The 288358-nt window shown below is 26.9% G+C and overlaps 1 protein-coding gene across 1 annotated transcript; it reads right to left on the bottom strand.

The window, feature by feature from the left end:
- Positions 1 to 21631: 21631 nt before the first annotated feature.
- On the bottom strand, positions 21632 to 171705 carry LOC107456705 (glycine receptor subunit alphaZ1-like). The gene is made up of 9 exons (XM_016074642.5): positions 171451 to 171705; positions 90292 to 90377; positions 74895 to 74962; positions 65155 to 65378; positions 61471 to 61553; positions 46240 to 46374; positions 44552 to 44925; positions 42206 to 42241; positions 21632 to 23336 (listed from the first exon to the last, which is right to left on the bottom strand). The coding sequence occupies exons 1-9, from the start codon at positions 171525 to 171527 to the stop codon at positions 23154 to 23156; spliced, it is 1266 nt and encodes a 421-aa protein (XP_015930128.2). The 5' UTR covers positions 171528 to 171705; the 3' UTR covers positions 21632 to 23153.
- Between the last annotated feature and the right edge of the window lie 116653 nt (positions 171706 to 288358).

Here is a 288358-nt window from a genome sequence, read left to right on the forward strand (position 1 = left end):
AGGCTTAGCAAGGGATTTGTGGCTTAAACTTGAATGATTTAAGTCTCGATCTACTTGCGTATTTTCAATCAACATTTCTATTATAAACAAATTTCCGACATAAAGCTTTCGAAGCCTAGAAAAATTCGCATTTGTAACTTTTAATAGTAATTTAAAAATTATAATATTTATGAATTTTTCATTCTATATTATGACAACAAGGGAACACAAGATACGTGAAAAATACTCAGTTGTGCTTTGGAAGAAATTTTGTCAAAAAGTTCAATGTTGTGTTGTAAGTTTATCAAATTTTCTTCTGTTGAGCAACTGAGAAGAGTTTGGTGAAATTCTTTAATTTTCCCCATCAATACTCGATTCCCACTCCCCATAGTTTGCTTAACAACGGATTTCCCTAGACTGAACTCACGACCGCTTTCGCTAACTGGATCGAGCTTCATTTGACTACGTCAAGCCGTAAAATTGCCTATTGTTTCTCAACACTAAAAATGGTTGCAACAATTTTATATCTTAAACAGTAAAACGTTGTACGTTACTCTGGGATCTAGATGTTGTGCTGCAACATGAACCAAGGACAGTTCCTGATGCAGTAAAGCGAAAAGAATGTTCTTTTTGACTATTTGGTGTAAAGTAGTCGCCACCATTTTTGTTATTCAGCAACGCTAGAACTCATAATTACTGTAAGATACAATAAACATTCAATAAATTTATTTTTAAGATGCAATATAAAGTAAGAAATGCTGGTTTAGGATTCATATTTATAATACTCTATAAAATAAGATTAGTTAATCAAGCGAACACACATTAGTATTTTTGAAATATATCTTATAATATTTATTAATACTTATTATTAATTAATTACTTACATAATTGCATAGTAATATTCTTGAAAATATTTAACGCATGGTGGGAATGCGTGTGATGGGATATAGATATTTTCCATTATAAGTTATTCAACCACATCCTTTAAATTGGATAAGAAATGTCTATTTGATCTTAACTTGATAAAATGAAGTCTTCCTTCAAGCAATTCTTTTGGGTTGATCAGCATCGAATTCGGAGAAGTAATATACCACAGTTCTTACAGTGCAGAGAATGCACGCCAAACGCACTGTTATACGCAGCTGCGTCAATCACATAAAATAATTCAAATATTTAATTAGTTTGATTATTTCTTTAAATAGACATTCAGAATTTATTTGTCTTACAGTTTTTTATCACAGAAAGATCAGAAATGAAAAATAATAAGGTGCCCAATTGTATTTCTCTGAAAAATTATTATCTCGAATTTCAAAAAAACACTGGGATATACAAGAGTAAAGCTAAATAAAGATAACAAAAGAAAAAACACTATAAAAAAATTTTTTTTTAAAAAGTACCAGCACGTAGACTGTTAGTATTTTTTATCTTATAATTTATTTTTGCCGGAACATCTTACGGAACAAAGAATCTGATATACCGTAATTTTTAAAGTGATAATTGCTGTATAATATTTTACGTTGAAAATGAGTTTTACTATAAAATGGATTTTACAGATGATGCACTCAAAGTGCCAGTACTTTATACCGCAATTTCATCCGGTATTTGATCCGGTAGTTTTTTCCAGTGCATTTGAAAAGGTGCGTGGAATGTATTATAATGAGGACATTGGGGTTTGCATTCTATTTTCTTGAATATATGTAAATTCCAACTACATTTAAAAAAAATTTATGTCTTGAAAAATAACAATTATAGTCCTTTTCTAGTCTTGCAATGACTTTTCAAAAATAATTAAAATACTCTCGACGTTAGGTAAAGAAGTTTTTTCGACTACTCATGAAGATTTTTACGTACTAATTAAAATTATTTGTAATGCTTGCTGGACCGAGTAAAAGTTTTATCAAGCACTTGTTATATAGTATCTGTTCAGCTAATTATTATATTACAAAACTTTTATTTGTTGTTATATTTAAAACCCATTTTTCAACAAATTAACATCACTTCAAATCTCTTTTTAATTTAAAACTTTCTAGTTAAGAAACAAAATACAACACAATGCTGATACCTAAAACTTTTAGAACAGTTTAAGAGAGTTAGCCTTCGCTTATTTCGAGATTTACCGAGATAAAAAAAGCACTTACAAACGAGGCAGAAAAACTTCAAGCAAAAGTTCTTAAAAATCTAATCTTCAAGTGCAAAACCATTAAAATTTACAACTTAGGAAGCATTTTATAATTCTTAGTGAAGCCATAAAAATGTTTCTTTGCAAAAATGAGTGGAGTATGCATAAAGAAAATATTTTCCATGTTGAATGACGTATTCTCTAACAGCTATAAAATAGAAGAAAAGAATGTTATTACATAGAAAAACAGCATTAAATCGTGCTTCATTAACCGTTTAAATGATTCTTTATACATTATCTATTAGTATAAAGCCACCTAAATATATAATAATGGAACTTTCTCTTTATAAAGGGTTATAATGAGATCATTAAATTGACAGTAGACTTGGTTATAATTTTACACCTCATCTAACGAGATATTTAACCTTTGATTTAGGTTTAAAAATTGAGGATTATAGTTGTTAATACATAGTAAACCTAACTTAAAAGTTTTAAAGCAGTAATCAATCTAGATTCTTAATGATTCAAAAACAAAGCTGAGAAGTCGATTAGAACTTAACAACTTCTCATTACGTTAAAGCCTTGCATTTAAATTTACGATAGAAATTTAGAGTAAAAGCTATTTAGAGCTTTTGAAGGCCATTTAACCATTTTTTGAATGTGTTTCAATGTTATTTTCAGTTATAAATTATTTGTGTTCACTTTCTCTAGCATTATTTTCTGTCAGTCGAGTGAAAACTAATTCACTCGCTTAAATTCAAGTGAAGTAAGTTTCAATATTAGGTTAGCCCTAGTTAGCCTTAGGTTACCCCAGGTTAGCCCTATAGAGGCAAAATAGAATGAAATGGAAATTAAAAAAAAAGTGAATTGGCCATGTTCTGTGTAAACTTGAGAAATTTAAAGTAAGGCAAACTTTTGATTGGGACCCTGAGGGCAATAGAAAAAGAGGAAGACTTAAAATACTCAACGAAGGACAATTATAAATGAATTGAAGACAATAGGCAAGGCATGGACAGAGGCAAACTATATGACCACAAATAGTGTGAGATGGTGTGAGATCATGCATTAAATGTTTCTTCATATGTATTTTCCATAGCTTCAAAAAATTTCAAGATTTGACATGACTCAACAGTACTAATACATATCAGTATTTTTGAGTTTCTCTTCTTCCGAGTCACTACATTGTAGTCACTATATACGAGGTGTTGTGTCAAGACCACCCTTAATATGCATTTTTATTGTCCTTATTAAAAATAAACACAAGAAAGCAAGATATTGGGGGTCGCATATTAATATTTTAGTGTGGAAAAAACAAAAAAGCTGTTGAAATTTGACATATCACAGCACGAGAAGGCAGACGTATTAAATAATAAACCAGGTTTAGTTTGGGGGAAAGTAGTTGTTTCCAATAATTATCTTTCAGCTACTTTCTGTTTCCTCCAGGAATCAAACCTTTCTTGTTATTGATTGTATTCGCCTTTCTGTATTGTGAATTGTCAGATTTTTGTAGCGTTTTTGTTTCGTAATCGGTACAATATTAATTTGAGACCACCAATGTTACTTTTTAATTTTCATTTTTTTTAAGGATTTTCAAAATGTATATTAGGGACAGTCTTTACGGAACAATCTGTATATTGCTTACTATATTTTCTTTTGTCATTAAAATTATTTCTCATTACTTCTGATATTATTTTGATTCTTTCAAATTATTTCCTTCGCTATATCCGAGAAAAAGTAAAGCAGTTGCTGATTAAAAGAGTATACCGTAATACATTTTCAACATTGTACCGAAAAAAACGCCACTTTCCTAGCTAAATCCAAAATATCGTTAAATTTGGAATCGTTATATGGGGTACTATAATAGATAAAAAAATTAAATTGGATTAAAAAGAAGACACTACAATATTAAATGTTTCAAAACAAGTTGAATAAATTTGAACTATATAATTGTCTATAGATCATAAAGTTAGGAAAAATTAAAAATGAGGATGACAGTTTCATAATAAATTTTACACTCTGCTTACTATCGATTTATTGAGAATTCGAAGCATGTCGCATCGAGTAATGGTGAATTATGTGGTCTAAGCTTACATTTCATTTTTATTTCGCGTAGGATGAAGGATAATTATCCAGTTTAGAAAAGGTGTTTAGAAAATTATTGATTTTATATGTGATTGAAAATAGCGCGAGCATTATTTTAAATAGATGTGCTTGTGGTATTATTACAATAAATACATTTGAGTTATTGCACAAATGTGCTAGCGATTGAGAGCACTATTACAGAGCCATAAACTTGCATTAATATTGTTAACTTAAGGCTGTAACCACTTTCTTCAGCCTGATTAAAGTGAAAAATGCTAGTAGTTTTAAGTACACTGTAAAAATTTCCAGTTAAAATTATGGGGAAAAGTAGTGGCATTCAAGTTGACGGTACCTTTTACCATAATATCCACTTTTACCAGAACATGTTATGGTAAAAAAAATCAATCTGATACACAGTAATTTTTGCAGTTATTACTGCCGTAAAATTACATGGTAAAAAGAAATAATGGTAAAATTACCGTACTGTATGGTAATGGTATTTCTGGTGTAAAAGCATAATTATGTTTATTAAAAATGAAATATATGGTATTTAAACCATTTATTTGGTAATTTTTTATTTATATGGAAACGGTTAACCAGAAATTGTGGTTTTCAACATTTATTATTCTTGTTATCATAAATTTAGTAAAAATAGAAAACTAAAAATTTAAATTTAATGGAATAAAGTTTTTTTTTGGCATGCTCTTAAATTTGATAAAATACCAAATTTACCCAGTCCCGCAGTGGACTGATCGTTGAGACACGTTTCCCAGCAGATCACCGAAGTCAAGCATCACTGGCTGCTGTCAGTGTGCGGGTGGGTTACCACTTGGATGAGCCTGCGTAGGGACCGAGGGTGTGCGGTATTGGTCCTCGTTAAACTGTTCTACCGTAAAGTGCTCGACTTCGCGTGCAGGTCGTCGGGCTACCGAAGCGGGGGAGCCATCCCCTCTGCAGAGGATCAAAATTGTGATGGCATGTCTTCGGATCATCCTCAGGGATGTTTCCCAGACCGTCGCCAATAGCCCATTGTGCAGCTCTAGTGCAACGTAAATGAACAACAACAACAATCAAATTTACCTCAACTACACAGTACCAGTTTTTATCACAGTTTATCAAACTATATTTTTAATTTTACCAAAATCATTTACAAGGCCCTTTAGTAAAGATTACTGAACTTTTTGGTGTTCCAATAAAGCCAAATACAGGGTAAAATTTACCATATTCTGTTAGATTTTACCATACTCTTTATCTCAATGCACTGACACTAATTAAATGAATATTATTGTAAAAAGTACTGCATAATATTTTTTGGGTAAAAATGGATTTTAAGGTAAATTTAACTTTATAGTAAAATGAATTTTAGGGATGATGCCTCCAAAGTGCCTGTACCTTTTACCGTAACTAATCAGGAACTTACCGATATTTTAAGCTGGAAATTTTTACAGCGGGTTTGAATTTTTTGACAGAGTAAGAAGTGCTGCCTGTCCAGACGGCCTGCGGCCTCAAGCCTCAAGCGAGTTCTGAAGACGGGCTCTCAATTAAGCTTCATCTGCTTATGCCATCCGGAAGTTTGAAGAATTGGTGTAATTTTCCGTTAATTTTGTTTTCTCTCAAAATAAATAAAATTATCCAATTTAATTATCCTTTCGCTACCATTAGACCGGTTTCTTTCTTGCGCGATTTTCTTTATTTGTTGCAATCAGTAGTAGGCACTATCAGTTGACTATTGTGTACACTTTATGAAGTTAGAAAATTTTCATCTTTATTGCAAGCTATTTCATGTTTAAAAAACGCCTGTAGAAGAAGATACTAATTTTGAACTTCAAATATTTCACTGTAAAGTAATAATAAACACCAGTGAGATGTTTTAAGAGCATCAGTTGTTACTCATAAATTTTAAGATTGTGCTGAATCAGCCATATTTAGCCCTACTTACAATGGGTGTATACTTTGAAGTCAAATTCACGGATATGTCATTTACCGACTGCAGGGTCTTCATTGATCCCGTTTGATTTGCTATAAATATGCTGGTGACCCAAATTTTTTGAGTTATACCAAAACATACAATACAAAAAAATACCTTTGTATTGGATTTATTAAAAACATATAATGGATATCTAAGCTTGTAAGTAGGTATTAATCTAAATTTATTCCCTCCAGATGGACACTGTCCAGTGCGCACAAAAAATGGACCACCCTGAATAACTTTTGATCTAATGATCAGATCTTCACGTTCAGATCTTCATCAGATCTTCTCAATCTTAATGGCTCGAGGGAATGAAATCAAATTTGCTAATTAATAAGTTCTAACGATATTAAGTTACGAAATCAGACACAAAAGCATACTTTCTCTGAATAAAAATACCTCTTTTTCGACGATTTCGCATTTGTGACCCCCAAAGTATAGGGGGTAGCCGCAATCTGGGAAATATGATCTAAATAGTTTAGTCAGGAGAGCGATCCAATGTTTTGACCCCTTAATATTAATTTTACTTTTTTGCATATTTCACTATATCTCGAAAGCTTTTTAAGCGAATCGAAAAATCTTTGCATAAAATTCGTATTTCCAAAGGTAATTCCATGTTAAAAAATTTCCGATTCTATTAAAATTTTTCTTTAAAATTATTACTAAACTTATTACTTAGTGATAAGCAGGTATTTCTGCTCAATTATTGAAAAACATGTCTAAAATTAAGACTGAGCTTAAGAATGTGCTCTACCAGCTTACATTCGTCTTTTTTATCTTTAAAATACCTTTCTTATATAAACTGGAGTATATAAAACATGTTTCGAGCAACAAGGTGCCTTTTAGCTAGAAATTTTGTAATCTTTCGAGGTTAAATTTAACCGAAGAAAATAAAACAAGAGAATAGAGAATTTGACTGTTAGTTTACTTCAGGGAGCTGCTTTGTATATTTATTTAATCACATAGTCTAACAGTATTGTTAATAAAGTTTTACCTAGATATGCTATATGGTCTTACGGTTTTATTCTTTTTAGATTTAATTATAACTTTTAACATATTAATTAGAGTCAAGAACTATAACGCATACAGCTTTAATATTTTTGCTATGTTCTCATTTTTGCATAAATAAAAACTTTTTTTCTAAAATTTTTTTTGAATGAACTGATTTTCATAATAATGATTGGATCATTCATTGTCAGTAAATTAATTTCCAAAAACGCGTTTAACATGTTTTCCATTAAGCTTAAAGATACAAGTTGAGTTTAATGGACCTGCCAAGATTTATTGTCTTTTTCAATCACATACTGAACTTTTAAAAATAATCTAATAAATAATTTTACTTGAATTTTTTTCCAATTTTCTGAAAAAAATATTTTTGTATCTTAAAGTTAATGGTCGAAAAAGGTTTTCTAATCGATTTTGAAAGCTTTTCTGAATAAACAATAATAATATCTTTTTCTTTAAGCATCCGTTTAGGCATTGATTTTATTTTCAATTGAATAATGCGAACTGATTATCGTTAATGCTATTTCCATTACTGACAGTTCGACCAATGCAAGTTCACTATTATCTGTATTATTCATTTTATACTCACCTTTATTTTCATAATCAATTTTTTACATCATCATATATGCTTGATTTTGAAGTTTTTTTTACATCTTGCAGCATTTAAAATGTTTGTAATAATATTTGTAACAATTTAGAAGGGATGAACGGAAGGATATTGATTTTTACGTTTACTATCTTTTTTGAGCAAACTGTGAAAAAGAAGCAACTAAAAATATCATAAAATAAGAATGATGTCCAAATGTGTATGTCTAGAAAATGACAAGTTTCATTATAAAATTTGAAAATATTATATTATGGCATAATGAATTATTAGGAAATCTTTCATTATTATAAAAAATCATTGTATTGTGAGTACAAATATGAAATTTAATATATATTTTGGGCTTTCAATATAATGATTTGTTAAATATGCAGCATTTATTTCTTTTACTTTATATACAGTTTTAAAGTTTAAGCGTTGCTAATTTGCTACTACTTTATTTAATATATTGAGAGTGATTAAAATTTAATTGCAGTTAAAATATTTAAAATTTTTATGTTAAACTAATACCTTTTAACTAATACTTTTTAACTAATACTTTCTAATACTTTTTTTAACTATACTTTCCAAACTAATACTTTATTGTTTTCTGCTTTACTTAAAAAACAAAGGCATTTGGAAGAAAAATTATCAAGCATATATTATTTTGTAATTATAATTTAAAGTGTAAAAACAGTGCAGTTTGTTCGTATAAAATATTTTAGGATAGCAGTAAATATTTTCAGAATTATTAACTTAACAGAATTATTAATTAAACTTTATTTTTAAATAACCTTGAGAATAGAGAGCTTTTTTATTGCGAAATTGCTGACACTTAAATTTACAGTTATATTAAGAATTAAAGTGGTTAACTGAATTTGATTGATGCCAAATAGATTAGGTAGTTTTTTTCCCTTCAATGACAGTTTGGAAACTAATTTTAAAGGAATGATACAGGTTAGGGACTGTTGTAAGTACCTTTTTAAAGTTGTTATACGATTAGATTGAAAGAAATATTGGCAGTTTTTCGGAAATCAGTGCCATATGCTATATCAAGAAGTCAGTGCCATGAACTGTTTTTAAGGATGAGAGAGAAATTAAGTGTAAAAGAGAATATATTATATTATTATTATAATCGGAAAGCTTTTTTTTTCTAATGATGAATTGAACGTTATTAAAAATTTATATAAAAAAATGTTACATGAAATTAAAAGAGTGAAATTATGCATAAAATAAAATTTATTGATTGGAAAAAGTTGACCACAACTATTCTAACGTATACATGTCACTCGCATTTTTGATTTCTTGATGGACGGAGGTGTTCAGTGAGTCGAGCTTGACCCTGCAGCCACACCCTCTGATCCATTTTCAAAATTTATAATTTTATTTATTTATCTATGCACAGTGCTTCAAAAAAATGGACCACCCTGAGTAGTTTTTGATGCAATGATCGGATCTTCACGTTTTACCACCTTATCTGAATGGTGAGTGAGGGTGACCTCAAATATGCTAATAAATTAGCGCTGACGATATTTAAAGTTACGAAATCAGCTGCAAAAACCTTTTATCCAAGGTTAAACATACCTTTTTCCAATGAATTTCGCTTTCTGACCCCCAAAATATAGAGGATAGCCTCAATCTTGGAAACATGGTCCCTATAGTTTGGTCAGGAAAACGATCCAAAGTTTTAACCCCTTAATGTCAACTTCACTTTTTGCATATTTCGCCATATCTTGATCACTTTTTAAGTAAATTGAAAAAAATTTTCACACTATTATAAAATTCGCTTATCCAAAGATAATTCCACACAAACATAAATGCTAGTAAATACTTATTATTTTTTATTATTTTATTTCATAACAGTACGAAAATGCTTTGATTGTAAATTGTAATTGTTTTTAACATAATTTTAAAGTATATATTTGTAAATGGCAAAATACAAAGTTTGAACTATTCAACTGATTTTGCTCAAATTTTGTATTTTGCCATGTAAATTTACATATTTCAAAATGATAAAACAAATTGCATATCTTATCATTCAAAATGCATTGAATAAAATAATATTGAACAAATGTGTTAATATTGAACAATTGTATTGAACAAATGTATAAATATTGAACAAATGTATTAAATAAATAATAAAAAAAAATAAATACTAATAAAATTTATTTTTTGCATAAATGGTCTTTGGATAAGCGAATTTTATAATTGTACGTAAAAAGTTTTCAATTCGCTTAATAAGTTTTTGAAATATGGTGGAATGCGTAAAAAGTAAAGTTAACAATTAGGGGTCCAAACTTTGGATCGCAATCCTCACCAAACTGAGGGGACCATATTTTTCAGATTGCGGCTAGGCCTATATTTTGGAGATCAGAAAGCCGGATTCATAGAAAACAAGAAATGTTGTTTATTCAAAGAAAGTACGTTTTTGTGTCTGATTTCGTAACTTAAAATATTGTCAGGGTGGTCCATTTTTTTCCTGCCGCTCTGCATACTAAAAAATAAAAATGCCTTTTATTTTGATGGAGCATATTTTCATAAATAAAAGATTTTGATTATTTATCATATTTAATAAGTAATTGCTTATCTTCATCACTCTAGGCAATATAATATTTGGACAAATGAGTAAAAATAATTTCCTAAAATGATTCAGATTTCTTCAAACATTGTTTCCCACGAACTATTAATTCTTCTTCAACTAGTGATAAGTATCATATTTAGGATAAATAATATACTAATATTGCATAATATACTAATATTATAATATACCAAATTCCCTCAACAAGCCAAATTTTCATCATAATGCCAAACTAATAACTTTTTGTTAAATAATTTTAGAGTGCTTAGAGATTGTAAAATCTTAAGGGAAGCATAGTTATGGCAAACCTTTATGGTATTATATATACAGTCAAACCCCGCTATAGTGAACACGGCTTATAATGAACTCCTGGATATAGTGAACGAAATGTTCGGTCCCGTGCCTTACTATACCCGTATAATGTTATTTTTTGTGGATATAGTGAACCAAAAAAGTGATGAAGTTGGATATAATGAACTTTTTTCTGTCTTCGACTGATTTTTTTCTTCATTTTTTTGTAATAATTTTGAAATTTCTATTTCAAAATAAATACATATACCGATTTTTAAAACCATCTATAGTGGAGAAGGTTGCGATAAGAATTTTTTTCTTGTTTTCTTCTTTTATCTTACTTTCCCATCCCTAAACAAATCAAGTAGATGCTTCCAACCCAGGCAGATGATGCACCTGTAAGGTGTCAGTGGGATCAATATACATTTTCTGTCAGAGGGAATGAGTAATTATTCATTATTGGTCAAAAGAAGGGCCTTCATTTCAACTCCTTTTTGCTCTTAGTGCAGTTAAAAAAAGCCTGCAAACAAGTGTCTCAAATTTAACGATGGCGAGCAGTAAACGAAAAATGTTCTCCATTGATGATAAAGTGGGCATAATCAGAAAAATTGAAAATGGATGTAATCAAGCTGATATTTGCAGGGAATATAAACTATCCAAATCTACAGTTCATAACATATGGAAAAATAGGCAATTAACAATTTCTGCTGAGGAAAAAAATTTAAATGGCAGAAAAAAGTTAAGAGAAGCAGATCACAAGGGTGTTGAAGAAGCATTACTGAAGTGGTTCAGCATTCAACGAAGCCGCAATCTTCCAGTATCTGGACAAATGTCGATGAATTTGCTAAGCGATTTTATGAGATTACTTTTATGTGTTCGAATGGCAGGTTAGACAAGTTTAAAAAGTGGACTAACAGAAATTCAGGAAAAATTATCTGACAGTCGGGAAGTGTTTCCATATCTGATGTTGAGGATTGCTCATCAGCTAAAGATTACTAATTTTTTTTTTTTTTTTTTTTGTACGCAAAACTAAGAGAAATAGAAAATAACATATTTTTTGCTACTACATAATATTTTTTAGTCATTTATTTGAATAACGTGTAATAAAAGGGAGAAATTTGGGAACCATTAGTTAAACTGCCCGCATAACGGATATAGTGAACTTCCGGTTATAGTGACCAAAATTTCGGTCCCTTGAAGGTTCACTATAGCGGGGTTTGACTGTATATATATATATATAATGTATTAGATATGGCAATAAAGAGTATCTATTAATAGAGTTTGATTTATCTCTCAGTAGTGCCTTCATGGAGAGAGCTTTGAGAAAAGAAATACAGGGTTAAATACAAATTCAAAAAAAATTTAACGGAATTAAGAAGCTAGGAAATATTTAACGCTTATAATTGAATAGCCAGTATGAAGTTCTGGAGAAAAAAATAGACAATATATAGAGCAATAAAATTAATTTTGACTTGTTCCTTAAATGCATTATTAATTAATAATTATTTTCTTTTTTGACATTATAAATTCAATAATTAATCATCCTAAGTTAATTTATCCCTCGGAAGCACAGCTGTTTTAAGGTATTTTGAACTAATAAATCTTTTATCTACCGCTTTAAGCATATTCTCTTATATGTCCTTGCTCTCACCCCATTTTTTAAAAATTAATGAAAAGCATCACTAAAAAGAAAATGGTTTAAAATAATTTTTTAATACTCCTGCAATATTATGTAGAGTGAAAGAAAGTTCTGTAAAATTACTACAGAAAAATATAAATTTTTTACAGCGTTCTGTAATACGTATGTTTAACTTGTTATGTAAAAGTTTGCTTACCCTATTCAATCCTATAACTTAGAACTCGTAATGACAAGTAATCAATAATATTGTGTTAAGACTTTTTTGATTACCTATTATCCCGGTAACAGCATTTACGGAGTGAATCTGCAGTACTGTTTTCATTCCAAATTTCTTTTAGATCTGATCGCAATCAGACAAAAATTATTATTGTAAAAATTTAGCTTAATCTAACATAAATGTAGAAAATTTGTAAATACATTTTTACATAGATTTTTACATAGAGTCCTTATGTAGTTTAAATTTATGTTGAATTTTGTACAATGATGCTGAAAATAGGGAATAAATCCATATGCGGTTAAGCCTGCTATCAAGTAAGAGGAAAAAAAACATTTCTTAATTTTTGTTCATTGCAAACATTTCTTTGAATTTATACAGCTCACAGCATCAATTCAATTTCTCAATTTTTATCAGGAGCGAGTTTAAATGCATTTGGAAATGGTGTCTCAGCAATTTTTTTCTGTTTATTTGGTCGCTTTTTAAAAATAAAAGGACAGCTTAGATGAAAATTAATCTGTAGACTCTGTAATACTGTAATCAGTAGATACTGTAACACCTGCTGCTATGCTGGAGGGTTTCTTCTACCAGGCCTGTAATCAAGAAAGCTTGCATTCTAAATTCTACATGCATTTCATTACACTTCAAAACTTTCTAGTCCAAAATAAATACTTAGTTTCAATTTTAGAGCTTCATGCAGGTGCTGTTGTAGCATTAATATTTAAATAGCTTAATCAAAGTCGTCGTCTCGAATAATGGATCTAATGTCAATTTAAAGGCCTTGCTCGTCTCGAAAACAATGATCATTCTTTTATTTAATGAAGGAATCAATTATCAAAAACATTGTTTCCAACCTATTAAATATTCGTGAGCAACTTACTTAAAGTTCTATAACATGTAAAATCCTTTACTTTGAACTGGTTTTAATTAAAAATGAGTCTTTTTCATTCATTTTTTGGCCTTATTTAACCAGTAAAGACGTTTTATGCGATGAAAAGTTTTTGTACATTATGCAGTTTGGTAGTATTGTGATTCCTTTACAATCTAGATTTACTGGTCGTGATTGGTTCCTTAGAAGATAAAATGTATAATGAGTTTAATCAAATGAAGTTTAATTAATGATCTAAATGTCACTAGTGATTATATTAAATCATCACTACTATCTTAGCGAGACAGGAGCAACATAGAACATTATTAGATTTAAAATATGTTACAGATTAAGCTTACTTATATAAGCGTGTGTGCTAATTGTCTTTTAGAGAAATTCGACTAATTGTAAGGTGATCATATTTAAATTTTAAATTTTTTTTCATCGTGGTTCTTATTGAATTCTCTGCAAAAAAATATTGTAGTGAGGTGAAAAAATTGTGATGAAAAAAAAATTTGGTGAAGTTTTGCAAAAAAATAAATAAATAAATTCTATTGTTCGGAATAAATAAATAAATCTAAATTGGTCGTTGATACTTAAGCTTTATATTGTCGTAATGATATGATTTTAGATTGATATAAAGACGCTTACAATTAATGAAATATAATTTTTTGTTTTGTTTTTAGAGAATAAATGCAGATGGTGAACTAATTTAGCTATAAGTCTTTATTTTTATTAAAAACACTGACTGTTCCTAAATTGTGAATAAATTGGAAAAAAAATTAAATTAACAACTGTGTTAAGAATAAGGTTAAGGTTCAGAAATTCTTTATAATTTTTTTTTTGAAAATCAGTGCATTTTGTATATTTATGTTTGTTTTGCAGTGTTGTATTTCAACGGTACCAGGTACCAGGTTAAAGGTAAAAGGAGAAGTTTTGCTTTCTTTTTCAAAAGTTCAAGTATCTTTTTTTTTATTTCAAACGGGAAAAACAATATTTAACTACAAAATTATGTTTGAATATTTACAACTAAACAGTTTCCGCTTTCAGGGATGTTGTGCCTCTTACGGTAAATTCAATGTTTATTATAAACATTAGTGACAGAAAAAAATAAGTGAAAGAAAAAAATAGTGAAGTATGATTGAAGGATTACTCAGTAATTGCCAGAATTCAAACGCGGAGAAAAACATGTAAACGTATAATCCCTGTAGCATGTCATCCTTCAGTGTCAGTGGCTTTAAAATCAAATAAAACATGTAAGAAAACTGATAGTGACGCCATGCAGGGTAAAAAAGAAGCTACCATGGATCTCCAATAACGTTAAACTCGACTACTTTCCCATTATAATTTACAGTAACATTGGGATACTGTACTTTATTGTAAAATTGTAGGAACAAAATTTTCCAGTAATTTTTATCTCAAAAATTTTTTGGAATCTTTTACAAGAAATTTTTATTCAAACTAAGTTCAACTTATAACTTTTTATGATACGAAGTAACGAATTCATTGTTATAATTATTTCCTTTCACAGAAAATCTGCCACTTCAAGATAAGGAATTCTTCCTATTCTTTAAATGAGAAGCTATATTTAACTTGAATTTCTTCTTTAGTTACGTACTATATTCTTACTTTGGAAGAAAAGAAATTTATTTTACTTTAGAAAGACCTGAAAGGTTACTAATAAGTTTCAATATATCTAGTTGAATACTATAAATTTTTATAATGTTCTTTTTTCTAATAACCATAACTTAGATTCAAGTATTTTTGTAAGCTTTTTAAGTAAATTTGTTTTTTTAACACCATATTTTGATGGAATTTGCATTATCTATATTTATTTTTCCAAGAAAATACTTTTTCTTATTTAATGATTTCTGGAAAAAGTTTAGCTGAGTTTGGTTAAGACTTACAATAAAAGTATAAAAACATACATTGCTCATACACATAAAGCGTATCATTACTACTACAAATGTATCAAATATATTAATTTTATTATATAGTGGGGGCTTTGTTTTTTTATATTGAACTAAATACTGGCAAACAATATATAAGTATATTGGATATTGGCATTTTTATGTTCGTATATTGGATATTGAAAATGAGAAGTTACATTAGTTTGGTTACTGAAAACTTAAAATACAGAGTTTTAAAATTAACTTTTTAAATAAAAATATTTTTGAGTTTAAAGAGTGGAATGATCTAAATATCACGTGTAGGTCATTTAATCATTGATTCATTTTAATAAATCATATGATTTATTATAATGGGTACTGAAAATTGGAGTTTAGAGAATTCATATTAAATATAGTTTAATTATTGATTATCTATAAAACAAATTTGAAAATAATAATTTTTTTTACCTATTTTTACTTTTAAGGAGAAGGATGATATAAATTTAATGGTTTATTTTATCAGTAAGAGCTAATTTCATTTACTAAAACGAAAACTTATTTCATTTGCTATAATTTAATCTTTCTCGTGATCAGATTGAACAATCCGATAAATTATTGCCATTAAAGATTATTTAATTAGGTCAAATGTAGTATTATATAACTCTCAATCCTGATACGCCAGATGCAAATGATATTAAATCAATTTTAGAATTTTGGATTTATCAACTTCATCATACGTTGATATGAGGTTAAGATTTGAATTTGTTATAAATGCAATCCCTTTCGCTTAAAGGCTTCAGTTGTTGATGAGCCGGTTGTGAGATAATGTAGAAATTTGATATGTGTGATACAATAGCTGATTTAATACATTTATGTTTATTATATCATAATGATTTCTTATTCATTTGTTTAATAAAATTTTAATCTTATGATACTAGACATAACTGAATAGGCTTTATTTCGATCGAATTGCTATTTGTATTATGATTTTTAATATTTAATGTAGTAGATATAAATACTGTACCAAATAATTGAAATAATATATATTTCTAAAATGAGAGTATAGTAATTTCTTATAAAATATTTGTCTAGATATAGTATTATAAAGTTTAAATGTTTTTATTCGCCTGAAATAACTAAGTTGAAAATTAATTCGTTGCAAAGGTTTTAAAAAATAACAATGGAATATTTTGATTTTTAGGGCATTACTTTCAATTCTGATTTTTAAGTTGTCAAAAATGAAATCTCTAAAATAAAAATTAAATATCTTAATTTTGTGTTAAAACACTTTTTGCATTCATAGCTAAATTTAGATATAAAAGTTGTTCAGTAAACCAACAAACACTTATTTAATACTATATATAATGCCTAATTTGGCATTTATTTTGTTTGCATGTATACTGTTTCACATGCTACTAAATTAAAAGTATTTTGATTCTTAAATTATGGTTCTGTCAATAATTATGTTACTCAATTTGAAAGAGATCTATAAAATCTTCTTAATTGAAAATTAAAAGTTATATGGTTTATCTTAAATTAAAAAATAAAATTGTTTAAAAATTTATATAAATGAAAAATATTCTGCACTGTTTTTGCATAAACATGTGTTAGGGTGAAATTAACTTTAGAAAATTTAAAAAGGGGCGTTTTAACAGAAAAAATATTTTTTAGTAATATTTATTTTAACCAAATATTTTCTTTACCAAACAATTTGATTCAATATTTAGCTATGCAAAGTGTATAGCTTCCATAGAATGCATAGGTTTATTTTTCAATTACGAATATAGATTTTTAATAATTAATTGATAATCTCAGACCTCTCTAAAAGTCAGAATTTAACTAGGAATTTATAAAAGGAATAAAATTAATTCAGCTAACAAAGAAACTTCATGATCATTTGCTGTAAATGTGTAACTAAACTGAATAAAAATCTAGTAAGTATTGTGTTTGCGTTTGTTAAAGATATTTGTTTGAGTAACAACACTAAAAATATGGTATCCATACGCACATCTATTTCCCCATTTGTTTTAGACCTGTAAAACTGAAGCGAAATAATTTCTTTGTCAAAGTCATCATCAGAATAAATTACGTAGCTACAGCTGCTCTTGTACAGTTTTAAATTAACTTAATAATAAATTCAAGCTTTCACGAAAATTGGAGATTAATATTTGACTGATCAAAAATTATAAGCGTACACAGAAGCTACATTAGTTATGTAATTTCTCTCTAAATTGAACTTATTCTTGTGCTTAGGAATCTGGAAGTCATTTTTGTAATAAAAAACATAAATGGAAACTTGTGAGAACTTATCTCAATTATACTCACATCACTACAAAAAATACATGCTATATCATTATTTCTTATTTATATGAGTTGTATAACGTGATAATTTAACGATTAAAATGATTGAGTCCACGATAATTACCATTAATAACCACGATTGCACTTTTAGAATTGTTTTTTTTGATTACACATATAAAGTTTTGATAAAACTCAGGTGTTTATATAAGTCAGGGTTCAGCATTTAAATAATCAAAAATTATAAACAGAAAGAGTTTAGACTTGTAAAAAAATTCTGTTAAAATTACTGTACTGAATGGCAATGGCATTTCTTGTAAAAATAACAACAACACCAATTCTTTAAATTAAAACCAAAATATAAGGTATTTAAACCATTCCTTTGGTAATTTTTAAATTCATAAAATGACGGATTTCCAGAAATTCGAGTTTTCAAAAATACAGTTGCTCTTATAACTTTTAATAAAAAGTATAAAACTAAAAAGTAAATTTAACAGAAAAAGTTGTTTTTATGCCATGCTCTTGGGTATCACAATAAAATTACAAAATTTTTACACATTTGCCAAATTTTTTCGCAAATTATGAAACCATTTTTAATAACCGGTAAATTTTTCCGTATTATAATAGTTATGGCCATACTTTTTTCTCAGCTCAGAAAATGCAAAGTTATACATACTATTTTAATTTTATAAATAAACAAAATAAAAATTGAAGTGACTATTATGTTTCGAGTGCAAAAGACTTTGTTGATGCCATTTAAAATCTGTAAAGACTTACTTCATTCATTGACATGTCAATGCAAAAAGTACCACAACAGTTATTTCGTTTATATAGGAGAAAAGACGTAACTTCCTCGTACCAAAGATTTGATCTATTGTTAACAGTATGCGTATAAAAGTGAAATGTTATTTTTCTCTCCTGAAGAATTTCATAACTACTTGATTTGAAATCAAATGATATCACTCAGTTTTAATGTGATTCAAGTTTTTTTATGACTCGAGTATAAATGTTAAAAGCTATAATAATCATTCAAAAACATGTACACAGTGTATGCTTTATTTCTAATTTGGCACATAAAAATTTACAAGTCATTGTTGTTTTCCAATTTTTCAGAGTTTCTTGAAATGTGAAACACTTATGCAGAATGAATTACAGATAAAGTGCTGCCATTAACGTATACAATAAATCTACATTCTAAACATATAATAAAACAATAATCTTAAAATAATTTGAGAATAAATCAGTGAAATAGTTTCGTTAATAAAATTGATTAAACATTGCTAAAGACTTAAAAAAGCTATTTTTCAAAACGAAAAAAGGAAAAAAAAAAACAAACAAATAAACGAACTAGTTTTTAAATTTTATAATATTTAGGCAAAGACAAATTTTACTGAACTCAGTTCAAATCACCAACTAATTTTTCACAGCAGTTTCCTTTTTCAAACCATCGTCGTTTAAAAATTCCGATGTTTACTTAACACTTAAATATACAACAATGTATTTACAAGTATCACTGGCTCAGATATCTGTTACAATCAGCAAAACAGCATATCATTTTAATATATGTTTGTTTTGGAAAATAAAATTTAAACATTTTTAGAGAAAAGTAATTTTTTTTTAAAAAAATTACGCAACATATATTTACAAGTCTCACTAGCTTAGATGTGTGTTACTATAAAGCAAAATACAACATCTTTTCACATGTTAAAATTGATTAAAATATCAAATAAGTTAAACATGTTTTTTCAAAAATAAAATAAATAAATAAGCATATAATAAATTATTTACACTTATCACTAGCTCATATGTATAAAGAATACAAAACACATTATCTATATTACGTATTTTTTTCAAAATTAATCATGAGAAACAAAAGAAATGGAATGTGTGTTTTAAAATTTTAAAATCAAATAAGCAGAATAAATCACTATAGCTAATATGTAAAGATGAAAATACTTTTATTGACTGGACAATTATTGGTGCACTATAACATTACTTTCAAATTTATATTTACAGTTCTCTCTACAATGTGATAACTACAGTAATAATATTGAATACAGTAAAAAAAGGAATAATAGTTAAAACAATACCGATGCAATATTCTGTTTTTAAATAAAACTTAAGTTAATAGAATATTAGAAGAAATAAAATATTTATATAGAACAATTACAAATAAATACATAGTTGTACACATTACATAATTCTACCTGACGAAGCTCAGATTTTGATGTTACGCGCTTCGTCAAAATAATTTTACTAAAGTAATTCTAATTAGGATTAAATAATTCTATTTGACAAAGGATTCTATTCGAAAATGTAAGTTTTGTAATGGCTGTTTGTTTGTAATGGCTGTAAGTTTTGTAATAAAGAAAATAGTGAAAAATTTACTTATAAAGTAAAAAATGAGACAGAAAAGGTAATAGATATTCCAATTTAAAAACGTATTTGTACTTGAAAAATTTTGCAATATATAGAACGAGAAAATTTCTTCCATACTACCCAAGAGTATGAAGTCAAAAATATAAACACAATATTTTTAGATTTAGATTAAATTTTGTAATTCAAAGATGATCTACTGTGTTCCAGTCTCAAGTCACAGTGGACTATTTTTTCTAGTTTCGAACTATAACTCTTTATAAAAAATTTTAAGAATGCCCTACTTTTGCCCATTCAAGTACATTCATATATATATATTGTAGACAGTGTATATATGAAATAAACACTGTCATATGAGTATATTTATATTAGGGTGGAGAAAAATTACAAATATATTTAAGAAATGTGAAATTTCGATTTTTTCTTCCTGCAATTCTATGTCTGTAACTAGTAAACTTGAGTTTTCGCACTTTTTTCGACACTACGAAGTCTACAAAATAGGCATTTTTACTTTCATTTTTATTTAGTTTTCATTTAGACATTTGATATTTTACATTAGGGAATGATTTTCATCTATGTCGAATAAAAGGTCAGTTCAAGAACTTTAAATTCACCGTGAAAAAAATAATAATGTTTATTTTAGCTCGCATAATGAAGCCAAATATGACGATCTTAGTGATCTTTTTGATTTTCCATGCAGTTATAAATTCGGTTATGGACATTGAAGAATGAATTTTATTTCTGCCAAATTAAGGTTTAACATACTGTTCAAATTTAATTTTTAATTAATGAAAGTTAGTCTTTATGTATAACGAAAGTAGATATTTTGGGTACTGAATAAAAGTTTTGATCAATAGTATTTCTTTTTAGCATGCCTTTCTTTCACCATGAATGTAACTATTTTCTAATGCTCAAAATTGAGTTTATATGAAACATTTGATTGCGCTTAAGAACGGCCATTTTTGAACAATTTTCTGGAGGTTAATAGCTTAACAAAACTTTTTACTGCAGTTTGTTTAAAGTTTTGAACAGACATTTCATTCGCCACCAGTTAAAAACCACTCCCTAATGTAAAAATTAAATTCTTAGAAAAATTGAATAATTATAATAAAACGCGAATTTCCTCAAAACTTAATAAGATGCTAAATTGAACCATGTTCATATTTAATTTGCACCATAAAACAATGCTAACCATGGCTAGAATGATTTAATTTGCACGGTCTTTGGTTTAGTGTAGCATTCTTTGAAGGTTGCAGAAAATTTTTGCAATATTCAGTTCAATTTCTGAAAATGTACAAAAATGGCCGTTTGTTTATTCTTTGTGAAGAAGTAGTGTATTATGAAAAATCCGTGTAATATCTGTCACCAAAATCTTTCAAAACGCTTTAAAATACTTTCGAAATTTCATGAGGACAACAAATTGAATTATTGATTCACTCAAATGCACATATATATATATATTATATTGTTATAATGATCAGCAAAGTTCTAATTAAATAGTGCATAGCTACTTTAATATTGAGGTAAGAGTTTAGACTTTGTGATAATGTATTTAATGCATAATATAAGAAAAATGAAGTGATCAAGAAAATACTATTTAAAATGTTACGTTTTTAAACCATATTGCACATTTTTTCTCTATATGTAAGACTTGATATGTCCTTTTTTACATATTTTTTATTTTAATTGTTATCCTCAATATACCCTAGGGCTATTTAGATCTCTCTTTTGAAATAATAGATTTTCTTTTTGTTATTAGATATAACATTTGTTTTCTTTTTCCCTTCAAAATCAGATAAAAATTAGATTACATTTATTACTTATAGATAAGAATAAGCTACTTCTTTAGTTATAAACTATTTTAAATTTCCTTTAACTTGAGTCCAGATTTTTATTTAAATTTATAAATTACAGCAAATTAAGTTAGTTTATCCGAGAGAAATAATACTTTAGTACGAGGACATTATATAAAGAAAATATGGAAGAAACAAAATATATTCTACGTTCATATTTTTATAAGAAAAATGTAAACAAAATATTTGATCTTGTTTAAAATTGAATTACTATTTTGATTTACTTTGTACTATTTTAAATATATTTGTATAATATATAGATTAGTTAAATACAAAATATGTCTGTATTAGATTCAAAATTTGTTCTCTTCTCATTTATGTTAACTTTTACTTACTGTAATGTCTATATTTATATTAGGTAAGTATTTGGTAGAATATATTAAATGCATTAGCCCATACTATACGTTTTCAGTACTTATCTTTTCCCTAACAGTATCGAACTTACAATTCGAGAAAACATGAGCTGTGCATGATAAATTTGATCATATATTTCTATAATTAATTTATTTAAATAGTTGGAAAAAGAACAACATTTTGATTAATATTTACAATGTTGACTTACTGATTGCGCCTTCATTTGAAAGACTCATTGAACTCAATAATATATAATTATTAACTATTATCTTTATTAGGTTTAGAAATACGTATAATGAAAACTATAGAAAGTCAATTTCAAATTTATCTTACCATCTGCAGAATTTATATTTTTAATGAAAAAATGCCTAAAACTAATTATATTTTTATCTATGCTGTTTTTCGTAGCTTCTTTTTTTCCTCAATTGTAAAGAAAGTGTAATGCATTTTTTTTGTAAATCAACCAAATTTCCATAATTAATTAACATCTGTAAATTTAGAAGATTCAAAAAATAATAAAGTAACCATTTACAAATAAACAATTCATCAACTTAATCTATATATTTTAAAGATTGATGAAACAGATTAGCGAAACCGAAAAAAACAAATATCGCATATTTGCAATTAAAATTACAATTATAGCTGTAAATTTTTATATGAAATATGTATATAATGTTAAATTTGATGTAATATTTGGCACTTTAAATATAAATATCAATATATTCTAAGGAAAAATAAAAGTACAAATTCTGTTAAACTAAGTGTACAAGTTTAAAAGTAAATTATTTCTGTATACAATATTTCATTGATATAATTCGTATCTCTCATAGAAATCTCCTTTATATATTCATTTATCGAAATATTATTCATTAATAGAATGTATTTTAATGGCATAAGGTAATTGTGAAAATAAAGTCTATTAAAGCTTCTGAATGATTTTGTAATGACATGGAATACCAAATTAAATTTAAAACTGAGATGAATTAACATTGAGACAGATTCGGTGCCATTTTACACCAACTTTAGTGAGAATTAAAGTAACTTAAACCCATCTTTTTAAACAATTAAGTAATACGGCCAATAACAAATATTGAACACCAAAAACAAAATAGGAAAGCCCACTCTGCAGACTTGATCAATGCGCTTGGCTGATATTTTGTGCGTCCCAGCGTATGCTTTGACTCTAACATTCTTTCCGACATTCGGCTCATCATCTTCAGATTCCTGCAGTTTTATTGCCTAAAAAATAAACATTTAAATGATCAGAGTGTAAAATTACCAACTATTTTTCTAATAGAAACTGTAAGCAAGATTTAAATTTATAAGTTTTGCTTTTTAGAAGTTTTTAGTGGTTAAGGTACTGAGGTTTCATGGTGAAGGACCGGGGTTCTTTCTTGGAGGTGTCTTGAAGTCCGCTTAGCTTCGGATTGATGGATGTTAGCAAATCAGGGAAATAAGGAATGTCTGCCTGCAATACTGATTCGATTGGCACCATTATGCTGTTGGTATCAAAACTGTAGAGCATTTTATCTCTGTGATCCTCCAACACCTACAGCTGGCCATTGCGAAGGTACTTTACTTATTTTAGGATGTGTTACTTTAAAGGAATATAAGTTATAAGAGGAAAATATTGAAATGATATCAAGATAACTAACTTTAATGACTAAATATCTTAAGGCCAATGGTTTTGAAGTCATATTTTTACATTAAAATTAAGAAAGATAATATTATTTAATTTTATTAACAAATAATACTTAATTTTTTACTTGAAACATAAAAGTCAATATTAAGGGCTTAGTTTTAATAAAGGTCCTTAAATAAATGTTACTTAGCCTTTGCTTTTAAATAGTATTCTTTGATTATTTAAATTTAAGACTAATCAAATAATATTTTTATTTTTGCACTTTTTTTATTTTATTTACATTTGTTTTTAGTAGATAGAGTTGATTTCCATTTTGCTATAAGAGCGGTTATTTTTGATTTCAATACTCCATATGCATGTTGAAAATGTTTTTCATATTTTAAAAGGAGATCCTTGCTTTATCTGATTACAATCGTTTTTTGATCACTAAAAGCAAATTTTTATTGCCATTTTATCACAATCAAAACTTCGGCTACTTTCTGAGTTAATCAAATTAACTTAAGTTTCTTTTTCCTTTTTCAAATAAAGTTTTTTAAAATAATGATTTTCAAAAACACAAATTATTTCTCTTTGTCATACATAAGACAGAAGACGTAAACGTGCACCACTCTCCTAATAAACTTTTTTCCTTTCCTAAAATTTCCCCAAGTTTTCCATTTGAAGTGAGGAGATGTTTTCTATATTTTTTCTTTCTTAGTCCATTTGGAAAACGTGTTTTTTCTAAATTTCGTATTTTAATTTTTTATTAAAAAAATAACACTTATGTGATTAGTACTTGAAGCAACAAATCAAATGATACAAATTCAGAACTATATTTTCTATAGTTGGAAATATTAAATTCAAATTTATAGCTAATTTTTCCATTAGCTTTACTAAAAGCACTACTATAATGCGTTAAAATTGTTTATGATCGAGAAAAACTTTTATTTTTTTATAGTTAAAATTATGTTTTACAATAAAGATTTTTATAAATATAAATCTTATTATGTATATTGTCAGTAAAGATTCATTATTCCATTTAAAATAACATACACAGTTTGCAAGTTCATTAACTAAGCTACACAAGATTAACTAAGAAAATATAAACTATACGACTATAGCATAACAAAGGTAATTTTTAATATCAGGGAAGATATGTTTTTACGCAGAAATAAATTAGAAAATATTAATTTGTAAAAGATTAAAAATTTTAAAATGTATATATTAATTTTAATGAATATCTTTATTTGTAATGTTAACATAAGGATTCTAAGATATTTCCGAAACTCAATCTGAAGTGAAACAAAATCCGAAATACTGACATAATTTATTCGTAGATTATTACTCACACTCTTTGATTATTATTCTTTTACAATAATTTATAAGCCTTGACTTACACTGCGAATATAATTTACCATATTTTTGAACAAAGTCAAGTTGGAAGAAAGGATCAGTAAATTAATGATTTAGTATTGTTTAGCTCGCTTTTCTTCTTTCGGAGAATCTGAAATCTGAGCAATGTACATTTGTAGATGAGAGAGCAGCCATTTTTGTCTTATAAATTTTGCAACTGCATAAATCATCGAAAATTTCGCTCATTATTGTTTCACAACAAAGCTATTATACATAAAAGCAACCTTTAATAAACGAAAAGTAATTAGTTTATTTATATATTTATAGTAGAGAAAATCAGTCCGCGGAAGAAAGAAAAAAAAGAATTTTGAATAAACTTAAAATCTAACGAAATTATTTAAAAAAATTGAAATCAATTTAAAATTCAGCTAATATTAATTAAATCTCACCTAAACTAAATTATCTCAATTTGAAATTATACACTATTTTTACGACAATTTCTGCTGTTAAATTTTGATTCTCTTTTTCGATACAATAGCAATGAGTTAAAATTTTGAAAAAAGCTTTAACAAAAATAATTGAAGCTAATGCATTAATCATGTAATTTAATCTGGCAATATTCATTAAACTATATTTGTATTTTAGAATGTATTTTTTTCAGCATTTATGTTACTAATTTCGTATATCTCTTTTTTACAAATGCAAAGCGAAATAAATGTCGTCTCTTTTTAAGAAGCAAGACATAATATTTTGTTTGACTGAATAGAGTATTGTCAGCGATATTTTTTCACTAACTATTTGTTAGAAATCATAAATATTCATTCTTGGAGAAAAATCTCTCTTTCTATACTAGCCTATTCAGCTACAATGTGTTGTGCAAAGCGAGCTACAATTTTTACCATTGTTAAATATAAAGAATGACGATGAAAAATTTGTCTACAAAGGACAAAATTGAAACATTACTTCTATAGTAGACATTTAAACACTGTAAAATAATGGATGCATCTCTATAGAAAATACTCTTTTATATTTTCTTTAAAGAAGAATGAAAATGTTTTTTATTTTTACATTTTACATCAACACATCATTTCTGGGATATTAAGAATTCCCTCAAAAACAAAAATTAAAATAAATTCTTTCTTATAAATGATAACAAAATAAAACACAAGTGTGGAACCGAAAAACAAATATTAACACTTCTTAAATTATATCAGATGAAAAAGAAGCAGAAATTTCTGTTTATTTAGAATGTGCTTCAAAAACGTTTTTATTTATCTTTTTAAAACTATATGTACTCTTTATTACTATTAAAGTTCCCGTTTACGTTTTATAAAGGTCTTTTATATATGGCAAGTACACTGCAAAAAAGTCCGGATCAAATTACGGAATAAAGTACCGACACTTTGAGTGCACCATCCATAAAATTCTCTTTACCGTCAAATAAATTTTTACCTTAAAATATTACTGCATAGTTTTTTCACCTATATTTAGTTATTTAGAGTGATTCAGAAATTTCACGGTAATTATTACTGTGAAAATTACAGTATATAAGATATTTGTTCTTTATATGTTCCGGTAAGAATAAATTTTATAGTAAAAAGAGTTCCGGCACCGGTTATCCGGAATTAACAAAGAACAATAACAAAGTTTTCATTATTCATAAAAATTTCTTTCAAAATTTTTATTACTTCTTTCAGAAAATTTGACATCTATTTCTTTTTAATTAGTGCATACTTTCTTTCCTATCGAATTATGAAATAGTTCACTCTTAATTAATATATTTAAAAGAAAATTTTTAATTCATCTAAAAGTTTTATTTACCGATTAAATTAAATAATTTACTTATTAGAAAAAATTTTTTTGTTCCCTTAATAAATCATGGAATTCATAATTTCTTGTATATAATTAAGTTTCTTGTGCAATGTGGATATTTTATGTTTAATTAAACGAGAACATAAGTCAAATAATTTCATGAAAAAATATAGAATATTGTTTTTATTCACGAATCATTTTGATGGCATCTTTTCAAAAATGACTTACAGCAATATAAATAATATCCTCGGTCATTAATCCGAAGAAATATCTTTAATGACTGACATCTTTAACTTTTTCCAACCTTTCGATATTTCAATATCATGACATTTTTACAGATTTTAAGTAATGTTTTTTCTTGTATTAATTTGCATTTAAATTGAAATATGCTTCCAGTGTTCTTTTCTACTTAAATCACTAAAGGAGCTTAAATCACTAAAGCTTTAAGAAAAAAGAGCAATATATTGTTTCATTTTAAGCATTATACGACCCTAATCAACGGCTGAAATTAGTTTATAATAAGTACTTAATGGCAAAAAATAAATAGTATTCGCATACAATTATTTTAAAGGAAAATTATGATGTAAATGTGTTTAAAAACAAATTACTTATGTTCTTCAAAGCGTATATGAGGACTTTTACGTTATGCGAAATATTTTTGCATTCAAACTTTATGATAGAATTTACGGTATTAGGAGGAATAAACTTTTATTGCAATAAGAGACAAATTCTTTTAAGAAATGGCGTGGTAAGACAGATATGAATCAAAAATCTAATTTTGATACTTTTATTCTTGGAGAGGAAAATATTATTTTAATTTCCTTTTTTTTTACTTTCTTATTATTTTATTGCTATTATTTGCACAGTCAAGAACATTATGACATATTTTTTAAACATAATTACAAAAAATTAGGGTAGTTTTTATTTCTTTCATCAACACTTTTTCTGTATTTCATTTTAGTTTCTCTTTTTTTCTTCAAATAATCAGTTTTAAATTGTAATAATTCTTAAAGTAGCTTCCATTATGTTTTAATTTTAAAACATTGTATGTGCACATTTACAATGAGAAAAAAAGTATTGTCATAACTACCAGAACATGGTAAAAACGACATTGTTTCTGATTCTATGGGAATATCAAGACGCTGACTAATTTTGAAAATAATTTAATTTGGTAACATTTTTGGCTTTAGAAAAATAAACAACGAAATATGGTTTTAAAACATGCAATAAGTTTTGGTAAATGTAATAAAATTTGATCTTTATTATCATGATACCTTAGAACATGCAATAAAAAACCATTTATTCGGTTAGATTTGCTTTTCAGAATTGTTTTTTTTACTAAATGCATAGTAAACTAATATTTTGAAAGAACTAATATTTTGAAAACCCAGATATCGCTGTAAACCATTACCATATGAATGGAAAAATTTCCAAACGAATGGTTTAAATACCGCATATTTTAATTTTGTTAACCAAAATTATGTTTTTTTTTCCTTTTTTACTTACCATATGTCCATACAGAACGGAAATGTTATTAAAATCTGTTCTCCGTGTGGTATTTAAACATGATAGATATTTCGGTTTTTGCTAAGAAAATTCAAGTTTTTAAATGTAAGTCCCACAATATCGTTTTATTTTTCCATTCAAATTTATTGGAATTAATTCAATCCAATTGGTTCCAATCACTTGAGTTCTTTCAGCCGTTTAACACGCAATTGTTTTAAGCTTAAAATTAATTAGTTTTAAAAGTATTTATAACTGAAGTGGCTAAATGTTTTAAATAAATTTTTATTTTTACGTTTTTCGCATATTTCACAGAAACTGAAAATCTTTTATTTTTATTTTTTTAATAATTCCAAATAAAGATTATCAATGATTATCATTTTTAGGCGAAGTAAAAACTAATATTTACCTTTTTACATATTTATGTGAGTTTCACTGTTGTGTAACTCAGATCATATAAGAGTTATTAAATTCACGTATAGAGTTACACCTAGTCTAGCTTCGGTCTGTTTGAAACTTATAATGATGAAAATTCTTCAGCAGATGGTGTTCACCATAAAATTCAATTCAATTTTTTGAAACTTCAAGATAAGATAAGATAGCAAATATATCAAGAAAAAAACTGGTATATTTTTATCTATAAAAATAGAATATATATTTTTTTTTTCAAATAAAAATGCAAACAAAACTAGAAATTACAGTGAGAGGCATTAAATTGATTTTTACGTTATTTTATCTCTTGAAAATTCTTGAAGTATTCTATTCGATTGGATTTTAAAAATTATCTGAATTCGAAATTTTTTTTTTAGTTTCTTTTACAGTAGATAATATTTTTTTATGATTTTATTCTCCGTAAGAAAAAGAATATAAATAAAATATAATATTTTTTCCATTAATTGAATTGAGGAGTTAGAAAATATGCCCTCTACATTATATTTTCTGAAGAGATTGTCTGTTTTATACCACAAAGATTCATTTTTTTTTAAATTTGATTTATGCAATCCAAAAATAGCTTCTCAACCTATAAGACACAAGATCTACCATTAAAGGAACAGTTAAATTTTCTTTTCTTTTCTTGCTTAGGTGTGTAATTTAAATTTTAATATTTCATAGCGAAATATAAACTATTATAACCTCAGAGTAATTTTTAGGACAGAAAAAATATTTTCAAAGTCTTCAAATATACGATAAAAACGAGCAAAGTTGATAAAAAGTTTCTTTCTATTTCCGTTTTTGGATATAAATCGCAAAAAAATTCACTTTAGGTTAATCTTTGTAAATTATTTTTAATGTTTAACTAAAGCTGAGTAAAAAAAAATATAAAAAATAGCTCATAATAGCTTCCATATTTAATGTTCTCTTAAAGGAAGTTTTGTTTTGACGTATAGTTCAATTTTCGTGCTCACCCTTTCCTCCTTGACATTGAGCTTCAATATTATGGAATTTCTAGAAAAGAATAGGATTCTTACTAAGACCAGGTACCACTTAACTACTTATTAAGGTACTAATTACTAGTATGGTGCTAAGGTACTAAGAACCAGGTACTAATTACTACTTATTTAAGACCAGTAGGTATCATGGAAGTTAAGGCTCCGCTATATCGTAATCAATGGCATGACAGGGTTAAAGTGGTAAAAATTTCACACCGACCGCCTTTACTTCCCGGATAATCCAATACTAATCAATCTGAAGTTGGGTGGGCTTCAAGCTGCCACTAGGAATCGAATTTCAGTGCTTCTCAATGAAAGTTTGCCTAAACCAGTAAGCCATCGCGGTTCGAAATAAGATTATTTTTTGTTTATCGTTATCTATCCCCAAATACTGGAAAAGAAAATGGGTAATCTTGTAATAGTTGTTTTGGAAATGTTATTCATTTTTTCCAATTATTTTGACTAATGAATTGCTGTCGTCACATTTTCCCCCAGAACTTAGAAATACATTAAATCTGTTTAGAGCAAAATACATTGAAAATACCGTACGATCCGTACTTAAGTGGAACTCTTTAATGATGATGAACTGTTTGTTAATAATTAAATTGTAAATTTTCTTCCTGAATCTTAACTTATAAAATTTGAACGTTATACTAAAGAAACGTGTTGTTTTGAGTTATTATATATTTCGAAATATTAGAAATAGCAATTTTATTCGAAATTTATCCCTCAAATGAATAAAATTATTTCAATTCTACGAAGTTTTAGTAAAGTTTTCGCTCGCTTTTTTTTATTTAAAGTATTGTTTGCGCAAAATCCAATTAATCAATATATATATATATATATATATATATATATATATATATATATATATATATATATATATATATATATATATATATATATATATATATATATATATATATATATATCTATCTATCTATCTATCTATCTATCTATCTATCTATCTATCTATCTATATATACAGAATAAGCTCTGATTTTTTCAAGGTAGGAACTAACTATGATAAACTATTCCTAAAGCCACTGGACGGAATAGTTTGGATGTATGACCTTTTATACTGGATTAGTTAAATATTTTTTAGTTACTTTTTAATATTTGTAGCCTCTTAAAATTAATTTAATTTTAATTGTCCAGTTTAATAAACAGTTTATTTATTTATTTATTTATTTATTTATTTAATTATTTTTTATTTTTGTATAAGTGGAATGGGCTCTGGTTCATAAAGAACCACCCCAAATGAATGCAGGTGATACGTGTATACTTTAAAATTATGTAAGGTTGTATGAATGAAGAATAAAACCTATAAACGGTTTTCTATTCCTGTATGCAGGCTCTGATTTTTAAATAAGTCACCCTATGAAAGATGGATATGTGTATTCTGTAAAATTATGAATGATGGATGAGTCTATAAACGGCTTTCTATCCTGACAGACTGACTTTTAAATTAATTTCCCTATTAATGATTTTTTTAATTTTTTAAATTTTTTATTTTTATTTTTATATTTTTTTATTTATTTATTTTTTTTATTTTTTTATTTTTTTAAGACTGCTAATTTATTCAATCCGTTAAACATTTTTATTATTATTTCAATTTTATTACCTTTTTACTAATTGTTTCTCATAGATGGCAGCACTAATATTTTACCTAAACATTTTTTCTTCTTCTTCGATCAAATGTTTTTTTTAATTTTATTATATTCGATTCAAGCTATAAGCAATATTTTACATCTTCGCGATTTTTGTTAACTGTTTTATTATTGTACTTTTAAACCTAAACCGCGTTTTAATTCACGCCGGTAAGTTTGATTTCCTATTACATTTTTCTTTTATTTCATGATTTTTTTCAAAATAAGGTTTTTTGCGATATCGACACATATAAAGAATAATTTTTATCTTAGGATAATTATTCTTTATTCAGAAATATCGCATTATTTATGGCAATTAGATGTGTCTTGACAACGACTATTTGCTTATACCATACCTGTTTCTCTACCATTTAGTTTTTTATTTTTATTTTATTCATGTTTTTCATGTTAATTTGTGTCTATCTATATATATATATATATATATATATATATATATATATATATATATATATATATATATATATATATATATATATATATATATATATATATATGTATTGTTGAATAAAAAAAATAAATGATTTTTTGGAAGATTACTTTCAGGTATATTAAATAAATAAAATTCACTAAAAGGTGAGCATTATAAATTTATGATACGTAATTAAAAATGACAGTGGATGATTATTTTTGGAATATCAAAGAAAACAGTTGTCAGAAGCAAGTTTACCTCGAAAAGTTACATCAAATAGTAAAAAAAACTATTGGTGATATTAATCTTATCAAATTGTAAAACTTTCTTGAAGAAAACTTTGAAGAAGTAGCACTTTTAAGAAATCCCTTTTACTTTGATAGTGAGCTATAAATTTTAACAATAAAAAATATCTCACAACTTTATTTATAGTGTTTTATGTTTGAAAAATCTTATTTACTTTCAGTTTCAAAGTTTTAGTCTTCACAGATTTCATTTTAATGCTTTACTGCTTTAAGTATTCCTTTTAGTTTTCATTTTATTTTTATGTTGTTTCCATAAAAAATAACTTGACGAATACGAAAGTTCGACTATTAATCAAAGAAAAGTTAAAAAAAGTATACAAATATTTGTCCATATTAAGCTACTTTAAATTTTCTAATTTAATGTTTTAAGATTGTTTATAAGATTTCGTTGTCATCATTTCTAACGCCAGTTTAAATTTATACAAGTTCATGATTTTTATTCATTGCATTTAAAAAAGGATTACAATAGAATTAACAATGGAAAAGATTACAAAAGATAACAATGAATTAAATAGGTAACTTATTTATTTATTTCGAAAATTAATTGAATGGGGCAATTGAAATATTCATTTTCATGAACGATTAGAAACTTTTTCAAAAGTGAAACGGCTTTGTTAATTTAAATGGAAGCTTAAAAACGTTTTCAATGGTTAATACTTTGAACTTTCTTTTATGAAGAAAATTACATACTAATGAAATAAATTAGAGGAGACTTTCTTATAGATAATGTTAATCGTAAGGAGAATGACGATAAGAATACTGATAAGAAATTTTTGAAAAATTTTTTTAAATAATAATTTATTCAACTGATGTTTAACAATATATTCAACCAAAACATTCAACTAAGTACGAAAAAGAGATATTATTCAGGTTATTAACTGTGAGAAATTGTTTATTTACTTTTTTCACCTTAAACCGTCAGGCAACTGAAATGAGTCAACTAGAGTAATTTTATTTCGTGCAACTGGGTACGTACTACAGCCGAGATTAATTAATTAAGCAACAATCCGCGCTTCAGTTAGCAAAATACAACTCAACCACAGTCTATTTTAAATGTCCACTACTCAAAAAGTGTAACAGCTCAATCATTTAAACGATTGCCTTTCATTTCAATATCAAACCTTAATAGCAAAGAAGAGTAAAAGTATCTGTTGAGTACAGTGCCGCAAATGCAATATTTTTGGGGAAAGTGTATCGTATTCGAGTGATGAGATTAGAATACGATTTGGTCATACCATAGTTCAGAAAGCAACCATATTGGAGAATCAAATATAGTAGGATCATTTAGATTGCTAAATGAAGAATATAAAGGGTCATGTAATCCATGGAGTTAATGAATATAATATTCAAAAATATTGTATAGATATGTATCTAAGATTGAATTATTTTAGTATTAAATTCTGTGATTATATAAGACAATTTTATTCACATCATTCATACAAAAGCATATATGGAATTGTAATTTGTGATTGTCTTCCTGATGTGGAATAGCCCTAAAATTATCAAGCCCTAAAATTTACAAGCTAAAATTATCAGTTACTTCTCATTAAATGCAATTATACAATTAATATAGATGTGTATCTAAGATTGAATTATTTTAGTATTAAATGCTATGATTAGATAAGACAATTTTATTCACATTATTCATGCAAAAGCATATATGGAATTGTAATTTGGGATTGTCTTCCTGATGTGGAATAGCCCTAAAATTATCAAGCCCAAACATTTACAAGCTAAAATTATCAGTTACTTCTCATTAAATGCAATTATACAATTAAACGAACTCCGGATCCGAACCGTTGGTAGTCAAATCTACCAACAAAATATTCCAAGTATATTCAGCAGTGTTTTTGGTGGTAGTAGAATACATAGTTTCATACAAAAGATTATACAATAGACTAGTTAGAAATTCTAAAATTATATATATATATATATATATATATATACAATATATATATATCGCCATGGAATTACTCTACTGATGTTTTTCACTACACGCAACTAAACGCTAGAGTTTGCAAAGTATGAAATTAATATATTTTTTATTCTTTTGTAAAAAGTCTTATTATTTAATAAAAGTTAATTTAAGAAGTTATGATTTATTTTGGTTAGCTTATGATTTGATAATGTACATTGAATGTTATGTATTATACTTAGAATTTGCTGCAGAATATTATTAAAAAACTGATATATGATCTATAAATATTTCAGCTCAGAAAAATTTATTTTTACACCAATGATTGTCACATTTTTTTCTTTGTCAATACTAAATGAATCTCATTTGAAGGAAATAGAAAGTGCATTTATTTTCAATTTTATTTACTACAAAGCAACTTCAGTCACGACTCTTTCGTATAGCAAACATCACTTTTTGGTTTTCAGTTTTTCCATTGCTTAATGGACCATTCTTTCTATGCTTGGTGTTGAAATTCTTTTAACAAAATGAAAACTCTAGAAATTGCGTTGAGCTTTCTTCCTACTGTATATTTCTTTTAATAGAAAATAAGCTTTCAAAATTCTACGTTTGATATGTTCTTTTTCCAGCATAGTTTTTGATATGTGTCACAGAAATATGAAAAATAAAAAAAATTAACTCAGTTTATTTTTTATTTTCTAACCTCCGTGCGGTAAAATCTAAAACGATAGGACGTAAGAAAAGCATCCTGTTTGTTTTTTGAAAGCTTAAGAAATAAGTTATTTTATTATATTACAAAATGTTAAAAGAGAAAAAACAAACAAAAATAGGTTTATTTTTTTCAATGAATTTATTTCTATTGACGTTTGTTCTCAATTTGCTAGACATTTCTAAAAAATCGAAAGTTTCAGAAGTAAAGTATTTTGTCTTTTAAACAGACATTTCAAGCAGACATTTTCAAAAGATTTTTTTATGCTTTATCATGTATTTATTTGCCTTGTTGAAATATTTCAAAAGTTTAAAATAAAGGAATTGGAATAATTGGCAAAGCGTATTTCTTTCAATAGTTTCATGTTTAAAAAAGATTGCTTCGCTCAATATTTAACAGGCTTTAAGATTTAAATAAAACTCACATTTAATAACTTGATCAAACACAGCACTTGTTTTTAAATCAAGTTCGCAGTTTACGTAAGTAATCGTGAAATACCTTATTGAAGGAACTAGGAGATTTACACAAACATTAATGAAGTAAATGATGGGGTGAAAAGTTTGTACCGTTAATTTTCAAAAGCTGCTTCAACCCAAAATTTCTTTAAGATGGGTACTTGGCGAAGTTTTAATTTAGACTCTTTAATCTCTTTTCTCCTCGATTTTGAGGAAGTCAAACACGTTATAAACTAGGCAAAATGTTAAAATAAATGAATAAAAAAAGACTCACATGCTCAAAGGAGTATGCTTGGAGATGCTCAAAGGAGTATGCATGCGTAAAAAGTAAATTTATTTAGTTGCTTTTCAGTAGCGGCAAGATTATTAAGAATTTACTTTGCCCAAAGGATATTTTGACTTTAAATAAACTAATTTGATAGAATAATAACTGGATCCTATAATTTCTTATTTATCAATAATTTTGAAAAATATCCTTGGAATTTTGTTTTTTTATTGTGAAATAAATCCTTTCAAACAATTCTTAACTTCTTCTTGTACTTGGGTATGAGTATATGTGAGTAGTTCTTCTATCGTATTCAAACGATAAAAATTAATGTTCATAAAATTGAAGTTGCATTTTTCAAAAAATAAAGATTAAAGAAATTGCTCAAGTTACTTATGATGAATGAATCAAGTTATTTATGAGTGATATGAAATACACATATGCAAATAATTTAAAACATTTTCATCCGTAATATTTAGTGGAATTTGATTTTCTTTTGTTGATGACCATTGTTTTAACACATACATAATTTTACTAAAATGAACATAATAAAATTTTATTAACAATATCTGAAATTGTTGAAACATTTATATGTATCTTCTTTAAATGAACTATTCAAAAATATTTTGCTTGAAAATTTTTTAAAAGCATTTTAAATATAAAGAAAAAAGTGCTAATTTGATAATATTTTTAATAATGATTTTAAAAATTACCATTGATAGAAAAGTATGTAGTAATATCTTTAATAGGAAATGATATTGTTATTAAAGTTAAAGGCCTAAGGATAATAACTTTAATAGGAAAATGTTAAAAACTCAGTGATGGTCCACTTTCAGGCATAAGGTTTGCTCCTTGTATGATTATTGTATTAGTTTTTGTAAAATCTTGATTTCAAAAACTCCAAGTTAAATTAAAATGCATATATATATTATTAAAATTAAAGAATACAACAAACGCGTTTTCCATCTATCTTTTCATAAAAAAAGGAACAACATGGAAAGTTGGTGAGTTGAACCTTCTCAAAAAGGTTACGTAATTTTATTATGCGCTTTCAGAAATGCTTCTTTGTTGTGAAGCGAAATCAGTCAGGATAGAAAAATATTTACATCTTCCCCGATCCTTACACAAATAATAAGTATTAGTCAAAAGAATTCATTAAATAGAATTTGTTAGCGACTTTACCCGGAAAAAAATTCCTGTAAATATTTACAAAGAATTTTAAAAGAAAATAGGAAACTTTTATTAAAAATTCTCTTATTAAATTCCATTTCAACGAGAGAAAAAAACACGTGACTTCAATCGCTTACATTTTCGAGTGGATTGTTATGTTCTTACATAATTTAACAAAGGAAACCAAATGCGTTGTGAATTCCCAGTTTATATGATTTTTTTTCTCTTTTCATATGCAGTAATGAATGGAATTTCAGAATAACCTAATTCACTCGAAAGTGAAAGATCTTTCCAACACAGAATTGCACACATTTTTTAATTTTAGCAAAAAATTTCCAATTGAAATATATTACTTAAAAAACTTTTTTATTTAAAGGCGATGAGCAACCTATATTTTTATAAAAAAGAAAAGAAAAAAAACAAATACAGTGACAAAAAATATCTTACCCATGGAGAATTTAATTCTTGTTTCTGTTTCAATTTTTATTTCGTTTCCGCGTTATCATATGAAAATTGAAGTAACGCTATTTAATGTATGATTTACAAGGACTTTTTTTATTTCAATTTTTCTTATTTCGGTCTCAGAACGAATTATGTTTTCCCAAGCTGCGTCCTAGAAAGCAGGGCTTAATGTGTAACATTTTAGTTGAGTATATTACTCATAACATTGTAAAACGCAAATTTGACTGCTGTGCATCGGTGAGAATAATTTAAGGCAGCAACGCCGGTCCAGTTAATGTTTCAGTACTGTTGTCATTTGTTTGCCGTTGCCATTCGGTACCACTGCCTTTGTTTTAAGAAACACATAATTTTGCTAAATTGAATATAATAAAATTTTATTAGCAAATGTATGAAATTGTTAAAATAAATTTATGTCTTTATTAAAATGAACAGTTGTTAAAATGAAGCTTTATTTCATGGCTAAAAATTGAAACTTCTTAAATTAAGTACTTTTTTTAAATTAAAATGAATATAATAAAAATTGTGTTTTTTTTCTAGTATCTTTAGACAAGAAATAACGCAAATAAATTTAAAATATGCTTTTTCCATTAAATACAACACTAAACATAAGGTTCTGCTTTGGAAAATCGTGAAAGGAAATTTAATATCACAGTTGGGAACGTATCCAATATTGATTGACATACAGAAATACAACATACATTAAGAAAACGTGTGTTTCTTTTTCATCACTATTTCTCAGAAGAAAGAGAAGCTGAGATTTATTCTACCCTTTTTCTGGTTTTAGTCATCCATCTTAGTTATTTTTTATGTAGGTAAAGAGTGTATCGAAAAAATCAAATTAAACCTTGACGTAAAAGAGAATTCCCAATTAATTTTTTTTGCTTTATTAGTAGAAATCATGTATACAAAAACATACTAGAAGCAATTTATTCACTTACGTATTTGCAGTGTTTTTTAACCAGAAGGAAGTATGTACTTATTTATTATTAGATTACCATTAATTTTATTCGATTAAAGACGAAGGCAAGTAATTCTCAGCAAAAGATTAATAGAGTAATTTGCTATTATTTATGTATACTGATATCATAATGGCTGAGAAGAAAATATATATCTACATACTTAATTAAAATACATATTATTTTTATTTTTATGTATTGATAAACTATCAATATATGTTTAAGATAATAACTTACTTGCATCGAGTAGATTAAATAATATAGTCCTATAAACTACTCAAATATATTTTATTTGAAAAATACATAAAAGCGTTTTAAACATAAAAAATAATAATTTGATAATATTTCTAACATTAATTTTAAAAATTACTTTCGAAAAAAAGTACCTAGCAATATTTTTAGAATGAAGTAAACAAGGACATTAAAGTTGCATGCCTATAAATAATAACTTTAAGAGAAAAACGTTAGAAACTCAATGATAGTCAGTTTTCCATCATAAATTTTGCTCCTTTTAATATTATTGTATAAATTTTTGTAAAACTTTGAATTCCAAAACTCTAGTTTTTATTAAAAATGGATCTATATTTATATAATTTAAAAATACAACAAGCGCGTTTCACTTTAAAAAAAGGAAAAAAAAAGGAACAGCATTGAAAAGGGGGGTTTGAAACTTCTCTAAAACATTACGTAAATTCATAATGGTCTTAAAAATGTTTCTCTGGTGCAACCCCATGAGCGAAATTAGTCAGGACCGAAAAATATTTGCATCACCCCCCTTTACACAAATAATAAGTATTAAAATAATTCACTAAATAGAACTTGTTACGGTCATTATCCAGAAAAAAATTCTAGTAAATATCTGCAAAGAAATTTAAAAGGATATAGGGAACTTTTATTTAAAATTCTCTTATTAAATTCCATTTCAACGAGAGAGAAAAAAATTTGAACTCAATCATTCACAGTTTCTAGTAGATTGTTATATTCGTACATAAATCAGCAAAAGAAACAAAATATATTGCGAATTCTCTACTTTTTATGTTTTTTCTCTATTTTCATGCGCAGTGATGAATGGAATTAAAAGAAAACCTTATTCACTCGGAAATCTTTCCAATACAGAGTTATATAAATTTTTTGTGCTTTTAGCAAATAATTTCCAATTGAAATCTAGTGCTTAAAAAACTATTTTATTTAAGGGAGGTGCACAGTCTAAACTTTTATCAGAAAAAAAAAACAAATATACACAGAGACCAAAAAATATCACCCATGGAGAGTTAAATTCTCGTTTTCAATTTTCATTTTGTTTTGCATTATCAGCATATGAACTTAGAAATAACGTTATTCAATATATGATTTGCAGGGATTTTTTTAATTTTTAAGAATTCCGTTTCAGATGGAATTATGTTTTTTTAAACTGCGTCCTAGAAAGCAGGGTTTAATGTGTAACATTTTAGTTGAATAAATGACTCACAAAATCGGAAAAGGCATCTTTAAAAATGAATACGGCAAATCTGATTGCTGTGCATCAGTAAAAATACTTTAAGGCCGTTGTCACCGGTATACGACATTTTGGTCCCACTGTTTTAGTCCAGTTGCTGTTTCAATACCGTTGCCATTTCAGCCCTGTCCCGAATCAGTTCCATAACTGATTTATTCTTACCATTAAATTAATACCATTTTCACATTTTTATCACGGTGGTTTTTCAATGGCCTTAAAAAAACTTTTTTAGTTTACTAAATTAATTATTTATTATTTTTAATATGATAAAACAAGAGATTATAAATGATTATTAACTATTTATAAACTAAAGTTTGGGAAGGAGAAAATTGAGTTTTATTTTTAACTCCTTTATTCCCATTCTCTCAATGACTTAACTGCGGAAGGGGTATGGGACTCCCTCCCTCACTATAATATGAAGTCCAAATGCAAATTTCCATTATTCAAATAATTTTATTATTAATTATGGAATAATGAGTAATGATTTTTAAGCTCGGAAAGAAAATAAATAAAAAAATAAGGATTTCTTCAATAAATACCTTCACCAAGTGCAATTTTGTAACTCTTTTCAAATAATTCCCATGTTTGAAGAACGAAAGTTTTTGAAAAGAGGCTAAATGCTAGGGGCCAAATATTAATGAAATAAAAATTATAAAAATAAGCATCATTTCAAGTACATTTGATTTTTCATCTGAATGAGAAAAACCGAAATAGCGAGAAAAGGAATGATGTTAAAGTCAATGAAACAGCCACGAGACCGTAATGACAGGACCAAAACATCCTGCTTCGCGCGTCAGATCAGAGCTCGTGTCCCAACGAAAATGGTAAAATACTTAACAATCGAGATATGGTGAATAGTGAGCAAGATTTCCTTTTTAGCGGAACAGAATTCCATTATATTTTTGTATAATTTCCCCCCTTTACTGCTTGATATATTAGTTAATTTAAAAAAATGAAAAGCTGTAATACAGGCTATGATACAGCATTTAAAACTATTTTAAACGTTTTCACGACATTTATGATGGGTGACCGATGCTTAAATATTCGATTTGTATAATGGTAATCATAAATTTCGTATTATAATATATTGATATAAATTATTTATTTTTCAAAACTACAATAGACAGTTAAGGAAAATAAAATTTTATTAAAATTGAATTCAGTCTAAACCATAAATATTCATTATAATTTCTAATTTAATTAAAATAATTTGGTTAAACGCCATTTTTACCAATCCTTGCATTCACGAATAAATTTTGACGAACTTTTTATATGAATGCTTTTTTGGCAGCTTTCGGCTTCAGCCTTTAAAATATAAAGAAATCTATATGAAAAGATGTTTCCGTAACAGGTGGTATCGGTTTTCTTTCAGTGTGCTTCTGCTTCATAGCACCGCATTTATTAGATGTTGATGGTATAAGCGACTACTTAGTTCATCGATTTGATTTTTATGTCTAATTATATGAATGGGCAATTTCTGTCTTTCAAACCTCATGATAATTAGTTTTGGATGTAGAAGTAAAAGAGGCAGAAGCTTTAACAATTTATTCGTAAAAATTGTTGAGAGAGAGCTCACCTATTATTGTTATAAATATTGTATCTTTCAAATTAAATTATTACTAAGATTTTTCTATAGACAATTGTAAGGTTCTAATTGAAATCTGTTATACATAAGCAATATTGTTATACATATTATGTAACAAATTGTGGAACACTATCAAAATAAATGACATTAAACAATAATGACAATTTTGCACTTTTCAATGGAGAAAAAAATCCCGGTAAAATTATTGCTGATGAAATTTCATGGTGATGAAATTTCTGGTAATAAAAAAACAACAACATAATTCTGGCCTATGGAGCCAAAATATTCGGTATTTGAAACATTTATTGGGGGAAGAGTTTATCAATGAAATTCTGGTTTACAAAATTATGATTCTTATTGCCACATATTTAGTAAGAAAAATAAAACAGCAAAGTAAATTTAGCCGAATATATGGGTTTTATGCCATGTTTTGAGATATCATGTTTAAATTATCTAATTTTACCACATTTATCAAATTTCGTCACACGTTATGAAACCATATTTTATTGTTAATTTCACTGAGATTATAACGAAAGCGCTTCGGTAAAAATATTGGGAGGGCTTGATGTTCCCATAAATCCAGAATTACGGAAAATATTACCATATTCTGGTAGTTTCGCCATACTTTTTCTTCTCAATGCGTTATTTAAAAATAGTTTGAATGTATCAAAATCTTATTTCCAGATTTTGATATTATGCTTATGAGTTATTGCTAATTATTTGCTGTTAATTTATTTTTTAATATTAATTGTTTTTAAATACAATATGATTAGTATCATAGTCCCAATTTATTTCATTTAAAGATTCTAAAATTTACTATTAAATACATTTAGTTAAAATTCATGTATTAAAGCTAATATTCAATGTTTATTATTTCGAAATGCTTGTTATGTAAATAGATCTTAATACGGGAAAATAAGCATACAGTTTTGGGTGTAATTTATTAAACAGTATTAATGTTGAAAAAACGAGATTAATGTAAATCATACAAACCTTCTTAGTTCCATTGCATTCTTCCTTATCTTCATACTACAATAAAAAGTAACATGATTCATTCATGTATATAAAACTGTTTTTTTTAGTAAAAATTATATCGTTAAATTGTAATTTAAGAGAGGATAAAATTGTTAGAAATTCTAATGGCTAATTTTCTCAATACTTCCTTACACTTAGATAGATTCAGAAAAAAACGAATAAATAGAAAAAAAAGAAAAAAAGAGAAAATGAAAAAAAACTTTTTATATTGTTTTTAGGTTCCACAAACCTTTGCCCTAACGTGCATGACTAAACAGCTTACTTTTTGTTAAATGCATTTATCTAAGTTTTGTTTTGTCGGTTTTTCTTTATTACGTGAACAGAGCGCAAAACCGAAAATTTAACATCTTAATAACTTTTATAATAACTTATTGTATAATGATCAGGTAAATTCTTTTTCAGTCGGATCTGTTAAGCGTATTTAGAAACAAATGTAAAGATTTAAAAGACTCACTTTGAAATCGCCAATCATTTTGTGCAGATATATTTTAAGGCTTAAAATTGAAATATTAAGACTTCATCTGAATAAACATCTTTCGAAGGATTTAGTCCTAACACTTCATAGTTTTCAACCATTTCCTTTTAAGGTTGTTATTTATAGGTATGCAACTTTAAGGTCAGTTTCATTTTATATATAAAAATTTTACTTGGCAGATCTGGATTCCACCAATTGTTGTTCGCAAAATGAATGTTTAAAAAAATACTATTCAAACTATTATTTTATAAATTAACTATTATTTTTTTGTTTACTTTTAAAATGTTTTTGTGTATATTTCAAACAAGATGCATTTGAATATTTTATAGAACTACATAATTTAATTTATTCTAATATGGCGTATGTGTCAATTAAAAAATAAAATCTGATCAACTCCTTGAATATTTAAGATTGAATCTTAGTAAATAAAATGTTGACTTTTAGATAAAAGGTTATTCAGGTATTTTGTTGTTTTTTATTTTGCATATTATAAAGTCCTTTAAAGTTTTTTATTTTAAAGTTATTTCATTAAAATGCGATTGAAAGTAAATTAAAAAAAAACCCTAAGTGCTTGTAAGTAACTTGAATTTTAATGCAATTAATACATAATTTTACTAGTTATAAATCCTTAACTCTCTGTGTATTAAATTAAAAAATCAAAATCAATTAACATAACCTTGTATATAATTATATAATTTCCCCTAATCATAATAAAAAGCTACCAATTTTATATATTTACAATTATTTTTAACGGATTTGTTCTGAAGGAGACTAATACTTTTTCAATCAAATAAAATTTTTACATAAATTATTCAACATTAAATTTATAAACTCTTTATTAAATTATTTCGGATTACAGAAACTCTCCATTTATTGTATTTAGGTTTAATTTTGTTTTAAGTTCAGCTCTTTGAGTTATTTTTATGATGCATGCAACAGTGGCAGTTTTCACTTTTCAATTAATGTATTCATGTATTAGATAATTTATGTTATTAGCAGTAATACGAGATCTGTTTTTCAAATAAGGGCTGTAAAAACCAAAGGAATAAATAAATGAAAACCAAAGGAAAGAAAATTTTCATGAAACAAATTTATTTTTTGATTCGACATACGTTTCTCTTTTCTTCAAAATAGTTGCCAAGTTTACTTTAATACTTATCATACCTTACAACTAGTATACTAGTATACTAGTATAACTACTTAGAATTCGCTCTTCATAGTAACTTACCAAAAGTTCCGATAACCAAGAGGTCACGACCTATTTCGCGTCATCGTTGTATTGATTGCCGCCAAAATGATGTTTGAAACATCGGGAAAGATGAAAATCACTTAGCGCAAGATCTGGGTGGTACTGAGGGTTAGTCTGAAACTCTCCAGACAGAAGAGTCCAATAAAGCTCGGAACTGAGCTGTCGAGAGAGTCATTCTCATGGAGAAGCAAAATTTTCAGTCAGCATGCCAGTAGGAAGCTTCGTAAACTGCACAAATCTGCCATTTAATGTATGCAGCAGACCAGCTTTTTGCGAATAGAAACGCATCACTAACCGTACCTCATACGCGGAGGGCGATTTGTTAAACTTGAGCATTTTAAAGACACAGAACTGATAGGTTACCCACGCAGCGAACTGATAGGTTACCCACACAGCGAACTGATAGGTTACCCACATACATAGGTTACACACACCACTAAGCACAGTTGTGCCCAAGATATGCCAGAACACGAAGCAAGCACTCGTTGCGACGCACGAGTCAGCTATTAGGGCACACAACAAAACGGCCCTTACTTTAAAAACAGAACTTGTAAAATTAAAAAAAAAACATATATTTTACCATTCTTAATGATATATTTTCATCAGCCACTTTTACGTTTGGAGGAGGAGAACCTCTTTTTCGCCACAAGTAATTTACGAATGTAAATTCCAGTAAAGCAGTGAAAACAAAGGTTGTGCAAGCTCCCATCCAGACGTCAATAGCCTTTACATAAGAAACGGGTGGCAAGTTGCTTTGGATTCCTGAACTCTTAGATGAAATGGTCAGCAAAGTAGTAACGCCAAGGGTAATACGGGCTGGAATAGCTTCAACGTCCAGCCAGAATGATACCCAAGAAATGACTACTATCAATATCGTTGGCAAGTATGACTGGACAAGATGGTAGCCAATTGAACGCTGCAAGTTGAACTCTGCTTTTAAGCAACTGTATTCACCTAAAATAACAATTTGTAGCATTATTTGATGGCATTCAAAGATTGAAACCATTATTAAGTTTTTTCAATTGTTATAAATTCAATTAAACTAATTTTAAGTTAATTTAAAGAAAGTAAGAGGGGACAAGTGCAATAGACAATTTTTGTATGGCTCTTTTTTTTCTTCTAAAAAATGATTAAATAAACAAAATATCAGTTACAGTTTAGAAAAAAAGGCTTAACAGAGTTGAGAATAGCATCCCACTTTTTTTTTAAATTTATAGGTTGAGAAAAAATATTTGGATTGTTTGTAACCAAAAATAATTAAGAATTATGAAATTTGTTTTTAAACCCCTCATAGTTGAATTTTTCATTAAAAGTTATAACGTTATACCAATTTCTTTTACTAGTTTCATGATTTATATTTTAGAAAATAAATGAAAGTGCGTAAATTTATATGAATTACTTGAACTTGATCTAAAATTTCTTTATTTTTATTAATTTATTAGTAAAATATTCCTTTATGTGTTTGCGTGACTCCCTTTTTGCTTGTGTTAAACGTTTCATAAAAAATAGGACCTGTTTATATGCATTTTACCATATAGAAATGTTGTAGTAAATAAAATAAATTTATTCTTTTATTTATAGAATATTTGCAATAAATTGAAATTGTATAAATACATTAAAACAATTAAAAAATTTCTGATTTTTTTTTTATCTGAACCAAGCAAGAAATGAATCATCAAATAAAATAAAGTAAAGTAAAGAACTCAAATCAAAAATAATAAAATATAACCACCAGGACACCCTCTCCGTGGTATGGATATTCCTGAGGAGTTGAAACATCCACAATCTACCCTTGCATGCAGGTTTATATTGCCGTTTCTTCACCTGTGTGTTGGATCTTTCCTTTGTGATAGTTTTTAAACTTCTTTCCCCATCTTCAACGATTGTGTTAAATGTTTATAGTTTATGATGAATTGTTGAACATTTGTTTAACAAAAACAAAATAAAATGCATTGAAATTAATTGCGCATATGAAATAAAATGAATTAAAACTAATAAAGTTTAATGTATGGAAAAATAATTAAATAAAATTAAGATTAGACATTATAGCAAATATAGCGTTAATTTTTTATATTGATTTCGTAGGATACTTTGAATAAAATGCTATTAAATTGCAACATGCTTCAAAAATAAATATTTTAAGAAGTTAATTAATTTTTTTAAAATTTGAGCAATTACTTATTCATTACAATTATCTTGACATTTTTTTTAAAATTTACTCTTAACATATTAAAATACATATAAACATATTGTTTGTAATCTACTCACCAATATGAAACTTCTCACTGCACAAGGAAGTGGTAACATTTTTAATTTCAAACTGGGGTAGTTTCAGCTTCTCAAAAAGGTTCACCGGATTTTTTTCAGACCATTTCAAATGAAGTTCACTCGTCGTTTTAGAGACTGTGTATTAAACATAGTTTAAAAATTATTATTTATACCGATATTGAAATCATGATGGTTGCGTAAACGTACCATATTAAAAAATCGTAGAATATAGAAAAAAAGTTTTTTGTCATTAAATTTTTATAATTCAGAAAACTCAATTCAACGCTTAACCATAAAGTTATCTTGAATTATAATATTCTGCAAAGTTGTTGCAATCTTAATATGGTGTCAATTTGAATTAAATCAACGTGAAGAATTTTAAACTCGTTTAAAAAAAACTGAAAAGCTGTTCAATTTAGTGGGCCAATTAATTAAAACTAAAGCAAAATATGGCGTAATATAGTTTAAAAAGGATTACTTTTCGTAAAAAAAGTAATTCAATTCTGCCCCACATGAAGGTTACAGCATACTTGCACGATATTGTGATTACGCACTCATCAAAGAAGTTCATAAAATATGCCGTAGCAGTAGGCGTAGTTTGAGAGAATAATATTATAATTTTATAACTTAGTTCATGCATGAAAATAAAAATGATTTTAATTCATAAGTCGAGTTATTATTTTTTTAGAAAAAAAAATCAGATTCTTAAGATTTTGTTTCAGCTAGATTAGATGCATTTATAGGAACTTGCAAAATATCTGATTTTTTTTTCTTAAGCTATGCACGAATTTTACAATGAATATACAGGCAAGACCTGAGTAGTTCTTATTCAAGTGAAATGATAGATATCCGAAACGGCCGAAAATCTTCAGTTATGTTTTAAAGTGTCAAAAATCGATTTGAAAATGGAATCACTGAAACAAAAGTGTAGTTGTTCAGTGGATTCGATTCCCGAACACCGAAGATTTTCTGGAAATGAGAGAGCTGACAAATTAGTCAGGAACATCTATATAAAATATAATAAACCGGTCCTTTTTACAAAACCGGTTATAAAAAGAAAAGTTGCTATTAATCTTCATTTATAATTACTAGAAAGAACTATTAAGATTAAGTGGGCAGATCTCAGACTTTCCTGACTGGATATACCATGAACCAGCGGCGCAGTTTCGAATTTTCATAGGACATGTCGGTTTGGACACACATCTGCACCACTATGGTCCACTAAGTCGTACTGTTGGCCAATTCTTTATGGCCTCTACCTTATCCAATGAAGTGCTCGTTGTGAAACGTATATTCCAGAATGGTGTAGGAAAGCAAGAGGATAAAATGAGGAAATGAGTATTTATTTTATTGTTTTGTTACTTTCCGCGTTCTTTTTGCTATTGTTAAGATACGACATTCGATGCAAAAAGTGGGCAGTTTTTAGCCACCGGTAATTTAGTGATTTCTATTGGTTTCATTTTATGATTATAAACTAACAAATAATTGAAGTGAAGGAACTGTTACTACATTATTATATGGTATAGGATTAAAGAATAGTTTTGAAATTTTATCAAGGAGCTGTTAGCTATTTATAGCTTAAAATTAATGAAAAAACTTTTTCGCAATACATGCAAGTTGCATGCATTGATTATTGACATGTAAATCAACTTTCATCTATGAGTTATTTGGAATTTATCATTGAAAAATCATTGATTTATGATCTGATTACTGAAGAGTCAATAATTAATAGAAATTTATTTTTTTCAGTTACTTAAGCCAAAAACTGAGTGAGAAATTAAAAGAATATGCTGATAATTTTTATTATAGTTTAAATTTTTTCATGAGTCGCACAATTTCTTTCATAAGTATTTATTATGTGTTTCATAATAAATACTAGAAGGTCAATAATTTTTTTTTTGAAAAAACTATGAAGGACTTTAAATGTATATGCATGCATGCCAAAAAATAAAAAAATATAATAAAATGAAACCTTTATTTCATATTTTTTTAGAATTTATTTAGAGTTTACTTCTGATGAATAAATTCTTCCTATTTATCCTACCTTCAAAATCAAAGTTTATACATAATTTATGTTAACAAAGCTGAAAATTGCTAAACTGCTATTGAGTAGAATTGAATAAATACATTTCAAACTGAATTATTAATGCTAATTCAATCAATGAATAACATTACAATCATAGTTTATTCATGAAATACGATTCAATGGTATTGCAACAGCAAAGCTCACGATACTATGCGATATGAGGAAATGTTATAATGCAAATATAACCTTTGCACGTTTTGATTTGGCATTAAATTAATTTTTAACCATAAAATGTCAAGTTTTGGCGTATTATCTATTACAGAACATGACATATTTGCTAATAAAGCAAGAGGAATGTTATCTTTATATTATTAGTTGTTCTTAAAGGTATATGTATAATTTTTAAATTGGATTTATTCTATATATATATATTAAATGTCGAATGCTTTGTTCATTAAAATCTTAATGTACCCAAATAAATGATGAAGTATTGGAATGAAAGAAAAACATTAAAATTAATAAATATTTTAAATAAAGGTATTTAATAAAGAAAGATAATACGTTTACTTCAATTATAATTTGCCTTAAACAAGAGTTTGAAGTGTTCTTTTTAAACAAATGTATTTCAGTTTTCTAAATCTGAATGGAACAGTATATCTAGCATTTCAAACGTTAAATCAGTTTTTCAATATAGTGTCATAGGCTCAGCTGAAATGTCAAAACATAAAAAAGAACCACTTTGACCAATTCCAATCAAGTGAGAGAAATTTGGTTTTCACTCCTAATTTATTGTTTGTTATTAAAAGGATAATCATTAATGAAATAATGTATGAAAATTGGATACAAACATTGAATGGAAATAATAAATATAAACTAAAATGATGCCATAATAATGGAATTCTAATATTTTAGTGAAAAAATATAAATATTCTAGAACAATTAGCAGTATAATTTAAAAACCAAAAAAGGACCAAAACATAGAATTCATATTGAGCAAGGGAAATATTTTTAAATGTGGGAGTATTTTTGTCGTAACTGTAAAGAATTACGTCTTAGTAGCTGGCATTGAAGTAGTAGAACACAAAATAAGTGTGAGAGTCTTTTCGAAAAAAATATACTAATAATTTATGAATATTTCAGTTTTAACCTCAAAAAAATAAAAAAAAACTTTAAAAAAATTTTTTTCTCAAAAAAAAATCCAACCCTGCCTGATTTAAAAAAAATAGCATTTAACTTCTCATTTAATATATTTTATTATTTTATTAAAAGTGAAAATATTATTAAAAATTAATAATTGAAATAAAATAATAATATTGCATAGAAGTTGTAATGAAATGAAACAATACCATAATAATAAAATTCTTATATTAAATTAAATTTTATGAATAACGAACAATATGAAATTTATAGTACATGTTCATAATTCGAACAATAATCAGTTACAAAACTTCCGGCTGAGAAATAATGTTTTAAGTTTAAATAAATTAATATATATTTTTTTCTCGGTTAAAAAAATATCAAGTTTTATTAATTTAACATAAATGATTTATCAGCAATAAAAATATATGATTATGAAAAAAATTGACTTATTTTTGAAAATCTATTTAGTGAGCAATATTATGCATTCAATTCGGTATTTCTAAAATTTGAAACACTCTTTCTATGGTTGAAAAGCAAAAATAACCTACACTGTTTGATATTTCTCGGAAAAAATGGGCAAATAACAGTTTATTGAATGGTTATTATACCATATTTAATCAAAACCATAAATAAAATGGTAGTCAAACTGTTAAATTTGAGAAAAACTGTTTATTAACTGCTTTTACCTAATACGGTATAACAACCAAAATTTTGACGCACTAACTAGACGACCTAATGAAGTTACTTAGTTGTTTGCAAAAGAGTACATATCATAGCCGAGCGGCTTATCTGTCAATCTCATGACTGGCAGAACTTGAGTTCGAGTCCTAGTGTTGACATCACAATATTTCTTCCATTCCCTTCAACACATAAAGAATTTCCAGTGTCCGGCACTATCCAATGCCTATTGCCTTACGAAAAGCCGAGCTCCCATGTCTAGTTACATAATTTTTTCTTAACGTTTCTGAAAAATACTAGTTTCAAATGGTTAAAAAACCGTATAGTTTTGTATTCATGGTTTTATAACCATACTTTTTGTAAATGATTTCAAAACCATAAAGGAAGAAAATTTTCTTTACCGTAAACTTAACGGTTAATCGGATGGACAGACAGCTGCCAGTTATTTTATCATAATTTTAGAATGAAAATTTTAACATTGTATGATTTTATTGAAAAACGCTTTTTGCATTTTATTGTCAGCATTTCAATAATAATAAAAAAATTCAATACCTTAAACATCCTTTTCTTAATTCACTTATATTTTACAGCTTTTTTATACAGCTTATTTATAAAGAAAACCAACTACCTAAGCTATTTGCACAAATGTTGGTGAGACTTTATGACTACGTAGTTTCTACTTTTTTTTAACAGCTCTTCCTTTTTGCTTAGCATAGATATTGGAAATTTAGACATTATTGCAGAACAACTTTTGATGTGTTCACTTGTATTAATACTTTTTTCATCAAAGCAGCAAATATCTTTATTAAAACTACCTTGAAGAGGAATATTATTAAGAATGATACTTGGTGTCAGAAATACTTTACTGAAGAAACTGTACTGTGTATGGTTTGATTATTTAAAATGTTCATAAACAGCTTGTGGTATCTGAAAAACTGCGAAGAATATTAAAATATAATGCAATGCAAATTAATTTCTCAATCCTTTTATGGATACTAATATGGAAAACGTTTGTTCAGTTTTTGGTTTTTGTTTGTTTCCTTTCCGAATGTGTCTGAATCAATTTTAAACGTTTTTTCAAATATCTAAATGATTCCATGCTTTACTAATTGTAGAATTTAAGGCAAAATGCAAAGTACCTTATTTCTCATATGTAATATTTTTATATCACACCTTTCCTTCATTTCTGGTAAGTACTTAGCAAGTACTTTTAATTATAAGTACTTAACAAGTTTCTGAAATGTCTGTTAAATTCGATTTTTGTTTCTAGACGAGTTGATTTAAATCCACAAAAGCGTCATGATTTTTTGTAACTACCAATTTCATGTAGTAATCTTACACATATTTACAATAAAATTGGACCAACTTATTTGAAGTGTGAGGATTCATTTTAATGAGGGCAGTTTTCAAAATTTTTACAAAAGTTTTTCATTTAATTTAAATTTCAAGAAACTTGTAAGTAATAAATAATTGGTACAGCATAAAGTAGTCATCAATTGCTATCAATAGACTTAAGCAGTATTTTTTCCCCTTTTTTTTTTTTTTTTTTTGCTTTATATATTTTTTTCCTTAACACATATTTACAATAAAATTGGACCAACTCTTTTGAAATGTGAGAATTCATTTTAATGACGGTAGTTTTCTAAATTTTTGTAACAATTTTTCATTTAATTTAAATTTCAGGAAACTTGTAAGTAATAAAAAATTGGCACAGCATAAAGTAGTCATCAATTGTTATCAATAGATTTAAGTATGAATTTTCCCCTTTTTTCTGTTTTATATATATTTTTTTCAAAGTTTGGACACAAATTCAGTAAATTTTACTTCTTATTTGTACATTTTTGTTCAGACAAATACGAAACGAATTTAATGTATAAAATGAAATGTAATTCTTTTTCTTTAAGGATAGTATAAAAATTTAAAGAAGTTTCAATCCTCTTTTAAGTATTATTTTGCGTGCTCTTTCTGTCTGAAATACGAAAAAGTATCACGCAATAATTCAAGACTCATCTAAAAGTAAATAATCTAATGAAAGCTAAAGTAATCCGTAGCCATAATGCGTGCATATATTATTCATAAATTATAATTTATGCTAGTTTTAATTAAGTAAGAATAATTTGAATAGACGTTGAGGAGGGAAAACCAATAATTGGGATGATAGAAATTTTGAATAATATTCTAATCAGAATTTCCCTCTGAATTAGAACCTTGATTACTTTTATGATTGATATAAATGTCAGAAAAATAATAGAAATAATTAATAGAGCATAAATTTTATAAGAGTATATATCTGCTAATTAACTTTGTACCTCTTTGTATTTTTTTAAAATAAATATCTTAGAAAAGTGGAAATAAATAAACTTTTTGTTTGATTATTAAAAGTTCATATTTTAAGCCAAAAATATTTTTACCAAACACATCTACTGGCTGTATACTTTTTAACTAATTTGAGAACTCAATTGTCAATGAATTTCTAGCTTTGATTCGTAAGATAAGCTAAGTTCAGCTATTATCAATTAAGTATTTTATCTGGTGAAAAATAACTAATACTAGAAAAATACTAGAGGGTGGGTCAAATTAAGCGTGCAGTTGGTAAGGTTAATGGTACAAGGTAATAGGTAATTTTCCAAAAAACCACGAAGTGTTTTGAAATTATGTTATGGTTAGCTGTTTGTGAAGAAGTTTTGTTCTGCCAGGTTTTTAAATAATATGTTTTTTAATTTGAAAATTCATTTCTGGTCATTAAAATTGCCACACCATCAAGGTAAGTGAAAGAATGATTTTATTGGACTCACATATCATAGTGGAAAAAAACAAAACAAAAGTAATTAAATTTATACCACGTTAGAATGTACAAATCCTGGGAATTCAGCATCTGAAGTTGCCACTTCTGGTATAAATGGCATTATTCATTGTACATCATGATATGTATGTCGCATTGTTCACTGTTTAACAGACATTGTAGGACATTTTTAAGGACCTCAGTAATACAATTTCATGGCAATGTTCCAGTTCATTGGCAGGATTGATTGGTGAATCGTGATGCAACAATAACTTGGAAACCACTGATCTTGCGTTTTCAATTATTCAACGCTTGTTAAAATGTGCTGGACGTGACTACAGTTGCAAATGATATGGATCAACAGAAATCGAAACAGAATAGACAACATGCTGTCGATATTTTCTTGCTGATAAGTTAGGCCTGGAAGAAATATCCGAACGTGCCTTATCACGTCTGCAATGTAATGGTAGGTGTTCTAATTATCTGTAATGTAAACAAGTAGTGATTGACAATTGTATTCAATGACGCACCTTAACATCATTCCAAGTGATGGGTGAACATGACAATGTCCAACGTACGTTTGTGACATACGTTCTCCATTATGTTGCTCAATATGATTGGTGCTAGTAATATTATATATACATAATCTGGATTCGTCTGAGGTACCATCAGTCTTTTTTCTAGAATTGTCGTTAATCACATCCCTGAAAACACTTCTGTCTGTGACTCACGCCCGTATTCACCATTAACCCTAACCCTCAGTCAGAGCTCAAAACAGGTTTTATGAGAGCAACTCTAGGCCAGAGTCCACAATTTCATTTCACCGTGTACGTAACTGCGAATTACTCTAATCCAGAGTTAACTTTAACCTGAAGATATTCCCGGTTAGAGTAACCGCGCATGCGCAGTAAACGAGTGTTTGTTCATTTACTTCGTTGGTATTTATTTATATTTCTGCTCTTTTTAGTTTGATAATTTTAATTGTTTTAAATTTCGATTCTTTTTTTTGTATTTTTAACCTGCAGATTTCCCCGGTTTGAACAAACGCGGATATGAAGAAGGAGATTTTTTATTTATTTATGTTTTCAAAAATAGCACTTTTGATGTTCCGTTGCTTATGTTCAATGAGGTCAATTTTTTCACTTGATGCAACTATAATTAATTTATATCTTTGCCCTGCCTTCAAAAAAATATAGCATACCCATAATATTAATAAAATGAAAATATATTAATAAAATGAAAATTAAATAACTCTTTATTTTGATGTTCGGTTGCTTTTTTTTTGTTTAATAAGATCCTTTTTTTTACTCGATGTAACTATAATTAATTTATATCAAATAAATGCTTATTAATAAAATGAAAATTAAATTTTCTTGAATTAATATCTTCTACAGAAGATACTATATATATTTCTCAAATTATTATTAGCAGTCGTTACAGCACTTAAATAATTTTTCACTCGAAAAAAAAGTCGTGGATAATAAAGATTTCGGCTACAATAATTCAAATGAATAGTGTAAGTAAGAAGATTGTAAATAATTTAACTAACTTTTACTTACCTTTTTAAAAGAAAGAAAACAATCGATACTTGAAAGAAATATAAAATTTAAAAAAGAATATAATTCATTAAATGTTTTTAGATTTCGATAATATCTATCGAGAGGATAGATCTTGCCCAAAAATTAAAATAGTTTAGAGTTGAACTTCCAAAATAATGTGCAATATTTAGATATGAAGATAACGAAGAGAATTTAAATTTTTTTTAATCCATAAAATAAAGCTATTAATTAAATTTAAAAACAGATACATTATTTTAAATATATATTAGAAATTATGCTGAAACAAATATTACTTAATCTATGCAAATTTTGATCCGAGGTAACATTTTAACTACACAATAATTTGCATCAAATAATTTTGCAAATCAGGAAATTTAGAATTTTATAAGCATAAAATAATCTGCTGAATATTTCGAAAAAATAGGATCATTTGGAAGAGATTTATTGCTTAAAACTATATGAAATTGAAATGCCCGTCTTTAGTTATAATTTTTATATAGCCTGACTACTTTATGACATATGGGGCATTTATACAACTGATATATTTCCATGTATAATTATCTAAATAATTAAATTTTTAAAGGCATAATTCTTTTTAAAATTTTAAAGTTTCGGAATATATGTTCCGATTATGACATTTTCCTTTAAAAAAATAGTTATCTTATTCACTATATCACAGACGTCGATTCTATCTTATCATCAGCAGATGGCAGCACAATAGTAGTCATTTATAACTTCTGAATAATATGAATGTGTTGATTTATGCTTATCTGTACTAAGAAGTTTATTATATACAATTTCATTTAAAATTTAAAAAAAAAAAATTCTTCTCAATGGTTTAAGTTATCGATTATATGTTATGAAGGGGAAGAAAAAAAAAGATTAAAAATACGCGAATAAGTATGATAATGATGTTAGCATAATCCCCTTGATCATAGTGTAAAATAAAAGTACTAAATAATTGTATGAAGTAAAAGTATTTTTAATTGAATTTCAGTTACATTTCTATGGTTGCTTGCGGCTTTATGATATCCATAATAATAAAATATCTAAATTCATAATAATAAAGCTCGGATCCTTTTGCTCATCAATACAAGTCAGTTAGGAAAACGAAATTAAACATATTTTTTATTTGACCAGTGAAAGAGAGATTCAAATTTAATTACTCGATGCAATCTTTTTTTCTTCTTCTTTTAATAGAAATTTAAGAAAAACAAAAAAAAAAGCAGCGAAAATTGAAAACAAACGCTGTTAATACAGATATAAATCTACGGCCGGGATGCAATCTACCTCCTGTAACTGCAGGTCAAGTAACCCGCAGTTAAGAAAACGACGGTCGAAAAATAATGGTGGTATCGCTTTTGAACTGTCGGTCAAAGTTTCCAAACCGGGGGTTTTGGAACTGGGAGTTCGCGTTAGGTCAGAGTCAATGGTGAATACGGGGGATGTGACAAGGGTAACTGAAGCCATGGTTGCCACGTTGAAAATTCATTTTTCTGCATCGTCAAATCGTTCAAGCAAAATTTTGTTTTCTTACAAATGATTCTACTTCTCAAATCATTGTTAGTAATATGATTGTGCTATCTCTTGTAGTTACGTGGATACAATTTCTGCCATTTCGGCTGTTAGTAGCAGAGAGTGTTTAAATTTCGTTCTATGAGCGTTTTGAACCCATTGATTTAAAATTCTGTTCACAGTTAATGCTCTCGGATGAAGCGAGCAGCTATAGTGCTGTATGGTGAATTGCAAACCGAGTAGATAATAATCATTCTTCATTCAAAGTCAGATACGCGCTTAAAGTTTTTTTTATTCATTTATCATTTTTAAATTATTTTTTACACGATACTACATTACCACTTCTTTTCTTGTCGAAAATAGCGTTCAAATGCAAATTGAGTATGACGAAGTTGTTGCCAAATCTATGCTTTTATGCAAATTTTAGGTATCTTTGCTGCCACCTGCTTTGCATGACTGTGCTGAAAATCTAATCATTTGCTTAGCACACGAAGTTTTATTCGTTCAGAAAATTACAACCGTGTGACATACCGCCTTTTTAATGTCGGAATGTTAATTGCTAGTAGCGTATACTGCATTCTGTGAACAGCTCTCCGCCGATGCTACATTTCTAAGGCAGTTCTCTTTCAACTCGCTAAAATGTTACTGCAATTGTTTTTGAGCTAGTTTGTTCATGTTTTCAAAATATGTTTTGTTTTATTTTGTTTTTATTGCTAAAAAGTTTCTCCTCTAAGATTTATTGTGAAAAGTAAGTAGTTGAAAATATTTTCAGCTGATAAAATGATGGAATCTATTTGCCTTCGATGCTTAGAGATGTCTTTGGAAAAGATTTAGAGACGCAGGATTATTTTATTTAAAATCTTCAAAGCGTTGAGTCTCTAGACAAATTTTTACTGAAATATCACTGCTGTACACTACTTTTCTATTGAATAACGTAGCAACATCCAAGTTTTTGATACAGGAAAGCCAGCAGCTGAAAGTTCAGAAAAATTCCGGACTAATGCTCGGATTTTTTTGACTTTTCAATGCTTCGCACCCATCGAATGAATACACGCTTTTTAATCATATCAATAACATTACTTTTCAGACAGGCAATCTATATTCACTCCCTTAAGCTTCATCGAATGCATTTGAATCACTGAAACATATGTAACATAAAAGTTGCATGTTACAAACATGCAACTTCATATACACATAAAAGTTGTATGTTGCGAAAGAGGCTAAGTATTGGAGCAATATTTATCTTACATGAGTACCTAATTAGGCCTCGAAACATCATTGACTCCCTCAATTCACTGGAATTATATAAGAGTGTGAAAGCAGTTTCGTCAAATATTGTGTTCATCAAAAATGACAAAATATCGCGCCAGCATTCCTTAATCATGATAAAATATTTCTGAATAATAAATTATTAAAATGTCATTCATATTTTATTATCAATATTGAGTTTAAATCAATCTAAAAGAGTTTTCTCAAAGAAGTCAAATCGTGCTATACCAATATGGGAATTTTTTAAATCTAGTCAAATTTAGAAGTTTTTCTTTTAATTTTTATCTAATAAACAACTTATTAAAACACTTTCGAATATTAAGAAAATTTAAACAGTCAATTAATGATCCACAAAGCTACAGCAATAATTAAATTAAAAACAATTCTTAATCTGTTTGAAAATTTGAAAGCAATCAACGTGAAAGTTTATTTAATTTTTCATTCATAATTACTTGAAACTTTCTTAAATCAATACTTTTGGCCATTTTATAGTTCTGTCTTATAAAAGAGTTTAAGAGAGATAAAATGCAGAAAGGATAATTGGGTTAATGACTCTCATTAAACAAAATAGATGCATTTTTTAGTCAAAATGATAAGAACTTTTCAAATTCATTATTGAAAATTGTTATGAATGCGCAGATGGAATTGTCTTGCAATTAATCTTTTTTGAATCATATTTGTGTGTAAGAATTCACATTTAGTTTTAATCTTCTGTTATCTATTTAGTTTGAGTAAAAAAATATAGGAATTTAGTTATAGCATTAAGTGATATAAAAATTATTGATTGTTTCTCACGCTTTATTTTTATAAATTACACTTTACTGCACACTTTTAGTTTTAAATTGCTTGCTTCAAAAAAGTATAAATTATCTTTTTTGAATAAAAATATTTTATAGCTTTTATATAATCTTTTTAATTATTTTTTCAACTCATGAAAATAAGAATTACCCCTAGATAGTTATGTTTTAATCATTCAGTCAAATAAAATGCGTCGTAAAAACCAGTGATTGTTTAAAAATTGGAAATGTTCACTTATTTGAGGTTGCAATTTTCCCTGACTTCTTTAAACTGTTGTTTCTAATAAAGCAAACCATATAATTTGGAGATTTTGGAAAGATAATTTTACTTTCGAAAGTTAAATCTGATTAGTATAAAAATTGCTGTATTTTTTTTGCTACTATTGGAAAAAAATCACCAACAAAAAATATTTTTACCATTTTTCATGACTTTGCGCAAAAGTCATAAAAATTGCAAAATGTTTTTGATTATGTGTTTGAGTTAGCGCAGGCTCGATAACTAATATGACCAAAAGCTAGAAGCAATCCGATAATTAATAATCAATCTAGTAAGAATATAATTCCAAAATAAATAATCGTTAAAATGTTTGTAAAGCTTGATTTAAATAGTTTTAGTGTAATATATATTTTTAAAAAATGCATGCTGAAATATAGCAGTTTATTTAAAAAGGTTTTCAGTCAAAATATAATGTAATACATACTTTTTTAATTTCAACACCTCAAAAAGCTGAAAACAAAATTAGTTAATAATTTCTGATGAGTAGTATCATTCTGCGAAAGCAACTAGGCATGTCAAAAACTAAATTTAAATTTTGAATTAAACTTATACGGTGAAAATAATTTAGCTTGTCTAAAGAGCCTAAACTTATTAAAAAGGTAATATATTTTGAATAAAATCTTTTTTCACAAACTTTTCACAATAAATTGATTCCCAAAAGTTTGGAAGTTCAGTTAGTAGATGGAAAAAATTGCTTAGCGTTTAATCCAGTCAATTGTTTACTCGATTTAAATATTAAAAGTGGCTTGACATTTGCTTTCATGTAATTTGATGGAATTTTGTTCATTTTATCGATAATTCAAAATTTATTTAAATAGTTATTAATTTGGTGAAAAGCTAGATATAATTAAGAATTAAAATTAGGTTTTTATTTTTTCCAACTTTAGTTAACAGTGCAACGCAAAAGTCTATGGACAATATGTTTTTTACATCTTTCTTCAACTTCTCGATGTTTATAAACATAACTTAAATCTTAAGAAATATTAGTATAAAAACCGTTTATTGGAAACACAATGCTTGATTTGAAGGGCAAACTAATTCAATTTTAAATTTTAAGAGAAATTTATGGAAGGAGACTTTTACGCGTTACTGTTACCAACATATAAGTATAAATAAAACAAATGATATTTTTTTAGCAATTTGAACGTAATAATGAATCATTTGAAGAAAAATGCACCTTTTACTGATTGCTATTATAAAAGTAATAAATTTGAATTTGAACTTGGAAGTATATTAATGACAGTCTCATACTTTTACAGGCGATGAACATTACGTCTGTATTACATAATTGTCCATTTCAACTGAGAATTAGTTACAATTGTGTTAAAACTTTATTTCAAGATGGCGCCATACTTTTGCTGCAAGGGGGAACTATCATGGAAGTGCTATTACATATTGTTTCAGTCACACGTGGTGGCAAAATTTAGATTTATTTGAACACAGTATACGTAAAATAATTTTCTAAAAAAATTCTAAGGAAAGTGTAGGGCAGTAAAGGGCAATTTATTTTTGAAAAAGTATTTTTAATATTTACTTTCAGACTGAGTCAGTCATTTACAGTGTTTATTCACCTGTTTATATCAATATGCATTCAAATGAGACAATATATTAGATTATTGCTCGGCTAAATGCATAAATAAAGTTTAACGATTTTTTAATTTTAACTCATCTCCCATGCAAAAAAAAAAAAAAAAACTGTCCCAGAAATAAACTACTTAACCGTCATATGATTTGCTCGCATATCAGTTTCAGGAAATATTTTTTGTCACATTATGTAAAGTTGTAAGCGCAAAATGAAATTATAACCATTGGGAAAATAAATTGAATAAAAAAATATAACAGATAAAATTTTATAAAGATATTAATGGAACTTTTGGCATCCTTCCAATCCAGAAACACATGTATACTAAATCATTAAAGAGATATAACAGCTTTATATTCTTTTTTACTATAAATATCAAAATTAGAAAAAATTTTTAAATTTAAATGTCTCCACATCTTTTTAACGGTATTACTGCAATTTCTTGTAGCCGAAAAATAATGTTTACCAATATATTAATAGCTTTTATACTTTAAAATTTTTTATTTTATGCTATAGTTATATGCAATTTATCTTGTACAATTTTATTTATTTGATTTTTTTGCAAATACCCTCCTGTAGCTGTTGTATTTTACTTTTGCAAAATTACATTCTTTTAATTTAATATTCAATAGCAATATATTATAGAATATTCAATATGATAAAAGTAATTATTTTATCATATTGCATTATACTTTAAAATTTGATACCCTGGTGTTCAAGAGACCCTGTTAGTTATTAGACGACCATATGAAATATTACTTTTTAAAAACTCAAAATGGTTGACAGTAATGTTTAAAACGCTAGTGTTTTTTTTTTTTTAAAAAAATGGAACAGATGGTGAAGGAAAATTACACTTAGTTTTTAGAACCTAGAGTAGAATCAAGCAATTTCTTTGGCATGTATAGAATATTTGACATGTTATATGAAAAATGACATTTCATTTTACCATTATAAATTTGTTTAAAAACTGTTAAAATTGATAACGTATTACTATTAATAATTAATGATCCCAGAAAATAGAATTTCAAAAATATTGTTAAGTATGTTTATTGAATATTATATTATTTGCATTGATATTTACCCAACTTTGATAGAATTATTCGCTTTTTTATTTATGTCTGTGCTGCTTTTTTCAAATAAATAATGGACACGGTTTGATAAAATTCTATCAAAAGAAAATCTATCGCAAACAATGATTACATGAGCAATGAAATGGGTGATACACGAAAAGAAAATAAGAAAATGTAGAGGCAAAAAATTATATTATAATTAATGTTGTTATAATGATATTTTAAGCTTACATTTCAATTTTAATTTAATGTAGATAGATCAGGAATAAAAATTCAAGTTTATATTGATGATTATTTGAAATTTGTTGTAAGAAAATAGATAAAAATATTTGTTCGCTAGTTAAAAAATTCTTTATTTCCAAGTTTTGTTTATAATATAGAAATCCGATTTGGTTGAGTTCTACTTATCTCTTGTTAATAAAAGTCTTTTCATATTTCCACTAAGTGTCGGTAGAAAATTATTTAAAATTTTTTAGGAATTCAATTTTTGGGATATTTTTTAAAGTAGTAAAAAGAAATGTACAAAACAAACTTACATGAAGCTAATTCGATAGCACACACTTGAGAATCCAAAGGAAATCGGTACAGGTCCATCATACAAGAAAATGTTAATTTTAGCCTAAAAAATGCAAAACTTTAAACCTAAGAAGATGATAAGTAACAAAATCAAAACATGTTTGAAATTTGTAATTAAAAACAAAAGATTTCTTTTCTTTTCAAAATGATTTTTATTTTCAAGAACTCTTAAATATAGTATTCTTAAAAAGATCATTATGTGTATGGTTGCATTGAAATTTGAAACGATCTTTATATTTTTATTATGACATATTTTTTAAAAAAAAACTTTAAGCAGCATTTCGTATGTATCACATTAGAATCAAGTTTTATGAAAAAAAGAAAACACTATAAAAATGTATCGTGACCAGCATTTATAATTACATACAATTTAAAGTAATCAAGGCAACTCCTATCCTTTGTACCCACGTGAATCATACAAATAAGTATTATTTTAGAGAGAGAGAGAAATCAATTTATAAGTATATGATAATGGTTGAAACAACTTTGTACAAAATTTGAATACATAAAGAAGATTTTATTAATGCTTGTATCCAAAAAATATTCGTAAAAAGTAATTTTTTTAATTGTCTTTGACATTGAATTGCCCTTAAGTTATTATTTTAGACCATCAACTTTTAATATTTGTTTTTAATGGAACATTGTGCATTAATAAATCTTAATAAATAATGAACACGAAAACTTTAGATTTCTAGTAACAAAAATTAAAAAAAATATTTTTAAGGTCCACTGACTCCTTTTGTTTTAGGGATGTAAGCACCACTTACTTTTGAAAAGATAATTTTATTAATTAAGGAGAGCCAAAACTAAATACTGCGAAAATTAGCAGTATTATTATTTAATTGATGCCCCGAAAGTCTTTTCACTTGTAGTTGTATTATTTAATTTTTTTTTCTAGGAACTAAGCAGTTGAGTTGAATAGTAAACTCAGTCAATAGTACACTGTTAGAAATTTCTCGGAAAAAAATGGTTAAGTAACAATCTATTTTACTCTTACTTTAATATATTAAAACAAAACATTCAAATAACTATAACTAAGATGGTATTCAAATTGATAAAATTGTGAGAAAAACAGCTTATTAAATGCTTTCACCAAGTATAGTTAAACAACCAGAACTTTATCACAGTAACTAGGCCTACCTAATTAAGTCATTTAATACCTTGCAGCTGCGTGCATATTAAACCGGAGAGAGCGAATCTGCAGTCTTATGACCGGTAGAACAGGCCTTCGAGCCCCAAAGTTAATGTTTCCTCCAACATATGAAGAGTTTCCAGTGTCTTACACTCCCTAATTTGTGACCCTGGACTATTAGAATACGATACTCTCATTCACGCATAGATGAATGCATGATAAAGCTGCATAACACAAAAAGTGTCAAGTATTTCTCATCTCTGATAATGGGTAAAACAACCAGATAAACTCATTTGATAAAACAGAACTCGATTGCAACCTAACATCAGTGTCCATTAATTATCGAAAAGACTAGCTCCAATGTCCATTAAACTTTCTTTTTACATTCAGGAAACAAATGATGGTTGCAAATTGTTAAAAAAAACTATATAGTTTTGCATTTATGCGTTTTTAACCATGCTTAATAGGCTTTGAAACTGTGAAAGTAAAAATTTTTATTTACTGTAAACTTTGCGCTTAATTGGATGGGCCGACTGCTGCCATTTATCTTACCGTAATTTTAGAATGAAAAGTGTAATAGTGTAATTAAATTCTCGTTTGTTTACACATTTTGCATAGCAAAATCCTTTAAAATTTAAGTATTAATAAGACAAGTAGTTCTCGCTGTAATAATATAAAGCTTTAATTTTTTTCAATACGTAATGAATATTATAAAATGAAAGGGTTTTAAAGAAATTTATCATTCTTAAAAGCTTTCAGTTTAATTTTTTTTAAACTTTATATCACGAAACATTTAACTTTTTATTTTGCAATAAATCATACTATATTTTTGAAATCATACTTCACTGTAACTGTAATGATCATATTACAGGAAGCGTGGAAAATGACATCGCAGTAGTTAGCCATTTCTGCTCTCATTCATAAAAAAAGATATTGCGCGGAACCATCCATAAAAAAAGGAAAACAAATTACTCGTGTCTTTTTCGCTAACAGTAAATTTAAGAGTAAATATACTTGCGGACATCATTTAAGTTTTATGAGGTTTCTTGTAAAACTTAACTTTAGAAAACAATGTTCTTTCAATGCATCCAAAGTCTTGTAAGATAAAATCTATTTCGGTGTGATAAAATGAGATACAGTGGCTTCAGTCGTTGAAGGAGCAAATTCAACAGAAAAAAGACAAAGTTTTCTGTTATTAATCTTACTCTTTTGAAAGCCTCTTGACATATTTTTCTCAAATAAACTATTTGCTAGCAGATTTCACTTTAAAAAGTAACTTTTTTTATAATTATATTCCATTCGCTTTCATATATATTAACTTGTTTTGTAAAGGAATTTTTTTTAGGTTACATTAAAATGGTTTTTTAGTAAGTAATATCTTTTTCAAAAGTTTTAGTTACCATTGTTACCATTATTCCGCACAAAATAATATTTTATTTGTTGTTTCTTTTGATTGACTGAATAAGATTGACTTGTTTATCATTATTCCTACAAAGCAAAACTGTTACAATGCAAATATAAGATTGAAAAAATTCACGCCTTTACAAAAAATATATAATTTTGTAGTTTTTATTTCAAACCATGTTTTTGAACTTTTTCTTTTCTTCTGTATGTTAAGGTCCTCCAAATGAATTATAAGAAATATGAAACATTTTCAAAGTTGTTTGAATGATAGAATAAAAAAGATGCATGCATGTTTGAATGAAAATGTCTGTACTCGTAGTGTTTCAGTTGATGTGGAAATACAGTAAAAATATTTCGGAATACTAAGAATAAGAAATTTTGTGTTTTACTAAGAATTAAAATCTATTAGGTATCAAATACTTAGTTGTAACTTGTATTGTTTGAATAGAATAATTTATATGCAAAGATTTTAACGAAAAATATGGTAAACTACACTGTTCGAAATTTCTAAAAAATTGGTCAAATATCAACTTATTCATTTGTTATTTTACCATATTCAAACAAAACAGTCAAATAACCATAAATAAGATGGTATTCAGACTGTTAAGTATGAGAAAAGCAGTTTATTTATGGCTCTTACCTAATACATTTAAACCACTAGAATTTTATTGCACGAACTAGTCCGACCTCATGAAGCCACTTAGTTCGTTGCAGATATGAGTACATATTTTAGCCAAGAGGACTGATCTGTTAATCCCATGACCGACAGAACGGGGGTTTAAGTCTCAGAGTTGACATCACAAAATTTCCTCCATTCCCTTCAACTCATAAAGAGTTTTCAGTAACCTGCACTCTCTAAAAGTTCTTTCTTACAATTTTGTTGTAAATGGTAAAAAAAAATCGTATAGCTTTGCATTCATGATTTTTTAACCATACTAGTTACAAATGGTTTCAAAACCATTAAAATAAACGATGCTCTTTACCGTAAGCTTTACAGTTAATTAAATGGACCAGTTTAATAAAATGTTGCCGGTTATTTTACCATAAATTAAGAATGAAAATTCTGACAGTGTCGGAAGTTAATCTAAATAATAAGATATAGAAATACCTGAGCATGTACAGCAAATATCCACTAGGGTCTATTCGAACTAAGACATTAGGTACTGTCACGTATTGAAATTCAGCATGTTTAGCATTGGCAAAAAATACTTCTGGTTTCCATATACGTTGAACAAGTTTAGGATCATTCAAATCCAAAGGTCTGGACATTTCAGGTTTCTTTAGTCTCTCATCATACCATTTTTGCCTTAAGTACAAATCAACTTCATAATCCTATAGAAAATAAATATTGAGACCATAATGGCGAGAATCAGACCTGTATAAATATTTTTTCATAAAGAGACTATGCTAGTAGGGAAAAAAATGAGCACCTCACTCGACCATCTAAGGCTTGATGATCTCTCTTATTATAGTGTTATGGGATAAGCTCTTCACCCACTTCGGATCGATGACCTCTCTCCAATAGGATGAGTACTACACCCAACTTCCACAGTATGGATGAGAGTTCAACCCTGCTAACAATCTCTTAGTAGAGATGACGTAACATGGTTTGGTCTAAGCAAATGCTTCTTAAAAGGTTAGGGTATTTATTTCTTCACATATATGGTTATTTTTTGAAAAATTTGACACTATTTTGCAATCTGAAAGAAGTTTTAAATGAATTTCTAATTAGAGAAAGTTACAAAAAGTTCTCAAAGTGTCCTCCTTCATTTTTAAATGCATGCTCTTCACGTATACTTGTTTGCACTAAAAATTGCTTCTAATAAATTTTCAGTTAACTATTTTTGACATATACGGCTATTTTTGAAAGAATTGACGATCGTTTCTTAATTTTAATCAAGTTTCAAATGTTTTCCTCATTGTAAAAAATTATAAAATATTCGGAATATATCCTTCATTATGTTAACTATAATAATGCACTTAACGTAGCAGGGTTTTTACTAAGCACATATATATCTTTAAAATTTTGGGTAATTTTTTCCCATCTATTGGTATTTTTGATAAAAAATTGACACTTACTTTGTGTTCTGAAACAAGTTTTAAAATATACCCTCATTGGTTATAATCCTCATTATCCACTATATATGTGTGCATTTTACGTGGCACTTACGTAGCACTTACATGTCAACTTTGGTCTAAAAATGCTTCTTAAAAATTTTGGATATTTATTTCTTCACATTTATGGGTATTTTCTAAACATTAGATGCTTACTTGACCATGCCATTATTTGTACTGTGCCACGTTGAGTGCATATATATGGTTAATGTAATAATGGACATTTTGTGATTTTTTTTAAATATTTTTTCACAATGAGTAATTCATTTGAAACTTGTTCCATATTTCAAAGTGAGCGCCACTGCTTTTTTCAAGAAAATACCAGTATGTTTCAAGGAAATAAGTATTCAACATTTTTAGGAGGGATTGTTTACTCACTGTATGAGCATATTTATATGTAACATAATGGAGTTCATCTTGAGAATTTTTTATAATTATTTGAAACAAGGGATTAATTTGAAACTTGCTTCAGATCAAAAAGTTAGCATCAAATTTTAAGAAGTATTTGCTTAGTTCAAATCATGCTACATATAGAGCCATGCTACGTCATTCCTACTAAGAGCTTATAAGTGCTTAATATAATAATAAGAGCTTAAATATTTAAATTCAGCTTTAGGACATAATTATTGAATACACATAAAATTGATGCAATTTAAAACTCCCTGATTCCAAAACGACTATTAGAACATATATCTTCAAAAAAAAAATTTTTTTTCTTTTAAAATTTGAGTTTATAATCTCTGATGGAGGGCTGATAAGTGTATCAAAAATTGTTTTAACATTCAGATGTGGAATCAGTACTTCTAAAATAGATTTCTTTTAAAAATTCCACCCAATAAATTGTACAAAAATCTTCAGTCTAAGAAATATTTCAGTAAATAATTTCCTACGTAATTAAAGAATGAGCAAAATTTATATTGAAATGCAATTATGAACATTATAGTTGAGCTTGTATTTTTATAGGCTGTAGAATAGTATTTTGTTAAAAGAAGGCTTAAAATGTTTCTAAAATACTTGCAAATTTTTTTAGTGAAATAAAAGGTGCATAAATAAGTTTAAGACAAACCATAAATCAAAGTTTATGCTTTAATAAAGTTGACATTTTTACCAAAAGTAGTCTTTTATGTGAGAAACTTCAACATTTTAATATTAATAAAAAAAATTTCTTACTTTTAAACTTAGAATAATAAATTGAAATGGGTCATTTAGAAAAACATCCTTGATTCCCCGTTTCGTTAAGAAATTTTATAATGATCATTTTGTGTCGTATGATTTATTCCATGCACGCTATAAAATGATACATACTTACACTTTAAGTATGTAAAACTTAATATGTGATGATAAATAAACAATTATAGATTTTTTTAACAAAATAACGTAGTTTGAGAAGTATATTTATATTTTTAATTGGGTTAGGAAGGTAATTTGCATCACCTGCTTCTTTAAAAAATTTCATTTTCTTCGCAACAGCCTCCATCAGGGAGACATTAGACTTGAAAGAAGATATCATACTTTCTTTATTAAACATGAAATTTTTCAACTTAGATTTTAAAATAAATTTTTAATAGGAAAAAGCATTTTATATTTTATTAAATTCTGGTTTGTGAAAGTTTCAAAAAATAATAAAAAAAAGTTTTGCTACTGAAACAGGGTGTATCTTTATACTATTATTATATACCTTAGCAATCTAGGCATTTTTTAAATAAGTGCTCGTTTTTTTCGTATTAATAATTATTTGATCACAAAATAAAATGATAATTTGGTACCTTCAGGATAATAAAAAAATTTCGAGATGGTAGTTAAATAGGTACGTCTGAATAATTATATGCCTTTGAATTTGTTGAAAAATTATAATTCTCTACTTCGAGTCTAAAATAAATTTTTATTTATGGTCAAAGAAATTTATTTATGTTTCATTAGTTAACTATATTCATGATTGAATAAAACAATCTAATTTTAAATACACATTTTTGTTTTAAATTTATTTGATGTTTGTATTTTCTAAATTGCACTGTACTAGGAATAAAATAAATGGGATCTGTACGCGTTCATTAGTGTTGTATCATTTTGGAGAATTCAGATGGTAATTTGATGAATATATATATATATATATATATATATATATATATATATATATATATATATATATATATATATATATATATATATATATATATATATATATATATATATATATATATATATATATATATATATATATATATATATATATACAATAATAATTTGGGAAATAGTTCAATTCTTATGGGGTAGATAAAATGAATAAAAAAAAGAGATACAAACACAGAATTTGTTTTTGGACTCTTCTTGTTTTTGTTTTTATTGCGTTTGTGTGATTTAAATGTCTATTTTGGATATATTATATGTAAATAAGTTGTTTTGACGCTTTGTATTCTTACTGTTTCTATTTTTGGTCATATACACAACAAGTAGAAACATGTTTTAAATACCTTTTTTCGAGTAGGCAGCAGTTCTTAATAATACAAATAGTTGAGCAATAATTATGTATTCAAACAGAGTTATATTATTACGAATCATGTTTGCTTAGTGAGCCTTAATAAATTGCTGTAATTATAAAATTTTTTAGGCGTTACATTATAGGATTATATTATTAAAATTAAGTAATTCATTACTATTTATTTGCTAAACATATGTTAGGGGAAAGTTGAAAAGTCTTACTTTTTTGGCACTCGTTTCATTGCATTTGTTTACATAAATATTTTGTTATTTTCAAATTTCTTTGTTTACGTAAATCTTTATTTTTACTTCTATTTAAATATCATTATTAGTAAAACTGTTTAAGCTTTACTCACATGCCCACACATGCGAAAAATGAGTTAATTAGTTTTAATATCCTGCAGATTTTGAAATAATAAAATCTTCTTTAATATTGAACTGTATACATATTATTTTTATAAATATTGAAGCGAATGTTATTATTGTTATTTAAAGAAATTTAATTTGGAGTTGTGGAATTTGTGTAATGATTTAATTTTGCTTTTCAGTAGGGTTTTTTTTCCAATTCTCTTTCCGGAAAAAATAATTTACTGTGTTTATGCATAAAATATTGCAAAAAATGTTTCAAAATTCCCTGAAAACCATGAATTGAAGTTTAGCATTTCAAAGATGTTCAATTTGTAGTTTAAGTTTTGACGTACGAAGGAATACTTTTACAAATAAACTATCCTTAAAGTGAAAGATTTAGCATTTTAAATTAAATAAAACCAATTTTAATTTTTGTCAATATTTCTAATGCAATGCAAATTTATTGCTAATTTGATGCATATTTCTGTAGATGATCTTTGCAGCTTAGTTTTCCTTCTTTCTCGAATTTTCTATTATGATGTGTAAAGCGTCGAAAATTATTTCTTTTAATCTTGTCGAACTTCCTTTATTAAATTCATTTGGCTTAAAGCTATGACATGACACAATCTGATATATTGATTGTAATGTAAGACGCATATTTTTCTTACGTAAAAAAGAAAAATTTATGTTTCCACCAAAAAATACAGAAAACTGCCCGAAGGAAGAAAAATTTGACTCGATGACAGGATTGCAACTTTTATTTCTTATAAACAAATGTCACTAACAGTATTCGTTCCCTAAAGGTTTCAAAAGCCTCAGACACTGTTTAGAAAAGTGTTATTTCTTTTATCAGTTGAGAGTTACAGAAGCATCGGTTTGGCTTTTTATAGCTCTATAACGTTAAACTGATAATCAATAAGTCCGTTGTGATAGAATGTTTTAATAAATCTATAAGTTATGGCCTCTGGATAGTAAAATAAAGAATTTATTTATTGTTCGATTGAAGGAGAAACATTGTAATTTCTACTGATTCTTCTTAGGTTAATTTCTTTGCAAAGTTTGATATTGTGTAGTGCTTAAAATGAGTAAATGAAAAGCTAAAATGAAATTATAAAAGCCCTTTTATGTAACTTTTAAGTTAATGATCATATTTTTACACTTTCGATGTGCTATAAGAGGTGATTTTCCTGGTTGAGGAACCCGCTTGAGCTATACCAAAGATTTAATTTAGTGCTGACAATGACTTAATTTAACAAATAAGACAAAATATACTTAAACATTGTTATATTTACGCCGCAATTTAAATTTATTTACATCAATTATTAAAATTATCTTTTTTACTAAACACATTTCTTGATGAATTTAGATATTAGACGCTCGAAGCAGTAGGTTGACTCTGAAATCTGGAATCGATGGTTGGTCACAAAGGTCTAAACAGAAGACTAGTTGAAAATTTAGACCTCCTAATGTAAATATTTGCAAAACACATTTTCCTACCTTTATCTTTGCTTAATTTTTCGCTTTTTTTTCAAATTTAATCCTAATGGGGAAATTTTCAAACATTAGTTCTTTACTTGAGCACTTTAAACAATTATAACAACTAACATTAAAATTTTTTATAACGTTTTGATACCTGTACTAAAAAATGAATTAAAAGTTTACTCCATATTTCATACAGAAGTAGGAGTATTTCATATTTCATACAAAGTTTATACAAAATAAAAAAGCGGTGCTAAACATTAAGATATTACAGATCAAATTACGGTATAAAGTACTGAAACTCAGGGTTCCGATACCTTTTATTGTGAAATCCATATTTACAGGAACATGCTAAGACAAAAATATTCCGATATACGGATGAGATTTTACGGTAAAATGGATTTTACGGTACAATTGGTTTTATTGGTTACAATTGGATGATGAACCCGAAATGCTGGTAATTTATACTGTAATTTAATCCGGAATTCTCTATAGTGCGCGAAGCGAATTATAACCTAAAAGAGGATTTTGGGAATTACATTAAATGAGTTATTGATTATAGTACATTATTACAGTTAATGATCGCAAAATAATTATGTATGAAAATATATATCTAAGTATCTAAAACGACGTTTCTACTGATTTACAGTGACAATAGTTAGAAACATAACAGCAAAAAATGTTTTTTTATTGCAGGATCCTAATTAAAATAAACCACTTATTTTTCAACCAATTCAAAACACTTCGTAAAATTGGTATTTAAAATGCAAATGTTTTTGACGGTGTTTTGAAATAAAAAAATAACAGACATACAAGTTTTTTTTTAATTTTTAAAGTTTAGTAACAGTTTCGTTTATTTTTCTTTAATAATAAATTTTCTGATTTAATTTCTATTGGTCTATTTAAAGTATAAAAGTAGAAACACCTTTCACTTTTAAGCTTAAAATGAAGTCAAAAGATTTTAAGTGTCTTAAAAGAGATAGACTTTTTGAAATCACTATGAACTCAAACCCGATTCTATAAAATCGGATTTAAAGGACTTTAGAAGAAAGTCTTTTCCCATTTACTGTCTGATCCTCGGAATTAGAGGTTTTATCTTTTGTTTTTCTTGCTACTGTTTCTTCCAAACACTTGAATCGTGGTTCTGACTGTTTAGGAAGTCACTTTGTGAATGTGTATAATACATTTGACTGGAATTCTCTTGAACTTCGGTTCACGTCGACGTAAGAAACAACTTTAGTGAAATAAAAGTTTTTATTTTCTTAACGTATTTTGAAAAAGATTCTTTTAATACGGTAGTTAAAACGTACAAATTTTAATCAGCAGTTGGAGAAAAACTTTTTGTTGGTTCAGAGTCTGTTTTGAAGTTAATTAGTTTATAGAATCCTTCGTTACAAAGTTTTATTTACCGTTATGTTTCCAAACATTATTTTCTAATTAAGGGCATTCAAGGTAGCTCAAAAGCAATCTGAAATTCCTTTGAAAATAAAATTGCATTGAAAAGGAGTTGGTTAGTTGAAAGTTTTTAAATGTTTTTGCTTTGTCAGTATTCTGGATTAAATAAATTGCAATCGAAATAAAGCTCATATATTTTCCCGGTCAAAATTTCCACAGTATGGCAAAAGTTACCTTTGAGAACACCGAAAAGTTTTTAGAATTTTTACTGAAGCGCATTAATAATAATGATTTTCATAAAATAAGCAATAAAAATAAGAGACAAAACTCGGTAATTTCATTTTAATATCTTAGAAAATGGCATAAAAACCATTTATTTGGTTAAATTGACTTTTTAATTTTTATTGAATGCGTGGTAATAAGAAATATAATTTTAAAAATCAGAATTTGAGGTAAACTGTTATGGTATGTACGAATAAATTACCAAATTAATAGTTAAAATACCGTATATTTTGGTTCTTATTACCAAAATTATATTTTTTACCATAAATGTCATAGCCATGCAATATAGTAACTTTACCAGATTTTCTGTCTCCCTTTATCTACTTAACGACAATATGTAAGAATGTGAAAATGAATGGTAAAACGAAATGAAAATCTAAACGTTCTTAAATTTTTCTCGCAGATTTAAAAGAAATTTTCATAACATTAACAAAAAATATTTTTTTTGAAAAGGAATGTGATTTTATTGTTGCTTCTAAGTTTCTTTGCAAAATATTTTTTGCTCATAAAATCGATAAAACTACGATGGTTGTAATTAAGGGAGTTGAAATAACGCGAATATTCTTTGAACATGTAATCAATGACCCATTTCTTACACTCTTTGCAATAATTAGCCTATTCCATTAAGGAACTTTCGTTTCTGATAAAACAACTTTAATTTTTGCCCGATTAGTCTGTATTATGCATTATTTTGCTGATTTGTTTTTCTAATGATTACTGTTATTGATATTATTTAAGATATATATCAAGATACTACATATTTAATATTAGATACCTCAACACAAATGATTTCATGTATTTTTAGTCAGTTTTAAAAGCTGAATAAAAGAGCTGTAATCCATACTTCTCTTGATATTGCAATTTATAAAAATTTGATGAAAAAGGAAAGAAAAATCTATAAAAATTCGATGGAAAATCTATCTATAAAATTTTTTTCCCGATGTAAAAAACTAATAAAAGCTAATAAAATTCTGGGCATGACCACCTGTGTCCAGTAATAGTTAAAAAGTTTCCTTATCAAAAATTTGATTTTTCAATTTTCGGTAAATAACCTTATTTTTTTTGTTCTGTTTGAAATTTTTGAGAACCAAGATGAATACTATCGATATTCAAGGATAAAATATTTTAATGCATATAAATATTATCATAAAAATTCTATTAGGAACTACAATTGTTTTTTTTTCTAAATCATTCATATAAGACAATACTTCTTTTAACTATCATATAAGTAGCTTTTTTAAAATGTAGTTGCCTTCAAGAAGAAAATACATTACACATATTAAATTAGCTTCAAGATAAATAAAGTTTAGAATTTATGAAACAAGTCATAGGAAATTATATACATGTCTTTTTTGAAATCATAAAGTCGATTTTCAGAAGACTGTAAAAAACTTTTTTCAACAATTTAGTTATAAATGAAGAAAAGCAAGTAATTTTATATTCATATATCTGTCCAAGCAAATAGTTGAAAAAATGTGTTTCTCAATACTTTTCCCGATAATTTTCGAAGCGTGATGAGAAACGAGAGAGAGATTATTGAACGAGTAGATTTCTGTAAAGTTAAATCGTTATACATGTTCGTGTATGTCTACTTAAAGCCCGAAAGTTTTGTTTCTCGTCATTTTATCGAAAAAAATCATAAATTTTTTATGCTTTTCAGTTGCGAAATTAATTAATTTCTCTGAGGTTGATTATCACTGCTTTTTTGAATTTTTAATGGAAATTCTATACATTACACGCCATAAATTACCTGTTGAAAAAACCATAACATATAATAATGTAAATAAATAACGCTCTACCATTAAAACATCATGAAAAACAATTAAAATAAGTAACCATTACATAGTAAAAATTTCCAGATCAAATCAAGGTAAAAAGTACAAAAAATAAATTTATCATAAAAACTTTAATACCTATTCAAATGAATATTAAGTTGTATTAATAATTAAAAAAAATATTAAACCATTAAACACAACTATCTTAACTAAAGCTAAATATTGCAGCTTTGGTAGCCGAAATATTGTTTGATTATCAGTTTGGTGAAAAAAGTTTTCCTGCTTTAAATATACCTTTAAAAACAAACATGCAAATTAAATTAAATTAACAATTTAATTAATAATGCAAAATGAGATGGAAGAAGAATCTAACTTTATTCAAGCATGCAAATGGGATTGTTTTTGTTTGAGAGATGTTGCTAAAATAAGGTTTGCATTAAATATTTATAAATTAAAATATTTATTAATTATAATACTTTTAAATTTTTATTTGAAATGAACGAAAAATGGAAGTTTTTCCAAGAATGCGTTCTTTTAGTTGATTTTTTTTCTCAAATGTTTTTATTACGAAATTTGCTTAAATTCTATAAACAATTCTATAATTTCTTCATTTTTTGTATGCAAAAAATTATAAAATATTTAGAACGCTAATATTTTTGTTTAGAAAATATAATAAAATATGCTTGCAAACATGATTCAGATTTTTTGTTAAACGATACTATTTGAAAATCGAACAAAAAATAGCGAAAATCAAGATGAGTACTAGGATTGATTTTGTTTGCATAAAATAGTAGAAGGATAAAGTTAAAGAAAGAAAATTTGATTTAAAGATATGATGTATTTTAAATAGTTTTTTTTAAAAAAATATAATGTATTTCAAGCCTTTCAAAAATTTGGGACACATCTTTCGCAGAAAAACTCAACTTTTTGGATTTTTAAAACACTTGAGTAAAATTAAAGATCTTAAATAGTTTACCATTGTTGAAGGGTTTATTGATCCGAAACTTCGAATATACATTTCACATGATACTTCAGTCGGCTTCCCTAATGAAGAAAAAATATATATTATATTATGATGCACAGTTAATTATGTTAAACAAAAACACTTTTGATTGATTTTGAACTTAACAATTGCTAACAATTTCGAGACAAAATATATTTTGTTTTCTACCCAAGCAGAAAACATAAGACACACAATTTTTTCTGAACTATATTCTATTTTGATCCAAACATTTGAGAACATAAGTGAAACCATTCTACAATAAGCACATTTTATTTATGCACTTATTTTTCTTAAGAAAAACAGAAATTGAAACTGAATGATACGCTACAGTACGCCGTCATGCGCCGTGATGAGTAGTACGCTACACATTATATATCTACTATTAATTCCAATTTTTTATAAATTTTTTCAAATTGTAAAGTGTATTTGCGTTGGAAAATGCATTAGCATATACTGTGAAGAAGGAATTAATTACCATCATTCAGGTCCTTATGTTATTCTTTCACGAATACCTTCCGTATTTTTTTATATCCAAGAAGTTGTTAATGGTGATTTGCTGTTTAAAGATCAAACTGTAACATTATTAACTGGTAACTGTATATTTCTGTATAATTAAAAAATAAGTCTTAGATAATTTACCAAAACAACAGACCCATATGAATGGTACATTTCATTCAGATGTTTCTGATCAAGCTAATATTCTTGAGCTAAACACTCACCTTTTAACACTGTAAAAACTTCCAGATCAAATTACGGTATAAAGTACCGGCACTTTGGATGTCCATTTTTACCTTAGAATATTAAACCGCAATTTTCACAGAAGTATTTGTTTAGTTTGAGTGATTCAGTGCTTTTATGATAATTACTGCTGTATAGACAACGATATATCAGACTTTTGTTCTGTAACAGATTCTGGTAAAATGATTTTAGAGGAAAAAGTACCGACATCCTGAGTACCGGTACTTTTTACAGTATTTTTTTTAAAGTGGATCCAGATTTTACATCCCATTACCCAGTTCTATCAAATTGCATCATATAAGCACAGCTCTTGATTTAACATATAATCATAATATAGGTAACTTGAATCATAAAATGAACCCTGTTTCCGTTCAGAGTTACGTGACCAGGTTTAAGAACCATTACAATAAAGTTAAACTTATTGCCAAATATTTGAACAATATTATGGTTAAGCTCCAACAATGAAACAAGGACACAGTGAAATTAGGAAGTTACCTAAAATGTCACGTTTTACCCCAGATGAATTTTTACTTTTCTAACAAATATTGGAGTTTTGAGTTAAGATGACTTATTTTGCCAAACAATTGTTTTTCCAATTTTGTGTTTCATTGATTTAAATTACTTTAATTTAATTAATGATAGATTTTGATGAAAATAGTTGAAAATATACATCATTTTTCCCCTACTGAGTGAGAAATGCTTAAATGTTTATTTTAGAGCTATGTAAAAATTCTGACTGCCATAAAGAAATAATAAATTTGAACTGAATTTAGCTATGAAATCAATTAAAATAGGTAGCTGTTGTTCTATATAACACATTTGTTCCAATGGAAACTTTGGACCAGAGTTTTGTTTATTGACTTAATGTTGTGTTAAGACATTAGTTCGTATGATTTTTAATGTTTTCACGATAAAAAAGTTTTTCCTTCAAAAAATTAGTTTTTTTCTTAAATCAAACAAACAATTATTAATCTTTAATTAATAACTTGTGTTTTCTTATCAACATTGCTTTTTGGGTGCAATCTGGGACACGTTTTGTTATCCTCTATTGTTCTTGTAACATTTCCAAATATATTAAAAATATAACAACTTATTTTTTGCCAATTTTCTTACTTTCAACTCGTTTAAAAGATTAGATATTGTTGCAATCTAAAACTTTAGTAAGTTAAAAAAAATTAGAATTATAGGGTTCGCAGATGTTAGGATCATGTTTGCTCAAAATTATGTTCAGTGAGAGTGATGATATTTAATGATCTCTGTAACCTATTAAATTTAAATTATTTTCCTCTTTAAATAATTATAACTAATCGAAAAAACCTTTTCCACCCTTCAGAAATATATAAAATTTTCAGTCATTTTCATTATTTGTGAAATGAATCTATTCAGCTCTTAGAGTTTTAAAGAAATATATTTTGTATGTAATTTGTCAAATAAATCTTCATGACAATATATAAATTAATCATCTTAAAACAGCAAGTCTCGTAAAAAATACATATTGGAAGATAACATTTTTACCAAAGACTACTTTCTTTCAAACGACTGTCAAACAATAAATGAAATTCGAAGGAGGAACAGTCAATTTTATGAACAATGGAGTGAATGTTCGTTCGAAAGAAATATAGTAACCATTTACTATTTCTGTCATCTGCTCCTGTTTCTATTCGATGCAATCGAAAGAAATTTGCAATTTACATTCACAGACTTATAGAAGGGAAACATCTTGAAGTTTTCAAAATAAAACGATGGTTATGTTGATTAATGAGTTAGTTTTCAACTGTCAAAGCTCTTACTTGATTTTAAAATATTATTTTTTTTTTATTTCGTTTTAAATTTATTCTTTTCTTAAAAGTCCTTTTTTTCAATTGATTAATGTTTGAGTAAAAACTAACTCCAAAACTAACTTCCTAATGTGGTTCTCAAAGAATCAAATTTAATTTTTGACTAGTGACAAATTCACAAATTTTGCTTATTTGAGGTATTATATTTTAAGTAAATAAAGTGAATGTGTTCTTTCAAATTTAACTCGTATAACTATAACATATTCTTGTTGATAATAACTAATCAAACATATTTTCAAGAATGCTTTTAGACAATAAATAAATAAATATTTATATTTGGTTATGTTTATATAAAAAAAAGTTAACACTAACATCATGCTACATTTTTGAAAAATATCAAATATTAAAATTAATATTTAACTTGTTGACATATGACCAAACATTTTGCGAATTTTTTCATGAACATTTCATTCTTTCTAATGTTGCTATTTCCCACATCCAATATTAAAAATAAAGTTTTGCTCATTCTAGTCATAAATGTTTGATTATTCTAGTGATAAAAACTGTCCCCTTTACAATGTTTAATTCTTTCCCACTCCAATGTTGGAATTTTGTACATTAACAGTTTTGTTTATATTTCGCCCACTTAAATGTAGCAATTATTTTTAAATATCTTTCATATGCCAATTTTCCATATCTTTATCCATGCAAGACAGATAATGAAAACTTTGCATCTATTAAATCTAATTTGATTTAAAATTTATTTCATAACATACACCCTAAGTAATGATTATATTGTGCATATGTATTGTGCAAGAATAGATTAAATTTTTGTTCAAGCGTTTCCGTGTAATAATATTTACGTTGTTCTTCAAAAGTGATGCATTCATATAAAGTTTTAAAATATGCAAGCTCTAAATCTCTTACGCTGCAATACACTTTGCAATATATTTCATATTGTATACACATATTTTCGTTTATTTACCATGAGTTAATTATTTGTTAAATAAACAATAATAAATTAAAACATTAGAAAAATATTCAAGACTCACATGAACTGCTATTATTTACTTTCCTTTCACAGATTTCTTTTATTTGGTTAATGAAAAATAATATTTTTCATGTTTCCTAAACAAAATATGATTGATTGGTGATTATTTTTTGTTACTTTTGAGAATAATTTATTTTTAAATATTGAAGACAAATTTTAAATTTGAATTTCTTTGTATTTTAAAAATATTTTAATTTTATAAAGTTTGCTGTTTTTCTCCAACAAAATAAAAATAGTAAACCCGCTTGTGCTCAAACATTATTCCTCTGAAATGACTTAACTTAAAAATCAAATTTCCAATCCGATAGTTAAACTATTGGATTTAATTATGATAAAGTAATAATGGTTTAATATAATTTTCGAATTACTTTAATTCACTATTTAATTTAGCATTCCAGTTAGAACTATTAAATTGAAAACTGGAGTTTCCAATTCAAACTCAAACTAGCTGAAAGCTGCACTGATTAAATTTAATATCCAATTAAATGAGGTTTAAAGTATTTTAAATCGAAGGTCAAACAAATTAGCCAGAGCTTTGAGTTAAAACTAATACCTGCGAATTGCAGCGGAGTGCATTTGTTTTACGTTATTCTAAAGACAAATTAAATGGATATAAACTTCAACTAAATTTATTTTCGATTTTATATCAACTTAATTAAATAAATAATTTCGAAAAAGATTTTAAAATAATTGAAAAAATAAATTAAAAGTTAGATATATAGATTCAATACCCTCCAGGATTCATAAGCCTTGAAGATTGAGAACTAGTTTTTGGTGAAATGAATGTAAATGAATTTTTATATGAATATAAATAAACCGAGAAATCCTTGCTCTAGTTCTGCTATTTTTTGCTCTGAAAGAGAATAAAAGAAAAGAAAACTAAGGAAATAAAAACAAAAATTATGCGATTTAATAGAAAATCTAGGTGTAAGAAACAAAATTTTTTTCCTTAAATATTCCTAATTTGTATAATTGAAAATAATAGATAATTCTTTTATTAATATATAGTAATTTAAAATAATTAGTTTTCGAAAGAAAGAAAAAGATCACTGTCATGTACTATATAGAAAGAATAATTATGCGTATTTTTAATTTTTCAATCTTAAGATATATTTTCGAATGAAATACTCTCAGGTAATTCAGTTTAACACTAAACCATACTATCGGTATATTGAATAAAAATGCAATCTAAATTCGCTGTGACCTTACTAAAGTGTTTATCTGAGCCCTGTTTTTGCTCAAATTTAACCATACTATTGCACATTGAAGATCATAAAGTACGATAATACGGTTCAAATTAACACTATATTTAGGTTGAAATAAATTTGAACGATATTTGGCTTCCGCATTATGGAACGCATTATGGACTAATTAACATTTTCTATTATTTCTGAACCATTCATTTCTCACATATGCATTTGCATTCACATATGCATTTTGAATGAGAGTACACTGCAAAAGAACTATTATAAAAACTATGAGAATATGGTAAAATTTACCGTGTTTCGCGCTTCACGGGAGTAAGAAGAAGATAAGTAATTTTGCCAAAATGCTTTGGTAATGATTTTGGCTAAATCAACTATAAAACATGGTTTTATATTAGGAGATTAAATAAGTTACCTTAGACAAAATGTTACCTTAGTGTAAAGCATAAAAACCGGTTAAATTTTGTTGAACTTACTTTTAAGTCTTATATTTTTTACTAAATATGAGGTAATAAAAGCTATAATTTTGAAAACCACACCATTACCACACTAAAAAAAAATCAAATGACTGGTTTAAATACTGTATATTATGATTTTGTTAACATGAATTATGCTTTTTTTTACCAGAAGTGCCAATACCATACAGTACAATAATTTCACCAAAATTAATTTTTTTTTCTGAGTGAAGCAAAAATGATATATATATATATATATATATATATATATAAGTTCATAACGAAGAATAAAACAAAGAAAAATAATAGACATATGAAAAAAGGGGGGGGGAAATTATAAGTAAAAAGATAACAAACAACAGTTTATTTAAAAAAAAAATAATGAAATGTTAATTAAAAAACCGGAAAAAAAAGATATAATCTTTTCTTCAGCCCACACGATTATATCCGCAAAACAGAGTGCTTTCTGATATTGTATCAATAAAGCCAAAGCTAAATATATTAATACAATAGTGTGAGGAGCACTAAAAAAAAAGTATATATATATATATATATATATATATATATATATATATATATATATATATATATATATATATATATATATATATATATATATAATGCAATAGCTGTGAAAAAATCAATATGAAGGAAATAAGTATAATATGAATGCTTAGACGCATATTATACAAATATGTTCACGCATTTGACATATTTTTACTTCTGAAATCGATGATTTTATGAATCTCAATTTTCTCCTTGTCACAGAGTAGCGTTACAAATCAAAAACAGACGAATTAAGGAATTAATATATGAGACTAATATATGAAACTGTTTAAGGTATGAAGAAATTTATTCTCCTTTAAAATTCTTGTTCACGTTTTTTTTGACGCACACGTTTTGTCTATTAACTTCAAGAAATTCAAAATATTACTTATATTTTGCAATCTTTCTCTATCTCGAATAGTAATGCCGAACCCTCTCACAATTTAAAACCTTATCATATATACTTAAAAATACCGATAAAAAGTACCGGTACTCAGAATGACGATACTTTTAACCGTAAAATCCATTTTCAACATTTAAGACCACCAAAAAATCTGTAAAACAGAAATTTTTAAAAATAATTACCATAAAATCACTAAATCACTTTAATTACATAAATATTACAGTGAAAATTAGGATGCAGTATTTTATGGTAGAAATGGAGTTAATAGAAAAATGATTTTTACGAATGGTACAGTTAAAATGCCGATACTTTATACAGTAATTTGATCCTGAAGTTCTTACATTGTAGAGATAAACATATTTTTCATGAAGAATTAAAGGAGATAAGAGGGGCAATCTATCTCCTTCCCAATAGGTGTAACAAAAAACAAGACAGGACAGGAAATCTTTTAAATTCTATTTTTTTCAACTACAATCTTTAAGTTCTATAATCTTTTAAGCTCTATTTTTTTCAGCAAGAAACTTTTCTTAGAAATTTACGTTATTAAAATGACCAAAAATATGCTAAGAATCTCTTAGGGTTGTGTCTGTTTTTCTTATATGTGCTTACTAAAAAGCATTCAATAAAAAATTATTAGGTCCGATCATTAGATCAAAAGTTATTATGAGAGATAGATTCACAGTTTTTACCAGGGCATGAGACTTTATTTTGTTTTTGAATTTAATAAATCACAAGTGGCAACTTAATTTCCCATTTTCAAAATTTTGCATAATATATTCAAGATCTGAAGTGAGCATTTCACTGTATAATTTATAAAAATTGAATATTATAATAAATAATGAAACTGCATGAAAGCCGCTTCAAATTGGTTTTGTTTCATGTATTTACGCTTGTATAATTTTTGACGTTTTTGCTATTTCCCCATCGCTCCTAAACGCATGAAAAATTCTGAATTTCAATATAGCAATGTATTGTAAAATAAAACATGAGAAAGGGACTTGAAATGAAAATCAGTGTAATTTTATATGTCATGTAATGTTTGGAATTATTAACAAACAAAATCACAAAACAGCGTTTTACTAAAGTAAAAAAATAAAAGTATTTTTAAAAAAACCTGAACTGATTTAATTTTTCATGACTTTTTATTCCGCAAGTCTTTCTGTTACATTAAGTAATGCAAAATTCATGAGATGCAAACAGTGAGACGGGGAAGTATTTTAGAAATCAGACGGTCTGTATATTTTGAATTCTATATTTCCGCAATTGAGTGTTGAAATGGTATTTGGAAAATATCTGTTTGATACCTAACGCTATTTTTCAAAAATATATTTTGTTATTATCTAAATGGATGCGGTAAGCGGCTTGCAATAAGAATACAATCTTTCAAATTTGTTTACGAGATATTTGGAAAAAAAATGAAAAGAAACTAAAAAAAACCTAAAGAGTTTTTTCATTAAAATTGAAATGCTATTTCAAGCAGTTTTAGTGCTTTGTTTTCTTAGTGAAATAAACTTTATTTTAAATATGAAATTTTTAAATGACAGAGTTTTCCTTATGGGACTCATTTGAGTATAAACATACTAAAACATTACTTGCCTAAAAATATGATTTAAATTAATTATAAGTCAATTTTATTTTATGTATAAATTAATCGATCTTACCCAAATTGTACTTAATTGACTTTTCTTTTTCTTATAAATTTACAGTGAATGTCTATTACGAACACTTTATAGATTTACTTTCCATCTCAAACGGAAAACTTTGTAAGTTCTAATAAAACCAATATAAAATATTATTAATATAGTTTGTGTGAGTCCTAATTTTTCAATTTAGGAAAGTGTTTTTAAGGTCGAAACATTTTCTGAAGGTCGAAACAATGATCTATTATGAATAATTAAACAATTATAAACGATGATCATTTTATTTATTTAGTTATTTTGAACAATTAAGAAATTTGTATAGTTCAATTTTGCAGTTTAATAAGTTTCTTAGATTAAAAATATGAATGTTATGAAGAAGAAAGAAGAGAATAGTAGCAATTATATATTAGAAATAAAAGAAAATTGGAACACTGGATGCATTGAAAGTCATTAAAATGCTAACATGTTAAGTTACATAATATTTTCCCCCATTATAACAGCCTCCCATCGCAACAGAAAAATGCGCTTGATTTTTTAATTATTTACTTTTAAAGAAATTTTCTTTGTCCATAAGTATTTGTTACTTTCAAAAAATTTTAAATCAACTTTTTCGATATTTCAAGAAAAAAATAGATTAAAAATGACAAAATTTCAACAAATATCGTAAGTCCTCAAATTGACAGTTATTTTAGAACAAATGTTGACAGTTTAAAAACATGTGTAAATTTTTCATTTCTATTGATTATATTTTAGATAAATAAATTAGCATTTCTATATCTTTCAATTAATCCAAAAAAAGTAATTAAATAAAAACGCTTCTTTCATTCTATCGCTGCGGAAAAATTTTAATTTCATCTATCACAGTCATTATTTTATTCATTAATTGAAACGAAAAATTCGAAGCATCTAAATAATAATAATATTATTATGGAAGTAATATAAATGAAATTTCTCGTATAAATCACAGTTGTAAAGCTCATTTTACTCTGGATTATAATAGGCTTTGGGCCTAGGTAGCGAGGTTAAAACTATAGTTTTGAAACTGTTTTTTTTACAGTTATCATTTTGAATACCTTCATTATTATAGTTATGTGACTGTCTTGAATGAATATGGCAGAATAAAAGTTAAATAAATTAGCATTTAACACTTTTTTTAAAATTCTAGAAAGAAATTGGTCGAATAATTTCTGGGAAATCAAATTTCAAAAAAGTCGTATATTTAAAATTCAATTTCTCATTTATGTTTCAACAAATTTCGTTCGAATTTTGTATTTTGGTAAGGAAATTTAGGTTCTTTGCAATGATATAAAAATGTTTGTTTTTTATATTCCAAAAAGTTTCGGCTTCTATTATATTAAATAATAAAAAATAATAGCTAATAATTAAATAGAGTTTTTCATTTACTCATCTGAGGATAAGGATTTTTTAAAATTGTATGATGAAATTCTTCAAACGCTTAAAAAGTTGTCGTAATAAGGCGAAGGACAAAAAAAAAAAAAAAGATTATTAAGGTGTGCAAACCTTGGTTCGCTCTCGAGGCCAAACTGTCGGGACCATATTTTCCAAATTGCGGCTAATCTCCATATTTTGAAGATCAGAAAATCAAATCCATATAACAAATTATATCTTTAAGCACAGAAAGTACTTTTTTTTGTCTGATTTCGTAACTTAAGCTAAGATCTTACTAGTGCAAAAACATGATTTTGAGCAAGATATGAATTTGAGTACTTTTAGCTTTCTAAAAAAATTTACTTTTGTTTTCACTCTAACTTTTTACAAAGTTATAGCAGTTTTTGTGCAAGATGATAACTGTGGATGGACAGTGATTTTAAGTCTTTTAATGAGTTTATTTCAAATCAGGTTTCTTCATATTTCACACCACCTTAAACAAGATATCTCATTCTGCTTTTAAAATAATTGTCTACAACTTTTTATCATTGTTTATGATTATAGTACACATGTTTTAATTCACACACTAAGAGAACAATGTAGAATTTCTTCTTTTATGCAGGTCTTAAAAAAATTCGCTTTTTCAACTACAATGATCCCTAACCCAGTAGTATCTGCACTTGTTTTAAAGATAAAAGTTCAAAGCATAGTTGATAGCCTCATAAATAAAATCTTCAAAGGATTTTTATTTTCAGGCGATGGCATTTTTTTATTTTTTACAGTGTTTAGCATCTATTCAAAAAAGTGCCTTATTTTTTCCTAAAAATGACCTTATAAAAAGAAAGTAATAAAAATGATAACTTTTTCGCTAGTTTTATAAGTTCTTGCACAAAATAAAACAAATAAACTAGTTTCCTAAAATTTTATATTATTATTTAAAAAATTTGTTGTTGAAACTAGTCAGTTATCTTGAAATACCGTCTGCATATTTAAAGTCTCCCTTTTAAGCCATTAAGAGTCCTAGTAACCATCATGCATTAAGAGTACTAGAAATTTCTTCTATCATAGTCATATCACGTTAATTTAATTGAGTCCTAGTATGTGAAGATCCGTTCATTAGATTAATTATCATCCGATCATTAGGTAATTCAGGTTCTTACGTTATATTTGTTTATTTTTTATACACAGCACATGATGCTAGCACTCTTTTTCTTGCTGTTAAAAGCATTTTAAGACACGTAATGCATCCACCTTTATAATCAAACATTTAAATTTGAGAATATCGAAAAACCTGTTTTCTTATCAATAAAAAACACTGAATGATAGTTTTGAACAATACTTTCATTTAACAATGAATGTGATTTTTATATAAGGGCAATTCTCTAGAAAAGAAATCATTCGTTTTATTCTATCGCTTAAGATTGAGTGTTAAATTAGAGAATCGTCTTTTATCTTACAAGACACCAAGACTCGATTAATGGAAATCAATGGCAATTTCTTTTGCAATATCACTAAGCCAGCTGATATCTTGCTATTTAAAGATTATGTTTATATGAGTATAACAATTTTCTATCCCTTTAATATACAAAAAAGGTATGGTGGGAAATATCAAATCTTTCACTTTCGTAGTTTTTCATTAAAAAAAAAATAAACTTATCTGTAAATTTCAGACGCAATTGAGAATCAAAACATGATGTGTATATATATATATATATATATATATATATATATATATATATATATATATATATATATATATATATATATATATATATATATATATATATATATATATATATATATATATATATATATATATATATATATATATATATATATATATATATATATATATATATATATATATATATATATATATATAGATATAGATGTATATATATATATATATATAGATATATATATATATAGATATAGATATAGATGTATATATATATATATATATATATATATATATATATAGAGTGAGAGAGAGAGATTATAGTAAAGTTGGATAAAACGTACTAAGATTTTGATTAAGTTTTAATGGGATTATAATATTAAGACTTCTTTTTATAAATATAGCTCATAACAAGATTCAGAACTCCTTCTTTTGAAATATAAGTTATGGGTACTTGGATACCACCTGGTGTAATTTTGAAACAACTTGTACTGAATTAAAATATCTCTATAATGAGAACTAGATTTTTAATAAGAAAAGATTTTCAACTTATAAAAAGACGTATATCAAATTATATTTTTAAATAATGCAAAGCCTCAAAAATATTTCTTTAATAAATTTTTTTGGAGAAGTCTAGCATGTATGGCATCAAGAATATAATAAAAATGATACGTATTCTAATTATTGACGGTTTTCATTGTTCATTATACCCAAATTATTGCCCTATTCATAAAATATGAAATATTTATGATTAATTTTTAGACTCAAACTTAATAATATTTTTTATCAAGTAGGGAAAATTATCAAAGGTGATATGAAATTAGACAGGCACATTTAAACATTTTCTCAAAATATAACAGAAATTATAAATTAAAATATATATATAAAAAAAAAACAAAAGCACTATGAGGCATTAAAAATGACAATATGTACAGTGCACAAAAAAAGAGAAAAAACAAGGACTTTACCTAGATAGCTCTTGATCTAATGATCGGATTTTTACGTACTAGGACTCAATCTCAATTTTCGAAGAGTGTCTCCTTAGAAATGCTAATATGATAGTTTTGTCATAAAAATGATCCTTAATGTTCATTCCATTTTTTTCGTATTTCGCCATATCTAGAACTTTTTATGAAAACTGAAACATTTTGCCTCAAAATTATAAAATTTGTTCATCCGAAGATGACTCCATGCAGAAATAATTTTTAGTCATCACTTATAAATTTTCATTATTTTAGTTTTTAAAAGTCGAAAACACTTTTTTCGAAATTTAGACAACTCTCCTAACCAAACTATTGGGACCCTATTTTCCAGATTTTTGCTACACCCTATATTTTAGGGTAAGAAATCCAGATACGTCCAAAAAAAGTTGTGCATTACACATTTATTCAGAGTACTAAAAAAATCACATTTTAATTTATGAACCAAGTAAAGGAAGAATAAAAATGTTTCTGAAAATTTCAAATACGGAGAAGATGAGGAGCACTTTAATCTTCTCATAACCACAATACAATTTAACGTAACCTTTGATCTTAGCAAATGATTAATAGAACTAATTAATGTTTAAGATTTGGCATTCAATTCCTTCTTCTTTTTGCTGTCTTCTTAACGCAGTAAACCTTTTCATTGATTTTCTTATGGAAGAAATATTGAGTTTGGCATTCAATTCCTTTTTCTTTTTGCTGTCTTTTTAACACAGTAAACCTTTTCACTGATTTTCTTATGGAAGAAATATTGAGTTTGGCATTCAATTCCTTTTTCTTTTTGCTGTCTTCTTAACACAGTAAACCTTTTCATTGATTTTCCTATAGAAGAAATATTGAGTTTGGCATTCAATTCCTTCTTCTATTTGCTGTCTTCTTAACACAGTAAACCTTTTCACTGATTTTCTTATGGAAGAAATATTGTGGAGATGGGAATCTTGCTTATAAAAATTCCAAGTGTCAAGGTTTGCTCCTTGGATTTTCATATCTTGAGCCTATTACCAGATTTTTCTTTTTACTAAAAGCCGATGGTATCAAAAGATGAGTGGACATAGTTTCAAAAAGACAGAAAAAAAATAAACATGAAAAAATGACTTTTAAAGTATGAAGTGAAATATTCCTTGTTGTTTTGTTTAGTTTCAATATTTAATTTTACTCACCCTAACACATACAAAGATTAGTTTAAAGTGTTTTGAGTGCCAACTTTGACGCAATTTAATGAATTACAAACGCAAAGCTGGCACCTTCTGATTTATTACTGGGTTGCGGATGGTAAGACTTAAAATTGGCTTTAAAATTGTGATTTTTAGGAAGGAATTTTGAATAGGTTTTATTTCAATAAAGTCTTAAACTAAGCATATATTTTTCTGAATTTCACAGTATTATTCTTTTCAGTTACATCGTTTCAAATCTGTCTTATTCAAATTTTTCAAACATTGAGATTGATGTTGAAATTAGTTTACACGCATCTCTTTAGTTTCGAAATTTGATTAAATTTATAGAAATACAAAGATTATCAAATTTCTTCTATGTATCTTCATTATCTTTCTTAACTGATCACCTAGAAAATAACACCTAGATAGAAGTTGAAACTGCCGTATTACCTTTTGTAAACTTCTCTCCAGGGTATAGCATAATTTATAACTTGAACAAGAAAATAAGCTAAAGCTAAATAATGGCAAGCGAGTAAAATAAAAGTGTCAACATTTTCTCATACTTGGCTACATCGTGGGTAAATAAATCTGTACAAGTATATTTTGTCTTACATTTTTAGGTAATCTAATATAAAAAATAATTTAGATTATTTACAAAAGGGGCAATAAGATGTATAAACCAAGTTATTAAAAAACTATGATAAAATTTAAAAAAATACAAAATAATGTTAGGAAAGATTATTCTAAATACTATTTGAAAAATAGATATTTTATAATCGGAAAAATGTATACAGTGTAATGTACATCCCATTAATTACTTCATAAATGCAAATTGATATTAACAATAAAACCAACTTTTTCCCTTTCTAGAACTTCATACTTAAATTAAATGCTTAAAAACTCATAAAACTTACTCTTTATAAGTTCAGAGCAGAGAGATTAAGAAGAAAATCAAACATGTTTATTAAAATGTGCTAACAAAATCTAACAAATTAAAATAAAATATACATTTGTAATTTAAACAAAACACTAATAATTTTCTGAAATAAATTTTTTAAACCTTATTTTAAGCAAATGAAATCAATAAGAAGCGATATTAAAAATTAAGAGAAGCCACTTTAATGAACAGCTTTTTAAGGGAAACTTACCTGCACTATCGCTTGAGGAAGAAAAGTATATCAACAACCTTCCACAGTTTGACCGGAGACAAATAAGTTCTATAAGGCTGTTCGGGAGGTAACATCGTTTTTTAAAATGTAAATGGAAAGTGATTTTCTTATAGTGAATATTTTAGTGAATCATATACTGTCTAATATCTTTCATCCTCGCTCCGGGTGTAGCGTGATTCTAAACTCATAAAACTTATGTTCCTTGATGGCAAAATAATGATCCAAGTGATTTTTGACCTCCTAATTTGAAAAAAAAGTTTTACAGTCTGAAATGTTTTGTGAAGACTGGAACATTGTTGTAGATAACCAATTGCTTGTCCCCTGTAAAGGTGCGCTTCAAAAATGGATAATTTTCCTGACGTTTGAGAAGTAAATCGCAGACATCAAAGCAACGGGAAAAATTTATTTCCTTAAGAGCACGAGAAACCCATATGTCGCGTTTTTAGATTTAACACATTTGCTTTTCAACTGACCATTTACGGTTGAAGTCGATAAAACTCTCAGTTATCTCAGGAGTTGCTAGTCACCGGCTTGCATCAATTAATGCTTTTATTGGGTCTTCATCAGCATAAACTGGTGTGGTGAATCTTTGTGCAAATTTTGCCAAATCAAAAAGTTGCAAACCAATTTTGATACTGGTATACTGCCAAAATTCTACATACACATCGTACATTTTTCTTCTTACATGAACAGTATTTTACCCTTTTCGATAGTAAGAAAGTCAAATATTCCATTTTTTCACTTTCCGTATTTAAAAGGGCATCAACCAAAAACTACTGAGTAGAATCAAATGAATTTTTTTCACAAGCAAACGTTGCTATTTAAGTTGTCAAAATTTATAATAACTATGTGGCTTAAGTGTGAAGTGGACTAAAATATAATAAGTCCTCTCTTGGAGAAAAAATAAAATTGCTTTTCCAACTTCTTAATAATTATAATTTGGTGTGAGATAGTTTCGCGTCATCACGAAGCCACCATGGAAATTCGAACCTGGGCTAACGAATGCCTTACTCCATTTTCCACCACAGTTTTATTTAATAGCAACGAAACATGCTATTGTTTAATGAACTCACCTTCAGTAACAATGGTTTTTAATGGTAATTACAATGGTAACTCAATGTTAATTATAAAAGAAGCAAAATATAGCAAGCAGTATAATCTAATAAAAATAATTCCCTTACCTTCGTGACTTGTAGGTAAAGCTCTTCTATCATAATTTTTGAGAAGAGAATCCAGTAAGTTCAAATCATCAATAGTACTGTTCGGTCTAAAATAAAAAATTTTTGATATTCAAATGTACTTACTTCGGTTTATTTTTATAATACAACATGAAATAAATGTTTTCAATGCATATTTATAGCTAAAAATTATCGTTACTGTTTGTAATGAAAATGCTAAATACTTACCATCTAAAATAATCAGTTGAGCAATTGAAAGCAGACGCAAGTATGAATCACTATTTTGATATTTAAATCGCACTGATTAAAAGAAAACAAGCAGTTTTAATCTGAAAATAATATAGTATAGAACGGAGAATGATTTGTAATAATTATTTATTATTATAATTTGGTAAAGGGAAGTAGAAGAAAAATGGGATTAGTTTCAGATGGATGCTTAGCTGAATTTTTTTTGCTTTTTCTAAATGATTAACTTTTGCATATGCATCTAAAACGGCATATTTATAAGTTATATATTTATTCAAAATGAATAATCTTTTCTTAGATTCTATATTTAATCAGAAGAAAAAATCCTTTAAATAATGTATGAAGCACTTAGGAACAATTAAAAATGGGCAAACTCATGAATAATCGAAATTAAATATTGAAACAGCACTTGAAAAACACTTCTTCATTGAACTTCCAACGAAAAAATGAATTTAAAAAGTCATGTTTTTTAATAGTGATTATCACATTAAATTTCAAAATGGATATTAGAGTCAATGGCAAAGAATTTATGTGGAGGCAAAGATATTCATGAATTTAGATCGGTGGCAAAGATATTTATGATATTTGTCTAATTTTAAAACTCCACAAATTTTATACTAAAATTTAAGTTTTATCTTATAACAGTAAGTTTTGCGTTTAAAATATAATTTTAATTGTTTAATTTTTTGGAAGTTGACTAATAAATTTTTTGGTTTTTTTTGGAAAATAGCGAGTAAACATTTTATCAGCTTAATGTAATACTTTAGAATAGAAAAATAATTAAACTTTAGCATGAAGGGCGTTATGTTTAAATTATTGGTACTTATACGAATAATGCATTTTGAATAAATTCTGAATCAGAATGTTTTAAAATAAAACTATATGATTAGAAAATAATATGCTAGTTATGATTTAATTTTTTATCATATAGATGTTATCAATTATATTATTATCATTTATAATGTAAAAAAAACATTATAACTAATTAAGCGATAATTACTGAAAACTTTCAAACATTTTAAAATGAGAAAAGTTGTGTCTTAAACACAGAATGAAGCGTAATTCATTTAATTTTGGATGTAATGAGGTTAATAAAAAGGTCTGGAAAAAGCTGAGTTATTCTCGTTTTCGAAATTATTTAGTGTTCTTCCTGTGGCTTAATGCCAAAAATATTAATAAAAAATGAGGTGTTTCTTTTCAAAAAATAAATGATTCATTATTCGTAATTATTTATTGGAGACTTTGACTCGTAGAGGAGATTTAATTTGTTTTTGATTATTTTATTTATGATCGCTAAATTCAAATTAAATCACATCGTTTCTGAAGTCTGGTTTTTTCAGAACTAATCACAAAACTAATTCAAATTATTTGAAATGATGACAAATAAAATGCATACTGCTGCTAAGATTATGAAATTAATTTGAACGTTAGGAATAAAATAAAAATGTTTTGTTCTTATATCTTGAGTTCCACAAACTAAATTATAAAGTTAGCTAAATTATGAAGGAATGGCGAGTCAGAATCTTATTAAAATAATAATTTCGTTTTCATTTTGTACTAATGACAAGCGTAAGTGTAGGCCATTTTATGGTACCCCGAAACTATTTGCAGATACAACTGTAATCAAGGCAACAGAAAATGTTTAATTACAATTCTACATTAATTAACTTGCAAATGCAATTCGATTAAGGGAAAGTATAACATATTTTAATTAAACTTAGATATTTTTTATTTTTTAGTATTGCAGAAATTACGAACATTAATTAGTCAAAAGCTTATTTACAGCACATGTTGGAATTTCCGTTTACTAGTAAATGTTTGTTCACGTACTTGCACTAAATAGATGCATGCATAATAGTTGGAAGTTCTTTCTTAAGCGCATTGATTTGTTTTCTTTATTTTTTTTCAAGTTAGTGTTTTTTGTCAATGCCTGAATAAGTCATATCTGAACATAACAATCCTTTAATCTTCTGATTTCCCATTATTTAAAAATATTGAGAAAAATAGTTAATTAGCAATTTATTTTATTGTCATTTTACCATATTCAAATAAAACAGTCAAATAACCGTTAAAATGGCATCCAAACAGTTAACTGTCAGAAGAAGAAAAAAAAACAGTTTATTAACTGCTTTCACCTAACGCGGTTAAGCAACCAAAATTTTATTGCACCAACTAGATTCACCTAATGAAAGTCACTTGGTTCCTTGCAGCTGGGTACATGTTATAGCCGAGGGGGCTAATCTGTCAATCTCATGTCCGACAAAACGGGGGTTCGAGTCCCATCTTTGACACCACAATATTTCCCCTGTTCCCTTCAATACATGAAAAGTTCCTAGTCCCCCAATTTGTGACTCTACACGATTAGACTACGATACTCACTCACGCATAGAATCACTATCTGTTTAACGCACAAAAGCATAGCATTTCTCATCACTTACGATAAACAACCAGATAAACTAATCAAACCACATTCCGCAGTTCATTTGATAAAACTCAACTCACCACAACCTAACTCCCATGTCCATTACCTGACGAAAAACCTAGCCCCAATGCCCAGTTAAATTTCTTTTTTGCAGTTTTGAAACTATGTTAGTTGCCAATGGTCAAAAGACCGTAGAGTTTTGTATTCAGGGTTTTTTAACCATACTAGTTGCAAACGGTTTGTTTCAAAACCATAAAGGTAGAATATATTCTTTACCGTAAACTTTAAGGCTAATTGTACGGATAGACGGCTACTGGTTATTTTACCGCAATTTTAGAATGAAAAATCTAACAGTACAACCTTACTTAAAACGTTATATTTGCGGTTTCTTTTGATTGATTCAATAAGGTTGAGCGGATAATTATTATTTTTACAAAAAAGGTACGTCTCAATGCCAGTATTTTTTTAAGACTGAATGAAGGCATTCATAGAACGAAAATAAAATATATATGATTTTTTAGCTTTATTGCAAATCTTGTTTTTGAACCTTTTTCCCATTGTATGTTAAAGTTCTCAAACGCAATATATTTTTTAATGATAAAGCGTAGTGTTTTTCCATTATATCACGAATGCAAACTTGATGCAAGCTTAATGCCAATATCAGTGCACGTAAACAAGCAAGTTATCATGTTTTACTTGCTAATTATTTATAAGCCTTGTTGAGGTCTTATGATAAAAGTTGTCACTAAATTTTTTTTTTGATAAAAGTTGTTACTACAAAATTCCGATTCAGCAGGGAAAAAATTATTCAGAAAACGCATGTTTTTTTATAACTAAACTTTAAACTAAAAGATATATAAAATAACTAATTTACTTATCAATGTGTAATTCAAGATTTCAAAGAACAGATATGTTTTAAGTTTGTTTTATTTAATTCATTATTTTATTTTATTTTATTCAATTTCTGAAAAAACAACAGTTTAGTCTTAAGTATTTTTAAGGTCTGGAAGTCTTTCTTAAGCGATTTTTTTCGTACGTTAAATAATCCCTGCGAGAAATATTAACATATTTTTCTTTGATAAATAGAGAGCTTGTAGGTTTCTTATAATATAAATAATAAAAACGATTTATGCAACATAAAAGTCAAATATTTAAGTTAAACTGAAAATTACGGAGTCTAAAGATAAGGTAAAAACATCTTTTGATTAATTAACTGCAGAAGAAGTGTTAATTAAAATTAATTCATGTTTGCTAAATCAGTGAATACTTTTTTAAAAAAAATGTAAGTTTGATTAACGTTTAAGATTGCTCTATTTATTTTCTAAGTGATATTAGCAAATAAAAGAAGGTACATTATTTTTACTCGCAGTTTTTTTAGCTCACAACTTTATAGTTTTATTCATTTGAATAATTTATGAGATATCTGACAATCACCTTTTAACATTTGCCTGGTCCATGAATACTGATATTGTGTATAAAATTTCTAGAATAATTTAAATAAAAAACATATTCATGCATTATCAACCGTGTTTCAGTATTTTATCCCTTTGATGAGGATTTTTTATTAATCATTTTCTTTTCATACTTTTTTTCATTATTTTTTTTTTTAATTTAGGTCAAAATGAGTGATAAATATTCTATTTAGAATCTTAACAGTTTATGGGTATTAAATTAAAAATGAAGCACCGGTATCTTTTTTCTTCGCTAAAAGTAAAATCTTCCAAACACGATTTACTTCCGAACAGTAATTTTTCAAATTTGCTGTTATCTACAGTTACTTATATCGAAGAGAAAAAGTTTAAACTTCTCCAACTAACCTCAAAACTTAACTTCAAAACATTTTTCGTAAAATACAATAATACAATTCGATAATCTAACAATTTTTTAGTAACTATTAGACTTTTTTTCATAATTGTAATGTACCAAAATGTATTTTTACTTCCAATTAGAGTGTCAAGAAATATTTGAAAGAGACACTGGTGTCCCATCCTTGTCAAAGAGTTACATGAGAAAACGTGTTTAGTTACCAATGACGCATGCTCTTTTCTATTCTTGGGGAATAATAATATCAATTGCTATCGCGGAACAGTTTATAGTAAGATAATAAAACCAATAAATCAAACCCCTTATTAGCAGTTTCGATCATACATCAATGTTTTTACATATTTATTAGTTTCAAATGCCCATTAACGACTTGAATTCGTTTTTAATAATACGCAGTTAAAAAATTGCAAAATCTAATTTTGACTCCACAAAAATATTACAAATATCAGACAACATCATTTTAATAGCACGTTTCCGATCAATCGAGAATCATTTATTTTATTTTCAAAAGTACGAAACTGAATCGCACTAACGCCGATTCAGTTTCAGAAGATTCCGAAATATTCAAAAATGTTTTTGAAAACTACATTCACCGTAGCTGCCGCATATATTCAGTGACGTTTCCGGTTTTTTTGACAGTGCAGTTTCAATTACATTCTCTTTGAAAATAAATGGCTGCAATAGGAGAATTCTGCAATTTTATATACAGATCGATAAAACAAATAAAAAGATGAAAATAATACTTACGAAAAAATAAATAAAAATTCAATTCTTAAAAAAAAGAACAATTAGTCCAAAATAAGTTATTTTTCGACAACAACAAGCCGTGAAGCATTTATAATGCTATCAACAAAGCAAAATATAGATCATAGAAATTTTTTGCGAGAGTTGAGAAAAAAACCTAAAAAATGCATGTTAAAATTATAAGGCTTAAAAAATTTCAGAAAATTATTAAAAATTAGTAGGATTAAAAGAATAGGAGTAATAGTAGGTACATCGAAGGAGTAAAGATCCCCCCTGAACATCAACTGAATACTACAGGAAAAAATCCAGGCTCTCAAAAGTAGACACACAAATAAAATTACTCAAAGCAAAAGACATGACTAAAATACCTTTTGCAGCTCTAGATGTAGATTCAAATGGTGACATTTTTAACCTTGTGAAAGAAGAAAGCCTGGTAAACGGATGTGATACAGAAAATACTGGAAGAGCATAAGTGTGACAGAAAAACTTTACTTAATTTTATTTTATTGAATTTTTCTAAATGCAATTTAGGACAAATAGTAGAGGATTTTTCAAGGGACTTACTTGTATGATTTAAATTGAAGGAGTGAAAATTTGCCCTTTGAAATCTATCCCTCAATTGCGATGACCAACAGCATATAAAAAACTTGCTTGACATTTATTTATTTATTGCTGAAAAAGTCTCTGCAAACCAATATGCTAAATATGTAAAAATACAAATTATACTTGTTTTTAAAATATAAAGATTTTGTAGATGCTCAACTAGCTCTAATTTATTTAACACAATTAATATAAAATTACTTCAAAATTATAAATTTTTGCTAGTCTTGTTTTATAAAACTTCAAAGCATTACTCATATTATTCTATACCGCAGCTTTTAAAATTTTAAAGCTTATTGCACATTACTATTTACTCTTGTTGTCGTAGGCCATTAAAGCTTTGAGGGTGCAATTGTTCTTGTTTTCCAGTGGCGCCATTTCTGGAAAAGAATTTGCCCTACCCTTATATCATACCTATTTAGAGGGCGGACCCATTCATACATCCATTAATTCATCCACTGATCGTAATTTGCCCTGTACCAGAAAACGATCAATCTCTAATTAAGAACCCAACGAGGTATCATTTGTTATGGGAAAATGGATGACTTTGTGACTAGACAGATTTAATGTGCCCCAGTCTCCATTAACTACACGAGGAGTCTGCAGCCGGATGGATTCGAACCCCCGTTCTAATGAGTCCAGCGCCCTGCCGACAAGGCTATCCCAGCAGATTAATGATTACTAATTCAAAAATAAAGTTCCTATTTAATTTCTGTCTAAAGAGTAAAAATACTAATTGAAAGTAAAATATTAATTACGTTTTTAAATTTAATAAATTTTTCTACGATAGCTCAATAGAAAAGGCACTGGAGTTTGATCCTAAAAGTCAGATTGAAGCCACTAGGGTTTAGATCACTGGGTACCAACTTGCCTGGAAAATAAATGTGCTTTTTGCACTATCTTGATCACATTTCCAACATCATACTGTTGGTCACAAAATCGTTGAGCTTTCATAAGCCCCTCATCCCACAGCGATTTGTTGTAGAATCGCTTATCCTTTTAATTTGTGCTTATTTGTTTTATTGAATTTTATGTTGTCGTTAAATTTATTTTTTTAAAACGTCGCTTCAAAAAATTTTTATATATTTACAAAATCCTTTTATAATGACTTGCTTTAACCTTCGTACTATTATGTTAGAAATTTCTACATTATAAATCAGATATAGAGAAACATTAAAAAATATCTTTAAACAAAGACCAATACTTTATAAAAAGAAAAAAAACTAGGTCAATAGAACATTTCTTTTCTCGTCACAAGTTAATACAACTACAAGAATACAAAACTCGAATGTAGTCGAACAAGTAAGGGAATTTTCTCTCCCTCTTTTCGAATTCTTATTATCGGAAAAAGTTCAAAATACAAAGGCTTAAAGATGATCGAAAACTGGGAATTCTTCTAAAAATACCAAACGATAATGATAATATTCGAAGCAAAAGACTAAATATAAAAAATCAATATTTTGAGTAATATATTGAGATTTATTAGTAAGCAAATAAATTTATTAATACAAAATCAATAGTTATAAACGCTACTTCTTTAACAAAGAAGAAGTAAACTAAAGTGTAATTTATCAATCACGCCAAATAAATCATTTATCAGAATTTAAATAACAACATAAATAATATTTAGTCTAAACTTTTCTTAAATGATGTTTGACTGTCAATTTCGTTTCGGTTATTGAAGGTTATATATATATAAACAACCTTTATATATATATATATATATATATATATATATATATATATATATATATATATATATATATATATATATATATATTCATATATATATATTCATATATATATATATATATATATATATATATATATATATATATATATATATATATATATATATATATATATATATATATATATATATATATAAAATTCTAGCTTCGTATAATATACATAATGGAATTTTATGAAGTATCAGAGACTTATGCAAATGGATCCAAGGCTTCTAAAGAGCAGAAAATTTACAAAATATTAGCTTGTAAAAAAGAAAAGATTAGGATGGGTATGAAAGTCATACATCTTTTGATAGAAATTCAGCAGGAGTGTTTTTAGTATGCGATGGAGCAGCATCTTAAAAATAGCAATATTCGTCAATATTTATAGTTTTGAGACTCATGAAAAGCTGTTTCAGTAAAATATCTTTTTGATAGACGATAGTACAACTTGGAAGTTCTACTAAAACTATTCTACGAATTCTACTTCTTCTGGAAAACTGGCATAGGTTTTCTGTTTTAAAAAAAGCTCTCCAAACCATTATTAAAAATAGTTTCGAAGTCTGGGCATTGATTTTGTTTCATACGATAGGTCTTAATCGATGATGACTACAATAGATTATTTTATTTTTTATAATAATGGCTTTTAAAATTAATTCAAAGACAAAAGTGGATTTTTAGAAAAAAATATTACTTCTTTTATTTACGAAATTTTGAAATTGTAAAGCATATAGCTTATTGCATTTCTTGAACTATATTGTTTTAAATGACACTTTTCAACTTCTTTTGAATAAAATCATTCCACTAGTTTCTTGAGTTATAAACATTTCAAAATAAAGCTTATTCTTAAAATTTTTTACTAATGAAATTTTTAAACAAATTCATTGTTTGCGTGTGTACTTTACGTTCTATCAGTAAATAACTTAAAGGAAAGTAAACTGTAAAAATGGAAAGATAAAAAAATGGACATTACTGAGTGCGTTGAGTATTTCTTTCTTGTTTTGCATTATATTTCCCACAAAGATTTAACCTAATACAAGACGATTGAACTATTTAGTTTTTAATGTTATATCTAAATAAAAAAATAAAATTCTTTTTTGCTGACTGATTTAAGTTTTCTTCAGTTCATTGTTGTTTCCAGTGAAGTATTCTTGGCATGACAAAAACATAAAAGAAATGCTTGTTTTGTAAAAAGTGATTGAAAAGAAATCCACTCTAAATTAAACTCTGATAATAGTGTCAATAAAGTTTTAAGATATAAAAACTGTTTTAAAGACATTTAAAAATGCAAGTTAGCTTTTAAAAACAATTGATTTTTTTATCATCAATTTAAATGAAGTTCTATTCTGCGTTTTCTTTTATTGCTTAATGATCCAAGACAAATATTTAACAAAAGAGAACTTTTAAAATATCTTCCGCTCTTAGCTCCATGGTTGGTCGAAAAGGAAATTACTTGCGAAATTGAACCAAAAGAAAAAACTTTATAACAAACAATGTTTTTTTATGTGTTTGAAATAAATTTAATTAGATAATTATTTTAATCGCTTGCATTTAAACTCTATATCAAAAAAGGTATACTTTAAGTTTCTGTTTTGTTCTACTGCAATATGTTTTCTTTAATCTGAGAAGCCATTAATAAAATCAGGAACTGAATTGCTATTTCTTAGAGCATATATAATCATAATGGTCTTACAGCATGTTTAACAATATAAATTTAAGAAGTACTAAGCTAAATTATTGCTTTATTGTCTGAAACCAATTTATTGTGCATGAAACGCCGATTCAAATTTATCAATAGAACTTTTTAAAGGTATAAACTCACAAGTGAATTTATTACTCATTATATTTATTTTATTCACTATATTTATTTTACTTATGTTCATTGCATTCATTTTATTCAATACTGATGTTTTAAAAATTTTTGGAAATATTTGCATTTATACCTGATTTGAGCAGGTTACGTTGAAGCTTATTGCTGAAAGTCTTTTAAGTTTTGAAATTATAATAACCTAGTGAAATTGGATTTTTTGTTTAAAATCATACCCAGAAAGCTAGAACTGATATTTTCTTAATTAGGGCATATCAAATAAGAATGGTATGAGTTTCTGATGGTTTCTGAAGTGAGTGAAATGAACTTATGAAAGCCAAAAAAACTGGGAAATTTTAAACATTATTTTTATTTTTGCCTTATTACATTTAAACGATTACTCAAACAAAAAATGTTGAGTGCACCAAAACTAAAAAACAGTAACTTTCGCATTCAATGTTGTATTTAGGCATTAAATTTTATTGAAGAGTTTAGTCAGAATTACTTGTCGCGAAATAAGCTGAATTCTCTGCTTTTGATGAAAAAAGAGTTGCCCTCATTTTTAACCGTTTATGATTCAAAACTGCAACTCTAATTTTCAAAAAAAATGCATATGGTATGAAAGTTATTGAGAATCAAACTATTCAAAAAGAAATGCTTTTTTTTATTGTTAATTTTGCCAGGGAAGGCATGGCATTAAAAGGTGCAGCGCAGGGCCACCGTTAGTTTATAGGCTGTTTTTGCAATGGAAAAAAATTAAATTGTTAGTGAAACTGTGAAAAAACTTGAACTTTTATTTTACATTGTTTAATATTACATAACTGTCAAACTAATGTTCCCGAGACGCTTTCTAGTGACACGATAAAACTTTCGAAAATCTTTTCAAAACATAATTGCCAAATAATTTTTGTATTGGAATAAAACCAAGTCTGAGTGCTTCAAAACGAAATTATTTTCTATCAGAGTAAAACCATATCCATTTTAAGATTCATATATATATTCGATACGAAATTTAATGCTTTTTAACTTTGATGAGTTCAAAATTCTGTGTCAGATGCATTGCTTAGATGTTGTAAGGGAAAAAAAGAAAAATAATGCTAAAATTTTGGCTATTTTTTGACTCTAAAAAGCGTTGGTTGGTTAGTAGTTACTTTATTTACATTGCACTAGAGTTGCACAATGGATTATTAATGGTCTGGAAGCATCTCTGAGGACGATCCAAATATATGAAGCCACACTTTTGATCTTCTGCAGAGAGAATGGCTCCCCCGTTTCGTTAGCCCGACGACCTGAGTTTGAAGTCAAGCACTTTTCAATAGAGCAGTTTAATGATGATCGATAATGCACACCCGCGGTCACTACACAGGCTGGTCAAAGTGGTCAATCACCCGCTTACTGACAGTAGCCAGTGTGAGGTTTGACATCGGTGTTCCACTGAGAACCGTAGTCTTTACGATCAGTCCACTGCGGACACTCCAAACTTAAGCTCATATCAGAAACCATCGCAAAATCATGTTAGTATTTGAAGAGTTCTTAGTGAATCATTTTCAACTTTTTGTGAGTTAGTTCGAGACGGCGCTTTTTCAATCTAATTTGTCTGAACTTTGAGAATACACACATAGTTTAAAATTATTTAAGTTTCTCCAATCTTCAGAATGTGTGCTGCCATCTATTTACTAAACATCAATCTATTTCATTAAAGAATAAAAACTGATCAGACAAATATGAGAAAGTCACTAGTAAATTTTGTGTCACTTGAAGAATTTTGCTCGTAATTTACTGTCGAGTGTATACATTTATAGACTATCTTCCTTTACGCTGCTACCCAGAAATTTCAACTACTGTCTGCGGGACACGACTCTATTGTACTATCCCTGCACTAGACTAGAGACTTATTAATATTTCAATGTTAAGTAAAAATATTCATTTTCCAATTAATTTAATGTTATTTAATTATAGAATATTTAATGTGGTCTTATTCATTTATATATTTTTCCATATTTGCTACAAAGAAGAAAATATTTAAAATAATACCTCATATTTTACAACGAGGTTTTATTTTTAAAATAACTTCACTCAAATGCATTTGAGAGCTTTTGAGAATTATGTTTCAGAAGATAAAAAAAAATTGTTTCTGAAACATAAAACTGAATTTAAAAAGAACACAGAACGCATAAAAATTGTTAGGGTTAGTTCAATTAAAAACTCATACGTTTCAATCATTTTCGAACTTATATTTCAACTTTCAAAGTAAGAACCCCTATGTTTTGTATTTAAATTACTTAATACAGATATTTAGCTGAAGTTTGAAATGATTTATAAAACAAATATCCTTAAATTACGTTTTTAGGACTAAAAATATTCTGAAACTTTCAAGGATAAAAATGCAATTTGATTTACTTCTACGGTATTTTTTTTAACGAAAATAAGCATAATATGTTTTACCACTGCGGTCATTTTGCAAAAGATAAGTTCAAAAACACATTTTCTAACTAATACGCTATTTTGATATTCTTTCACTAAATCAGTTTACTTAGAAATACATTTTAATTCAAGTCGGTCGCTATTACCAAGTTACGTTTTTATCGCAAAAGGTTTTCGAAACTCTTTAATTTTACGAGTTTTATTCCATTAAAGAAAACAATACCATAAATTTAATTGTTATTTGAAAGAGTTTTAAGTACACTTTAAGTTACCCTTCCTTTACAATCAACTTTGCGTTGCTCCTTTTTACTTGAGATTTATTAGCTTTTTTTATACTGATCTCTGGTTTTAAAACGAATTTTCCCATGGGGAAAGAAATTAACGAATCTTAAATAAAAAAAGCGATAAACTGTAGAGTAAAAAATGTTGATATAGATTTTAGAAATTATTAAGTTTGAGGATTAAGAGTTTTTACCCATTCTATAAATATGAAAGGGATTTATTTAGTGTACTAGTGTGAAAATTAATTAATATTTGACTTCTTTAAAAAATATCTATACACAATTTTGTAATATAAATTCAACTTTCATTGAAAGCATATGAACTCAAAAAAATAATAGATTCCTTTTCATTGCTTGAATATTTGAAAGTTGCTAACTAAATTCATGCACTTTTACTAAAATATTTTAGAATACGGAATGGAAGTTCACATATTAAGCAAGAATTTTGATGAATTTGTTAATTTCTATTAAAATTCTTTCAATAATTAAATTTTTTAACATTGTTTCACTTAAAATGTCATTAATGCATTAATAAGGCTTGCTTAGGCTTGTAAAATTACGCTTTGCTGATATTTAAAAAAAATATTGGCTGCAAATATATATATTTGATGAAACAAATATGCAACACAGTAGTGAAGGAATATTGATTGAGAATCGCTTTGTGTTAAGTTTTCAGCAAACAATGTATTGTGTTTAGTTACAGAACATTTGCCTACTGCAAACACTTTCCATCGATATCACCAATTGCATCTGTATATTTAACTCTGAGCAACCATGGTTAGAATTTTAAATTTCGAATAAAATCTTACATACAATCTAAAGACACATCAAGAATAAAAATTGTTTTATTGAATTAGTTGTTAAGCAATTTATTTTATTGCATATCTATGGAAAATATAAGTAATATATATTAATGCGTTGGTGTAAGATATAAGTACCGAGTGTCAATGCTAATTCAGTTTACCGATGGAAATTTGTATTTTGAATATATAATTTAATCATATTACATGCAAGCAGAGTTTCGAGTTTAAAAATTCAAAAATAAAAAGAAGTTGGTTAATCATGAAATAGCAAGTTTTGACTTAAAATATATTATATTTCTCTACAAAAACATCTAAAAGTAATGTTTTCTATATCCACATATTTTCAGTAGTATAATGCTTCAGTATTTACAGGTAATTATAATAAACCTTTTACATTATTACCTGATGCAAAATCATCTCTTGTTAAAAATTAAAACTTTTTAACAAACGATGCTAAGAAAAATTACCGCAAAATAATTAAAAATACGACGGCGGTAATGAAATTCCATGTTCTATACTACACTTCTCAAATATGTATTGCGAATTACCAGACATACATGCTCATCCGTAGCAATTTGAACTTAACGAGCATTCTTATTAAAATAACATGTCCTTTAAAACCTCTTCAGTACAAGCAGTACACAGAGAAAACTATTCTGGTAAAATTACCATACTGTGTTTTAATAACATTTCTGGTAAAAAAACACATAATTCTGGTTAATTAAAACAAAATATACGGTGTTTGAACCTTTCATATGGAAATGGTTTACAGAAAATTCAGATTTTCAAAATTATCGTTCCTATAACCACAGATTTAGAAAAAAATACATAACTGAAAAGTATATTTGACAGAATAGAGTCAGACACATGGTAACTTTTACTACATTCTGGTGGTTTTGATCATACTTTCCCCCCCGTGCATGGTTTAATATTCCCTAAAGGGAAAAATTTAATCTTACTAAAAGAGTTTACTTCCCTAAAAAATGGTTAAATGAACTCAAAAAATATAAAATAAAAGAATACCAGAGATGCTTAGTTAAATGTACTCAAAAAATTAACCCATCGGATATATGGCTGACTTTTTACAAGCACATTAGGGCTTTCTTTTTAGTTATAAAATCTTAGAATTTTAAGAATAAAAATGTTTTAATTGGGTCACACTTTCACATCCACAGTACTTTATTCATTTCAATCGGTGTATGCTATAGTTTAAATGAAATACTTCCTAGTAGAACATTTTTTAAAAGTCAATTTCGTAATATTATTATTTGAAAGCTAAAATAAATTAAGTTCCTTTCATGTATGAAATAAAGATGACAAGAAACATTGACATTTCAAACTTCAAAATTAAATATTATCTGAACACACTATCATATAACTTGAACACTATCATATAACATCACTATCATATATGAAGTTTTGAAAGAAAATGCATTTGATGTTTTGAAACTCTTGAATATGTTGCTTTAAAATTATACGTCAAAAACCTTTAAGGTAAAGGAAATATTTAATAACTATTTTATGAGTCTCGCTTCTTTATTACTTTTTTATCTTGCAAATTTATTTCACGAAATGAATTTTGATCTATAAAATTTGTTGACTTTTTAAACTTCATATATTTTTACGAAGAAATATATAGTTAAGAAGGCTTTTCATGAATAGCAAGTTTACTGTCTTCTTTTAAAAGAGAATATTTCAAAGAAATTTTAAATAACTTTGAATAAAAGTAAGCGAGTTATCATATTTTCTTTTCCTAGATTAAAGATTATAATATTTATGTTTAACAGAAGATGAAGCTATGTACGCAAAAGACTTTACATAAATTCATTTAGAAGGAACAATGTATTACTCTTTTTAAATCAACTCAATTCATAACTTAAATTAAAGATAAGCCTCTCAAGGCTGTCTTATGTGCAACTTTAATTTATTTATGCAATTTAGAAATTCTGCATGGATTTTGTTATGCTGGTTATCGTAATAGGGAAAAGATACTCATAATAAGTAAGCATCCTATTAAGAAGCCTATATTTATATTCCTAATTTTGTTGTTAGGAATATTGTAACTTTTCTGGATATCATATTTATTCAAAGAAATTTTTATTTAAATTTAATTATGCGATTTATAAATATTTCATAGAGTTTGATATGCTTATTATCTTAATGAAGAAAAATATATTTAAAATAAGTACCCTATCAAATAGGCTAACTTTATATTTCTAATTTTCTTTTCTGTTTCTAGGACTAAATTATAAAACGTGAAATAATAAGATCTTTAAAACAAATTTATTAAATGTTTCATCATATCACTAAAGAATACCATGGTACATAAATATGTTTCCGCAGTAACCCTTTATACAACTAGGGAAATTTTGAACCCCACTAATAATATTTCCATGTAGCATTAAAACAGAACAAAATATCACATAATTATCATATATACAAATCGTTCAAAATATATATCCCTGTAACATGATTTATCATTTATCATTAATAATTGTTAGAACATGATTACTTTAAGATGAATGGAAAAAATATACTTCAAAGTATAAAATAGCCATTGCAAAAAGTGGCACAAATTTTCACTTATATTTTGTCATTATTCATTAATTTGGTATATAAATGAAGAATTGTCCAAATCATTCAATTGCGATAAATATAGCTATTTTTTAAGCTATGTGAACGAAATTCTTGGCAGTATTGTAATAGTGAGTGTATCCATGAGTAAATAGTGATCGTATCGGTAAGATATTGCATGTATTACCCTGAATTTATATTTTTTAATCGTAAAATGAGTCGATAAAATCTAATATTTGTAGAATGACTATATAACATTATTTTAACAAAAAAACCCATGATTGAATATTAAAAAAAAGCTAATTTTATTTTTCCAGTTATTTTAAGCATATAAAAATTCACGAGATGTTAACTAATTACAAAACATAAAATTTATAGTTAAAAACTTTGAGAGTAGCTTAAAAAGATCAAGTATGTTTGTTAAATACATTTGATACGCTCGAAGATAATTGAAAGATAATAACGGATGAGAGCAAACGACTTAATAATAAGTTCTTCGAAAGAATTCGAAGTCGCATTAATTTTTATAAATTACAATTGACTTACTCCTAGTAAAAAAGAACATTGCTATATTTATTGTTTTAACATAGTATGTTCTTGCGAAAATGACACTTTGATATTAAAATTTGCGGGCCAGGGTTTGCTTGTTTTACAAGCGACAATGAGTAGCTAATGTTTCTTTATTTGTTATATCGGTTCAAACTTTGTTTAATTAAGTTTTAGCATATTTAATTTATTTTAACATAACTTTAGTAATTCATGGATTATTTAATTAATTTTGAAAATTGTTATTTTAGAGTTTGCTCGTGAGAATATAAAACAGAATTAATGGCGTAAAATCACGCATAGAAAATTAAATAATTCTTTTAGCAGTTTTGTTTCAAAAAATCTCTAAAAGGAAGTTGTATTCCTACGCTAAATTCAGGAAAGTTTGAAATTTTTAAGTCAAAAGTTTAGTCTAAAAGGTTAATTTAATCCGAATTATTTCACTGAGAAAAAAGTATTGTAAAACTTATTAGAATAAGGCAAAATGTACCATGTTTTGGACTCTATAAAGCACCAAAAAGTTCAGTAATTTTCACCGAAGTATTTTGATATTGATTCACGTAAAACTGACAATAAGATATGGTTTCTATAATAAGTGATACAGTTTTGTAAATGAGGTAAAATTTTGTAATTTTATTGTGATAATTAGAGCATGGCATGAAAACTATTTAGTCGGTTAAATTTACTTCTGATTTTTCTATTTTTTACTTACGGCAATTCGAACTATAAATGCGCAAACAAGATTTTCTTGTGAACCGTTGCCACATAAACGTAAAATTTACTAAAGGAATGGTTTTCAATAAAAATATTTTAAATCATTCTTGAAATATTTCCCGTTCATGTAAGTTCATTTGAATTCGTTGCTCGCCTTATAGATTTCGTTTTATGTTTTATTCTGCGTTTTCTTTGCATTTTATTTTATGTTTTTCCTTTACATTTTATTTTTTTTTGTTTTTGCGTGTTATTTTTACTTAATGTGTTCTACTTTATTTGTTATAAATTTTTTTTAATTTTGTAGTGCTCCTCAAACTGTTATATTGATGTATTTTTGATTTGGCTATATTGATACAATATTAGAAAGCCCTCGTTTTTGCGGATATAATCGTGTGAGCAGATGAAAAGATTATATCTTTTATATTCTAGATTTTTATTATTTTTTTCTTTTTTCCGATTTTTTTCTTTTTTTTCGAATTTTGATTATTTTTATTATTATAATTTTTCTTTTTCCCTTTGCTCATTGCTCTGTAATTGTTTCGTGTTTTCTCTTCATTTTGAACTTGCTGTGGAGTTTCTCTACCCACGTTACAGTTTTTTAAATGAAGCAAAGAAATGTTCATATTTAAATTCCCACACCATAATTAGGCAAGATCAAGTATCTCATAAATGCAACAAAAAATTCGTTCCCAGTTTAATTTTCAAAAATGTACCAAGAGAAGCTCTTTACTATAAAATTCACTCTCATTTGTTAAAACTACTGCAGTTTGAAATTCACATGCTTTTATATAATTATTTCACCATGAAGATGTCCCAGTTGAAATTCAATTTTTATGTCAATGGATAAAATCTGAAATATTTACTCCATATAAGCTGGCAGATTTTTTCTATATGGACACGAAAAAAAGGTAGTGACTGTTTGAGAAATTTTTTTAACCTGATTAGATTGCATTGAATTAAATTTTTGAATAACTTACAGACATTTACCAAACCAACCAAAAAATGTAAAGATACTTTTGGACTAATTATTAATCAATAATTTTATGTTTCAAGCCATTTGAACAGAGCTTAATTTGCAAGTATAAATTATGTATTGTAAGTATAAATTAAGTATAAATTATTTACTGTAAATTATGTGCAAACATGTCTGTTGTGCATTTATTTTAATATGTTAAAATATTTTTTTTATAATTTTATTTTTTAATAATAAAGTAATGGTAATCATAGTAATAAAGTGTAATCTTCAATTTTCATAGTTTTTTAAGTAAGTCTTCTAGAACTCAAACCATAATTTATCTAACTGTCGCAGAAAAAGTTATTAAAGTTTAGATGAATATCTTTAGATTTTATTTCTGTCAGCAACTGCGAGCATATTTCAGACTAAACCTACCAAATACAAGAGTAAAAGTATAATTTATTACTTGGACAGATTTCTTTCAAGACCAGACGAGAAGACTTTTCAGAAAAAAATTTAGGAATGAAGCGGATATGATCTCTATAAAATGATAAATGAAACGAATGCATCCCTCAAACATTAAATTAATCGGTTCTTTTAACATTCAAGCATCTCTGGCACTCAATATTGAGTAAGGCTAAATTGAACTTCTAAAACTTCAGTTATTTTTGGTATTTTCATGAAAAATAAGAATTGAAAAGTATTTTGTATCATTTTTTAAATGAAAATATCTGAGTATAATCAGTTAGGTATAAAATAATATTTTTTTAATATTTTAATTAAATCAAGCAAACTATATAATTTTTTGTCAGAACTATGTCTTTGGTAAAGCACAGCAAAAACTGAATAATTTTATTACAAAGTTCATGATAAAAGATAAAAAAATCGATACAGTACAGTCTCGCTTGTACGTGAGCTGAGCTCAATATTAAAAACAAAAATGGAACGCCCTGAATAGTATTTAACCTAATGATTAGATTTTCATAAATTTATGCTAATTATGCTAATTATTTCGTGTGAGCCACGGTAAAACAGTTAATAGAGCGCTCTCCGCCCAATGAAGTGTTTCAGGTTCGAATCCCAGCTTTCGCTGAACGATAGGATTTCTGTTTCCGGCTCACACCAGTCAAAAAGCTGACATAAAATATCCTCAGTGATAGACGGATAATGGGTTAAAATCCCCTTGCATCAGGCTAACCATGGTAGGTTTTCGTGGTTTTCTTCTTCCTGCAAGTTAACGACTGACGCGCACGTACCATCAACAAGTTCCTTCAACAACTCCACGAGGGTTAGTTAGTACCAATGATCGATTTAGGAATTCCTTTGTCTTCTGAATTGGGTTTAAAATTACAACGCAACTTAGTTGAACATTGAAAATCGTAAACTAAGAAATTGGGACAGCTGTTCAATAAAACAATTTAGTATAGATTATTTTCTGAACTATGCAGTTTTAGACAAAACGTACATTACGTGATAAAAACCCAAGCCAGTACAATACATAAATGATAATTATTTTGCTGTTTAATGTAATGATGATTGAAACTTTTTAAATTGTAAAGTACACAAATTCTCTTAGCTTAAATTCGGGCAAAAATTTTTGTTCTTTTTAAACGATAAAAAGTTTTACATCAAGTGCGTACGTTTTGCATAATTATGCATATTTTGTTAAAATTTGATTCATTTTCAACAAGAGAAATATAAAGTTTAACATATACACATGGATCTACATAGGTTAAAAATTTCTTTGAGCTTGGATCAATTTTTAAGAAGCAGAGTGTTATGGAATAGAAAGAAACGTAACAGAAAATTACATATTAAAGTTTGCTGCAATTTTGGAGCAAGACTACAATCTATAAGCTTCTTTTCGGAAAAATGCTCAAACTTGTTTTTAAAAATTCTGGATCAAATTGCAGTGCAAAGTGTCAGCACTTTCAGTAAGTCGTCCGTAGAATCTATTTCACCGAAAAATCTACTTTTAACGTAAAATTCATATTACCGTAATTCTTACAGTAATATTAATTTAATTATAGTGATAGTGATTTTGTTCCTTAACATATTCCGGTAAAAATGAATTTTACAGTATGAAGGATTAGTATCCTGAGTTCTGATACTTTTTACCGTAATTTGATCTAGAATTTTTTTCAGTGTGCATTTTCCTGAAGAAAATTTAAAATCATATGTGATCTCAAAAATAAAAAAATAGAATATAAAAATGTAAATCTATAACTATCATTATTTAATAATAGTTTTTACATGAATTTTATACATTTTTCTTGCAGTTTGAAATATTTTGAAAAGTAAAGGAAAGATAAATTTGTCACTATCTCCTTTTATACAAATCTAGCTGTTATTCTGCTTTCAGTAATACGAACCAAAGGAAACGAAAACTGAGGAATGTTTCTGAAAGAATTAGTTTTCCTATCATGGACAGATAGATTTAATGCAACAGATAAAGGTAATGGTTTTTATATTGAAACCAGTACCAATGATCATTTCCAGGTTGTTTCTGAAGGCTAGGTTTCTAAAGAGATATTGATTTTTCTTCAAACTCTCTAGAAATATTTTCTTTGAAGCTAGAAATAATCAATTACTGATTGATAAATATTCCTTAATTTGTTTCGATTTCAAGAAATTTATTAAATTTTTGAAAATTTGTATTGACAATTGAAATAAATAAGGAAAGTTAAAATTTTGAAACCGCTTAAAAACACCCGGTAAAATTTTATTTTATTTTTCTCGTATACCTTTTATCATTTGAAACAAAAAATTATTATTTAAACAGTGCTAATAATTAGTCTAAAGTACAAATTTCAAAACTATTGCAAAAGTAATGAAAGTAAAATGTATCAATACTTTAAATTTTCAAAATACTTTTTGCTAAAAATGAAGAAATAGAACAAGCTGATTTTCATTTAAAATTTAGTGTTTCAATGATCAAATATGTACTATTGTGAAATATTTTAGAAAATCCAATGGATTGAGGTTTCAATCTCTATTATGAATTCGACGCTTTTCAGAAAATGCGACTAATAATTAAATTAGAGATTAAACTCAAAACACTGAGAATATTTAAAGGCAGCAAAAGACTCACCTTTAAAAATTATTTTTATTTTTAAAAAATGCCTCAAGATTATATTTTGAAAAAATTTCAAAATTCTGCAGTTATATTTAAGATGGAAAATACAATATAAAAAGAGCTATAAAAATAAACGAAGAATATACATTATTAAAAAACTTATGAATCTTGTGGTTAAAAAATTATAAATTATATTTAAGAAATTCAATTATAAATTTTGTTTATAATTGAATCGTTTATAAATTTCGTTCATTCGTAGAAAATTAATTACTCAAAATTGAATTTTCGAAAAGAAAAAGGAATATTAAACGCTAGTTGTAAACGTAGAATAATATGCGAAAAAAATAGAAACTGAAAGAAAAAGCGCCTTAATTATTTATCAGTTACGCTCTTTAAATATTTCAAATTTTAAAATAATTTAGCGTTATACAGTTAGATTAGCTTCTTGAGTCTGAATAATTGCTTTTTAATATTGTTAAATTATAAATAAATGGTTACGTTAATTTATTTTCTTTGTTGGTTAAAGTATGTAAAAGAGGCAATTAAATATATCCGATCGCAAATTATTATAATCAAATTTCTTTTCAAAAATATAATCGACGCCTGATTTTTTTCTTCAAAGTCTCCGAGTTAATAATTTTTTTTCAATTTTCTTTCAGCACTTTAAGTAACTACGCAAAAAATAAGTTATATAAATAGTCAAAAAACGCTATTCACAAGAGGCTTTTTAAGTAAGTTTAGAGAGTTAAAAAACACTAATTGATTTTTAATTCTAATTAATTTACATTGTCTTCAATATCTTGATTAAAATTAATTCTATTCAAGCTGTCTCATTAAGCAAATGGAAAATTCCTACAAATTACAAACGTGTTAAATACATTGCTGTTACAAGGACACATTTTTTTACTCGTTTTTTATTCGAAACGAATTCTTCACAATACCAAACTTTGGCAAATGTCTTTCGGAAGAAATCTACATCACTGGCATTTCTTTTATCGTGTTCATTCTTTTTACTTTTTTTATGGAAGAATGTTCTTTTAGAACTCTTGGAATCTGACTTTCTGTGCTTTCTTCTATTTCCCCCATCTTCTTTGAAGTAGCCCAAACCAGGTTTATTCCACTATCAGGAAAATAGCTTCTTACATTTAGTTTACTTCTTTGAGTTTTTTAGTTCCCTAAAACTTTTGATTACATCTAAAATACAATTGACTGCAGCTTTGAGAAAATACATAAAAATATAAGTAGCCTTAAGTAAAAATATGAGAAAAAATGAAATATAAATTTTATATCTTTTAAGTTGGCTAATATGATTTTTTTTAAATAAATGTTTTTTTTTCTCATAACGAAGCAAGTTGTAACAGGTTTTGTTATTAAGATCCACAAATAAAAAATAAATCATTATAATTTGGAGTTTTGTGATAATAGTGGTAAAAAATTAATGTCGCTTTATAATATAAAACTCTGCTTTGGAAAAATATGTTTTATTGTAACCGAAGCCTTAAATGGAACTACACTGTAAAAATTCCGAAGTAGATTATGGTAAAATGTACTGGCACCCTGAATTCAGCATCCATGAAATCCATCTAAAGTTAAAATTTTATACTGTAATTTTTAACATTATTATTTATTTAATTACAGTTATTATTATATTCAGTTATACGGTAATTATTTAATTAATTTAATTCAGTTACGTCACAGTAAATATTTCTGTAAAATTTGAGTAAGTAAAATTTTTTGTTCAGTTAAATTTTACTGTAAAATATTCCGGCTCTCTAAGTGCCGGTACTTTACAGCTTAATTTATCCGACTTTTTACAGTATAATATATATTAATATAATATACATTAATATACATTACAGTGATATATACTATACAAAAATATAATATACATTTTTATGATGTTTAGTTCGGCTATTTCTAGTTTCTTTCAAAACTTGATTTCTTTTTGAAATTAACTGCATTTCAAATGCTATTTTTGTGTTGGACGACATGAAATGCTTTTTACACTAAACATGATAATTTCAAGTTTCATAAACTTTAAATACTACTAATATTTTTACTTTAGAGAATGAAGATGCACTTTTTACATAAAATAGTCCCTTATACTCTATAAGCAAGTTAAAAGCTATTGAAATTCCTCTTAAATACATGATTTCAGAATGTAAGTGTATTTCCATCCACAATTTTTGTTGCTGTAAATGTTTCCTCAACGAACTTTTAGAAGTGCTTCTGCAAAAAAATAATGCGTCAGCTTCTAAGTTGATGCATTTAGTTTGCTTACTTTTACAATATCACAATAATGGAATTTTTGCATAAATTAAATGCATACTCAAAAAAATAGAGATATCATTGTACTATCCGAAATATTATTAACTGTATGTTTTTTTCAAATATTAAAAAAAAAGAGCTACTTAAATTGTTTCTTACTTTCATATTTTTAAGTACGAGCAATAAAAATAAATAAGTAAAAAAATACCTCATAATTAGTTAATTATACCTTTCATAAATAAAAAAACTTAAAATTGTTCAATGAGTTTAAAATGGATGAAATAAATCAATCAAAAAAAATCAATGAGCTCAGAATGGTTGCTGTTAAAAATTAATGTGATTATTTTATTTGACCACTCTTAGCTGTTGATGAATATGTCTGACTAAATGATTTTCGACAATAGTGGCGAACCGAAATGGGGGTTTTAACACAAGATTGTCTCAGAAAATAAGAGACCGCCTTAATTGAGTATTGGGATATTTTTTCTACAAACCTTTTTGATTAAAACTACTAATTGTTAGCCTTGCAGATATTTTCACACTCTGCCTAACATGTTGTAACCATGATAAAAGCAAAATATCGGGAACAAAATGACTTAAAAGAACCTAAATGGACTTATAATTATTTGGTTCTATAATCCATATCTTCTTCAGTGTCTAAACGCGAAAAGAAAGCTCGTTTAAGATTTTTGCTCCTACCCTGCTGATCTCTTATAGCAAAATTCTTATCGCGTTACTTTTCTTCCGTCATTTTGTGTTTAGACAATGGGGAAGGTTTTTATTTATAGAACCGAAACTATATTATGTTCATTTCTGTAGCTTTATTTGTGCTTTATTCGTGTTAATTTGCTTTATTCACTCATAGCATAAGGTATGTTCTACGTCATTTGGATGTTTTAAGTATATTCATATAATTTTAGAAGAAACAAAATCAATGTCTAAGAATAATAATATATAACTTCGCAACAACTATAAATAAGTGAGACACTGAAAGATATTTTCGTTTAGCTATTTCATTATATGATAAAATTGAACAAGGACTAAAATGCACTCCAATATTGTACATCATAGCATGAAATTGAAGTTGCATCAAATTTGCACGATATTATGGTTCAACGTGCTGCAAAATTTTTGACTGTGTTGTCTAGTCCAAATCAATGCATGTACTGATTCCCTCAGTTAATTTTAATATCGATGGCGTAGTTAATAAAAAAATAACATTAATTATGCATACATTATATTATTCTCAATACATTTCTTATACTTATTGTGAATTACATTTTCAAGCTTTTTTAACTTTAGCTATTTAAGATTATTTTTTAGATTTAAAAATATGTATTAGAATAACACAGAAGAGTATAAATTTGTAACATGAAGCACTCTAAGAGTTTCAAATAAAAATTACTTTTTATTAAGATCATCAATTGGCTTTTTTATGTTCATTCAATGAAATAAAGAAAAATATCTTAATCATTAACAAGTCTGTGGTTTCTTTTTAAAAAATTCAATCTTGTCAAAACTTGAACAAAAGCTTCAGTTTAAGATATTTAATGAGAAGGATTTTCAGATATGTCTTACTTTCATCTTAATTAACTTTTCACAGTGAAGTTAAAATGTTACTAGTTTAATCAGAACGTTAGGCTCGTAAAAAAAAGTTAAAATTGATAAAAAAAAAGTCGAAAGGAAATCAATACCAGCTTTACATTTAAAAAAATAATCAAGAAGCAGTTTTTATAGTATTGAATAACATTAATTAAAACAATGTGAATTTAATAGAATTAAAATGATAAAATAAAGTCCTTTTTTAATTTTGGAACTAAATACCTTTGGTATGCAATTTGTTTCTTTCAAGAAAACTAAATAATTTTTTTTTTTACAAACAGAGCTTCAACATCCGTAAGCAACTATACTTTTATACAAACTTAAAATTTTAGTGCTTTAGAGCTAAGACATGTAATTTAATTCAACGTAATATAAAAATAATAAATATTTCTTTCATTAGCTTTATATGTTGAAAAATTGTAATTATTGAAATATTACTTTCATTTAGCTAATTCTCTAGCTACTAGCAACTGCGGTCATTACGAAACATTGCCACTAAGAAATAAATAACTCTGAAATATAAAGCTAAGTATAATTAAGATGAAATAAAAACGCTTTTAAAGGATTTTTTTTAAGATTTAAATACAAAGTAAAGTATGAAGCATTTATTGATCATTATTTACTTTTCGTAATTTTATTTCTCTAGAGAATGACTTATAAAAACTCAGGAAATAAATGTTAAGAAAATATTGAAATTTCCTTTTTTTACTTTCTTAAGAATATTAGGTAAACAGTTTCGTATTTTAGTTTCGTTTTAATACTTATAACAAATTATGACTGAAATTTCAAGAATTTTCAAATAGAAAAACATAACAAATTTATTTAAATAATTCACTTTAGAGAAACGTTTAAAAGATAATTATAAACAGAAACTATTACAATAAAAAAATCAATTTGAAAAGCATTTATGAAGTGGTCTTTTATAATTAAGTAATTTTTTTTAACATTTAATAATATCTGCAAAAAAATGTTTACAAATTTTTTTCCAAACAATAAGTACAATCGATTATATGGGCCAGGTTTTAAAAAGGGAATTGCTCAGATATTTTTATACTACTTTTTTAAATTTCTTAATATATGTATAAGTGGCTTTTAATAATAGCTTTTTATCTTACAGCACAATTTTATTCGTTTTCTCTAATATGACTTATTTATCGATTGGATGTTCTGAAATTGCGATAGTAGGTTGTGTATCTAAATGAAATTTTCTATATAAAGTTTTTATTAAAGCTTCTTTGACTAATCAATATTTTTAAAGTAAATCAACAAAATTTCTCTAATTAAAGCAATAGAACATACTTTAATAATTATAAGAATAGAAAATATTAGTCGTTATTAGTCGTAACGGGGCTAAAGTTTATAGAAACTTTATAAATACGTAGTTAAAAAGGAATAAAATAAATACATAAATGCGCCGACCAGTTGGCCGAGTGGTTAGCGTGTCTGACTGTGGAGCCATTGGCCGCGGGTTCGAATCCTGCTCAGGGCGTGGATGCTTCTTTCTCTTTCTATGCTCTATGTCCTTAGTGTGAATGCGACCCGCCCAGTAAACGGGTCTGTGGTTGTGTGACGTGGGCGACGCTGTTTCGCCACAGGTGCCCACTGGGTAACGAGAAGAGAGTAGCAGTTCTGGCATTTCTGTGGCCAATGGGACAAACCCCAAGTGCCCGCCATTAAAAACGAAGAAAGTAAATAAATACATAAATGAAGCTAGCTTGATGGTAGAAAAAATCAAGTAATTCTGCCCTAGTTGGAGTTTACAAAATAAATAAAATAAAATTTGCGAAAACAATAAGGAATAATAAACGCATTAAATTGAGTTTTCCTTACTTAAAATAAAAGACATAAATTAATTTCTTCTTAATTCTTGAACTTGATTGATACACGGTAAAAAATTTATGATTTTTTTTCTTACTACATGTGATTAACTGAAAAAAAAATTTTTTTTCTCTCGTCCACGAGCAATTGTCTTTTGAGTCAAGTATTAACTTTAGTGTCTTGATTATTTATTACCGAGATCTCTAAAAGAAAATTCTCATCTTAACCAGTTTCTGTTCTAGGGTGTATCGTGAAACTGTAAGTACCGTGTTGCAACTTGCCATAACTGAAAAAGCACATTCTCTTAATAACGTGATAGAAGAACTAATAAAACAGGTTAACAAGATTTTAAAACATTATTTAAAACTGTGCGAGTAACGAATTAGGGAGCAAACCACATCCCCTGTCCAGTGACGCACTTAACGGTGTAATGGGTACCTGGGCAGAGCGATTGTAACAGTTAAGTTGATTGAAATGAGTGATGAAATGAGCGAGTGATGATAATGACTAATAAAATGAGTGATAGATATGGAGAGGAACGGATTCGTTTCAATTTAAAATGAAAACTATGTCTAACACAATGGAAACTAACGGATAAAGTTAAACCACAAGTTTGCAAATTAAATCACAAGATAACGCAAGTAGGGTATATAACCCTGTGATGCTGAATTTTTGTTAAACATATTTTTCATACTTTTTTATTATTTTGTATTAATTTAGGACAAAATAAGCGAAAAATATAATATTTAGTATTTTAATAATTCATGGATATGAAATATGTCATGAAACACAGGTGTCGGTTTCTGCGTTAGAGGTAAAATCTTTCAAACACGACTCACTTCTAAGCAATATCGTTTTTCTTCATATTTGCACTTATATACTGTTATTTAGATCCAATAGAAACAGTTATTCATCGTTGAAATTCCTTGAATTTATCAAATCAATTATTGAGAAATTCTTAAATAAGAAGGAACAGAAAAATAAAACTGCTTTTTTTGGGATTTTATATTTTAGTACAAATTTTTGTGCCCTCTTAAAGCATTGGTTTATGAAAATTTTGAACCATAGTATGAGGCTAATTTGCTGTTAAATCAGATCTTTAATTTAACTATTTTTCCCTGAAGTTTACTCATAGCTACTTGCAATCAAATTTAAGAATTACAATCGTTTGGTTCAACTAAGCACCATATTAATGCTGAATGCAATCCAGAACACTATAGTCCTACCCGAATTATTTGACCGACTGTAAGCTTCTATGTAAAATCTTAATTATCAGGTGATACTATACTATTCTTTGGCCAAGCTATACAACTTTGTTGCTTTTACGCGACTAAAACCGGTTAGCACTTGTTTACGTTCGTGCATCAATTGGTTAAATTAGGCGATATATAATATAAATTCGACGATTGGATAAATTAGACGATATATTATATAAATGTAGAATATTGTTTTGAACGAGTTTGTATGCAATACTTCTATATTGGGGGCCGGGATAGCCTGGTCGGTAGGGCGCTGGGCCCATACCCAAGAGGTCGTGGGTTCGATCCTCGCCGGCCGAAGTAAATGGTGACTGATGCACGTTAAATCTGTCGAGTCTCAAAGTCCTCCATGTTCCCACAACAAATCAATACCTCTGGGGGTACTGATCCAGGAGTTTCCTTGTCTTCTGGATTGGTTCAAAATTACAAGGCTACGGAGTTGAACGTTAGTAGTCGTAAACCCATGAACTTGGGTCGGCTGTTCAACGACGGTTATAAAATAAAATACTTCTATATTCAAACATACATGCAATGGATTTTTATTTAGGAGGTTTTTTATATACTTGTAATTGTTTTTAACGTATTGCATTACAAAGTTAACCAAATGATACACGAGCATAAGCAAGTGTAAACTGATTTCAGTCACGTAAAAGTAATAATGCTGTATAGTATCACCTGATGAAGAAAATATTACATGGAATCTTATAGTGCGTCTACAGGGACTGTGCTATGATTCAAAAGACTATAAATTTATAACAGTTTCGAATAACTTAAAACTGAAAAATATACTTTTATAGAATGATTCAATTCACCGGTTATAAAATTGTTGTTTTGAAACTGTTAGTTACGAGCAGCAAAAATAAAAATGCTCACTGGATTTAGATGCATCGCATTCATGAAATATTTCTAAGTAACCTTTCTTTTAAGTAGCTCAAAATTTATCCTCCAGAACGTCTTAAAATAAAACTTCGAAATAAATCGTTTGTGAAACTGAAAAGAATCTAAAAATATTTTTTGCATAGCACTCTTTAATCAAAACATAACTAGATTTTGAGAAATATGCGTGGAACTTGTTATCTTCTTGTCATTTTATTTTGAAAGAGAAATGCAATAATGGTACTGAAATCATTTGTCTTCGTCACTATCTCTGAACACTGCATTCCTTACTTCAAAAATTTCGGTGTTTTAGAATGTGTAGCTGATGATTTTATGCTTTTTTGACTGCTAGAGTAGAACAGTTAAGTAGAGGATTTCAATAAAATTAGGCTAGGCAGTTTTTATTTTAATAACAGATGAATGATTTATAGAATCGAATATATGAAACTCATAATTTTTAGTGATATATGATATTACTTCTGCATATTTAAAAAATAATTCGCTTAATTATATATTATTTGATAAATATGAATACATTTTTCATCAAAATTTTATTTTTCTACAATAGTGCTTCAAATGGTTAAAATGATTACTCATACCAGAATATAGCTAGGGTGTATCATAGAATCGAATGATATCCTTAAAAATAGATGACCCAGATTCGAATCCCGATGTTAGTCGATGAATTCGTACTCTATCCTCTCCATTTGTGCTATTCACAGTGCTGAGAATCGTAAAGTACCTTAAGTGGTAGACATATTATGAGTTCGAATTCCCTGCCACTGTTCTAACTGTTGAAGATTTCTGTAGTTTCCTTCTCTGTGTTACATAAATAAAAGTTATTTCCATAAAAAAAGTCCCCCATGAAAGGGAGTTTGTTCTTGTGCTTGATGCGTAAGCTCACTTGGATTTGAGTTCAAAATTTGTAAGCAATGGAGTTAAACAATTAACATTAAATCCATTATAGATAGACTGTTGAACATCGTCAAAAGTGTATCCATTCATTCAATATCTTAAACATAATTGGCTAGTATCAGTTAAGAAATATCGGTATAAATAATTTTTATCTGAAAAAATAATTTTAATTTAATATTAATTGCATAGCAGAGACATACTAATAAGCATATTTAAAAAGAATTACTATTGAAGTACTTTTTAAATTCAGTTAATTGCAAAATCAGGGCAAAAGAATATTATATAATAAAATGCAACCATTTAACAGTAAAGTAATTCAGAGTCACCCAGTAAGAAGCTAACGAGTTTATGTCTCCTAAGTTTCAAGGCCAACATCATAATTTTGCCAATGTGGTCAGAATTTAACATATGCTGATTTTATTTCTCAGATTAACTGGTATCAATCGATTTGAAGCTAGGTGAGCTTAAAATCACCATAACGCCCTGAACCTCCAGCATGATTTCTCTGCTCAGTGCCTTAACTGTCATCGTGGCCAACTATAAAATGAAAATATTTCACCAGATCCAATATATTAAAAGAAGTTATGCAGAAAGGAAAGTTTAAATATGTATATAAAAATCAATCTTACTCAAACATGAAATAAAATATTTTGTTCTAGTAAACAAGTAAAGTATTCCCGGAGGACCACGTTGTAAGACAAGAGGTCATGGAAGTTGAAGCAACACAATTTCATGACCTACGGAATGATTGTGGAAATGTAGTCAAAGTAGCATTTTTCATAGGTCGCTTTTACTTCTCAGGCAAATTAACACTCAAGCCACTGCTGAAGATCGAAACTCAGTCCTTCACTTTGTTCACTTTACTAGTTCAGTGCCTTAACCAAAGCAAGTCAAAATTATATTTATAAATCTAAATAGTTTAATGCATATTACGATGCATATTATTTAAAACATCCCGTTTTGCAACTTTAACGTCATATCATGTCAATCCAGGTTAAAAAAAAACATATAGAATACGAGGTAACAATAATGTAGCCTAACGTTTTAAAACTTGACAATAATTTTAGAACAAAGTACTCAAAAATACTATAAGACAAATAATGTCATGAACAGAAAATTTTATTCCTTTTTTTTTCAACAAAAATTCATTTTTTTCCATTTGTCTTTGGTTTTCGAATGCGAGGCATTTTCAATATTCACTTTCTCTTTTGACAGCAAAATACTCGTTTAAAAAGAACTAGATTTTATGACTTTTCTCTTCTGGTTTAGTGTTAGCAGCAATCTCTACAAAAATTTCCTTTATTTTAAACAATAAATCTTAGCTGCAACACCATAGAAGTAGGTTACCCAAAGCAATTTAGATATTTTTTTTTCTTTATTGTTCAACGGTCGATTTTAAGCCTGCTTCATTTTGCAGTCGTATGCTTAGCTTAAGAGTTTTGAGACATGGCTCAGGAATTTACTTTCTTTTCAAACAATAAAAAAGTAAGTAATGTTGAATAATGCTTTCTTTCCTCTCCATTTAGTACTTGCTGAACAATATTCTCTACATATTTTTTCCTTTGTATGCATGGTACCTCAAGATATGTTTGACTTAAATATTATTTTACTTCTTTTCTTTTGCAACGCACAACTATGATATTACCTCCAGAGACCATTTTAAGAGTTATATTTTCTTTGTAAAAAGGCATTTTAGATCTGATTTGATGCGCATAAAATACTCAAGAAAAATTTATTCGCTTATGTGTTGCGTGTTTTACAAAAACCCCATAAAAAAGTACAAACTAAATCAAAAGCAACTGGTTGTTTTGCAAATACTTCAAGATGCTTGATGAAGCAATTTTATTTGATTTGTTGATTTATGTATATAAAAATATATTTTTTAATCAAGAAATGAAGCTAAATATGCATAATCAGGTCCATTATTGTCAGATTTTGTAAACGTGGAGAGAGGTTTGTATTAGTTAAGATTAAACTTTCAAAACTCTATAAGTTAGCACAATTGCACGAAAGTGTCCTAAGATTTATATAAAAATATCATTCCCAATAGAAAGTTTTGATAGTTGGTGGTAAATTAGCCAAATTAAGTAGCTAATGAGCTTACAAACAATAACAAGCTTATAATGTTTCTGGTTTCAAACTGTCTTCTGATTCTCTTTATTTCTAAGCATAGATACGCTGATTCTTATCACTTTAGTATATACTGAATTAAAGATAAAGATGTAAAAAGCTAATTTGGCAAAAAATAAATACCATTTAATTTCAAGTGACAGTGGGGTTGTGTTTAAACAATTTGAGCAGACGGAGATTTTTAGAAATATTGTGTTTTAAGTTCAACAAAATATACTAAATTAATATTTTATGTTTGAAAATTAGAAAGATTACATCAAAGAGAAATTTTAGCTTTAAGGAAAGTAAGAAAATTTTCTTTTCATGTTTAAGTTTGTAAAATATATTTCTGAGTATGAATTTACTAAATATTATTCTTTTTGACCTTACGTCTAGAAATGATTTTCGTTTTCCACAAAAACTGCTAATAAATCGTTCACAAGAGAGTTTTAAAAATGTAAGATCAAAACTATAAAAAAGTGACTTTTTTAATTTTTACTTGAGTAAAAATATTTGTTTAAATTATTTTTTTAAATTTAGTCTGCATTCAATATTGTTTTGTTATTAGCATTTAAATTAAAATTTCTAATTTAAAATTTCATATTACTTTTCGTATTAATTGTTTAAAAATATGTATCAAGATTAAAAACAGCAAATTCAATTATTTGAAGAAAAAAAATATAAGTGGAATATTTAAAACATACTTATCCAAATATCATGAAGTTATGTTTTTCATCTTTTGAGATAAATCATTTCATGGTTTAAAGATTGCGAAAAAATTCAGTTATGGAGGAAAAAAATTTTTTTAAAGCTTCATTTGAATCTCAATGGGAGGAAAAGAAACGAAATAAAGTCTTATCTCGAATTCAAAATAAGTTATCAACATATTTTCTTACCACTTTAAAAATAATTAACAGAAATATTTTTCATTAAGAATAAACTATAGGAATGATTTTTTTAAAAATTTTTGTGTCTCATAACAACCAAAATTTCCCAGACACTTTATTTTGAACATAGTAAATTGTGAAATAAATGGTAACTATTTTTCTGCACAGAAATGGTTATATGTTTTGAAAAAAGCAATAGTTATACTGAATGCAAAAAATAAAGAAAGATAAATTGCATTTCAGTTTAAATCTACAAGGCATCTATGCCTTCATATATTCAAAATTATAAATATAGAACTATTCAAATGTTTTAATTTTATATAAAATTGACATAAACTATTATTTTCTGATGCATATCAAAAATATTTCACTAGTGTAATCATATTAACAGCTGCTTTTTGAAGAAGATTGCTTAATAATTTCTTAAAATATTAACCATCTATGTAATCAATCATTCTCTATTGCCCGAAAGCTGCTAGAAAACATCGAAATCGCTACAATGTATCATAGATGACAGGTATTAAAAATTTACATTAAAATACTATAAAAAACGCATATTTAATTAATGCAATATTGGTAAACCATTTAAAACTGCAACTTACTGACCCAGATATTTGATGTAAAATTTTATTTCAAATTAAGTATATTATGTGGTTTAAATTTAACTCAAAAATGTCATTTTAAATGAATTATGAAGAATAAAATCATCGAATTTTATCCTCATCATAAATTTTTATTTTTAATTAATCTTTTCATAATTTTTATGGCTTGTATGAAAAATATACTCTTTTATATTTTAGATTTAAATTAATGGTTTAAGACATTTTAGCAATTACTATACACTTTTCTTCATTTATTTAGAGGGATATTTAATGTTATTAGATTAAATTGAAATAACTTACTAAAAACAATAATATACATTATAGTATACTCCACATTTTTTCACAGAAGATAAATATTATCTAAAAAAAAATGTTTCAAATTGGAAACATTGAAATAAAAAACTCAGATACCTACAAAATTAACTAAGAAGGTATTTTCTGGAACTATCCATTGTATTTTTGCTTCAGTTTCGTTTGCTTTATTTTTTGTTCATTTTGTTCACTAAACAAATATAAAAATATGGCGAATCATTTCAATCACCAAACTTTATAAACATTCCAGTATATTTCAAATATAATGCTCAAACCAAAACTTCAAAACATAGAAACATTGAGATTCACTTTAAAAATAAAGAGAATAATTTCAAAATGACAATTTTTTTGTGCATTTTTAAAATTATAAAATTACTAATTAGTATACTATTTTTCCTTAAAAAATTCCCTTAATTGAAATCGATTTTTACTTTCTGCATAAAATCTTCTTTGAAATGTAATGTTTCTGGAAAAGCGCTGCCAACAGAAGGTGAATAAAAATAATCTACATGAAAGGTGTAACATACATTTGGGCTCACTGGGAATTTCCAGGGATGCGGAAAAATGTCATGAATAATATTATGCTTTCAATTGGCATTTTTGAAGGGTTAAAATAAAAATTGAATTTAGAAAATCGCACTAAGTAGATTGCTTAAATTAAGCTTAAATATTTTGCATGAAAATAATAGTTTTTAAACGAGTTTTCTATTAATATTGACTTCAATTTGAGCAAAATAGTTTGGAAACTCACATTATCATTTTCAGAGCGTTCTTTGCTTTTAAATTTCAGTCATCTGTAGAAAGGAAGGAAGTAGAAGGGAAAAAAACGTATTTTCCTCTTAAATTCATGCTGAGAATCTCAATTCAGAAGGAATTGGATAGAATACAGGAAAAAATGTGTAGATTATATAAGATTCTCTGATACTGAAAGAGATATATTGGATCTCTTTTTAAAAGTATTTCAGAGATTGTTTGGTCTAAAAAAAACATTTCAGATTTTTCAAATTCTGTAAATTCTTCTTCAGCTTTTGCCTTTAAAATAAAGTACTACACAATTGAATTTTTTTATTTCTTGAATGATGATTTTTTCTTTAAAAGTCCACTGCATTTTTATTTCTACAATTTACATAAAATAATTGAATTAAGCTTATTGTATAATGTTTAAAGGAAAATTTATGATTGGAAAAACTGTGGTTAATATATTTTAATACTTCTAAAGAATTAAAACTTTATTAGTATCACACTTGATATTAATAACATAACTTGATATCAATTACACTTGAAATTAAATTTGCATTTTATTAAATATTATATTATCATCATTCTGTGATTGACCTAATCTTAAGTAATAATAATAATATATCAAACAAGCCTTACGGTTCAAATTTTGAGCCTTTTTCTCATCGCTTAAAAAAAGGCATAATTTCTTTTATCACTTAGGAAAAATTCTAAAAAATTATGGTTTTTTCTTTACAAATCCACAAACAGAATCATTTTACAAATTCATTATCTTCAAATGAAATAGTCCTAAACCCTTCTCCACTTAATTAGAACTTATGTAAATTTAGGTTACAAAGTCATAAAAGAAGTGAATAAAATATTATTCCTTCCTTCTTAACTAAAAAATAATTTCCGTAAAATTACGTGACCAATTCATAGAAAAACTAAGTAAATAATACAGTATTCGTTACTTCTCTGCTCAAATATAATATACGTTAATGAATTTTAAGTCATAAAAAGAAGAAGTGAGCATATAGTGTTCGTTCTCGAGTATATAATTTCCGCAAATTTACATTACAGAGTTTTAAAAAAAATAAAGAAATTAATAAATTGCTTGCAGCTCTGCAGTAATCCCCGCTATTCACTATTATGTTTCAGATACAGTAAAAATTTTTAAAATAGTGGTTATGAAGATTTCTTTTCCAGTTGTTTTGTATGATTAAGCAGCAGGTTTCAGAAGTATTACATTTTCATCCAAGGTAAGATGTAAATAGAGTACATGGAAATTTAAAATTAATTTTGTTTTTTTTTTATGTTAGAAATGTAATTTTTTTTCAGGTTAGCTATGATCAATTTTAAAAGCAATTTTTTTTAATTTCTAACTCGTAATGTGTACTGAAAACTATCTTTTTTATAATCACAGTTTTGAATCTTACATTGTATCGTAGTCTTTTGAGTTCCGAGTTCAGGATATCTTTTCTTTCAACCTAAGTTTTTTTGCTTTCTCATGTCACCATTTATTTTTTTTAACAGGTAAAATTTAGCCTAAGGCAAATATTGAAGATTTCTGAAATTCCAGTACTATTTCTTGCAAATATAAATCACAAATTCTTTTATAAATTTCAACGAAGTATTTTGAAAGTTAATTATTAAATGCTTTAAAGTTAGGAAAAAAATCCTATTAACATTGTTATTTAAGATTAATTTATCTGGTCTTATCAATGCAATATTGTATGTCTGCTGAAAGCACTGAAAAAAAAACTTTTGGATTTATGAACATTTTAGAGATTTGATATACAGAACACATGGAAAAAACTATGCTCAAATATTAATTTATCCAGAAAATATCATTTCTAATATTAAAAAGTAGTAGATTATATTTGTACATGATTGAATTTTCTACATGAAATGATTTTTCTACATTAGAAAAATCATTTCTAATGTAGAAAAAATCCTTTCTAATGTCAAGAAAAGTATTACTTACAAACATTTTTATGGATACATAAAGTTCTTTAATTGGCTTCATTTTTGCATTTTTTCTCAGTTGCTCTAGATTTAAATTGCTTTCGGTGCTAGATTTTTGAAATGTTGCCAAAACTTAGATACAGCTTAGTGGAATTACATACCTTATTCATTGAATAAAACTTTATTTCGTAAGAGGATAACGATTATTTTAAAAAGAGCAACTTTTAAATTAAACTAGTAGAAAAAAAGTTATCTCTTAAAGCTATTGGGAGCAAATGTTTATGAAATATTTGGGTCTTACGCTCAGGAAAAGTTGTCTCTGTTTCAATCTCTTTTTTTTGTTTGTTAATTATGCAAATTTATTACCTACAGCAGAGTGCAATTAGCTATATTTTAATACTAATTCACCAGTTTATTTTTTATATAATTCTTCACTGTTATAAAAATTACAATTCAATCATACCAACTTATAAGTAAATAATTTAATTTCCCCCAAAATATTAAAAAATGTTAAATGATGAAAAAGTTAATTTAAAAAGATGTGCAAGCAATGAGTTGTTTAAAGAGAACAACTAATATGCACGGACTAATTATGGTAACTTAGTCTAAGGGAAGACATACAGTCTAAGAGAAGACACAAGAAATCCTATCAAAATAATTTCAGTCTTCTATTTTATATGCTTTGTGTTTCCTGATAAGCATATTAATGATTATCACAGTATTAAACCCTCCGAACACTTGTTCAGTATAACAATAACTAAAAGTATGTTTGATCTCATTGTTCGAAATTCAATGCTGATTACGTTTTTATTTATCTGAAGACATTTTGCCTGTTTTTTTGCAAACTATTTAGTAAATCAGGATTTAAATTTGTTGTTATTTTATACAAGGTATAAAAAATGAACTTTATTTCATGAAACCTAGATATAAAACATTATTTGTATTTTTTATTTTAAGAAAGCAATATAATAATTCCATTGATTTTTGTTGTTGATAAAAATGACCCGTTTCTGTTAATCAATTATAATTCAAGCTTTCAATATAGGGAAAAGTTTAACAGTACTTTAAGGGATGATTGTTAATGACGAATATTGAAGTCATAAAAAGTCCATTAAGATTGAATCATGGAATGATAAGATCTGATTATAAGATCAAAGGTCATTCGGGGTGGTCCGTTTTTTTTATTTTGCACACTGTGCATCCCCAATTGAAGTCAGAAGCTTTATACAGGTGCTTGATACCCAAATAATAATGGAAAAAATTATTACAAACCAAGAAAATGTTAAGTTCAGCTTCAGTTATGAAATAATTTTGGCTTAGTATGAATTAGGCTAAGAAATTTTTAATTTTATCAGTTCATATTTTATTCTAATATTTCTTTTCACCATTAGTTTGAGTAGAAGTAATTTTGTTAGGGAAAAAGGAAAAAAAGAGATAAAAAATGATAAAAGTAAATTTAATTGCATTGGACTTTTCGCTCACAGGAAGGACCTGCACGTATAAATTTAAGGTCAGCTCTATTAATTTTGCTGAAAATTAATAGAATTATGGCCTCTGCTCAATATTTGAAAAATTAATTGCCAACTATATTTCACATAATATGCGGTGCTTATATAAATGATGATTCCACCTACGAATTTCAAATTTTCAATTCTTAATTCAAAATTTGAATGAATTTTACAGCTAGGAAAATTATACAATAATCATATTTATTTAGGAGGCAATTTGTGAAGAAATAAATACTTCATTTCCATGTCCTTGCAATTTTTCATGTTGGATTATATATTGGAACATTGTTGTTTCGTAATATAATTAGGAATGAATAATTAAGCAATAACTTCCATATCTAATAGTCTTTTCAACGAGACAGTATTTTTTACAAATATACAGAGTATAAATAGTCACAGAAACAAAGCAAATGTATGCATATAAAATATGAAACATTGGTTGAAAAAAATGCTTACTTTCTAAATATACATATCCCAGAACTAACTAAATGTTTCTAACCATTACACTATTTGAAAGATAATAACAAAATTTTATTATGGGTATATATCATTTATTATTATTTTAGCGTCTCTTATTATCAAACCTTAAAACGATTATGTTCTGAATTTAATTTAAATATTCTCAAGAAGCAGCGAAAAATGTTTAATATACAAGCTAACGTGTAAAACTTACTTTTAAAATATAGAAAAATTACGTGATGTATTTAAGGAAAGCTATCTGTTATTTTCTACATGTGGACTATGAAGAATGTATACTTCAGATTAGTATATTTTTATTTGCGCAAGTCACACGAAGAAAAATATTCTGATAAAATTACAGTACTGTACAATAATAACATTTCGAATAAAGAAAAAAAACATACTTTTGGTTAATAAAACTTAATACGGTATTTAAACCATTCATTTATTCAATTAGTTATTTTTTTTTGTTTAGATAGTAGCTGTTTACCGGTTACTCAGCTTTTCAAAATTATAGCTCGTATTAGCTCTTTAGTAAAAAATACAAAAGAAAATTTAACCGAAAAAATAGTTTCTTGGTATCATAATGAAAGTAGGCATTATAATCATCATCATCTAAGGCAAGATAGGTATCAAAATCATCGAAGGTATCATAATGAAATTACCAAATTCTGCCATATAAATCAAATTTTGTCACATATTATAAAACCAAATTTTATTGTCAATTTCACCAAAATCATTTCCAAAGAGCTTCGGTAAGAACTACCGAGTTGTTTGGTATTTTGGCCAGAGAAACGGAAAATTTTACTATATTCCGGCAGTCTTGACTATATTTCCTTCTCAGGGCTTAATTCATATAAACCACATTCTCCAGATATTTAATTTATGAAATAATAGGTAAATAGTTTCTTATTAAAAAAATAGTTTAATAATTAATAATAATTAATAATAATTTCTTTGCTTGCATAGTTATAATTCAGATGTACCATATTCTCTAGATATCATTTCGTTTATGAGCTAATTAATAGGGTTGTTAAAAATGAATAAATAATGAACTAAAGTAATATAAAATATTAATGAAATATTAAATGCTATTTTTGACATTAAACTTTTCCAAACTTTTTTAGTAATTTACTTGCAATAAATCTACATCATAAAATATAAGAAAGCCTTTAAAAATATAAGTAAAACATTTTAAACTATTCCTTGCATTACATTTTTCAAACTCATTTATAGTATCCATGTTATAAATCTACTCCTTTTTATTTCTTTTAGCTGATTACAGTATCCGTAAAACAAAAAGAAGTAAAATACAGAAGTATTGTTTAACTTCCAAAGCACTTTTTATCGAATTTCATGGTTTAGTATTTTCTAACTTTTCAAAAAGGTGAATCTCTCTAATAATTTTATCACTGTTAAAAGCAAAATAATTTTCAGTATTAAAAGCAGCAGTTGAAAATTTATCCACTTAAAACTTGAATAAAAGAGTTGGGTTTTATCTTTTCAATGGGAGAGTTCTATTTTAAGTGTTATTGAAATAGAGATTATGCTCACAATAAACCGATATTTGAGACGAAAACCGCCGTTTTGGAAGCACTTTAAAATATTGTTGAGTGGTCAGCTTTGATTTATAGCCAAAATAAATAAAGTAGCTTATCCAATTGCACCGAGATAAAATGTTATTTAGGAATTAAATTTTACGAACCCATTTAAACCATCTATGAGTATTTTGAATAACTGTTTGAAATAGAATAAATGTTTGAGTTCGAAAAGGAATGAAAACTAAAATGAAAATAGATACTTTTATATTTGGTGTCATCAAGAACTTTTATAGTTTTAATCAAATACCACAAATAATCTTATTGTCTAATAGCTTATAGTGCATTCTATCTTTTACCTCTTAATTTAATACTTAACTGAAAACTTATTTATAAATCAAAATATTTAAAACAATTAATATTTTTTGCTAGTATTATGTCTTGAGGTATTCGTTTTTTTAAAAAAAAGAATACGCATATTAATTGATTAATTTAATTAATTATATGTGTTAATAAACAAATAAATTAAAATCTAAAATATCACACTAACAGCATTAATTATTTATTTTTTTAGTTTCATTACTTAAAATGACTTCTAATAAAAACAAATTAAGTCTATAAAAACATTTGAATGAGAAATGATATTAAAATTACTTTACTTCCCTACAAAAATATATCTCATCATTAGGATTGCATCCTTTTATTATTAATAACTTCAAATTATTCCAATAAATATTTCAATTTGTACATGCTTTTAGTTTGTATCAGGTCAGTCCTAACATTTTTTTAAGAATCAGTTCAACATTGAACCATATCAACTGTTCCTAGAAACGTAATGGAGATGGAACATGCTATAACCTGTACGCTGCAATTTTATTGAACCACTTAAGATGAAACAAAGTATCGTTTAATCAAGTTTCAGATTTACGATAATATGATTCAATAACCATATTAAAAGTTGCAGCAAATTTAAACACTATTTCGGCTCATTGCGTCTGTTTTTTTTTCTCTTATAATTAGAGTTTTTAAAGTGGATTCAAGTACCAAGTGTGTACAATACCAAGTGGCCAATTTCTTATCTGTGGCCGTGAGTTTTTGTTGACTTTGTGGAGTATTTAGACAAGCTTCTCGTCCCATTGGGCGCTACGTTTTTTTTTCTTCTTTTTTTTACCTGTTCCTGTTTCGCATCAGGGAAAAGTCTTGTTGAAGCACCGTGAGAATGGAAAGCCAGAGTTTGATCTAGAATGGTCTACTTTGAAATAACTTAAGATGAGGAGGTCTCGAGAACTTGGATAATAGAATGTATTTAATTACTACATCGATTTAAACCTATCGGAGGGACTTCTGAATGGATTTATGTTCTTGTCAAATGCGTTTCTTAAAATAGTAGTATCGATAATTGGTGAATTTTTACATATTGTTCCTCAATGGCTCTGTATTGCTGACACCAATAGATGTTCATTGTGGTGTTTTATAGAGTTTGTCTTATTTTTCAGCCATAAAATCGGGTTTAAATGGGCTATTCTGGGTATTTGTGCAAAATTGTATTATCTCTATTGAAATTTATTGGTTACTTTGATAATACGTAAACTAAGTCATAATCCACAACACAATACGCTCTAAAACATCTGATAGTGTAATGTTTAGGTTTTATCATATCACCAAGATAATGTATATAGGTAAAAATGGATATTTTTTTCATCTCTATTGCTTAAAAGTAGTATTGCAAGATTCAATCTTCAATATCAATGTACGTACTTATTTGCAAGGAATGTTTATGTGTGAAAAATCATTTTTCCTATTGCGTATTGGCCTAATAAGTATTTTTATTAAATTTGTAATCTTATTAAAGAAAAATAATTAAAATTATTATTTTTCTTCCTTCTTCTTATTTTTCCAATAATTATAATTATTATTATTCTCAATTATAATTATGGATAAGTAATTCATACTTTTCTTACTTAAAAGTAAATTAATCGTGTAAATATCAAATTGAGAAAAGGTGAACAAAATAACTTGCAATTCAATAAATGTTTGAATAAAAAGCATCTAAAGACAATACAATTTAAAAAAACAATTGGAGGAAAAAAATGTAAGTCCGTTTTAACGATGTTCCATTTCTGGAATATTGGCGTTTAACAGGGTTTTTTTTAGTGATCATTTCAAATGTGTTCCACTAGTTTGTGCCTTCGATCCTAACAATATAGTATCCACTTTGAAGTTCATGGAAATGTAAAATATCATCAAAGGAAAATATATCACTAGGTTAAACTTTTTTAAAACAACCTCATTCATATGAATCTGCCGCCGCCATGCGTGCAAACAATCGGAGCAAGCAAGCACGTTTAGTCATGAAGAAAGCGCACCAGTTCCAGCGGATCAAAAATTGAAGAAGTTCAGTAATAATTTGCTAATTGAAATGAATAACAGAACATTTATTCTGTTTATTCTCAGTGAACGCATTTTTATAGAATTTAATAAAAATGTGCAATTTTTTTCTTTCTTTTTTATAATCTTAAATAATTTTTTCCTTCTAAAGCAAAGGAATGTTACTACTAGGAATGCTTTTTATAATTCACATAAATATTTATGAGAAGAGCAAGAATTTGAAAAAACAAACAAATTAACTCAAATAACTAAATATAATTGATGAAAAATAGTTTTTTTAAATGAAATTTTCAACTTTTTACTTATTTATTTTATTTAAGAAAAAAATATATTATGACATTCAGTTATTTATTCATTTTACAAAAAAAAAATCAATTTTTTGTTTATTTTCTTTTTTAACTATCTTGTATTAATTTTCGAGTTGTTTTCTAACAGTTATTTGTATAAAATTAAGGGTTCCATGCGCTTTGTAATAATAAATATATATTTTAAATAAATGTATAGATTTAATAAATCTAAATAAAAATATTTAATAAAATGCATACAGACAATAAATAAACATATATATTTTATCTAGTTATCATAAAATATACTTTTAATTTAAAAACTGTTTGTGAATAAAATGTACTTTATTTCTTAACTTCACGTGCAGTAAAAGAAAAAAAGTTTCTGATAATTGCTTTCGAAGATAATGACAAAATTGTAACAAAGACAACAATTGTGATTAAATAATGACAACATTGTTCTAGCCATTCTTCACTTTTTTATTGATTTTTTTTTGTTAATGTACCTGCACATTAATTAATAATGAAGGCTAACGTGAATATTTTGTTAAATCTTGTTGTCTAAATGAAGCTTTGAAAATCACAGCCATCAAACTTAATGATGGATACTGCAAGGATCTCGAAAATTAATTAAATTGAACAATGAAGCGCATACTTTAAATAAAAACCTAAGTACGTTTGCTAATTTTTTACGAAAATGCTCTTAGGTTACATTGTGATTTCGAGGAGAAGCAAACTATGCTCTTTATGAACAGGTCTTTGAAATTTATTCTTAAACGTTAAATAATTTAAGATGTTAAACATTTGATTTCTAAAGCTGTACGAGAGCTGTGGCTGACTTTTTTATGAGTTTCTAATCAGTAGCGTAGCAAACTTTTAGGGCACCAGGGCAAACACACTAATTGCAGCCCCTTATATCTCTTGATACCTAATACTTTTAACAGGTAATGAAATATCTTTTTAACTAAAACGTATTTTGGGAGCCACGGGGCATTGCTATGTTTGCCCAACTGTTAAGACACCCCAGTTTCTTATGACACAATGGCAATTCAATCAGCACTTATTCTTTACCGCATCTTTGGAAATGAAACCATAAGGCATTTTCATTTGTTTAAAATGGTTTATAAGTTTAATAGTAGAAAAGTGAGCTATCAAATGCTATTTTCATTATAAAGTTAACACAACAGCTGGTTAATGGGTTTGCAACGAACTAAATGAGAATCAAAAATATGATTTAGGCAGCGCCGTCGCAGTAGAGATCGCTATTGACGACTGTCTGAGAAACATCGCAAAGGATGAGAGCGAAAGTTTTTTTTTATTGTTTTTTGTATAGTTTTTTAGATTTTATTTTTAATTGCAAAATTCCTTAAACGATAACTAGTTTAATAATCGAATAGGCATAACATTCAAATTAGAGTAATCACTGCCCATATTGACACGAGTGAAAAAATCTAAAGAACCATTCAAACTGTATAAAAAATATTTTCTTTTATGATGTTTTGGTTATGAGAATGAGAAAATGATTGGTGAAATATATTTTCCGACGAAAAACTTATTAATCAAGTTTTTGCTTGAATTTCCATCAAATTCGCATTTGTTATTTTGCTCGCAAATAGCGTGAATGGCCCTATTTACCAAGCAGGAAAAAAACCACGTGGGTTAAATTTTCACTTGTTAAGTAGCCTTTTGTCTTTATAAGCACTAAATACATGATTTATAAAACAATAATGGTGACGTAAAAATATTCATGACTTATATTATAAAAATAAGTTGGATGTTGTTCAACACATTGTGATTTAAACGAATAGACGAAGGCCTGTCATATTATAATTTTATATTTTTATTATATCCGTCGTTGAACAGCTAACCCAGTTTTTCAGTATGCGACTACTAATGCTCAACTCCGTAGCCTTGTAATTTTTAACCAATCCAGAAGAGAAGGAAACTCCTGGATCAGTACCTCCAAAAGTATGATTTGTTATGGGAATATGGAGGATTTTGTAACTCAGCAGATTTAACGCGCATCAGTCACCATTTACTACGGTGGGAGTCTTCGGCTGGTGGGGATCAAACCCATTAACTCTTGGACATTGGCCCAGTGACCTACCATCCAGGCTATCCCGGCCCTTCATATTATGATTTTTTAATATCCGTCGTTAAACACTCGACCCAATTTTGGGTTTACGAACGTGCATTAGTCACCATTTACTAAGCGGAGAGTCTTCGGCCGGTACGGATCAGCACTCTACAAACCAGGCTATCCCGGCCCCTTCATATTATGATTTAAGAGAAAAGCATTTATTTATAAACTATAAAACTATCAATATAGGGGCTGGTGCATTTGACACTTTGGTAGTGTTTGCTGATAACGCAAGTGAAAAAAAGTTAGATAAATCTTCACGTATTACAAGCCCTTTAACTTGAAAAATGTATCTATATGATTAATAAATCAATTTTGGTGATGTAAAAAATATTTATGGATTTACGTTATAAAAAAAATCAGGATGTCGACGCGCACGTGGCCATTCATGAAAATCAATAAGGGTTGACCATGTTATGATTTCAGAGAAAATCATAAATTTTTTTATTTAACCATTTAAATTTTACATTAAGCTGTAAAATTTTATGTATGATTGTAAAACATTGAACGTTGAAAAGCGCCATTTGTAAGATAGTTACAAATCTGCCCAGCATCACTAGTTGGGAATTTTCATGTTGGGCCAGCATAGCATACCCTACATAGTATAATATTTCTTTTACATTGGGCCAACATAGCATACTCAACTTAATATAATGGATTTTTAGAGAGAGAATGGGCCAACAAGAAAACTCCATCATGATCCAATATAATTATTTCCTGGTTACCATTATAATTTCTGTCACAAACCATCATGCTATATGTTAGGACTATCAAATCTGCCCAACATCCCAAGTTAGAAATTGGCACCTTTTCATGTTTGGCCAACATAGCATGGCGAATTTCTAAAATGGACCAATACAGGACACCCAACATAATATATTGTAATTTTAGATTGGGCCAACATAGCATACCGAACGTAGTATGATGGATTTTTATATTGGGCCAACACAGCATACCTAATGTAATATGATGGATTTTTGAAATTGGCAAACATAGCATACCTATCGTAGTAAGATGGATTTATGGATTTTTATAATGGGCCAACGAAATCTTTCATGTTCCAATATAATTTACTTGTGCCCATTATACCACTTGTGCCCATTTGTTAAATGATTAAAAAAAGGGACGCACTTTTATCTCATTCGAAAACAAAAAATTCAAAGTAGCAAAATAAATCAAGAAATGAAAAGCTATTAATAACAAGAATCTACTCAATAGCATTGTTGGAAACACATTGAAAAACCACTTTGATCTTAAATTTTTAACTGTATCACTGTCAAATAACGCAAAAAAAGTATAACAGCTCCTTGAAAGCCATCATCTAATCAAAAAGATTTTTTTCAATAATTAGAATTTCAGCAAAAGAGGGTTAGAATTTTGCATATCTTGCATTACTTTCCAGGTATTCTGTCACTGTCACTCTGTCATCAACCACCTGCAGATTCATGTCAAAAGACATGAATTTGCATGTTGCTTATTACCCCTTCTTCCATTCAAACATCATTTAGCTTGAAATAGTGTCCCTCATTGTACATCATTATACCCTCATACACATCATTATACCCTATACATCATTAAGCTTGAAATACCCTTTGAATACAATAGGCATAATATAACTCATGGAAATACTTGAAATCTAAAAATTAAACTTTTGAATGGTCAATATTCCAAAACTTGAACATTTAGTTTAAAATCAATATTTATTTATTTTAAATTTTTAATTTGATGCCTGACAGAGGGTTATACTATCCCTTTAGAAGTGGCAAAAATACTGCATAGTTTAGAAGTATTTTAGTCGTATTATAAACATAAGATTTTTTGTTAAGTTATACTACAAGTAGTATAAAAATGTACAAATTACATCAAATTTCTGAAATTTATAAAGAACTTAAAATAATGAAATGAAATCAAAATAAATGCAAAAATACTAACGTTAAATGAATGTAAGAAAATTAATGTTGTTTGGGCTTTATTTGCGCATTGGATTCAAATTCAACGCCCATGCTCCATTTTTGAAACAGTAGCATGTAAACGGTATTAAATAAAATCAAATAAAAAAATATGAGTTTATTTCTTCAATTAGTTTAATTATTTTATAAATAATTATAAATACTTTTTAATAAAATGTTAATAATAATGCGATGAATAAGTATTATTTATTTTTACATCAATATCTTAGGCGTGTAAAGACATTAATCTTTCTCAATTTTGAAAAAAGTTTTTATTTCGGAGGGAAATTTTGCATCAAACTATTTATTATAATTTAAAGTTTAGATTAACAAACATATTAATCTCAGTTTAATTCTAGATACAGAAACATTCGAAATCAACAAATGAAAAGTTATGGAAAAATGGTTCAGGATTTTAAACTAATACTTCTAGTTTCATTTATTTTTATTTTTTAAAACTCTTTTGATATCAGAATGCTTAAAGTATTTTAAAGTATTTTGATCAAAGGAGTTAAAAATTATTCTTCTGAAGCCATAACAAATGGTTTAAGTTATGACAATACGGAATATTTATATTGCAATTTGCTTTATAAGTATGAATATATTGTATAAAAATACTATTACTTTCCGGAATTATTTTTTAAAATTAACTTTTAAGAATAATAAATATTTTTAAAGTATGTTGCTTATCGACCAATTTTTGTTGTTTTATTTTTTTAATTTGCAAATATATTTTTGCAAATATATATTTGCGATATATTTTTAATTTGCAAAATATTTGAGCAGAAAATACTTTCGCATATAACTTTTTTTAATTGAAACTTATTTGTCTTTGTGTTACAGGGCGGAAAAATAGCAAATAGTTTACATGGTTAAATCGAAGTCAATGGAATTCCATTCATCATCGTGATTTGAACCAGCAGCATTTACGTCAGCTTTCGTGAACCAATTGATGAAAAATTTTAATATATTTCTTCAATTGAATACACTCAAGTCTAATGATAGATCAAGGAACTCCTTGAAGGCTTCACTCTTTTGCAAGTTCTAAAAAATTTTTTTGAAAAATAATCTGTTGCATTAAATTATCTTCTACAAAACAATTTGAATATTTTGTCATTTTATATTAATTAATGTGAAGTAGCGGATTGAAACTTCGAATCGTTTTGTGTCCAAACAAATATGTATAAATAGCTTAAATCACAATTTCTGGCACAAATATCCAAATCAAAGCAAAAATTCCGTCCACGCCCACATACCCAAATCTCCCAAAAATGCAGCTCAACTCGAAAACCTAACCAAAAGAGTCAAAAATAAAACTAGACAATAACGCCCATCAACAAAATACCATACTAAAGACGCAAGAAAAGGAAGTTTTCTTTTAATTTCACTCATTATAATTCATTCTCAAAAAAAATTGTTAAAGAAATATTAACGCTGATAGGTACTGAGGAAATGAGGCCTGGTGAGAATTTATCAACAAAGCGCTTGTTCAAATCGTTACGTGTAATTATACAGAACAATTCAAAAACTCTTAGTAAGAAAGAATCGTTAATGATTATTTCAGCAAGACAAGAATGAATATTGATGTAATAAACAAAAGAAAATAATGAACGTACAAGTGAAACAAAGAAGAAGAAAAAGAAGGGATCGTATGCTGAGTTATTAAAGAAATAAAAATGAAAACTTTTTCTAGAAAAGATTTTCATTTAATTTTAAAAATATAAACCGTCCTTGTTCATCGTTCCAGAGGGCAAAACTCACAAGAAAGGTCCCCCAAGTGTGATAATCGTGCAGAATATTTTCTTTTTCAAATAGTTTTTTTGGCTATCAAACCATATTATTTTGCATAGTTCGAAATAAATATTGAATTATCAATTATTGAAAATTACCATTTTTTACTTCACAATATTTTTGTTTCAAATGGCTAAATTTAAAATATTAAATTATAAATTTAGAATAATGTTATTGTTTGAATCAATAAATTTCTGTCATGTATAAATTTCTGTTTTACTGTATTTATAGATTAATTGCAGATCTACACAAAGCCACTGCATTTGTGTAGATCTGCAATTTATAAGCATTTTTAAAAGTAGCTATCAATTTGCTGAATTAAAATTCAAAAACAATAAATTATTCGAAATAGTTTTTATAAGTATCTTAATCTTGATTTTTTTCCAACTGTATTATTTTTAACTCGTTTTGCAAAATTTCTGCAATTCTTTAGAAGTAATTTCACCAAATTCAAAATTTCAATAATATACATTCCTGATATTAATACGAAAAAGACATAATATTTTTTGTATGTTATTTCATCAAATCAAAAACACAAACTGTATGAAAGAACTCATTATGAGTTGCTAGTGACGCTTAGGGTATTTTTATTGTTAGAAGTTTTAAGAAATCGCTCAACCTTTTAATAACTAAACGTGCAACCAGCTAAATAATTGCGTTTCATGGTCTACTTCGGAGTGATTTAAAATCAAAATTTTACTTTAAATGAAAAACAATTTTTGAGGCATTCAATATAAACTTCTTGAAAATTATTGTTTCAAGGTATTACAACGGCACACTATGAATTTCAGGAGTTGTAAAACAGGGCATATCAAAATAAACATGTTGTTATGAATACATATAGCTCTAGTCTACCAGCTTTATTTCAAATTTTCTTTTTTGGAAAAATATCTCTACTTTGCATTATTGAAAGAATTTAGAGCATCCTTAGTATAAGGGTAAGATTTCGGAAATAAGGCATTCAGATTCGGAAATTAATTAGTTTTGGCTATCTGCTCTAATCCGATCACGATATTCTTTTCCCAAAGTTTGGAGCATATTTAATGTGCATAGTAATTTTATTAATGCGTATCATTGTTGTTTCTGTTTCTTAATGACGCTACAACAAATAGTTTTGATGTAAATGTTAAAAATTGAAGAGTCAACTCAGAAGCAGTTATACGATTCTTTTAAAATATAGCTCTAATTTTGTTTTTTAAATGTCCTCCAATATGAATTTTTCGCATAAAAATTTTGACAAAACGCACAAATATATGAGAAAATAATTATGATTGAAATAAAAGTGAGTTACATATGCATTCGCGAGTTTTATTTCCTAATTACTTGTGTTTTTATCTCTTAAAGAATTTAATTGCTACAATTATCAAAATTGCGCAAAATGTGCTTTCTACTTATCTATGTTTGTGTTAAATTTCTTTTTTGTTGAACAGTTTGGTATCTAACGAAATGTGATTTTTTTCAGACTCAAATTTATTACAATTCTTAAAAACATTATAACAGAAGCAAAAAGCATTTATCATCTAAGTAATTAAGTTTAAGTAAAAGTTTTTGAATAACCAATATTTTTTTTAATGTTTTCATTATTTTAAGGAATTGTTTAGATAAATTAAAAAAGTGGAAACTTTAAAATTTAAAAGTAAGTTTATCAAGCATGTTCTGATGGAAAAATATTTTGTTTCGTTCATTTTTAACTAAAATGACACCCTGAATAATTCTGAGGTTATTCTTTGTCCTCAAAAAATAATAAATAATATTAACAATGATAAGAAATAGTAACAGCATATTGATAAGAAATAGTAACAGCATATTATCATATAAAAAAGATAGATATTTTAATCATTTTTGTTGATTTTTTTAAATCAGTCATTGAAATTTTTGAAGTAAAAATTTAGTTTTAGTTAAAACTTATACAGATTAATAAACTACTTCTTTAACAAAAAATCTTATAAATGCTTAAAGGATCTGTTTTCTTTTAAACTACTGTTGAAGATATAGATATTTGTGTAAATTTGAGAAATATATTTTATATGCTATATAATATGTTAAAAATTAGTAGATTGGGAGGAAAAAGTGTAATATTTCTGAACTAATTTTAAGTTATTCCAGAATAACCTGTTACTTTTGAAAAGAAAGATAAAACTGTTTAAATTAATATTGAAATACTATGTCTTCGACTAAAACAAGTTATAATGACAGTAATAAATGAATATTTTTAAGGACGTTTTCAAATATTGCTAATTTTAATTATCTACTATATGGTTACTTTTTAGAAATGCAGCCAATAATTTGGTTATAAAACAAATAAAAACTAATTTACAGAATATAAAAGATGATATTTTTATAAAACTGTTTAAGTGTATTAAACTGTGATGTAAAGACAAAGCAATATGTCAATCTAAATTATCTAAGATTTCAACTATATGATTCACAATAATGCTTTAACATGTTAGTGACATATTTTAAAAATGTACTGCATTTAATTAATTGTTTAACTTTCTAACCTTGCTTAATGCCTAAGTTGATTTTACATAAAGTAATATTTTTATAGCAATTGGTATAAACAATATTCCCTTTAAAAAACCATATTTATAAAATATTTCGAAGTATAATTTTTCGTAAGGTATTTAACTATTGGTAAATCAAAAAAATGGATACAAATACTTTCAAAACATTTAGTTTTTAATTAAAGGAACTTGTGAAACAAATAAAAAAAAAAGATGAAGGGAAAAAAGCAGTTTATGTCCATGGAAGCTGATTGTGAGAAAAAACAACGTGTGTGCGCTGGCAGAAATTGTTTTTTCATAGTACGGCACTTCTTCACTGTCTAATAACTTTCGGGGAGAATTGATTTTCCCGGTTATTGCTTTGTCAAAACTTTGTAATCTCATTGGGCAACAGATAGCGATCCGTTTTTTATTTTTGTACAATTTAACATACATTATTCATCTCCTAGATTTTCTTAACTTCAAAGTTTTTTTTCCACTACCCATTACTGCAGTTTAACTGTATTTATAGATTAATTATTTCAGATTCATATTTTTTACTTTATTTAAAACCAATATTTAATTTTTTACAATATCACACTAAAATATTCAGCATTAATGTTCTAAATTTAAATGAAAAATGTTTAAAATACATTTTTTTTAATCATTAAAAATTATTTAAAATTTACAGACAATAAATAAAGGATACACAGTTTTCAATATATATTAAGATTTCTAATTATTACAATGTAACAACTTAAAATATATTTTTAAAGCAAAAGTTAACAATAGATCTCTTTTCATTACACAATTTGCCATGGTAAGGAAGAAAAAAAAATATACAGCATTTCTTCGAGCATTTTTTTATATATATATACAACCTAAGACCATTAAAATTTAATGGCAGATATTCTTAAGAAGCTTTCGTGCAAGCATCATTTTTCTACGTAAAAGCTTTAATTTTTTGATCCTCGACAGTTTTGGTCATTAGACCTATTTATTAAAACTGCTCTAAAAGTTTTTTTTTTAATCTTAATTATTTTCGTGGCTAAAAACCCAGATCTTAATCTCCGTAAATAAGCTTCTAATGAATTCTTTAGAGTGCAACATAAAAGAAAGATATTGAGCTTACTACCGCATAAAAGCTTAATAGTGAAAATGCCTTTTTCTTGTCGTAAGTCTTATCTATGTGTATTATGCCTGGAAACATAAATTGCAATACAAGATACCGGAGAGGCACTGAGCGTGTAATAGTAATTTAGAAACTATGTCACACTGAAGAATATCTAGACACCTCCCGTCGAGGAGCCAATAAAGTTAACCAAGCCAAATAATGTGAATAAATATATAACGGAGAAGCTGCCGGAATCATATAAACCAGTTAAAGCAACTCTTATTTTGCTACGATAATAAAAAAAACTGTTATAATATACATTAAAACTTTTTTTAACATATAGCATTAAAAATTCCTGATAATTTGTAAAATCATAAAACATCTACAGATTTCCTTCAGAAAAAAAAAATAATTTGCTACTTATTTTTTTCTGTGACAAAGAAAAGTACATTTTATTATTTTGTCAAAAATTCATTTAATAAATATAAAAACAATTCTTGAAATTATTAAGGCATATTTTTACACTTAAAAGAACGAAATAGAGAGCCATAAAATATTTACAAAAAATATTTCGAACATCTTAAAACAATTACAATTCTTCAATTATCGAAATTCTTTTCAAAATGTATTTATTTTGAACTTGTAACATAAAAAAAAGCCACTTAGACTATTCTGGGAAATGTAACTAAAATAATATAAAATTAAGTTCTTTTTATTACTAGTTTTTTTAGCAAAATATAACTTATCTAGGTAAAAGTAAGTTATGTAACTAAATATAACTAGAATGCATTAAAATTTCAGAATTATTTGTAGGTGAATCTATCATATTTTTTTTCAAAAATTCTTGTCCAAGACTAATATCAAATATTGTTTATATGATGTGTTTTACATTCTACTTCATATCAAGCAATTGCTTCATAGCCTATTATTGACTTAAATGCTATTAATATATCATGTTACACAATTTAAGGTCTTCCATCTTAGAACATAATCGGCTTTTTTTATAACATGGAGAAATTTTAAAAAAAAATTGTTAAATTTTTTTTCCAAGTGCTAATAAAAACTATTTTTTCATAAGTTACTTCTTTTCTGGTAAATTTTAAAATTTCATTGCAGACATGTTTGGCTTCTTTCTTTGCTCGAATTTTAGATATAATGTAATCATGGAAATTTGAAAGAGTTATATGATAGTAGACAGAAAACTCTTGGTTTAATTGTAAGGAAAATTTGTTAAAGTCATCTGACGTAATTGTTCATCAACGTAGTCCTTATATAATTTAACTCTTGTCCTCTGATAAGCATTCTTTTTATTTTAGAGTCATTAAACCAGACGTGAAAAAAGGAGTTGTTTATTCAGCAAAAGTATTTTTGTGACTAATGTCTTTACGAATTATCCACAATAGTTAATAGCATATTTCAGTTAAGACTCTTGAACATTAAGATTTCATGTTAGTATACAGATACTAATTCGATCCCTAGATCCCAACTTATTGATGGGTTATTTTTTGCGGTCTGTCCTAATTCATCTTTTCAAATGTCGTGCATAATAAATATCACCCAATTACCATGATGAAACAATAATGTACATTGCATTCCCGTATCTTAGAGTATAAATATTTTAATTTGTAACAAATAATATATCCACTTATAATAATCAACTGCCAGATTGCGTGTTATTCTATGATAATTATTTAATTATGAAAACGAAAATGAAACATTGAAACTATCGTGTTGACACTAATTACTTCAGCAAAGTTTTAAATATCAATCCCTTTTAAGATTTACTAATGATAGGAAAGGAAAACTAAAATAGAATTTAAATCCTTTTACTCCAAGTAATTGTTTCACGCAAAATATACATCAGTAAACAACGCAATTTTAAACTTGTCAATGTGCTTGAAATGTGCATGATGTAACTAAAATTATTATGATACAATTCTTAGCATTTTTTTGGTTAGTTTATTATTGAAATACAAACATTACTTGTCTAATTTATGCAAAGAAAATTTTCTTTGACACTTTTGAAAGATTAATTAAACTGCACTGATTCAAAACATAACATTTATTTAATGGGGATGAAATATCATTCTTAATCCTTGATACTTACTTAAAATATGCCTTTGAAATAATATTAGGAGACAGGATGTTTGAGATCTTTTACTATATTGTAGAAATAGACACGTCATTTGAAAATAATAACTTTATGGAGTGCTTTGCTTTAACAAACATTTCAATCGGGATTAGAATGCTTAGATTTACCTCCATACAAATATTCACAACGCATTTTAAAAGTGATATATGAGGCATTTTCAAGAAGTAAAGCAAAAATGTGAGACAAGGCTCCCAAAAACTAAGATATAGAAATGAGATATATCAGATTCATAAGAAAATGAGACAGATTCGTAAAAAAAAATCCTTTAGAAAGAAATTCATAAGAAAGTATACAAAATAAACGGGAGGAGGTTTGATGCACAACATGAAAAAATAGCTTTTGTAAAAGTGAATGACATTAAAGTTTAAAACTAAATTGCTTACGTAGTTTATATTTTATATTTCAAAAATTGTAGGAGTCAGACACTACAAGGAAACAAAAAATGATTTTTTCTTATAAAAATTGCTTTTTTTGCTCCTTTTTGTCAATATTCGAAATAGTTTTTTAATTAGTAAGGAACATTTTATTTAAAAAACAAGAGGCAAAATTAAGAGTTATTATTGAAGTCAATTTGAAGTTATTTTGAAGTTATCATTTGGTTGATTTATGAAAAAAAATCGTTTCATTAAAATAAGTGTTTAAAAAAGTTTATCAATTTAATACCCTATCTGTAAATAACACTGAGGAAACTTTTTTTGTTGCATATATATATATATTTACATATTTACTTAATCTCTCCTAATTTTAGCGCGGGGATTTCAAATCTGGAATTAGTTTTGTTGTTAAAGCTATAGATATTTAAAAAAAGCATTTTTAGCTTAAATTTTGGTGAAATGTACAAGAATGAAAACGTTATACATAGCAGGGATAATGTAAATGTCGTGACACACTTCTTGGGGAATAAAGAAACATTATTAAGGAAGAAAATTGCATACGAACTATTAAAAATCTCATGCAACAGAGGAAAAAAATATTCCCGGGGTAATTAGGTAAGGGAATTGTTCGGCTTTTTCGAAATCTACAGGTACCTTAGACTATTTAAGAGTCTACCCTGCTTTGGTTTTCAGAAACAAAACATTAACTAGAAATTATTCGCTGAGGAAAAACAAGTATAAAATCTATGCTTCTTTTTTTACTATACAGTGACCTCAGTAAATGAAAATAAGATAAGGACTTGTGACAACGGCCTGAGAAATATTTTTTATTTAAACGCTGACAATTGCGAAATTAGCATCACTTCATAAAATTAGATCACCGCAGTTCGAACTTTACTTAAAGGAACTTAGAAAATATACAGCTGCTATTTTACACATAAAATTCATATTTGTATTATCTTGTTAAAACTTTAAAATGTATATTATTTGCCCAATACAACTTTTCTGATCCTCTCCTTTTCTTATCACAGAATTTACCTTTATTTTCCTAAAATAGCACCTTTAGCTGCTTTTGCTATTCTTTAATATTGGAAACCAACCCTATCCTGAGGTCCTTTTATTGTTAAATGGTGAGTGCAAAACTGAATTGCACAAAAAAATGAAGAATAATTTTTTTTTATAAAACAAGTTTTACTCTCAAATTATATAATATATATAAGCATATAATAGCAAATAAATAAAATTACTTGTAAAACATGTTTAGATATAACCTAAGAAGTCCATATATTTGTATTAGTTTTTAAATGTTTGATTTTTTAAATGAATAAATAAACGAGAACAAAAACATTGTATCTGATGAAGTTACAAAATTTGGATTTTAAAATAATAAAAAAATGTGTAACAAAATTATTATTTTTAGCATACGTTTAAATATATTACTTATTTGGTACGTATTATTGTTTCTCTTCGCAAAAAATTCTACGTATGCGAGATTTGTTTAAAATCAGTAATGAGAGAAATATTGCGTAATACGATCTATAAATAATATGAAAAGCAGACTTTTGAAATATTGCATACTGCATTCAATAGTTTATCATTACATAACTTTTTCATTATTTAAATCATGCAAGTTATTACGTAACTCTGATTATAATAAAAAAGTTAGAAATATATATTAGATTGTGTTTCTATAAATAAGTTAATTTGTGAAAAAACTTATACGATCTATCCTACTCTTAAAAATTTTTTTATTTTTTAGTCCTAAGGTAACCAAGATTCCAAAAGTTCTGATAGTTTAACTTTGAACAGAAATAGATATTTTCATTTAATTTCAAAGTATACTTTCAATTCTGTTCTATAGATCATGTCTTAAGTTTGTTAATAAACAATTAGATTATTTGAGATATTCCAGATATATTTTTAGTACAAATGCATTTTTAAATATTATTTACGTATACAGGTAAGGTAATTAAACTTTGATATAAACAGTAAGCATAATAAATAAGCATCATTACATATTTTTATTTTAAAAATTAATCCTAATTTGTAAATATAGGAGAACCAATGTAATATAAGTTTTAAATTCAAATGCATGTCTCTAAATTTAAAATATAGATATCAAAGGTTTCTAGAAGCATTTAATTACATTTTATATAAGATGAAGCATAAAATTAAAGTTGTGCTTTCTTAGAATGGAACGAAAATTGGAATAGAGAAAATAATTACTTTTTAGATTCAATACGTTTGCAAAAAAAGTTAGAAAGTAAAATTTTAAGTTTAATTTTAAAAATAGAAAAATACTGAGGTAAAAATTAACGAGGACTGACAACTCATATTTTCATGCAATTAGAAAAATAGTATTTTTAACGCCATTGAATATATAAGTACAAACCAAGCAAATAATAAATTTTAGTATAATAAATTGAATGAAAAATTTCATTATGAAATTGTAACCACATCCTTACGTTCAATGTTAAATGTTTCCATGAACTATTTACTCAACAACATTATCTATTTACTCAACAACATTAGTCACTAATTTTTACGAGCACAGTATTGTGTAACTACACTCACTTTAGAACACATACCCATTAAAAATTGTAGAACTCTCTGGCTCGTTACTCATTGACTGTATCAAATATTTATCACATAATGACAGACATTTTTAACGCATTTTACACCAATTTTTTCATTGTTTTCTTGTTATAAAATAGAAATAAATTAGAATTCGCCATAAAATTTTACCGTTTCTCGGGTGGAATTGCCAATTTTTCATTTCTAAGCCGGTTGCATGCTAATATCATAAAGGGATCTAAAAAGAACAGCGAAGGCAGTTCAGGGGGTTGGCGAGCATTAGCGAGTAAGAAATGGAACTCCTTTGTGGAAAAATAATAAATTTGTCAGTGTCGATCTAGTTAAGGGTGTGAGTGAATAAAATAAAAGAAAGCAACGCAGGAAAAAGGTGATCTATTTCCTAGTAATACACTCTAATATCTATTGCGGAAATTTTGACCTCTGTGGATTTTTCTAAGGATAACTTCATTTTATCCGTTTATTGCATAACCTAATAATGTTTTTTATAACGCTATTGAAGACCTCAAGAAGTTAAGAAATGTAATTAATTTGGACAAAAATAATTATTTAACATTATTACACATTCATATCATGATGAAAGGGATAAACAACATTTCAATTTAAAAGTAGGTACATACATCGCTTGATGAACTTAAATAATACGAAACAAAAAATTGAATATTTCAGATACGTTTAATTATTAAATCTAGAATTTTTCATGCCAAAAACATTAAAAATTTTGAATTGATATAAATTTGATTAAAGATTTAGAAAAATTGCGCATATGGATTTGTGCATGCTTTTGCTAAAAAGTTTCATTACAAAGCATAATTTGATTTATGGAATTGCAGAATGCAAGACGATACTCTTAATATTGCATAAAACAAATTAGCAAAGAAAAGAGAACAGAAGCGGAATAACTAGCCTACACCAAAATTACATATTCCAGTAACTATAAATTATTTTAACTTCGCAATGGAGCTGTTAATTCAAGGGTGCATTGATATTTATGTGCCCATAAGTTCTCATAACTAAATTTACTCTAAGTAAAGCCTACAGAATTTCCAACAATTTCCTTCGATCCAGTAGATTTGATTTATGAGTTCCGATACCATTGCAAGTCGTTTTAAAGCGGGGAAATTTAAGCAACTTGGTTTTCAAAACTTAGAACATAAAAGTGCTTAAAAGGGAATGTCACGAACCTGTTACTATCAATGAATATAAAAAGGTAAAGCATATTTCGTGTTTAGAATCCTAATAATATTTCTTCTCAAATGTAATCCAAGGAACTTGAGAAAATAGGAAAAACTTCTAGACAAGATTTGAATTTTTTGAAAATGGTTGAATAGTTTCCGTGATTTTTCACGTGATAGCCTCAGACTTTCCTACTTTTCAACATGTCAATCAGGGCTTTCTATCTGACAAAATAAAGATTATTTCTGCGTGACAAGCTCACCATTTTCTTCCTTTTTTCTTTTACGCAGTAAACTGAAAATAAATTGAAGTTATTATTTTTTCTAGAAAAGAGACTTTAGACAAATTGTGCGGATTTTAAAGTATTTTAAAAGTAAATATTTGGAAAGAGAGGTTTTATGCTAAACTTTATGAATGACTGCAAAGAATTGTTTATTCATTTAATTTGCATATTTATTTCCAGTTTTGAGGCGTTTGATCTATTTGATACGATTAAGTTATATTTCTCAGGAGCTGAAATAAATATATACATTTTATTCGCTCGACAGCTGCATATAAACATGAAAACTAAACTAAAAATATTTTTTATGATAAATTTACACCAGTTATCAAATACAAATATCATCATTTTATGTGAAACGGAAATTTTTATAATTCTTTTACATAGATACTGAAATAGTATTTTTTCCTTAATTACTTAAATCATTTTATAATATTGATATTTGTTTTGCGTAATTATAAAGGGGCATTTTAGGAAGTATGTATTTTGGTTTGGATTATTTTTTTAAAGTTTTTTTTTAATACATTTAATTTTTATTAATATATCATTGTCTCGAATAAGAGAATTTTTTTTTTTAAATAAAGCAGAATTTTTACTTTTTCGATGTTAATATTGAATATAAAAATGAAGTCATTTGTTTAAATAATTTCCACTTGATATATATTGTTTAAATGTAATATTTCTGTTTAAAAGTAAATAAACTAAAAAAAAACACTTCTAAATGAAGAAAAAATAAAATAAAAGTAATTATACGTACTCGTGCTCCACCTATCCTTGTATTTTTGAATAAAATTATTTATACAAAGTTTGAAATTTTTAGACACCAGGACAAATTTTCAAAAATAAAAATATACTTTGTGATTACGAAATTTACTTTTAGATGATTCGACAGATAATGATTCGATTTTAACCTCTTAAAGTTATGCAACATCAGCGTACGAATCTAAGAAAACGTACGTATGTGGGAATGCGCATTACGTATATAGAAATAAAATTGTTTTGATTAATTTGATTATTTGTTAGATAGAGTTATTAATTTGTTTTATTTGATTAAGTTGTCATTGATTTCAATTGCTTTCAAAGTACAAATCAATGTAAAGACCATTTACTCAGGTTTAGAATGTTTTAGACTATATAAAAAAATTTTACTGCATTCTTTAATAAACTATTTTGAAAAAAAAGTAATATCATAATATTATATCACAAGGAGCGTATCAGTGTTAAAGTATAAGAACTTAGTATAAAAACTACTTTCATTACAGGTAGGTACTTAACCCAAATACTATAAGCGATAGTCATTTTCTTGAAAACTTGTTGAAAGCTTTTCAACTTCTAAGCTGTTTATTTTTAATGCGTAATATTCGGAAAGAATCTAATATAGTAGCGAGATAAGCCTCCTGCTCGCTGCCGTTCACCATCCCTAATCATTGCTGTGCAATAATTGTTGTTTCTTAGCATAGAACAGTTTTTTCTATTAAAATTGAAAATGCTCACTTAAAATATATGTACTGCAAAGAATTTTGTTTGTTTACGCTAATGCCCCCATTTCCCAAGTCGAACAACCATTTCTTTTTAGTTGTTGTTGTTGTTCATTTACGTCGCACTAGAGCTGCACAATGGGCTATTGGCGACGGTCTGGGAAACATCCCTGAGGATGATCCGAAGGCATGCCTCCCTCTGCAGAGGGGATGGCACCCCTGCTTTGGTAGCCCGACGACCTGCACGCGAAGTTGAGCACTTTGCGGTAGAACAGTTTAACGAGGACCAATACCGCACACCCTCTGTCCCTACGCAGACTGATCCAAGTGGTCACCCACCCGCACACTGACCGTAGCCAGTGATGCTTGACTTCGAAGATCTGCTGGGAACCGCGTCCTAACGATCAGTCCACTGCGGGACTCATTTCTTTAAATTAAATGTATATTTTGAGTAAAATTTGATTGGTAAATAGTATGAAAGATCTTGTATGATTCTTCTTCCTTGATGCTTCTTTTAAGTTTATTTAACGAATATTTTGACGGTAGTTTATAATAACATATTAATATAATTTGCATCAACAAAATAATAACTGTAAAACGGTTAATAAGTTTAGATACCAATTCAAATAGGTTTATCTTAAAATGTAGCGTGATTAGGTAATTTTATGAAATTACGTTATAATACACAAACAATTCTTTCACACTGTGAAAAAGGGTTTCTTAAAATTGGGCAAAAATGTGTCAAAATAGATCGGAAACAAATATTTTTGAATTTGAAAACCTCATGTATTCTTTATTGAGTTTAAATATGCTTACATGCTCAAAATGTTTAATAATGCTCAATAATGAATACATGGTCAGTAAGAAGTGCTCAATAAAGAATTCAAGAGGTTTTCAAATTCGAATGTATTTACTTCAGAGTTATTTTACAAATTTTCGTAAATTTTGAAAAATGATTTTGACAGAGTTGTTTTGAAATCTTAATTTAGAAAGCAATACACATCTAAACAGTAATAATAGCAAAGGAAAATAAGAAAAATAATTATTGCAAGAAATTTTTTTAAAATTTTCGTTAAATTCTATGCTTATCAATAGAAAAAAAGAAAAAGAATGTGGGAAACTTGGATCCTACCATGTGATTGCACGTGAATAAAAATTTACCAACAATAACGAGAAACTACGACACCATCATTAGAATTTTACGTATAATTAGGGTAAATTGGATTCTACCGGTAAATAAAACTATACCAGCAAAAATGAAAAATTGAGACATCAGTATAAGATTATAAAGTTAGATAATATAACATATAGAACAGGACCCCTTATCTACTAGTTTCTGGAATGACCTGTTACCTTTTTCGACTCCTTATTGTAATAACTTGACTGATTTAACAAAAAATCGTTAATTGACTTTTGTTTTTGTTTCAGAAGTAATTTTGTCAGCTTAATCATCAGACATGAGTAGTTAAGGGTCATGAGTAGCCACCACTGATCATCTTGCCTCCATTCCTACGTAACTTTGCAGTTGGCTAATCTTTCGATTTTTAAGTATAATAAGAATTCGTATCTTTAATATGGTGAAAGTTTTAATGAGTCATATTCTGGGCAATTTTATCACCCATGGCAAGTGGGAGGACATAACGTATCAAACTGTAGCAATATTATTATTTATAGGCGCGTTTACTGTTCTAGGCTAACGTGGTCAACCAGGCGTACGAGATAAACACTAAATCACACTAAACCAGCACGTGACACATGTCCACGTCCTGTTGGATCATATAGAGGGCGCATACAGATAGTTTTTAAATCACTATAAAAGTATGTGATATATACAGGGTGTTCATGAAAAACTACCCTCATATTGGAATGCTTTCAAGCCTGTATACTTAACAAGATGAAACTAAACTTCAGAAAGTGTTATTTGGAAGCATGAAATTGAAACCGTTATGTTTAGTTAATAACAATAGCGATAACCCGTTTACAGTGAAGATATTCAGAAATGTTCAAATTGCACTTTGTTATCAAAAACGTGGTACTCCCAGTAACAGCAATATAAAAGTAAGAGAATATAATATTTTTAGCATGAGAGATGATTTTTACGATTTCTTTTCTGATTTAATCAGCTGAGATAAAGAGAGGAAGATGCAGCATGCAAAACGCCGTTTGTTTATCTTCTTTTTCGATGTTGTCAGGTCACTTTTAGTATAGCTGTATCGTTTACAAGAGGAAAATATATTGTGTCCTTCTTTTACTTATCTTCATCTCAGACATCTTTGTAAACATACTACTTGCTTCATCTTTGCCTAGAGTTTCGTCGTTTCATGCTAAAAATATCGCTATACCTCTATTTTATGTATTTTTTTCCTTTTTAGTGAGATAATTATGTTTTATTGAGAAGATGTCGACGTTGCTGTTCCAAAATTTTTGATTTTGTAACTGTAACCATCAGATCTCTACAGTTGTCTCTCATTACGATTTCAAAACTCACTATCTGAAGCTTATTTTGATTGAATAAGCGGATGGGACACTAGGGGCTCATGCATAGAGGAAACTTTTTATGATCATACTTTTTTTTTAAAAATAGAATATATTTCGAGTATTTTAGCAGAATGATGAATGTTAAATGCACAAAATCGTTGTATTTGATTTAACGAGCTAGATAATTTAGGATAAGTTCGATGGAATTGAACATCAAATAAATAAATAATGTGTTATCCTGAAACGTCATTTCTTGAAAAATTTGAGCCAAAATTCTACAGAAAATTAAGGCTCCATAAAGCATTTTAAGTTTTAATAAAAAGTAAAGAAGAAGAAAAAAATATTTATAAAATAAAAGCCATTAACAATAATTTTGAGCTTAGAATTTTCAGGATTGAAATATTTCTTATGACTAGGAAAAAGTACTATATAACAAAAATCATCAATAAATTATTTCCTTAAGTTGTATTTTTTATTTATTTATTTATTTATACACTTTTTTTTAAACTTTATAAATTGAATATACGCGAAACTAACCCATGCATTCAATTCGGAACAGCATATACTCATCTTTGAGAAACATGCATAGTTTCAAAGGTAATGTGGGGAGAGAAATGTGTAAGAGGATGAGTCAGGAAGCTTTTTCTAGGACTACCGTAATGACATATAATGACACACATTCCATTCAATTGAAAGTTTTAAAAATACAGCGAAGTAACCAATATGTGAAATTAAAATTATCAATCTCCTGCCTAAGCTATTGGGAAAATATTTTCCAATTTTCCAGCTTTTATGCCCCTTTGAAATTGCAAATTAGTATACCATGATGTGTAATTGCAGCGGCCACAATTAAAAGTTTCCTAATTCTCCTTGTATTGGTGGTTGAACTTTGGTAGTAAGAGAATCCTACTACGATTCGAAAGGTCCTTGGTTCGATTCCTGCTGGCAGTCAACGAATATCTCTATCACACATATCACCCTCTACATCACTCTTTAGACAGTGCACTTCGCTCAAAAATGAATACGTGCTGCTTCAATTTTGAATTCAAAGCTTGTTAATTTTGACTACTATTTGTTTCGGAGATATTTTGGCATATTATTCTTCAATTTAAAAAAACCTTTTTTACTGTGTAAATAATAAAATAATATTTTTTTCTTTCTTTACATTTCGGTTTATATTATAACAACCATCAAATGCACTTTTAAACGCATGTAAAACAGGTACATTTTAGTTAACAATTTGTTATATTTATGGCGTATTAAGGGAATGCATAAAGTAATATTTGGGAATGATTCAGAATCACTTCTTGCGATTAATTATGATTTGGATTATGACGAATTTTAAATATACTGTATAAATCTACTCAAAATGTATTTATTAATTTCAAATACATTTATTAGAAATATTAAGAATTTTATAGAGAGTAACTTTATTCTAATTCTAGTTTTAAATATTACTTAAATTTTGGAGGCTACTCAACACTAATGCATGTACGTTCATAAATTATTATGAATATTAAAATATCAAGAATTTGAAGGATCGTTTAAGTTTTACAATAATTAATGGCTTTAGCCTACTCTTTCAATCATCATGAAATGTCTTTGTGAAATTTCATGATGATTAATGACTGTTTTCTAATTAAATATTCAAATTTTAAAGCTATACTAAAATTCATTATTATAGGTTGGCAACCTAAAACTAATGGAAATTACTTCTTCCTTTAATCATCATAAAATATCCTCCCCTACTTTTACACAAAATGTATCATTCAATGAAATTTAGTTATTCCTTAGCTATTTAAGTAGTCGCAAATGTAGAGACAATTTCAATTTTAGAGCTTTTGGCTTAAATTTAAGGTGGAATAATTAATAATGAGCATTCTAATAAAATTTCCCCCTCATATTTCAAAAAATGAAGAATATTTTTTTTTACTTCGTTAATCTTTAACACAAATGAAGAAATAATTAAAATGCAGGCGTTTTTGTAGCTATTTTTTTTAAAAATTATATTTTGTTTGATAAATGTGCAACAATAGAAGCTATTTAGCGTAATTTTGAATGGCACATTCTACAAAACAAAAAAAAAGTTAAAATTAAAAAAAGTTTTTTTTTAATTTTTATGCTAAGCTGTCGTCAATTATCATGATTTTCTAAAGTTGTCGTCAATTAAAAGTTAAATAGTTAATAAAAAGTCAATAAAAAGTTAAATTAAAAAAGGTTTTTTTCAAATTAAAAAAAGTTTTTTTTAAATTTTTATGCTAAATTGTCGTCAATTAAAAGTTAAATGGTTAATAAATAGTCAATAAAAAGTTAAATTAAAAAAAGTTTTTTTCAAATTAAAAAAAGTTTTTTTTAAATTTTTATGCTAAATTGTCGTCAATTAAAAGTTAAATAGTTAATAAATAGTCAATAAAAAGTTAAATTAAAAAAAGTTTTTTTCAAATTAAAAAAAGTTTTTTTTTTAATTTTTATGCTAAGCTGTCCTCAATTATCATGATTTTCTAAAGTTGTCGTCAATTATCATGATTTTCTAAAGTTGTCGTCAATTATCATGATTCTGTGATAAACTTTATGAACAATTTTATCAAGGCTGAGCGGCAACTCTAATAATGCGTAAAATTGAACCATTAAATAGAATTATCATGCAACTGCGCAATTTTTCTACAATAATGCTTATTTGATTTAACGGGCACCTTATTATATTGTTGATTCAACTTTACTGATACTATAGTCAATCCCCACAAAAACAGTAACAAAACACAGTTTAATGAAGCCTATCTTACCGTGAAATCTTCCTAAATTTTATGCTTAGTTGAACTTAACAATATTAGCGATACATTTGCAATATAGAAAGAGATATATTTAGCTTCACAAAGAATTATTAATTTTTAAACAATTTAAACAAACTAAATATAAAGAAGACGTCGACCTAGTTTACGTGAAAATAGGAAAGATTTAAAAAACAAAAAATTTGTAGATGTACAACAATAAAAGCTATTTAGCGTAATTCTGAATGGCACATTTTACAAAACAAAAAAAGTTAAATTAAAAAAACTTTTTTAAAATTTTTATGCTAAGCTGTCCTTAATTATCATGATCTTCTAAAGTTGTCGTCAATTATCATGATTTTCTAAAGTTGTCGTCAATTATCATGATTCCGTGATAAACTTTCTTAAAAATTGGATCAAGGCTGAGCGGCAACACTAATAATGCGTAAAACTGAACCATTAAATGGAATTATCATGCAACTGCGTAATTTTTCTACAATAATGCTTATTTGATTTAACGGGCACCTTATTATATTTTTGATTCAACTTTACTGATACTATAGTCAATCCCCACAAAAACAATTAAAAATTTTAAAGAGACATCCGTTCAAAATACGTAAACAAGTCAGTAACAAAACACCGTTTAATAAAGCCTATCTTACCATGAAATCTTCTTAAATTTTATGCTTAATTTAGCTTAGCAATATTAGTGATACATTTGCAATATAGAAAGAGATATATTTAGTTTCACAAGGAATTATTATTTTTTAAACAACTTAAACAAACTAAATATAAACAGAACGTTGACCTAGTTTTAGTAAAAATAGGAAAGATTTAAAAAAGCAAAAAATTTGTTTACTATCATTACCATTTTTGCATCAAATAAATTGTAACTAACATCTCCTTTCGACGAAATTCTATTCCCAGACTATTCGTAGACTGTTTTAAACCCATTTACAGTCAATATTTCTAGGACATGGAAGCTGCATCATCAACAGAGCTCCGACTCTTATCCGTAACATTTTGACTACAAAATATCAAATGATACTTAAAATTCTTTCGACACAATGTTCTGAAAGAAATTTAGCACCTCAATGGCGCTTTTGCGACAGCTAGACTGTAAGCTAATCTAGAAAACCAAAAAGGGAAACTCAATTTGCTACAGTAGGACAAAAGAACAAATGAAAAATTAAAACACTGACACAGATAACGTGTGGATCAATACAATGTAAGTTAGTTTTCGAGAGCAGTAGAGAAGTATTTATTAGTAAAAAATATAAATTGTGAGTGTGAAATATTATTTATAAATGTTCTAAACAAAATAAAAAATTTTATGCTAAAAAGTAAAGTTATATATATTTTTTTGGATTTAGATTAATAACATGATTCAAAATACGGAAAATTATGACATCGTTTAACAGTGTGTACTTTTCCTGATTCAAAGTTATTGCACTTGCCTTGAATTATGTTTGAATAAAACATCTTCGTAATGTTTAATAAAAGAATGGATTCAAGCAATCAGAATTTGAGATATAGTTAAAAATTCAAACTGAAAAACTACTTTCCGAAGCTGAAAATTAGAAGTTCAAGTTCTCCAAAACTTAAAATAGTTGTAAAATAATTAAGATACACGAAAAATATACGCAGATATTGTTTTTAAAAATATATCAGTACTTGAAGAAGGGACCAGGTAATCCTAATATAATTTGAATACATTTGAAATGCAATTTGAATACATTTGAAATACAATTTGAATACATTTGACAAACAATTTTTAGCAAAAGTTGAAGTTGTCAAGCATGTAAGACGAAGAATGAATTTTCATTATTACATTGCTGCCCTACTTTTTATTATTTTCATAATTTCTAAGGCGTTTCCCCTTCTTTTAAATTTTAACGCAAATGAATCTTAATTTTTTTATGATAAGTAAACAAAATAAATACCAGCAAAAGTATACAAAATCTATGAAAATTTTACAAAATAAGTACATTATCTTTACCGTAATCTGAAATATCTCCTTGAGAAATTTGATCTGCATTCTTAACGAGCTATTTTCAAAGACAACGTTTTCAATGAAGATTTAAAAAAGTCTGCGTATAGCCTTATTCCATATAGTTTTATTCCATAAATTCGAATGTTAGTAAATTTTAAAATTAAAGTATATATTTTAGATTGTTATAACTTAATAATTAATTGTATTTTTTATATGTAGAGAAACTATGCTTAAAGCTCTAATCATTAAATTATAAGCTATACCATCTGTTTTTTTTATAATTTAGATTCAATGAATTTTGTCTTATTTGCATAAGTTAAAAAGAGACGTGAAGCCCGTTGCCTGATGGGGATTAAAGTCTCATAGCCTGTTGGCGGTGTTGTGCGAATCGTAAATCAATGAGAAATAAGCCAAATGGAAGGATACCACACAAACATTTATATTCAGATTTTTTGGATGCAAAGAAGAACTTTTTCGGAAAAAATCTTATTATATTTCCATAAACATATTCTGTAACACGCTGAACGTAATATACCGTATAACATATTACTTGAGAATTAAACTTCATTAAAATTTTGTTTATATAAAAAATAGAAAGCAAAACTTTGTAACAAAAGTATGTATTCACATGAGATAGCCAGTTTAATACTTCTAGAATAATTTTAAATATGGTAGTAAACCAATTAAGCAGATAAAATTCATTAGTTATCCGCTATTTAAAAGGTGTCAAGTATTTTCGTAACGTTAAATCATATATTAAACAAAACTCCTTTTTGTATAAACTTTTCGATTGAGGATAGTGTATTAATAAGGCAAGTAATAAGCTTCATTTTTTGCATTTATTGTAGAAAAAGAAATTCTTTTTTAACTTTATGTAATCCGCTTAAGTGGCTCTACAGAAAAATAAAAATAAAAGTGTCGAGAAAATTTTTTTGCATGATTTTACTCATTTAATGTGTTGAAAAGTCGTAAGTGTGACTTTGTCATATTTTTAGCATTAAAGAAAATAATCCTCCTTTTTCTCGGAGAAAAGTAATTTCTTCTTGTTATACTTACTTATTTATTTTTCGTGTTGTTTATTTTTTCTAAAAGTTTAATGACTAAGAGATAAGTATAAACAATGGATGTTCTAGGGCAATGACTTTTGAAGAAATAAAATATTTTGTGATTACTTCTTTGAAATACGGTTAAAGTGTAGATTAAAAGTTCGTGACTTTACTTGTTAAGCGAAAGACGATATAAAAAATGTAGGAAATTATGTTTCAGAAATTCTTTTCTAAAAAAAGATTTTAGTATTATTTAACATCCGTGAAAAAAATGAGATTTCACTTTTAAGTGCTGACTTCAAATTTAAATTTTTCACGACTCCTTTTTATCATCAATATTTGGTACTTTTTATTTATGTATTGGAATTATAATTTTTTCTGTCTTGAGGCAGAATTGGTTAGGATGAACGATGCTTATTTCTCTCTTAGACCGATTTCCTTATAACCAAAACAGTATACAAATTTAAAAATTTTCCTTTATTTTCCCATTGCACTACTTAAATTGCTTAACACTAGAAGCACCGTTAGGGTCATTTTCATCGTTTTTTACCATTTATTATATTATTCTTAAAGATACACGCGAGCTTCGAAGCTCATATTTTTTGACAAGATAGTATTGGTTAAAAACAGTCATTGCCCTGTGAATAATAATGAAAATTTATTGTATGACATTCAAGCTGCATAACTTTGATTTCAAATGATATAAATATGAAGAAAAAAAATTTATATGGCTATTTTTATTCATGTAAGTTGTATACCAAGTCTGCTTGGGAGCTAAACACTGGGGTTTCCGCGTTCGGTTGCCCACCTGAGCGGAACATCTGCTCCTGCACCCCAAAGCCCAAGGTCAAGAAAACTGAGATGGGCACAGTAGGCCCAGGCCCTCTATGGGCTGTCGCGCCACTGAGTTTAGTTTAGTTTAAGTTGAAAAACGGGCAAGTGAATTACCACCTGGGAAAAATATAGTGCTCTAATTATGGCGTAGCGGAAGGTAGCGGACTCAAAGCGTAGCAGAATGACTGTCTTTTACCTCAGTAAAACTTGCAGATTATTTTGTTTTTGTGAAAAACTCTAAATTACAGGGATACTATGCTCAAACAAAATAAAATGTCCTCCTAATTTCACTGTCACGTCAATGTCATGACATTAAACTTTTGCACTGCAAAATAAAAACAAAGTATTTACCAGAGCAAAAGGAAAATACCATAATTCGGAATAGTATTCATGCGAAAGAGTTTGCAAATGATAGTACAGAGCACTGTCACTGACTACAAATGTACGAAATGTGACGTAGGCTTAGCGGTCTAAATGCTAAGTAATTATTCTGCAAGAGTTTTTTTTAAAACGTCTGTGATATTGCTGTACTCAATGCTTAGATCCCTTGCTACCCCAATTACAAATTGCGAATTCATTCTTGCTTTTGTTGAAAAACTATGAATTACTACTTTGCGCATCAGATATCCACTAATTGATAAAATTCAGTTTCTGAAATATAAGAAACACGCCTTTTAACATCACAAGGCACAGGATAAAACAAATACTAACTATGAAAAATGCTTGGAAATAATTTGTAGATGTTTCATTGTCACTTTCACATTGCGCGCATGTGCTGTATACGCCTACTCAAATGCCTAACTAGTGATGAAACTTAATATTTTAAAACATGGTATGTGCTGATGTATATTATTTATATTCATGTCACTTGTTTATTTTTGCATTAGTTGTGCACTTGCGAAAGAATACTATGTAATACAATATTGCATTATGATGTAATATTGTTATTGCATTAATGAAAAAATAAAAAAAAAAGAATAAAAAAGTAAATCTCTAAAAACTCTTACGTATTGTATTTGCAACAGTATTCATCATTAATAACTTACTTTGAAATAACATCAATTTCATATGAGGGTCAAATTGACTCCAAATAGTGACTTTAGGTAAATTCAAAATCCGGTTGCTTTAGCGTTAAATAATTCTAGACAAGTAGAAAAAACAAAATAAAATATACAGTTCTTATAACTAACGTTTCTATTTAGCAGATTTATTTTTTACCCTAAATGTATGAGTAAAATGGTAGAACCAAATGAATGGATTAAATACCGTATACACCGTAATGATATTTAAATATCGTAATGGTTTAAATATCGTATACCGTTTAATTATCCGAATCTACAGTGGATGCAAAAGGATTATGTAATATACTTGAGTTATAAAAGTGCTAAGTGCTAGTTACTTTGGAAGTTCTTAAAAAACTAATAAATTATCTTAAATGCAAATACATATTTTTTTTGTTGAAGTCACTTATTCTTTTTAGTTAAATGAATACTTCAAAAAGGAATAAATAAAAAAGGACTGCCTAGCCATTGAAAGTTCTACACCGAATTAACTAGTTTGGAAGCCAAATATCTTTTTAATATATTCAAATATAAGCTATAAAACTCTTAAAATTCATTGAAGGAATCTTTTAATTATTTTGATATGATTTAATTTAAATTCATCAGCTTAAGATATTTCTAACCTCTTATCTTTGCTTTATTAAGACGCCTTCGTATTTCTTATCAATACTGTGAAAAAGTAATCTTCTAGAAATATTGTTTGAAACTCCCTCATTTTATGATATTTTACAATAATTTAAAATCATTTTTTAAACTAATTTAATTTAAATATTTGAAATCTTCGTCGGCAAAGTGAATAAAATAATTTAATGATATAATTTTTTTATCATTATTTATTTATTTATTTATTTTCGTATTTTTAACCAAACTTACACAGTTCTACTTCTTTAAAAATATTAACTTATGTTTTATGCGATGCTATGAGGGTATAAACTACAATTATTGCAATTTAATAAATATTTTTTATTAGATTAACTCTTCAATTTAAGTCATGATACAATTTTAAAGTTCTTTTACCTATTTATTATAAAATCAAATTTCTGGATTTTGAGTTAGGAACATCTGTTCTTAAATAATGAGCAATTACCTTGTTATTTATATATGCTTATGCCATTTAAAATATACTTTAAATAGTAAGATACAAATGTAAAATAAAGAGGACTTAAAATAGAAATTTAATATATTACTACTGAAGTACAGTTTACAATATATAACTGAAAAAGAGGCATGTTTATAAATAAATGTATCATTTTAATTAATAAATCAATAAGAATTTTATTTTTCTAAAAAAACAAATAAATAAGAAATTATTCATAAAAAATTAAGCTTTAAAACCTTTACTCACACCTTTAAAACAAATAAATATATAAATTCTTTTACGATTTACTTCCACCAAACGTTACAAACCTACTAAACATCTTCTTAAAAACCCTAGAGAAAAATAAGAAGTTTATATAAAACAGATTTTCAGCACCATCCAAAGCCATATAGTCAATTTTTAATAAAAATATATTTTATTGAATTTTTTGTAACGAAAAAAAAAGAACCTTGTATTAAAAAGTGAACACAAATCTAAAGAACAGACTTAAAATCCTAGGAGAAAAGTATAAACAATTGGAGGAAAATGTAGGCTTTACATTTAGAAAATTAAATGTGCGAAATATTGGTGGAAAGTACAAAGCAGTTTCTTAAGCCAATTTTCATCCTACAGTCTAACTGAAAGACTATTTCTTGTCCCAAAGCTAAGGTTTGAAATAAAAAATATTTCTCGAGTTTTAGTTTCTTTTTATATAACCGTTGGAAAGATATATTATTTATTTTCACGTTTACTTCAAAAATGTGAAATTTGATGCAAATGAATCAGTCTTCAAACTCGCATAGTGATAGTTTGAGAATGCTTTAAAGGGATATTATACTATTCAAGAAGGTTATTCATTAATTTTTCTATAAGCAGAAACATATTATTTTCCGTTTTCTGGAAGATCCTCTTGAGAAATTTATATCGCTTTTTTGAGAGATTTTGAATCTTACTTTCAATGACGACATTTTCAATTAAGATTTAAATTATTTTGAATATGACTTTATCTCTTATAGTTTTATTCTATGAATTCGAATGTTAGACTCTTTAAAAAATTAAAGTATACAATTTAAATATTAATAGCTAAATAATTAATTGTACTTTTTTGTTTGTAGACCAACCTTGAATTTTTTATGTTGTTATTAAAAATGCTATTATATAAACAGAAAATAGTTCAGAAGCTAAAACTTTTTTTAAAAAAATGTCTTTCATCCAATTGGTAGATGCAAATTCACGCGTCCTCTATAAGGAAAAAATCATATATCAGGACACAATATTATTTTCAGTTTTCGAGATAAAATAATGAAATTTATGTACATCTGTTGAATAATAACACATATGTTTCGATTTTTAGGTATTATAAAAGAAATAGGGATACAGTATAATCATATGAAATTTTTGAAGCTACTAGGTTTAAAACGAACTTCTTCTCTTGTGAAAGAATATGGAAATATGTTGTTTATTTATTATAATATACCGAGATTTTTATACAGATTTATTTTTCATACGAAAACAGCAGAAGTTGGAAATATATCATTTGCAAAACATGCTATTGTTCACTGAAGAATAGCGACTGTAATTCGCATAATAATCAATGTATAAAATACAATGCATTTTGTAGAATAGGAAACGCTTAATACAGAGTTTGGTTTTCATTTAAATTAAAAGAATTTCAAAATAAAACGAATTTTGTAAAGTGAAGACAAAAAGATATACACATGGTGGTGACAAATTAATATTTAAGAGGGAAAAAAGCGCTATCGAAATCTGACTAATCGCAACACAGGAAACCGTATGTAAGAGGCAATTAAACTGGTTTGATCACCTTAGGAAATCAAAAGGAGTTGTAATACAATTATGAGAAACATCTCCAATCAAAATTGTTTCTATGTTAATAGCATTAATCTTCTTTGTTTTTAATATTTAATAAGGATTCAAAAATAAATATTACAGGTTCTCGTTACGAAAGCCGTGTAAGATAAAAATTGCTAAGCTTGTTCTAACTTTTTCATTCACGAACTTTTGTATTCACGAAAAACTTTTGCATTCAACTTTTGTATTCACGAAAAACATGGTTCAGTCTATGTACGAAAAAAAACATAATTTTGAAGTTAAAAATACAAATACAATAAAAGCACATAATTTTTGGCGTATTTTATACATGTAGAAAGTAATAAATATTTCATTATAATACTTGAAAACAATATTCTACTGCCTCGCTTATAATCACTACTGGTATTATTGTTCACACTTATTTATTAATTAAAACATTAAGCAACTCAAATAAGCGATGCAGTAAGAAAATCTTAATTCCTTATGACCCGTGCCTCAAAGAATTACAATAAAATATAATATATATGTGCTATAAATAATTGAAATGGGAAATTGTCAACAAAAAGGAACATTCACTTATTGTTTTCAAAGAATTAGGATTTGGCAGAAATTTCAAACGTATGTAACAAGCAACTATGTAATTTTTTCTTTGAAAGGAGAAAATTGAATTTCGAGTCGTCAGAATATGCGTAAAAATGAAAAATTGTAGCACAAACACTTGTACACAATATTGGAAATTAATCTCTTTCATCGAGGTTTAATCTATCAAGAACGAGAATTAAGTATTAACCAGAATCGTATGAGAATAAAAAACTGGCTTTGCTCTGAAAATTTTATTTTTAATTATTTTTCAAATTTTACTTTAAAAAAAAATAGTTTTCATGTTTTATTACGAATTAATACTTATGCATTTTTTTAAATACCGAAAAAAGAAGTTGTTAAGTTTATCTTCATACAGAATAACATAGAGAATACACAGGGGGTGGACAAAATTTCTTAACTTATCATACATATCAATGAAGTTTAAAGGTTTTGGAGGTCTGAGGGAAGAACAATAAATTGCAAACGAAAGGTAATATTTTTGAACACCCTATACTAAATCAAAGGAATTTATGCTATTTGTGGTAATTATTTTGGTTATTATATGAAATAATTACACAAAATTTCGCAAACCTAGCTTAAATATTTATGGAGATATAGACTTTTTTTATTAAAAAAATTAATTATTTTTGTTGTATGTATTTCAACTATAATTTTAAAAATATTCAAGAAAACTAAACAAAATTTTTAAAACATTTTAAAATAAATTATAAAATTTTCTTTTAAATTTGAGAAAAATTCGTTTAAAACTAAGCAAGAACTAAATAATAAAAGTAGTTCTTTAATACTGCGCAGGCTTGGGAAAAATTAAAATAAATTTTCTCTTAATTTTGTATTTTGTAGTATTTGGCAACTAATAAAAAAAGTCCAATTTGAATATTTTAAAAAGTACAAAAACAACTTAGAAAACTGCTTGAAACTTTTTAAATATCTAAGAGAATGCATAAAATGATACGGGATTTTCCACATATTTCATTTTGTATTATTAAACAAGATTTATTAAAAATGACCCCGTCATTGTTGGGAATCATCCCCTATAAAAGTATCTCTTTTTTTTAACCTGTTTTCTTTCCTTATTAAATCACATTTAATACGAAAGTTATTTCAAGTTATTTTTCACTTTTAATTATCTTTCCTCTTATATTTCTATTCATGTCAGTTTGTAAAAAAAGTTACACTTAAACAGACAGATTAATTAATTAATTATTTTCAAAAATATGAAGTGCGGAAATAGTCAACGTGCTTCTAGAGAAATAAATAGAGCTAAATAAGCCCTCATTCACAAGATTCGCTTTAAAAACCAGACACGCTTTAAAATTTAGATTAAAGGAACACGATATCTATGTCCGTCAATGAGAATTTGATAAAAGTATTTATTGCCGCACATTGTTTTACCCTTGAGTATAGGTTTAATTTCGATAAAGCTAAAATTTTTTCTACCTCTGGGACATCAGCTTATCTGAAATCCTGCCTCATGCTTGTTTCACCCTGTAATTTTGTTTTATTCATATGAATACCGATTCCCTTGTTAATGACACGAGTTCTTCACCATAGAGCATGAAAATGTCTCCAGATTTGATTTGCCTCCTTCGGTCCACTGTGAATTTTCTTGTCTTGTCTCCTTTCGCGCTTTTATAATTTTTCATTGGCTGGTTTACGTTTCTCGTTTCAAATAGTGTTTGACATATTGCATATTTGATCACATTTGGTAAGTTTTAGCCCCTGTTTTTGAAATATGTCAATGAACTATGACATACTCGAAATATGTCAACATTTTCCTACTCACAATTTTTTGAAGCTAATGTAATTTTCATATTAACAAGTACAAATTTCCATTTCAGCTTCTTAGGGTTATTCATTTACGACTTAGAAAAATTTTGAATTCTTATCATATGACATTCGAACAATTAAGTACTCAAAACTGCTTTCATTTTGTCAAAAAGTATTCATGATTCTATGGTTTTAGACTCTAAATGAATAAAAATATTTCAGTCATGAGTAAATTAGTGTATGAAACCAGGAATGCATAACATGATCCATATTTGACGTTACAGAGCAATGCTTTGTTTATAACTCAATCTAGAATACAATTTAATTAGGTCTATCTAAAATGACTTTGATAGAATTAGCATAACATGATTTATGTCCCTTCTGTTCTGGTGTCAATTGAGTGATATGATTTGATTATAAAAGCTTTTGATTAATTTGTGAAATAATGAATAATACTTCCCTTATATTTAGTAATAATTATAAGAGATGTATCTGATTTACACACCTTTTTAAGTTTATCTAAATGCTGGTTTCGAAATCTAAATTTTAAAGTATAAAATAGCTTAATGATAAATATTGTGCTATGGACATATATCAAAATTACTTGAGAGAGTTAGTAAATTATTCGTCTGAAATTTCTGAAAGCAGAATTATTTTGTTAATATTTATAAAACCCGACTGGAATATCACATGCAACATTTTCTTGTCTGAAAAGGTAATAACCTCTGATTTTAAAATTTATCTGCTTCTAAATAAAAGAAAAAATAAAATTAATATTGTAATTATTAATTGCTTTGCAAAAATTAAGTGATAATGATAAAAAATTTATGATGATAATAAGTTGAAAATGATTAAGTCATGATAAAAGTCAGTATATTAAATGATAATGACAAAAGAGGCTTTCAATAAGAATGTAATTAGTGATATCTGAAAAGCAGCGCTCTTTAGAATTTAAACGTGGGTCTTATTTTTTTCTGCCAGGTCAATAAATAAGAGTACATTTAATGACAATTTTTACAAATATAATCAGCTTGCTGTTGTCTGTTTTTATTTAAAGAAAGTTGATTTTTCATATATCACTAAAATATCACATTGAAACTCCATTCGTTATCCTCCCGCATTCATCCGTTTCACTTCTGACGATTGAATTTTCTTAGTTGCTTGTTTGAAAAGTATCAAATCACTCATAAGCTATAATAATTTTTTATCTATGTAAAAAAATCCTACCTTTGTTACATTTTTGAAATTCTCATTAATCTACATCACTATGAAGAATTAATTAAAAATAAATATATTATCTTTCAAGTTTCATTTTTGCTGATCGTTAACTTTTAACCGGACAAATCATTTTTCTTAATTTAAATTTAAATGAACAAAAATATAAATTTGTTTATAATTAATCTAAAAAACAACTATTATTTTTTTTTCTGTAATGAAATTATTATTCTTAAAAGTGCTTAGTACGCAAAGAATGAATGTTTTTAAAACTACACTACCCTATGATAATTCAAGTGACGCATTCAGTTTTTGACATCAGTGATTTCAATTTTCAATCTTGTTAAATGACATTTGTGGAAAACTCTTTATTTTGAACTTTTTTTTAAAAAAGGTACAAAAACTACTGCAAGCTTTTTTAAATTTTCGAAATATTAAAATCGGACTTTTTTCATTACTTACTAAATACGATTCACTACAAAAATAGGAAAAATGTTTTTTTTTTTTAAATTTTTTCATTGATGCACAGTAAGAACCACTAGATCTACTAGAACTAAAATAGTAACTTTAAATGCCCATATCTTGTGCAATTTTTAATTATTTTTCTTCAAATATTCAAATTATATATTTTTTTTTATTAATCTAAATGTTGGTTGTATTTCAAATAAAACTTATATCAGTTATAATATCGCTTTCAATGTCAGTTTAGAAAGTATTACGTTATTTCTTAGTTATAGTATTATATTAACTATATGAAAGATTCTTTTACCAAAACTATTTTAAATGCGCATTTCAAAATATGTTTTGTATAATACCTTTCCTTTCAAAGTTAAGCTTTTTCGCAGCATTTTATCCTTAATGCATGTGCAAGACATACATACATCTTTATAAAGTCATAATTCCGGGTGCTTAATTCTTGGAATGGTTAAAAAAATATTATTTTAAAAATCTAACTATATATTTATAGTTAAATGAAAAGAATTTATATTCTTCAAAAAAGTCTGAGAACGTGACTTCAGATTTTAAAAGATTATGTTAAGCAGAATCAATTAGCGTAGTATATTATTCAGAAAAAGAAATTATTTTTCATTTTATTTTATCATTCTTCTATTTATTCAAAAATTAATTCTGTTTTCTGAGAAGTCAAAATAACTTTCATGCCGGTCAACTAAGAAGCGAAGGAAAAAATCTTATTTAAATTATGATACCATACGCATAGAGTTGGAATATTTTATATGGAAAATCAAAAGAAAATTGTCAATGTTTGTGATCCGAAATGATAGAAATTTTGGTGCGCGTATTTGTAATTTTTAACAGCCTTGATAAGACTAAATTAAGAAATATTATTGTGCTTTTTTATTACAATTACATGATATTATAATTCAACTTGAATGGATTTATTTAATTTAAATCCTTCGAAATGCTACAACAAAGTCGTACCATATTATGGTTAAGTATTAACATTATGGTTCAAGTTTAAACCAATTTTTCAGAAAGCGTACAATAAAAAGCAAGAATTGAATTTAAGTACCCAGCCTTTCAAATGATAAAGCATTACCACACTTATGTGCAAAGGGTTTGATGGCTAAACGCCTTCAATGTTATAAACATGGTGCAAAAGTAAAAAAAAATATTATTACGATGATATTATTTATTTTTATACTTTTATTTAACCCAGAACTATTTCTAAAAGAATTTACTTTGCGCAATGACTGGATAACTAACAAAAACCCAAACTAAATTGTATAAGTTTAGTTTGTAGTTACACGTTAAAACAAATTACTTAATGTTTGAAATGTAACAGTTGAATGTACTATATTGAAAAAAATTGTGCAATAAGTTCAAATGGTATATAAACACGTTTTTGAACTCTAGTATTTATACATCGTACAATTGGATGACCGCAACTAAAAGCTTCTAAAATATCAATATTCATAATGAGAGTAAAATAAAACAGCAAAAATATCGTCTTTTAATTTAATTTTTTCAAATGCCTTGAAATAAATCAATTTCAAATGTTAAATGTATTATTTATATATATAATTTATATATATTATTTAACCATATCGTTTAAGCTTATTCTACAAAAAAAGCTAGCATCAACAATATAAAATTTATTTTTCTATATTTCATAGGACTTTGGCTGATACTCAATTTTCCATAACAAGCTATAGAACTCTTCTAATGCCTTTACAACTAATTAACTTCTTAATTTATTATAAATAATGATACTTTAACTAGTTATTATTAACTTCTTTTGAAAGAAATCATTTTTCACAATCAAGCATTTTAACGAAGTCAACAATTGCTAAACGCCTTAATTAAAACAGAACAACTTGACATAATAATTATTATTACAGATTTAGGTACCCTGTTAAATTTTCAAAAGGCAGTTTTTATTGTTGGCACTTACAACATTATTTCATTAAACGGTTAATGAGTAAAGGAAGCGCTGAAATGAAAAAAAGAAAATTTCAGTATTTTTTTATTGCTCGCTCACAGAATACGAAATCATTTAAAATTGAATGCCAAATTATTTTTATTCATGTGATAAAGTATTTCATTGCTTGAAAAAAAAATGTTCGAATCATTTAGTTAAGTCATCAATCTTCACGTCTTAAAATCATTCAGATAATAAGTCAGAAAGATTTTTCTTGAGCGAAAAAATTATTGCTTCGAGAATAAAGGAAATATCACAAAGCATTTCTTAATAATTAAAATACATTTCTACATTAAAAGTAACACAGAATGGTTAAAATTCAATCTTCAAGAGATAGCAGCATTTTCATATTGTTTTTTATTTTTAAAAATTCAAATAGACGCACAGTCCACCAGTTGACAAATACCAAATTACAAAAATACTGTTAGGTATTGAAAGTTTTCGAAAACAGGCATAAATGTAAAGCTGAAAAGGGAAATGAAACCTCTTTTTGCACCGATAAAAAAGCATGGTCAAAATTATTACAATAAGGTAAAATTTAAGATGTTTCATGATCTATTGAAACACCAAAAATTTAGGTAATTTTTTCCAAAGAGCTTTGGGTAATTATTTTGTCAAATTAACAATAAAATATAATTTTATAACATAGGCTAAAATTTGGTAAGTATAGTTTGATTTCGTAATTATATTATGATTCCCTAGAGCATGGCATAAATCAATTTATTCGTTTAAATTTACTGTTTTCAGTTTTGTACTTATTCACTAAATGAGTTGTAATAAGAACTGTAATTTTGGAAACATAAATTTCCGGTAAACCGTTATCATAGGAGAGGAAAATTTCCAAATGAATGGTCTAAATATTGCATATTTCGTTTTTATTAACCAGAATTATGTTTTTTTACTAGAAATCCAGAAATGTCATTTCCAAACAGTACGGTAATTTCACCTTAATTTTTTTTCTCTCAGTGTAAAAATCATGGTATTGAGTTTTTTTATAGGTCTTAACCTATAGGCCAGCGTGAAGGCATAATTTATTTTCTTTTTAAAATTACAATTGTAATAAGAAAAAAAAAGGCAAGCGTTTTATTTTAAGTGAGGAAACTGCATAAAACGTACAAAATATATTTTAATCTTTCATTAACATATTGCTTTACAAACTACCAATATGATATTAATTAGTATTATTGAGTGCAATTATAATAAGAAAATTATACATTTTATGAAGAAATTTTTGTTGACTAACATCTTTAAAAAATTGTTTGAAGAAAATTCAGTTAACATCAAAATAAAAATACTTTGCAAAAGATAAAGTTTTAAAATACAATAACACTTTGGAACAAATTCTAATATTATTATACTTGTTAAATAGATATTAATAAACAAAAACATCTTATTATAATTAAACGAAATTTCTAAAAAAAATATACGTCTTCGATTTACAAAAAAGAAAGAGCATTTCTAATGATTAATTACCTTTAACAAAAAAAAATTGCCAGTTAATACCTGGCAGAAACAATTATTCATAAATGAAAGACATGCATGTGATTAATGTGGTAGTAAATATTTGCATTATGCCAATGAATATTTTGTTCTTTTACCTATCACTTTAAAATTTATTACGCTTTGACTTTTAAATTGAAAATTAAACATTTGCAGAATAAATATATTGCAGTAAATGGAGCTAACTTGCAAGTGCAGAATACAGCTTCTTAGAAAAAACTCCCTTAAAAGGAATACTTCATAGACACAGCATAAATTGAAAACAAGAACATATAAATTGTGTATTCCAACATATGATAAAGAGATGAACAGTTTGCAAACATGAAACATGCCGCAAAAAATAAAAATACTGCATAAAAGTTAGTTATGTTAAAAAATATATATTATAATTATATAAGTGCATAAAGGATAGGAATTATTAATTCTATTAATATGTATCATCAGAAATAATTATAAGACTACGTATTAAGTATACATAACAGTTGTTTTAAATGTGTGTACATATATATATATGTATATAATTATGTGTAATAAATATTATTAGACCTGAATCTATATAGTTAGTTTAAAAACAATTTATGGATTTTAAATATACACAAAGAATTTTAATTACTATTAAACAAGCGCGTATAATAATTTTTTCAAAATATTTACTTTGAAATTCTAAAGAACACTATATCTCTTCTGTTTGCAAATACTTTTTAGGACAATAAGAATAAATTATAATAACTTTTCTGAAAAAAAATTAAATTTTTTCTTACTTGAAAGTTTCCTTTTCTGAGAAAACTGTTGTGGAGAATAAAAGATATAATAGGGAAAAACGAAGAAAAAGCTTCATCTTTAAATTACGATGAAAATATCGAAGGGATAAATAGTTAATTACAGCAAATAAACTTCTTGCCTTGAAATATAAGGCATTACAGCTAACCAAAGAGTAATATTCAGACTACAGCCGTAGTGCTCGTATCACGTGCAATCGTTTGGCCAAAATCGCCTTTAAACCGCCACTTTTCTCCAAAGATAGGTTGTACAGCGCGCGCGCATTTGACGTAACAGCAAGGAGGAGGGACTTAAAAAGCACTCTTTTCTAAAATTGTTTTTTAAGTTCATAAGCCAGTGGAATAGTTCTTACTGATTCAGATGTAAATCAAATACGGTTTTTCATTGATAGAAAATGATGATCGAAAATACATCATTATTATACTGATTTTTATTATTGTATATCGAATATTGTATTTAGAATTGTTTTTTTTTTATTTTTTTATTTTTAGTTTTAGATATTCTATTATTTTGAAATTCGATTTCTCAAGATCTATTCAACTGATTTTACCCAAATTTTGTATTTTGCTAAGTAAAATTACAAACTATAAAATGGACAATTGCATACTTTACAGTTCAAATTTTTTTTCCACCATTATTAAATAAAATAATAGAAAAATAATGAATATTTACTAACATTTATTTTTTACACAGAATTTTCTTTGGAGAAACTTATAATTGCGTGAATCGAATTTTATAATTGCGTGTAAAAAATTTTCAAAAAAGATCTAGATATGGCGAAATACGCAAAAAGTAAAATTTAACATTAAGGGATCCAAGCTTTGGATAGCTCTCCTGACCAAACTATTTGGAACATATGTCTTGAATTGCGGCTACCCCTTATGTTTTGGGGGTCAGAAATCCGAATCCGTTGAAAAAAAGGCATGCTTATTCAAAGAAAGTACGTTTTTGTGCCAGATTTCGTAACTGAAGATATCGTTTGTACTCATGACCATTTTCTAGATTACGTCCTGGGACCATTAAGATTGAGTATTATAATGTGAAGATCCAATCATTAGATCAAAAGTTATTCACAGTGGTCCATTTGTTTTGGCGCACTGTACAATGCTCAAAATAAAATAGAGAACACCAGAATAATAATCTAATTTTTGTATTTTTGCGTACTACTATGTTATCTTAATGTTACAAGATATTAACCTTAAATATGATAATTAGTTTTTGAAGAACTACTTCCCTTGAAGGAAATAAGGCTATTTTCTTAGAATTTGACTGCCAATATCTACTTATGCCAACAGTGACCCACAAAGGTATGGTGCTCTAAAGAAAAAAAATAACACCAAGTATAGCTTTCTATCTAACTGTCGGATTTCACGCACTTTTTATAGCTTAAGAGCTTACTTTTGAATATTTTAATTAACTTGCGTAGACGATATGGTCAGTTACGAAAACATACACAGAACGTATTTTCTCTGAATTAACGTATCTTTTTTTCAGTAAACTTGGACTTTTGCACCTCAAAATTAGAGGGTAACTGCCCTCTGAAAATTATGATCCCAAATTTTATTTAAAATTTCATGCCAGTATTTCTATAAAATAAATCTTTAAATTAAATTTCTGTATTGTGATGTATGTAGCTTTCTGAATATTTCTAGAAAATAAATTACATTAGGTATAAAAAAAGGTATTGTCATTACAGTAGGCATTAAAAGGTATAGTCCAGTTAAAAAAAAAATTAAAGCATAATAAGGAATTAATTCCAGAAGACTCGCACTATTTTTATATCAATATAAAATGAGAACAGTGCACTAAAAAAAGCATATATCGTGACACCAAATATTTTACACCAAAGTTGGTGTAATGCAGCACCAGGGCTAATTCTTGGTGTAATCAAATATAAAGGACAGTTCTTGGTGCTGTGGAAAAACAGGAATGTTCTTACAAATTTTTGCCATTTCATAACCGATCTACTGATAAAGATCAACGTACATCGGAATCGGCGTTTTTGGAATCGAAAATAATTCACATATTGTGCGAATGAACGGAACTTTGTTATTAGCATTCTCTATTATAGGAGTTTAGATTTAGTTACCAGCTTTAAAGTGTATATAGAACCTCGATTTGGTGTTAACTTAAAATAAAGTGCATTTCAGACAATTTTTCAGGATGTTCAGCACCATTATTTGAAGAGATATTGCACCATAGATTTTATAAAGTGTAAATAAAAATGTGTTAAATTCATACCATTTCCTATCAAAGCCTTGAACTAGGTAATAATGGCACTATAAAATATTAAAATGGTTAGATAAACGCTAAATATTAAAAAGTGCTTTACGAATAATGATCTCTTGTTTTTGTGTTATATTGTTGAATTAGTTTTTTTTTAAGTAAGTAAATTATTATAATAATTTGGGCAGTTAAAAAAAGATAAATTATTATAATAATTTGACCAGTACTGCATTAATGTAAATGATTAATGATCGTATACTGATGATGATTAATTGCAGATGCAAACTTACTGATAGAGTAAAATAACAATAGTAGTATGAGTTATAGGATAGGAAAAAAGTTTAAGAATAAAGTTATTCTAAATAAGTTTATTTTTGTAGTTTCTTATAAGTACAAAAGAGTAAAAAGTGTAGAGTTTATAATTTTTTGGGGGATATTTTTATATAAATAATTCTTATGAAAACTATTCTTTTGCAATTGAAGAAAAAATAACTATTTGAATGCTTCCTCAATAACACTTTCTAATAGTATTTGCGTAATATGTAATTAAAAAATTTAGTTTTTCAAATAATAAAAAGCGGAAAAATATGATTATTTTTTAATATTTGAAACTGATGCTGCAGATTTGTTTTTAAATTGCTTTACATTTTTTATTGGTGAAAAAGTTTTTTTACGTTGTTTCAGGGATAAAAATGTGCATATTTTTTTGACATTAGCATACCATAAACTCATATAGAAATATAAATTAGTTAGATAACAATTTTTAAAAATGTATTGAAGCAGCTAATAAAAAACGCATTATTTCATTATGTCCTATGCGTAAGTGCTTCTGAATTTCATTAAAATCTTCGATAAAATTATTCATAAGGAATATTTAAGATTATGAGTACATTTTCTTTTATTCATTTATTTATTTCGTCATTTTTAAATTCGATAATGTTTCTCCGATCTCTTTGTCTTAGAGAATTTTAGATTTCAATGAACTTTTTATTTTGCTTTGAAGCATTGATTGCCCTCCTTTTCGTTTTCTTCTTCTTTTTCTTTGGTAGAAGTTATTTAATGGGATAAACTATCAGAGTACATGGTAACTCTTTTGGGAATCTTTTCGATATTGCATTATTAGCTTTATTCAAGAAGATTATTTTAAAACTAAAGGCGACAGTAATCTCCCAGAAGAAGATTTATTTCCATTTTTTTATTTTGGGACGATGGTCCTCAGGTAAATATAAACAAGTTATAGCTTAATTATTTATTTTTAACATATAAATTTGACCGTTATACCAACTTCAAAGATCATACGTATTTCTTATATAGTATGCAAACAATAAAATGCGAACTTTTAAGAGCATTAAACCTGAAATCATATTATAATTATCCTAAAGTAAATATTCAAAACTAATTATAATAAACTACTGAAACAAAAAGAAACTACGATAACTAAAGAAAAACAAAATGAAATCTAATTACAAACACAACATACATCAAGAACAACTAAAAGATTTCCTGAAATGATTTCAAAATAAAATAAATATTACTGTCTATATTTCAAGGGAACTACTTTTTTTATTTTATAACCAACGTTGAGCCGCAGATCCCATACTGCGTTTATGACTAACAACTCCGTATTCTTGTAGTTTTGAACCCAGCCCAGAGGACAAGGCAACTCCTGAACGAGGCATTGAGAAAAACTAGCCTTTATAGAGAACTTTTTTGATGAAGCATTTGCGTTACATAGAGTGGAAAAGCACAAAAACCCATAATGGTCAATATGAAAACAAGGGCATTCTAACCCATAATCCGTATGACCACAGAAGACATTTTTACGTAAGTTCCGTGGTAGTTGCGAGTCGGGGCAAAATTCGTATGAACCAGTGACCTCTGGAATTCGAATCTAAATTACCTAACTAGGAGGCAAACTTTCAATTATATGAACCCCCATGGCTCCAATAAAACTAATGACACGTTCGATACTCGAGTGCAAAAAGTAATTTTCAATTACTAAGAGTAAAAATTAAAAATTGTTCGAGAAAATTATACAGTGAGTCTTTAAATTCGGAGGCTGATGGTACACTGTTAGAAATTTCTCAGAAAAAAGGGTTAAATAGCAATTTATTTAATTGTTATTTTACCACATTCAAACAAGAAGTGAAATAATCATAAATAAGATGGTATTCAAACTGTTAATTGCGAGAAATACCGTTTATTAACTGCTTTCACCTAATACAATTAAACAACCAGAATTGCATCACGCCAACGAAGCCCACCTGATGAAGCTACTTAGTTCCTTGCAGCTATGTATAACTGAGCTGGTACATAGAAGAGAGGGCTAAACTGTCAGTCTCATGACCAACAAAACGGAGGTTCGTGTCTCAGCGTTGACACCACAATATTTCCTCCATTACTTTCATAACATAAAAAGTATTCAGCGTCTTGCACTCTCCAATGATCATTACCTAACAAAAAGCCTATCTCCAATATCCAATTAAATTTATTTTTTACCGTTTTTAAACCATGTTAGTTGTAAATGGTTAAAAAGAACATACAGTTTTGAATTCTTGGTTTTATAACCATACTAGTTGTAAACGGTTTGAAAACAATTAAGGAAAATTGTTTTACCATAGACTTTACTGTTGATTGGATGAACAGACTGTTGTCCATTATTTTATCAGTTTTAGAATAAAAATTCTAACAGTGTTGGTAAAATGCATACCAAGAATTACATCTTGCACAGTAAAACAAAGTTGGAAATAAGAAATATATACAGAAAAACTTCGAGAAGAAAGAAAATATTTTTTTACACATTACTATAGTATCAGCTCCAATGCGCCACCAAGAAAATCGATTCAGTCCAGGTAACGTCCAAAATATGACTGGACTACAATTTGGAAGATGCCGGATGTTTCTCGAAAAGTTACAGAAGCACCAAACTCTTTGAGAATATGTTTTATCATTTCTCGTTCTTGTCTCAAACCCAACCACAACCGGTCTCTTGAAATTAAATGAATTGCTCTTACAAAACTGTTAGTATGAATGTAGGAAAATTTCGTGATCTGGTTTTGTCCTCTAAGAAATGTTACAGAGCGAAAAGAATCGTTTGCAGCTAACGATATGCCCTTCAAATTCAAAACGTTTTACAAACGATTTGATAATGCAGCCCTTTGAGGAGTTTACTGGAACACTTTGAGAAGACTACTAAGATTCACGGAGTACAAACGTCGTGACCTGCTGTCATCTGGGTTAATGTGCACTGTTGGATAACACTCGGTCTCACAATGCTCGAGGAACACATCTTTTGCAGCAATTCAAGCCGGTTCTGTTTAGCCTACACCTAAATTCTGAACTGGACTTATTTTGATGATTATCTGCTCATTAAACCTATGGGGTTTTATTATTATTCGCAGCGGAAAGACGATTAATCTCCCATTCAGGACCAATTAGACAACGTGATATTTTATCGAGACAATAACAAATTAGTTAGAAGTAACGCTATTTAATCGCTGTGAGATTTAATGTATAAAAATATGCATCTTAATGCACTAACTGAGTTAACCATTAGGATTGAAGTCATGCTCTCGTAATCTAAATCAGATTTTTTCAAACCTTTTGGTTTGTTGATCCCACAGTAGTAACGAAATTTTGGGATCCCATTAACATTGCGAAAATTCCGCACATGCAAGAGTGTGAGGAGATTCCTTACTTGTGTTGTAATATATTATATGCTATTACAGTTCAGGGTGATTAATAAGAAGACATGAAAAAATAACTGAAATGTTTAAAAAAATAACGAGTTTAATATGATATAGAAAAAAATATATTTGAAAACTTGGTTAAGTTTAAGCTTCAAATACAGTTTGTTCATTAAGTGTAGCAACTTGGAAGTTCAGTAGTGAGAAAACACACTTCTAATAGAGCATAGGTGAGGATTATGTATAATTGTCTTTTATATTACCAAATCTTGGCAAAATAGTCGACACCGCATGATGAATCTCTTGAATATTCGTTTGATTTGATCAGCACCTTGATTTTATGGTGGTTAAAGACGAATTTGTCGTCTCATACAAACATGTTGAAAAAAGTTAAGCAAGTTCACGGTCATTTCAGACATCGTTGGGAATTATTTAGCAACTCCTAGCATAAAATCTTCAAAAGACCTATATCTAATTGTTTTCGAAACAATTAGATATATAGTGTAAAATATTTAGTAATTGTAAATAAAGTTATTAGATATACTATGTAAATTGTTAGCTATTGTAACATTTTTATGATTCTGTAAATATTTCACCAGTACATAAAATGATTGAAAGTGAATTTAATTCGAGAGAAGAGTTACTTTGTCCTCACGAAGTACAAACAACATCCTCAACACAATTTTTTATCAACAAAAATTCATGTTTTTTTATTGAAACTGTTCAGTTTATCGTTAAAATACTTAAGATTTTTCTAATTCATCAAGGAAATGCTACTATGTGGGCGGCATATATTATTTTGAATATTTTCATAATTTATTTGACAAATTATTAATTGATGAAACTTGAACAGAAATTTCTATTTGAACAGAACAATCAAAGTACATGACAAAATAAACTTATGTCATTTCTATTAGATCATTTTTTTATCTTAATGTATGTTTTTATTTTAATGAATGTCCATAATTAAAGCTTCGTGTTTAGTTACTCAAGAAAAGAAATTGAAAATCTTATGTAAGAAACCGTTACAAAAAATAATAAATATAGAAAGTTGTTGTTTAGATTTCGCACAAAAGTTTAATTTTGCATGTTGTAACAAAAAGTTAATTGTAGTTAAGTTAAAACTTTAAACTACTAACTAAAATTTTAATTTAAACTTCTAACTAAACCATGAAAGTACTTCTTTCGTATGACTAAAATATTTTTGTGCAAAATATTACGTTTGCAGCTTAATATATTTTAATTATTAATATTATTGATATAAGTTACAGCCAATGTCAGAAATTAAGTATTAATAATTTTTTTTCCAGTTATCTCATGCATTTTTCATAATTAATAAAATCATGAAAATATTGTTTTCTCGGGTCAGTTTTCATGTTCCAACAAAACTTTTAAAGGTCATCTTAAAATTTCCACTGAAATATAAATGTTTTGAAATCATTCGGTATTATTTAATTTAAATTTATAATGTGAAGTAAGTATTCCTGAATATAATATCTCAATTTAGTACTATTTGTTTTTAAGTTGAAATTATACGAATGAGAGTTGTTTAAAAATGCTTTATCGAGAAACCTATTCCGAGAGCTAATTAATTGACATAAAGTTTTGCAAGTAGCGGTAATTGTTTTTAAGACAAGTTAATTACAGTTTAAAGCAGTGGTGGAAATTTTTCAACTTTAGGTATTGCCTATTTTGTAAAACTTATTTATAAAAACAATTATCAAAATATATGTCATGTAGACTTTTCAGGACTGAAAATACGATTAATATAGAATTAATGAAGGTTTTAAACTAATTTATAATAAATTTTTGCTTTGCATGATAAAATTCTTTTTCTTTTCCAATTACGTAATTAATTAGTCTTTTCAGATGTCTATTTTAGAGAAAACAAGGCAATGACGAAAAAATTGTTCTCTCCTTTTTTTAAAAGATAGCTAATATTTTCCATATTAGATTTTTATTTCTAAAAATACTATATATTTTACGTAAGTACTACTTACTTTCAATGAGTTAAAATGAAAAATTTGGTTACGTCCTCAAAAATTTATTTTTAATTATTTGTTAAGTTTAAACAATATTTTGTTAGTGCAAAAAGCAGTTCAGAAAAAAAAGACAAACGTCATGAAAAAGACTTAACACATTTTGTATATCTATTATACCTCGAATAAATACCTCCTGCTTCAGCATTTATATATTGTAACAGCCTGCAGCTAAAGTTAGCGTCTATAGCATAAGCTACAGTTAATTCAAATTTTATGTTTACCTGTCCGTTATGTTGTGTTATTCTGTTACATTTAAGCCAGAGGAAATTATACCATTTCCATTTTAAACGATAAAAAATTTTTTACAGCTGTTTTGATCGTATTTTAAACACTGGGAAGAAGAACATGTTTAAAACTATCAGATATAACAAAATTTAACATGTTTCTGACTCTACGGGAACACCAAGAAGCTCGGTATTTTTTACCAAAGCGCTTTGATAATAAATTAGGTAAAATAAGCAATGAAATATGTGATAAAATTTGGTAAATATGGTAATTGTATCAAGATATCTTAAAGCATGACATAAAATTTCGGTTAAATTTTCTTTTCAGTTTTGTATTTTTTACTAAAGATGAGGTAATCCGATATATATATATATTAAGCCAGAATTATGCTTTGTATTATTTTTATCAATTTGATTAATTTATTTACTTTTTACTAATATTTTCATTACCAAAAAGTAGAGTGGTAATTTTATGAGTTTGTTTTTTCCGTGAAAGAACTAATAAAGACAAAGAGTAATAACCAGATAAGATTTGTTATCTTGGAACTAATATTTGAAAAAAGATATTGCTTTTCGCCACAATATCTTACTTAAAAACAATTGTTAGGACACAGTTTGTAATTAGCTGAAACCTGAAGGTGGCAAAGAGGAATGCAATGTTGTTATACTTATATTCCATAGAAAGATTCAGTGTACAAATAGAGGAAATTTTATGTCGAATTATTTAAAGAGAGAAAATAAGATTCGTTTGAACTAAAATGATCGAAAATGATGCTTTAAATTTTTGATCTACCCTTTATACTTGTTGCGTGTGTATAATGGAATTTTGCTTCACAAGTTAAGATTCGTTTTGAAATACTTTTTGCAAAAAAATAGTACAGTACATTTATAATTTTTTTAGACAATCAATAGAAAAATTCTGCAATTATTATAATGTTTATATTCCAATAATAAAGCAATGCAAAGTTCTGTTTAATTTTTAAAAAGTGAGCATACACTTACGAAATAAAGATATTTGTGCTTATTAAAGAATTATATTCTTCATACCTTGATGTGTAATTGTCATTTCATTCATTTGTTGAAGGACTCCATTAAAGTTTTTATTGTATCTGCTAGATATGAAGAACTTTCGAAAATATATAATTCTGAATAAAACTTATGATGAAATATTTCTAGCACTAACTGTATTAAGAGTAGTTGCTTTCTGTACAATTTAAGTAAAATTGGTTAACATTTACTCACATAAATTTTGAAAGTTCTTGATATTCATTAACGAATAAACGAATAAAAACTAATTAACTGGTTAATATAAAGGAAAGTTTTGTTTTATTGAGTTCATTATCATTATGTAAAGTATTGCTTTGAAATACCATCAAATTATTTGCATTTTAATGCATTGTATTTTATGCCACCAAGATCTTAAATGAATTGTAAAATATTTCTTTGTGTTTCATACATTACTTACAATAAATTCTCAAGTTTTGAAAGGGAAGCAGAATATATAATCAAAATGTCTGAATAAGCACTTGGGAAAATTATTCGAACTATTCATGTATTCATTCGAGGAATTTAAATTGTCGAATATATTCAGAGTTAAGTAGATATTAATAAGAATGTTTAATGCGAAATGCTGAATATATTCAATTAAGTGTTATATATATATATATATATATATATATATATATATATATATATATATATATATATATATATATATATATATATATATATATATATATATATATATATATATATATATAAAATATAAAATATAATATATATATATATATATATATATATATATATATATATATATATATATATATATATATATATATATATATATATATATATATATATATATATATATATATATATATATATATATATATATATATATATATATATATATATATATATATATATATATATATATATATATATATATATATATATATATATATATATATATATATATATATATATATATATATATATATATATATATATGAAAACTAGTGAAAAATAAAAGTATATTTCTTTGTTACTCATTTATTTTATTTTCCGGTACAGAATTATGCCCAACAACTCTTATCACTATATTACCAACTTAACTTGAATTTTCGCCTAAATTGTATACTGTATGATGAACACTGTTTTACAATTCTGGTACAAGCAGTCTTTTTTTGTTAAAAAATTGCAGATTAGACTTGCGTATGATAGATTGTGTGTTACCATTATTTCTGACTTATATTTTCCAGAACACAATTATGCTCAAGAACTCTTATTCAGTGTAGTAATAATACAGCTTAACTTTTTGCTGAATGTTACTGAAAAAATTGCAGATTTTTTTCCAGACATACACATGACAGAACATTTGCTACTATCACATTTTACTTCTTTCTAAAACAAAATTATGCTCAAGAAAGAACTCTTATTTAGTATATTACCAATATAACAGGAATTTTTTTTATCCCATCGTTTATAAACACTGTTATACAACTCTGTAACAGCCATTCTAATTCTGTTAAAAAAATTGAATATTTTCTCTAGACTTATGCATAAATCTTTTGAAATAAGTCGTAACTATTATTTCTGAAAGAGTGTAATTGCAAATTCTAAGTTTAATATAAAGTTAAAGTTCTAAGTTTAATATAATATGCATGGCTAGTAGTATACTTCGTCAGGGCATTTAACGGAAAAATTAAAACAAAATCTGCTTGACAAACAATTTAAAATTGTTTGTCAAGCTCTCTTATCAATTGTGTGAATTTTAGAATAATGCCAAGCTCGTCATGGTAAAATGATTTTTTTTGTAACGTGAAAATTAAAAAAAAACAATATGAAAGATAAATTATTCTTTAGGTGTTTATTCTTAAAGATTTTTTAAAAGATTTAGACTTATTAAAGACTAGAACCAAAAACGAATCATTTTGGCCTAAAATTAGTTCAATTATTTTTTTTTTCCCCAAAGAGTTTAAAACTGAACTTTCAAATTTTCAACAACAGTATTGTCCCAATTTTCAATCATTAATTGTGAAGGAACTCTTACGTACCTCCAAAACGAACAAGTGGTATCGTTTGATGGAAAAATTGTTTATTGGTCGATTAATTTTGCACTAAGCCAACTATCTAAAAATCAGAATATAGTTCATGGGATTTTTCTTAATAAAAAAACTACTATAGAAGAATTTGCTAGAAAATGATTATGTTAATGATTAAGAAATGAACTCTTCAAAGACACATCACGCACCCTAGTGTGCTACAAAACCATTTATTGTACCCAAAAACTTATTTTCACTTATAACTATTAATGAGGACGCGTTTTTAGAAATAAAAATTGCTTTTTCTGATATAATTTTAATAAAATGTGAGGAATTTTGTACATTTACTTTTATAAGACACAGACTAAAAAGTTTTTCTGCCTTAAAAATTGGTAAAAAGGAAGGAGATTACTCGAATTTCCTGTACGTATATAAAATTATAAGCATATGCTTACATAAATACAAAAGTTATAGAAGTTTAAATCAGTAAATCGAATTAATTTCCTATTGTTAGAATAAAAATATACAATATTCTATATTGGTAAGGAGCAGCTTAAATAAGTTAAATTAATAACAACCATATTTTTTCAGTTAAGTTGTATTAATTATTATGTGCTGAAGGCTTTAACTTGTATGTTTAATTATTAATTGCATGCATGTATTTATAGTCATAAATAAATTATGACATTAGTTGTAAAATAATATCATTTATATGGATATATCATAAATAAACATCATCCATATACAATCTTTCCATTGCATTTGCATTTCAAGTTAGAAGCGTATAACTCTTGGATAATTTGACCGAACTCGTGGTTCTATGTACATCGATTTTGTCATAGTTCTAGTGTTAAATTTTTATACTGAGCATTGATAAGATAAATTTAACAATAAGTAATGAAGAAGTTATTTATAATACTGCAGTGGAGGAATTTTGCAATCAGTCTAAGTTGTTGATTCCTAAAGCAACAGGAACTGCATTCTGTTCTCAAAGCAATTTTAGGTTTTCCAGGCATGTGTTGGAAAACCTTTATTCTTTCTTTTTCTTTGTTGTTTCATTTTTTAATCAATCATTTTTTTAAGAATCAATTTGAAAAGAAAAACACAAAACTCTATGTTACAAACAATTATAAAAATTACAAAAATAGATGTGCACTAAGATGCGATTCTCCTAAAACACAAAATACTGTTTTTGTCAGGTCTAACAAAATGAAAAAAAATTATGCTTTTTATACCTTAAACCATTAATCTTATGGTACCATGGACGTATCCAGTATATGTGCAACAGGTGCAACTAGCAAATATATATTTCTTTTAAAACTATGCAACTCACAATACTTAAACAATTTTATGTTCTTAGAAAAGCGATAAAGGGAATTTTTTAAATATTCTAATAAAATACTCGTCTGCAATACGTTTTTGATTAACTATTTCTGCTTTAGCTAAAGTAGACTATATAAAAAATAATTTTAGTTGCATAGATATTCAAATTCAATGATCGTGTTACAAAATAATTCAAAGTGAATGTTATCTAAGTGTACAATATATGGAGGTTCAAGTTACATAAACATGCTGTACCTAAGACGGTTTCTTTATTTAAAAAAATAAAATTCCCAATTTAAGAAAGTAAAATAAGTGTCTGACAGAATTAATTCACACAAAAAAATTACATTAACATGAAAAAAAGCATGCATTTCGCATAAAATTTCCAAGCTCTTTCAACTATTACTTTCTGCATAGGAATAAGGAAATAATCAAAATTTATCACAAGGTATATCATTTAGTTAAATGCATGCCTAGAATTTACATGAATATCGAAAAAATGTTTTAATAATTGCTAAGAAATCGTCTAAGGTGTAATTATCAACAAAACCAAAACTCATATTTAAAGATAATAAATATTGATATTTTTTGTAAAAGTGAGTATTTAGATGGTTATTTCACCTCATAGTCAAACGTCAAATGTGTACCAATCAACAAAATCAAAACTCATATATAAAACTAAAAAATAGTGATATTTTTCTATAACTCTCTACATGCAATATCATGTTTTTTTTTTTGTAACTAACTTTGGAACAATGCCAATTTGAAACAATATTATATAATTGCATCATTACCACTGACTAAACTTGCGGAAGGAATTGCATTCACTCGTGTGGCAGTTTTTCGGTCAACTGCCAAAAAATGTCTATAATTATGTTCATAAAACAGGCTCTGATATTTCTAGATAAAACATACTAAAGGTATTTTCGCTCCTTTAACTGCTACATGGTTCTTTTAATGCATTTTAATATGTTTCACACAAATAATTATCTTTTATTTTCTCTAATACCTAATGGTCTTAAAAATTACATATTCTAATAGAAGTATATTAAATTCAAATATATATGAACTTGACAAAATTAAATAATTAATGATCCGAATAAATTAGTAATTGAAATATGCATCAGTGGATTTTGTAAAACACTTTGAAATAAGTTTTAGTATTTTTTTAATAAAAGTAATGGTTCTAATTTGTATTTAGTAGTATAGTTTTCGTACAGCTGCGAAATTTTTTTAATTAACGTACAGCATTCGACTTTATTCTGATGATTATTTAACAAAATTTTAAAAGCAAAATACAGGTATGTTACTATTTCTTTTAATTACCAAAGATTGAATTTTTAAAGAAGTTCTAAGCAATAATTAGAATTCTAACAATATTGAGCAATGTAATGTTTATTTCTTGAGTTTTATATCGGTTTTTGATATTCATTTTTGGGATACATTATTATTAATGATCTTCCAAAATGAATTTCTTTTTTTTAAAATTTAAATAAATTAATGAAGGAATGTGCTTAACGAGATAATGAAAGAATGACCCTAATAAGTGAATCAAACAATAAATACGCTTATTATGAATCCATTTTTTCCCAAAATACACTAAGATTTTTTTTATTTGATTTTTAAATTTTCAGTAAATAGTTCTTTCAAAATTATCATTCAAAAATTACTATAAGCAAATTTCAACATCCAAAATGAACATTTTGTTAAAAATTAAAATATCATCCAGAAAAGTGATTCTGTAGATAACAGATAATCTTAAACTATCATAAGTCATCGGATATAATATTTGAATAATAGCGAGTATATTTTAATAACATTTAATCTTTTATAAATTTGTTTCAGTTTTACTCTATCATTTTATACAGAAAGCTCTATAATTGAAATTGTTTTTTTAGAAATCTTATGGAATAAAATGTCAGGCATGAAATATCTACTTAAATGCCAAAAAGAAAATAACTGAATAATTTAAAAACTTCCTGTGGTTAAATTTTGTTTCTGACATACAGATGCGTTCGAAAATAACTTATTTTAACAGTGCAAATAACTACTTCTCACCCAAAAAGAGTGAAAAATTTTCTGTTCTGCATACATATTTTATTTTCTGACAGATTTTAAAATTGAATTGCAACAGGGTCGCACAAATTTACTTTCTCATAAATCGTTTCTTTTAAAAGCAATCTTTTTTGAAGAAAGATCTTCGATCGCGAGATTTCTATAACGCTTTTTTTAAATTTTTGTGAAGTATGAAAAGTTTTTGGGATAAATTTTATTTAAAGAAAATTTTATTAAATATTTCTTTTCCGAGAATTTTATTTTAAAATTAATAGACGCAAAATAAATTATTGAGGAAAGTTGTTTTTCAAAAACTTTGTATTACTTTCATCAACCCATCGTTTTAACATGCTATTTTTTAAAAAAAATTTAACGTTGGTATTAATTTTTCTAAACTTTATACATTACCGACAATTGTATTTATTAAATAGATAAATATATTTCCCAATATAAACAAATATGAGATGAAATTACATTGCCTTCACGATACACGCTAATTAGTTTTTTACTTTATTTTCTCCTAATCATATATATCTGACCACAATATACTTTGTCTATAAACTTATTTAGCACAGTTACACGTAACACAAAGTTAAATTACCTGTTGTCTATTTAGATAGCCTGATATCGATGTAACAAATTCGAACATTCCTATTTTTTCAAAATCAAGAACTAGCATCTTGGCATTTTGATATAGAAATGGTTGTTTTCAGAATTAAAAAAAATGAGTTAAAATAAAGCAAAATTTTAATTAAAAAGTATTCAATTCTGTAAACTCATTTTCTGAAGCTGTATAAATGCTAAATACATTTGAAATTAGGGGAAAATATTAGAATAAAACAATTTACATCAAGTTTTAGACATTTATTTTAATTAGTTTTCAACCTGAAAACATTGCATCAAATATTTTACATTAACATAATAAATAATATTAAAGCAGATAGAAACATTGGTACAAAATCATTAGAAAACAATTTCTACCAGTATCTGAAAGAGACACTTAAACTATTTTGTTAACCTTTTTTAAGTGTTTTTTTTGCAAATTGAAATAGTTCAATTTAAAAAAAGGTTTAAACACAATTTTATTGTTCACATATATTTTTTAATGTTAGTATTCTTTCTTTTCAAATATTTCAACAGCAATTTAGAAAAAGCACTTCTTATTTCACAATTGTAACGATAAAATTTTTTTCGGTATAAAATGATTAATAATTTTAACTTATAATTCAATTAACTTGTAAAATTAATTAACTTGTCTGAGAAAAAATGCAAAAAAATAGATTTTTTTTGTTTCGCAGTTTTCCGATAATATCTAATTATTTGTTTTTCACCATCAGGGTCAAAATATAGTGTGTAACAAGTAGTTTGTTTTTAAACAAACTTTTGACTATCATGATTTATGTTTTTCTTCTTTGGTATTCTGAAACTATATATAGCATTATATTTTCCTTTCTCCTTTTAAGAATGCAAGGCATAAACTTAAGTTTATATAATTTTCAATATTTACAAAGATAAATACTAAAATGTGCATTGTTTTCTTTAAAAAAAAACAAACAGATTCTTTGAACAAGACAGAGAGTTTAAAGAAGGAATGTTACAGAAATTGTTGATATTTTAATAACTGAAGCAAATGTCTTTCTGTCAACGGAGATAGTTAAGTTGGGAAAATAATAGAACAGAATATTTATAACGCACATGTGACAAAATAATACATAAGAAAATTTCAAAATTTTGTTGAAACATTTTTTAAGGTAATATATAAATGTATTCTAATAAGATTTAATATAAAACAAGAATATATAAATATATTCTTGCTAGATATCATAAGTGTGTAAATAAAAATCTTTAGAAAATATTTAGATGAATTTATAAATATGAATAAGTATGATTTAATGCAGTTTCGAAAATTTACAATTCATAAATCAAAGTATCTCACAGAGCAATGCAACGATATTTTACTAATTAAAAATGAAATTTAGTTCATATTATGTATTCAGTTCTCATAATTTCAAACAGGAGAAGATTTCACATTTTGTTAAGTTTTTAATAACTATAAGCGGATTAGAGTTGCGGACTGATCATCGAGCACATAATCAAAATGATAATCAGAGAATTTCGTCACACTCTGCAGATTAAAATATTTGTTTTGCATGTGAAACTCATTCGTGTGGTTATTTATAAATTAAGTAAGGCAACTGAATAAATCCTTTAGGTGTATACAGAATTTTTAAATATCTTCTGTGGAGCTTATTTTTCCAGTTGATTACGGTAGGGAGTGTATAAATTAAATTAAACACATATTTTATAAAGCAAAAATTTATTGGAAAGGTAATACATTAAATGTATTTTTAACAAATATTTCTTTTTCAATTTTAAAATCATTTTTATTCATCTTGTCTTAGATTTTACTTCTCTTTTGCTGTTTTAGACAATCCATGCAATCAATAAACGAATGAGACTATCGTTTGTCCTGCATTCGTTTTCTATGACCCTATCTATCACCTTATGCTTGTTGATACATCACCTTATGCTTGCTTGCTTATTCAGGCTGTTCGACTTCAGTTTTCCCATTAAAATGTAAGAAAATTGTTTTATAATCCTTCTGTTCCGTTGTTTTATAATTCATAATTCAACTATTAATTGTTTTCGTATAAGAGGTAAAAGGTTACTGTTCAACTTTTTCAAACTGCGGCCCGCCAGGTGATCAGTGACCGGAATTCTGGCCCGTGGGGTCTTTACAATTGGACAGGCCTGATATAGAACCTATGCACTGTAAAAAATTTTGAATCAAACTGAGGCAAGAAATATTGGTAGCCTAAGTGAAGCATCTGTAAAATAAATTTTATCGTAAAAATTAATAACGTAGTTGTTTTTAAATAATCTTTATTTATTTACTTTGATTCAGGAATTTCACAATAAATGTTACTGAAAAACTTTCGGCTTATAGGATTCTCCTGGCGCCCTGAGTACCGGTACTTTTTACTGTAATTTGATCCGGTATTTCTTCCTGCAATTTATTGATTTAGATTCAGAGAGTTTTCCACCAGTATGACTTGTGGATGTCATTTTTTTCCTATTCTTACTTTAGAGTAGATGTAAAATATTTAAAAAAAACTTTATCTAATTATATTTTGCTACAGAATTTAAAAAGATACAAAAAATATTGAAATAGTTTTTTTGTAAAAAGAATAAAAATCATATTTTTACCATTTCCAAAAGTTCACAGACACTATTGATCTTTAAGTACTTTTATGATTTACAAAGAAGTAAAAAAGAAATCTATAATTTGCATGCAAGTTTAAATAGAAAAATACTTTCTTTCGTCTTCCTCAAACTTACGAATTTTTAACATCTGCTGTTTTTTCATTCATTGTGAAATATATTTTTTTCAAAAATAGTGTAAGATAAGAATTAATACATAAGGGCGTTTTATCATAAAACCCAGAGAATTTTTTTCTCTTCAATAAATTTTACTAATACTTTTTGGATAAAACGATTTTTTTTTTCTTCAAATTTCTGCAAAGAGAAAAAAAATTGTAATGGTAACGGCATTTGTGGTAAAACTCTATGGAAAAAACATCTTAGGTAATTACATCTTAGACATTACATCTCAGGTAATTAGGTAAAAACATTACATCTATGGTAAAGTCATTACCCAAATAAGGAAAAAAAAGACATTTCGAATATAAAAAAAATCTAGTTAATAAAACCAAAAGGTACGGTATTTAAACTAATCCTTTCTTTTCATAAAATAACAGTTTACGAGAATTTCTGACTTTAAAAATTATAGTTCTGATTACCATATATTTAGCAAATAATAACAAAACTGAAATGTAACCGATTAAATGGATTTTATGCCATGCCCTTAGGCATCGTGACAAAAGTATCAAATTTTACCACATTTATCAAGTTTTAACACTTATTATCACACTATATTTTATTGTTAATTTTACCAAAATCAAAACCAAAGTACTTCGATAAAAATTACCGAATTTTTGGTATTTCCGTAGAACCATAAACACGGTAAATTTGGGTAGTTTCGATGATACCTTTTTTGCTCAATGTAGTATTCTCAGTGATATTTCATTTTGCCAACATCTATTGAAGAGAAAATAATTTTAACTAGACTCTACGTAAGTGGATATAATATTGTAAGAGGCTTTGAAATCCACCAAATTTGAGCATTGCTCTAAATTGAAAGGTCAACAAATTATATTAAGTTCAAAATTAAAACTCCATACAAAATCAGAAAAAAGGTACCGTCATGTGAGGCTACTTTGTGCAGCGGGGGCTACTTTGTGCAGCGGGGGCTACTTTGTGCAAATTCGAATTTGGCACTTTTCAAGTGCTGCTATTCAGTATTATGTTTTTTTCACGTTAAAAATGAGTGGAATTTGAAGATAGAAGTCTCCTCTATTACAACAAAAAAATTTCAGAATTTTGAAACAATCTCAGAGTGTGTTTTGTTTATCCAATGTCAACAACTTTCCGAGAACGTCGAACGTCGAAAAGTGTGCGTAGAAACTTTAGCTGTGAAATGCAAAGACGTTGATAAAAAAATTGTCGTAAGTGCGAAATATTTTATTTATATATTAATAAACAATTATATCATGTTAGCGTTAAAAATATTTGAAAATTAATCACAAATAAACGGAAAAGGAAAAAAAATGTACCGTGGGGCTACTTTGTGCAAAGTTTCATTCGTTTTTTTTTCGACAGAAAAATTGTCAGACGCTATAAAAAAATACCTGGAACGAGAAACTACCGTGATTACAATTTAGAAAAGCTGCAAAAATGTTTGTAAGCAGTTGCTGGTGGCATGTCGATTGCAGAAGCTTCTCGGAAGTACAAAAACCACAGAAATACTATCTCTAATAAAATTCACAAGTAAAACGTGAAACGTGCTGGTAAACTATTATTTCTCTTCTAAAAAGATTTTTCTAATGAATTAATCAAACGATTTAACACATAAAAATATATTTCATAGGACATCAGGGGATTTTGACAGAAACTGAAGAGCAAGTTCTGTCATGTTCATAATTTCATTCATTTCAATGTTCAAAAATGTGTATGGTTTCCTTTTGCTTAAACTCAAATGTTTTGAAATAAACATTCTTTTCAAGAAATTATTTTTTATAAAAAATGTTTTTTTAACGCTGAAATTATTTTTAAACTAATATCTTTACATATCTTGATGTTTTTGTTATTAAAAAGGTCAACAATTAACTTTTTTAACAATTTTAAATCAATATTTTACTAAAAACATGATTATTAAACTGAATTCCTATCTCTGCACAAAGTAGCCCCACTTGGGGGCTACTTTGTGCAAGGTATGTTTCGACTTATTATTTGTAAATATTACATACAAATAATTCCAATATTGATCAAATTCAATCTTCTGAGTCCAGTTTGGAATATAATATCGATAAATTTTACTAAAGTTTGAATTAACATTGCTTTTTTACATGTCAAAGTTCAAAAACTGCGAAATCCTGCACAAAGTAGCCCCACATGACGGTAAGTCTTATTTAATTTAATCTCTAATTCATGATACGAATACTACCGTATTCGAATGTTTATTGCGTAGGAACCAACCATCTACTTTATTAAAAACATATTACTAAGTAAGTAAAATTTGCTGCTTATCGTTCTTTAATTATTCCTAATGTCAGTTAGTTACATTAAACATTTAATATTTTGTTACTAATTTTTGGGGCACTCAGTTTTCCTAATGAAAAAATAACCTATAAAAATATTGTAAACCACCTGAGTAAATCATGAATGGAATGAAATAATACGACAAAATCGACCCCGATATTTGTGTAAGAGAATCGAGTATTCTACTAGAATCTGTACAAATAATAAATTTTATTAATAAATAAGGAAAAATAATATTTAAATTTAGAAGAATTGAAAAACAAACATTTGTTATGGAAAATATTCCTTTCAGAAAATTTGAAAAGAAATGAAATTGAATATAGACAAGATAAATATGTCGATATGTATAATTTAATTTAACTTTCTTTTAAATTATGAAAACTCCATAGAAGTTTTTAACGATATTAAATTTATGCATAAATTAAAAGGATGTAATTTCAATAAACTAGTTTAGACTTTAGGTTTCTTAACTGAAACGAAAAAAAAGTTTGGAAATGGTTTCTGAAAACTATCTAAATAATAATATGTTCCCAACCGTTGATTTAGAATTTTTTATATATTTATTTTAATTTATAAAATTACTGAAATTCTTTTATTTATCTTTCAGGAACGAGAATTTCTGTAATTCTTTTAAATTGGAATTGCAAATTATATCTTTATTTGACTTTAAACAAAAATAGTTCTATGTTTCTTAAATAAAAACGTTTGATTGAATTACCATTTACAAAGGTTAAAAATTAACAAAAAATCCATGCTCCGGCTAAAAGCTATAAAACTTAAAATAATTAAAAATAGATAAATAAACGAAAATTCAAAGATATAACTTGCTTACTTCCAGAAATTTAAACAAGGTTTCTTGGTGTTTAAATCTCAGATTATGTTTGTTAAAGCAAGACAAATACATTTTATTAAACTTGTATTTTCTTTTTTTTGAAACATCAAAAAAGAAGTAAAGAAAGATTCAGTTTGACCAATTATTTTATTTTACATGAATACCAATAGAAATTGATGTAATAAGGGTATGAATATACTCTCAGACAGAATTCATGATCTTCCAATAGTAAACAATAAAAGAGGGATTTTAAATACATCAAAGCATGACAATAAAGAGCTGGTTTGCCCTTAACTATTTATACCTGTGTGCAAGAAAACAAAACTTACCCAACTTACTTGATCTCTCTTTCTTAACCTACTTTCTTTTATATGTAATCCGAATTGCCGGAATATAATTTTATGAAGTAATTTTTTATTTATTTAAATAGACTTAACAAAGGAAAGATATCACATAAGCAATATATATTTTTAACTATAAAAGATTATTTGTAAAATCAAACTTATATAATATAGTGTGCCTAAATGCGACACTATATTATATAATAGGTTTCTCTCAATTAGGCCAAATTTGAACTTTAATTGGATATAATTGCAGAAAATGACTCAAGCATTACCACTTCAGTTGTAAACAATTTTTTCTTGAATTATCTGTTGTATAAGCTAAGATATACCTTTGTCACATTTAAAGCATTTTTGTCGTATTAAAGGTAACTAGGTCATAAATACGACACCCAAGGTACCTAATTGCGACAGTGCATTTATACTTCGTTTTTCTTCACTTGGTTTTTCATTGGTATCTTGCTATTGAATTTCCGAGTTCTTTCAGACTACACTCTATAACAAAAAAATCGACGCTCCAATAACGCACTAAGACGCGCAAAATCGACGCTCGATCAGGCTGGAATGATGCCGACTGGGGATGAATAGTCTTTAGCGACGAATCTCGCTTCCAACTGTGTCCTGACGATCATCGAAGACGTGTTTGGAGACGATATCCTAAGACTTGTTTTGCTATCGTTCCTTTTGCAGCACCTTGGGCTGGTTTCTCAGCAGGACAATGCCAGACCACATACAGCACGTGTTGCTATGAACTGTCTGTAAGCTTGTCAAACTCTTCCTTGCCCTGCCAGATCATCAGATCTCTCTCCCATCGAGCATGTCTGGGATATGATGGGTAGGCGATTGCATCTGGCAAGGAATGTTGATGACCTCGTTCGACAATTGAATCGAATTTGGAAGGAAATACCGCAAGAGACCTTCCGGGAGCTTTATCGGTCCATGCCACGCCGTGTGGCAGCTTGTATTCAAGCTAAAGGTGGGTCAACACCTTACTGAACTCGTTACTGTAACTCTGCAATAAATTATTAAATTGTTCTGATATTTTAATCATTTACTATTCTGTACATTGTCTTCTTATCCACCAATTTTCGCTTCAATCGGACACTTTCTTCTTGGTGCGTCGATTTTTTTGTTATAGAGTGTAGATAGAATGTTTCGGACCATCTGACAATGCAAATATAAATCGTCTGATAAATGCGATCAGCATTTATAGTTATTTTATTGCGAAATTAAGTTGATCATCAGTTTAAATTCCGACCATTTTAAGACTATAACATGAATTGAATAACTTTAATCGTGCGCGGCAATCATCATGGTATATTTTTACAACAAATTTAGCTCTAAAAGAAATTAGAATATTAAAATGAAATTCATTGTTCCACAAAAGTGTTTAGATTTAAATAATATCGATACGTATGTAAAACTTTTGGAAAAAATTCGAAATCATAAGTTAAAATTTGAATATGCAAAGATGTGTGCCGGAAAAAGTAGTACTTTCTCGAGGAAATCAAAACTACTTAGACCCTTAATAGTATTTCAAAAATTAATAAATAACACCAAAATATACTGAATTTATTTTACTGTCAACTGTTACCAATTTTCTTTTATATAGATTCTCTAGTAAATTGTTTAAATATAAAATGTCCTGTATTTCCTTTCGCATAACTCAATATAAACTCAATAACAGATTAAACTCAAAGACCCAACATAATGAATGCACGTTTTCAACTAATATAGAAAATTATTCATCTAACGCTAAGTTGCATGACTAAACACTCACCAACGTACCAGATGTATAAACTTTATTGACGCAACGAAACTTCATGAACTAAACTTATTTAACTGGAAACAATTTGAAAATACAGCATAGAACCTCTGAATTCATTAGCTTGTATTACATTAAAATTACACAAAATAGTTTCTGCGTGATGATATTTGCCGTTAGGCACGTTCTCTCTAAAATAGACGTGTCATTTTATATTGCATCATAGAAATTATTTTTATAGTCTCTTGATAATAATATCAATAACTATCAGTGATTAAAATGTAATAAAATATGATTTATAAAATAAAATATCTACTTTTCTAATTAAAATTTTAAGGGAGATGGAGGAAAATTCCCATAATTTCCATATGCCATTCGTAAATGAAGTGTAACCTAATTTTCCACGCAGATGGTTCTGATTTTCTGTAGATGGTAAGCAACGTGAAATTTTGCTGTTAATTAATGATAATTCATTCAGTTCATTCTTGCCTTCAAGTATTATAGGGTTAAATCTCCTTTACATGCAACTATGGTGAAAGTCTTAGTAGGAAGTAATTACTTTAGCATGCCAGAAAATCGGTTTTAAGCATTTTCGTAAAAGAATATGTTGAGTTTCCCATAATAATAAGAGATACGAACCATTAATGAACTCATTCTACGATATGCTTTAACTTGTTTAAGTTTATTTACTCTAATGTACACTTGCTTCAAAGAGTAGATTCAGAATACGGCCTTAGTAAAAAAATGTTTTTTTTTTTTAAGGATCAATTTATTTTTTGATGAAAATAACGATCTCAAATGTACTTAGTAATTAAGAAACTGAAATTTTTATTGCTAATATTTCATCGCTGGAAATTAACGTATCAAAACTTTAGATAAAATAACATATGATACGTTTATTCTTCTCCTTTTTAATAAAGCAAAATTAGTTTTGTTGCTTTCTCTCTAATTCAAGTCTTCAACTCTTTGCAATTTTTGTACTGAAATTTGCACTTCTCGTTTAAAGTTTTATTTTTTGAAATTTTTTTTTACAGAAAAAAAATATAATAACATAGCTGTACGCATAAAAAATAATACGATTTTAATTTTAACTCTATTCTAGAGGTTTTAATTAAGTCTCTAGTAAAAGCTATCATTATTTTTTTCCTGACAAGAATGGTACTTCATTGAAACCGACTTAATTTAATACTAATATGTATACTTCAATGTAATTTAATTTTTTTCATATTATTTCTAAACGATTTTGTTAACTTTGCTCAATATATAAAAATCGAGATTTGTTTTTACTTTTATTGCACACTTTTGCTAATTTTACGATTAAAAAAAATGAATAGTAAATAATTAATATTTAATTGTCATTGATTTTGCGAAGAAAATGAATTACGGACAGAATTTTTCGATCAGATTTAGTATAAAATATAAAATATAAAAATGTTTATGTCTTGCACTTTTATAAGTATTTGCAAAGTAAGGAAAAAAGGCTGATAACTGTAATCAGGATTATTTTGTAGATATCTAACAAATATCATTAGATGTATTTTATAGTTTATATACATAGTATAGCTTGTGGATGTGATCCGCAAAATAATGCGACATCTTTGTTTTTTTTTTACCATACTTCTTAATTATCAGGAATAAAATTTGATAGGAGGTTAAACTGCGATTAAAAAATAATATTGCATCGATACAATTCTCGATACTATTAAGTACTTAGTCTACTTTAAAACAATCTGTTTATTGATACTCTTGCGTTAACTCGAGCTATGGATGCGTTTTATATCCTATAACGGAGATGTTAAATAACGAATTTTCCCCATCCCGTGAGGAATTCAGTTCGATTGGAATTAAATTACGGAGAATCAAGACCATTCCCTTGGAATCGGTTTTATCGATTTAGAAATAATGAGACTTAATATGAAATTTGTTAATATAATTTATATGCAATTGTTTTCGCATGTAATCATCTAGTGAGTAAAACTTTTGAAGAGAATATTAAAAATCACATCATTGAACCTTGAGCATAGTGATTGTCACAGAATAAGGATTTCGGACTCTTCTACCGAAAAAATTTAACGAACCATTTCATTAGACAAACACATAACCAGGATATTTATTGATGTAGATAGCTACTTTATTACTTAACCTATCCATAATTGTGTGATAATGTGAATCTTAAGAGGAAGCTAAAATAAAATTAAAACAAGTCAAAAAGTTTGAATACAACATGGTATAAAATTTAGTGTACACTTCAAAACCCAGTTAAACACAGGGGAAATAATTTGAGTTCTCTGAAATCCAAAATAAAGATCAATCAGAAATTTAAAAAATAAATTGTTAGTTATTATTAAGCACGCTATAATTTATCGATATCATGTTTGTAAGCATTTACTTAAGTAAAGGAAGAAAATAAATGTTGTCCAAAGTCTAAAATATCCATATATGTTCTTGAGTTTCACAGGCGAGTAAATTTATAAAACTATATATATTGGCGGAAAAAATACATGTTTTGTTTCAAGATGAAAAGTACGAATAGAAAAACAGCATTTAAAAAAAAAAAAAATAGTTAGAAAAAGAGAATTTTTCTAATCCTTTTTCGCACTCAAACTATTAAAGTTTATGGAAAAAAATATTATTATTTTTTTTATTGCGGGACATTACTTTTAAAGAGTTTCTGGAAAACTATTTTTATTTTTTAACATTATATTTACGTTTGCAATAAATGTACAACAAAAAAAAGTATCAAAAGTATAATAATTTTATTTTGAATAATGCGTTTATGTGTTTAGTTTTAAATAATATGAAAATAATCCATGCAAATATAATTTTAAGATTATATAAATAATTAGTCGTTTGCCCAATTACTTTTCTTAAAAGTAAGTACTTCTAAAATCTATTAAATTACTCTTTTTTTGGAAATATTGAAAACAGCCTGGGCTCAGATGTTTCATTAAATCTTAATTCTTAAAATTTGATTATCCTATTAACTGCAAAGATGCGGAAAACTACTTGTGCCATAACAAATTAATTTGAGTTATTTTTTTTGAGAATGGTTTCAAATATTTCTTTGCATACAAATGTCGTTAAAAAATATATAAAATTGAAGCATACTAATTTGAAAAAACTTGGTGAACACAAGAGTAGAAGTTTTAATGGATAAATGGATATATATATATATATATATATATATATATATATATATATATATATATATATATATATATATATATATATATATATATATATATATATATATATATATATATATATATATATATATATATATATATATATATACAATATAATTTAAGATGCATAATGCAACTACGCGATTAAAAATTCATGAGAATAAAAGTAAAACATACACAATTCCAAGTCTTAACAGCGCCAAGATATTAATGATATAACTAGAAGAATATTTGAAGAAAATATTTGAGAAAAATTTAAATCAAAATAAATTACATCAGGACATAAAACAGATAACAATATTACAACAAAAAAAATTCCTATAACAATACTATAGTAGGTGAAATTAAAAAAAACCCAGATTATTTCTGTTATAATATTTATATCGGATTTGTACTTTTTTAATATTTAAAAAAAATTCACAGCATCTAGTACACTGTAAGAAAGTTTGGTGTACAGTTGCCACCATTTTTGGGGTTTAGATAAACTAAAATTTTTTTATAGTGCATGTATAACCAATTTTTTTGTTATTTTTTCACTGTTATAGTTTTGCCTTTTTTTTCCATTTTTGTTTCTTCGTTAACTGACAATACGCTTTTTCTTGCTTATTAATCGTCATTAACTGCAATATTTCATGATATTAAATGCTCATTCAATTTTATTGAATCATTGCAAAACTATTCCGTTTAAAATACAAGTACTTTTTTTTATATATATTTGTAATAGTTCTTTCACATAATTGTTATTTTGTCAATTTTATTTAGTTTTTTGCATAATAACTAAAGTTCTGTTTTAAAAGATGTATTTAATCCATTTTAACACCAAAATCAGTGGCAACTGCACACCAAAATGTTTCACACTGTAAACATATTTGTAACATAATCAAATATAACAGCTAAGGAAATAATACTGAAACAAATATAATTCTTAGTGTGTTTTAGTAATAGGAAAAGCTGCTGATTTAAATTTTGAATAGACTTTCAAATAGACTAATTTAAAATATTACTCTTGAAACGCTTTGAATTGCTTTTACACATTTATTTATAAATCAGCAAGGGTATGCTAACTAATAGCTATCTATGTAAACTTTCGCCTCATGATTGCACATGCTATACGCTGCTAACTTTAAGTAATTACAAGCAGAAATAAACATTGCAAAAAATATACCATGAGCCGAGTTCTTAAACACATCTTAACAGTGAACAATCTTTATAGGCTCAACATCTAAATTAAAGGAGGCAAAACAAGAAGCAGCATTTATCAAACATCAGAAGGAACAGACTGCAACTAAGCATAAGATACCAGAATATGAAAATAGTAATAATTAACTTAAATTTGATAATAGAACATTAATTCAGCCAATTAATATAACGTGTTGCTGTCCTTTTAAAAACACACCAACCATTACTCGCGTTATTAATCAAACATGTAACCAAATTTAGCAGAAATAAGCATACCTCAATGGCGGAAGATGGTAGATTTTTTGCTTGATGGAGCGTGTACTGGAAATCTGGAAGGCTCTTCCTGCTAATGTCAGGTGTTGGAGAAACGACATATTGATCACACGTGTTGTTGAAGTTCAGGCTGTGATCTCGCAGTCTGGCGGGGCAGATTTCTGTGGTACTCACATTCATACTGGGAGATGAGATTTATGCGCAGTAGTCCTAATGGCTTAAAGCTACACTGGTAGGTTGGTTACCCGTGGTGTATTACGGACTCTCTATTTTTATAGTATATGATTAGGTAAATATCCTAGTGGTAGAGCAATGAGTTAGTAGTTCTCTAAATTTGTGGAATCTGAAGTCAAATTTAATGAAATTAGGATTTTACTTAGTGCTAAGAAACATAATAATAAACAAGTGAGAAAAATAATTATATTATAGTTAAGTGCTTTGGACACAAATACTCAATGTGACCTGTGATTTGAAACACGTTAAGGATTTGAAACACGTACTTAAAGATAATGAGGAATCATACATGCTATAAATTTGAATGAAATGAATAATTTAATTAATTAATAACTAAAAAAATTTTTTTTTGCACTTTAGATGCATTTTTGCAAAATAGAAAATTTGAAACACATTTTATGTACCTAATGAGATACATTTTTTAAATAAATACTTATAAAAAACTAAAAGTTCATGAAAAGAAATTTCATGAAATTAGGAATTATTAAAAAAATCAAATTCTTCCAATATTATTAATACTGTCGTGATTAGTTGAATTAAGTATGGTTCTCTATTATGCATATGTACTTCAAGTAATTCTTATTTAGTTGAGCAGTACATTGATTTAGAGTATCCACTATTTCTTATTTTCGTAAATATAGCATTTACATTTTATTTTTCTCAAAAGTAATAAGAATTTCCTACTTCAATTTACACAAAATGAGACAGAGTGTTAGCTTCATATCACGATAGTAATAATCATTTGTAAGAAAGCATTGTGTGGATATCATTTGTATAAGCATCACATGAATTTTCCGTTATTTCTTTCAGATTATTACTCAGAAAAAATGTTCGTGGTTATTCTACAAATGAGTAAATCTTTACAATAAAAATACGGATGAGAACAAATGACCAACAAAGCAAAATGAATGTATGAGTGACAGAAACTTAGCAACTTCATCAGCTTCAGATTAAATTTAATAAAGACGTTGCAAAGGCAAATCTTCGTATTTATATGATAAATTAATTCCTTCTACTTCGTAATACGATATATATATATATATATATATATATATATATATATATATATATATATTTAAAGTTCTACATATATATAAGATATTTAAAGTTCTACGTTTTCATTCCACGTCCAGAGGATCAATTCTTGATTAGTGACCACTTCTAATTTTAATGCAAAAATAGTATACATATTTATAGACACACCAAACTAAACAAGCAACATTGCTTCTAATAGCACTACTTGTACGATTATTTATAATCGCTTCCATATTCCAGCTAAGCTATCCTTTTATATCAATATATATTAGTTTCTGAAACAAAAACCTTCTGAGGACTATTAAAGTTTTTTTTACATGTATTTTGTGCCTTCTTTGTTATTGACTGTACTCTTAATGTCGTATGTTATTTAATAATAACAATGGCTACGAGTGAGAGTAATAATAATGTAATTAATGAATCAGTATAAAATTTGCTTTACTATTTTCACTTTTTAGCAATTGTTTGATCTCGTTCGTTTAATTAGAAGGCATAACAAAGCCCATCTTTTAGTAAGTTAAGTTTATATGTAGTTCTCAATTGAAATATTTATAGATTATTCTAGATTATGAATGTATAATTTATTGAGATTCCCAAAACAAAATCAGAGAATTGGAAACATTTAATGAAAAAGAGATTTTGTAGGGCTTTTTAAAAGGTATTATTATTTCCTTAAATGTATGAGTGTATTTCAGAGTCAGATTCCTCTATAAGAAATTCAAAACAAATCATAAAAGACAAGGTTTATTTTATTATTGAAATAAATAACAATAAATTGAGGAACCCCGTAATCTAAAATGATTTCCATCCACATAATAATTAAATTAGTAATAAAAGTATAAGTACAAAAGTGCTTGTTCATCTTAAAAATGCAGCCATAATCTAAAATTCCAAATGCTATATTTTTTCTCTTAATTATAAAAATCATTACTAAATTTTGAAATAAAGGGCAGTTTTTAATTAGCAAAAATGAAGTTCTTTTATATTTTAACACACATTTTAATAGGTTATAATTAGACGCTTTTCATACTTAACGTTGCTCTAATGTGTTTTTTTCGATACCCCAATTAAATTGCTAAAAGTAAGCTTTAAATCTAAAAAAGGCCAAATCAATGAAATTAAACTGTAATGAACTAAAGACAACTGAACAGTTTAATATATTTTTTATTTATCTTAAAAAACCTCTTATAATGGTTTCAGTTCAAAATGATCACAGCATTTTCCATTACCTTCTCATTATCTGCTTCGCATTTAACTTAAAGATTAATGAGATCATTTACTTTTTTTAAACGATGCCGATAGCTTCGAATTCTTATTCTATAAAAGAGCTTTAAAATTCTCTTTAATCCTGGTAAATTTTATGCTTCATAAATATACATATTTTAATTTTTAAAATAAGTTCTTTTAAATCCAGTGATGGATAAATGGTATTGTGATTTAAAGTAGACTTTTGTTCAAATATCTTCGTATCAATCGCTCACCACTCTCTATTGAAAGTTATTTCCATAACATGTTTTTCATATGTATGTAATGAGCATTAACTTTTCTTAAAAAGTCAAGGAAAAAGTTAAACAGCAAGGCAAAATGAATAAAAATACATATAAAAACGGGGAGTAACAGGGGATGTTTGTAACCATAAGAAGGCATTGCAGTTTATACATAATATACGAAGACAATGAACAAAAAATATTCAATCCCATTTAACTTATACTATTTTTCCCACGTGATACATTTTAACATGAGAAATGCTACTATAAAAGACACTTGAACCAATATTAATCATCCAGTAATCAATACTTCTCAATGAAGCAAAAGGTATGATGCATATTCTTAATCAACCTGCACCGTGACAAAATTATCCTTAAAAGTGTAACAAATGTGTTGTTGTTGCTCTTAATAACAGTAGACAAGTCAAGCTCCCCTTCCATTGGCTTTGCAAATTAAGTTAGGAAGGAGCGCCCGTCTTTTGACAAGAGAGCACTACAAGGATGAAATTTTTTTTTTAAAATTTAAAAATATTGTATATATAAGTGATTTAGATCGATTTTTTTATTGTATCTGTTCATTTCGAATTATTTGAAATACCAATAGAGCGTTTCTGGATAATGTTGTGACCTGATGTTCGTGTATGATTTTTTTTTTCATTCTCTTTGAATGCCTGCTATACCTTTTCATTTCGACCATGATTCTTTGGACACAGTGTATACATATGTATCCTGGGTTCCCAAAAAAAGTGATCAAAATTTTAATAGCTGTCTCACGATATTAAATAGAATTAAATATGTTTTTTTAAAAAAAATAAATGATTTTATTACAAATACTGAAAATAATAAGTTTTTTTCCAAAGAAAAAAGTACCTAAAATTATTTTTCTTGATAAGTTGTTACTCCTTCTTAAATGTTATTATCATATAAACAATTTTACTGACGTAAAAACAAATATTGCTTTTAAAATATAAATTTACGTAATTAATTTCTTAAGTATTCTTGGTAAGGCTGAAATAACAAAAATAAGAAAAATCAGAATATAGATTAACTCAGATTATAAAATTAAAAAGAAAAATTACCTATGCTCATATTAGATAAATAAAATATATTTTAAACTTTTTTTCTAAATTTCATGAACATATTGAACTTTTTAAATTTATCTTCCTTCTTTATTATGTATGCTTTTTAAGTCAATACTTCCCATAAAGCAAGTTAAGATAAAAAATACATATCAAAAGTCCATGCAAAAGATGCACTTCTTAAATTTAAGTTCCTTTTAAAATCCACCGAATGTTGAAAGAGTGTAACTCACTGCGTCTTCTTAAAATAAATGTTTCAGAAAAGACGTGCAACTAGTGATTTAGAAGATATAAAAGATTATTTTAAAATGTTCCGAGATCGGATGAGAAGTCTTTTAAATAGTTCTTCAAAGAAATTGCGAAGATTTGAAATTCCTTTGAAATTTCTTTTTATCTCTTTTGGAACTTAATGTACACATAAATGTACTATGATTGATTAAAAGGATAAAAATTATATCGAAATAAAACTATGCGAGTAAACAGTATTTTTTGCCAAAGTAACATAAACAAGCTGAATTAAACTAATTTTTTACTTGTGTTTAGTGTAAGAAGTTCGATTACTTTATTTCTTATTCTTTTTTTTTCTCTCTTTAAGCAAACAAATCGAGTTCGAGTACTAATAGTAAATGAAATAAAATTTTCAAATTATTTATATATATATATATATATATATATATATATATATATATATATATATATATATATATATATATATATATATATATATATATATATATATATATATATATATATATATATATATATATATATATATATATATATATATATATATATATATATATATATATATATATATATATATATATATATATAGAAATTTCTCTGAAAAAGTTAATTGTTAAATAGCAATTAATTTCGTTGTTATTTTACCGTTTTCGTTGTTTTATTACATTTAAACAAAACAGTCAAATAAGCATAAATAAGATAGTATTAAGTCTGTTAACTGTGAGAAAAAACCCGTTTAATAACTACTTTCATCTGATACGGTTAAATATCCATAACTTAAATTGCACTAACTAGACTCACTTATTAAAGCTACTTAGTTTCCTGCGGATGGATACATAATATAGTCAAGAAAACTATCTCATGACTGACAGAACGGAGGTTTGAGTCCAGCGTGGACACCACAATATTTCCTCCATTCTCTCAAATATATAAAGAGCTTCCAGCATCCCGCATTCTCAAATTTGTGAACATTGATCGTTAGAGTGCGATGGTTTCACTCACACATAAATGACAGCATTATAAAGCTGCTAATTTTTCTCCAATGTTCAGTCAATACTTTTTACGGTTTTAAACCATGCTAGTTGTAAATGGGTAGAAAATCATATAGTTTTGTATTGTTTCTTAACCATTCTAGTTGTAAATGGTTTCAAAACCGTAAAGGTAAAAAATGTTCTTTGCCGTAAACTTTGCTGTTAATTGGATGTACAGACTGCTGTCTGTTATTTTACAATAATTCTAGAATGAATATTCTAACTGTGTGGTATATTTTACAGTTAACTTTAGGGCAGTATAGGTAGGGAAATATTAATAAGCATGCACTCTAAAATACATATATTAAGCAAGGTATCCTTAACTGCTTTAAATTTTAAATTGTGTGACTTCAAACCTATTTAGCTTCCCTTATCGTATATACTTAACGTTCTGGTATCTTTCGATAGCTAAGATTATATTTGTATTCTCTGTATCATGAATTCAACAGCTTGCAATTAGAGAGTCAGTTAGTATGCAAATTTTAATTTACATTTCAACCTAAACTATTAAGTGATGTGCAATAGTACTATTCAACAAATCTATATGGGAATAAATAAATAAATGATTTAAAAGGAAAATAAATATGAGTAATAGAATGATATGATAGAAGGAGTAAAAATGTGCAATTGTTTGAAATCATACCGATGAACTATGCTCTTTAATCTATTAATCTTTAGTGAAAATGAACTATTTTTAATTATGAATTGAAGGAAAAACTTGACAATACATTTACAACAATATAACAGTTATAGCAACTATATATTTTTAGTTTAAATACTTAAGAATATTAGGTTCTTAAAGCAATTAATATGTTATATTCAAGTTTTGTTATATTTAGTAGTTTTGCTTCTTTGATATGATATTTCATTTAGATAATTACTAAACTACTAGGTTTTATAATTAAAAATATAGAAGAAGTGTAAGCACAAAAGGCGTATTTTATTTGTTTGCATACCTATTAATTTTGGTTTATATATCACGCAAAATTTATTTTCAAAATCTTAAAATTTAAGTATGCATTTTTGCATTTTTTCATGTGCATGCATTTTTCCACCTTATTTTATTAATATCACTTATCACTTGATGTGGTGTAAAAAAATAGCCAATTCGCCAGGTAACAAAACTTCGCCGCCTCACCGTTACACATTGTTTTGCATTTCTTACTTTCTTAACTTATACAGCACTGCAACTCGCTGTGATCCTTGGCCTGCAGAAAAAAAACGTTCCATACTTTCCTGTTTTTGGCTTTCAAATTCCCGTTTTTCACCTTTAAAGTGGTTAGATATTTGTTGGTATCGTCAACAATCTTTTTTTCGGTCTTTCTCTTGGTCTGAATTCAAAGGAATTCTTTACCTGCACAAAATCACCTCTTCACAGGACCACGTTAGCTCCTGCTACTTAAAGTAGCATCGCTCTGAACCGTCAGGATTAGAATTCTAATTGCAAATAAGAGAGTTAGAAATTACTCTCGGGAGTGACTGCAGTGGCCACTATGTCCACCTACCTAGTAGTCCATTTTCAGAAACTCACTCGTGATTTAATGCCAGAGGAGCCGAAATTGGTTATGCTGTACCAATTGCGGTGAAATGGTGAGAAATGAATAATGAGAAAGTGTTATATAACATTACTTCTAATTATGAGATAATTTCCATCGTTCAAAATAAATAATGAGTTTATCTTTATAATGTGATCTGTGACATATGGTTCACTTTTTGACTTTTATTTTAGTTGGAACGCGTTCCTTCGAACTAATGTCAATTAGGATGATAACTCCAATTTACCACAATAATTAAAAATATGAAAATGAAAGTGCATTTACTTTTCCTTATAACGGAAAGTATTGATTAAGAAAGTATTGTGCAAAATTTGAAATTCCACCTTTGCTGCAAAGTTTCAGCATATCAATCAATTTTGGCAATAATCCCTAATTACCTCCAATAACGAAGTGTAAGTACTTCTATTCCTATCATAATTCTTTAGAAATCAGTAAGAAATAAAATTAATGACAAATTAATGAAAAATTAAATTAATAAAAAATTATTTATCTCATAAATGAAATGAAAATTTATTTAATAGCAAATTGAAGAATTAATGATGAGTTAGTTAGAGAGAGATTTGCATTTTTTATTTGTAGATTTCTGTATACTAGCCAATTACCGTCTAACTATACTTATATTTATAAAATATCAATATAAATAGCAGAATGTTTTTTATATCTGATGAGGAACACTTGGTTCAAATTTAAGACATCTTTTTTAGCAAAAACTTTAAACTTAGCGTTACTGTAAACTAGAGTGATTTAATTATGAAATTTAAGAAATATCCCAATAATTGCAAAATATCAAAATGAAACTATTCATTTATATAAATTTTTCTCATAAAGGAAATATGCTATAAAATTGAAACTTCCACTTTGGTTAATGTGTGTAATTTAGTATTATTGTAAATTAAACTAATTGTCTCTATAGTTAAAAATAATTTTTTTAGATTTTCAATTTTTCTCATAACGAACACATAGTTCAAGATTTTGCTTTCTAATTTCGTAGGAAGAGGTAGAATCAGTGATGAGAGAGTGATGGTATTGCCTCTTGTGTATATATATATATATATATATATATATATATATATATATATATATATATATATATATATATATATACACAAATTAACATGAAAAACATGAATAAAATAAAAATAAAAACTAAATGGTAGAGAAACAAGAATGGTATAAGCAAATAGTCGTTGTCAAGACACATCTAATTGCCATAAATAATGCGATATTTCTGAATAAAGAATAATTATCCTAAGATAAAAATTATTCTTTATATGTGTCGATATCGCAAAAAACCTTATTTTGAAAAAAAATCATGAAATAAAAGAAAAATGTAATAGGAAATCAAACTTACCGGCGTGAATTAAAACGCGGTTTAGGTTTAAAAGTACAATAATAAAACAGTTAACAAAAATCGCGAAGATGTAAAATATTGCTTATAGCTTGAATCGAATATAATAAAATTAAAAAAAACATTTGATCGAAGAAGAAGAAAAAAATGTTTAGGTAAAATATTAGTGCTGCCATCTATGAGAAACAATTAGTAAAAAGGTAATAAAATTGAAATAATAATAAAAATGTTTAACGGATTGAATAAATTAGCAGCCTTAAAAAAACAAAAAATAAATAAATAAAAAAATAAATAAATAAATAAAAAAATAAAAATAAAAAAATTAAAAAATCATTAATAGGGAAATTAATTTAAAAGTCAGTCTGTCAGGATAGAAAGCCGTTTATAGACCCATCCTTCATTCATAATTTTACAGAATACACATATCCATCTTTCATAGGGTGACTTATTTAAAAATCAGAGCCTGCATACAGGAATAGAAAACCGTTTATAGGTTTTATTCTTCATTCATACAACCTTACATAATTTTAAAGTATACACGTATCACCTGCATTTATCTGGGGTGGTTCTTTACGAACCAGAGCCCATTCCACTTATACAAAAATAAAAAATAATTAAATAAATAAATAAATAAATAAACTGTTTATTATACTGGACAATTAAAATTAAATTAATTTTAAGAGGCTACAAATATTAAAAAGTAACTAAAAAATATTTAACTAATCCAGTATAAAAGGTCATACATCCAAACTATTCCGTCCAGTGGCTTTAGGAATAGTTTATCATAGTTAATTCCTACCTTGAAAAAATCAGAGCTTATTCTTAAAACAGAAAAATTAAATAAAAATTAAAAATTAATGTACCAAGTTTTTTAAGATTTTTTTAAAATAGAAATTAAGAAATGAACTAGGAAAATGGCTATTAATTAAATCGTTTTTATATATATCAGTATCTAATAAAAACTCGTTATAGTTAGAATTATTCCTGTAAAATCTATGAATTTGATTGGTAATAATATTAGAAAAAACCTTATTGGCTAAGTTAGAGTTGAAATCTATGCATTTTTTAACTGGAAATTTAAATTCATTTCTTTTGTCAAAAAGTTTAAATGTAATATTATTATCTGCATTAATATTAAGAGTCAAATCTAAAAAATTTGCTGAAGAATTACTATTATTTTTTTATTAAGAATTAATTCATTTGGATAAATATGTTTTGCTAGAATATCGAAATCATTAAAATTAATAACTAATAGATCATCAATGAATCTGAGAAAGAGAGAATCAATTGGAAAATTAACATGTGATTTTACAAATCTATATTCTTGTAGAAAAAGAAAAATATTGCAGATGTTAGTACTAAAATTATTTCCCATGGGAATACCATTAGTTTGTTGAAAAAGGTGGTCATTGAAAAGAATATAATTGTTGTTAAGGTTAATATGTACTAGAAAGTTCCAGTTATCTTCATTAATAATATCACTGAGATTAAACATGCTATGAATTTGAAGAAGGTCATCATGAATTTTATTAGTTGGAAGGGAAGTATAGAGGTTTTCGAAATCAAAACAGTGAATTGAATCTACATTTTTTAAAGTTTTTAGTGTATTTAAAACCTGAATGCTATTTTTAATATTCCAATTTAAATAGTTATTATTTTTAGTAAGTTTATTAATTTTGTTATAAACTTTTTTAAGAATGTTCTCAAAGTAAATACCGATTTTTTTCATGTTACTATTAACGCCACTTGCAATAAACCTGAATTTGGTTGGAGTCTTATGGAATTTTGGATTGGCAAAAAGAAAAGGAAAATTGTTAATATTATTTGGTTTAATTTTAAGTCTTTTATAGATAGCATTAATTTTATTAATAATAATATCACTGTTGGTGTTAAGTTTTTTGTAGGTAATATTGCTATTAAGTTCATTGGAAAGAAGTTGTTTGTAAAAAAATTTTCAAATAATTGCAAAATTATTACTAGCTTTATCAACAGTGGTTATACAAAATTTATTTTGAATATTTTTAATATCTTGTCTTAAAACAGAGTTAAAAATTAAATCCTTTTGAAAAATTAATTTGTCCCTTTTAATATTGATTTTAAAATCTTTAATGATATTCTCTCTCCATTCAAAGAAACCTTCGATTGGGAAATTATGTTTGTAAGATAATTTTAAAATAAAATCATCGAGATTTTTAAAAAAAATGGAAATAACTTTGTTTTTTGAAGTTGGAAAAGATGGTCTAAATTTTGAACCTAAAGACATAAATTTTTTAATATTTTCGTTGTCAATAATATCTAAATCCCCTGTAATAACGTGTTTATGGAAGTTATCAAAAAAAGGAGTATCTTTAAAATCATCACAATTACATACATAGTTGAAATTATCTGTAGCTATATTCCTATAATTACAGATTAAATTTTTTAGACTCTTAGTGTATCTGAAAGTTGGTTTGCAATTAAGTTGGATAGGAAGAAGGTTTTTATTTTTACCTATAATGGCATTTATGTTAAGATTATTAAAAATTTTATTGGTAAAATCTAAAACAAAATAATCTGGTTTGGGTAAATCCTTGTGCTTATAATTATTCTTAAACCTAGATCTAGCTAGATCTTCTACTAAGTTTAAAAAATTAGAAAAATATTGATTTGAATTAATTTTTACTTGATCTAACTTTAAAAAATTTAAAAGTTTGTTGTGAAAATTAAGTTTAACCCCTAGAATTTTAGTTTTAATAGATTTAATAGCATTGGGTTCATCATAACAATTAATGCAATCATTAACAAAATCTTTTAAGTTATATTTAATTTTATTTTTACTGTTACCTCTTTTTCCTCTATTATTATTATTGTAGTTTTTAAAAAGTTTGAAAATATTATAAATACACTCATTATTATCAAAATATTTAAAATTGAAGTTAGTATTTAGACCGTAAGGAAAAATAGATTCATTAATAATCATATATTTATTTTCAGCCTCAAGACGTTTTTTAGGGTTTTTTACGAAATCCAGAACCTCTATTGAAATATTTTTAAACCCGTGTTCAGAAAAATGTTTAATCTCAAGGCTATTGTTATTATTACAGTTAAACTTATTTGTTAAAGACCTATGTAAATTAATTCTTTTGTGAAGGGGTTGGGAGGTTTGTCCAATATATATAACATCACAAATTAAACATTTAATTTTATAAATACAGTTGGTAGCCTTTCAAAGAGGGGAATTTAAAGAAGAATTAGCACTGACGAGCGATTTGCAGGTTAATCATCGATTATCCTTACATTTAAAATTATCATTGGAATTATTAGCAATTTGATTAAACTAAAGCAGGGTGCTAACCTGAATCAGCAGGGGACCAAAAAATTATATAAAAAAATATACAAAATTTGGAAGAAAAATATCTCTTTAACAAATAACCGTATATATATATATATATATATATATATATATATATATATATATATATATATATATATATATATATATATATATATATATATATATATATATATATACATATTTTTATATATATAGCTTTTAAACAATTGCCTAGTTTGTTCCCTTTCATAAAGTCTTCAAAAACACACGAGTACAACATTTGCAATAATAATCTGTCAAAAAAGCTGTTTTAAACTTATGCATTATATTGAATTAATAAAAAAAAATCTTGTTGCTAGTTCAGTTAAAAAGTTATTAACATGCGAATCCCTAAGAATCTTATTAAAAATACAATTTCTTTTAAAGAATTAAAAATGTTATACAATTTTTAAAAAAAATACTCTATAACTAAAGTCTTTAAATAATATTTCCTCCCAAAACAACTACGGAAATAAGGCGACAAAATAAAACTTAATTCTACTTCTTTCTCCATGACTATTAAAAATAAGTAAATGAAACGAAATGCTACAGTAATAATGTATATAATATCGATTTGAAAGAGTAGAATTAAATATTTCACAGGTCTGTAAAACGTAAAAAATGAATGATTTTCATTCTCTAAACTTAATGACAGAAAAATTGCCTGCGTATGAAATACAATTTGGAACATAAAAATGTTTGTAAATGAAAATTTTTAAAAAGGGATCACTCAAAATACTCAGATTCATTTCTCATATAAAACAAGACTTGCTCAAAAACTAAATTAAAATTTACGCTTCTCAATAATATGAAGCAAATTAGAGAATGTATTTAAGAAACCTGTTTACAATTTTAAAAAAAATATAAGCGAAGCTTCTATATTTCCTATTATTATTCCTATATTTCCCATGAGTCCTATATTTTGTAAAAAATTATTTTTAACAATTGATTTATATTTAGGACAAGGCACGTTTGTTCTATTTATTGTACATAAAAGCCTAGTTTGCTTCTCTTTTTTAAATCACTTATCGAAACAAATTTAAGTATAAATGTAATCATTACTTAATACAACATAACGCTACTTATTTAAGTTTTTTAAAAATGGCGTTAAAAACTTATGATTTTACAATATCGGGGAAATATTTCTGTTCACAATATAGATTTATTTCTTTAACATTAACAGTGTTACCAAATGTTTTTGTTGGATTTTAAATTTTGAAAAAAAGAAAAAAAAAGAATTATGTAAATGCTTGCAACGCCATTTCACTTTGCATTTCCAAACCATAAACTCTCTTTTCTCGTTTTTCTTCCACACACTTTTCCTGTCTGGGTTATAAATGCAAAACTACGGTGTTGTGTTTGAGAAGTTGTCATTTTAAATTTTATGGATCCTAGAAAGAAAAAAAAGCCATAAAAAAACATGCCGTGGTAAGGTTTTCAACTAACAATGAATATAATATTTCTACATTTCTGTAACAATTTATGTTTTTTTTTCACGCATCTCTTGTGAATACAATTCTAAAATTCAAAATCTATACCGTTTTAAATAAAACAGTCTTATGTTTTAACTATACATTAAAATTATTATCAAATTTGTGTCATAAGATCTAATTCCAATTTATACGAAATGTGAGACGATTATCGGAAAATATACATATATGCCATGTGACATGTCACATATGCGATGCGATGAAAGGGGAGCGTTATACCGTTTAAGGTGAATACCAGTAAATATTCAGATACTAGGTTAAAAACTATTCGACTAAATTAGATAAAAATTTTAAAAACTTTCTTTAAACCTTTTCCATTAATTGAAGTATTATAATGTCAGATCATTTGATAAGCATCGATAAAAACTCTAAATACTACTAAAATATTTTTTGAAAAAAGCTTTGAAATCGACATCAAAATAAGCAAACTTATTTTCAAAACTAGATAACTAGATTATCATATTTTAATTGCTAGTAACCCACAAGCGAATATACACCGAAGAGCCATTGCATTATGACCACCCTGCTAATAACATGTAGGACCACCTTTAGCCCTCAAAACTGCTAGCACCCGCCGTGGCATTGATTCCACAAGGTGCTGATAGGTAGTCTGAGGTATCTGGTACCAAGCGCTCGCCAACTAGTCCTGCAATTCCCTCACATTGCGAGGGGGTAGCGTGGCAGCATGAATTTAGTTTTCCAAGTAGGACTACAAATGCTCTATTGGATTAAGGTCAGGTGAATTTGGGGGCCAAGACATGACATGAAAGTCACTGGAATGTTCCTCGAACCAATTCATGACGATTCGACCCTTAAGACATGGTTCATTATCTTGTTGATAAACACCATCCCCCGCAGGAAAAACTGTTGCCATGAATGTGTGAACCTGGTCTGCCTTTTTGTTCAAGTAGCTTACAGACGTCAGGGATTGTTCTATGAGGATTATGGGTTCTAATGTACCCCATGAAAACATTGTCCCTGGGTGAGAAACCATGAAAACCTGGGCGAGCCCATTGTAATAAATGGAGGGTGGTCATAATGTAATGGCTCTTGGGTATATATATATATATATATATATATATATATATATATATATATATATTAGTGATGAAATAAATAGATCATTAATACAGAGAAATATATACAGCTCAATTTCTATCCCGCTGCAACAAATTTTAAATATATAAATATGACAGCAATTAACAGCAATATTCCTTGAATAGCATCGATTATATTTTATGTAATATAAAAATTATCCAGTATAGCTTATATATCAAGTTGATCAAATGTTAAAATTTTTTCTTCGTTATCGAGTCAACGCAAGTAATATATCTTTCAATAATATATCTCTTAGTCTATAAGTCTACTAATGTATGTTATAATAAGTATCAATGAATCTCTCAATATTGATGTAATGATAAAAGCAATTATAATGCCATACTACATGGGAATTTCTGCTACAAAAATAATGTACTTCACTATTAGACATAAAATATTTTATATTGACCCAAAATAAATCTTATTACGGTAGAAAATATAAACAGCTCGATTTATATCAGGCTAGAACTAATTCTAAATATTTAAATAGGATAACCAATAGCAGTATTCCTTGAGTAACATCAATTCTATTTTATGCAATGATAGATCTTAATCTACTTTAGCTTATAAATCAAGTTTATCTACAGTCAAAATACTAACTCTGTTACTTGTAGAAGCGCAGTCAAGAAGTTAACTTGATTAATATATCTTCCATCCCTGAGTAAAGCAGAAAGTAATAACTTAAATTATAGTAATATTTCAAGCAATTTATCAAAATATTAAAGGAAGTAAGTATGCACTTTAATAAATCTTTGCAGTATTTAATGGATTTTTATAGATAAAATATTAAAAATATGACAGTAGCTAATAAAATGATACTTAAATGACAGCTGAAGTATGACAAACCTGAATAGGACCAATTTAATTTCCACTAGATTGCATATGGCATTTTACAGCAAGTTATCTTTAAATGCCATTATTCAATTTACTTCCGCTGTACAGTTTCAGAAAAGATGACGTTTTGAGTATTTGTCAAGGGAAATAACAAGTAAGTATGATGAATTTCTCGATATGTATAACTAAAAATTGCATTGATCAATTTCCTTACTGTGCTTATAATGTTAAGTAGTACTAAACTTTAACATTTAAATACAGTGAGAAAAATATCGGAGCATTTTAATGACTTTTGATCTAATGATTAGAGTTTCGCATTCTATGTGAAATTTCAATGAAGCGTGGGACTTACAATAAATAGTTAAAATGTGCTTGCAGAAAATATTTTATGTTACGAATTCAGAATTATTTTCTCGAAATAAACAAGCTTTTTTTTAATGTATCTAGTTTTTGGTCCCTTAAACTACTGTAGTTAACTGCAATTTAGAAAATATTGTTTCTGCCTCAATGTCAATTTCTATTTTAGTAAATTTCACCATATCTCTGAACCTATTTAAAATTGTCAAATGATTCGGTGCAAAATCATAAGACTTAATCAAATGATAAATTTCGAAAAAAATTAATTTTTAGGAATTCTTTTATTAATTATTGTAAAAATCATTAAAGTTTTTTTGAATTATAAGGTAAACGAAATTATAATTTCAGCTATCTAGTTTTAAATAACAAATTTTGAAATTCGAATAGAATCGGTCTAATAGTTTTTGAAAAATCACAATTCATACCATTCAGTGTGTGAAAAGAAAATTAATTTTAAAGGGCCCATACTTACAACCACTCTAATAAATTTATAAATTTAGCCGCAGCATTTCCATAATGTAACATCATACTTTTAAATACTATAAAATTAATTAGCATATTTAAACTTAGCGACTCTAACCAGAAAAATTGCCTCTTAGCATATGACAATCTACTATCTAGATCAAACATTAACAAGATGTTCCTTTTCTTTTCTATTTTTTTTAGTCATTTATATAAAAACATTAATTTAGATGAGAATAAATGCATTGATGTTTTTCTTATCCTAAGTAATTAATGAAAGATGGAATAAGTAAGTACGTTATATAAAAGAAAAAAAAATATTTTTTTTTTTCATTATATTCGGAAAAATAATACTTCTTAAAATGATCAAGTCTTAGTAAAGTTTCAAAGAGTAAATAAAACTCTTAAGTATCTTTACATCAATAAAATGCTTGGTTATTTTTGAAATATTTTAATGAATGCCAATTAAAAAGTAAATAAAAAAATAAAGCAAGTTTACTTTTGAAATTATTTTTGTTAATAATTGTGTTTTAATCCTGAGCATTTTTAATGAAATAATTTAGAGATTCAACTGTCAACAACTAATAAGAATGTGTTAGGATTAATTTACTGTGAAAAGAGGAAACAAAATAATTTTAATTGATAATCTTACTCGACATGTGCGTTGAAGCAAAAATGCTGTTTTCAAATAAGAATACTGTTAACGCATGTCAAAGAGCATGCAGAAAAATTATGAAATAAACTTTTTCATTTGTAAATATTGTCATGAACAATTTAAAAAAAGTCAAAAACTAAACAGCAAGCACAATAATGTATTGAATCTGATAACCATAGAGTTTTTTTTTATTTAAAATAAAACTATTGCTGTCATTGTTTGAGATGTCTTAAGTAATGTTCTTTGAAATTTTCTTTTGAAAAATAATTGAGGTAAGAATGCGGACATTTATAAAAGATTTTTTAAAATTAGTTGGAATTATTTCTTAGTTATTGTGTCCTGCTCCAACTATTCTTATTTTTGAAGGAAAATAATGTTTTGACAATGTTTCTAAGTAAAAATCATCCACAATACTATATTTTTTGTTGAGTTTGAATTCAGTTTGAATTTTAAAATATTTTATTAGCTCTTCAAATTTGACTATGTCCATTTTAGTAGTTATATAAAACTTCTTTACACTGTTATAGATTTCACAGAAAAATATGGCTGAAATTTACAGAATATAGTAAAATTTATCGTGTTCTCACTCTCTGTTGGAGCACCAAAGAGTATTGTAATTTTTACATTAACGCTTTGATAATGACTCTAAGATAAAGTCATTTTAAAAACATTGCTTTATTAATATTATGATGTTAGAGAGCAAATTAAAAAAATAATGCTAGATAGTCAAATTACAAATTTATTAGTTAGTCCAGAGTTTCATAACCTCCGACATTTTCAACGAGAGATTAGAGTGTTTTTCTGCTACGTTAGTAGGCTATGTATCTATGATGGCATTCTTTTTCTATGCAGCCTAGACGTTTATTATTTTGTTAATTCAAAATGTGTACCTACGCACTTTCTTTCCCAAATAAGTCTAATAACTCGTCAAATTTATGAAGAATTTAATTTAAGCCATTAAATGACAAGATATACGAGAAAATAATTTGTTGTTAAAGTTATTTTTTGTTTGCGTTTAACCAGTTTTTATCAGAATATTTCAGAGACATAATGATTAAATACGCTTTTAAGTTATTCGGTTAGGATGGGGATCAAATAGGAAATATTTAATAAAATTTTTAAATGCTATTAAAATTTTACATTTAATCCAAGCAAGTAATTGTTACAAATATTTTAGAAACGAATTTATCTATTTCATGAATTATTCTGTACGCATTATGCAACAGATAAGTGTCTTCCATTACCATTTTCAATGATTAAAAATACTCGATACTTAAAAGAAAGAAAATGCATAAAATATATATTTAATAGAAATATAAATCTTGGGGACATCAAAGCAATGCAATCAAGGATTATTACCATTCTATTTGGCAAGAGGCATGGACTTCAGATGATTAAAATTACCAAATAAACGGTCAAAGGAGTAACAGATCTGAAGAACAATTTGGTAATTTTACCCTGATACTTTAAAGCATGGCATGGAAATCATTTATTTGGTTAAATTTACTTTTGAGATGTGTATTTGTTACTAAAGATATTGTTATAAAAAATATAGTTTTAACAACCAGAATTTCCTGTAAACCGTTACCTTTGCGAACTGTAAAAATATCAAGGTTTTTATTTCTCGAAGTGTCTTTACCATACATAAAGGGTAATTTCGAAAGATTTTTTTCCATGCCCCTTTAAATTATACTTAATTACTTCGGGCATTTAACTTACTCCATATGACACTTTTTTATACTTTAAAGGTCCCTGCATGGATATTTTATAACTACAATTCCAAAGTAGCACAAAGCAGCGTCGTAGTTTTCAACAGTTGAAGGAGAAAATATATAAATCAATACCTTATATGTTCATATTTAAATTAAATTTTAGTAAAGGAGTGTTTGAATACAATTCTAATTGAGAAATATCTTTATATGCATTTCAAAATGACTATTAAACTATTTAAAATTTTTCAGAAACAATAATTCAGAGTCCATTTTTAGCTATTTTGCTTTAAAAATAGTAATTTATAAGAAGACATTACACTTCAAATACACATATATACACGTATATTAAAGTGTTCTTTCATAATTGTTTAGCTCCAAAAACTCATTTTGTTCCTGTAAAAAATAACCTATGAAAAAATTCAAATTGATTCATATAAAATAGAACTTGAAAGCTTCCAGTAGAGATGAAGAGTTTATATAGATATTTTTGTTGGGGTTAGCAGTACAACTTTTCTCAAATCGAGTAAATATTTGTATGATTTAGCGTTTCAGAATTGAAATGCATGTCTGAAATCTTTCTTCAAATAAAAATAAAATTGGTTTTCCAGATTCAGCATGAAATGTTATTTTCATTCATTGTTTCTCAATTTTATTCATATTTTCGATACTTATTATAAATTGATATTTGCTTTGATCCTATTGATATAGAAGCATATTTGTCGCGATAAAAGGGATAAAGATTATAATTGAATATGAAAATAAATTTTAATGCCGAACATTGTTAAAAATTAGTTACTTTTCTATTTTGCCTATAACAAGTGACTAAACCTTATAAGTAACCGAGTTACACGTTATAGTTCAAGCCAAAAACTATTGTCAAAAGAGGCATTTTCAAAAAAGAGTATTAAAATATGTACTTTATTCTACTTATGTCACAGATATTTTACTTATGTCACATATTTCCATTTTCTATTTGTCTTACTTTGATTTTCCATTAAAAATCTTTAAACTACTGTATTTCGAGGATATATTCGCGTTGCTACTTCTTTTTGCAAAACTGGATTTTGGGTACATTACCAAAAAAATAATAAACAAAATGAAGTGTGTTAAATTGATTAATGCAAACAAACAAGTTATAATTTGACTATCAGGAGACGCATCCTAGGTATAACAATATAGGTATAACAAGTTTAGCATCTTAGGTATAACAAGTTTAAACAAGTTAAACGGGGATTCGTTGTGAGTTGAAAAATATTGGATCTGAAATTTTGGATTAAGCACCCAATATGTTCCGATGGATGATGGCAGGGAACACTTCCGAAAATGGTTACTTAAATGATTGATTATAGGCACTATGCACTTTATGAATTTAAGTATTCCTTAAAAAAACAGAAAAAATAGTGCGTTTATGTTAATGAGCTATAATTTACATCCAATTAATAGTGACAAGGTTTTTTTTAATAGTATAAATTTTAAAATCAGAACAGCTTCACCAAGTGTCGAATATTTTAATGTTTCCTGAAACCAAACATTAGATGATAACTTTTTTTTTTAAAAGTAATTCCAGAGTTGCGAAAAAGCCTCAAAAATAATTTGCTCGATTGGCAAATAATTTCTTTTACTAATAATTTGATCCAGTGTTTTAGTTCAGTATCAATTCAACAATTTATCAAAATTGCCACTCGTTTTGTATTCAATCAATAAAAAAACAATAGGAACTATGTGTTTGGAAAAAAATAAATTTTTATTATTTTCGGGGCATATTTTATTATTATGAAACGGAATTTTATACATAATTATCGATTGTACCAATAAATAGAATTATTTCTTTATTTGTTAAACAGTAAATTCCATAAAAATCGGCATTTTATGTTGTGAAATAGATTTATTTTCATTCCTTTATAAATTTATTTGCAACAATTACTCACGTAATTAAAAACACTCTTTTTAATTTAATGATGACAAATAATGTTTTTAATCTTTTGTAATTTAAAATATTTATATTATTGTTATTATTATGTTTTCTTAACTGTTTCACTTATGCAAACACATTCATTTTAGTCGTCACTATCATTTGTTACTAAACGTGCTTTTAATAGCATTCGTTTTGTTTAAAATTAAAGCTTAACGTTAGACTTAATGAGTAAAAAGCATGCATAAAATCGTGATGTTAGAGTTGTATTATGCTTTTCCACGCCATACCTTAATATAGACATGTTCATTAACTGTCAAATATTTGTTCTCTGAAACTAGGAGAGCATTTTAAGTAAGTATAAAGTATGCTTACATTTCTAGATAATTCTCACCATTAAGTGCATACTCACAATTATTTTAAATTCATTTTAAAAGGATTATGCTTTCACAAGTATCCGTAAGACGAGAAATATACATACTATTATTATTGATATTAATGCTATATTATATGAAGATTATTTTTAAATAGTATCTTTAATTACATCACATATCACTTTATTAACCATGATTGAAGACACTATTATTAATCAAATGTAATGAGATGGAGTTGAAGCTGTTCAAATCTTCATATAATATGGCATTAATATCAATAATAATAGTAATGTTGAGATGGAATTGAGACTGTTAAAGTGAAATTGAAACTATTAATCTGGAATAATAACTACTTATATGTAAGTGCGCCTATTTCAAATTAATCTAAAACAATTTATCTCTTTAATATTTAAGGTGTAAGTTTATTTTATAATTATATTGCTGTATTGTTCAGTAATGAACAAGTTTAGGGCAGGTTTTATTTTTTTTTTCCTTTCTTCTTCAGAATAGGATATATTTCCAACAAATTCATATCCTAACATAGCATGAAATTATATAAAAATGCAAAATCAATTAATATGATATTAAAAAATATAAATAAAAACCAAATCATGACAAAAAAGACATTTGGATTCATTGTTGAAAAGAACACACATTCATTACACTGTAAGAAGTTCCGCATTAAATTACGGTAAAGAGTACTAGAACCCTGAGTGAAGTATCGGTAAAATCCATTTTTAAAGTAAAATTTTACAACTTAATTTTTACATTAATACGTATTTAATTAGAGTGATTCATCGAATATACCGTAATTACTGTAAAAATTATGGTTTATAAGTTTTTTTGCCATGTAATATGTTCCTGCAAAAATAAAATTTACGGTAAAAAGTTCTGGCCCCCTGATTACGGATGATTATTACAGTAATCTGATTCAGAACTTTTTACAGTGTAGTCATAGGTCAAACACAATTTAGCAATTCAATAATATTCATTCATTAGTAGAAATAATACAGTAGACGAATACGTACTTAATTCCCCTTTTTCTGTATTTTTAAAGAAAAAGGAAATTGATTATTATATATATATATTTTTATTTTTGAACAATTACATCAACTTAGACAGATTGGCTCGAAATTAGACAGTCAAATAATAAGTTCTCTATCTTCATGTGAAAAGTTTTTAATCTTTTTTTTCGCGAGAGCGTTTAACCCTTTAAATATTGATTTCTAATTTTATTAGAGAAAACTTATCTTTCTTTGTGATTTTAAGTCCTGCTGTGAATCCCTTATTGAAAGACCTGTTTATAATTTAAATCAAGGACATTTTCAAAATTTATCAAAATTATTTTCCATGTGAGTATTAGCTATTCATCAGCTATTATAAGTTTCTTCTGCTACTCAATAAATGACTGTATTTTGTACAAAATTTTATCATTCCTCGGTTTCTAATACGATTCGCTATGCTAATAGATATGCAATAATAAATATATGTTAGCAGTTTTAGTGTCTAGTTAGCGATAGTAAACTGGAAAAGGATAGTGAAGAAAAATAACTTGCTCAATGTCGAAGTACTCAGGTTCCAGCGCCAATTTAAATGAAGTTCAATAACAAAGAAGAAAGAGTTTTCTATTTGATAGAAACATACTTAAATCTCTATTGGCGTAATTTTGACCGCTATGGTCTTTATAGAACTACATTTCATACATATTTAAAGTAGCCTAATAAAATTTTTTTATACTTTTTTGAAACTTTAAGGTAGAAAAAATCACGAAAGTCAAGAAAACTGGTGGAATCATTTTTGGAATTAGCCCCTCTCAAATTATCCAATTTTGTTAATTTTATTTGCAAAGTAAGTAGTATTTATCATTGTTTCTTGCTAACTTTAAAAAATGTGAGATACATATGACCTAAATTACCCAAATTATTTTTTGACAAACATTTTCCTGTGTCCAGAAAGATTAAGATGAAATTTGTTTAGGAGCAAGTAATATCTAACTTAAGAAAGAGAATAATACAGAAGAATACTACTTGAGAGCATTCTTAAAAAAGTTTCTTCTTTAATTTGGGAAGCACTTATTAGGGAAGTAAACAATTATTTTTGTTCTTAACGATGCTGTGCTTCGAAGGAGAAATACTTTTTATGCCAGGAAACATATCAAAAGCGCTATTTTAGAGCAAAGTATTTACATGCAAGCATTTAAAATCTAACTATAAAGCTTCATGGGCAAGACAAATGTAATATATATTATCTCAAATGCTGCCCATTTTCTTATTATTTCTTACGTACTTTTCTTAGATGAAAAAATAAAGTGTTTAATTTTAAATGACATTTTAATCAGATTAGATTAGAAATTTAAAAAAAAGAACAATCGAAAAGAACGAAAAAGATGATCACTTATCATTTCGGAATTGGACTTTATAATAAACTATGTAATTGTAAAAGTGAAGCGTTTTAACAGCATAAACAAGAACATGTTTTCAAGAAAAAAAATTTCGACTGGGACATTGATGTCAATATTCTTATAAAATATGAGCTATTAATATTTATGCTCATATATTTCAAAGTCATACATGTGTAATGTCTGTTCTAGAACATAACTTGTTTGCCAATGTACTGCATAATCATGGAAACAATATCCCATTAAAATTCATTTTCGTATATTTACCTACCTACTACATTCAATTGCTAGGAAACCTGAATCTTTTTTTGAGCTGGAAAAAAGAGTCATAAAATCCAAAATGTTAGCGGAAAATCAATTTATGCAAAATATTTGCTAAAGTTTGGAAAATTTATTACCTGAATGTTCATACTGAATACAGTAAGGTGGAAGAAAAAAAAACATTTTTTTCGCATAAAATGTTTCAATGCTAATCTCTTTAAAAGCAAAGTAATTCAAATAATGGTGGCATATTGTGACATGTATTGTAGAGAATGTGTCAATCACCGCATAAATCCAATTACTTTTTATATTGCAAAGTTTAAATATAGTATTAAAACAATATGACAAAGCTCATATTTTAAAGTCTTGGCAGGAGATGTTCAGAATTTTCTACTCGGTAAATTTTCATTAGTTCTTCTACTTCCAGACAAGCAGTACAGAAGAGAAAAAATTAAAAGAACAGTGAGCTCAATTCGGCTCAAATTTCATTTTTTGGGGGGTTTCTGTAGTTTGTTCTTGCAATTAAAACTGCAAAAATTTTTACTAATACAAACCTTAGTACAAAATTCAACAAACGTAAATTTGTACGGAAAATAAAATAAAAAATTTGAAAGAATACGCAAATGTCAACAAGTCTAGCCGGTGACAAGAGTTATGCCTAATGACAAAGTTAACATATCACTAAACTGTTTTATTAACCTTTATTAAAATTAAAATGATTCAAAAAGCTTTTAACAAAGTACAAGGTTTTCAAAATTTACCGTTAATGAATTTTGAAATTGTTAATGAAGCTTTTCGTCTCACATTAAAATTCTTTATTTTGGACACAAATGAAAGTTCCCCATTCTTTTTCTTTACATATGCCATTCAAACTTTCTTAGAAGTTAAATCTCTGCTATAACTTTTCTGGAAGTCTAAATTACTTTTCTGCTCAAAGATCACACTGCCACTTCAATAAACAGAGTAGGTTCAGTGTCATCACTTTCTTTAATGACTTTGAAAGCAAGAATTTTGGCTTCACATTACGCTAAGACACATCCTGATTTTACCCCGACAAAAACTATTAGAAATTCAACTCTCAAAACAGTTTAATGTTTGTGAAAAGGTAATAGACAGTTTTGTGAAAAGTAGTAAAAGTAATATAGTGTGTCCTTTAATTTATAAAAATAATATTTTACGCTTTAGGTTTTAGAAAATTCACTTTTTTTTCTATTTTCCTGTGCCAATTAATGCAAAGTGAAATTTGAGGGCAAATTGCTTTTGAACTACCACTTAACAGTTTCAAAAATGTTTGTTATATAGAGAAAATTTTCTTTTCCTCTTTTACTCCAAAGGCTTATATCGTTTAGTATTTTAAAATGTTAATTGCAACGATGTTTTTATAAATGAAACTTTCACACTACTGTTGTTAAATGAAATATAAATGTTAACTACAAAATAACATGCGATCACCTTTGCTGGTATCTTAAAAATACATCAATTATATTTAAAATATATTATATGATTGGTTCTTAATGGCTTTAATGTTAATAAATAGAAAAATAGATAATATTCTGCATATTACTTTTCTTTATTTACGTACTTATTGATCTGGGTTTTACGATTATATCTAACAAAAAAAATTAATAAAATTTTGAGCACTTCAGATTTTGATTTAGACTCGACAGTCAAACGCGGTGACTCATAACCAGAAATTATTGCTGAAAAGCTTGACTTTTATCAGTTATTTACCACAAAGAACTGAAAACCTCCACTTAGCAAATGTTAAATATCGATCCAAAATTAAGAATATAATTTTAATTACAAATCTCCAAATTTTGATTAAAAATCGAAACTAATAAATTAAAACAGTATTAACGATAAGAGCTCAACTGCCTAATTCTGACGAATTATTTTATAGGGAAAAAAAGTAAATTAAATTTGTGTCTTAATTGAATTTCCTCAAAGTGTTCTACTATATTTATAAGAAATTAAATCTAAGTCTAAAAAGAAATATAATTAAATAACTCATAAATTTATTAATAATTCAATAAAACTTTCCAATAATAATAATAAATTATGAAACTTAAAATGTTTTTGCATTTGAAATAATGATAATCAAATTATTTCCCGGTCGCAAAATGATTTTAGCCTTAGGGTTATTATACTGTTTCCTTTTCTAGAAAAATTATAAAAAGAATAATTAACTTTTTTTCTTCACTTTTCTATTTTGCCTAGCGGGAAAACTGCGAACATGTTTTTATAAGAATATTGTAATAACTCCTTTCATCAATTTTTACGCGCAAGTCACTTGCATCATTACATTATTAGAGATTCAACACTCAAAGTTTACTTTGATAAATATACTGTTCAACAATATGATGAAAGAAAATTTCAAAAAATGTGTATTTATTTGAATATTTAAAGGGTAAAAATAACACAATTATTATTGAGATATTTTACATGTATATTCGCAATAACTTTGGATTTGTATTTTCGATAACATGTATATCATACTAAATATATGCTCTTCTACTCGTATTTAGTATCGAAGCAGAATATAGCCGTTTACATATATGCAGATGCATACGTCAAAAAATAGTATATAAATGAAGAAAAAAAAAGAAAGTTGATGTCAAAATTGCTCACACTAATTGAATATTTTTGTGTCTTGGCCTCGATTCTATTTATATTGAAGTAATAAATGGGACAAATTTAAAAATTATACGTTAATATAAAAGCTAAATAATGTAGGCTTTTATTTATATGCAGAAAAAATCACACAAAAAAGATTGACAATGCAATCTGCCCAAACTAAATCATCCATAAATTTGCGGATTGCCTAGCGTTTTTTTATTTTGAAATAATAGATGGGGCAAAGATTGAAAACTGTAGGTTAATATGAAAGCAAAATATAGGCTAAGAACAGAAGCAGAGAACAGTCTCTGTTTAAGCAGAGAACAGAAGAAATTTTCCATAGTGCCCGAGGGTTTCTTTAAAAAAAGGAATATTGAGAGCGATAATTTAAATATTTTATTAAGATAACCAGAATTTAAGTTTAAAATATTTTATTAAGATAACCAAAATTTAATTTTAAAATATTTTATTAAGATAACCAAAATTTTGTTTTAAAATATTTTATTAAGATAACCAAAATTTTATTTTAAAATATTTTACTAAGATAACCAAAAATTTATTTTAAAATATTTTATTAAGATAACCAAACTGAAAAAAAAAGTTAAAAAAAAAAGGTTTTTAATTCTGTAGTCAAAAGAAAAAAATTATAGTTAATATTTAGCCAATTTATATGCATGCGATACGACTACCAGTCTCGGGTTTCGAAATCGCAATCCTGCGACTAGCATTTTGGTGCTTTATACCAAATCTCAGGACCATGTACATTTGGATGCTTAATGAGAATCAATAAGTTTCTGAGCTATTTTCGAGGCTTCATAAAGGACGCACAATGGAGCTACATTATACTTTATTATACTTCTCCAATTTTGTCTATTATTATGCAACTTGGTGTGGTAATTAAGTAGGTTGTAGCCAACCTGACCAAGTTTCAAAATTTTGGGTTATTAATAAGTGAATATTTGGGATATTATGTATATTAGGAACATGCACGATATTCTTTTATTATAAAGGGAATGATGAAATTACAGTTAGGCCAATTGAGCCCGAAATAATTCATTGTTAGATCTCAAGTTTACTCATTTTTTTAAAAAATAAATGTGGTGAAGTTTAAAAAAGTATTGGTTTCGAAGAGTACAGACGAATTCTTTAACTGGGGGAACATTGAGAGCGACCATTTAAAATATTTTATCTAAATTATCATACTGTATAAAGCGCAAAAAAGTCATTGTGTAATACGCGACAGTCGTTTCAGTATTTTGGGGCTTTATAACTTTACACGGGACCATGTTCATTTGACCACTTAACGAGAATCAAGATTCTAAGTATTTTCGCGGATATGCATAAGGCGTACAATGAAACCATATTGTTTCTTAGTGTGCGGTCTTTAATTCGTCTATATTTTTGTAAATTAGTGTGGTGTTTTAATACATTGTAGCATTAGATCTGACCAAGTTTTAAAATAATAGGTTTATATTAAGAGAAGATATCAGCCATTATGCATATTTAGAACCTCTTATATTATAAAGGGAATATTGACTTTACTGTTAGGCATCTTTGTGCCCAAACAAATTTGTGTATAATTTTTTTGCTTTGCATCGAGTTTACTGAGTTTAAAATAATAGATTAGACAAAGTTTGAGAATTAAATGTTAATAAAAAGTAAAATAAAGACTTTTATGTCTAAGCAGAAAACTCACAAAAAGAGACATTTAAATTCTGTCCTCTTGTACTCGAACTAATTAGTCTATAATTTTGCTGCTTGGCCTTGTATTTACTTATATTGAAAGAATAAATAGGTAATGTTTGAAAAGTATTGGTTAATATAAAAGCAAAATAAAGGCTTTTATGTTAATGCAGAGAATACAATATATCTTCAAAAAATTTTCATAGAGCAAGGCGCTTTTTTTTAAAATGGTGAATATTAGGAGCTATAATATAAAATATTTCTTTAAAATATCCATACCGAGCAAGAAATAAAGAAATATTTTTTATTCTGTAATAAGATGAAGAAAAAAATAACTGATAATTGCCCTATTTAATTACATAGGTAACGATAGCCTGTCTTGTAATTTAAATTTGCGATTATGGAATTAGCAGTTAAGAGCTTCTTACCATAAAACGGGCTATGCTCATTTGGTTGATTAAATCGGGATTAATTTTATTTTCGGAAAACTTACCTGAAATTTAAGGAAACAGCAAAAAAAAACTGTTCAAAAGCTGAAAAGTTTTTTTAAAATTTTAAGATATTAAACAATCTTATTCTGATAATTTTATTATTATTTCCTGTTACAATAGAGGAAGGGGGGAAAAGAAACAAAAAAGTATCAGAAAAATTAATTTTCTCATTCGTTCCCTCGCTTCCCACAATTGCTTTGCAACAGACGTTTTGCAAAGAGCATCACAATGAAGAATGCGGTGACAGTCTACAGCAAAATGGCCGTAACTGATGAAACATTGTTGTTCAAACATTAAACCAGCGCAGTGTAGAAGTGCGGCCAAACTGCCGTGCTTCGTTAAGTATCGAAACTGAACCACAACTTTTTGTCCATAACTCTTTCGATTTATTGCGTATACATGAAACTTTCCTTTATATTATTTTCTTATAGTTGGGAAGAGACTAAATCATTTTTAAATCACTGTATGAACTTTTTAGCTGATTTGTCTGCCCTCTTATTCACCATAACTCCGCAGTGGCCGAGACAAGATAATCAATACTGAAGATTCGAAAGAAGAAAAAAAGAACATTTTATTTTTTTCTTTAAATTTATAAGAAACATTACTTATATAAAACCATATCATATCGCAAAAATAAAATAAATAAATGAAAAAAACTGCTGTTTGAGAAATTATCGAGCATAACTCTGTTTGTTTAAAACCCATTATTCTAGAAAAGAAGGTTTAAAAATGAAAAAGCGCATTATTTCTATAAAAGATGCGATGTGTTAAAAACAATGACTGTTCCTATACTTAAAATAGATGTTAACATATTTTGTCTCAAGGCAAAGAACATCCGCCAGTGAAACTTCTGTCTTTATGCAAGAAATTTCCATAATTGCCAATTTAAATGCAACGATGTTCATAATCGTTCTGGAATATGACAACCTGATGAAGTCTTAAATTAGCTTTAAAAGTTTTTCATGAGTTACAGTGAGCGATGCATAATTAAACAATGTTTCAGTAACTAAGTTAAATAGATTATATGGGGCTTAGAAACTCGAATGATTCCATTCAGAAAGATGAATGGAACACAATTAGTTTAAGTGATTGTTTGCATATTGAGAAGACGCTAACGTAGACGCGACTAAGTGTTTCAAGTATATTTATAATTAAATAGTTTTGAAATTGGCTAACTTAAAATTCAAATTTATTTAAATTTAAATATTACTTAATTTGAAGTTTATAAAAACGATCAAACTTTCAGAAATAGTGACATTAGGCTGGTTTAAAAGAAGGTGAAAATTGAAAGTTTAGGCTTACCAAGCAGACTTGTTTAGAAATAAAATTAATCCAAAAATATTTATTTTGAACAATTAAATAATATAATATGCAAATTTCAGTATTATTTATTTGCAAACTTAGTGTAATGCTTTTTGTAAAAAATAATATTTACATTAAAGTAGTAATTGGGCAACGATTCTAAATATTTCTATTGTTGAAACGTTTTTTTTTTTTGTTGATTCTGCAAAATTTAAAAGAAAAACAATAATAAAAAACATATAATTTTTTTAATGTTGCTTACACAAATAGAAATCACATAATAATTTTATGAATCATCATTTGCTATGCTTATTCTTATGTTTTAAGTCCACAATCAAGCATCATTAAAATCACGATTTAAAAGTAGGAATTAAAACTTTTCAAACACTACAAAGTATTTTCAATTGTTATAATATCAAAAACTAATGTTAATTTAAACTTCTTACCGGATACTTTTGTTATAAGTACAATAGAGGTGAATTCCATTTCGTATTTTTAATTTTGATTGCATTGCGAAATCCGATCTTAGGTTATTCCTGCACCTTTCTCTAATTTACTTTAATTTCTCGCTTAATATTACTTAAAGGCAGTATATTGGGCATTTTTACTTCCATATTTCTTACTGCAATTTAATATAGCTGCAGTTCAATCAACATTTTGGCAATTTTATTTGCTTCATTTCGAAATAATTTCAGTTATTCTACGAACTTTATATATCGTTATTATGGTTCAAGTTTGCATATCTTCTTCTTTCCATTTTTTTTGTAAAAATTGCTTTGATTGATTAGAATTATGAATTTGAAGTTGGCATTAGTAAATTGTAATTTTTTACTCTTTTAAAAACTTACAGCTTACAATAGTGGATCTAATAAATACACGCATTATGTTTGTCAAAAAGGTATGTGTTGAAGCGTTAGCAGAGTAAGCACAGTAGTGAGTGAAAGTGTTAACTTACATAAAGAAACTTCAAGATTGAAACATTTCTTTATTTCATACAGTACCATCTAGATACAGCATACAAGTGAAAATATTAACTTTTAATACAGCTTAACAAAATATGGTTCATCATCCCTGGAAACAACAACACAGTGAAGTGACGTAGTGAAGAGACAAGACAAAAACTCATGCTTACAACAACGCATGCCTTATATACAGAATCCTTAATGGTATGCACGGATGACGTCACTTACGTTATCTGAAAATAAAATATCTGCTGCCAACACACGACCGAAACTTAATTCTGTTAATTTAATGTATTCAGAGGAGTAACAAACCACTCCAACAGTATGCCTGTGGAAAAGCTGTTTATGTGATTTAATTCTGCTAAATCTTTAGTCTTTTATTCTAGAATGAAAAAAAATTGAGCTGTCTGAAGTTCTAACCATACATAGTTAATGGTAGGGAAATAAATGATCATTAAGTTAATTAAAAGCTATCAGTGTAGAGACGATTTAGATAACAGTTCAAACTATGTTAAGATGGAATATCCTGATAACAGAATCGATATTTTAAAACAATAGGATTCAATCAGAGTTTGATTAATGTAATATTTAAGTAGATGATGTCATATATTGGGGTCAAAGTTTATTATTTCAGTGAAAGTAGCAGAAACGCTATCTGAATCTGCCAGAGCAAAATAAAGGTAGATGAGTGTACCAAACTTGATTGAGTCCCGGTTAAAGCTTGAAGAGTTCCAAATAATCACTTTTTGATTGTTTCATTTGACAATCAACCAAGTTTTGGTGTCGTGTAAGCCTATTTCGATCAATTGTTATTGGTCAGATTTCTGTAGAGTTTTTGATTTTCCCTCAATTAAATACTGACTTGCAGCTTTTAATTCGTAAACTTTTTGTCTTCAGTTTTTACAAGTATTCGAATAATATACATTAAGGTTAGTCTTTACGAAACAATCCTTATATTGCTAAAATAAAAACACAAATAAATGATTGTTCATGACTTTATGTTATTATTTGTGTGTTACGTAAAAAATGATTAAATGCTACTTATTACTTACTTAAATAATGACATGTAAATTTCAAAAAAGAAACAAGAATTTGAATTTGGGATAAAGAACAGTTTAAATTTGATTCAAAGCAAAAGCCAAAATATTGATAGATTCAAATGTCAGTTTAATGGTTGACTAAATGTGAATTTAAAAATACCCGCATATTTAAAACGAAAAGAAATACATCGCTTATATTTTATTGCCTACTTTACTCAGATATGTATCGAGAATTCAAGTATTCTGGTGATATGACAGGAGATTGAATACTACATCATATCCGGGAGAAAGGACAGACAGGATATGAGTTACTGCTTCGCGTTTGATCTAGATACACACGAACTTCAAACTTAGATATATTTTTATAACGGTTTCTTAAAATATTTTTGTCTAAGAAACAAAACCAATAGTGTTAAGAAAAATATAAATGGATACTGAATAAAGTAGTTTTTGAAGCTGAGAATTTATTTATAAAAGAATATGGAAAAAATAATTGCTGGGTTAGTATATTTTTGTTTAAGTTGTAGGTTATTACGAATTATTCTTGCTTTTGAAAACTATTTTATTAATTTAATGATTTATTCTCATATTGGGAGAAAGTTTCAGCCAAATTATTCGTAAGAAATGGTCATTACGTTAAAACAGAGTAAATCATATCCGTATAAATTTTTCATGATGTAACATTATTACTTGCACCATTAGTTTAAGAAATTTATCTTAGTTTTTGTAATGATGCTTGTTAGACCTTTTGTAAAATTCCAAGTTGACTAGAAACATTTTGTCTAAAAAGCTATCCTATACATAAAATTTACAAAGTTTGCATCTATAGTTCTCGTTTTTCTTATTATTAACGTTAATGCTACTCTCGTAAATTTAACAAAGTTTATTTATTTATTAATATATTTTTATTTAATCAGTTTTTCGTCTAACAGAAAAATGCTATAAAAATAAATGTTAAATTTTTGAAGAAAAAAAGTTTTCTTTTCCTTTTTTCCCGTTTTTAGTAACGAGTTCGTGTATTGCCAAGAGAGTTATTACCTTATTACCGAAATTATACCGTATTTTCAAGAAAATACGGTATAATTTTAGATTATCAATAAGACAATTAGAGACCGAGAAAGTACTAATTTTCGAGAAAAATAGTTACCTTGATATATGTTTATCCTGGTTAAGTTCATTGAAAACCAAATAAAAATACATAGAAATGAAAATTTGCTTTCATTGCTGTATAATTTGGGTTGCTTTTACTACGCCATTTTTTCATACTTCATATTTTTAAGGAAACAGATAAAATAAAAATTTCATTTATTTATTTCCTTATTTTAACTAAAATTAAGATTTTTCACCGCCTTACATGGCTGAATTTCTAATTAATGGTTAGAATTTTCTTCCGATTAGATCATTCAATACTGTTCATCTGCCACTGACCTAGATTTTTTTACCTCATTTCGCATTTTGCAAAATTCAAATGATTAATTAATGACTTTTCTCGGACCTATTTTTTTCTAAATGCTGTAAATTTTACATTCGTTTAATTTCTACTTCTTGCGAAATCTCCGATTCTCATCCACACTGCAAAAAGTTTCAGGATGAAATAAATTATATTATGAAGTATTCGCATTTATGTTGCATCAACCATGAAATCCATTTTACCTTAATATCCATTATGTACCGTATCCATTATATCCATTATGTCCACTTTATATCCAAATGTACCGTAATATATACAGTAATATTTATTTAATCTGAGTGATTCAGTGATTTTACAGTAGTTATTACTATGAAAGTTACGGTAGATCAGATTTTTTGTCCCATAACATGCTCCTGTAAAATTGGGCTAGACGGTAAAAAGTACCGGCACCCCGGATCAAATTGCACTTTTAAGTGCAATTTTATCCGGAATTTTTTAAAGTGTAATCCCCACCCTACCTGTTTCTCATTTAAATGTCTATCTAATCTATTGGTCAACCTTTTCTATCTAATCTATTGGTCAACCATTTTTTATCGTTAGTAACATTTTTCAGCATCTTTTTGCTTCTCTCTTGTTTTCAGTGTTTCGATATTGAGAAAGATTTTTCATTAAAAACTGATGTATGTCTGTTTATATTTCATTTTGTTTTCTCTCTTTTCTCAATCCTCGGGTTTATCATTTCCTATCATTTTCCTATAAAAGTATTCTTTAGTAGACTCATTATGCATAAGATTCAAAGTCTGTAATTTTGTAAACACTTGTATAAGACAATATATTAAATAATAAACAGCATTTAAAGTAAGTTTGACAATAACCAGTTTTTTTCAGAAGCAGAATTATCAAAAAGCATTTCTTGTAATATTCTGAGAAAAATCGAGGATTACACATACATTATTATTAATGAAAGTAATAATTTTGATGTAACGTCTAAGTTTAAAAGTGATTTCGATTACACCATCTAACAAATTGTTCAGAATCATTTCCCCACTAAATTTTATCACTGAAAGGAAACCATTTGACCGAGATGAAGTAGGCGTTTAAATGTCATCAATCAAGATATTCCGAATAGAATTTCTATTGCTGTTTTATGGGATTCGACAATAGTACTTCTGGAGAAATGATCAATTTGTCATAGTTGTTTAATGTTATAAATCACTTAATAACATTTATTAGGAGTGTGAGAGTCTTATAAATTATAAGTTACCCGATTATTACGTAATTTAACTATTCTAGGTATTAATAATTGTAGAAATTAGTTTAGTTACGAATGATTCCTGCATTGACGGCTGTTTTAGGTGTTATTAGTTTACACTTATATTATAATACATATCAGTTATAGTAATAATATATTTATTTGATTATTTTTGAAAGCAAAAAATGGATTAGGTAATAACGTTCACAAATATTTAAAAAAAATTGAGATTCTTTTATTCAAAGAGTGAAGACATATTTTGTTATCTATATGAGGAAATTGATTTCTTGTTATGACATCACTATGCTATTTTTCATATCTTTTTTTAAGTTGAAGTATATTTTAAAATCAGTAAAATATACGGAACTTATATGTTGTTTGTCTTACATTGAAGAACTTTCATTAAAATGGTAAAAAAACGATTAAAGTTTAATGTATTTTCTTAAACAATTTTTAAAGAGGAACAACATGTAATTTACAGCTAAATGTTAATTTTTTTAAAATGCTAACAGCGTAAAATTGAATTGTTTATTTTATTACAAAATACAAAATTAAATATTGTTCTTTCTAATGCCACTTGCCTATATCAGCAAGCTTGATTGGTGAAACCAAGCGAATTTAAGGCAGAGGGTGCGTTTCTTGTTTTTCAGTAACATCATCTATGGCCAAGAATACGACTTTAGCCACAAACATCTAACAATCTGTTTATAGGGGGACCTATTCACTCATTCACACATCGCAATTTTGACCTGAACCAGAGAACGAACAATCTCCAATGTGAGAGCAAAACAGTAAAATTCAAATAGATAAATCCATTTAAAATAATCAAACATGACTCCTGGACCACATTCAACTGAAGTTTAATTAAATGACCAAACAGTTCCCTGAAATATGTCTTATTTTTTAAAATAAAGATCAAGATCGTCAATTTCGCAGATTGATTGTCAATTTTTGTTTCCTTACATAATTATTGTTTTTTACCTTGGTTACTGATTTGAGATCTTTTAACACACAAAAGCAGACAATTTGTTATGTTTTTATATTTTATATTTCTTTAAAATCTACTAAATATCTAAATTCAATGGTAGTTCAAAATTTGTCATTATTTCAGTTAAGACAAATGAAAATACCTTTTCTTAGTATTGATGCAGTTTAACTCTTATAATTCAGTACTATCTTACTTCACGTTTTTAAATCATAATGTAGTACCTATTAAAATTATATTGGTGTTTACAAAATAATAACCTTAATACTTGTATTAAGCCATAAGTTTCATTTTAAAAAATGGATATATGGGTAAATGATACTGATCAGAGCAAAAGGTATTCTATCACATCAAAAAAGCAATACCCATAGTATGTATAAAACAAGTTGAATTAACAAGTGGAAATAAACTATCTCATTGATAAGAGGAAGTGTTTTTTAAAAAAAATTGTATTATAAAAGCATTTATATATTTTACAACACTTCTGAAAATTGGTTATAAAGTGATCCCGGCAGGGAGCATAAAATATTATTAAATATAAAATTGTACTATGACGTTTATTAAATTTAAAACATATTATTTTGTAACTACACCCAAAACAAGACAAAAATCCCTTAAGATAAAACATTCAATTTTTATTTTAATTAAATTAGAATGTTTAAGCGGGAATTTTTGTATTACTCAATCATTTTTAATTATTGAGTTTTGCAAAACTTCTAAAAATTTATTAGAGCAAATACCTAAAGGATTCATGACCACATGAAGAATTATTAAATATAAAATAATATTACTACATCCATGATCTTTTCTAAAAATACCTATGTAACTATATATTAACCTATAGAATAAAATTCATCAGTCCTTCCTTAAGATAAAAGTTTATACTTTCGTTTAAATTTAATTGGATAGTTTATACCTGGAATATTTTCAACCACTTAATCAATTTTTGATAATATGCAGTTCTTACAATATCTGAAAATTGATTAACTCATGACTACAAACGGGAGTAAAACTTTTATTAAATATAAAATAATATCATTGTATACACGAACTTATTGAAAAATATGTAATAACCTTTGAAATAACAATACTTAGTCCATCCTTAAGGGAAACTATTTCGAATTTGTTCAAACTAAATTGAAATATATAAACCTGGAATGTTTTTAACTGCACAATCACTTCTTTTTCTTATCGAGAAATTGAAGTTTTCAACTAATGAGTATGCAAGACTTCTCGGATCATTACGTTAGTTATTTATCCAAATCGCGTACACCTAATTGAAGCCCACATTTCCTCCAAAGAGATACTCAGCTTAGTCGGCCATAAATACTTGTTTTTCTACTCTAGCCGAGAATATTAGTCATTTTATGTCGATCGAGAGCAGATGAACCGGATAATGGACTAAAAGCAAAGATATCTGAGAGTATATTAAAACTAATGTTTCTTTAGGAAGTGGAAGGAACTTTTATATGAAAAGTCCATCTACAAGAAAAGTGCTTAAGCAACTTCAGATTTTGATTAGTCCAAATTACTTTTTCTTTCCCAAAAGGAGCTGAGTTTTCATTCTAGTCTAATTTATTCAAGACCATCTCGAACTGTTTCAACTCTAACAAATAAACTTTTTTTCTAAAGATAAGTATGGTATTTTGATGCTTACTTCGATTAAAACATTACATAGATTATTAGGTGATTGATGAGTTCAGACATGTGTTTTAAGGTAAATTAGATGCGATATGTTATATAGCTCTTTGTGGATTTGCAAAAATGAAATACATAATATTTATTATATATTATTTAGACTTACTCGTGGGTATTTTTAACAGCTAGATTTAACTGTTATTGTTATCATATTCTGCATTTATACATACTGTATACTTATGAAATATTAAAATGCATAAATCGTAAATAATGATTTTTAATTAAATGTAAAAAGATAAATGAATTAATAGAGGATATATATTTCTTTCTGTTTTGATTTAAACGAAGGCAAAATAAGATCAGCTGTCACTAAACCAATGTCATTTCGACTTGGCAATGTCAACCTTTTCTGAATTCAGTGTCACCTGACATACTTTTTTTGGAGATCAGAATTGGCATCCGTTCAAAATGAATATTTTAAAAAAATAAGAAAAGAATAAAAGAACAGCAAAAATTTTGCTACTTAACATTGATTTCCTTATAGATTTCTGTACTTGAAACGTTGTTATCGTACTGATATTAAATTACAATGCACCTTTTTTTCCAACTTACACTTAACTGTTTAAGATAATTTTATTTACTGTCTACAGATAATCCTTAAAGCAAATATTCTAAGTTAATGAAATATTGTTTAAGGGATTTGTGCACTGTTTTTATTCACTAACCGATTGCAATGCCATTTGCTTTACAAGATTTTATAGATTGCGCGACGATGATTGCATGAAAAATACAACCTCTTTTAAGAACTGTGTGTATTACATGTACTTTTTTTTGCAAATTTATCATGTGATTTCACTTTGTTATCTTGAAGTCAAGCATAGTGTAATTCTCATTAATTAAAAAAAAATTGTATAATCAACTTCTTTGCCATTTTGTCGTACCTAAAAATGATTGTGTCGTAATATTAACAAGTATTCTCCACACAAATTATACTTAAATGTTTGTTTTTAACTAATAGAAAATCTAGTTTTAAAAATATTAGTTTTAATTAGTAGGGCACAGTTTTTACATTAGGAAAGATGTATAGAAATAATAAAAGACTATCATAATTACCTCGGCTGAGATTTCACGGAAAAGTGCATTTTATCAAAAAATAAGTACGTCATTTGAAAAATGTGTGCGTTTAAAATTGCATCATTGTAAAACTCAGTGATCTTGTAAACATATTGAACGTACACATATTGAACGTACCAATGCAAAACGCAAAATGATTACGCTAATTTCGGAAATCTCATTGCCCTTTTCACCTCTTTCAAAATAACGGCTTTAATGCTGTATCAAAGCAATATGCAATAGTAAAAGCGTATAACCGAAACATAATTTTCTTAAAGTTATCAGAGGATGCTATTTTTATATTTCTCAGAATGAATATACTCTATAAAGTTTTAATAAGAAAGCTGTCCGTAAAAATATTAAAATTTCAAACCATGTATAACGGGTAAGTTTAGGATAGATGACCATAGTTTTCTCAAATCAAAATAAAAGTACTAATAATAGAGATAAAAATATTTATTAAGCTTATTTAAAATTCTCATACATGCACTCATTATAGTTGTGGAAAACAATAAAGCAAAAAATAATGATAAACTAAAATATGAAAAAAAAAATGTTTGAAACAATTTTTCAAGTGGCCATCTCTCCTTAATGTCGAAGCAATTTCGTAAATAATACATTTACCAAGTTATGGACCCTATGGTAAATAATACCTTTACCAAGTTATGGAATAAAAATGAAAAAAAAAATATGGAAAATAACACATTTTATGCACTTGACCATGAATAACTTACTATAAGTTGTAAAGAATATTTTTAATTATGGAAAATGGGTAAAAAGGACTAATAAACAATATGTAATGTATCCATTTAATCCCACACTTTTGAGAAAAAAATTGGCAAAGGCTTACTAAGTTAATTTCAATGAGCCACAACATGCAACTTACACTTCGTATCCTGTTTTTAATTATTTCATTGTAATTTTCTCGATAGCCAACCATGAGCCATTCAGCAATTTTTGAATTTGTAAAATCGAGTACGCAAGATTCTATCAAGGAGTAAGGTTCTATTGGATAGTATGTTAGATCTGCAGAATTGGAATGCAATTGGTAGTGTTTGTATGACCCTTAAAATTTTTTATGAAAAAGTAATTTCAATATTGTAATAAAAAATCTAAGAATTTCTTTCGATTAGTCTTCATCTTTATACAAAACTGAATATTTCTTAACTAGATTTATTCGTTTGGAAACATTGGAAGTATTGGTAAAGGAGAATGCACTAAAATATTTCTTATTTTCTAACTTTTTCTATCTTCTTTGTTTTTTATGAACCTATGATCCCTGATACGTCTATACTCATTTATAAATAGTAGCCATCGCTCCTCGACTTTATGTAGCTATCTCTCAGAAAATTGAAATAGAGAGAGAGCTACAGAAATTATAGCGACCCTCCGGCATTACGCTAAATCCGGTCTTTGCTTTTTACGCAGAATCAAAGATTGGACGATATATGTAACTTTAATATCTAGCTAGTTGAAAAAAACGTAACCTACATATTGAAAACAACAAAACGATTAATCCGCAAAATTATTTGACTACCTAAATTAAATAAACATTGAAATTTTTGCTGTCACTGAGGTTAATTGAGGCTATTCGAAATTATTACAGACAATTAAAACCGACCGTGTTGTCAGATGTTAATAAAGTTTCTTCATTCAACATAACTTCCGGACAGTCACATTTTTAAAGTTGGTGTCTTTCCAAATCCCCCATGCACCCTTTGTGGGACCACGTCATAATGGGTTTTTTTACTACAGAGCTCTGAGTGGGGCTTCTTGGCTCAAATATGACAAGGAACTTGAAACAATTTAAGAAAAATAATTTTAAAAAAAATACCATACAAGAAATTAAAAACAATAGTACGTTATGGAAATCACATTGACCTGAAGAAAAGACGTGAATTTCTCTTAACAAAAGCACCTTTTTCTTTTTAATAGATTTGGAACTTTTACTTTGAAAATAAGGGAAGAGAGATAACCGTAGCAGAAACACTTGTCATAATACTTCAAGCAAAAACGCGGCAAAACTCTTGAACTTCGAATGTTGGATTTTTGAATGTTTTGCTGTGTTTTTCGAATTATTTAGGCAAATAAAAAGACTCATCTACCCCGCCCCCCAAAAAATGCCAAATCAAATTTTAAACTTTAATTTTTTTTCTTTTAAAAATGGTTTAAAAATTTTTAATTGAAATGTAAACAATTTTATTCCTTGGTTTACAATAGTTTCATTAACTAGATAAATGCCTTTTTCTCTTAAATTTATATTATTTTAGAACATAAGTTTTTATCTATCAATTAATTTCAAACTGTTCGGGTATCAAAAATTCTAGGATTATAAATTCAATGTTTAATGCTTTACATTAATTTTTTCTAAACACTAAAGTTAATCATATCGATTTATTGTGTTTGAAATTAATTGCTTAATTCTAGATTAATAGTTTCATTAAGATCTTTCTAAAAATTTACATAACTAAATACAAGGAATAAATTCAAAGAATGAACTAGTAACATGTTAAATAACATCATTTAATATATTAATACAAATTACAGGGAGGAAAGAAATAACTTGGACATATTTAATACAAAATGTTAATGCTTATTAAAATACCACAGCCAAAATTCATGAAAATGATACTCCCTGTATCACATTTACGGATATCTAAAGAGACTAATTTGGATCTCAACATAGAGGAATTAGCGAGTCACGAAATTTTTCGTTATAAGCTGTAACTCACCTTATAATATTTTGAGCTATTCCTTATATAGGGTAATATTAATGATAGCATAGTCCTTAAGTTTAATGCAAACCCTCGCGAGCAGCGTAAAAAATAAATTTCATTTGATTCAAGTCCGTTTAATAAGATGGCCTTTCTTGTACACTGTTAAAATTCTCGTTCTAAAATTATGGTAAAATAACTGGCAGCTGACTGTCCATCCGATAAACCGTAAAGTTTTCGGTAAAGAACATTTTTTAAATTTATGGTTTTGAAACCATTTACAAAAAGTATGGTTATAAAACTATGAATACTAAATTATATGATTTTTTAGCCATTTACAACTAGCATTTTTCAAAAATATAAATAAAATAAAATAATAATAATTATTTAACTGGACATAGGAGCTCTGGTTTCCGTAAGATAATTAGCATTGGAGAGTGTCGGACACTGGAAATTCTACCTGTGTTGAAGGGGTAGGAGGAAATATTATGGTGTCAGCACTAGGACTCGAACTCTAGTTATGCCGGTCATGAGATTGACAGATAAGCCTGCTCGGCTATGATATGTACTCTGTTGTAAAGAACTAAGTAACTTCATTAGGTGGTTCTAGTTGGTGCGATAAAATTCCGGTTGTTTAACCGTATTAGGTGAAAGCAGTTAATAAACAGTTTTTCTCAAACTTAACAGTTTGATTACCATTTTATTTATGGTTATTTGACTGTTTTGATTAAATATGGTAAAATAACCGTTAAATAAATTGTTATTCAACCAGTTTTTCCCAGAAATTTCTAACAGTGTACTGTAAGAAATTTTGGAAATGGGCCCTGCACATTTTTGCTTCTAGCTTTTTGTGTATGAAGCATACAATTCTTGAGAAGATATAATCTTGGTTGGTCAGCAAAGAAGCATAATATCTCCAAAATTAGATATATCAAGTATTGGCTTAGATGTTTGGAAAATTTGTTTTAATATTTCATTTCCTATTTAGTTTGATAATAAGAAACAAAAATATTTTATTTTAAACGATGTCCAAGTTAATTCTTCTCATCTTGGCATTCAATTAATTCCATACTCTACCTTTTTAATATCTTTCTGTGCCAGAAAATAAGTAAATAAAATATCCACCATATTCTTAATTTTTTATCTTTAATTCTTAGGGAGCAAAATACAAAACTAAAAAATGGAAACAAACTAAAGTTTATAAATTATGTTTAAAAAGAAACAGCGGTATAAAAACACAAATTATATTTTTCAGGTTTAGTCACTGTTTAAGATTGATGGTGAGTTTTTATTGTCATTTCGTACATTCAAGAAGCAAAGTAATGATTGTGCCAACGCCAACAATAAAAAGAGAGTTTACTTTTTTTTTAATTGCACTTGCTTTCTTACAACCCTCTTTCTATCCGGCTTTTATTCTTACATACGATATATTTCACATTTAAAAAACATAAAAAAAAAACAGGGGAAAGTTCTACAAAGAAAACTAGTTTAATTTTTTAAGCTTTATTTCCTAAGTACTTTAGACGAAAATTAAATAAATAAAAAATAAAACTGGAAAATGCATCCTGTAAAATATGCTCGAAAAAGAATAAATTTAAGATAAAATATAACATCCTTAAAAGGTAAGAAAGTAAGGTGTAAATTCAAAATTCTGGAATAACAAATTTTTTTTCAAAATTTAAAGCACGTAGAAACGCCAGATAATTAGTAAACTTTTATTACTTTAAAAACTTTCAGGTACCAAGTTTTAATGAAATAATAATTTGGTGGCAAACGCAATGTTGTACATGCACGTTCATTTTCTGCTTATTAAATATTTTTAGCAGGTTATTCAAAAATAAGTTTGTAATTTTAAAATAAATTCCGTTGTTGCAAAATATGTTATCGCCATAACATCGATTGTTTAAAATATTCGTTCATACATTATTCACGCAGAAAAGTATAGATTTCGTCTATGCTGCAAAAAAATCTCTTTTTTCTACAAATATTGTTTTTAAAAGTTAGGATCAGCAAGAAATTATGATTTCAAATTTATTTGATATGTAGTAACTTGCAAAATATGCTTTATGCCTTCATTATTAAATCACTTATTCAGTAATGATTTTAACTTCAATAATTCATAAAAACTGACAAAGAATGTTTTACTATTAATGCATGAAAATAAACTTGTCCATATGGCCAAAAAGGAATAGACTCAAAATTATTATTCAAGTTTAATTATTACAATATTTATCTTTCTTTGTTATAGTAAAAAATTTAAAAAGATTATCCCAGTAACAAATGTTGTTTTGTTTGCCTTCAAGCAACTTCATCTAACAATTTTCTATGTTCTGTACAAAAAAATTAAAAGCATTAGAAAGCTTTGAAAAATACATAAAAACACGAATGACTTGCTTGTAAGATTGAAATTCCATCTAAAAAAAAGATTTGACTTATAAGTTTCAATTAAATATATTGTTTTAATAAATTGTGTCCTTCTTTGAACTAAATTTAAAACATATTCTTAGAAATAAAGTTTATAAGAAAGATTCATAACTGATTGGGAGGGTCACATTTTCTTGACTCTCTCAAAGTTTTCGAGCATAAAAAATAATAAATAAAAAGAAAAAAAAATAGTTAACTGGATAATGACTCGTGTTCTTGGGAAAAGGTTTTCTCCAACAATTGTTGACGTTTATCAGAGTAAGAAGAATGAATGGCTTAGCAATTACTTTCAGTAAATTACTGTGATTACCACTATTTCTTCCAAACTGAGAGTTATCGAGTAAAAATTATAGCTATCTCATGACTGTAAAAAAGTGTTTGTTTTCATTTTCTTCATTACAGTAAATGTAACAGCTAAAACACGTAAATTTCGTTATAATGAATATTTGTTTTATAAATATATAAATTAAACCTATTTTTTATCTTAATAAGAAATTGTATGCATTTCATTAACCAAAGTGTCACTTACTGAAATACACTTCTTTTTTCTCTCTGTAATTTGATACACAATCATAAAGTGTAACGATTTTGTTTTATTTAGTGACTCTCGTAAGAAAATAAATTTATAAATATTTTTTTTCTAAGAGCAATATTTAAAAATTGCTTAGATTTTCTTTTGTCAATGTAATAGCTAGAAAAATTTTAAAAATTAGCCTGACCTTATCATAAATATCGATTTTTCTTTATAAAAACAAGATGTATCACAATTATTATTATTTTAACTTAAATGTTGTATTTTTTAAATCATTACCAAAACTGAAATGTTAACAAACTATTATTTACAAAACAGACTTTGAAAATTGTGCTAAGCTGTGAAAATTGAGTAATATTACCTCTTCTTTAAAAAATAATATTTTTCTTAACCATATTTAGATTTATGATTTCTATACTTCAGCAATGGAAATGATTAATGTAAGGAGCATTCGGAAAAATTTTACCTGTTAGAATCAATATATTTTAATTGTTAATACAGGATGTAACGTGAATATTAAATACTAAATGAATTTTTAAAATAACGTTAAAAACAATTTTAAAAAAGATTTGCAACTGTATTCTGATTTATAGTTTCTATTTCATTCTAGCTACACTCTAAGAATTTTCAGTCTAAAATTACGGTAAAGTAACTGGCAACAGTCTGTCCATCCAATATAACCGTAAAGTTTGAGGTAAAAATATTTAATACTTTCACAGTTTTGAATCCGTTTGCAACTGGTATCCTTAAAAAACCATGAAACTAAGCGGTTTTGTAACTATTTATAGTAAAAAAGAATTATTGGACATCAACTGGAAATTTAACTGGACAATTCAAAAGCGTAAAAAAGAAATTTAACTGAACAATGGAGCTAGGCTTTTCGTTAGGCAATGGACATTGGAGTTAGGTTGTTGTTGAGTTGCGTTTCACCAAATGAACTAAGGAATGTGGTTTATATAGTTTATCTGGTTTGTTTCACCTATCATAAGAGATGGGAAATGCTAGACTTTTTTCTGTTAAGCAGTTTTATGGTGCTACCATCTATGTCTGAGTGTGAGTATCGTATTTTAATAGTACATGATCGCAAATTGGGGAGTGCAGGACACTTTAAACTCTTCATGGTTTAATGAAAATGGTGGAAATATTGTAGTGTCAACGCTGATATTTGAACCTCCGTTCCGCCATCATGGCTTCCGCCATCATTAGCTGGGTCTAGTTACTAATTCTGGTTGTTTAACCGCATTATTAAAAAACGCTTTTATCTCAATTAACAGTTTGAATACCATGCTATTTGACTGTTTTGTTTGAATATGGTAAAACAATAATTAAATAAATTGTTATTTAGTCATTTTTTCCCAAAAATTTCTAACAATGTAATAGATTTTGAGTAAAATTGAAATAGTACCTAATAATAGTCTTATGGCTTATATAAACTGTAAAACAAATATTAAGTTCGAAACATTTTTTTCAAAAAAAAGTAAATATTTGTAATGCAATCTTCTCAACCATATTAGCAATCTCCTCAACTATATTATGAATCATAATTTTTATTTCCAACAAGTCAACCTAATGATTTTAAAAAAAACATTCAGAGGAAGTGTAAATGAAACATTTTCAATGCTTAGGCAAAATTATAATATTAGAAAATAAAAAAAAACTAAGCAAACTAATAGTGTTAGAATATATAAAAAGCATTCTAGCATAAAAAGCAATTGTATTCTGATTTATAATTTTATTCTATACAAATTCTGTGAATAAATAAACAGGAAGAGTATTCAGTATTCAACTTGTAATAGTTAGGAACAATGGAAATAAAATAGTGCAACATTATTTAATTAAAATTATTTAAATCCACTTCAACAAGCTATCAAGGGAATTATGAAAGTCGTAGGTCATAGAAATAAGTTACTTAACAACACATTATCTAAAGAATATTTTTCAAAGTATGCAAAGAAAAAGAACTGGTTATTCATTTGATACATATATCGAATTTATAAATGTTTATCGAACTATGCAATTTCTCAGGTTTCAAAGAGCACGTCTATTTAAATTCTCCAACCACATATGTCAGAGATTCAGAGCTCAGGAAAACCTTTAAATTCACCTGGAGTCTTTTGTTCACGGAATTCATTTTGATTCATTTAATATTTTGCACCGAGGGTGATAGATTCCCAAAAGTAGTATACACGCACTGGTAACTTAACAAACGGTTTGTTCATTTTCAACTATGCGTCATTCTCAAAACATAGCAAGTGACGGAAATATATGACTTGTGAAAGAGTGAATACATTATTCAAGCTTAGGTTATTCAAATACATGCTAACCATGGCATTTATTTAGATGTTTTGAAATACTTCTGACAAAGAGTTAGAAACTTCAATCTCATTTAATTTCCTGTTGTTTGTAAGAGACAGTTGAATATAATAATGTTACAGCATTGTTGCATATATATATATATATATATATATATATATATATATATATATATATATATATATATATATATATATATATATATATATATATATATATATATATATATATATATATATATATATATATATATATATATATATATATATATATATATATATATATATATATAATAAATATATATATAAATAAATATATAATAAATAAATAAATATATAAATGATAAAATAACATTAAATAGAAATAGAAATCCGGAAAAAAAGATATAATATCTACCTTTTTCCGTATATAATCATGTGAGCTGATATCTTTTTTTCTCGGATTTTTATTTATGCTTTTTTCAATTTTTTCATTATTCTGCAATTTTTTCCATGTCTTCTTTATATTTTGTATATATATATGTATAATGCTTTGAATAAAATTAAAGCAACTAAATGATGTAATAAAAATATAAAGCAGTGGAAAAAAATTTCACGAAATGAAAACAAAATACTTCATCACATAAAAAAATTCCATCTTCATCAACTTACACCACAGCATTCTTTTGATGTTTTTTGATCATGTATTAACAGTAGAGATAAATAAGGACTACGCAAATTTATCAATTTTTAGAGCCTCTTCAGTGAGCTTGAATTTAAAGATTTTATTAAAATGATATATTGCTCTTTTTGATTTATTATTTACTTACTCTGAATTTAGAGAGTTCAGATAAATGTTTAAGTCAGAAATATTTTATAGCACGTTTTATATTTATTTTGACCCTTTCGAACCTGACGAAACATATATATGCAATCAGGTGTTTCAAGTAGACTATTGGACAAAATAGATCCCATTTCAGCGTTATATTTGCACACTTCAATCTCTTAGTCTTCTCTCCTTATATTTTAGATTGTTGGTACCTATTGTAAGACATTCATGGTGGTATTGCTATGTAAAATCACAAGTTTGGATAGATTTATGAATCATTTCATTAGAAAAACGACCGAGTTAGAGATAAGAAAAAGTGTGGGTCAGAATATAGGTATTATTTATATAATTTTATGTTGTTTTGAAACATAATGTTCAGGATTTTGAAATGATGTCATTTTATTATCATCTGTTATCGTTAGATACTGGTGTGACAACATATGTCCTACTCAAAAAAACTAGTGAGACATTAACGTCACGAAACCTAACTACAAGAAATGAGTCCAGATAAAAAATAAAAAAGAGCTTTTTGTAATATTATCTATGGTAAAAAAGCAGTGTGCTGAATAAAGAAAAAAAAATTATCTCATTAAAAAATTAGAAATCAGTCTTGAAAGGATAATTATTTATTAGTTGAGCCTGAAGACAAACCTTCCATTGAGTTTCATGAATGCGTCTGTAAGCAGTACGATCTGATTTAGTCTCTATATTTTCTTTTTAAACAAATCAAAGTGTGCTCGTGGGTGAACCATACTCTAATTTTGGATCTTTACTGAAAGTGTGAGTAAGAAGTAAAGATTACCGGTTTTACTTTAAGCACAGTATTTGATTCTGATCAAGTTGTCTTAAAAGTCGATAAATAAAAAAAAAAATAGTAAGCAAAGTTTTATAACGATGAAATTATAGCTCACTACCTTATTTAAAGTGGTAAATAAAACAGGTGAGCAGGATCTTCTTTTTTTTTAAAAAAAAGAAGCATATTTTTCTAAAAAGTTTAGTACACACTTGAATAGTGTTGATCTTGTGAGTAGTGGTGATCTGAATAATTAGTAATCGAATTAGTGAATATTACAGAAATTTGCATTTGAAATCTTTGGAATCTTCTTTCATTCATTTTGGTGATATATTAAATATTCGAGAAAAGAAAAAAAAAGGAAAAAGAAAAGCCAGTTAATTTTACAGACAAAGTATAAAAGTATAAGAGCGTGCATATGAACGAATATTTCTTATATTTCTTGAGTTAAATGTATAAAAATGATTAGAAACATTTGACAAATCAAAAAATGCGTTAATTAAATATTGTTTTTTATACTTTTTTCAAAATCATTTCCTTTATATTTTCTGATTCAAAGAATGCTCATGAAGACATTTGAATAATACATATTCTTGTTTTTTTTTCTTATTCATATCACTCACTTAATTACACAAACTCAGATAATTTAAATGAATACTTAATGTCTTTAAACAACTTTAATGACTCACTTAATAATTGGGTAATTTATATTGATCACTAAAAAGTCAGACCCAAGAATTTGCTCTTAATTTAAGCAACTGGATGTGGGTGGAGAAATAGGGAACTGAGACGAATTTTCTTTAATCTAACTTCAAACGTAGCAATCAATTAGAAATTTCCCTTAACTAAGACAGAAATTGATCTAAAAGAATGAAGTGCAAAACTATTCCATAGAAAATCATTATTGAAATTCATCAAATTATTAGAGAGAATAAAGTGTAGTCTAAGCACTTAAAAGGGAATTAACTATATAAATGTGTTTGAAATTAAGTATAATATTTAACGTGAGAGTAATTGGAAATTGATTAGTGAAATTTATGAAAAAGAATGTTAACTAGAAACAAGAGCATATTCTGCTGACTTTACGTGAATTTATTGCAAAAATAATGGCAAAAATAATTTTTGGCAAAAATAATGGCAAAAGTATAATTATTTTGAAATATCGGTTTCATTGCAATTTTAAAAGAGCTACAGAACGCAATTTAATTATGGCTAACAGGTACGGTTTTTTTTAATAAAACCAGAGCTTGCGTTCTTTGTAGGAAACAAAATGTTATATACTCATTAAGTTTTAAAATTAGTAACGAAACTTGCCATCAGATGGTTGAAATAGTGACGAGACATTGCTTTTTAGATGACCAGGACTTGCGTTCTTTTAAGGAAACAAAATGTTTTATTCTCATTAAGTTTTAAAATTAGTAACGAAACTTGCCATCAGATGGTTGAAATGGTGACGAGACATTGTTTTTTAGATGACCAGGGCTTGCGTTCTTTTAAGGAAACAAAATGTTTTATACTCATTAAGTTTTAAAATTATTAACGAAACTTGCCATCAGATGGTTGAAATAGTGACGAGACATTGCTTTTTAGATGACCAGGGCTTGCGTTCTTTTAAGGAAACAAAATGTTTTATACTCACTAAGTTTTAAAATTAGCAACGAAACTTGCCATCAGATGGTTGAAATGGTGACGAGACACTGCTTTTTAGATGACCAGGGCTTGCGTTCTTTTAAGGAAACAAAATGTTTTATACTCATTAAGTCTTAAAATTAGTAGCGAAACTTGCCATCAGATGGTTGAAATAGTGCGTCATTGAGACATTGCTTTTTAGATGTCAGACAATTTCAACTGAAATAAATGCATGGCTATCTTTTAATTTTGCTATCAGACTCCACTACGTTGTTTTTACGAAATGTGGTTACATTGAAAAAAGCTTTTTTACTTTGTTTTCTTAACTAGTAGCACTGTTTGTGACAAAATTTTGTTACTAATTTTGAAATCTAAAGATAACATAAATTGGGCTCTAAAGTAGAATACAGCAAGCCGTATATTTATTTACCATTCTGTTCTTCTTCAATTATTTTTTAAATCATTGCTTAGTTTTGGTAGTCTTGGTATGAAAACTTTATTGAGAAGTGAAGCAAGATGAGTATTATTGGAAGAACAAGAGAACTGTTATTTTGATTTCACAAAAAATGAAGATTTAAAATTTTGGAAAATTATTTCATGGAGGAAGATTACATTTAATGATATTAATTATTTTAATGTTTATTCTTTTTCAAATTCTAAGAATAGCTATGAAATGTGTAGTCTATTCCCTGCAATAAGATGATTCACCTTCGATAAGTTCATTTCTGTAAGAAAGTGCTTAATTATGCTGATGAACTGGCAATGGCATAAACCGAACTTTGTCAACATTTCCTTGCCTAACCAAAACCTTCTTATACGTATGTTGACTCAATCACCTTTTTAACTAATAGACTCATACCATAGTTTGATCTTTGATCACCTTATAACAGTAGATAGGTATATGCAGGCTCTGTTTTATTTAATTTGTTTTATGTGCATTTTTTTTCAATACAAATCATAGGTGAGGAAGAAAAAATATGAAATGCTTAAAGCAGCAAATTTTAAGTTACTCTCAAAAATAAAACTTTCCTTGTCTTTGTGATTGGTCTTCGAATAATTTTTAAAAAATATGAAGGCAGTAGTATTTTTAATTATTACGATTTTAAGCAAATAATTCGTTTAATAATTTCGTTACGATTTTAAGTAATAATTTCGTTTAATAATAACCAATTATTTTTATTTTCGTAATTAAAAAATATACATTGCATTCAGGCTTTCAAAAATTTAACTATTTCTGGTAATATTCCTATTAATTGTATACTTTAACAACTGATTTTAGATAGAATTAAATAAAAATATCCTAAGGAGTTCAATTCATTAATTTAGGATTGATGGTTCCATATTTTGATTGATATCTCATACGCACTGAATTACCACCTATTTCAGTTAAGGAGAATCATTATTGATGCTTGGAAATCTCATTTTTCATTCTAACAAGCCATACATACTTTCCCAATAACACTCTCCTCACAATAACCATTTTGGTAAAAGTTTTCGAATAAGGAAAGGTACAGCAGCGTTTTATCTCTTTAAGAATTCCGCGAACATAACACATTAGGCTGTGGTATTTACAACTGCTCTTGCTCTTTTGTTGCTGATATATTTAATTAATATGCAAGAATAATTTTGAATTCTATTTATCCAAATTGTTTCAATTATCCCTTATGACGTAAGATATAAGTTTTGCTTTTTAAATATTTTTTTAAAAAATCTTATTCAAAAGAAAATGTATTTCTCTTTTAAAAAAATAAAAGAATTGTTTAGATTTAAAATATTCTGTAATTTGAAATAGGGTTTGTCTAAAAGAAAGGAAAAACAAGGCTAACTCTATGATTATTTCGTGTTATATTGTGCATTTTATGTTCTTGCAATTTTAATGCTATTTGTTTGTATATGCAGTTTATCTAATAAAAATGGAAATGGTAGAATGAATACGCATCGGATTAGGAATCTAAAAGCACACATACGAGATATTTTCAGAATATGCATTCAGTGATACTAAACTTAACCCTTTCCCGTTTTAAACAATTCTAAAAGATTAAATGAAAAACCCCTTTTTATGTTGCGCATTCAGATTTTCTAGTTAAATGTACCTCAATTTTATCTATAGGTTTTTGCATTTTCCCATATGACTCTGTAATCACAAAATAAAAAAGGGAAACGTTATGTTTAAAATAGAGGCATCACGTGGAATTCATGTGAGATAGAAAAAGATAGAAATAGACATGTATGATGAAAAAAAGGACTACCTTGATGACACCCAACTCTACACTAACCCTCCGAGACTCGTCCTATCCTCAAAGAGTGCCGCAAGGAATCGAATAGATGTATATTAAAGATATATATATATATATATATATATATATATATATATATATATATATATATATATATATATATATATATATATATATATATATATATATATATATATATATTTATATCATTATTTAAAATTTTCTATACTATATTTTGTGGTACGCAAGCCTGGATAAATCATCAGCAGATTCATTTCTTTCACAGCTCTTGATTAAAAAATAAAGTTTTGTTTCTTATTTGCAAGTATCTATAATGCTGTATATTGATTTTTTTTAAAAAATATACAATTTTGGTGAGCAAAACTAATTTTATGAATGCTTTAAAAGCCTTTAAGCACATTACGGGTGTGTACGGTGCTCAAAATTAATTCTAGGGGGTGACTTCAAATATGCTAATTAATTATTGCTAACTATTAGTTATGCTGCAAAACCAGATAAAAAAAACTCACTTTCCCGGAATAAACATTTATTTTTTTATATATTTTGATTCTTACCATCCATGTTATAGTGGGTAATTGCAATCTGAGAAATATGGTCCTCGTAGCTTGTTCGTGAGAGCAATATTGGTTCAGACCTAAACTGAAACTAATATTTTCATTAGACTTTTGAAATTTAGATTGCAAACAGATTATCTTTTTATGTCCTTGAAAATGTTTCTAAGGCTGGCAGTAAAAAAAAATTCTACTGCACTGATTTTTTTTTAGAAACTGTGATTAATTATTACTTTTTCAAACTAAAAGCCTATACCAGGGGTGGCGAACCTTCATGCACCAACGTGCCATTTTTTCTAAAATATATTTTAATGAGATCATAGACGTGCCGACAAATAGTTTTGACTTCGTGATTATTGGGTAAATAATAATACTAAATTTTATCAACTCAAAACTCTTTATTTACTACGAAAAAATGCAATTCTCAACTTTTGCAATGTTTCAGTTATACACGTAATTCAACTTAAAGTAACATCAGTGTGACTTCATCAGTGTTGCAGATTAGTAACATCAGTGTTGCAGATTAAATGACAAATAACTTATATTAGGGTTATAAGATGTTAGTTTAAGCAGAACTGTTAATTTTTTTGCTAGTTATTTATTGTTTGCTTGTTTTTTGTGGTTATTAATTGCTCTTTTTTTTAATTTTAATTGAATTGTTAATATGCTTCATTGTAAACTTTGTGATCGGTGGTGTGCCCAAAATATTGTGTCGCGTGCCACTGGTTCACCATCCCTGGCCTATACCTTTATCTTGCGCAACTTATTTTAATATTTCGTAAAGTAATTTAATACACTGTGTTACTTAAGGAATGATCCCAAGAAACTGAAGCAAAAAGATAAAAGCGTCATTGATTTTAAAAAATATATAGAGATGATAATAAAAGTAGACATGTTTTGAGCATCTAAATATTAAGGTCAAAAGTCATTCAAGTCTGACGAGTTCTGAGAATGGACGCTTTTTTTGAAGACTTGAAACATGACGACTTTCATTTCCATCTTCAAATTTTTTAATGAAGCTATGAATAAAAAATAAGTTTTAGAATGTATCGAAACAAGTATTTGCAACTCATCTTCATCCAAGGAAAACTTTGTAACTTAAATATTTGGCAGAATGAAGCGATTTTTTATACTATGAATACTACAATATGTTATTATATGTTGTTCTTAATCATAACATATCTCAATGTTTTTAAAATGCAAATAAACATTCACCAATTTCTTCAGTTATAGAAAAAGAAATATCGTAAATTGTGTAATGCCTAGAGAATATGCATAAAAATTAACATAAACTCTACAAATATTCCAGGCTATTTTTTATTTCTTTAAGCTTTCGTGCCTAGGAGACTCGATCAAAGCTGTAAAAATAATCATTCCTGAAATTTTTAATGAAATTATAATAAGTTATATAAATTTGATTTTCTATGAAATCCTCATATAAATGAAGTAAAAAACACAAAACAACGTAAAAAATACAATTTATGCCAGAAAAAAAGTTCATGAGTTCAAATTCTAAAGACTTTTAAAATCATAAATAATTTCTATATCGATTCAGTTTTTTTTTTTTCAAAACAAAATTACATAAAAAAATCTTTGCTTTTTGGTCAAAAAGGAACTATTGTCTATGTCTATTTTCTATGAACTTCGACATAATATTCTGTCAATAGATAAACCTTTCCAAGCAATCACGGAGCATTATTTCATTTTATTTATTGCCTGAACTTGGAAGCTTAGCAACGGAGAAAAATTAGGTATTGCTCTTGTGAATTATTCAATGGTCATTTGAAACGGCGAATTTGCTTTACTGTTTTCTGGGACTTTCTTAAAATATATGTAACTTCCTACCCCCCCCCACACACAATTATTGATCCAATCTTTTCGAAGTTTTGTTAACCTCTTTAGCATTAATTAATTAGCATATTTGAAGTCACCCTTTGAAAACATTAATATTGGCATTAGTACGTGAAAAAACGATCATTAGAGTATATATATATATATATATATATATATATATATATATATATATATATATATATATATATATATATATATATATATATATATATATATATATATATATTTTTACGATCGATAAGACTTTCTTAAGATTTCATATTTCCATGTATGTTTGATCAGAATATATGATATTATAAGAGATTTGTTTTTGTTTTATCAAGTTCAGCACAACATACGCATTCTCTTACACCAATCAGACACTCACCTGTTATTAAAATAATAATATTTCAAAAAGTTTTAACAGTTGACGTTTCCACATATTACATTGTAAAAAGTCTTCTCTGCAAAGCATGTGAAGAGGCTCCATCTGTGTATTTGAACTGAAACGAAACTTATAAGCTAACCTAATTGTTTAATATGTATAAACCCTTTATCTATAAATATTTATCTGTAATTATTTTTAAATGATGTAGGAAAAATGAGATAGTGAATTTGCACTAAATGCTTAAAACAAATTAAGTTTATAATCTTCTAAGCCATTGTAACAATATAAAGCAGTCTTAAAGGGAAGCGGAGTCATAGATAAAAATAAATACCACCATTTGAACTCAAAAAAGAGTTCAAGATATTTTTTTAATAATTTGTCAAAATTGTGTACAGAAAACGGGTTCAAATAATTTTTTTAAATATAAGTACACATAAAGGTTAAATAGGGAGAGAGTATTTTGTAATATAAAATGTTAAGAAATACCCAACATTATTTTACTCACTTAACACAGATTTAATTTCATTAATCGGCTTAAAATTATAATATCATATAAAATTATATTATTATCATAAATAAAATTGAATTTCTCTTAATTAATAATATAGTTAAAAATACCTAAAGAGAAAATCAGAAAATACATATATATTATAATCACTTTCGCAATGGAATTAGCGATGTGAGTTCAGTCAGTAAAAACAGCTTTGGTTTTTTTAATTGCCCACCAACGAAATATATCTTGAAGTAGTTCAATAGTTTTGTTTAAATAAGACTATGTTGAAAAAGTAAATAGGAAAAAAATTGATTGCATTAGCTGCTTTATTTTAAAATAAAAATTGGTGATGCTATTATTAAATGCGTTAAAGTATATTATAAAAACTACATTATTATGCTATATTTAGTTAACCCGGTATTTTTATACCCGGTATTAACCCGGTGTTAGTTAACCCGGTATTTAAACATAATTCTGGTCATGAAACCAAATTATACACCATGAACAATTCATTTGGTAATCTTTTGGTATGGTAAATTCCGGTTTTCAAAACTATAGTTTTTTTACCTCATATTTAGTAATAATACAAAGCTGAAAAGCGAATTTTACCGAATAAATTCTTTTTGCGCCCTGCTCTAAGGTATCATGATATCATGCAATTACCAAATTTTACCATATTTACTAATGAACAGCATAATATTTAAATCATTTTTTATTGCTAATTTTATCGAATGTCATTACTAAAGTGCTACTGTAAAAATTAATTTGCCTTTCAGAGTTCCCATAGAGGAAAAAAAACATTGTAGTTGTTTTTCATATTCTAATCGTTGCTATTATATCTTTTTTCTCAGTATGGCATTTTTAGTATGAAAAGCTGGGAACAAGAATACAGAAAACAACATATTCTGAACAGTGAGAAACTAATCAATTTTTATATCCAGCTTTTACGTTTAAAAAAGACCAGCTTATGAAACACACGGTGAAACTATTTAAAGTAAAAAAATTAAACATGTAAAAAGATGAGTCATAAGCTCGTGGAAAAAAGTCATGCTTAATGTTTTCAATAATTCTTGGAATTTTTCAGCTACATTCAGGGTGTTCTACCCCTAATATGTATTTTTAATATCCTAATCAATAATAAAAACATCATAGTAAACAGTTTTCAATTTATTATAAATATAAAAAGCCATCGAAATCACAGTTTAGGAATGTGGGCGTACTAAACAAAAGGGCCGGTTGCATTGCTTAAGAAAACAAACGGGAGACTTTTATTAAAAACTACTATAAAAATGCAACCTCCTTGCGTCTTTTTTTACGTTGAAACAAGAAAAACAATTTCCTCTACTGAGAATTGTAAGATTTTATTAGCTTTTTTTTGTTTTTGTTTTTGTTTTATAAGTAAAATAATAAATTAGAACGTCCTATTTGCATGCCTTTTATTTCAAATTGTGACAAGGATTCAAAAAGTGCGTCTTAAATACGGTATTTGTAAACAACCCCTAAATATGTTGAACCTTCAAAAAGTTCATTCAATTTTATTTATTTTTCTAATTCAATATAGTTTATAAAGATATTTGATATCAGAGTAAACTCTTTTTAATAACATCACCTCTTTCTACGTTGGCCTCCTAAAAATTTCACTGGCTATTTCCGAAATCAAACTTTTTTTAAAAACTGTTTACTCAATCTAAGCACCACTGCAAAGAATATATTGTTAACTGAAGCAAAAATTTGAGAAACATTTAAAGTAATTTTTTACAGAAATTCCTTTTTTGAAAATATATCTTTGCACTACAGAATTTATGGCCACTATATGCAATGTTTACAAAAATCACCATTTTAAGAGACTATATTTTGTATTTTCAGATGCATTTTCTTACAAATAAAACTCTATGCTTTAGATAATATACAATGATAAGTGTGTTTTATAATATATTTCAAAAATTCTTTTTGTTGTGACATAAATTTCTCGGCTTAATAATGTATATTATTTATTTTATTGCAATTTCATCGTTAAAAATTATACATTATTTTTCAACATATTGAGTTCCAGGTTTAAAGGAAGAATAATTATATTTTAAGACTAATAATAAGAATTTCGAATTTTATTTTAGATTTACTTATAAGAATATTTAGATTTAGTTTTATTTATTATTATAAGAATATTTAGATTTAGTTTTATTTATTATTATAAGAATATCTAGCTTTATTTATTAATAAAATACATTTTTAATACTAATGAAAATTAGTCAATTGCAAAAATATATATTATTTCCTGCGTTGAGATTTACTACCTTTATTACCTTGCGTTTCATAGCGGAAATCATACTAAGATATTTTGAAAAACCGCAAAGAAAATCTATGCATCAAATAAAATGACATTGAATTCAAAAGAAACAAATAATAACGTCAACTTTGAAAACCCTTCAATAACCATATATATTTACTTTCAGACATCAAATTCCAATAACTTTTATTCATTGTTAAAATTGCAGCCAAAATTTAATTTCTTTCAAAAAAATGTCATATTATACATTTTTACATTAAATGTGTGACATAGAATGAATGCTTCGATATAGAGAATAATCCTCTTAGAAATTTCAATACTTTAAAACTACAAAAGTAAAGTTTGATAAGCAATATATTTTGCAATTTTGACAGACCAGATAAAAAAAAACTGTGTATTGCAAAAAATATTAAAATTTACGAAAGAAATAGGTTTTCTTATTTTTGGGTTGCGAAGTGTCACTTTTAGCAGATTTATCTTTTATTAGTTTTTGTTTAAAAGAACATAAACAATAAACTTTATGAGATAACGCTTGGCATATCTTATTATAAAGTCAATAAAAAATTGCAGAATTTAAAAAATTTAATTTTACCAAAAATAAAAAAAAGATAAAGTTTGTCTGTCGAGGGAAATACTTTTTAAAAACTCGTGTGAAAACAAGTGATTTATTGTTTACAATATTTATTCTTAAAAGAAATATTTCAAAATACTCACAAACAAATAAAATCAGAATCAAATGAACAGAATTAAGTATGTCTATCATCAATACAATTACACACAGCAATTTTTTATTCGTTTATATATTTATTTTCTTCTTAGTATTGTTTACTCACAGTGGCACCAAGAAATGACCACTATTTTATTAAATAGTATGTATGTGGCTTATTTCCGTCCCATCTTGTTTTTCTTTCGTTTTTATTATTAAATTTTATTTTATAGGAAAGCTCATTATTAAGGAATTAACCATCTTGATAAAACTTGAAGAACTTGGAAAAACATAAACTGTTCATATAATCATAGACAAATTTCTGCTCATATAATCATAGGCAAATTTTGATAGACAAATTTCTTACTCAAAATTCCCACTACATTGCAAGAATTTTCATTCTAAAATTATGGTAAAATAATCTTTAGTCTGACCATCCACTTAACCCTAAAGTTTTCGTATAGAACAGTTATACTTTTACAGTTTTGGAATCGTTTACAACTAATATGTCTATAAAACCTTGAATACTAAACTATACGGTTTTTAAATCATTTACAAAAGCTGGTTTCAAAACCGTTAAAAAAGTAAATAGACATTGGAGCTAGACTTCTTGTTAGGTAATGGTCATTGAAGAGTGCAGGGCACAAATTAGGAAACGCAGGACACAAGAAACTCTTCATGTGTTGAAAGGAAAAGCGGAGATATTGTGCTGTCAACCCTGGTACTCGAGCACCCGTTCATAAGCATACATGCCAATTCTTTTACCTGTACTTCATTACTTTTACTTGTTTTTCTGTTGCTTTCCTTTGGAAAAAATACTAATATGTGTAGCAAGAATGTCGAAAGAAATCATTGCTTTTTTCAAGATGTTTTAAATATTTTCTTTCTAGAAAAAAAAACTTTTATCAAAATTTTTGAAATTATTATTTCTTGAATTATAAATTTATTGAATTATCTATTCCTTAACAGCTAACTTCTTGTTTCAAACACCTTTGAAGATGGCAATTTCAGGAAGAGAGGTTGGGTTGGGGGAGGGAACGTGAAACTCCTTTAATGCCCGGAAAAGATAACAATTCTGGTGAGAAAACCGAAAGTCATAAAGTGTCCTCCAGCCCAGTGTCCAGCCATAACCTCCTAGCTGTCTGAAGACTTATCTTTAGATATGCTTGTTTGGCTTCCATTTAATCAGTTGTGGAATTCTGTAGAATGGATTTCACCCCTATTGTAAACTGACTAGAATGAAGAAAAAACATGCAACCCTCCACGGACAGACGATGCCACCCACAATGAGGAATCCTAAGAGCTGTCATAAATACTAAAAATAGGAGACCTATCAGCCTTTCTTGACAACTAATTTAAACCAATCAAACAGTTTAAGATTAAATGCACCCTCTTTGTTCTGAAAAATAAAAGCAGATGAAAAATACGTGTTTAAAGATGTGTATAGTTTCTGTCTTTACATTTTGACAGTAAAAAAAATTATTATTATTTTCCATTTGATCATGAAAAGCAACAATAACTGCAAAAATCATTTTCCAATGCAGTAAGTCATTCCCAATTAGTTTACATCCGTCAGATTTGTTAAAATTTATTACTATGAACGATGGTATGACACCCATGGAGGGAAAAGAAAAAATCATTCTCATTCCCCCGCTCTTAAAATCTAATAAATTAAAAATTGTATTTCGTAATTTTTAGATGTTGTAATTTTTTTAATTTTAATAGGCAAGATTTTTTCTTAGTGATGATAAATTGTAATATTTATTTAATAAAATTTTTTTTGTTTCTTGGTTTAATGCTATAAACGATTTATAGATGTCGCAATTGTGCTTTTCTCTAATTATTGTTTCATTAGCAGCTGTCATAATCAGTTGTAATTATTTGTATTGACTTCTTTAATTAATTTATTGTATCGTGAGAATTTAGTTGGCTTTATCAGAATACGTATAAACAGAAGCTTTCTAAATTTTTTATTATTTTGCTATTAGCAGAAAAGGAATTTTTTTTATCTTCAAATCACATATTTCCTTTAGTTTTATTTCTAATAATAAGTGATATTTGTTTCTAAATTGTGTCATTGTCCTTTAAAGAATAAAAATAATTAAAAATAATTAAGAGCAACAATTTTCTAATCATATTATGTTTGAAAAACTTTAAAATTTAACTGTGCTTCATTGTATAAATTGAGTTGCCTTTTACTTTTGTTTCATCTGATATAATTGTAAATGAAATATGTATTTTGTAATGACTTTCTATTTCGACTCTACGCATAAATAAAAGAATATTAAAATTTGAATTTTCATAGTTTTCTGAAAATTTTTAATTACATATACAATACAATCTTTTACTATGTAACCAAAATGAATACATTCTTCAGATAATGCTTTTATTTTGCGTCTAAAAAAATAGAATATATAACATTTTTAAAAGGCACAGATTCGAAATTTGCCGTAGGCATTGTTAACCCTAAAATACGCCTCTGCTCTCCTTTATGAATTATGTCTGTGTGTACGTGAATTTCGGCGGCTTGCTTCCACAAACGCTTCAGGAAATATTTCTTAGTAGTAGAAAGCAGTAAGTAGTAGGAGAAGGGTGAGTAGTAGCGCAGAGGGGAACGAACTATTGAGAGTCTTATGATTTCGGTTCGGTGGTGGCATCACTTTTCCTTTGATAGAGGCATAGGTTTATTTTCCCTTAGAAAATAGTTTTTTTAGAGTGATAAATTTGATGAATATTTGATACCTTATCGATGTATTTTAACTCAAGCTACACTCATTAATTTTTTTTTGTTATGCACGAAGTCCTAAGCCAATAAGCATGGGTTGAGGTTCTTTTGTGATTTATATATAATTTGAGAAGAAGATTGGGAGTAAAGAACCTGGCAGATTTAATCTTTTTAAAAAGAGGAACGGAATTTAATTGCTATTTAATTCTTTTTATTAAGAAATCTAAATGTTTTTGATTTAAAAAAATGCATTGATATATGCATTTATTTTTGACAAACAAAGTTTTGTCAAACGTATGTTGCTTTCATCTATGCACAATCATGATGCTTTTCTAAATAATTTCAATAATTTATTTGATATTTCTAAACAAACAAAAAAAATTCGCCTAAAAAATTGCATTTTTAGCGCTAAAGTTTTAAAAAACAATTATGCATCATGTGATTAAAATATAGTTAGCATTAAAAAATTCTAGAGTTTCATTATATCTTCGATTTTATACAAAGACTATTTTTTCTCCTTTTTCGAATTTTGCCATATAAACATTTAGTTCATTATATGAATAAATATAAAAATTAAACTTTTGAGCTCAATTTTGGATTATTAAAAACTAAGCAACAAATTAAAAAACCATCCTTCCAACCATCCTAAATTTCTAAAATTATTTTTCTTTTAAGTTAATAAAAACAAGATATAATTTCTACTTTAAAGGATTTAAAGGGGCTGCATGTACATGAATATGACTTTTTTTACTAACCTCTTTAAACAAAAATTATAATATAACCGAATTTGTTAATTTTTTTTCTTACAAATTCTGAAAGTAAGACCAAAATTTCTTAAGATTTGTTAGTTTTAAAATTAAATAATTTAAAGCTCCTTTTTATATGCAAGCATTGAATTTTTATTTCTTGTTTGGTTTCTGGATATTTTCAACTTTCACTTTTTCAATGAATTCTGTTACATTTTCCTGCATTTTAATGTGTTATACTTTTAGATTAATATTTATTATATTTTAAGTAAATGTTTCTTACAATTTTCAATGAAATTTAAGATAACTTTAAATTTACGATTTCGTCGAAATGCTCGTTAAAATCATTTTTTGTTTGTTTTTGTTTTGTATTTGAACTTTTACTTGCATTTTTTACTCGTTACTTTTTAAAAAAAAACTTTTTACTCGTTATTTTTGAAAAATAACTTTTAAATGCATGTTCATGAGACTGGATGTTTAGTCCTCTTGGCTATAACATGTACAAAGCTGCAAGGAACTTCATTAAAAGTGGGCGATACTATCCTGGTTATTTAATCGTATCAGGTGAAATCAGTTAATGAGCAGATTTCCTCTCTGTGAACAGCCTGAATACCATCTTATTTATGGTTTCTTGACTGTAAAATAACAGTTAAAAAAATGTTATTTAATTATTTTTTTCGAGGAACTTCAAACAGAGTAGAATAGATCCTGATAGCCAAAAAAATTTTTTGCCTACATTTCTATCATGAACTCTTCCTTTTAAAAATTTGGAAACGTAACTTATCAATCTCGTACGTAGTATCAATCTAGTATCTTTTCAGTTATTTATTCATGTAAAACCCATAAAAGCTCAAGAAACCTGTATTGAGGAAAATCACTCAATTAAATTATTTCTCAAACAAAGGTAATATTTCCTCCGAGCGTGGTTACATTTAGAGCCATAGAAATAACAATAAATTATCTGTCGAAAGATGGAATTTTGTAAATACGAATCAGCACATGACTCAATACTCGTGTAATTAATTTCAACAACCCTGCTACAATACTGATTGCATAGTTTATGTTATGTAATGTATAGAATTCAGAAACTGGTAAGTAAACAGTTAGGTCACTGACAATAAGAATGTTTTGAATTTGCTACAAGTCTATGTTAATTGATAACGAGTGAAATTCTATGAGACTTACTTCAATAACATAATAAGCCTTCAGTTGAAATGATATATTTCTAATAAACACATTTTGTCAAAGACAGGTGAAAATAGTTTGTTCCAGACACAGATTCTTGTAACTGATTTCAGCAGATTACATTTTAATTTTGTTAGTGTTATTAAATATTGCTTAAGTGAAAATTTTAGTTAAAGATTAGTTAACATTCTTAACTAAAATTTTCATTTCAGCAATGTTTAAAGACTTCAGTTCGTTCCATCATCAGCAAATTAACCATTGAAAGATAGGCCATGCAACTTTAATGGTAAAAATAAAAGTTATTTGAAAATTATTATATTTAAAGCTGCATTCTTACGTAAAAGGATATAATAAACTAAATGTACGTACTTTTAAGTTTTGTTTCAATGAAATTGCTGTATCAAAATAATCAGACCCGCCATATTTTATAGAGAAAAATCACAATCATTGAAACATTTTAGTTGTAATAGTAAAAAAAAATGTACAATAAAAATGTGCAATAAAAATCTTTTCTCAGAAAACACTACGAATTTTGTCTAACACAACTCCTTCTTGCAATAAATTTTAGAATAAATAAAAACAAACATATTTGTGCACTTCTTACATTATTTATAATATTTTATGCTTACTATAAATTGATTAAAAAATTAAATTATATGAAATAAAATGTTAGAATAGCTAACAATGTATTTATGAGTATCTTTATGAGCAAAAAACCATTAATCTCCTAATTTTTACTCGATTTGCAACAAAATTTAACAGCTTAAATCACACTCATGTAGTTTGTTAGAAATATACTGCGAAATGGAGATAGGTATAGATTTTATCCAGTAATTGAAAATAATAAACACAATTTTAAGTAATTGTTATTTCATACGAAAACTTATTTCATCCACCTACGCGTCAGTACAAAATGCACTGCATTACTTGCTTATATGAATTTAGTTTTTTACCCATAAAACAAAATGTTCGAACATGTATTCTGTCTAAACATGAAAAAAATACTTAAAAAAGAGAATTTTTCAGATTTTTCCTTTAGCGCTTTGCTTTAATATAAAACAATCAGCAATTTAATGGTGATTAAAACAGCTTTTAGATGTCCGGTGGCTGAGTGGTTGCGCTTCCTGCTTTAATACCACAGGTCATTGGTTCGATCCTGGGGTCGGTTAAGGCTGGCTCAGCCTATCATCCTTTTAGTGGGTCGATAAAATGAGTACCAAGCATGCTTGGGAACTAAACACTGGTAGTTCCGCTCGGCTGACCCCCTCACTCCGGTAGGAAAGTTAGCCAAACATCTGCTCTTGCACCCCAGGGAGCCCAAGGTCAAGATGACCACAGTAGGACTTGGCTTTCCATGGGCTGTCCCGCTTTTGAGCTTAGTTTAGAAAACACATTTAAACCTCATTTTTATTACATTTGTAACTGAAAACTACATATTTTTAAAAAAAATTTCGATTCTTAGTATCAAGCGAAAATATTATATCTTTCAATTTAGAGATTTTTTAGAGGTTAAAATATGTTTTTTATTATACATGGCGAAAAGAAATCTGATAAAATTACAGTACTGTACAGTAATGATAAAGCATGATTCTGCTTAATAAAACCATAATATTTGGTAATTTTTTCATTGATATGGTAACCATTTATCGGAAATTCTGGTATCCAAGAATCTAATTTTTATTAAAGCACATTTAGTAAAGATAGCACAGGTAGATTACCTAAATGTGTATTAGTAAATGAATTCATAAATCTAAAAATAAATTATTTTGCAGACATTTTCGTATATAAATTGTTAACTTCTGAATATGAATAACTTCTGAACAGAAATATAATTTTTCTCACCGATGTAATAAAATTCATCATATTTAATAAAATTTCAAAATTAAGTCTTTAAACGTATCCCTCTCAAAATTTTAAAGGCAGTATTTATCAATATTTGAATATTAATTTATTGGGAAATGTATGAATATTGATTTGATTTAGCTTTTGACATCCCTAACTTGAATGAAAAATATATTCAGATATTTAACACATAATGTACTAATTGCTAATGTGTCTTAAACGAATAAGCTTTTAGAAGTTTTGCTTAAAATGCTGCTTAATAACTAGACAAAATTTTACAGCAAATTCAGCTCAGTTCAAAAAAAATCGAAAATTACTGTTCATATTATCGCAATACCTGTATCTGTTTCATGACTGATACAATCTCTTAGAATGCACCGATGTATAAAAAATGATTTTAGTATTATTTTGATATAACAGTTATGACTCGGTGGCTTTTACCTACACAGTTAAAAAGTTTGGAACATGTTGAACACAGCTATGCCATTTAAATTTGCGGCAAACTTTAACTTGGAGTAAAGTTGATCCACCATGATCATGATTTTTAACGTATTATTGTTAAAGGTGCTGATACAATATTCAATGCTAAACTTATATTTTAAAATTGTAGAAATTAGTTAATGCCTTTTTTTCACTTTAAATTTTTTTTTAATTGTAATCTAGAAACATTTTAATTAAATCGACGTATTTAAACGTAAATCATTATTTTAGAATCCTTCTTTTTACAATTTTTCTTGCAACGATTTAAAAAAAAAGGGAAGAATTGCTCTAAATAGAATTTAAACTCATAAAATGTGAAAAAGGAATTTGTCTTTATTGTTGCAGAATTTCATGCATGTTTTAGTGATAATTTTATGACTCATACCTTCAGAGCCTTATGTTACCACTATATTACTTGTCAACTATATTAAATGTTTACAAAATTACTTGTTACAGATACACCGAACAGCCATTACATTATGACCACCCACTAGCTATAACAATGGGCTCGCCCTGGTTTTCATGGTTTCTCGCCCAGGAACAATGTTTTCATGGGACACATTAGGACCCATAATCCTCATAGAACAATCCCTGACGTCTGTAAGCTACTTGAACATAGTTTCAGACCAGGTTCACCCATTCATGGCAACAGTTTTTCCTGCGGGGGATGGTGTTTACCAACAGGATAATGCACCATGTCATAAGGGTCGAATCGTCATGGATTGGTTCGAGAAACATTCCAGTGACTTTCAAGTCATGTCTTGACCCCAAAATTCACCTGACCTTAATCCAATAGAGCATTTGTGGTCCTACTTGGAAAACCAAATTCGTGCCACCATGCTACCCCCTCGCAATGTAAGGGAATTGCAGGACCAGTTGGTGAGCGCTTGGTACCAGATACCTCAGACTACCTATCAGCACCTTGTGGAATCAATGCCACAGCGGGTTCTAGCAGTTTTGAGGGCTAAAGGTGGTCCTACATGTTATTAGCAGGGTGGTCATAATGTAATGGCTCTTCGGTGTATATAATATGTAGGAGAGAATCGCATTTAATTTTTCCTTTAGTTTAATAATTTTTATTTATTTGAGGAATGTTTTGTTCCATTTAATAGTTTTAGGTTTCAGTAATTTTAAGAATGCATTTTAATGAATGAATTGAATTTTGACTGGAATAATCAATTTTTAAAAATGTATGTAAGCTTATTATTAATTGGAGTTAAAAACGTATTTTGAAGTAAATATAGCTTTATTTTGCAATACACAGTTAAAATCTGTTTTACATTCGGATGAAGAAGGTGAAAAATGAAAATCTAGAGAAAAAAAAACTAAGTATAAAGAATATTGATAACGATTCAGGTATTAAATCTCTAATTTACAATAGAATAGAAAAAAATTTCTGAATATTATATACTGGGATTAAAATGTGCACCACTCTTTTAATTTTATCGTTTATAATGGTGAAATATTAAATATATTTTCGCATTTTACAAAAGCAACTCGAATTTGTATACGCCACTTAATGTCTATCATAGTTAGTTTTTCTTTCCTTTTTTGTTGTACGGAAGTTTAATCTCATCAAATATTCTACCATGAATACTCTATTTATTTATTTAGTAAAGTGTCACTTAATGGTATTCAATTTAAACTCTGCTGTCAACTATCATGACATGAAACAGTCTTTATGGTAAAGTTTAATTATTTATGCTAACAAACCTTTCAAATTTAGAAATCTTTTAATTCGCTTTTCAATATTCTTTATAATAAACTTTGAGAAACATTAGCGGGAGTGATGTCAAATAATTGTTAAACTGCATTTTGATAAAAACAACGATAAGAGGCTAAAATGAAAGTGATTTTATTTGACTTTTAATATCTGAAAAATAATTTGTATGCTTTGCACATTTTTTATAAAATGAGAGTTTTAAATTCAAAAAAAATAAAGTTTTTATGAAACTAGATTAATTAATGCGTTACTGCAAGTTTCCTTTTATATTTTCCCAAAGTCTTTTCGACTTTGAAAAAAGTAAGTCTTTGTGTTTTTTCGAAAAATAAACTTTTAAGATTAACTATAGTTAATAAAACCCATAACAGTTTCAGAGAAATTCTAATTAAATAAATAATTAATTGTAATTAATATGGTTGAAATTCTAATACTGTAGTTCAAGAAAGTGAGAAAAAAACAATTCTCATATATTTAATTTATAAAATTTTAGCCCTTAAATAAAGAAAGTTATAAAAATAAGAGTTATTCAATGATTATATGACAATGAAAATTCATACGACCAAGCGAGTTTTTAAATGGGTGCATAATGTTTTAATTCACAAAACTAATTTTTGAGATAAAGCGAAGAATTAAAAAAAAAAGTATAATGAAATATCACAACTTCTATTCTTATTTAAGCAGTTCCTGACACAACATTAAACTAATCTTGATTGAACTAATGGGAGGCTTTAATTTACTATTTCTTTAATGGCGCCTACACTTCAAATTCCGAGATTTAAAAATTTGCAAGGGCCGTAAAAATTACAGCTAAACAAGACAAAACACTTATCTGGATTTGATTGTAAGATATTATTTTTAAATATCAATAAATTATTTACTCACCTAACTCCAATTTTTTAAAGTCAGTCTATGAGATTTAAATGTCCAAAATTATTTTTTATATTTTATTTTATAATCGTCGTGGAACAGTTGGCCCGATTTTGAGTTTGCGACTATCAATGTTCAATTCCGTAGCCTTGTAATTTTGCACCGAACCCAAAAGACAAGAGAAATCCTTGATCAAGTATTGGGAAAAATTTGCCTTCGCGGAGGACTTTTTCAGGGAACTAACCCACATTTGCATTACATGGCGGGGGAAACCACGAAAAACTCAAATGGTTAGCCTGGCGGCAAGAGCAATCTAACCCATAATCTGTCTGCAAATGAGGATATTTTTTGAGAGTACTGTGGTCGGTGCGCGCCGGGTGCGGATGTCATATCGACCGGCCACCACCGTAATTCGAACCCGGTTTGCCTCATTGGGAAGCGAGTACTTCATCACCTGAGCTACAACGGTTTCAAAACCAAATTTCCAAGATTCAAAAAAGCGTCAATCTTATCTATTCAAAAAATTAATGTGGCTGAAATAAAGATTGATATAAAGTACAGCAAGTTAATGAGGTTAGAACAGTTTTGTTCCCTCTTTTTTCTTACACTCGCAGAGCTTCGTATTGTATAAAAAAAAGAATAAATTAATTTTGTACCATCTATTAGTTAGCCAAGGGGTTTCATGGTGGTTGAATCTTCAAAATTTTGAAACTGACAACATCATGATAATAAGATCAGCAATAAGCCCTTCAAGTGTCCAGACAAAACCGGAAGACAAAACCGGATATCCCAGTTTAAAACTGGGTCAGCTTCACTCCGTCATCCAGAGCATATCCCTATATATTTGCAGATAATAAGATTATAAAGAATTTCGAAACAAGCCGATGATCAGGAACATAAACTATCAAAAATTTTCCAGCTCGTAATATTGTTAAAAACTGCTGAAACCCGATTACGGTGCAAAATTTCACATTATTATCGCGACAATGAATTCTTAAGGGAGAACAATGCAGTTGAAACCGGTAAAAAAGATTTTCTCAGGATTTTTTAAGCGATTGTGATAAACCTAACCTAATGCATTTTTTCTAATATTGGACTTATTTTAATCTTCATTTTATCATCTTACAAATAAAAATAAATTTTAAAAAATAGAATTTAGACAATGCAATGTTTATGACATATTTTTTAAATTATCCATAACTTGCTGTACTTACAAATCGAAAAAAATCAGCCCAGGTGAATTTTGTTTTGTGTTTTTAAAACTACATAAATGTAGTTATTGTTGCATGCAGGAATTTTTTTTTTAAAAAAACTTTTTTTTCAGAAAATGGTAGCTTTTTAAAAGAAAAAAAAATTACATAAAATAAGTTACATTATCAGGAATTACTCAGAAACAATATATATAAAAGTCAAACATGATAACAACAATCAAAAAATCAACAAACTCAATAAAACAATTATGCAGCAAAAACCATATTTATTATGAACTATGTGTCAAAATTTGTAATAAATTTACTGAAAATTTTATTAGAGAAGCAGCAATGACGAGAATTATAGTTTCAAGTAAATTGCGTTTAAAGTTTTGTGATCAATATTCCGTATAAATATTTAAAATCTTTCAACTAACTACTATGTATCACTAGCTATAAGTGTATAAGATGCTTCGTCTGCATCATTTTTAGCAGTTTTAAGTGCTATTCTAGTCCTTTATCTTGTCAATCTACCCTCCTGTTACACCTCATATATTTCTAGAATAGAAGTCAAAATTCTGCAATCATCTTCATTTTGATAATAATCTTTGACTGTTGGACATACACTTATTTCTTATTGTTCCAAAACTGTCAATAACCCTTTGCATTATTAATTAAAAACTATTACATCTAAATAATATATTAAATGAAGCATTAATTATTTTTCTTACATGATTTACACAAATTATTTCAATGACATAGTTAAAATGATAGTATTTTATTAAGTTATTTTGATAGGAGTGAGAAAATCCATAAATCAACTAATTGCACGAGTTCATTTGTTACACTATCTGGTATATCTGGCCAATATACCAGATAGTGTAACAAGTAAACTTGTTACACTATCTGGCCAAAAGTATCCTGACATCCGGCTCTTATAATGATGGAACCATAATGGTGTGGGGGGCCTTCCTCGTAGATTGGCCTGGATTCATTTGCTAATACGGCTAAAATCATGAACTCTGAGATGTATATGGACTTTCTAGACCAGGGGTCGTCAAACTTTTTTGATTATCGACCCCTATATAATTTTTCGAAATCTCCATCGACCCCCGCAAAAGTAATTTTCTGTTAATTAAAATAAAACTCTATTAGATACTGTGTTTGTACATTTATTTTATGATTTTAAACATTTATTAAAGTAATAGTACATTATGTAACAATAGTTTTATGAAAAATATATTAATATTGAAATTTAAATACCTTATTATTAAATAATAAGTAATTATGCATAAGTAGATATAATAAGTAAAGTAACTAAAGATTTACTGCTTCTTGATCAATAAGATGGGTGGGCCTGGTGTTTTTTTGCAAGGTTCGCTATATTGGGTTCAAAATTGGTCAATTTTAATTTTCGTCAAAATTGGTCAATTTTGTAATTTTCGTAAAAAAATACAAAGTGTGCTATAGTTTTGTCGCGGGCTGTACTAATCCATATCATTAATGCTTACCTTCTTTTTTCTGCATTGATATCTAAACCAAACGAATGGTTTTATCGAAACAATAACTAATTATCCAAAACTATAAAAGTTTTAATAATGACACTGCAAATATTCAACACATTTTGCAAAGATAGTTGAAACTGCGTATGATATTTGCATTTGTAACGTCAATGCTCGTCACACGTGACATTTGAACAAGCGCACATATGCATATGACTTATAAACTGGGCTGAGTTCGTGCCACTGTGCGGTGGTACGTGCATACTTGTTTCACCCCAATAAATATACGTTTATTAATTTATGTTTTAAAAAGAAACTGATATTGAGTCAATTATAAAAAATATTCACAAATTTTACACACTTAATTAGGTATGTGTGATTTGCGTATTGAGAACTGTTTCTTTTTTCAACCCACAATTGACCCTTCCGATTCGAATCGACCCCCATTCGCCCCCCTGTCTCAGATCGACCCCTGCTTTCGTTAAATAGACCCTTGGGGGTCTATATAGACCACTTTGGCGACCTCTGTTCTAGACTATGCTGATCTCCCAACTCTATCGCAATATTTCGGGGAAGGTCCATTTCTTTTTCATCGGGATAACTGCTCAAGGCTTGTGCAGACGTGGCTTGATAAAATGAGTCTTCAAAAACTAGACTGGCTTTTTGAGAGCCCCCATTTAAATCCCATAGAACAACTTAGGGAAGAATTAGAGCTCAGATTACGTAGCCAACCAAATCGACTCTCCTCACTGCAAGTACTCACTTCAGCAGTGATGGAAGCCTGGAAATCAATTGCTATGGCCACCCATCAAAACCTGGTGGAAAGTCTTCCAAGACATGCGCAGGCTGTCATCGATGCAAAAGAGGAACCAATGTCATATTAATACGTGCCATATCATATCATATTAATATGTTAATGCCACTGGGTGTCCGTATACTTTTGTCCAGATAGTGTACATGCCACAGCATGCAAATGATAGACTACCAAAATATGCATTGCATGTTTTTTTTCATTGCTTAAATGCTTTACTGTATTGCTCCCCCCCCTTAAATGCAGTTACACGATACTCTTGCTCAACTTGAACGAAAACAGAATTCAATTTAGCACCTTCTAAAACAAAATTTATGATATTCAAATCACATAGAATAGTGTTAAATCTTTTTTTTCTGAAATTGTACATGCTTCATGAAATGCATAAGATAATACATAATACTAAAAATTTGTTTTTTTAAAAGGAAAAACTTCGTTCCCATTTTTATATGTCTCTCAAACGGTATATGTTCTTAAAATAACTAAATATTCTATGATTCCTATGCCTCATTTTGTGTTTATTTGCTTACTTTTTCTATCTTTGCGTATTTTTTAAAAAGTTTCTTTTGGAAGCTATGTTTCTAGTATAATTAAATTTAAGTAATCTAATGCATGGGCTTTTATTAACTCAGAAGCTCTTATTAATCGTAAAAATATTAATTAATGCGTATTTTTTATTTTTAGAGGTTTAATTTTTTATTATTATTCAACCATAAGTTTTTTATTAAAATTTTATTTGATAAATCTCAAAAGATAATGCATGCCGTCAAATGAGTTCTGTTATAATAGTAACTTGTCAAACCTTTGACATTATAGATCTTCGTAATGACAATTTAATCATTAAAACGGCTGACCAAATCCTTCTTATTGACATGCTTTAAGTGGACATCTCAGTTGTTCAAGTCATTTTAGGCTTGAATGAGTTAAAAAAAATATTTCTAATAATGTAATTGTATAGATATCTATTCTAATGATAGAAACATAAATTTAAAAGCTTTTAACAACATAAATACTTTATTATCTGTACTGAAATTACAAAAATATACATATTTAAAGCACCAAAATATTCTGAAATGTTCATCTTATTTCATCGGTTTTGATCAAAGTAATATCAAAGATAAAAACAAGAAAAACTAAAACATTACATTAATAAATTTACATTACATTATATTAAACATTTAGGTTTAGAATTAAATCTATTTTGTGAGAAAAATGTTCATTAACATAAATTTTCAATGAACTTTTTGACATTAAGTATTGCAAAAGTACCATGGTATCTTGGTGTAGCAACAATATATTGCTTCCGTTATACGCAATATTTTTAGTTATAATAGGAATTTTATAATATACTTTTACTTTTTATAATAATAATATAAAAAAGTTTTCTTCAAAATATTATCAACAAAAATGTCTCATCAATTAATTTATGCTTTTTTTTACTATTTAAATATTTTAATGAAGTAGTTTTTCCCAGGAATTTTGATGTTTGTAAAGATATCATAATAATTTATTTTCCTTAATTTGGGTTTCTTTGTATAATTAAAGCTCTTGAAACTAAAATAACTACAAAAAGTTTTAAAAATTGGTATTGTTATTTCTTAAAGGAATTTTATCCAAAAAAAACAACAACTCGTAATTAAATATTCGTAATAAAGTACACAAAAAAGATTCTTATCCCTAAAAAATACTGTGTATATTATAAATTTTTAGCCAGTGCAAACGCAAAAGAACGTTTTTGGTAGCACGAAAGTATTTCTTCTATCGTTATACTATTGAAAAAATCGGATAGCATCGATCGTCCTTAAAAAAGCAAAATGTAAATGTGTTCTTTAAACTGTGCAAGCTTTGCTGAAAGCTATAACATTCTTTTGAATTATACAAGAAGTACTGATATTCTGCATACGGTATTAACAAGTACTATTTCTTGAAATGAAAAAAATGTGCGAGTCACTTTTTCTATTATTCAAGATTTATTCATAAATTCTACAGATATCTGTATTTCTTTTTTGAACATAATTTCTTTTTTCCTTTCTTAACAGCCGCAGGAACTTATCTTCTTACTCATAGGATATTCTTTGGATGAGTTTAAAAGAAGCTGGGAGATTTGGTTTGAATATCTAATATGTTATATAGACATAGGGGCTGCGGAATTAAAAAAAAATACTTATAATTTAAAATCTAAAAAGAAGAACCAGGTTTTTACATAGATAATATGTATGATATGTTTATGAAATCATTTCTTTCTAGATCTGGTTCTAGAGGCTCTATATTAGGATATAACAAATGCTTTGGTAAATAAGTGCGTATGATACCATGTAATCGTATTAAATAATGAAATACTTACTTTGAAGTTAGTATTGTCAGCATTTCTTAATATACCTCTAATTTAAAAAGAAGAACCACATTTTTCATGCAACTAAAATTACATTTAGTATTGTGTACGTATTATGTTCTCAATTTTTCAGAATAGGAAAGCTTTTTAAAAAACAAAAGTTTATTCTGCATTAAATGCGGATTGAGATATTTCTGAGAAATAATTTTTTCCTTTCTAATGAATCTTGATAAATTCGATGTCGATATTTATTAAGAAAAAAAAAACTAAATAAACTAAAAAACGTTTTTAAAGTAAAAATGTTTCACGATTGAGAAACTGCAAGCAAAGGATAAGAATTCAAGAATATTATTTTGATACTTTTTCTCTACTACACATGCAGTAATTAATGATTTTCGTAATAGAATATCATATTTCTTAAGGAATATAAAGTTATATTAGAGGAATAAAAAGTTATGATTGAATAATGCATGGATTTGTTTTTTAAAAATAAATAGGGAATTTTACGATGTGTGTAAATAAATTAGATGCTACTTGAAGAAATTTCAAGTTCAAGAACTAAACATGCTTACTTTTCTGTGCATAAAAGTTTAACTTATCTTAAAACTTTTCTTACAGTCTGTTAACATTTTTACGCAAACGAAAATCTTAAACATCTATTGAAATGTCTTACAGTTTACGTGCTCAGTTTGTTGCGTTTGTACTTTAGTTTGTTCATATGAAAATCCCTACTTAGGGAAGGCGTTTTAATGTGTTTAATCCAATTAATAACAGTTGTCACGCAACACAAAGATTAAAACATGATATAAGACGTAAATTATAAAAGTAAAATATGAGTTGTTAATTACACACATTTGCGGAATAGAAAGCTTAATTATTAAAATCATGTATGTAATTTTACCATTGCAAAAATAGTTGTTATCTACTTTAGTTATTATCTAGTTTATGCTACATACCTAATATCATAGTATTGTTAAAAATTTAATACATTTGAAAAAATAACGATTTTATTTCATTTTTCTGCAACACATTGGACATAATAATTTTTTTTTAAATTTCTAAGATGATTTATTTAAGGTATCAAAATACTTTTCACTCAAATAAGCTTTATTATGAAGCTTCATTTTCAAGACTTGCCCACCGTGAATCATAAAAAAAACAAAGAGCGATTTGAACATAAAACGTAAATTTACCAACAAGAAATGGAAAAATAAATGTGAGAAGCAAAACTAGAAAACCACAGTGGTACCGAGAGGCAAATCAGTGTAAAATGTCAGTGTCATTCATTTTTAATTTCCATTAGATATGACGACCTGGTAAGAAACTTATGTCATTAATAGGGGATTCAGCATTGATAAGCATAAAACAAGATTTGTGGGCATCAAGATGAACTGATGTGGGGGGTAAAAATAGTTTTGTCATTGTTGAAATTGAATTTATACCCAAAATTCAAACAATGTGCAGCCGCTCTATATAGAAAAATGAGTTTTCTTTTTCTTTGATGAATCTTTAAACATGATATCTTAATATCTAAAGGCTTCATTTTTTTTTAAAAAAAATTAAGAACATCAAATAAGTGCTCCCTTCATAAATGTATGGGAAATCATTAACTGATTAAACTATTTTTTTATAGCTGAACTTGTAGCTGAATTAAATAATTGTATTTTTAATCATTATTATTAAATACTTTGAAAGAGTTTATCTACACGTTACCTAATGTTCGATACACGTTATCTAATGAACCATAATTAACAACAAGTTATATATATTTAATTATTTGTTTTAAATTTCCTTTGATTGTCTAGAATTTCAAGGTAGTTTTTAATTTTTAATGAGAATTTTTCTCACTGCCGTTATAATTTCATAAATTTTATTTATTTAAACACATAAAAAATTTTGAATATTATTTTGTCTCAAATTTATTTCTCTTGAAAAATAATTTTGTTACATATCTGATCCTTACAGGGCTAATGTATGTTTTTTATGACTCCTCTTCTAATTCTAGTGTTTGTGTCTAATAATAAATTTTATATGCTATCCCTCTATTTCGTTTTTATTTAGCCACTCTCATTTGATAGTTAACCTCACATAATCACTGTTTAAAGTTTTAATTTTCCTAGACGAAATAAAATGTGTCAAATTTTTTTTGTTTAAAAGTACTTTTCTGCTTCTAAATTTATAATTGAATGTCGTTTGTCACTAGGGGAGGTACTCTCTCTGATAGTAAATGCTTTTCAATTCTATGTCATTTGGTCTTTAATACTGGTCCTTGATGGGGCTAGCGCTCGTACCGAAGGATTAACTTTTTTAAATGTAGTGCAATTGTGTTCAATCAAGGTTGATTTGTGGTAAAATGATTTAACAGAATATTTAACTTAAATATGTCAATTAACATCTTTCGAAGAATTGATTGTTTGTTGAAAATATCTTCAGCAGACTAAGTTAATTCATTTAAGTTCAGTAATCGTGGAAGAATACAATTATCATTTGATTGTGTATATACTTTGTTTTAATGCTTCAAATACATATCTCATAATATTGAAGATAAACAAGTGTATCTAAATCATTAAATATTTTAATGAAGAGTCAGATTGGAAAAATAAATAAAAAAGCATTTTCTTGATAATAAAATCTCTATTTTATTTAAATAATTAATTAAAAAATTTTTCATAAACAATAAAACAATACATTTTGAAAACAGCTCGAATGATCTGGATGCCAGAACTAAGCCTTGACCTAAGCTTTCGACCAATAAGAAATCAAAAGTGCCTGCGGTTAAATTTAGGCGTTCACTAACTTCACCAAGGTATCCTTGATTTAGATATTAGTTGTTACAATTTATTGTTAATGCCTTTTCTTGTTAATCTTATGCATTATAACGTGCTTTTCGAAAAGAAACCATGATAAATAACAGCGAATATTTATTAAAAATAAAACTTTTTATCAGCCACGAAATTGTTTCTGAATTCCATGAAAACGAGTTAAATGCAATCTTTAAAAATAGGTGGATTTTTGCTTGTATTTAACCTCGATTAATGAAACAATTACTACGTATTAACGATTTAGTTTATTGAGAAAAGGATTAAATGAAATTATAGTTTGACTTATAAATACATGCATATCTTTGCATGGCATGTAACAATGTTAATTTCTAATATACTACGGCAACACGTTGCTTTAAATGAGATAGTGTCTTATCCTTTAACTGTTAATGAGGATCGACAAATGAACAGTTTCCTCTTGGAATGCCTGCTAGAAGCCAGTGACAATGTAAATCAATAAGCTTTCAGTCCAAAAGACGGTCTTATGAAAATTGCGGGACAAAGAAAGACAATCTTATGTGGCGGAATTCTGTAATTGAAATACAAAAGGAAGGAACTCCACTAAAAACGGAAATATGTTTTATAATTTTGTTTACCTTTTAAGATTAAAACAATTAGAACTTAAGAATTTAACATAATTTAGTACTATCTTGGAGCTTTCCCATCTTAGAACACATATTCTAGATTTTGAATGTTTATTAACATTTTATCAAGCATCATTGTGGTGTTTCTTAGTTTTGAAAATTTGTTCAATCCGTACTGAGTTATACCGGTCACATCTAAATTAAATATAGTAATGAACAGCATTATAATAATTATGATTTAATCATTATGTAAAAAAAGGTGTATTATATGAATAAGCTTTTCCTTTTCAAACCATGTTAAATTTTGATAAAAACTACAGCATGAGTTTCTGGTGAGAGATACACAAAATTTTATAGGTGTTATAATTAGCTGATTGCTACATATTTTTAAGCAATCAATCATCACGTGTGAACACGTAAAACGGGTATTTGAAAACAAAAACACTTTCACATCAATAATATTTTGTAGTTGTTTCGTAAATATATTTTTTGTCTGTTATTTTTCTCGGAACTAATGTAAAAATGATTTCATCTATAAATCTTAAATAATTTTATTAAGTCGTGAAGGTGAAAACACTGTTAGTGGCATTTCAACCAAAAGTAAATGCTACTTTTTTCCACTGATGGCGTGAATATATGTGTTAAATATTTAATATTTTTTACTTTATTAAAATGCATTAATATATTTTGAAAAAACAGTGTGAAACAGAAGGAACTTTCACACTTTCTTTTTCACACTTACTTTTCCTTGTTTTCTCTTAAAAAACTAAGCTTAATCATTCGAGGTATCAATTCAAGGTAAAGTCCCGGACTTTCAGGTCAGACTGGCTGGGTATATTACAAATATTAATTTTCAGGCATTTCTTCGTATTCAGAAAGCTAAACGACAAAGTGGTTTGTTATAAAATTTGGTCAACGTCAATTTAACGCCACTTATATGAATTCATAAGAAATTGTTGAAAGAGCTATGGACTTTTAATGCTTTTTAACTTTTAATATCTATTTGACTTTTATTATTCTTTCAAATTAAAAAAAAATCTTGACTGATTTAACCAAATCGACGAATTTATTTCTATCCATAATTTTAGCCTTATAAAAGAACAATTTTTATAAGAGAAGTTCGTACAACAAAATTAAATGCTGTATCAAAAAATTATATCCATTTTCTTAATAATTTTTCAAGCCGTTAAAATTTTCTTCAACACGCAGAGCAGATTCCATGTTCTTAAATAGGTATAAATACATTTATTTCAGCACGTATTCTGTTCGGTAATTTAAAATTTTATGGAGCTTAATTTATGAATTTATGCTACTGAATTCAGGCGAAGTTTACTTTATTTAGCTGTAATTCTAAACCTTCCATAATTTTGTGTCTGAAAAATCCTTGACAAATGAATTTCTGAATAATATAATTGTTTAAAGGAACAATTATACTAAAATGAGAAAAATATTCAAAGACACTTTTCTCGAAATATCGGAAAAGATACAATCGAATTGGATTACTTCCAAATTTTTTGTTATGTTAAAAAAGTCATTAAATAAAAATGATTACGCATCATTTGATGCAAGGTGAAGTTATTTTATCACATAATATCTCTTTACTACAAAAGGCAAGTCTTCAAACCATCGATAATTTTTTTTCTGTATGTTGACAAAGGAAAACTCGATTTATGTATGATTTATTACTGCCTAATATAAGCAAAATCTCATGCCAAACTGGAATCAAATAACAATCAATGTCTCTTAGAAAAACTAAAACGAGCTATTATAATAAAGACTTAATCGAATGAATTCTTTCTAGTTCTGTTACATGATCAGAAAAAAATATCCAGCACAATTCAAATGATACATCAGTTGCTGTAAGCAGAGTCATTCTTTGAATAATTACTCTTGACTACAAAGGGGGAAAAATGCATAAAATTGCAAGCCATTTGAAAGCAGCTATTGTCTCTCTCTATGTTGAAAAATGAAATCTTCTCTACAATTTAGTCCAAATTATTAAGTTCAATCAATTAATTTCGAGTCGAAAATTATTTTCCTGCAACTTTCTGAAGGAAACTTAAAAGTATTAGCTACAATTATTCAGTCATTCCTCCCGTTTTACACCCTGTACTAGTCACAAATATATGCTATTTTTATCCAAATGAATCAACAATTTAAACATAAATTTATTTTTGTTAAGTTAATATCTAAATTGTTCTAAGTAATATCTAATTTTGCTTTGTTGATGTCTGAAATATCAAATATTATTATTATCATTTAACGATGTTTGCTCATAATAACAAATATAAGTAAATAAAAAATAGTTTTATACATATTAATAAGAAGCTTGAGCTGCATAAAATATCTTTCCCCGACTACCTTGAATAATGTTGAATTGTCCAAAAATATTATTTAATTTCAAACTTGATATTCTAAAGATTCAAGTGAATGCAGAAAGACTTTATCACTAAAAAGTTAATAATGAATTAACTTTAAAATAAAACTGAAAAAAGGAGGTCCAACTTAAAATCAAATAGCAAAAACAAAAACAAAAACTCCAAAGATTCCGAGTATTTTACACATCACAATGTACTAAACCATTTTGGTATTCCACTATTAAATTTAAAAATATTTTAGAATTTTAGCCAGGGAATTTAATGATAACTAAAGGATAGAATTCAATCTTATTCAAAAGTATAAACTTATTTTTAATAAACACCTGTATCTTGAACTATACAATTTGATTTAAAAATATATATATTGTTAACGAATATATCCAAAGAAAATACTGATAACAGTAAGTAATTGCTAAGAAATGTCACACTTTCTTCTGATACAGTTTATGGGTCATATAAGCTATTTGTCCACCACACAACAATTCAGCTTTGAAACTGCTCAACGAGGCATACATTTTCCCTATCTGTATTAGGCAGGGGAAAAAGACATGTGTAGCTAAAAAAAATTCACTTAAGAACATTTATTGACAACCATAAAGAAATAACATTTCTAAAACACCTAATAAGTTAAAATGAAAGAAGAAATATTGTTTCTGAAATAATTAAGGGATAAATATTAATTTCAGAGAGATTTGTATGATTATAATTCAGGAAGTAGTTGTGTTTAGTTTTGAAGTTATTTAGGAAAATTCAATATTAACTAAAATATCATCAATTATTTTATAAAAAATTTATTTATACGGAAAATTGCTTCATCAGAAATCTTTTTTTTTTCTTCAAATTTTATGATTATGTGATTTTTGTAATGCAATTTTTGAGTGTAAGGGTAAATTTTGAAATAGGCGCTACACCAAATATTTATTATGTAAATAATATTTAATAAAAGCTCCACTTCCATTTAATATGCATCGTTTACCAATTTATAGATATTTTCAATACCTAAGCACTTTAAAAATAATATTCAGAATATGAAAAGATGAAGGGAACTTAATATTTTGTATATACGGTAGCTATATGTTATAAGGATTTTATTAAGTGAATTAAATTTATTGTACATAATCAACAATTCCCTGGATGACTTTAAGTACGTTTTATTCTTCATTACATCTTAATATTGAAAAAAATAACATTTCCTAAAAGAATCTATGAATAATTAAAGTCACTTAATTTACTATTTGAGTTGGGGATGTCGCTGTAAATTTTTAAAAAGAATCTTTTTTTTTCTTGTAGATAAAACTGATTACTATTCTGTGAAAGTTCGTGCTTTTACAATCAATCTAAAATGAGGCTGAACTAGTTAAGAGGAGGAAAGTAGAACAATTGTGGCAAAAAAATAGTGATGAAATTTTTCTGCGAAATAAAAAGTTTTCCTTTTGTTGATTCCTTTAATTTTTACATTTACGAATATTTTTCTTGAATATATTCCTCTTTGATTGTTCTTCTTTGAACAAGAAATCATGAATAGCTTTAACTATTCATCAAAAAAGTAGAGTCAGTGAAATTCAAAATTTAGTTGTTTAAAATCAATGTTCTCAGAATTAGTTAAGTACCGAGAGTGGTTCTAGTAGCAAATATTTGACCTTTGATACAGAATTTATATTAAACATGTTTTTCAAACTTTCATTTCTTACTTTGTATCAATTGAAATCAAAATGAGAGAAAAATATTATATGTAGCATTTTAAAAATTTTTGATCATGAAATACAGCATGAAAAAAACCGATGTCTTTTTTGCGACAAGGCTTCCAAACACGGCTTATTTCTAAACAATAATTTTTCAAATTCGAACGTATTTGCAGTTATTTAGATCTAAGAGAAACAATTATTCATCATTGAAATTTCTTTTAACTTACAAAATCAATTATTAGTAAATTTTTAAATATAAATGAAGAACAGAAGTAAAACCTTTTTTGTGGGGGCATATTTATTTTATGCAAATGAAATTCCAGTAATTTTATAGATTTTTTAGTAACTATTAATCTGTTCTTTTATAATTCAAAAATACCAAAATAAGATTTTGTATATATATATATATATATATGTATATATATCTTTATATATATATATATATATATACATATATATATATATATATATATATATATATATATGTATATATATATCTTTATATATATATATATATATATATATACATATATATATATATATATATATATATATATATATATATCTTTATATATATATATATATATATACATATATATATATATATATATATATATATATATATATATATATGTATATATATATCTTTATATATATATATATATATATATATATATATATATATATATATATATATATATATATATATATATATATATATATATATATATATATATATATATATATATATATATATATATATATATATATATATAAGGAAGGGACACCGGTGACTTATCAGCGTCAAAGGGTCTGAGGTTTTATAAGAAATGAGACTAATATATTTCAAGGATAATTTATTACGCATGTTTGTAATCTCGCAGAATTTTTATTACAATGAAGTTTACTGTCCATTAACAGTGTATTAATTATTTTAATGTATTAACTAAGGCCTAAATTATCTTGGAAGAGCCTAACTCTTGCACAAGGACTGTTAGGACTATTAGGCAGATCATTAGAATTTTTATACCAAAGGAAACATTATTTATTTTAATTCAGAACACTAATGCTGCTGTACAATACTGTTGTTTTTAAGCTTTATTTTTCTTTGATTCTGTATAGCACAAAACGTTAGTAATTTACTAGAATAAAATTCACTGATACTTAATTACTTATATTTTTACCACATATTTTGATTACATTGGTAGACAGTTTTTCCTCCTTTATCAGCAGAGATAATTACTTCAGCATATAACCTATTGCCGAAATTACTTAAAAAGAATATAGCTGATATTAAATCTGTGATAAATCTATTAATTTTATTCTTCAAACTTTTAAAATAGATTTGAACAGTTGAACGTTTAATTTATATTATAGGCAAACACATTCAAAAATAGCTAAGAATCGTAATTTGAAAATATAATACCCAAATTCTGGTGCGCAATGATACAATCATATGAAAACACAATGATTCTATATTTTTATGTAAATTTTCATTTTAAAATAATCTCACGCATTGCAGTTCAGCAAAATAAGCAAAACTTCAAGTTCATATCATTTGAATTCTTTTTTTTTTATATTTTAATTAATGCAAAACAATATCATTTTACTGGAATAGATTGTAATAGAGAAAACTCCAAGTAAGAATAATTTTTGTACCAAATAAACATCGATCCAAACAAATGAATGAATATCTTTAATAACCTTTCAATCAACTAGCAATCAATCTTTCTTATTTACAAATCATTTCATCTTCAGAAAAGCATGCATCGTGAGGAAATATGTTATCGGACAATAAGTTTATTGTTATATCGCCAGACAAATATATTGAAATAGGATTCTCTATGTGAGAATGCCTTTGTCTGAAACCTTACAGGTATGTCTTAGAACCATACAATAAGCACTATCTTTTCTAATTCGTATTTATAGTTATTCATCATTAAAATGAAGTGTTTGCATCATTATTTAATATTATTCCAAGTAAAGAACTATGCAACCGAACATCAATGCATAGATCAATAAATTACGTTATTTTGCGTTATAAGTTACGTTGTTTATAGTTATCAGCAATTGCTGAAAACGTTCAATGAAAAAAGATTGAAAACAAGAGTAAAATTATTAATCTTTATTATGCGTTATTTGAAATATTAAATTATAATTTGCGCAAATTTGCTCCACCCATAATTTGAAGCCAAGATAAACTATATTATTAAGCAAATTAATCCCCATCATACTACATTTATATATTTCATTTAATATCGTTATTTAAATTTTATTACATAAAAAAAGTCTGAATATGGTTCAACTTAAATGAAAACACGATCCTATAAACACCCTTTTAAAAATTGTAGCACATTTGCATGATATTATAGCTCTAAAATATTATCTTTTTTTGTGAGTGTACGTCTTCTATTACGTTCTAAAAATTTTCAAAGTTATATCATTAGTCATTATTATCGGCATTTTTAAAGTCACTAATTATGATATACAAGTTTCAGTAGCATTTAAGGAATAAAATAAATACATTGTTATTATTAGTTGAGAAAAATGTATTAGGCTTATTTTAGCAATATTTGTCATTCAACTCACTATTAATTCTTTCGTCAGAGATTGGATGTTGCTAAAATAAATCATATTAATTGATTTTATAAACCTTATTTCATGGTATTATGCTGAGCATGAATTAAAAGTTGATAAAATTTTTCACCCAATTAAGTTTCCACCAAATTTGCGTCATATTAGGGTTCAAAGTGCCAATATTACGATTCAACACTGTATCGCTTTTCTAGAGTGTATGAGGCTCATTGTACTTGTATTCTTTAAACATAAAATTTTTATGTGTTTATTAACCAGTCATGAGAATCATTGATTGATTCTTAATAATGAATGAATTATGCTGACAACATAAACAAAGTTATTTTTAGAAAATAAATTCAAATATAAAAATAAAACAGTGAATAAAATGAGTATAATATTGCTCAGCTTCCTTTCTAAATACTGGTCGACTTTGAAGTGTACTGGTCGGTTGGTCCAGATAAAGCAATCGGTATCTCAATAAAAGAAACAAATGTTCAATTGGTTAACGTGTACAACTGCTAATTTACTAAATCTAATTGCTTTGTCAATTGTGTTATCAATACCTTAAAAATTCAAACAGTTTTCTGAATCTGACACACGCTCTTGTAAATGTTTATTTCAAAATGAAAGGCATACATCAAATTGTTTAATCGGCTCAGGAAGTAAGCAAAAAGAAATATTTGCTCATGCTTCATAATTCGGACATCATTTGAACATTAATGAAGTTATTTAATACTGCTTCAAACAAAAATTTAACACGTTATCAGATTTCTTGATTTCTATAACTGATGCTTTTAAAAAATACAGAAATTTTTTTTATAAAAATGTCGCTTGCTCTGGAAAATTTTCACTTTGATGTGATACCATTGCTTCCAAAAGTGTTCAATTTCACCAACGGATAAAAACGTAAGTATCATTGGTAAAAATTTATCAAATGGGAAACAGTAATGTAATTTTATGTAAATAATGAATTTTAAGCCATATTTAGGTTATTTTAATGCAACAATTAATAGTGATATTAGTATTTGTGCAATCGTTAAGTTGTAAACTTAACAAATTTAAAAAAAAAGCACATAGCATATTCAATTTGTTTGAATTATTGTATTTTTTTGCTTTTCAGATAAATGCAAAGTGCGCAAATTTAAAAGTAAGTACCCTAAACAAGGTTTGATCTAATGAAAGCAATTTCACGTATTAGGACTCAATCTTAATTGTTTGCGAACCTAATCTTAAAGGCACTAATTAATTTATGTAGAAGATATTTTAAGTCACGACACATACTTTATTTGACATGTTTGCTTTTCTTACCCAAAAAAGATTGCAGGTAGCCTCAACCTGAAAAGTATGGTCCCGATAGATTAAGCAAGAAAGGGATCGTAAGTTAAGGTCCCTGAATGTAATTTCACTTTAGTTTATATTACTGTTTCCCAAGAACTTTTTAAACTAATCGAAAATTTTTTACACTTATTTACAAAATTTGTAACGCATTTATAAATTCCATGTAAAAATATTTTTTTTACAATTATTTATTATTTTTATAATTATAAAAATAATGATTAAAAATTTTCTCTAAATAAATAATTATTTTAATTCTCTCTTATTGAATAATAGTCAAAAATATTATAAGTTAAATATAGAAAGTAATTGCCTATTTTTAAAGTTTAGCTAAATTTTGATGGCGAAATGCACAAAATTGAAATGACAGGATAAAGACTTTCAACTATTCAGAAATATCTCGTGCCTAAACCACATCTTCTATTCGACAATAACTGTCCCACCCTGTCCCTGTATATATATATATATATATATATATATATATATATATAGCTCGCAATCTTTTGTAAGCGAACCCATAAAAATCTGCAAAACCTTTTAACCCTTTTGATAAAATTAGATTAGACAAACGTTTACCGAAATTTTGCTACGTGAATTCAAATTTTTTTTATTCATTTTTTATTTATATTGAACTACAGCTATACATAAACTATATAAATGTAAGTTATTTATAAAACCAATTAAATCAAGATTTTGTAAAATTATTTTAATTGCATAATATTCACCCACTAAATTAAATAATTACATATAATATAGTGATTTGATACATATACTGAGGGAATAGAATTGTTACCTATACAAGCGTTGATGAAATGTTGTGTTAACCTGCATTGCACAACTTGCTTTAAAAACTTGAACAACATCGATATGAAGCAGTTTTGCATAAAACAACATTTTAAAATTTTGTTTTATGCAAAGTGCTTTTAAAAACTTTTTTTATCATTTGATTTGCGTTATCTTCTTTGTTGTTTTTTCTCCATCCACCCTGAAAGCTGTTTATATTAACTTTAATTAAAATGTGTAAGTAAACAGTGTTTTTATAAAGGCAAACAAAAAAAACATTTTAATATTTTTTTCACATTTTATTCAACGACATATACGAAAGTTTTACAACATTTACAAAACATAACTGAATTTATAGTACTGCTTATAGTTATACAAAATAATTGTTAAACATTTATTTTTAGTTTAATATATTGAAAAAAAAACCCACTTAAGACGAATAGAAAACATTTTGGTAATGATGTAGATGAGGGAGAATATTTGAACTAGAAATATTTCATGCTGATGCTCTATACTTCTATCAACTGTATTCTAGGTTTTAAATTTTAAAAAGATCATTTAAATAAAGACTTAGATAAGATGGTAGTATAAGTAAAGTATGGAAAAAGTAAATAGTTGCCTAATATGGATCGTAACATATAGTAAATTCAATTATACAATTGCGTGAATATTAAAACATCACCAGATCAAACCACAAGTAATTTTTGGGATTTAATTAATCCACTTAACATCTATTTTTTTGTTATCATTTATGAACTATTTATCATTCTGGTCTTTTATACAATTAAGAATTTTGGAACACGGTGAACAATAATATCAATCATATCGGCTACAATCCTAAGATTGAGCCCTATTATAGTGAAAATTTATCATTTTTAAGTTTTGAATGCGTGATATTATAATCAAAATTAAACGGTAACATGATTAAATTTGACGCTTTATTTATGCTGTGGAAAACATGCTCATTGGTATGGTTCAAAGCACCGATATCATAGTTCAAAGTTGGGTCAATTTTTCTGAGATTACAATCATTCTCATGTAGAGATGGAAGATCAAAGATAGAGAGGGGTTGTTTTTAATACAGTTAGTTGATCTTAAGTAGGAAACTGGTGCTGTTTGTTTTATATTTTTACCACTTCTGTTGGTTAGTTAATTCGTCTTCTAACTTCCAAGAAAAAAGTGTGAACATAATTCAACAATCAGAGCTATATAGTTTTGAATTAACAATTATACGGCAATTTATATGTTTGCAACCAAATGCTGAATGGAATTAAACCATTGTCTGACATGGTTGGCTAGCGTTGTATTGAACGTGGTACTTCTCAAGTAATAAAATTTTAAACAGCAAATAACATTTTATATGAAGTCTAAAATAATAAGATGAGGCGGTTATTATTACTTAACATAAGAAATCTTTCGTATCAGTGTTTAAGAGATTTAAAATTATATTCTAAAAACGATAAAACGTATTTTAACATTTGTTAATATCCTAAAAGTTATGGGAGAAAAACATTCTTAAAAACTACCGAACTGTGTCGTAATCGCATTCCAGGTAAAACAAAAAGACCATAACTCTGGTTAACAGAAATAACAGATTTCCATGGCAAGTAAAGTAAAAAGGGAAGTAAAAAATATAATTTTCTAAAGAAAATAAGTTGTTTAGAACACCTCTTTGGAATGTCTCCGAAGTGATTTACATCAGTTCATACTGAGTTTTACTATAAAATTATCAAATTTTTATGTAAATAATTATAGTAATGTCTTAGTTATGCTTAATTAAATTCGGTAAACTATCCGAAGAAAAAAAATAATCGTACTGTAGGGTTATAACATTTGAACCAGAATATGTTGTTAAAACCAGAATATAATCTGCTTAAACCATTCATGTAAAAATTTTCCGTTCATGTGGTTAAAGTTTTTTTTTCTTGTGATTTTCGAAATGATTTCTTTTTAACACACAATTAGCAAAAGGTACAAAACTGAAAATACCATTCTCTAAAGTATAGCAATAATTTCTCAGATTTTCCAACATTTATCACAAATTATAGAACTATATTTTATTGTTAATTTACCAAAATTATTACCAAAACACATACGAACTTTTTCATAAAGCCAGAAACACAATAAATTTTACCATATACTTTTAGTCTTAAGCATACTTTTTTTTCTCACTCTACTACTCATAACTAAGATTTAGATAAATGCATTTTACATTTTATTTGCATAGTTTATCATTATTTTTTCATTATGGTATTATTATTATATTTTATCATTTTTTTAACAAACAAACACTGCAGATAAGTACCTTTTCAGCTAAAACGTATTGAGAGATAATATCACAGCATTAAATATTTCGGAAGCTTAAATGCTCAAAAAAAATCATTTAAGTAATTAAGAATACATTAGAATAAATATCAATATTTCTTCAAATTCTTCTCCCTCATGTTTAACATTTATATTCATAAATAAGTTAATAAGCTATCAGTTATGGCTAATTTTTGTTTGGCATTATGTATGTAAAATAAACATTATTGCTACTAAAGCTTTTAAAAGCAATTAGAAAATTAAATGCGTCGCCAAGATTCATACTTAATTTATATAAAGTAAACAGAAATTAGATTAATGAAAATATTCCTCTTTATAGTCTTGAATAAATAATTCATTTTAAAAGCAAATTTGCAATATGTATGGTATATTTTGAATAAAAGTAGAAAAGTATGAAATGAAGGTATTGACTAAAATCATATATATTCTGAACTTTTTTAATTTTGAGAAACAAATATATTATAGATAAATATCTTAAAGGTACGTAAAGTACAATACTGGGGATGATGTTAAAAAAATACTATTATTATAAATTATAGTTCATAAAATGATTACAACTTGAAATGTATTTAAAAGTAATACAATTTTAAATAGATTCGAAACAAGTTTCAAAAGTTAATCTTTGAATTTACCATGATGACATATTTATTTAATGTTTTTAATTATATCCAACTGAGTCTCTGTAATGTGTTGAAATAGTTTCTTGTTCTTAGAATACAAGCAATATAGACTCACATTTAATAAATAGAAATTGATCACAAAACACCACATAGAACAAATATTACAATAAATATATGAAATGCACCAAATAATTGCAACTATACGACTATAACTACAACAAAATGACCATAAATATTTTTGCAATATGTAACATATTTAAATATCTTTCATATTCCATAACAAGCTCTCTTCACAAATTCTTACCATTAATGGCTCAAGCATATTTATTCTTTTAATTTAATTTTTTTAATAAAATTCATATGAATAATTGTATTGAAAAATATAAAATATATACACTCTTAATCTCCAAAAATTCAAAACAAAAATTATAAATGATATTAGAACAAGAATTAGTAAAGTAGTTTTTCTACTTTTGCTATAATTTCTTATTTTTATTTGTCTAATCCTCAAACTAGCACTTTTCTAAGAGTGATATTTTTACAATAAAATTTTTTATATTAAACTGCATTATTTTAAAATTAACTTCGTTTTTCTTTAAATAAAAGTCATCAGTAGCTGCAAAATACACAAAATATCAAATTGATCGAGTCAAAATTCTGATGTTTTCTTATCAAAAATTTCTAAACAATTTGAAACAATTGGTTATTAATTTGATTCTGCTTATCAGTTTTGCAGTGCCTCAATCCCTGAAATAAAAGTAAAATAGTAGTTGCAATTCAAATGTTTTAAAATCAAAATATATTTTAATTTGAAGTTATTAAAATTCCTATTATATGTTTAGACGAAAGAAAAAAAACTGAATTTTGGACCTGGTTTTGTGATAGTTACCTATACTAAATTACGTTTTTAAGCCTAAAATGTTTAAGTAAAATGTGTGAATATGTTTGGTTAGTACTTGCTTTTATATTTCAATGATACTATGCAAACATCCATAATTCTGGATTAGATTATCATACGTATGATGTTCGTACACTGTTCATCACATGTTTTATACCATTTAACAATAATCTTACGTATGCGATGTTTTTTAAAATAATTTACTAAAAGTGTTTATAAATTATTGAATCTAAATTTTATAGCCAAATTAAGAGTTTTGTAAAGAAAAAATATAAGATTACCTAGCTCTGTGCTTCTTTTCTTGCATTATATACTGGTAAAAAGAACATGATTTTAAGCTTTTAAGCATTTTAAACTTTTCAGGGGAGAAAGGGAACTCTTTTTAGCGGTCGAGTATTCTTTTCCTTTAAATCTTGTTCTTTTTTTAATCTTTAAAATATCTCAAGCAGTACATCTCCTAGTAAATTGTTGAATAATTTTAAGACTATTTTATGTCCTTTTATG

The sequence above is a fragment of the Parasteatoda tepidariorum genome, chromosome 11 (genome assembly GCF_982258835.1).
Source record: "Parasteatoda tepidariorum strain Cologne lab strain chromosome 11, Ptep-v5.0, whole genome shotgun sequence".
Lineage (NCBI taxonomy): Eukaryota > Metazoa > Arthropoda > Arachnida > Araneae > Theridiidae > Parasteatoda > Parasteatoda tepidariorum.

Excerpts from the sequence above, each read along its gene's own strand:
- LOC107456705 (XM_016074642.5), bottom strand. The coding sequence starts at position 171,527 with ATGAAGCTTTTTCTTCGTTTTTCCCTATTATATCTTTTATTCTCCACA. Across the intron at positions 74,963-90,291 it reads TTTACCTACAAGTCACGAAG|GGAAGCCGACTGAAGTATCA; the intron begins GTAAGGGAATTA and ends TTTCTTCATTAG. Across the intron at positions 65,379-74,894 it reads CAATAAACCCTTCAACAATG|GATTATGAAGTTGATTTGTA; the intron begins GTAAACTATTTA and ends TATTTTCTATAG.